The sequence below is a fragment of the Anser anser genome (assembly GCF_964211835.1).
Source record: "Anser anser genome assembly, chromosome: 3".
Classification (NCBI taxonomy): domain Eukaryota; kingdom Metazoa; phylum Chordata; class Aves; order Anseriformes; family Anatidae; genus Anser; species Anser anser.
The window spans coordinates 19,094,810-19,353,588 of record NC_139722.1 but is presented as its reverse complement, the minus strand read 5'-3'; the positions used below and the strand labels follow the sequence as shown (position 1 = coordinate 19,353,588).

The 258,779-nt window shown below is 39.9% G+C and overlaps 6 protein-coding genes across 11 annotated transcripts; 3 read left to right on the top strand and 3 right to left on the bottom strand.

Annotated features, from left to right (window-relative positions):
* Positions 1 to 38,230: 38,230 nt before the first annotated feature.
* EIPR1 (EARP complex and GARP complex interacting protein 1) lies at positions 38,231 to 111,889 on the bottom strand. Of its 2 annotated transcripts, XM_083829555.1 has the most exons (10): positions 111,737 to 111,889; positions 99,636 to 99,719; positions 95,751 to 95,883; positions 71,325 to 71,481; positions 60,503 to 60,602; positions 57,649 to 57,785; positions 53,114 to 53,281; positions 51,659 to 51,826; positions 51,551 to 51,574; positions 38,231 to 40,486 (listed from the first exon to the last, which is right to left on the bottom strand). In XM_083829555.1, exons 1-10 carry the CDS (start codon positions 111,776 to 111,778, stop codon positions 40,312 to 40,314), a joined length of 1,188 nt encoding a protein of 395 aa, XP_083685681.1. In that variant the 5' UTR covers positions 111,779 to 111,889; the 3' UTR covers positions 38,231 to 40,311. The 2 variants fall into 2 exon arrangements, with proteins under 2 accessions (XP_083685681.1, XP_083685682.1); XM_083829556.1 differs by lacking the exon at positions 51,551 to 51,574 and having other exon boundaries at positions 111,737 to 111,887.
* On the top strand, positions 111,806 to 169,538 carry TRAPPC12 (trafficking protein particle complex subunit 12). Of its 2 annotated transcripts, none has more exons than XM_083829554.1 (12): positions 111,806 to 111,943; positions 112,403 to 113,619; positions 117,585 to 117,701; positions 125,584 to 125,697; positions 126,406 to 126,544; positions 143,106 to 143,218; positions 153,172 to 153,244; positions 156,945 to 157,018; positions 164,775 to 164,873; positions 166,859 to 166,959; positions 167,763 to 167,850; positions 169,246 to 169,538. In XM_083829554.1, exons 2-12 carry the CDS (start codon positions 112,408 to 112,410, stop codon positions 169,438 to 169,440), a joined length of 2,325 nt encoding a protein of 774 aa, XP_083685680.1. In that variant the 5' UTR covers positions 111,806 to 111,943; positions 112,403 to 112,407; the 3' UTR covers positions 169,441 to 169,538. The 2 variants fall into 2 exon arrangements, with proteins under 2 accessions (XP_083685680.1, XP_083685679.1); XM_083829553.1 differs by having other exon boundaries at positions 169,198 to 169,538.
* Positions 169,539 to 171,891: 2,353 nt separating this feature from the next.
* ADI1 (acireductone dioxygenase 1) lies at positions 171,892 to 183,476 on the bottom strand. 2 transcript variants are annotated; one of them, XM_083829558.1, is made up of 6 exons: positions 183,296 to 183,476; positions 181,827 to 181,946; positions 180,541 to 180,720; positions 177,163 to 178,794; positions 172,931 to 176,088; positions 171,892 to 172,667 (listed from the first exon to the last, which is right to left on the bottom strand). In XM_083829558.1, the coding sequence occupies exons 1-4, from the start codon at positions 183,413 to 183,415 to the stop codon at positions 178,672 to 178,674; spliced, it is 543 nt and encodes a 180-aa protein (XP_083685684.1). In that variant the 5' UTR covers positions 183,416 to 183,476; the 3' UTR covers positions 171,892 to 172,667; positions 172,931 to 176,088; positions 177,163 to 178,671. The 2 variants fall into 2 exon arrangements, with proteins under 2 accessions (XP_083685684.1, XP_083685685.1); XM_083829559.1 differs by having other exon boundaries at positions 172,931 to 178,794; positions 183,296 to 183,475.
* A 2,440-nt stretch (positions 183,477 to 185,916) lies between these two features.
* Positions 185,917 to 194,044, bottom strand: RNASEH1 (ribonuclease H1). Its single transcript, XM_083829557.1, has 8 exons — positions 193,858 to 194,044; positions 193,617 to 193,747; positions 192,313 to 192,507; positions 191,595 to 191,694; positions 191,069 to 191,123; positions 189,884 to 189,968; positions 188,373 to 188,497; positions 185,917 to 186,400 (listed from the first exon to the last, which is right to left on the bottom strand). Exons 1-8 carry the CDS (start codon positions 193,965 to 193,967, stop codon positions 186,314 to 186,316), a joined length of 888 nt encoding a protein of 295 aa, XP_083685683.1. The 5' UTR covers positions 193,968 to 194,044; the 3' UTR covers positions 185,917 to 186,313.
* An 8,358-nt stretch (positions 194,045 to 202,402) lies between these two features.
* Positions 202,403 to 209,470, top strand: RPS7 (ribosomal protein S7). Its single transcript, XM_083829552.1, has 7 exons — positions 202,403 to 202,473; positions 203,068 to 203,149; positions 203,489 to 203,560; positions 205,035 to 205,178; positions 206,726 to 206,790; positions 208,608 to 208,758; positions 209,354 to 209,470. The coding sequence occupies exons 2-7, from the start codon at positions 203,075 to 203,077 to the stop codon at positions 209,429 to 209,431; spliced, it is 585 nt and encodes a 194-aa protein (XP_083685678.1). The 5' UTR covers positions 202,403 to 202,473; positions 203,068 to 203,074; the 3' UTR covers positions 209,432 to 209,470.
* A 565-nt stretch (positions 209,471 to 210,035) lies between these two features.
* On the top strand, positions 210,036 to 256,325 carry COLEC11 (collectin subfamily member 11). Of its 3 annotated transcripts, none has more exons than XM_083829550.1 (7): positions 210,036 to 215,892; positions 233,862 to 234,017; positions 239,162 to 239,233; positions 251,507 to 251,578; positions 252,266 to 252,319; positions 253,668 to 253,763; positions 253,919 to 256,325. In XM_083829550.1, exons 2-7 carry the CDS (start codon positions 233,888 to 233,890, stop codon positions 254,326 to 254,328), a joined length of 834 nt encoding a protein of 277 aa, XP_083685676.1. In that variant the 5' UTR covers positions 210,036 to 215,892; positions 233,862 to 233,887; the 3' UTR covers positions 254,329 to 256,325. The 3 variants fall into 3 exon arrangements, with proteins under 3 accessions (XP_083685676.1, XP_083685677.1, XP_083685675.1); XM_083829551.1 differs by lacking the exon at positions 210,036 to 215,892 and adding an exon at positions 215,899 to 216,698 and having other exon boundaries at positions 253,937 to 256,325; XM_083829549.1 differs by lacking the exon at positions 210,036 to 215,892 and adding an exon at positions 215,899 to 216,698.
* The last annotated feature ends 2,454 nt before the right edge of the window (positions 256,326 to 258,779 follow it).

Genomic DNA, 258,779 nt, shown 5'->3' with positions numbered 1-258,779 from the left:
GTTACTTAGCAACCTTAATCGGTTTTAAAACAAAGCTTTAGCTTGTGATTTTTTTTCAGCAAGGAAATAATAGATCCCTGTCCCTAAGTGTTTCTAACCAAATTAATAGTTAGAGGGAACGTCTAGACTGAACATCACTGGAAGACTGTAAGCAACCTGGTTGTCAAAGCAGGATCCTTACATAGCTTGGCCCTTTCCTGGTTTTTGCATTCATGACAAAGAAAGCCTTGATTCTTAAAGAAAAAAATATCCTTCAGACACTAGCTGTTGGCTGATGTAGTGAAGCCAAGTCCACAGCTATGGAAAAAGTGATGCTTTCGTAAATAAACAGAAAAATAAATACCTGGTGGGTTTTATTCTCTGCAATAAAAGTGCACAAGGTAGCAAGAAAAAAATGAGGGAATGTGGAGGAGTTCACCTTCAAAATCAAATACCAGATCACAATTACTTTCTTACTATGCCACCTAAGACTCAAGCTGGAACAGACACCACGAAGCTGCCAATTACACTGAAGCTAAGCTGGCCTCAATCATGTACTCTGAAAGATTTTGGTGCTCCTAATCATTGTACGTAACATGCTGAGATACCCAAAGGTTTCAAGAAAAGGACAAGGCAACAACATATGGCCTAAACAGACTGTTCATGTCTTTTCCTAAACAAGGCACAGCTTCACCTTAAACTGACCTTGCAATTACAGGCTACTGGGAGCAGTTATGCACTTGAAAACAGTCAGCACAACAAATGGCAGGGACAGGAAAAGACTCAGAAATATTGAACACAGAGAGCCCTCAATAGGCAAGCTATGTATTCTGGCCACATTGAGTCAATCCTGCTCTGCTCAGGCAGGCTTTTACCTGAATCTTAAAAACTGAGATGTGCAAGCAACAGAATCCTTTGTAATATCATTTCCTGTACATCTGAAACAATGATAAAAGCTCCTCCAGAAGTGCACTTTTAGCAATTCGAGGCCAAAGTTCTGAAAAAATCATCTCCAAAATAATAAGTTTAAATAACTGCAAAGTAAGCAAAGTGGATTAATGTATCTGCTTCCTCCCTCGGCAAGAGCAGAATCTGAATAGTTTTTCCTGAGCAGCTATTAAGTAGCTAGGGAAAATTTGCAATGCCACCTCAAATAATTCATGCCTATAGGAGTCAATTGAGGAATATTAATAAAATTCACATATCCAGAGTCTGTATGCATTAGGGTTTATGAAACATTGGAATCTCAGCAGTAACACACCAAATTTACCACAATCTGTACCTACTATCATTCACATAAGGCAAAAATAATCTTCCAAATTGTTCACAAATGCCTAGGTCTTAGAAAATTGCTAATGTGAAGTTATTTTGGCTTCCTTGACTATCCAGAAGTACAAAAGTTTAAGAATGTCTTTGTATCACTGATACACCACAAGCTGCAGTTGGTGTATTATTTCTTTTAAACACACATATATTTACATACGTGTATTTCATGTGCATGAAAGATAAACATCATAAATATTTGCAAATACACCAAAAACCTGAGTGACTTTGTGATTTACTGGAGGAATCTTATATACACCAACCAGTCTATGGGACTAAAATTAGTGACAACTATTACAAGTAATTAACATGTCTTGTCAAGCAAACTTATTTTCTCTCTAATACCATTTATTATCATTTTCTTTAAATCAGTACTAGCTTTGTATCAAGTGTGGATCTCATCTCAATGCTTTCTTTTTAGGAGGGATGCAATAGACCAAAGAATGACAACCTAAGAGAAGCAGACATGGTTTATTCATTTAAAATAAATAAATAAGGAATTCTAGAGATTGGGAGGGCTAAAATGTGTTTTCCTCTTTGTTATCTTTATGTTTCAGTGTGAAAGGGTTTTTCTCCTAGTAACACGGCAACAGCTGCTGACTCTTTTTCCTCCATGATTTCACACGACACACTTCTCACTGGAGCTCTCAGCAATTTATTCTTAATACCTTGCTTCTTTGAGAGTGTATTTATGGACAAGTTGAGTGTTGTATACATAAAAATTAGATAAGGTGAGGGAAAAAAAAACTCTTTAATTCAACAGGTTGCATGAAATGCCACTATGCCAGAAGAGACCAAAGCCACGGCTGGATTTCAGGGGTGGGGTTTATTTCATTTTTAAAGGCACAATATGTGCTAGACGGTGTGCTCGTGTGGAGACTACTGATTTAAAAACTGCAGCCTGGTTGCCACCTCCATCAGATCAGGTCAAGAATCCTGGAGAATTTATCTCAGTGAGATAGGAAAGAGGTCACCCCACGGGGGAAACCAAGCTCTGGAGAAACTGCTACACAGCTGCCCTGCTGTGGCAGGGCAGAGCATGCCACTGCTACCAGTTGGAACCATTAGCCAGGATTTGCTTGCATTTGTAAGGCTGAAAAACAAGGAGATAAAATTCAATCACTGACACAGCACCCTGATTTTACTTTCATGAGTTGCTGACTTTAAAAACAGCAAGTGCTCAGATTTTTACATCCTAAAATTAAAATTACATCAATTCAACTTTGAGGACTCAGAGCTGTCGCAGCCAAAGAAGAGAAAGGAGCCCCCAGGAGGCCACCTTACTTGTTCATTCTGAATGTGAACGCTGAATCTTATTGATCTTCTGATCACTACAAATTATTGGTAAACCCTGCATTAAAACAGGCTGCTGTAAATTGGAGTTGACAGTATTATCACTGAGAGAAATGCATGAGCTCTGTGTTTGCCAAAGTGTGACCTGCCAGTCTAGTGGCGTAGCACTGTGGCACTGCAAGGACTGATATTTCTCATTCAGCTGCTCTTCTCAAGCAAATGATTTCATTCTCATAGAATTAACATTGCTTAAGAACATTTCTTCACACTAGACATGCGCCACCACTTAATGAGAAGAAAAAAAAAGGGGCGATATCAGGGCAGCATTCACATGTTGCTTGCTTCTCATCTCCAGGTGCAATTGCACAAGACTCAGCTGCATCAGGACATTAATAGCTTTCCAGACAGTGTCATTCAGTTAAGCCATCCTCAATTGATATTGTGACACTAGCATGTATGCAAGCAGGATTAAAAAAAAAAAGTTCCAGAAATCAAACTCAGGTTATAGAACACAGGAGGAACCCTACTAACAAGGTTAGGGACAAACATATTTATATTATAGGAAGCAAAAAGATTGTAGTACATAACTGGCAAGCAATTTAGGAAACTGGCATGATTGCTAGCTTTGTTGACTGACTGGAAAAAAGACCTTTTTCTATTTTTGTTTGGCTTTTTTTTTTCTATGCTTGAAGACTGCACATATACATTGTTCCTCAATCAGGGTCCTTCAGTACATCCTAAATAGTAAAGAATTACTGAAGAAAGAAACAGTGGAGATGGAAAGAGCTACTTAGTGCTTTGAAGGCTATTTGTTGACATGGGCCAATGGTGACATTTAATGGGAGGCAAATTATATAGCAAAAATTATAAACAAGGAAAATTACTTTGACGACCAAAGCTTTTATAGAAATGCAGGAGCTGGCATACCATGTTTGAAAGGTAGACAGGTACCCAGGAGGAAAGTGAGGACAGCTAGAGGAGCTCTAATTGCAAAAGTCTGCAATTTTTGTACATAATTTTCTACTTCAAATATCTAATAGAAATAATGTAACATATTTGCATAGAAATATAGTCAAACGAACAATGATATTTGTGTTATATTATCTTACAAGCAAAATACCTCACTTAAGAGAATTTCCTCTGGGTTTTCAAACTTAACAAATAGCCTCAAGAGAAATTTACAGCTGAACTGCCAAATATTGTCTTTGGGTCATAATTGAGGGATAGATCCAATAAATGTTTTAGGAACCTGAAAGACTGGCCCTATAATCCCTAGTTATTTTAGGTACCTGTGCAACAAATTGGAGCCATGGATCTTGTTCTGGGCACACCTCCCTTCTTCCTGAGGGATACCCTAAGCAGAGCCTGTGGGTAGAAATCCCAAATGGCACCCAGTGGCAGCTGTGCTGAGGTAACAATAAATAAATAAATAAATAAATTATTCAGCTCTCGGCTACAAACAGAGCAGAGAGAGAAAACAGCATGAGTCTCAGACACAGGGTAAGAGGCAAGGCCACATCTTCTGGTTCCTTCTGCTTTGGGTTAGACTAAAAGTTTGCCTAGTTGAATAATCTGTTTCCTGTTAGCTCCAGTACGCCATAACTAGAGGAAAATAAAAGAAATGGAATAAGAATAAAGCAACCTTTCCTGGACCCACACAGTTGGATGCCCCAAGTTAGAAAGGAAAGGGCTTTCTGAGTCAAAGGTTGTGATATAGTAAATTTGACAGGCAAAGTATTCTTCACATTTTTTTAGTCTGTTTTGGAGACCGTTATTTTGGCTCCCAGATCATCCTATGGCATCAAGTTCCACCATTTCATCTGTACACCTTAACTTTTTTTTTTTTTTTTTAATTTGTTTGCCTACCAATTCTTCTACTGTAAGTTGTGGTAAACAACCATTTCCTTCCTTCTGTGTTTTTTGTAGGATCCTCTCAAGTACAGTAGCAGCGCCTTAGCTTCTGATCATCTTTGTTACCTTTCTTTCCTTTGTGTAACATCTTTTTTTGAAGCAGGGAGACTAAAATTGCATGCAGCATTCCAGACACATTGTGCTAGAGTGGATTAATGAGTTTTTTGTTTTGCTCTTCACTCCTAGCTTAATATTTCTTAACATTTCGTTTGTCTTTTTAACCTTTTCCAAGCAGTAAGCTGATGTTTTCAAAAGAAAAAGGAAAAAAAAAAGATTTTAAGCCTGAAATTCCTTCTGTCTTTCCTGTGCTTTCTTTTCCATATACACCTTTATTTCCAGAAGGCAGTCAATTACTCTCTTCATCCTCAAGTTCATAAACTTACTAGTCAAATGATTAGCCACCACAGAACTGATCATTTCTCTTTGTGAAAGTGGAGAACAATTCATAGCAATAGTCAGATACATTCTGATAGAGCACTTTTCTGTAGTAAAATGAGAATTCAACACTCAATTTCCTGAGGACAAAAAGGGGGCAGGTAACACTTCTCCCATGGAGAAGGAAAAGACCCATCTAGGAGAAGACCTAGAGGTATGGCACAGGTTATACCAGGTTTCCAGTGACACCAGACTAAAAAGCTTCAGAAAAAAATAAACACTTCAGATGCTTCCAAATAGTAATAATAATAATAATAAAAAAACCCTTTCCGTTGAAATTCAATACATCTGTCTGGTGCTTTATTTTACACAAATTCAGGTATCTTTTCTGCTCTCCCTACAGCACTGCCGTGAAAAGGCAAGCCCTGACTAGTCTAGACTCAGGCTGGCACCTGAAGCCATTTGGAGGATAACAACAACTTTATTGAGTCGGCACATTTGTGGACAATGCTACATATATATTCTCCCCTTACATGTCAGTAGATGGCACTCTTTATATTTACTATGTACATATTTTACACACTTATGAGAAAAAATACTTCTTTTTATGGAACTACCGTAGTAGATTCCATGTCCTTAAATAGCATCTCGTAGTGAGAAGCTCTGTGTTTTGCCTACTGCTTAGTGCAGATTTCTGTTTTCCCTGGGTACCCAAGCTGGTCAAATATGTTGATCAGAGCACATAAGCCTATGGAAACATGAACTGTACATATGGTTTGTACTTTATGCAATTAGTAGATAATCCATTCTCCTACCCACTATATAATAAGCATCTAAATTTGTCCTTTCTACAAAGGCCAACAAAGTTTTCAGCATTGACAAAATATCTGCATGTGATACCAAAATTCTTTTCACTTACCAGGTCAATGCACTATCCACTTTGAACAGTATCAGTTTCATTTAAGTGCTTGTCCTTCACATTTGTATGGCCAGGACAGTCATGTAAGGCAGACTGAACTCCTTTTCTGTAAGCCAAATTCTCGTTACATTTATTAATCTTTATTAAGTATGTGAAATTTGCTTTTAACGCTTGTGGAAATATTACAGTGAGACAGGTGTCCATTTTCCTATAGCAGAAGTTTGTCAACATTTGAAAGTTGTCATCATACAGAGCCCTCTAACCTTATGGCTTTTGTACATCTCATACACAAAGTTCCTTAGAATTAAACTTATTAAAGTTTTATTTGCAAGAAGAACAATAACTAGTTTGGGGGCAAAAGCTAACAGTTCCACATGGCACACTACTGCAAAAAATAGTTTAGAATATAAACTGTGTAAGTGGCTAACTATTTGCCAGGGAATTTGGGGAAGGCAGATGAACTGAAACTGGTATGAATTCTTCTTAGACCACTATCCTGCTGCAAGGTGTACTGTTTTCACTGCAAGTTTCACCCCTTTGAAAGGGTCTCACATGGGAGTATTTTTTTTTTTTAATTTAATTTAATTTTTTATCAGACCTTGTTTCATACAGCTAGCTAAGAGTTATGAATATTGAGTAGGGCTAAAGCCTTATTTATCCTCACAGATCTGACGAGATTGGAAACTAAGACCAGAAGAAAACAAATGTTTCTTTTTTTTTTTTTATCTTACACTAACTGCCATCTCCATCAGCCCAGTGGTATGCACATGTAACACTAGTTTAGCCCTTTGATACTTCCTTTTCTAAGCACCTTTCTAAACTATAATAATATATTAAATTTGATAAATACAATTACTACCAACATTTAATTGATTCTTGATTACAATCAATTATATTTCTGAAACAATCAAGCATGCTACAATTAAAAATAATTGATTCATTAGCACACCCCTACTAGACAATTACACAAATGCATTATTTATGTAATTAGATGCATTTACAGTTCATTATTCCACTTTTTATTCTACTGTTGCAAAGCTATAAAAGTAGAGCCTTACTTTCTAATCTTCCTTTGCCTTATATTGACATAGACATCACATTTATTTTATTTACCATATTTAAAATTAGAAATCAAAACCTGAAAGACACAATCCCTGCAAAAACAGTAATTAAAGCTCATTTATTTGTCATTTGACTGAAAAGTAAGGGTGAGAGAAAATATTTGCCAGGGGAAACCTGCTTACTGCATCAAAAAAAAAAAGCTGAAAGTAACAGATTTTTGGAGGTTTCAAAAATATACGTTAAAATATCCACATGCCAGGCTCTTGCTTTAACTGGAAATTAAGGAAGAGCATGAAAGAGAAGCTAGTGAAAAATTACTGTGGTCATAGCTATTTCCAAGGCGAAAGGTAACTAAAGCCATGTACTTGTCGTACATGCCACTATTGTGGCATCAAAAATGGTTCGGAAGCCTTGACAAATTCAGACAACATAATAAGGACCTGATTTTTAGATGTTGCAGTACTCCACATATTTTACCTTCACTTATGGCTCTGAGTGTCTAAACTTGCTAATAAATAAATAAATACCACACCACTTGTTATCTGACTATTTAGTCAAAGTATCCTGTGTTGATCTGACTCTATTCTTAATATAACTGAGAAAGATAACATGCACTGAATTCCTTTTAGAAATTGTAGTGATGTCCCTCAGTGTTAGATTAGTAAATTTCTTGCTAATGTATCTTTACCATTAACTCCAGTTGATTTTTCAATGTCGTGCAAATCACTGAGGCTGAGCAGGCTGTCTTACACTTTTCTTAGACCTGTGCTTATTAAAGACTATAAAATGAAGAAAGAATATCTATCTTACTACAACGACTAAGTCTACCCTGTTTCTGGCGTTTAAACTGAATAAGAATTTCTAAGGCCAATTAAGGATCAGAGTTGCATGGCTCTGAAAAAACTAAAACATGCTGGTCTATCATACAGTCCAATGTTAACCCCTATTTCATCTGTGCATCATTTACAAGACGCTTTAAACAATCTGCAAATAAATGAGGGTGCTTGCAAAGCCATTACATCTTAAAAATCAGAGAAAAGTTCTTCCAAGTGTGTTTTTTTAATCCAAAACATTAACATGCTGACAGCTGTTGAGCTGCTTCATTTAGCTGTCACAACAGACCATAAAGCAACACAGTGAAATGGACACTTCTGTGTATGACATCTGCCACTCTTCTATTAACTGCTGCTTCACCACAAACATTTTACTAAACAATTAATTTGGCTAGGTGTACGCAACAGAGTGTATTTTTTATGCTTTAAAACATCTGGCTTTTTGCACTGCAAGGTTCTGCCTAACGTAATGAAGTCCAAATAGAAGATTTAAAACTCCCATTTTTGGCTATGACACGAAACGGATTCCCACAGAGAGATAACATGCCTCATCTACTCAGGAAAGCATACCTTCTGTAACATAAGATGAAAGGCCTTACTAAAAATATTAACATTGTAAGCTTTAATAGAAATAAAAATTCTTAGGAAAGCTTCATCTCCACAGAGCTGTTCCTGGATCCAAAGTATCTGTACCTCACAGTAGGAACACAGGTTATATGAAAGAAATTTATAATGTGCAGCAGCACAGGCAGAATAGGGTAACCTTAATATCAAGGAAAAATCACAGCAGACACCTTTGCAAAATTTGATCCTGAGAAATGCAGAGTAGGACCCTCAGCAAAATCTGTCAAAATGCCTGAGAAGCAGCAGTTCTCAAAAACAGGCTGAATTCTCCTACTATCGAAAAATCTAAACTTCGGGTCTGAAACCAATATATAAAGCTCAGACAACAAAGTCTCCATGAATCAAATTGCTGAAATTACAAGCCAAATCACGGAATGCCAATTTTGTACTTCTGGTAGTACCTGCAAATCATAAGACTGCATATCAGTAAATAACCTTTCTCCCTCATCTGGAAATGACCAAAAAAAATGTTCCCAGAATGTGTATTTTGTCAGCTTTGCAGAGGAAGTACAGTATATGTCTCCTCAGATTTAGTTGAGTATCTGAAACTGCAGTATTACTTTTTAAAGACTAAGATATAATAGGTTGAAGGAATATACTACAAATCTAAGTTCTGTGCTATTGACATGTGTCTTATGGACAAACTTGAAGTATTGCTTTTGGCCTTCTTCAAGTGTCTGTCATGAGCCTCCAAGATAGCCACCTTGCTTGGAAACAGAAACTAAACACAGAAAGTCTACAGATCTGTACCTTCACATATTTTACAGACATGTTTAAACTGAAAATAGAGTGAAAACACATAATGAAAAGCAGTGTTTCCCAAGAAAGAAAAATGTGCTTGGATTGCAGTGTCAGTGGATGGCAGCCTTTAAACGTGATGTCCCAAAAGTGTGCCTGATTAGACTACTAGAACTGTATCCTTTGGGAATTTGCACTCACCTCAGAGTAATTCCAAAATGGGAAATCCACAGAAGCTGATTTACTGTCACAGAATTGAAAGAAAAGGATGAGAAAAAGTGAAGACTGGGATCACTGACTTCAACATCCCCCACAGATGGCAACTTTTCTGGGTCATTTCAAAGATGTTCAGAACTCAACTGAAAGCCTGAGCAACCTCATCTAATTTTGAAGCCAGTCCTGCTTGGGGCAGGAGGTTAGGCTGGACGACCTCTGGAAATCCCTTCTGGGGAGCATATCTTCAAAACAGGCACCAAATACTGAGGTCTCAAAACAAAGAAGTTTTTCTAGTTACAATAATACATAAAAAGCATTACTTTTACGTCTGGAGATACACATCCTTTTGAATAAGGATAAAAGAAATAAGCATAGAAATACCAGAATCAGTGCACTCCTGCATATAAGTCAGACACTAATTTCTTGATTCCTAACAGCTTCCCAATACAAAAAGATTCTTTACATCCATTTTAAATTAACATTTCTATTTTTTAATAGATAGTTGCTTAAATTTCCTCTAGTATCACTGGAGAGAAACAAGTACTTTCACAGGGCAATTCATCAACATCCTAAGGCAGATGTGATGACTTTTTCCCTTGCAATCTGATCTACAGAAGGTAGAAATGGCTACTTCAGTCTAGAAATCTCTTTTTTTAGAAAGATTCAATTCGATGACAGAAATCCCACTTGGTACTGACAAGGGAGGAACTAGCAACTCTTCACTAGAATAAGATTCTCTAGCCATCCCATTTACACAACTCTAAAGGTGGCAGTAAAACATAAGACCCACTTAAGAGCCATATCTAGCTTCTTTGTTACTCAGAAGGAATAAACATGGTTGTGGTGGGTATAATTCTTGAAGTGTTAAAAATGAGTTCATTATATGGCCAAACTGTTCATAACTATAATATATACATCTTCCTTGTGTGCCCTGAAAATAATTTTCAGGGTTAAATTCACCAATGGTACAAGCAGAGGCAACCCCGAATGCATGCTTAAAATCTCCTAAGACTATTAGTTGTTGTTCTTCATTAAGTTTTCCTCCACGGAAATACAGCCAGGGATACTTTTGGTGCATTATGCTTATAAACTATTTTACTACTGAAATTTATCTTAATGAATTAATGGAAAACTGAATTACAGTAACTTAGAATGGACTTCAAAAACTCTCCTAATGCAATTTATAGGCCGAAGTTCCACTAAAACAAAACAAAACACCTTAGACTTGTTTTTTAATTTAACTTGATGCTTTTGAAAAATCGCAGAGTCATAGAATGGCTTGGGTTGGAAGAGACTTTAAAGATCATCTAGTTCCAATGCCTCTGCCATAGACAGGGATGCTACCCACTAGATCAGGTTGTCCAAGCTCCCTGCTGGCTCATGTTGAGCCTTTCGTCTACCAGAACTCCCAAGTCCTTCTCTTCAGGGTTGCTCTCAGTGAGTTCTCCCAGTCTGTACTCCCATCTGGGATTGCCCAGGCCCAGGTGCAGCACCTTGCACTTGGACTTGTTGAAGCTCATTATGTTCAGATGGGCCTGCTTCTCCAGCCTGTCCAGGTCCCTTTGAATGCCATCTCTTCCTTCTGTTGTACCAACCGCACTGCTCAGCTTGGTGTCATCTGCAAACTTGTTCAGGGTGTACTTGATCCCATTGTCTATGTCATTGATGAATATATTGAAAAGCACCGGTCCCAAGACAGACCCCTGAGGGACACCACTCATCACCCACCTCCACCTGTACACAGAGCCACTGACCACTACTCTCTGGGTGCAGCTATCAAGCCAATTCCTTATTCACTGAGTGGTCCACCCTTCAAATCCATATCTTTCCAATTTAGAGATTAGGATGTTGTGTGGGACCGTGTCAAAAGCCTTACAGAAGTCCAAGTAGATGACATCAGTAGGTCTTCCCTTGTCAACTGATGCAGTCACTTCTATGATGGAGTGAATGCATCAGTTGACAATGGAATGCTGACTGATGTCATCTACTTGGACAAAGGCAACGTGGGTGTATTGCTCAAATGTCTCCATCTACCATCCTCAGTGAAAGAGCTTACTTTGGTATAGTTATAATCTCTGCTTTATAATCTTTTTATAATCTTCAGTTTTACTGCACTGGTCACTGTCACTCAGGGACAGATGCAGACACAATTTAAAGGGGATGTGCCAGGCTGCCTGATGCAAATTGGACAGTTTAACCTTCTTAGTCCTTTCCTTCCCCATAAATCCATGCCTGTTGGAATGAACAAAACCACTATTTCACTTGCATTGATGAAAACTGTCCCACAGTCACCACTGAAGCAATTCTAGGTTTATATTGGCATACATTGGAGCAGAATATGCTCCGATGTTTTTCAAAAAAGATCGACAGAGCTGAAGCTCTGCATTCATGCATTTTCAAGGTTCTTGCTAGAGTGGAGATTTTCAGCAGCTGCACAGCACTACAAGTTGGCATAAATTCCTGTTATACTGCCACAGGCTAAATTCAAAATCCTAGTTTAACACTGATGGCAAGCTACAATTAGTACAGTTCTTACACTAAAGAAAATAATCCATGAAATCCATCATTTTCATAGCCACATGAAAATTTACCATGGAAATGTTCAGCTTTGCCAACTTATGTTCACTCCTGCTGATTTCTTTCTTTAGATTTTACATGAACAGCTATCTTTTATGAAAGGAAAAAAAAAAAAAAACCAGAAAACTAAAATTTGTGCAAAATTTTACACTGGGATAAAACATGTAGTTTCCAATTCCTCAGTGAATTTGTGGAAATATCAAATATATATCTAATACAGATTGTAATTCCAGATATCAACCAAGGTTCATCTAACTAAATATTCTGTCTTGCACATCAGCTGGTATCAGATATTCAGAGGAGGACACAAAACCATAGATTGTACAGATGCTTTTTCCTAAATTCATTCAATCATTGTGTCCTGACACAAGAAAAGGATTTATCCAATGTCAACATTCCCATTATTCCTACAAGTGTAATTCTCTTTTGACCTCTGCTGTAATGTCTTCCTGCAATGAGTTCTACTGCTAACACACTATATTTCTTAAAAGATTCTACTGCTGTGCTGCTTTAATCTCATTTTTCAAATTTTGCCTCAGTTTATCAAGAGTACTCTTAAAATCTTTGGTAAGGTACCAGACAATCTTGTACTTCATCACAGTGAAGTCAAACTGTTTTCAATACAAAAAATTTGCACAGTAAAAGCCTTTTAAGTATTATTTGAGTCTCTTGTATATATAATTGAGCTGAAGTTCCTTATCACATAATCCATTTCTAGGTCTAAATATGTTCTTCTGTGGTTGGCAGCTCTCTTTCAAGATTATACATACAGATTCAAAACTTAATAGTCTAATTATAGATTGCTTTAAGTAGGAGCCTTCTCTTCTACGTCCTTCTTCACTGATACAGTTGGATCTTATCTTCTATCCCAGTTTCTTTCTTTTTGAGAATACAAACAGCTAGGACTCAGTATAAAAGGACTGTATGTTCAAAATACTTGGAGGTGGAAAAAATGGGAAATTTCACTAGTTTGCAACACAGACTTACTACTACTTTCCATATCCTGATTCATTTGAACAACAAACAGAAGAAATTCCTCAGGGGATACAAAGAACAGTCAATAAAGGTTATAATATACAGAAAATCAATGAGGACATACAGTACCACCATAGCCATTTGTTCTATGTCTACCTGCAGCTGTGAGCCTTGCCCAGTTAGGAATCTGAATACCTTGGCATAGCCTTGAACTGTACTTGAAAGAAGAAACACCTACATTTGTCTTCCAGTGAAGATGTCCGATTCAATGATGCCTGCTGGTATAGTCTTTTTGGAAGACAGAATGAGAGCTAAAAAGATAAGATCAGAGAGAGATCCGTGCTCATGGTGATAACAGGATACAAAGGCCATGTATCAGGTTTATGTGGCAAGGTTTTGGTAGCAGGGGGGCTGCAGGGGTGTCCTCTGTGAGCACAGCCCAGCAGCTGCCCCATGTCAGATCAGAGCCAGCTCCAGCTGAGTACAAAAGGGATCCACTGCTGGCCAGAGCCGAGACAGGGAGTGGTGCTGGGGGGGCCTCTGGGAGAGCAGATTGAAGAAGGGCAAAACAAACAAACAAACAATCAACACCCCCCCCCCAAAAAAAAAAAAAAAAAAAAAACAACAATAACAACAGCACAACAACAGCCACTGCAGCTGGGAGAGAGGAGTGAGAAATGTAAGAGAACCAGCCCTGCAGCCCCCAAGGTCAGCGCAGAAGGAGGGCAGGAGGTGCTCCAGGCACGCAGCAGAAGTTCCCCTGCGGCCTGTGGAGACGCCCCTGGTGGAGCAGGCTGTCCCCCTGCAGCCCATGGGTCCCACACGGAGCAGATCTCCACGCTGCAGCCCGTGGAGGAGCCCCCGGTGGAGCAGGTGGATGTGGCCTGGAGGAGGCTGCGGCCCATGGAGAGCCCCCGCAGGAGCAGGCCCCGGGCCGGAGCTGCAGCCCGTGGAGAGGAGCCCACGCAGGAGCAGGGGGTCTGGGGGGAGCTGCCGCCAGTAGTAAAGAATAACCTGGCAATTGTACAGGGAACAACCTGGTTGCTAGGATCATCTGAAGGCCACATAATATTACAACCAGATGCCAGGAGATCAACAGCAAGTACCCTAGAGAAGGCTGGGATTGAACGCTATGGAAGCATCTGACTCTTCATCCTTGAAATCAGGCATAGCTGCTGTTGTCAATGTGGAGAAAAGAAGAAAAAAATAGCATAGCAGAGAAGTAATACTAAGGACAAATTCTATTCATCTCTATGTAAAAGGACAGAAGTGTTTTAAGAGACTAGCCTCGCTTAATAATGAGTTCCTCATTGACCTCAAACACAGGAAAAAAGCTTACCAACTAGGTCAGGTCACTAAAGAGGAACATAAAAGAAAGGCACAAGCAGCTGCAGCACAAGAGGAAAGGTCAAGACAGAAAACATGACCATAAGAAACAAAGGAACCCTGTGATCATTGCTGAGCATGAGACCAGGTCAGACACACTTACGAAGTGCAATTGCCCATAACTTGCCCTTAAAGCAAACACTCCAGAACAACAAAGTGCTTGCAATCTCTAAACATGAAGTAGAGCAAAGTCTCAGATTGGTCAAATAAGAAAGAAATAAAAAGCTTTGAAAATAAAGCTCCTTTCTTCCTACCATGTCCATACAGAGTAGGTTTTTCCTCTTCAGTCGTGTTCTAATCCAGCAGCCATTACGGCCTTTCTAGTTGGCTGAATAACACAGCCTCCTCCTGTCCCCTGTTACCTCTGAGACCTTGCTGTCTGCCTGTTCCCTTCCTGTCTTGTAAGTCTCTGTCTCCATGTTTGCTCTATTTCAAAACCTCGCTGCTACAGCCTACCTTCCAGAAATGTGTCCTCTCGATTATGCACTCGGGAAACAGCAATCTCCCTCCCCAGAGATTTCCGTATGATTCTAAATACAAGAAGCCAGAAAAAGGGACTCATACAAGCTATTAAACAGAACAAAGTATCTATGCAATAAGATGCAAACAAATAAATAAAGAAGATATCAGCTTTTACAACTAGAAAGAAGACATTAACAAACCATTCAGAGGGAATATAGATGGATACAGAGAAAACAAAGTATTTAATGACTTTTGCGCAGTCTTCATGAAGGAAATTTATTGGTGTCAAGCAAATTTAGTACCACCAACAGTAGTCAGAGCTCAACTGAGAATAGGGATTATTAATTACATTTTTCAAATTTAGTTGGCCTGACAAATATCAACGAAGTTATATAAAGAAAAACAGTTGAACTAATAGAATTGATAGTGCTTCACTGATATCTTATGGCAGATGGGTGAAAGGACAAGTGTATTGTCCCTGCTTGGAACAGGAGGAAAAAGAAGCTGAGAAATCAGACAACTTAAGCCAAACTTTGTATTTGAGAAAAATTCTGGAAAAAGCAATACTATAGCAAACAGCTATACAATAACATAGATGTAAGCAGCAATCAATATAGATTTGTTGAGAATAAACTAACACAACAATCCAATTTCTTCCTATGTACAGCTAATAAGCCTTATTAGTAGAAGAGTAGTTGTAATACAACTCGACTTCAGTAAATCATGACGAAATTTGAAAACAGAAATAAGATAATTGTACCCAAGAGCCAATGTTTTACTGTCAAATACAAAGATGTATTGAGTGGTGTTTCAAAGGGTCTGTTGAGGGTCCAATCCTTTTTAGAGTCCCTCTTAACAACCTGTATGAAAGATAGAAGAAAATATTACTGACAGTAATTTGGATTTGAAATGCGTTGGAGCACTGGAGAAGGATTCCAACAGGTTTTGACAAGGTGGGGAAACAGTGATTTCTCATTTACAAATATAAGATAAGGAGGAGCTAGTTAGGAATGGTTCTATAAAAAAAAAAAAGAAAAAAAACAAGGAGGGGAGTTGGGGAAGGGTTAAATGAGGGCTATTGCTAATCTATGAATTACATGCTTGACACAGCACAATCATTTTGGAACATAGAATCACAGAATGGTTTTGAGTTGGAAGGGACCTTAAAGACCATTTAATACACACACCCCTCACCCTCCCCCCTGCCATGGGCAGGGGCACCTCCCACCAGACCAGGTTGCTCAAAGCCCCATCCAGCCTGGCCTTGGCACTTCCAGGGATGGGGCATTCACAGCTTCTCTGGGCAACCTGTGCCAGTTGTTCACCACCACCAGAGTAAAGATTTTCTTCCTTATATCTTATCTAAATCTACATTTTTTTTTTAGTTTAAAACCATTACTTCTTGTCCCATCACTGCATTCCCTCACAAGGAATCCCTCCCCAGCTTTCCTGTAGGTCCCCTTTCGGTACTGACCCCTTACTAGACTCATCAAACAGCTTGAAAACCTAAGCCACAAAATACAAAAAGAAAAAAAAAGATGAAAATAATCTCTTCTGCACATCAGTGATGGACAGAATGAGTAATAATGGGTTCAAACAACAGCCAGAAAGATACCGGATAAACTTTAGGAAAAACATTACATTGAGAAAAATGATGAAATGCTGGAATAGATTGTCAAGGGAGGATATAGGTCCAGCACAGTTCTATAAAACAGAAATGTCATTCTGATCAATCCTACTTTTGGCACAAGGATGGCTTCTCCATGTCTCTCTCAAGACAGTTTCCCAAGACAATAAACTACTGTCTCCTGTTATAAGGTCATCATGCCACCTACGTACACTTCCTCTGAAAAATTTCCTCTTCCCATCTGCCTGTTGTAGATTGGACACAGATTCAACAATTTTGGTTCTAAAAGAGTGGGTTTAGGGATGTGGTAGTCCCAAACACCAGCAAACACTTTTTGCATCTTTGAAAACAAAAGTAGGAAAAACAACAAACAAACAAACATATACAGAGAAAAGACATACATTTGAGTTTTGCTCTTTTAGATTAATGAAACTTATGCCCCATCTATTTTTCCCTTTCTAATAATGTGTTTTCTAGTCTGGTTCTGGTGAATCTCTGCATGACTCAGAATTTCTAGTTTTGAAACAGGAATCATTAACAGACTTTACCCTAGAATTTTCCCTGATGATGACCTGTTGCTGTGGAAGTCAACCTCCAGAGCAAAACTGGCAAGAGTAAGTGCCATTACTCACATCATTAATGCGCACCTAATAGGCTGAGGTTCACAACCCCTGGGTGCTGATGAATTGGAGTCAAATAAACCTGCTCTGCCCAATGTTTTAATTAACTGCACTGTTTGCTCAAAGCCATGGTAGCTTAGCTTATAAATACAAGCAAAAATACAAACTAAGACCTGACCAGACAATACAGAAACTCTTAACTTCAACCCTTGGAATGTACCAAAGCCAATGGAGTTTCTAGACAGAGACAGATGCTTCAGCAAAGCTTCCTTATTTCATTAAAATTGTTCTGAAATCATTTCCAAGAATCAGGGAGGTATGATACCATTCCTTATTAAGCCTCAAGACTTCTTTCCCCAAAGTTCATGGTAGATGTCCAATTTGATTAATTCGATGGAGGTCTGGCACGCTATTTTGTATTGCAGCAACCAAAGAGTACATCACAAGCAAGCAGTATTCTATATCTCTCAAAATATTGTGAGATAAAAGTAGAAAGGTAGGGAAAAATGAGTTACACAGAAGACATGACAGGCAGGATCTAACCTCCAGAGACTCCCAAAATAATTACATTCTATCATTCACCCATCTTCAAATGCGCCTGCTCAAGAGCACAGGAGTCCTAAGGTAAAAGAATCGCTACTCGACATTTTTCTTAAGTATCAGACCAGAACATGCTCTGCTGCAAAAGCACTGATATTCCCATGCTATTTTTAGCTGCCACCTCTGGTCTGAGCGGCAAGCTGCCTTCCAAAAATTGTATTCAATAAGCACATTTTTTTTTGCTTTATGTTTTGCTTCTGATGAATGAATTCTGTTGTTTTATTATCTTTAAAAAGAGGACAACTGGGTTTTCATACACGGCAAAAGCCATCACTAAAAAAAGACTCTTATTGAACTTACTTAAATAGAGAAGTGGTTATAATCCATCTTTGGTCCCAAAAAAGCTTTCATTCTCAATCACTGTCAACTTCAGTAAATGTTTTGTATCACTGAAAATCCCAAAGACTCTTAAGATACAATTCCACTCTAGAGAATAAATGCAAAAAATTGCATCACAGACATCCTAAATTCATTACTTCCTCATCCAGCAGGCTATGTTATCACACTACAAGTTCTTTTTTTCCTCAATTATCCCTAGCCCCACAAAGTAAACTGGAAATTAGCGTTTGATACAGATGCATTAGGAACAACAAAGATGATGTGATCATAGACTGGTTTATAAAGCTGTTAATAAATTACCAGAAAACCGTTTCTCATAGCCATTTTCCAGAGTAAAATTGCCATTTAGCTGCTACCAGGACTGTAAGGAAACAGAAATATACACTAGAAAGAGTCCAGCACTTTCCCACTGCCATATTAACCTAGAGCAACTGAAAATGGTGAAAACATTAGCTATTAAGCTAAACAAGAGTAAGCCTAAACACACAAAGAACAAGAAGAACAAGTCTAGAAATGGTGCAGTATGGTACCTTTTTGAACAAGAAGTGTACTTTGAAATGCTGAGTAATCCCAAAATATATACAACCTTCCCATAACAGCTTTTGTTCATTAAGAATGCTTATTTACAGAACTAGAGATTTTTCTATGTGCCCCATCTCCTATTTAAATTTAGTTTTGGGCTTAGATGCTGTCAATGGAAATTCCTAAAACTGAAATCAACACAGGTCTTCTCTGAGCTTCCCTCTGAGACCAAGAAATGGACATCTTATTTTAAAGTTCAGTTGATTAACTGGATTCTGATCATAGAACAGAGGTAACCTCAGTTCGCAGCCAAGCTATGTCCTATGTCAAACGGGGCCAAGAGGGAAAAATGTTATATATTCACAAGCAGGATAACAGGAGAGGAGCCAGCTTGAAAATCTCCCCATGTTTACTCCCTCCGATATTCCACCGCATTTAGGGTCAGGAGACAGTAAAATACAGATGTCAGCCAACATGGTTCTAGCTCCCAGGCGGCTCAGAGAGAGGGATTTTGCTGGGCTTTTTTCTCTCTCTCCAACTGTCACAAACAATATTAAACTGATCAAACAGCACAACCAGACCAACTATTCAACCCAGTTTGTATTCTGTGTACATCTTCCTAATTGTTACCAATTACTGTGCCTTTTTTTTTTTTTTTTTTTTTTTTAAAGATAGTGCTTGTCTGTGCTTGGAAGCTACTAACATTGCTGCCTCGGTCACAGTAAAGATAACAGCTATATTTCTGTGCACGGATCTGTGGATGCAAGACCTGATTGCACTGAAAACGTGCTTGACTTACCTGAAACTTGCAGTTTCACTCTTCTTGCTCAACAGACTTGGCTCATTTTTCTGAACAATGAAGAATCACCCTCTCTTATTTACCAATAACATCACAGAACTTTTCTCAAAAGAAGCTGGTGAATGTTTTGAATTTGCTCATCAGGTCCTTTACATCTAGCCCATTATTTTTATGGGCTCGTGACATGGGCATTTAAGTGCATTTTCCAGATGTTAGTTATTTATACACATTCAACATTCTCCTAAAATAGTCACTCCTAATCTGCATGTTAAAATATATCAGTGGAATAAGCCAAGTAACTTAAACCAGCACAATATCAAAAGAATGCTGGCTCAGTCTTCAAGCTACTGTGTGATTAGGAGATGTGATCTTATGTACGTATTTATATGACTTATCATACTATGTAACTTTGTTAGTTTAACATATTTGAACGAACTTTTGAGTGTATTCTGCTGCTCAGTAGGGCAAGTTTGTTTAGCTTAGAAAATAAACTTATTGATGCCTCAAAGAGTGTATTAGAGAGACATGGTTATAAGAATGCCCCCCTTTATCCAAATGAAAATGAACAAAATGAGGAAATCAGTCATATTCCAGTCAAGGTCTGTTCAGACTTCTTGAGAAACCTTTACTTCTACATATAAATTTGCTTTAGTTAAGCTTGTCATTATAAACACAATTAAATTTGCTAAGCAAAAGAAGCCTGTTCAATTTTGACTAAAGATACTGGATTTTTTCTGCTGTTAACATCTTGCAACATATTATTTACTTGAAAGAACTGTATTCCAACTGACATTAAGCATTTCATCATAGGCCAATTTTTATATATTTGCACCAATAACAGGTAACCCTTCCGGAGGGGATAGAACTACTTTACACGCTAATTTAAGAACCCCAAAGAAGCAAAGTATCACTTACACAAAATAAGTAGTAACTTAAACACAAGTAAATTTTGTACATCAGTACATGTATGAAAACTTTCCACTACTGTATCTACTGCATTCTTTTCTGATGGATTGCCACAAGCATTTCCGGAGGCTAATGTAACACATCATAGTCATGTTATGTAGAAGACAGTAGAATTTGAGACATTTAACAATGGTGATCACCTTCAAAGTAGGACAGAACTTTGAGTAAACTCTTCTAATGTTGTGGGTTTTTTTTTTTTGTGAATACTGCAGATTTCTGTTAAGCACCAGCCTGAAACTAATAGCATACAAGGCACTAAAATCCCTTTTTTCCAAGAAAGGGAATCACATTCAGAGGACTGTCTTATAACTGCAGCTGGGCAACTGAATTTGACCTTTGATTAATGCTATTCACCATTAGCACAAAATGCTGAGCACAAAAACAGTATCTTATTCCATCCTGATTAAGAATTTTTAAGACATAAAAAGTTCTCTACTTAATGTCTTCTGATGAGCACAGCAGATACACACATTGCTATTAAAAACTATAGTATTTAGCCAAATGTGTTGCTAAAAGATTTGAGTACATGAACAAAGAATTGCTAACACTGATCAGTATCTTCCTTTCCTATACATATAGTGAACCAAGGCTGAAAAATAGATTACAATGGTAGAACTGTACAAATACATTTTAGAGCAGCATAGTGCTCAGATCAGTAACAAACAGTTATTTTCACTGTAACCTTTGATGGCCAAGGAAGCAGAGGTTGGAGGGAGGAAGAGAGGGAAAGACTCTATTACCAGTGTGAAGACCAACTTGGCTTGCTAAACAAAGAAGTGTTACTTCTTTTGTCTTGCTTTTCCAGCACCATATCTCAATATGCTACAACACCTTCATTAAAAATAAATGAAGCCAGAGTGCCTGCTTAGACCGGTAGCACTAATGAAGATCATCCAGAATTGCTGCACAGATTTGATGCACTTTCTAATAGGACATGGCCTTTATGTGAAAAATTAGCTCCTACATGACACCACACCTCTTCCTTTTCCACCTTTTATGCACCGGTTCCATCTTTGTCACATACTGGCTTTTACACATATTGACTTTTGCAGGAACAAAACCAAGGTACTGAAGAGAACAGTGAAGTTCTTATCTCAGTGAGTTTTCGTTTATAAGCTTTTATTATTTAGTTGAATGAAACCTCTACAATTGTCCATGAATTCCCACACCTTCTTTGGAGTACTAGATATTCTCCAGAACTACTACTTCTTTATTCCTCACCTCCTACCTTCACCACTGGATTGTTCACATCCCAGATCTTCAAAAGGTTTAAACCATATTACTGCTGATCAACAACATGGCTTCGGTTTTACAAAGCACGCTATAATATAGACTTCTGTATAACATCTATGATTATTTGTCAACAATTAACGATGTCTATAGCAGCTGAATGAAATACATTGCAAATATTAAATACCAACAGTCACCATCTTTATGGATGATTTCATTCCTTGTGCTCAGTTTATCATATTAAAACCAAACCAAATCTAGAAACTCTTGCACTTAAAAGAAAATGTGGTAACAGTTAGGAAAACATCTTTCTTGATGGAGTCAAATATTTCTCACTCAGACATCATAGCTCCCTAGAACTACATACTAAATACTTCTTAGAACACTGGTCTTCATTTGCTGGTGCTGGCAGTAAAAGTGGGGCAGAGTTTGATTTACAATATATCGTCAAATGATTCTATATGTTGAAAGACTGCTTATTATATTTAGATAATATTCTGTCTCTCCTGTGTAGTTAGCTTTTAATTTTTTTTTTGGTCCAGCACTGTATAACGGAAAAAATGTCCAAATGGTGATATGGGTCAGGTTTTTCTGACATTCTCTTTTTGCAAAGTTCAGACAAGAATGAAACAATCTTGCAAAAGGAATCAATTTTAAGTATTTAAAACAAACAAAAAAGAAAACTTCCCTATCCATGGAATCATAAGCACATTCACAACCGGTGGGCAAACATCTCCTTAAAGGCTGACAGTGGCTTGGTATATCCCACTTTGATCTGGATTCTTTGGGGTTCCTTTTGTTTGCTAGGTGTTGGAAGCAAAGTTTACTCACATTGTTGAAACTTCAGGCATGCCTTTTTTCTTAAAAGCTGTAAACTTTTGTAAGGTGAGACATGTCAGCTTGTTTTGTTTCCATCCCTAACTGGTGTCCTTTTTAATCAGCTGGGGAAATGGTGTTCCCAGCTGTAGGCACAGCTCTGCATCCCACAGCAACACCTTCAGAGCTGGAGGAGACTGGGCTCAAGTGGGACCAAGCTGATATTGCACATGCAGGGCAGTAGGCACATGGTCAGAGTACATCAGGAATCTGCAGAGTTTAGCAGTGTAGAAAGAACTGAATTTTGACTCCCAAGTCTGAGGTGCTGGTTATTGCTGTGAGGAGAGGTGGGAAAATGAGGAGCTAATTGAAAAGAGGACAGAAGGCCCTTGGGTCAGGCCTGTTGCTCTGGATGCTGGAAAGATGCGAAGGGTACAGGCAATGTCTCCACTTTTGATAACATCTGCCTCCCTCCTCTTAGTGAAAATGGCCTTGCCCCAACCCAGCTTCTACTCCCACGAAGAAGTGAAGCAGGCCTGGCTTCTGGGGGCCCGGGACTACACAAAGGTGCCAGCAGCCCTAAGCTGTTTTGCCACCCTCAGCAGACAGCTGCCTCGCAACCACGTCTGCCCGCGCCAGGCCTTGGGTCCGGGCTGCTCTAAAGTGCCAGAGCTCAGAATTCAGTAGCCACTTGCTGTGACAGCAAATGAAAGGATTGAGGCTGAGTACAGGCAGCTACAGCCTCTGCTAATGTTTAAGGCCGGAAGAGAGCATGTAATAAGTGCTAGCGGAAATCCTTCCTATCAGCTAGGGTGTAATTATATCACTCCATTTGACAATGTGACATAGAGGGGGCAATAAAATATCCATTTCACAGGGAGGCCAGTATGACATGGCCACTATGGATGGTTAGGCTACTTAATTTATGTTTCAGAACTCATCGGAATTCATTAAGCATTCCTTGCTATATTCAGCCTTGCTATAGATAGCTGCTTATAAATGTTATAAGAAATAAACACTTTAGGCATGGGCAATTTATTTCTTTCTTCACCCTGCCTAATTTTTGTGAAACTGTGTTCTAGAGTAACAACTGCAGTATCTAATTTCCAGAAAGCATGAAAACCGAAGACTTCAAACTGTTGCAGAATGGTAGAGTGTTGAAAATATGCTAGCAGAAGAATGAAAACAAACAAACAAAAAGAAAATGCTTAAGACACTGATGGTGCCCTAAACAGTGAAGATTAATGTTTTATGTTGTTTATATCTCTTTCAAGAATGCTTTCAAGAAAGCCACTTACCACACACTGTGCTTTTTGCATTTGAAAAATAATTAGTTGTGGGGTGGGATTTAAAAAAAAAAAGACAAACATTTCCTGAATTCTTACCAAGTGAGAAGGTAAACACATGAAGACTTGACTGGAACAAAATTGAATCCCTCACCTCTGAGCGCACTGCTTGCTGTCCTTTAAAAACAGGCTAACCCAGTGTGTAGTTCATTAGTATTCTAATTGTCAAGTAGTGCTCAGTGGTTGTCTCAGGCTGTCTGATTAAAAATTAAACAAAATTAATTTTTTTTTCCATTGCCAGATGCACTGAAGTATTTTTTCTTTTTAATTAAACTCCCTTCCAAACACTTAAGATCACATGTCATCACAGCAGAGCAGTAACTGACCATATATTGCAGGAGCAGATCATGGAAGGCTATTTAGTTCTGAATTACAGTGCAGAGGCTTTATTCTCACAACACACAGCTCTTCTGTTCATTTTAGTTGATCGTCGTGATTCCCCAAGGGTGAAAGAAAAACTGATGCGACCGTGGTCGTATTCAGAGCATGGCAGTCAGCTCTACAACCAGCTATGGTGCACACAAGACAGCTTCAGTGCTTGCTTCCACCTCTGCTTTCTCTTGCACTAATGTCCAACGATTAACTAGACCTGCTTGCTCTGGGTAGGATCTTCTTGCTGACATGATCTTGGATGCCAAACTGTCTGAGACGTTTAAAATTAACAGTGCCATCTAACTCTTCTCTTCCAGGTATAAATTGATATAACATAAAGTATACCAACAGGTGTTTCCCCTGAATCATCATGCTATTAGTAAGTAGCAGCAGGATGTAATGTTTCTATAGTGGTAAAAAGGATGACCTAGCAACTGAGCAGAATCCTCAAACCCTTGGGGTATCTCTTCAGAAACATCCACAGTTTGATTTAACTGAGAAAATCACTTAAACCAACTTATCCTGCTTTTTCTTTGTTACAGTTGAATATTATGCAAATAAAATTAATCATATTACATGTACAGACACTGCAGTTGTGGAAGACAAAACAGATTCTATATGCAGAATACCATGATTAACAGGCCCCAAAGCATTCCAAAGAGAAGAAAAAAACACCACGAAATAGGTGTCATTTTAAACTTTGTCCAACCAGAATAACACATCAATCAGTTTGAACAAGGACAAGAGAAGAGTCGTGTTAAACTCAGGCTTTGTTGAAGATCAGACCATGCCCTCTTGTTTCATTCATGTTAAGCGTGCAGTCTGTGACACTAACTACAGTATTTGTAAAACCTCCCTAAAAGAAAGCAGCAAAAGCGGTGAACATGCAAAGAAGCTGTAGTGATAATGCCAAGGTTGTAGTAAAAAATGTGTCAAAAACTTCAGAAAATGTACTAAATGAGCTTATGTCAGTCTCTATTAAGACAGAACTACTTTTTCATTTCTAATCAGGCTCTCTTGCAAAGTAAGATCAAATGCAAATACAGACCGTGCCAAAAACTTGATCAAGTTAATTCTTTTTATATTTTGGAAACATCATACTTAAAAAAAAAAACGGTGGCAGCAAACCAGAGGTGAAGAATCAGGGAAATTTTTCTAATATAAAAATCAATTATGTCCTCCTCCAGAAATTATTGAGAGTTGTCAAATATTGCTATGAGATTCATCCTTCTTGCAACAAGGTGGCTTCTTCTTTCTCTCAAGCAGTTGTGGGGTACGTACCCAGAGATGCTAAGAGTTGGGTTCATTATCATTTTTAGATAACAGACAGCTGAGTTCTTCTTGCCCCCTGGAATTGTGGTCTCATTTGCGAGATTATGCATCAAAATTTAAAGACAAAGACTAAAAAAATAAGTTAAACCCTGAATTTGTTCTCCTGCAACAGGGACCATGTTCTCATGAAAAGCAAATTATTTGCAGCAGTGGACTGTTGCAGAGGGAGGGGAAAGCAAAAGAAAGAATTAAAAGAAACACGGAGGGCCCTTCAAAGTCACTGAATCTATAGACTTACATCAGATGGGGCCATATGTCTGGATTAGCATGCATTTTCTAAAAATCAATTTATTATCCTTTCAAAGTGGATTTTAAAACTGTCAGACTTGTAATATTTTATAGTTAATTGTCACAGTCCTTCCTGTTTGAACACAGGAAGTGTTTAATGCCCATCAGCTTCAGCTATGGCCCACACAATCTGTAAAGGAACAGGATCAATAATATATTGTCGTAATACTAATTTCTCCCACTTTAGACTAGAAGAGAATAATAACACTAAGAAGCAACAGCTTAATTAAAAGAAAAAAATAAGGAGCTTGCTCCCTTCTCCACCTCGCCCCCCCCCCCCCGTATGAACTATCGTGTTTGAGCTCATTTTGAGTTAAGATTAATGGAATCACATGGCTGTATGTGCGGGATTTCTAGCTATCCTCCATGCTGGTAGAGGTTTCTGCTTTGTAATGGGGAAAAAAAATATCTGAAATCAAGTTCAGATCTCCCCCCACCCATGTCAAAGAAACTGAGTACCAAGAAAAACTGTCTTTTGGTGTACAGGATACTTAAGAATCATTTTCTAAAGTTTGATGAGACAACGTTAAGATTTTTGTTATGAAGCAATTATGAAGGAATTAAGTATTTTCTCTTTTAATATATTTGGTTGGGTACTCTTTTCCATTTAAACTGATAACCTAAATGATGATTCTTCGAAGATCAAACACAAGCCTACCTAATTTCATGGATTCACTGACTCTACAAAGTTCAAGCCTCAGCTCATACGCCATGGCAAAAAAGATACATTTTTTTTTTCAGAAATATACCCTAACAACTACTGAAGCAAAGGTTTCATCATTATTATCGAATTTTGTAACAAGCTCACCTTGCTTGAGTTTTACTCGCACAGTGATGGTAGTTCTCATACATGTCCCAGGTAGAGTTATACAGTTTGATGTATACACACACACATTTAGTAAGTCTCTCAGCAATTATTTAAAATGTTGAGAAGGGCATAGCTCTAAGTAAGGAAATGGTTATTCATGGAGGTCAGATTGCAATTCTAGGGAAGATACACAATCACTGTACTACATCATACTAAAGATGAATCCACCTGTACTTTATTCTCAAGGATAGGTCAGTAGAAATGCTTTAAGAGCATATGCAAGACCATGACCAGTTTCACGGGATCTGCCTTTTTTACTCACCTGTTGAGCTCTCAGCATTCCAGACTAAAGACTTCCCAAGGCAAAAGCTGAGTGGGGACTAGCAGTTACAAAAGCCACCTGTGAAATTACTGTCCATTAATATGTCTAAGTATTTTTTAATTCCTTTATTCCTTTGGTCTTCATTCCTCTAGTGGTGAGTTTTACCACATAATATGTGCTACAAGGCAAAGTACTTTTTGTTTTAAACTTGCTAACGGGACACCTGTAACTTCAGTATTGTAAGAGACAGGGAAAGACTGCTTGCTATTAAAACTACAGTGAATGTCTTGGTGTTTGGAGTTAAACCTTAGCTGCTCTACAAGCTTTTACGTCTAAGTGTTAGTATCTCCTAAGACCAAAATATTAATAGGTTTTGAAGTAAAAGCATTATTTTCTACAATGAAATAGCCTCAGTGCCTTTTAAAATATATATATATATATATTCAGCAGCTTTAAACTTTACCAGTGTTATCACTAAACCTAAACACTGCGTAATCAGCAGCTGAGTAATGCAAAATACAGAATTCAACCATGCCAAAACTTAAGCTTCACCCAGCTGTGAGTTCATTCACCAGGCTGTGACTTTGCAAATTCTTTTTCATAAGGGGAAATAAAGTGAGCAGTGCTGGATTTGTAGGAAAGGGCACCTCTCGAGCATTACCATTTTTCACCAGAAACACCTACAGCTTCCCATTCCACCTCTAAAGGAAACTGCCTACACTGCGGAGGAAGAACCAAGAAATATTGGCCTGCCCTGATGTTAAATCATTATGGCTATGACAGGCATTCCTACACATGATGCATGTGTAGCTGCAAATAAGGTCACCGTGTTGTTCTCCTTGGCAGTTAACACTATGTGCTGAACATCTCAGCTTCCATTTTAAATTTACACTAGCTTCACTCCCTCAAAAAGTAGATGAAAAATCTGTGAAGTAATTAGATTTCTATGCCTAATTAGCAAAGACTTAATTTACCACTGGTATATTTCACCTTTCAGTGAGCTACTTTAGCAATGACTTTCAAATATCCAGAGCTTTCCAGACCACTGAGCTCCAAGCTGATTTACAAATTGTGGATATCATTATGTATTGTGACAGTAAGCAATACAATGCCCAGATTCAGAGGTAAGTTAGATGCAGGCTTCCCTTAGAACATTCACGTTTTGGAATAAAAATCAGAGCGGCTGGACTAACTTCCCACCAGCCCCGGAGCATGCACACACCAGGTCAGCACTGTGTGTGCAGTCCTCCATTGCTAGCAGCACGTGGGCTGCAGCACCAGCCTGGCACAGGTAACACCCTGGTGCTTCCCAGCCATGACAATTACTGTGAAAGCACAGCACACCTGGCAGTGTACACACACATTTCTGTCATCAGTTACAGTAAATCAGTATGGCACTGATAAAAGTAAATAGCAATGAGCTTATTTAGAACAGATAGCAGTCTGGTCTCTGAGAACATACCTCTGCTAATGACCCAAATTCATTTGAGCAAAGCAGTGCTGTATTTTCTAAAACATTATTAGTATTAGCTCAGTATTAGCTTGCCTGCATTTGGAGAATTAGGACTCATTCACTTTCTTACTGAGATATTAGGAGCACAAAAAAAAAGACAGAATTCAGTAGGTACTATCACTAAACTGTCTTCAACCTTAACGTGCTGGAGAAAAAAAAAAAAAAAAAAAGATTATTTAAAAATCTCAGTATAAGACAGCATTTCTCATCATGGATGCTGGCCAAGTGCCTCCAATATTTTGAGAGTTAGTGCAGCCAGAGGCAAAAACAAACCCAGTAGTCACCTGGAGAATTTGTGGGGTTTCCCCTGGTAGCTTCCCATCCAAGTACTATGCATACTTTGTGAGATCTGATACTACATGTGGCAGGGCTGCTGCTAAGAGGGTCACCATGGGATTATTTTAATGTTCACTGAAATGGAAGCAATTTATTACATACTGCAGTAGCATCGCTTTCATTCAAATTATAAGACGTTGCAAGTAGCCTTTTAAATCTGCTTTGCCTTTCCCTCTGGTATCAGCTTACCTTCACGCTTCTTGGAAAGATGGTGCTCTGTGAAACAGGTGTCAGAGGTTATACTAAGAACAGAGCATTCAGTAAGCACACTGTTGACCTCCCAAAGCATGCAGGGTTAGTAACATACATCTGCATGCTTAAATTGGGTTTCCCCAATGGCCTAAGAATGGGATGCATCTGTGGAACAAGTTTTGCACTTACTTGAAAATTATCATAAAACATTTACATGATTTAATTAGATTATGTAAATGCTTCACTCCGATTTGAAGCTCTGAAAATCATAAAGTCATGCTCTAAATTATGCAAGTATTGAAAATGCTTTTCACAGCAGAAGCAAAAACACCAGTGAGACAGTCCTGCTGCACGCCCTTCTGCTGTTCTCGGCTCACCAGAAAAGACCACGCAGAATACATTACTGTAATCCCCGACTTTTTCCTATCAACATTTTCTGCATAGAACGTAGTTATTTTGTGCTCTAATTTCATACTGAGCCCCAGACCCAAACTTGATGTGGAAAGCATTTTCTGGTTTATATCCACATCCCAACGAAGCAGCAGATTTTCCATTATGCCCTCCCCACCGTTCTAAGGCAGAGCATGCGTTTCATAGCAGTAGATCTCAGCAAGGAGATTCAGTAACAGTGATTCATGGAAACATCTTCCTAACTGCACAACAGTGAAAAAGGGACATAAAATCTTAGCAACATATATGTTGAGTAAACTTACTTCTGCTATAAAATCACAGAACCATTAAGATTGGAAAAGACCTCCAAGATCATCTGGTCCAACCATTCTCCTACCACCAACATCACCCACTAAACCATGTCCCTAAGCACCACGTCCAACCTTTTCTTGAACACTCCCTGGGATGGCGACTCCACCACCTCCCTGGGCAACCCATTCCAATGCCTGACTGTTCTTTCTGAGAAGAAATGTCTCCTAATTTCCAAACTAAACCTCCCCTAGCGCAACTGGAGGCCATTCCCTCTAGGCCTATCACTAGTTACCTGTGAGAAGAGGCCTGGATTGTGGCGCTCACACAGTACTGAACACATCACTAAGAGATCCTACACCCACAGGACAGTCTTCTAACTATACAAAACAGGCTTTTATACAGTCTACAGAAATAAGGTATAGCAGGTAGGGACAGTACCAAATTATTTGGAGACAAAGGAAGCACCGTGAGAGATGAAAGAAACCATCAAGAATTAATTGCAGGAATTAACATGTACTCATGGAAAAACCACAAAACTTGGGTAGCTGAATTTGAGTGGACTTCAACATTCAGCATATTCAATTAGCATTGTCATAGTGGGCTCTGAAACATGGTACTGGTTCACATTTGGGTCTCAAATCTTTACATGTAGTCAGACTGCTTTACCCCTAAATCCTACTGTTTGCCCAAATTCTGAATCCTCCCTTCCCCTTCTACAAAACGGAAGACCATGGACAGAATGAATAAACGCAATTAAAATAAACTTTAAGCACAGGGAAAAACAAACAAACAAAAAGACTAAAACACTTGAGTTCTAAGGGAAGGACACTTAGAGAATAAGAGCTTAGAGAAAGTAGAGAAAGACTCATTTCTTCCTATGCGAGCACAGGGCTGTTCTTCACCACAAGGTGAAAGGCACTATCCCAAGGCTCTTGAGCCACAGGTGACCAGACAATAGGTTAGAAGCAGGCCAGGTTATGTTTCATGATCATCAGTATATCCATGCTGATATGAACTATCTGGGGTAATGCATATCTCTAGCATCAGCCTACGTCTCTGGCTCACCAGAGAATAAACCCATCCATTTTTAACTTACACGGACTAGGACGCTAGCAATGAAGACTGCTCTCTCTCTTCAACTCTGCCATTTATGGCACACTGCAAGGCTTTAGCTATGACTTCCAAGAAAGTTGAGGAGTTGTGATAAAAGCTGGTATGAAATTCTATAGAGAAAAGCCACACGAGATAAACATAAAATTGCAGACAGAGGGAATGCTGTTGCAGTGGGAAACATTAGCTGCTCAAGGACTCACCAGAGAAAAAAACACCAAATTGCAAATGTATGAAAGGTATAAAATCCTAAAGGGAAAAACAGAGCTGGAAGATGGTAACTCTACAGCAGAAAATCCGTTCCATACAGCAAAGGACAAGCTTTCCCCAATCTGCTGACACCTTCCTGGCCAGCAAAATTCACTTCAGGTGTCTTACGGAACATGGGGAATATGCTAGTGCTAAACCTAGTATTTTGTTAAATTTTAGCCTTTATCCCACTTGCAAAGTTTCTTTGCACACTGTAAGATACCCAAACAGAGTAACAGTGACAGACAGAAGCCACTACCTTCCCCCACATAACCTTACCTGATCGCAGCTCTCACTGACTACAACAAATATCTTGTTCATGACCACAGGAAGATGTTTATCTGCAACACATTTGCTCTGCTTGATTCCTAAACTTGTTAGGCTGCCCTATTCTCTAATGACCTGAGTCAGTCAGTGAGTCACTGAGTCAGTGCTTTAACCTGTTCCCCTTCTTGAACAGGGCCCTTTATATTCAGTACTCTTTCTAGAACAATCCACTGATAGCATCATTCTTTTTTGTATATAGGGGAAAATTACAAAAGACAAATGATAAGCTCAGAGACAAATTTATGTTTAAATTCTAATATATCACTCATCAGGGATGCACAGGAGCTCCCTTCGCTGTAGAGACAGAATTGATGCTGATCACCACTCCAAAAAAAAAAAATCACAAAACCCAGAAGTGAAATATTCATAACACTTGTCACCTGAAAATAATTTGCTACAAACAAATATAGCCAACTCCCTCTCCTCCCCCCAGATGAACAGTGAAGTGGTTATCAAACGCTAAATAATAAAACTCTCATTATCCTTCCCAACAGACATTATTCCACGACGCACAGAACCGTCTCAGACTCTGTCATGGGCCATACCAGAAGAGCCCGGGGTACTTACTCTCCAGTTCTGATGGGTCTTAAGTTAGCTCATAAGGCTGTCAAACAGGCCTGGCAGCAAAAATATGTTGCTTTTATTCCAGGTTCCACAATGTCTTTCCTGTGATAGGAATCCTTGAGATGGAGCTCCCAATCCAAAATTGCACCCTCCTGTGGTTACTGGAGAAAATAAATTGAGCACAGCTGACTGAAATTATTCTGATTCAATTATTTCATGAACACTTCAACTAACCACATTTATCAGCCTCCTAAACTCATAAATCATAGCAATCTCTGCTGGGAAATTCAAAATTGATGTGGCCCCGCCTGAATCAGAGAAGGCAGTAGGCACCTGACAGCCTTGAGGAACAGCCTTGTGTGAGTTGATTGGAATTTCTAGCAGTATTAATCTTAATAACCTCAGGTAGCTTCCTCCCTGCAGCCTATGTCTTTCTGCACAAGCAGTGAGGGAGGGAACAACGCAACAATTACTCCCTCATTCTCTCCTGCTGACTCTGTTTTCTGATGAATATGAACATGTCAGTCACACTCAGGATTCATCCATAGCTCTTCTGAGCCTTCCGCAATGACCAGTCCAAAACCTGTAGAATTTAAATTGTCATTTGAGCCTTGAGGTATAGGACAAGAGAATAGAAACCTGAATACCTCCTGATAGAGCGGCACGAAGACTTTGAAAATAAAAGCAGCTTTTCCCTCTGTTTTAAAAGAAATGCCTGTAAACTGCAAGAGAAAGTTGTACAGGATTTAAGTGAGTTATTCAAACAATAGCATGGAAATATTCAAACAGTATTAACACTGAAAATAAATGATTAAAACATAGATCAGAATTATGCATCTATCTAGGAAACGGAATCCAAGTAACTGTCACTCACAACTGACAGGGTGGTCAGAACAGTTGTTGAAGCTCTCTGGTATTTGCTTTGCAAGGGATTAAACAGATCCCATTGTGAAGAAGCTTTTGTTTGTGCTTTTGCTAACAGACTTTCCTATAATAACGTATGTACCAGATTTTTCCCATTTTACTCAGATTAAATGAGATACCAAAAAAAAAGTAACAACCCTACAACTACAAAAAAAACAACAGCATCCAAGTATCTATGGCTCCATCTACCTACCAGTTGCTATCAGCAGACACATATGCAGCCAAGCCTAACTCCTGTAGTTGCAAGTAGGCATTATATAGCCCTTCTCACAGCAATAAAGAGACATTCTTAATTTAAGACGCTTTCCTCTTTGTGCTGTTATATCATTATTCTGAGTATCACAACCCTTTTTTTGGAAGCAGTTTTAGAAAGGCAACTTCTGCTTGATGTAATGAATGTGTATACTTGGACACAGCTGAAAGTACTCAAAAGTACTTGTGTTTTACCACACCAACTGCATATTGGAAAATAGGTCTTCTTGTTCACAATCTCTGGAAAATCAAGTTCCAGTTATTCTTCACTCACACACACCCTTTTTGACGTACAAAAGTCAAGGGATGGTTCATTGCTTTCTTTAGTGGAAGCTTTTTTCCATGGTCAGAAACCGAAGAGAACACTTTTTTTTTCCCCCCTCTCTTCATGTGTGTTCAAAGACAAGTCAAATATACCATCAAATACTAAATTCAATCTATCTTGTTTAGAAAAGAAAGGTGTACGGGAAATTTTACAAATATTAATTGTGGTTATTCTGTGGAACACAATGCACAAACCACACTTTCCTGCATAGATGTGATAACTTCATTTCTGATACATTCGTTAGTATTTTTGATTGATGCCTTAAACAAAAATCAAAATAGAAACAAATAAAATTTGTGGTTTTTTTGGCTAAAATTTCCTCACTCCAACATTTCCTTGTCCAACTCCCTGCACTGCTGTTCCGCATTGTTCCAAATATCTATACCATTTCTGCAGTTTTCAAGTCTTCCTCTTGCCTCAGTTGTCTGCAAATTTTTAGAAACTGGCAGAGGTTCAGAGAATTTGTCTGCCAAGTCTATTACAACCCCAGGATTCAGCTCATCTAGACTTTCCCATTAGTATGTGGTATCACTGGATTTTCCAAGGTTTCCCATATTCTTCTAAATTCATTCTGTTTAAAAGCTTTTCCATAGTTCCTCCTGCCAAAATCCTGAACTCGGGGCAGAATCAGAATAAAAGGACAATTTGCTGAAAAGGTACACCAAAGGTCCTCCCTGCTCAGCCCAGCTGCTTGGCAGCTTTTGCTATAGCTCCAGGGCAACTGCAACCCACATATTTGTCATGCATCTCCACATGGGGAGCTTGGCTCCTGGATTTAGTAAGACTCATTCATCTCTTTTTCCCCAAAGCTATCTTCTCTGCTGCAGCACTAACACCCCTTTATGAAGTTGTGACTGGTATAGCACCAAAAGAAAGGGGTGAGGATTTTCTCGAGAACACTCAATTTTTCAAGAACAACAAATTTTTCTCAAAATTCTTCTGCTGTAAGGTAAATTAGTGTGGAAGGAAGGATGTGCCTCAGATATTTTATCAGTTTAATCTAGTATCTTGAGTTTTTCTCACTAGGATACTCTCTGAAAGGATAAAACCCACAAATATAGCTAGTGTGACTCTGTGACTCAAGAAACAGCCAGCTTGAAATCTTCTTGGTAACCAGTGACAGGATGTGCAGGAATGGCACAAAGCTGCACCAGGGGAGGTTCAGACTGGACATCAGGAAAAACTTCTTTACTGTTAGGGTGGTTGAACACTGGAGCAGGCTTCCTAGCGAGGTGGTTGATGCCCCACACCTATCAGTGTTCAAGAGGCTTTTGGACAATGCTCTCATTTCAGGGTTAGCCCTGAAGTGGACAGGCAGTTGGACTTGATCTTTGAAGGTCCCTTCCAACTGAACTATTCTATTCCATTCACTCCTGCCTTTCAGGGTACTACTGCTCAGGTTGATTAGCCCTTCTGATAACTTCTCACTGAAATGAACCACGACTGCTCACAAATGTAGTGGCAATCAGATCTCTACAAAAGAACAATGACCAGCTGAAATCCTAGCCCTTAAAACCTATCAGTTACGATGAATAACTTATGGGTCAATTTGTTTCTTTATGCCCTAACTTGTCAGCAGCTTTCCTGCAGGAACCATCTCCAATGCCAGAACTAAAACAGTTTAAATGTAAACCAGCAATTCTTCAGCACTTAAATCAATTAAGGCACAAAGGCTAATACGGAAGATTTTAAGGACCTTGTATATCATTCCTTTTTTTTTTTTTAAACTCCTTACCCCCATATCTTTCTCTTCATTTATTATCAATTTCTTCTGTCTTTCCCATTTCTGTTTACCAAACTGATCTTTCCCTGATCTTGTCCTTTTCAATTTACTTTTCATTCTGTATTTGTCAGTTTTCCTTTTCCTGTTTCTTCTGCTTTGTCTTTTTCTCCAAATCTCTTTGTGTCATTTTTTTTTTCACTTCACTAGTTCCTCACTGACCAGAGTGGCAGGTGGAATGAGCAGGAGCAATGTGCAAATTGTTCTGGAGAGTATCCATGGCTTCAAATTCACAGCTTCCTTTATAGGAAGGCTAGGCTTCCCTGAAAACTGATTTGCACTTTTCTGCCCGTCAGTTCACCTGCTATTCCAGAAACCATAGGCTTTCTGCAACCTCAGAACAGCTTTCATACCACAGGTTCCACCATAAAGCACCTTTAAACACTTTCGTTTATATCCCCTTCAAAAAGATGAAAACAAACAAACAACATAAAAAACCCTCGACATACACTGTGAAGGCAAATAGCAGTTCTATAGCATTATGAACTTGTATCCAATATTGATCTTAACAGTTATCATTACTCACTTCTCACTGCTGAATTAACGTCCATGACATAGCTACCTCACGGTATCACACCACACCAGACTATGGCCTTAAACAGCACAGCCTGACAATCTGAAACTGCAAGAATTTCAGTCTCAAATACTACAAGAGGTACCAGGCTGTAAAATCTGGAAATTTTAAAACACAAATACAGAGCTAATACTCTCTGCTGTCAGCTGGAAAATACAATGGTCAGGTAGCTTAATTCTTTGTAATGAACTATTCTCAACTAATTTTAGTGTTGAACACAGTACAGATCATATGGCTTTTTATATCCACTCACCTTTGTGAAATGAAAAGGTAAGAAGAATTGGTCTAGAACAAATGTCAAGTCTACACATGCCATCCAATACTTATTTTTCATCAATTCTAGTGTTGACAAGCAGTTCATTATCTTCCTGGGTTTCAGTGCAGGTCAGACTCATTTTAGCACTTACACCACAGGCAAAGTCTAGGAGGTCAGTACTGAGGGATGTTGCTTGATGTTTCTTGTTTCAAATTTAAGTTAGCATCCTTTTTAGTTAAAGTGAACCAAATATTGTTATTTCAAGCTTCTCATTAAATGGCCAAGACTTCTACTTACTTCATTTAGATCATGCACAAAACCTCTTTAAAAATATTATCAATTCCCTTCTCCTGTGGAGACATTCCATTTCTGTGGAATAAAAACACAACTTCACAAACATTTTTTTGTAATTCCATACATACCAGACTCATATACTGAATTGCTCACAAAGACTTTCAGCTCCAAATCTGGAATAAAACAAGTTTTTAGATGGCAACATTGATAGTCCGACATTTTTAAGGAATACCACAATATACTTTTTCAAAAGCAAAAATTACAGCCTGCAAAAACAAAAATACATTTAAGAGGTGTTTATTTGAAAACGTAACAACCTTGTGCTTACCAATGCTGATATGTGACTGTATAGAACACCATTCTCTCTGAAACAAGGCGGGGATGGGAGATCAGTTGGACCGTGAATTGAATTTCAGAAGAGGCGATGGAGTCCGCTTTACAGAAATCAGTTTACCTCCACAGTCTCACTGCCAAGGAGTGTTTCACAAAGTAGAAAATTTCCAGAAATAATACTAGGATTCTGTATGAATTTCAAATTTCAGCTGAGATGTGAAGGTTTTCTAGAAATGTCCTAAAACACAGCTTATAACCAAAGCAAACAATTGTGAGAGAAATACACAAAAGTTGTATCAGACCCAGAGAATATACTATTTTTAAAAAATTTCTTTATTTATTGGCAAATAGCACATTTAGGGAAACAAGTAAAGCCCAAGCAAGCACATAGAGATTCTTTTCCAGTGTTCTTTGTAGTGTCCAGCAATTCGGGGTTCAAAAATAAAGGTAAGACCTCCAGCTCAGAAAATCCTTTTAAAAGACTTTAATGGATTCATCTTTCAACTGGTCCAGCTACTTTCAAGTCACATGAACTGTAACATTAATGAGATTTTTTTTTTTCCTGGAAAGGAGTGGGGATAGGGGGCTGTGTTAAAAAGAAGTGCCAGAGCTCAACTGCACGCCTGTGAAGACCACCTCATTTTGTATACCTTGAGCCACCACCTGCAGATTCCATTTAATAATCTCTAGTTCTGGTATCAGAAAAGACAGAACAATCATTCCCTATTCATTCTCTCTCCTCTGCCACTTCTGATTTTATGGACTTTTATAATTCCCTCTCAACCATCTGCCTTTCAGTCTATTTAGTTATCCTCATACAGGTGTTGCATGCTATTCATCATTCCTGTCATCCTTCTGTGAAACCTTTCCCTGTTTCACTATATCACTTTTGAGATGGAAGAAACCAGAACTACACACAGCATTCAAGATGCATGTGAACCACTGATTTTTGAATATATATTACATAATGGATTAACAACACCTTATTTTCCTCTTTACTTGCTTTCTAGTAATTCTCAAGACTTCGGTTAAATTTTTTCCTACATCATGGTGATGTTTTTAAAGATCTATTATAACCCAAAAATCTCATTTCCAAGCTGTAACAGCAGTAACTGGGCACCACCAATGCATACATGTAAAATCAGTTTTCTTCCATATCCATTGCTTCCCATTTTCTGCACAGAATTTCATTTTATCATCCAGATACTCCATGATGTAAAGCCCCTCCATAATTCTTCAGTCAGTCATCTTTACTACACTGAATATCACCTGGAAGCTTTGCCTTATCTCTGTGCAGCCCTTTTTCCACAAAGGTCACGAATATACTGCAAAGCACAGGCCTAGGTAGAGATCCCAGACTTCACCGGTAATTTCTTCTAGTTATGAAATGTGATGATTTATTCCTGTATTCTATTTCCTATCTTTTAACCAGTTATTTAACCCTCTGAGGACCTTTCCTCTCATCTTACAGCAGCTTGCTTTCTCTAACAGCCTGAGATGGGACCTTGTCAAAAGCCTTCCCTTTCTGAAGGTCATTTTCGTGTTGCTGTGAGGGCTGTGCATGTAACTCAGATCCAGCTTTAGAGATAGCTGAAAATGATTAATACTTGACCCTTCCTGCTCTCTTGATTCTACTGTAACTCATTTCATTCGAATTTGATCTGCTACTCCTTCCCTTCCCAGTGTTCACCACCCTTTTATTCCCTGTTAGTGATACTATACGCATTTGACCGAACTAAACCAAAAGAAAGAGTATTTTTTGTTATTATTTGTTTGCAGCTAGAGCTTTTGAGCTCTTGTAAGCTCACAATATTAAAAGGAAATGCAGCTACATCAAAATTAGTCTGAAATCTGTCCCACATTTTATTACATGTTAAGATCAAACCAAATCCTACATATGGTTACGTAATTTCCTCTCACCTTCATACTACAAGCCACATATATTAAGAGACAAAAAAATTTCATTAGACCTTTATTCCTAATGTGAATAAAGTTTTAAGAGTTCTGCTGCATACTAAAGAAATACCGCAGGGCTTTTTTTGAGGGGAAAAAAAAAACACAAGAGAAGTCCACAAAAAGCTGCAGCCCAACCAAGGATTTTGATATTCAGACAACTGAAGCACTATTGATTTGGAAATATAATTTTTTCTTACAGTATACATGTGAATAACTCACGCCTAATTACAGATTGAGACAATTCCAAATAGCACAAGTTTAAAATCTTAACACAGAAAAGCAGACCATCAGAATTTCCAATGAAGCACTCACTCTGGAGCAGACAGGCATCATTTTAACACAAACACAAACAATAATACAGATGATTTAATTAAATTAATTCCCTCTTATGAATTCTTCCAAACAAGCTTTTTTAACAAGCCAGGAATAGAATTCACCTTTTATCTTTTCTGGACATTTTGGTCTACAGCAGTCAGTGATGCTCTCAAAGCGTGTTCTCATAGCAGCAGCTGTGCATACACAACAAATCACATTTGGACATATTTCGATCCAGACAGCGGATAAGGACAAGCAGAGGTGAGTAGCAGGCTGTCCCTCAACAGTAACTATAGCAACTGCAGAAAGCACAGGAAGAGGCTGGTATTGATCTTTCCATCCCATGTCCTTGCATTTCTTCTTCAGAGTGGTCTTCCACAATGCCACCACAACCAACACCATTTCACATACCCAAGTTCTCAAGACAATAGGAAATAATAGTGATGGAAAGACAACAGAATAATTACTGTTGTGTTTAGTTTAAGTACAGAAAGAAAAGGAGGCAGAATTTTCATCGTAACAGCAAGCTGGGGCTGTGGGGAGGTGTCAGTATGTTCAGGAATATTTTAATCACACCTTCCATCTATATTTCAAGTTTTTTGGGTATTCTTCTGCAGGGCAGCATCTGTCTGTTCTCAGCATTTGTGACAAGATAGTCACAATGCCTAGGTCACGTATTGTAAAGAGTAAGATATAGCAAAGGATGTTTTGTGCTTACTTGAAAGCCTGCTACATTATACTAGAGAATGGCACATAGCCAAAAGGATAAGAGAGAGAGATTACTTACAAATATTAAGGAGATTTTCCAGGTTAACAATGGTGTAGCTCCAGAGTCCCTCAATATATACTACAAAAAAACTAAGTTCTATGAACATGGTATAAAACACACTACATGAGAATATAAGAGGTTTTGGTAAAGATGGATGTTATTTCTAATAGCAATATGTGGCACAAAAGTGCATTTTATCTACAAATAACAAGATGGTACTTTGTTGATACTACTATAAAGGCAAGAAAGATACCTACTATAAGGTATGAAAAACATACTTTGATGGTTTCACTGTCATGATTAATATTTCTTCCTAGGATATGCAGAACAAGAGTAAAACTTTTAAAATACTAAATTGAATTAAGAAAACCTTTCAGATCATTCCCAACTGTGTTTTACAATAACTGAATAAGGAGACAGAATAGTTGGCAGAATGTAGTCCTTGCTAAGAACAGAAGTCTGCTTATATCAGAAAGATATGATACTATTCTTGGAGAGAAGTAGATCACTTCTAGTACATGCACCCTACATTGTCCCAGTCTTATATAGGTATAACTCCTCTGTAGTGTACTGCATCTGCATAAAGCTGAAGTAATAAAGCAGTAGTATGGAAAGGACCCGATATCTCCAGGAACTTTGCAATTCCCAATCTCAATGATTATAAAACAAACAAAAAGAGACCACTAGCTAGCACAGGCTTTTCTAATGTATGCATCATATTTTTCCAAGGCAAATACAAAAGACAAAAGTGTCTACATTAGTACAGATTTTCTTAACAATATTTACGTTTAATAAAAATCAAAGTAGATCCTGAAAAAAATAATTAAATACCTACCAGTTGTGTACATCAAAATAACAACTCCATCATAATCCAAACAAATTATAACAGTATGTGATATTTAAGAGCTCTTGGAACCCTGTTAATAACAAGTCTCCCATCATAACTTAAAGAGGCAAATAGCCATGGGTCTGCTGAGGACCATTCAACTGCATATACACTATCTTCATGTTCTTCATAGGTAGCTATTACACTGTCCTGAAGGGGCTCTTTAATCCTAAAATTAAAAAAGAAAAGAAAAACAAAAAGTAAGGATCCACGAACAGACTTCATTTTAAAGTGTCACTAACACCTAGAGCGCAAGCTCGTATTTAAGGTCTATGAATGCAATAGTGTGGTCTGAAGAAGTATCATTCTGCACCTGGTATCTGTGTGTACTTACGTTTCAGATAACACAGCACTCAAGCCAGTATAAAGATCCCATTTGTAGGGACTAAAGCATCCTTAATTCTCAACCTCAGTGTGGTTCCCTCTTAGCATCTCCACTGAGCATTTCTCTCTTCCTCTCCCTCTCATTATACTACAGGCATTTAAACATGTATTTTATCAACAAATTTTCTCTCACCGTGGTCCACCCTCTTTATTGTTAACTGAATTCTGTTAACTGAATTTATACGATTTATACCCACTCATTACGTGGGTGCAAGCAGGTAAGAAGTTTCAGTCATTAACAATGCAGTTTCTCCTGTGCTGCACTCCTGGACCCATCCAGAATAGGGGAAAGGAGATAGAGGCTAGGGGAAAGGGGAGAGAGGCATGCTTCCAAACACTTCCATTTTTCTCTCCCATTCCTTGCGTTATACCAACATCAAATCTACAATAAAACCTAGATTCTCATTTATTACTATATACTTCACCTCTCAAGTTCTCGGTCACCTACATCATCACGAGACAAAGACTGATTCTCTTTTGCATTACAAGTATTTAAAAGCAGATTCAGGCTAGTCTTTAAATTCCAAACCACCTCCAAGAGTCACTGATTGTGCTCTGATAGGGGAAAACAGCCTTTCTTTGCCCCCAACTCACAGAGCCAATCCCTCCCTTAAGAGCAACACTGCAGTACGTTATTCTGTAGCTGCAGGGTGAGTTTGCATAGGATGACCTTAGAGCTCTCTTCAGAGAATCATAGAACAGTTAAAGATCACCTACATCCACTTTAAAGATGCTCTAGTTCCAATCCCCTGCCATGGGTGGGGATGCCACCCACTAGACCAGGTTGCCCAGAGCCCCATCCAGCCTGGCTTTGAACACTTCCAGGGATGGGGCATCCTCAGCATCTCTGGGCAACCTGTTCCAGTGCCTCACCACCCTCAGGGTAAAAAATTTCCTCCCAACATCTAATCTAAATCTCCCCTCTTTTAATTTAAAACTGCTCCCCCTCATCCTATCACTATTTGCCCATGTAAAATGTCACACTACCCCCATAGAGGATTACCCATGTCTGCCTAGCAGGAATCAGCCAGCCTTTTAGAAGCATCCCCCTGCCTGCCCCAAAAAGGTAGGAGATGCAAGGTTCAGCCCTGCAGAAGGGGATTTGGGGGGGTTTGGTCAACAGTAAGCTGAACATGAGCCAGCAGTGTGCCTTCGAGGCCAGGAGGGCCAACTGTACCCTGGGGTGCATCAGGCATGGCACTGCCAGCCGATCAAGGGAAGGGATGGTCTCACTCTGCTCTGCGCTGGTGCGGCCTCACGAGTAACTGTGTACAATTTTGGGCACCACAGTATAAGAAAGATATAAAACTGTTACAGAGTGTCGAAAGGAGGGCAACAAAGATGGTGAAGGGTCTGGAGGGGAAAACACAAGAGAAGCAAATGAAGGCACTTGGATTGTTCAACCCAGCGAAGCGGAGGCTGACGGGAGGCCTCCTGGCGGCCTGCAGCTCCCTCACGAGGGGAGCGGAGGGGCAGGCGCTGAGCTCTGCTCTCTGGGGACAGCGACAGGACCCGAGGGAACGGCATGGAGCTGGGACAGGGGAGGGTCAGGCTGGGGGTTAGGGAAAGGTTCTTCACTCTCTGAGAGTGTGGTCACTGGGACAGGCTCCCCAGGGCAGTGGTCACAGCACCGAATCTGCTGGAGTTCAAGAAGCATTTGGACAACACCCTCAGACACATGGTCTGATTTTTTGGATGGTCCTTTGGGGACCCAAGAGTTGGGCTTGATGATCCTTGATGGGCCAACAGAATCACAGAATAGCTGAGGTTGGAAAGGACCTCTGGAGATCACCTAGACCAAACCCCCCCCGCCGAGCAGGATCACCAAGAGCACATTGCACAGGATGGCATCCAGGCAGGTTTTGAGATCTCCAGAGAAGGAGACTCCAAAACCTTTCTGGGCAACCTGTTCCAGTGCTCTGTCACCCTCACAGTAAAGAAATTTGTGATATTCTATGATTCAAAACAGACCTCTGTTACGGCTGCAGTCCTCCCAACAAAAAGCAGAAGACAGAGAGCCTCGTGAACATCACTCAATCATTTAAACAGATACCGCTGCTACAGAAATGAAATGTTGTTATTAGCAGTCTTTGCCCTTTACTGCTTCTCTCTGAAAGCACGCGTTCCTACAATCACAAAGCGCACACAGCATTACACCTGAATTGCTTGCAGGATATCACTGGCCCACCTAGCCAGCCTAAACAGCTGTGAATCTCACATCACGATTAAAATTCAATTGAATTTAATGAATAAACCAAAAGCAGTCTGATAGCTTCAGATATTTAGTTTCAAGGACTAGTATCATTTACTTGTGTTTAAGGCCAACTAACAAAAAGGGTCATAGCACAAACAACATACAGCCTCTGGTTAATTGCAGAGAGCAGAATTGTTTTGCAGTTCTCCAGAATACGCACTTTGCTACAAACCATCTAACAGCAGAGAGCTAATAAACATGCATATACAGACACTTCATCTCCTGCAACATGTTTTTCTAACTTCCTGTTAACTGACATGCCTGGTTAAGTGAAAGTTGGTCATGTCCCCAGACAGCAATGTGCTTCATGCAGTGCTCACCCACTTATCCAGAACTCCATTATTCTGAAGGTTTCAAATGTCTCTCTGGAAAAGCAGGGGAGTAATGCATGGTGCACATTGCTGTCAGGGGACATGACCGACTTTCAGTTAACCAGGAGTCGCAGTTAACCAAAGGTTGGATAAACAAGGACAAATAAGCCTCTAACTTACACTATTCTCTGTATGCTCCAAGTTGTTTCACTGTTTCATTTAAATAATACAGTTCATCTAATTTAATTTACAGAATTCAAAGGGGAATAATGAGTGCTCAAAAAAGAAAACCCTAGTACTAGATGAACTACTGCTTGGTATTTCCATTTATAACTACAATTTTTAACTATCTTATTGTTGTTTATATACTTCCATACTCAAGAAGAAAATTTCTTTTCTTCCACGAAAAGAAATTTTCACGTGATTCTTCAGGTCACATGAGTTTGTTTTTCAGTGTATTCTTGTTGTCATTATTTTTAAATAGGTTAGCTCTATAACAACATTTTTATAGACTACTTGTACATAAGATTGGCATAATCTTGAAACCCGGAATATCTGATTGATAATCTGAGAAAATCCTTATGAAAGTGATCCATTGGGGTAAAAGAGCTAGATACTACAGAAGACATATAGATGGAAAAAAAAAATCTCAGAATGACATGTATCTCAGGAACAACGCAAAAGATCTGAAAAACTGTCCACGGACATTCTTTACAAACACTATGAATGAAAAAAATAAAGCTCTTAAACTATGCAATCGGTAATTAACCCAAAAGGATTCTGTAAAGGGGAATAAAGAACAGAATATTTTGTGTATCTGAAAGATTATCCAAAACCAGAAGGAAAACAAGGCTTGTGTTTGTTTCCACCCCCCCCCCCCAGAGATCGATCACTTTACCCCACACTCAGAGACACCCAAGAAAACACCACAGAATCATCTGCATTGTGGCTATGTGAGCACTTTTTTGGTAGTCCAAGACTAGGCTGAATATACAATTTCCGACTCTGCATAAACGTAGGAGACTTAAAAGTTATTTGAGTCCCAGGGCTAAAATTATTTACTTTTGATGATTTTTTTTTTTTTTACACAGGTTTTATAATTTTTAAAAAATCTATTAAGGAATCAGCTCAGACTTTACTAATCTCCTGAATATTAAATACAATTTGGTGAATGCAATATATATGCTTAGCAGCTATGACATTGACATTTATTTAACCACAGTAATAAGTACTTTTTAAAATATATTTATAAACAAGAATCTGATAAAAATCTGAAAAAATATATTGGCCACAGGAAATACCAGTGAAACGCATACAAAACAACTTATCTTAGCACATTAGTTTTCTAATCAGGTATTTTAATTACCTTCGTTTTTAACCAGTTGCTACAATTTTATTTCTCCTTAATGTACAGCAATTTCAGAGTGTAACACAATAGAACTGAGTGTATTTTTTCTAATATTCTATTTTATGTAGCAATAATTAAAAATACTAATACTATTCTGTCATGTGATTTATTCTCATCTCAGAAACCTTCTATTCTTTAAGTACCGACTCTTAATGAAAATTCACAGGTTATTTGCCTTCTTGGTCTATATGCATAACACCAGAGACAGAAGAGGAGGGCATTCAAATTGGACTGGTTATCAGGATAAAAAGAGCGGATCTTTGGCATATTTTGGAACACGATGGGTCGTTCAATTTCTTCCCAGTTAGAGAAGTTCAGAAACAGGAAGATTACCTGTACAGGGGAGAATATAAAGTAAACTTTCCTCCATACTACTTTAATATGTATAACTCAGGTTGTTGTCAAAACAGAGATTTCTGTTTTTACATAAAACTTGCTGGTTATAGGTGTGAAAATGCAGTCATGCTATAGCTAGATAAGTGTACTGAAGGTGTAGGTGGCTTGGCCTATTGATTCCTAGATAGAGAAGTCTGACTAGAACTTTATTTGATGAGTGTCCTTGGTAATCACTTGTTACACCTGGCAAGCTTGGTATACTAATTTTCTTCCTTGTCCAAAAAATCTCCCTGCCCCTTAAAAAATTCCTTGAGTTTCAGGTTTTCCCGTAGTAAAGATATTTTTTTTTCCTCTGGGCAGATCTAAGTACCATTTTCTTTTATACATATATATATATATATATATACACACACACACATATATATGTGTGTTTGTGTGTGTTCTTGCACTGCGTCAATTGACAAGGCACCAAACACTTATGCCATCAAGTATTCGTACTAAGAAATGTGTAATCTCTACCTACATCCTGCATAGATTTAAGACCTATGCTAGACAGAGCTGAAACTGGACTGCTTTCTCTTTGTAGTCTTATTCGTATTGCACGACCCCTACCAGCTTCTCCTACAAAAGGAGAAGAGCTTTCATTTTACTAGATAACATTGAGGTTAATTGTATTACTGACTTGAGAGAGAAGCCTGTTAAGCTTTGGATAATTGTTTTCATGTAGAGAGCTGTTATTTCCAATTACTGCTCATGCTAACAACCACTTAAGTTTGCAGTGCTAGAGATTGTTTTGTCACCACAGTGTTTAATAAAATATGTTTTTCAGAGTCACCAAAAATCATTAAATTCCTTATCACAGTCAAAGTTAAATCCTCTTTAATATAAAATTTCTGTGAAACAGATGTGATTCAACAGAGCGGCAACACGTACTGCAGCCTCCAAATGAATCCTGAAGACTAAATGCACATCATTGGACTCTAAAACAAGCCCAGCAGATGCCCTTTTCCCTTTAACTGCAGGGAAGAACTTTGCAACTGTAAGAGTGTTTCTGGTAAGCTCAGACAACACACTAGCTCATTTTTTACCCTGTTAAGGAAGACAGAATTCAAGGCTTTTTATATTGGAATGCAATTTCTATGTATATTAATTAGCCATTCATTCTATTGTAAGCCTTATTTTCTTACACAAAACACAGCCTTCTGGACTGCGTGTACATGAAAAAACATTAAAAACAATAAATGCTTATTTTTAATATATTGGGTTGCATAGTTGCCCTACTATGAAATGTAAATTGAGAGTATATCTGCTGATGAAAATTAAAGAAAGAAATAGTAGAGTTTTTTTTCTTTTTTTTTTTTTTTTTTGAATTCAAAATAATCTAGGAGCTGGAAATTGCTGCTGCACTAGATTTGGCCCAGCTTCCTTATGCATCCTACCAAGTAAAGTGCCAAAGACTGGCATTCCCCAGAACAGCAAGTGTTTAAGCTGTTTTAATTTTTTTTTTTGTTAGTCCTATAGCATGATCCTACTCTAGAAATTCTAGAATAGAATCTATAAATTCTAGATTTGAGTCATAAATATCACAAGCAAATTATCATCACTGTTAACACTATCGGCAACTCTATGAAAACATCCCAAATGCCATCCTTATGACTGTTTGACAAACATTTTTCAGAACAGTAATAATGACAAAGTTTGCTCTCCTGAATTCACAGATGTGTATACAAAAGTGTTAGGGTAGATCACATAGTCTATATGTATTATGGTGAAATTATATGGTTTACTACTCAAAATGCCCCAAACCACCAATTCTATCACAACAGTAGAAGCCACCACCTCCTTTAGATGAAATTTTGAACAAAATCTCTCTCCACAGAGAGACCAGACACCATTTGCTCTCTGCCGCATTGCAGTGGCTGAAGGTGTTCCTGTACTTAAAATCTCATTAAAACTTCACTATTCCAATGAGTTACTCTCTGCCAGGAGAGTATATACCAGCCTCTCAACTTTAAAGGCAAAATGGCGAGAAGTCCTCATGCTAGATTTAGCTCTCTTCATAAATATATATATTATTATTATTATTGACAATATGGCTAACATTTATAGTGAAAAAGATAGTAACATAACACTTTTGGGAAAACGCTAATAAATCTATTTCCTAATGTGAATTTCTGGTATGATCTTAATTGGATAACTAATAAAAGGATAAGCTTTGAACCTAACTTGCGAAAACATAGTATAAGGGAGAAGGCAGCCCATGATTGATCAGTAAAGATGGCCACTAAACTGCAGAAACTTGGTAGTTTTTGTTGTTCTATTAAAAACGGCAGAGTAAAATTAGAATGAATGTCAGACGCATTTAATTAAACTGAATATAGACTCTTTCATTAACAAAAATTTTGGATGACCAAACAGGAAATAAAGGATATAAGACAGTCACCACCTCCCTTTGGAGGAAGATAGTTCTTAGTACTCTGCAGATGTCTAGAAGGGAACTGACAGACATCTTAAGAAACTCTAGAATTAAGGCAAGCTCATTGTTGCAATGCCAGACTGCAAAACCATTAAAGGGAGGCTGAGGAGAAGCCAGCCTCAATCACACCCACAGAGGCTGAACGACCCCATGCTTCAGATGTTTTGTTCAGAACATGCTTCAAAAGACACTCCCCTGCATTCCTACCCAAGGTTCACACACTAGCTTTGTTTTGGGGATAAAAGCAAAATGCACCCCAAATCCTTACTTCATCTGTGCTATTTTTGTTTTGTACGCTTCTTTCCACATCTAGGTTAACATGCTAGAAATTAAGCCAGAAGTACAGTATTTCATTCTTTCTTCCTATGCTAGCTTTTTGCCATATTTGAAAAGTGCATTAAATTATCCAGATCATGAAATTGACCAGAATACACCATAGCACTCCTCTAGCCACATGTCTATGCCTCCTCCCTCTGGAAACCTTGGTTCTCTTTTTAAGAGTACCTGTTTTTGGCAGAGTGCTGAAGCTTTGCCTGATTCAGTGCAAGGACAAAACACTGTTGGCACATTCATCCTAGATACAAAAGGCAGTGTATGCACAGCTAGCATGTTTTGGAACAATCAAAAAGTCAGTGGGAGGAGAGAAAACTCAAGAATACGGCTGATGGCAAAAGACAATTCTAAAGAGAAGAATCAGAAGACTCCAAAGATGATTCAGAAGGCAGCACAGGTCCCTAAGCTGCAAACAGACAGGGGCTGAAAGCATACCCAGGGGAAGTATCATCTCCTTTTCCTGTTTTTTTTTTGTTTCCTCTTGGCCACGATTAGAGACATGATACAGGCTAGGGAGACCTTTGATATGATGCAGTGAGGATGTTCTTCCGTTTTTATGACTGATGAGAGAAGCAGCAACAGTAGCAGCAGAAAAAGCAGGAAGGAGACCACAAACTAATTGCTCTGATCAGAATCAGCAGTTGAGAGGAAATCAAGGTCACTCGATTGTGATCAGTGACAGAACCTCATGCAATGTCCTAGTTTTACTGCATCTGTAAGTGTGCTCTGGTCTCCAAGATGGGAACACATACATTCTCAAGGTGGTGACACATACATGGACAAGCACCCAAAGGAGAAACCTCAAAGAGCAATTCCTTGATAAGAATAGATAACAGCAACTTTGTGTGCGCTGCCTATTCATTCCTCAGTAAACTTATGTTCCTCTCTTAAAAAGAGAAATATATTTTTAAGTTTTGATCCTTAAAAAGTAGGCATTTACTACAGAAAAGCTAGGAAAAATAAATGAGTGGTACACTCGTGTAATTCTACGGGGTTGCACAATGCAAGGTTAAACTGTTACTTGCTTTTGTCTCCAGCCAAGAAATACATTAACACATAGAAAGTTTACTCCAAAATATCTTAATATGTTAAAAATTAACTTGAGTTTTTAAGAACTCAGAAGTCTTAGCTGTTTAGAATTGTATTACAAATCAGTATATTTAAAATGCATGGATTTTTGCTAAGAAAAAAACACCTTTGAAGATACAACTGGTATATACTCTTCATTTGTACACTTTTATATTTAACCCAAGGAGTATATTACAAGTTATTTTAGTCACAATGCAAAAAATAGCCTATGAAGAAACAGCCTTCTCCCTTCATTCGCTTAAAAGAAGGTTGAAATGTCAAGTGGAAAGTTGGTTGCTCAGTCTCAAGTTGACCGACTGGAGATACTAGTTGTACAGATGCTTCCTCTTCCTGGTGTATTTCATGATACACTTGAGAATATATATATATATGTATGTATGTATATATGTGTATATATATATTTAAGATTTCTGTGCTATTTAATAGGAATAGAATGAATAGATGTTCTCCTAACAGGGTAAAAATGAACCTGGTAAGGATATAACAACTTCTTGAAAGAAACACCTTCCTACTCCCCAAAACCTCCAAGCACAACCCAAACCTGTTTTACAGAAGACTCTGTACCCATAGAATGGTACAATAGGCTCTTCAAAAAGGTCTCCAGGTGGGAAAAAGGTACTAAAGCCTAAATATTTGGCAGTAGTCATTGACTAACAAGAAGTATTCCCAACAGCTGTTATGCCCTGTTTCATTACTGCACTCAGAGCTAAACAGACATTCATCTGGCAACAGTTCAAGGCTGGTGAGTACCTTGCAAACATCCTCCCAGCTCAACTCATAACAAGGAGAGAAAGCAGAAAGACAAAACTCTTACAGTACCAAGTGAATGTTACAAAGGCTATTGTGCTTTCACAGGTTTTATAGAGAACAGGCTAGCAGCTGAAAAGCACATATTTAAAATTCTTTATAAATGAAGAATTATTTAGTCATTATTGATGGTACTCTTGCAGCCTCTGGGAAAAGGTGAGGGCTCTGCATCATCACTATACAAGTCATTTATGATGTGGTTTACATCCATCTCATAGAAAAGATGCTGTACTTTGTCGTATTTTGCATATTACTGGTTTCAAAAATTCCTGTTCTAGAAACAACACCTGTATTTTAATGAGGCAAACAACAATGCCTACAAGCAACACAAATTCAGAACAACTCTGGATAACCTACTATACGCCATCTGTCAAGAACACTATTTACATGCGGTGTTTTTTATATCAATGCAAATCCATCATATACACATAAGATTCTGTAACCTTTCTCGCTTCCACTAATGCTATTTATATTCCATTCAGAACAAAATGAATTTAAATCCCAAGCCAATGGTAAGCCACCATATTTGTAGTCCTGTACTATAGTCACATTCTAGACAGTAAGTATGTACTGTTGATGTGAGCAACTTCGTATGCACCTGAATTGATACCTTTATTCTCAAGGTACTTATATTACCAACTGATTCTAGAGACATTTAGCATTTATTAAATTATCCATTCCTATATATGAGATAGCTTATTTAATAAAGTTTCCAGTTTTTCTTTATATGAAGCCAAAATGTCAAAACTAGTTGGAGCAAAATGATGTCTTTATTAACAAAAGGTGCCAGAGCAACCTTAAAAGTGCAACTACAGACATAATCTAAACTTCGAACTTTAACTGAAACACCTGAAGAACACAGCTGAGTAACTGAGGGATCCTTTTGCAACTTCCTTATTCCTCATCCCATCTGACCGTTCCTCGTTTAAAGAAATGCTTCAGGAGTTAATCTGCCTATTTCATTGCAAACACTTTTACATATTAAAATAAATCAGCCAACTTAAAACAATTGCTCAGTGCAAGCAGTGAGAACATATATATGCACAGTTGCAAAGAACAGAAGAATACAGACTAAAGCCAGTTGGCCTCAAAATATTTTACATGAGTTTCAGTACCATTACCCTTGTTTTGCAAAGTAAGAGTCTGCTGAAGATCACCATGTGCGCTGGTTGTAAAATTAGAAAGCGTCATTCCATGCTAGATCTACAGAGCTCCCTCTATACACATATATATTCATACAGAAGAGGAAAACTAACATATATTGCACAATGAAAAGATTGATATGATTTTTGCATTTCAGTTAACTCTTTACACAAAAAAAGCCCCACTCTCCAAAATACACATGCAAAATATGTGACTCCCCACACACCCAAGTGGAAAAGTGTTTACAAATGTTTGCAATAGCATGCATTATTCTCTACCAACAGAACTGAAAACAAGTTTTTCTTTTGCTTGATGGAGGTCTATAAAATACTGGTTTCTAGAGCAGTCAAGATTCTTTCATTAAGCATGAAACTTACAAGAACTAATGTATTTGTACCTCCATTTCTCTGACTGTATGGAAGATCACCACTAGACTTGTTTCCTAACATATACACAAGAAAAAAAAAAGGCAGATTTTCAACTCTCATTTAACACAGATTATTATATATGCTTTACTTGATCCAGAACTCCCTTAAGATGATTTTTTCACTCATCCAACTGACTTTAGGACTGGTTCTTAGTAACACCATCCCCCTTTCTACCGGTGAAAATACCGTGATTGTGCCAATTCAGTTTAAAGAATGGATTGCACCCAAGGCTGAGAAAAGAAGAACGAAGTAGGAACTACTTACCTGAAAGGCCTGTATACAAAAATCCTAGTCAGCAAAGAATAGCATGTTAACCATTACAATGAAAAGACAAACTACAAACATCTGCATAAAACCCAGGAAACTTCATACTTCTCTTCTTGATGCTGGTCCTCTTGATCACTCAGTTCATCATCATCTACCATATGCCCAAATGGTTCAGAAGAAATTGATACCATATTAGACAGTATAACTCTGCTATCACTGCTTCCTGTAAGGATCAGCTGATCATGAGAATGATTGTATCTGACATTCCAGACCCTAAAAAAAACAAAGAACAACATACTATTCTTGACAGGTTGAGAGTATCAACGTTGCTTAGAAGACTTCGTTTTTAAAAACAGAATTAAAAATTGATCTTTGATTTGAGTGAGGTAAGTATGCATAGAAGTGAAATGCCTCATTCCAAAGACTACTTTTTGCCTTGTTCATTTGGCTTTTAAGCTTCCATGTCATTCATTTTCTATGTTTATCTTTAAAATTCAACAAATACATTTTGAGAAAAAAATCCAAAACCCAAAAGATACCATTCAGTGATATAATTCCTTGAAGGTACTTGCCAGTTCACTGTTTAATAAGTCAGAAAAATATTTAAGTTCTAAAAATAAAAACCTCCCCAAAGCAAAATACAGATTAGAAGTGATCTTTTAAATAGAAATCTCAAACATTCTAACAGTGAAATTTAAAATAGACCCTAAAACAAAAGAAGGATTATATTTTTCTTCAACTTCGACATTATACATATCAACTTAATACTAAATGTCTTAGGGTTCTTGTTTTATTATTTTCCTTTTAATCTTCTTGGAGAAAAAAAAAAAACATATATGCTGTTTCTGTTAATTCACATCTTCATTCCCGCCAAAGCAGCTTCAGGGTCCAGATTTATTTTGCAAGAATTACTCCAACTGAACTTTTATAAAATATGAATTGTTCATCTTGTCTTAACCATAGAAGTCAACAAGTGTCAGACAAGATTCTCTCTTTGCTCCAGCCACAGGCCAGAGCAGTAGACAGAAGTTCTAAATACTACCTCAGAGGTTTTCTGTTTTGTTTTGTTGTTTGTTTTAAATCACTTGCTCTGGCTTAAGGGATGCAAAGAGCATAAAAAAGTGAGGCTGCATTATTGCACATCTACCACTCTGCATTGGAAGGATAGATAGATAGATGGCAGCTGCTGTAACCAAAACAGCTCAGGGGCTTCTCTGCACATCAGGTGCAGCAGATAAGGCTCAAGTTGGGAAGGCACAGCTGTATCCCAGCTGGTCCCTACAAGCCAAGCTCTGTGTTGTGCTTCTCAAAGGTGTACCCTATCTCCCCAACGTTAACAACACTTTCTTGCCAATTACACTAAAACATTGTCTAAACTCTTAATTTACAATCACATGAGGAACATTCACATGTTAAAACCTTTCCTCTGTGCAGAAAAATGATTATTCACAATAGCACAAACATAGTTAGGTTGCATTGTTCCTAAACGGTAAAATAATTAGCTGAATAAATTACATAAGCCATCCACCCACAACACAGCATGCAGATAATTTGTTCTACCAGTGGGAATGCTCCTCTAGTGTCTTCACTGGTTCAGTGACATTTCTTGTGTCCCAGAATTTCACCTTGCAGTCATCTCCACAGCTAGCCAGGTAGTACTGTTTATTGGGATTAAAGTCGAGGTCTCGTACCAGCTGTCCATGTGCATTTTCTATGCAATATATCTGTCTGTAAAACACATTTAAAAAATTAAATGGTCTATAAAAAGCTAACTGCACTCCACTGACAAGAATCTGTTTCCCTGGAAACTTGCATAATCCCCTTAACACCCGCAGACCTTGAGTTCCCATTGCTAGTGCATAGTTTGGGGGAAATCCCAGCTGTTAACTGCAGTGACTCGTATAGATTTCTCAGCTTGCTTTGAAGTTTTCCTCTTTACTTGTTTGTATTAGGATCATCTGGAGCTAAAAGCAAACAAGATCCAGATTATTCTAGTACAGTTCTCTAGCAACTTTACGAAAATTCTGTGACTAAACCACAGCATGTTCAGATAAGAGCTTCTCTAAGTATTTATACCAGTTCTGTATTTATGACATGTTCTCCGTGTAAGAAAAGCTGAGATGCAAGGGAGGCGATATGACCAAAAGATCTTTACTGCATTATTCTGAATTCACCTTCTTAAGCTCTGGCATTTAGCATTAACTCACCTTTGGCCTTCATACTGCTTGGCTGTGTTTATGTGCTTCACGTGAACCACTTCAGAAAACAGTACTGCAGCACTGACAACTACCTAGCATCCTTATTCAAAGCACTCAAGCTACATCATTTTGCCTCACTACCTCCCCCATTAAATTTGCCTCTTTTGTTTGTTTGTGCTGCTGCATCACAGGCTGGACATCAGGAAGAGGTTCTTCACAGAGAGGGTTGTCGTGCACTAGAACAGGATCCCCAGGGAGGCACCAAGCCTGTCGGAGTCTAAGAAGTGTTTGGACTGTGCTCTTAGTCATATGGTCTGAATTTCTGGGTAGACCTGTGTAGAGGCAGGAGTTGGACTCAATGATCCTTATGGGTCCCTTCCGACTCGGGATATTCTGTGATTCTATGATCACTGGCTTTGTTAAAAGGCTGTACCTGTTTCCATGACCAATGTCAAAACCACCATCTACCAGGGTTCTGCTTAGATCTGAGTCTCCTACAGTCTTCACAGTACTTGTACAGAGAGATTTGTTTTGTTTGCTTTGTTTTGCCCCTTTTTTTTTTTTTAATGAAAAATGTTTTCCTTTGGAAAACGAGGACTGACCAAAAGTTTGTATTTCCTGGGCCTTATATAGGTTCTCCCATCACGAGCAGAGGAGTCTCTTGTTAGCATCTAACTATTAATACAAAACAAAAAGCAGAATCGGAGAATCATGTAGGTTGGAGAAGACCTTCTAGATCATCAAGTCTAACCATCAACCTTAGCTACCATGTCTCATCACTAAACTGTGTCCCTAAGTGTCTCATCCACACATCTCTTAAATACCTCCAGGAATGGGGACTCCACCACTTAACTGGGCAGCCCATTCCAGTACTTGACCACCCTCTCTCCATTAAGAAATTCTTCATAATCTCTAACCTAAACCTCCACTGGTGCAACCTGAGACAGTTTCCTCACATCCTATCATTTGTCACCTGAGAAAAGAGAGCAACGCCCTTCTCGCTGCCACCTCCTTTCAGGTAGTTGCAGAGTGATGAGTTGTCTCCTCAGCCTGCCCTTCTCCAGACTAAACAGCCCCAGTTCCCTAAGCTACTCTTCCTAATTTCTGTTCTCTAGTCCCTTCACCAGCTTCGTTGCTCTTCTTTGCACTTTTCTTCTCAAGCAAATCAATGTCCTTCTCGTAGTGAAGGGCCCAAATCTGAACACAGTACTCCAAGTGTGGCCTCACCAATGCTGCAAACAAGGGGACAGTCACTTCCCCGGACCTACTGGCCATGCCATTTCTGATGCAGGCCAGGATGCTGTTGGCCTTCTTGGCCACCTGGTTACACTTCTGGCTCATGTTCAGCTGGCTGTCAGCCAGCACCCCCAGGTCCTTTTCTGTCAGGCAGCTTTCCAGCCACTCTTCCCCAAGCCCATAACGCTGCATGGGGTTATGACCCCAGTGTAGGATCTGGCTCTTAGCCTTGTTGAATGTCATGCGATTGGACTCAGACCATCAACCCAGCCCATCCAGATCCCCCTGCAAAGCCTTCCTACCCTCAAGCAAATTCATACGAAGAGATTCAAAGTATATTATGCCTAGACTAACCTCTTTCCTGACAACTACTGCAATCACTTGGGATAGAGGATATCACCTAGATATTCAACTTCAGAACTCTTCTCGAAGGTTGAGAGATTGAGGATATCACTGAGGTATGTCTTCCTACCAGCTATTCTAGGGTCTGAATTTCACATTTTCTTTTCATTTCTTGAAACTTCATGGGAACTTTTTTAAAAATTTCAAGTATGCTTGGAACAGTAAAACACTTTTTCCCCTCACTATTGCACTTTTCACTTCATTCTTGATTGCACTACTCATGCAATGTGTCAGGGTTTAAAAAGAAATGCCGTTCTCTGTCTACCCTACATTCAGTTATGTTTACCACAAAAGCCTTTATCCTAACTTAACTATTAGTCTGACCACTTGATCGATCTCTTTCCTTCCAAAATACAAATATTCTCTTTCACTCTATCATCTTACCTTCAGCAATACAATGTATATTGAACTTCCCACTAATACCATAGATAAGTAGAATTACACCAGACCACACAAACATTTCCTCCAGCTGTTTGTGCCCCCTTCTCATATACTTTTTTTTTTTAGTCTATCCTTGGACTCTGAATTTCCCTGATATAATTCTATAATTCTCTCTAAAAATCCATTCAGCCTAGTGTCTGACCTGTCTGCTTCACAAACACTTCTCTGATTAAGTTTACTAATGATTGCTTCCTAGTCTACTCTAACAGTCTTCCTGCCAACCTCTTGTTTTTCCCTTCCTTCTTTGCTACATTCCAAACCATTTACTCTATCTTACAGCTATCATAACTGCACTCTCACAGAGGTGGCTATTCTAACTACTTTAGAAGCTCTTTTCCTCTTTGCTGGTATAGCAAATTTTCTGACCTTTTTGGTTTTTGCATCTTATACTGCCACGGTTTTTATATCCCTGACTTTAAACACCTACCTCTAGCCCAGCAAGTCCTTATCAAATATTTATATTATTCTAGACATGTTACGGTGTAAATGGAGATGAGACATTCTTGCATGTATTTTTTCCAGTACATTGCAAACAGCTCTTCTCTTAAATTTGTTCAAGGACAACCTAATATGAGCTTTGATTAAAGTAATCAGAATTGTGGGGTTTGCTTTTGTTAATCAAACTATCCCTTCATTGCAGACCTTGTTAATATCGGGACTATCTTTCACACAAGTTACTCAGAGAATTTAGTTAATACAAGATCAGAGATGCAGAACATGAAGCACATTTCACAACGTTTAACATTATCTACTTAGAAATAGAGGGTTTTATCTTAGGGTCTGCATGCTATATGACAAAAAAAAGGTTTCTCCTTTGACCCTTCCTCTCTTCTATGTTTCATTTTAAAAAGTCTTCATAAATGAGCATATACACAAGTTAGATTTTTATATATCCTTTACAGGGCAAAGAACAGAACTTTCAAATACAACAGGCATACAACAAGTGACTTTTAATGATTGTATTTGTATTTTTAACTTTTATTTATTAAATTAAACAAACCTGTTAGGCAGAAACACATAAGGCTGGAAAACATGGGGATTTATTGCTATACCCCTGAGCTGGCAGGAACCATAGAACTAAATTTAAAGTCATCCCCCTTTAAGGCAACAGAAGTTATTACAAGACATCAGTCTTCTCGGTTTAGTGATAAATTACTATGTGCTAAGGGGATAAAGCGTATCTTAAAAAAGCTTGCACAGGGTTTAGTAGTCATGGCAACAGATGTGCACAACATCACTCCTTTGCTTATCAAAATCACAACTACACAGGGGGGGAACACCATATTAGGTAGACTCAAAGCCTTAATTAATTTGGTTATGATTTTGATAGATTCAGTAGTTTCATGTAACTGGTATGCTAGAGTCTTCAATATAGCATAGTACACTATTTGTTAAAATCAGAGAAGTGAAGAGTGAACTTACCCTGTGAATTACCTTCAGAGATTAAAGTTACCTTTATAAAGTATGCTACGAAGACAGTTCATAGCATAGTCAGGACTGATGGTAAATCCTGATTTTCAGTCTGAATTACACAACAGCTTCATTCAGGTAATGCCTATGTATTGAACAAGTCATCTTGGGACTAGTACATAGTTGAGTAAAATTCAATATACAAGTTAGAATTGAAGCTCAGGGAAAAAAATGAGAAAACCCTTTACTAAACTGTGAATACATCAGCTATGTAAGCCCAACCATTCCGTTTATAAGTGATAGCTTTGCCACATTTCTAATCTTAAAAAAAAAAGTTAGGAGCAATGAAAAATCCATCTCCAAAGTAGACTGTCTTTTTCTGAGAACAGGACTGCAATTTTTCATTACCTCATGCTTCGTGTATCCCATCCTCGAACAGTGGTATCATTGGCTGTTGCAATCTGTGTACAATTGTGGTGTGGACTCCATCTTCCAGAAGTAAATTTTAATTGTCCTTTCCCTTCCAAGGCTGCAGAACTAGAAAGCTTAAAAAATAAAAAATAAAAAAAGCTAGCAATGTCTCTAAATGTAAAGATGCAAAACTAAAGTGAAATTAGTTCCACCGAGGACAAAAAACTGCACAACAGCCTAATGTTTCAGGTGTAATACATTAGCAAAATCCTAGGATAAAACAAGGTAAAAAGTTAGACAGAACTTACCTTGTATCTCAAGGTAATTTTTACAAAGGCTTATACAGTGTAATATATGCAGAAGCATTAGTAGTGCTATGCTTCTTTATAACCTAAAGCAGTTTCAGATCCGAATGCGTTGAAACATCAGACAGATAATACACTGCAGACATTTATAATATACATAATATATTATATAAATATATATATATATTATATAAAGTTATATAAAGATAATATACACTGCAGACATTTGTGGCTGTCTTAAATGAGCAAATAAGCACATGCTTTTAGTTTCATGATCAGTCATACAAGACTCATGAAATGGGTGTTTTTCCATATGAAAATACCATATTTTAACTGCAGAAAAGAATTAGCATCAAAAACTATTCGATAAACATATAGCAGCATTTAAAAATAAAAAAAAAATCAAGACCCATGAGCCCATGTCATCACATACATGCTAATCAAGATAATAGAAGGTACTAGATCACAATTCTACAAACTGTAAGAATTAAATGTTTCACAGTTCAAGGCTTGCACGCCATGAACAGACAGCTCTGCATCTCCATACAGTTAGTAAAAGGAAGGCAGGAAAACAATCAGTTTTGTCTTTGACATAAGCCAAATTGTACTCCAATTCCATCTGAACATGGGGGAAAATCCAAGATGCAGACGCTGCAAATTAGTTGTATTTCCAGTAATGTACTGAAGCTGATTGATTTATATCTGAGAAGGAAGTGGAAAAGGAAAATAACTGCATTTTAATCAGATTAAAAAAACATAAAAGTTAAAAGTGCCTGAGCAGACAGACATTTGGTCACCTTGCACCTGATGTTCATATTTACAAGTCTTTCATTGAGAGGGATTTCAGAAAAGAAGATTACAGCACTGGATCTTGTTGGATCACTTTTCTCCTTCACCTAGGTACTAACACATCATAGAACATTCTATTAAATACAAGATTTAACAGAAAGCTTGCTACTCTCAGCAGAAATATGAGACCTAGTTGGATAAAAAGGATTAAATACATATACTGCTTACATAAAGCCTAACTGACATCAACAGAAAAACATACTGTCAATACAAGACTGTTTAAACCTCCTTACACGATTTCAGTACACCTTTCTGTAGTTTCTAACTTCTTACTATTACTTTCCACTAACAATGTCTGTCTTTAGCATTCAGGTTAACAATCTAGAAACTACAGCTCTTACCATCGCTAAGATCTATGATGCCTACGATGTATCATCTTCCAAAAAATCTTTCTGAAGTATCTATGTTTTAAGAATACAGCAGTGCAAGGTGAAAGATTACTCGTGTTAACGTGTGATACAATACTGTATTCAAACTCACTACTGTTTTACCATTCCTCCTGAGTCTGAAAGCCTTTGTACAATTTGCAGATTATTAATAGAAATAAAGATACTGCATAGGACAACGGACTCAGGGAAATAAAGGGAAGACTGCACTGTTTATTTTTTGATGGTCAGGCAACAGAGAATATGAAGAGCTTGAGCAGGACGCTTCAAAAATTAAACTTTCTTTAGTAGAATGTTAACACTGACAGCAAGAGAGTACCAAGAAAAAGAGTATCACAAATCATATGTCTCCAAAATCTGTCCTTGAACCAGAAAACATCACATGAATCACAGAATGGTTGAGGTTGAAAGGGACCTCTGGAGGTCATCTGGTACAAACCCCTGCTCAAGCAGCACCACCTGCACCCAGGACCATGTACAGGAGACAGCCTTATATGAAAAACTATAACACGAAAGCTGAATTGTCCTCTAAAGTAATTTTTCAACAGGTTTAAAGGCGGCATTCCAAAGAAGTCTGACCATTACGCAGGTGTTAAAAAAGAAATACTGACTAATGTAAGAGTAATGCAAATCCAGTGGCTTCTCTACGCAGAAACATCCAAAGTTTTCTATATATAATCTATGCCATTACACAAATAGGCTTTTGTTATCTATAAGAAGTGACAAAATCAGACAGAAATCCATGCCAATGGCACCTTATTGCTCATACTTCTGAGTATCAGATAAAATGGTTTTAACAAGTGAAACTGTCTAAATAGGTAAATTTGTGCTAAATTAAATTAATACTGAGAACTCAAAACACAGAAAATGAAGGAATTTATACAAACACCTATATCCAAGGGTCGTAAATTAAATACAGGGGTGTGACACATTAACCAGTATTGGTTAATGTACTGTCATGTGAATTGGATAATTTCTGGCTTTATTAATCATAAATATCCCCCCATACATAATTATCAAGCTAACATTGCTTTTCTTTAGAATAAATAGGAAAGTAAGGACAATTCTCAGAAAAGGGAATTATTTAACCAATAGCAACAGATAAAAACACCCAGTTGCCTACTTTTAAACACTCACATTCAAGACAATTGATCTACTATTCATTTCCCCCAAGCATGTTAAAGACGACAAGATACTTGAGGAGTCTTTAGGGAGGTAGTAGTTAAAAGATTAGCAAATTGAGGGCTGGTGGATATTGTTCTTTATACTACTTTCAAATATATCATCATTTGTTTAAAAAAAATTTCTTACCACAGCCTTGGCTGAACTTTCCTGCAAATCCCACAATAATATGTTATTATCGGCCAGAGAAATAATCTTTTTACCATCTCCCATAGGTTCCCACATAACACTGTAAAACAGGAGAAAAAAGATTAAAAACATAAAAATGAATCAGAATTAGCACTAGAAAGACATTTTAAGTTCATGTACCTAATCTGTTCCAACACTTCCTAAATGATTTTGATTATGGTTTCCTTCAGCTGAAACTGGCCCACATTTGAAGTGCAAAACCTGCCATTAACAAGCAATCAAGCAACTTTTATGTGTCATAGATGAACACTATAGCAATGTCAGTTACTTGAACTGTATGATACAAAACTAGGCTTGCTTACGGAATCTTTTAATCAGCTCTGGTGCTTTCCTTTTCCTTTTGAGTGCCCTTTGACATCCTGTCCAAATTTGTCAGAGAAAGGAATGCCATTCAGCTTCTCTAGACACTAGCTTAACTGTAAGAGAGTTTCCTGAAATCCCCACTTCATTTGCCATCCATTCTTTATATTCAGTCAAGCAAAATGAAAAGTGATTATGTCATTGTAGCACAAACCATTCTGCATATGTGCAAGGAAAAAACCAAAGGCCTTGACATGCACTCACTTTCAAGTAATTTAGCTTGAAACCTTAAAGTTCTTCATATGTGACTTTGCGCATCATTTTTGGAGGTGCATCAAAATTCATAAGCCTCAGAGCTTTGATGCCAACTCCTTCAAACTCAGCAGCTGTCATCACGGCTCAATCAACACACCCTTTTTACCTGATTCACCAGTTTTGTGCTATACATGAAAGAACAGTAGAAATCATCAGCCCTCATCTCTATTTCTAGCTACGAGAAGCAGCACACTCGAGCCAGAGGGTACATGCAGTGCAGCTAAGTATATACACAAAAACCCTAGTAAGTTTGCTGGAGATAACAATAAGGTTAAATGAATAATACTTGTTATTTGATGAGAATAGGTTTCTGTATCCAAGACCCGTACCCAAGAGGTCTAAAAGAAAGTTGTGCAACTTCCTACTTCCACCACGCAGCTGAAAACGGATTATAACCCTAATATCGATAGCTACATGGTGAACTTTTCTCCCATCACTAGATAAAAAACTTAATTTCCTCAAAAGCATTTGACATACATGTTCTCAGTGCATATGTGAAGAAATACCTCTTGAAGTTTGTCAAGAGTCCATCACTAGACACAGATTTTCTAGTCTAACTTCTTGCATGAATCAAGTCAGTCTCTAGATTGAAGAGATGAAACAAGGCTGTGTGAGTAGATGCAGTCCTGGGCAAGAAGCCCAACATCAGGCAGCCAATGGCTACCTTCCTACCTTGGTACTGTACACTATAAATGCTCTTATGCACCATTTATCTCCCAATTTATATTACTCTTACCTTCCTAATACAGTAAGTATGAGCTGCCTGACATCAGATCAAACCCATGGGGCTCAATCCAATCCAGGATATGCTATAAACCATTAGGAAGAGCAATTAACAGAAAAGCAAAAGTGTAGGGTGGAACAGTGTAGGTTCTTCACACCTTAAGTGAAATACCTCATTCTCAACTAAGATTTTCCACTTCGCTTCTTCCACGAAGAGTTTCATTGCTTTTAACTCTACTTTTACTGAAAAAAAGTGCTTAGACAAATGCAACTGTTAAAGAGAAGCCAGGTAATAAGGAGAAGATAGAATCATGCCAAAAAAGGTAAATTAATACCATGCAGATAAAGCGGCTGGAACTATAAATACCGGTGTGTTGCTGACTCCTCACCCACTGTATGTTTCCCTAAGGCAATAGAGCAGCTCAAATAAAGGAACAGCTTCTGCATCTATCTTCATCTGGAACCATGACCTGCATCCTTACTACATTGCCAATCCATGGAAGCTAACTACTTATAAAAGATCATTTGTAATGAGCTCTGTTGTATCAGGACAAAATCACTTCATTTAGCACATTAAGCTGCCATCATGTTTCAAAGGTGTTTTAACAAGTATATAGAACTAGAATGATTCTATGATTTGCTTTAAATTAGGCTGTTTTAGTTTCATTATTGTCAGTCTTATTTTTAACAAGTGTTTCTTGTTAAAAGTTGTATGTTACACCTTAGAAAAACTTATAAGCAACTGAAAACAAGTGTTGATAATGAAATGATTAAACAGTTTCAATTACAGGTTCAAGCATCAATTTGGTTTATAATAATTAGAAGAAGCCAGTTGTCACAGCTATGTATATTTCAGAATTCCATATAGTTCTGCTGCACAGATATATTTATCAAGTCCTTCAAAGAGATGAAAACACTTTATCTACATATAATAGGATAAAATATCAATGCACCATGACCTCCACCTGATCACACAGTTAACCTTCCACAATTCACTTTCCCAAAGTGAAGACATTAATTTGGGATCATCACTTTTAAATGACATCAGAATCATCACTACCATAAGAGGTGACAAATGGGTAACATGGGTAACTAAGAAATCCTTAAGATTTTAAGGAAGTGGGTTTTTTTTTTTTAACTTGTTTTTGTTTGTTTTAAATTTCACTATTTTTCTTTCATATTGCTTGAAGTGCAACACTGTCATTTGATGTTGATATATGTAGACATTCTTTAATTGTATACAATAAAATTTGGTTTGAGCAATTACCTCTTTAAGGGTTCTTCCAGCTAGAGATCAATATTCTCAATGCCTGTTGATATATTTGTCCCTTTTCCTACACTGATCACTGAGCCTTTGGTTTTAAATGCAAGATTGGAAGCAATTTTTTTTTTGTTGTTTTCGAAGGTGGGAAGAAATTTCATGTCTTTGAGTGTTACTGAGCTTCAAGGTAAAGAATTTTTATAGCTGAAGAGTGTGCTAATTAGAGCCAATTATATAACCCAGCTGACATATCTTAGAACAAAAAGGTCTCCGCACATTCACTCTGCCCTTGTGAGATGCCCATTTTACTTCTGTTTAATTTACCCTTTATGAAAGTTCACTGTTTTATGGGTGTGGTTGTGGTGATCATTCACATTTTACAATTTAAGTGGTTATTCAAATCACCCTTTGTGACATGTTCAGCCGTATTCTGCAGTAGCGACTGAATGTCAAACAGATGAAATACCATAGAGAAGGGGAAAAACACTGGTGAGAGAAAAAAACACTGCTTTTGAAGCAAAATATACATTTTAGAATATTTTTTAGACACAGCAGAAGTGGTGCTAATCTTTTAAAAAGAAAGCAGATAAACAGGCAATACCATTTTCCCAGAGTGTGCCAACAGTTGCTGATGCTTACAGTTTTCAGAAATGGACAAGATATTTGTCAAATTCACAGCTGCCACTCAGAAACCGAGTGTCAACTTCACTACTGCTCTTTAGATAATCTATAAACAGCAGACAAGCAATTATATTTGTTGCCTTTTACCCTGTTTTGTTATCATCTGACTCCTGATGCTTCAGATTAGCTTCTAGCTAGCAGTTTTTGGTTAAAAAATAAATCATGAAGAGAACATTTTCCTAGTAAAGAAAAAAAGAGAATTTACAATATTCATTCAAATGCACACATAAAAGGACTACATTATCTGTTTTATGCTGAATAGATAGTTAACACCATCATTTATTAACATACTGAGCTTTTATAAATGAACAATTCAAGTTCTCCACTGTAGGCTACAGAAGAATAAAGCAACATGTAAACACTTCTGTAAATGTGAATTGAAGTCAGCCATAATATGTCGGACAAAAAGTTTTAACTGCTTTTTGGTTTTATAAGTAGAAAAAAATTTGTTCAACTGAAAATTCTCACACACTGCAAAGTGGAAAATATACCCAAACATCCTGCAGCCTCAAAAGAACCCATCGGAAAAATTAATGTTATGTACCCAAATATTCTTCATTCTGTGCAATTCAGCAATTCAATTTTTTTGTTGACTAGGATATTATTCTAAGAATAAGGCTCAGGGGACAGCCAGGAATCCACAATTCTTACTCCTTACTCAAGTGCTCTACAGAGTGGCCACATTTTTGAATGAGAACAGTTCTGGCTGTTTTCTGGTATTGAAGTCCATGCTGCTGACACCTGTTTAGTGAATGCAGGTTATGATTTGTCTCAGAATACTAAGCCACCCAGGTATATTTTGGTGTTCAAGTAGTCAAAAGAAAGTAAAAGAAAAATCATAGCTTCCTTAAATATATGTATTAGATATAGAAAGTTAAGATGGACGAATCTAAGTATCTTTTTTATGATTAAGAGTATACTGAGAAGAATGAGAAAGGTAAAGATTAATTTGGCCAAGACCCCCACCCCCCAAAGACACCTACTTTGGACTTCTTTCTGGCTCTTCGAATTATTTTTACATTAAGAAAAATATAACTGTTGCATAAATGTATGCAAAAGTACCCCACAAGGAGGTGACACAGGATAAATACTTGCACTAAACTGTTTTTAATTTTTTTTCCCCTTAAGCGATCAAACTAGAATGCCGGTGACCCCACAAGCCTTTTTTTGTTTGTTTTAAATAAAAGCAAAATAATGAAGGGCTAGCCTCAGTATTTGTATTTACCTCACTCCATCTCTGTCTACTGCAGGTGTGCAATTATGTAAGATTATAGCAAGAAAAAGAACTGGGCTCTCTAAAGCAAGAATCACAATCTCAACACTGAGAAGATATTTATGAACATATAAACTTAAGAAAGACAGTCTGAATCCTAGGAGCTCACAATCTAATAGAAAGCATGGTAGGGAATTTGTTGCATGAAAGCAAGATATAGGACCCATTCATTTTAAGTATGAGCTCCTAAATACCTATTTTGTAGGAAAGAGTATTAAATTCCTGATGATTATTCATGATTTGAAGAGATGACCAACAGGTGATCATCGCCACAGTTCATTAACAATCTGAGGCTTCCATCTAGGCGGCCACCCCCAGAAAATTTATACATTACATACTTTAAATAGCTACACAAAATTGTGCAAACTGATTATACAGGCTCTACATAAGAACTAAACTAACAAAAGCTGGTCACTGGCAACATTTCAAGTCGTGAATGATTATAGATATGAATCAACATCTGTAGTTTAACCAGCTTAACTATGTCCTGCACATACCTGCAGCACAGTAAGCATAATTACCAGCCGGGGCAAAACTTGAACGTGCTATGTAACCACGTGAAACAGTAAGTAGCAAGACCTACTTTATAGAAAGGATGCTATGACTAACAGTTTTCAGACTTAAGACATTAGTCAACCATTCTCTACTGTGTTCATTTTTTGCAGCAATAAAATACACAAGTTATACGCAGGGACTGTTCTTGTGGAGGGTGTGGTAAGAGCTCTTACAAAGTAACCTACCATTCTTCAGATTGCAGTAACTCAGTCCTAAATTCCTTCCCATTGACTTGTAGGTGGAGCCGATTGTTTCTTCTGTTTTCAGAAGAGATAATCAATGTGAAAATCCCACAGAGTACGAAACCCGTGAGTAGCACTAATTGAAATCCATGCTACAGGGCAGATTTGTTTGTTGTGCATGTGCTCAGGTTTGGTCTATGCTCTTAGACTGACTGCTCAAGTTAAAAAGATGGTCCTATCAAGACTAGGGGGCTTCCCCAAACTCATTTGGTATTGGAGGTAAGTCGTTATAGTTGATTAAAGACATTATGAGGGTAGTTTTGCCTGTTCCCACGTGCTTATTCCAGACAGATAAGGAATATTAATTCATATTTCTAGAAAAAAAAGCTGTACTTTTGAAGTTATAAAATTATTACTAGATCCTTCAGGACACTACCTTCTCCTCTAAGGTCTGCCTTTTATCAGTATATCCAGCATATTACTGAGTATCCCGGCATTTTTGCATGACTTCCTGCTCATAGGAATGGACTGTTCTTGAGCTCAGAGAAAGTGATCCTTGAGTATCATTTGAGGGTTTCTTAGACCCTCCTAGAGCCCTATCACATGGGATTTATTGAAACAGATCTCTGAAGATCAGGAAGCTGCCCACCAATGCTCTCCAGAAAGCCCCCACATTGCTTACGCCCTGCTGTCTTGTCCCTCCAGCACATACTGGGACAATTCAAGCCCTGGACAAGGACCAGATCCCACAAGCACGAGGGTACTTCTAGCTGTCTGTAGGTCTCACCTACTTGTTCCTCCTGATCAGGTGTCCTGTAGCAGACGCATATTGAGTCACCCACATTGTTCTGCTCCCAAATCTTTACACAAGCTCTCAGCTAGCTCATCCTTCATCCCCAAGCAGAGCTCAATGCTCTTCAGCTGCGCTTACACACAAGACAAATTCCCTCATCTCCCCAGCTTGTCCTTCCTAAAGAGAGAGACTATGTTTGAGGCCTCAGTACTATTCTCAGTTTTGTCTACACTTTAGTCTATTCAACCTGAGTAACCAACACAGGATTTATCATATGCAAACAACATCCCCTAGATGTTAAGTGCTGCTAAGTACAGCTATAGCAATATCAGTGTAGAAGAAGAGACCATAGTCCCAAACTCCTCAGGGGCTGTTGATTACCTTTAAGCTGCAAGTTATAGCACTGGTTCAGCTTGACCAGAGCAGTAACATTAAAAACAGAAGTGTCTTCTGTTTATTAAGATTACATTATCACAAGGACAACATTTTTTTTGTTTGTTTTAAATAGATCTTGAACTGTATTACTAGCCTTCATTCTCTTTTGGAGGAGAGGAAGAGAAGAGGACTTCCCCCTCCCCGATAATTGACTTTTGTTTTCTGTTTTAACTTAAGAAGTTATGCCTTGTTTCTGACATTATATAAAACATGAAATACAGGTTAAGGAATACAACACACTGAGGAAATACTAAAATAATTAATATTTGATTATATACAACAAGAATATTTAAATATCATGACAGAAACACTGACAAACCATATTCTAAGGCAAATATGCAAAAACATCGTAATTTCATTATTAAAAATTATTTCACTATTCCATCCATACCTTCACATATTGCTGTATGTTTTTTCCGTGACATATCTACAGTAACAGAAGATCTAGAGTATATGCAGCTAAATTACTGTAGGAGTGAGGTGTTTTGGGCAGCATAGTTTATTGTTCCTGTTGAACTCTATTTCCCACGCCAGAAAAAGCGCTTTAAGACTAAAGCCATGTATCTGCTTGGAGGATTTGCAGATACTATTACAAAGACAAACCTTTTTACAGCTTTAGGGACAACACACTAAGGAGCTAGAACCTACTCACTAATAAAGAAAAAGAATCAAGTGGCAACATACTTCAAACAAAAAGCGGGGTCAAGGAGTTAAGAAAAAAAATAAACTGTTTGAACAAGTACAGATAAAAGGTCTACAAGAGGATTACAAGTTTATGACTTTGCTCATCTTCTTTAATACTAACAGGAAGAAAGCTTCAAAGCAAGGAGTAACACATTTCACATACACAGACACTGATGCTGCATTACTGTAACCATTATTAATGGCTACGCAGAATGAATAGCACATGCAGAATGAATAGCACATACAGAAGAACAGAATGAGTTTCTTCAATGAAAGCTGATAAAAAATAAAGATGGGTGTAAAGCCAGGATTCACTTCCAAAGCAGACGGACAGAAGTTAGACACCATTTCCATTCTATAGCTTGAAGAAGGCTTAAAAAAAGAATATTACGGATATATGACATGTCATGAAAGAAACATGTAACTGGCTTGTCTGTCAAAGATCAGTGAGGTGGCCAACCTAGGAAAAATGTTCTAGCAGTAGGAACGTCTGGCAGGAAAGCACACAGGGAGCTGTCAGGTATAAGTCTTGCCCAGCCTCTGGGGCCACATGGTGCTTATAGAATTTACCATGTTCTACTGCAGAGATTAAGGGCTGAAGCAAGCTTATTTCTGAAACGGCTGGAGGGGCAAAGAGCAATTTCTGCAGAGTCATTTTAGAGGAAACACATCGGATGGGGTGGGGGAACCGCAGAATTTGCATAGGGTCATATGGGATTTTTCAGCCAAGGTAGAGCTTGAGGCCTATTGCTATACTGTGCCCTGGGGATGGAAACTCAGAGTGCACGTGGCCACACTGAACCCCAGCTTCAGTGTCAAAATTGTGTTCTGTGAGTAAAACATACTAGAGTATGCTTAAATGGCAAGTTAAAACAGAGCCAGAAGCAGCATTACTCTTCTTCCTGCAGGTACCTGACCCCAGAACACCGCTGCTCTCACACAGCGTGGTTACATATATTAGGCAGTTGGGCTTACGGTAAGGTTTAAAAAGTATTTCTATTTTAGATTGAGGAAAATTGCTTCTGATTAAAGACTGGTTCCAACAACAATCGTGCCATGCTGTAAGTATCTCAGGTACTTCCAGTTCTTGTAAGCATCTGAAATGCACAGAAGAGTATTTAAGGTGCTACTTGTAGTTAACTAAGGTGCTACTTGTAGGTAACACACCACTCAGTGGGACGTGGACTGTTAAATGATACAAATTTGGCACAAAAAGTTTATTTCAGTCATTTATATCAGCTGTTTCCACTATGACAGAGGCAGGAACAGACTAGCCTGCTCTAGAACAAGATCCTCTAACTCAGCTTTGCTTGCCTGACATGAGGTGAGAAATACTAACGCAAAGTATTCGGTTTACACTTATGTCTATCACTTAGGGCATTTTCAATCTTTATGCATATATATGTATTTACATATGTGCACACGCACATATCCACACACACGTAAGAAACAGAACGAAAAAACACACGTGCCCATGTGCCCTCTGTGATGATCTGACATACCAGCTAAAATGCTTTTAGGCACGTAACCTAATGAGAATGGCATCAATCTCATTTATGATATTTGAACGAGCAGACAAACATACCTTAAATTTTAACCAATTATAAACACGGAAATTTTGTAATAGTAAAGTGACGTAGAAATAAGACATCTACAGATATTAACAATGAAGTCTGAACATAAAATGAGAATCAAAAATAGAGGACACCAAAGAAATGTAATGGCAAAAAGTCATGGAGAAAACACACACAACAGGTTTTACAATAGTAGCAGATATTTGTAAGCACTAGCACTGAATAAAAACATTCACATGACAGGAGACAAAATTGAATATGAACTTAATACCAACTATAGCAGAAGAGGAAAAAACCCTGATTTTGGGCTTGCACATAAATTCACATCCTGATATAAAGCAGCAATGTGCCCCCTGTTTTTCCTCTGATGAAACCCAGGTATCTCAATATCAGAGAGAGAGAAACAGATTAAGGGAAATAAGACAAAGCACATTAATTTTAAGGGGCAAAAGGTGAAGATGAAAAAAGCCCTCACAATATTCCCAACTATATTGGAAAGTAATTATCAGAAGTTTTCAATGGTAAAAATTGAATTGCCTAATGTGATCAAACAGTTATAAAGAGAAGTAGTCATATGAAAATGAGTAGCAAAGCCTTAAAAGTTACTAACATGAAAAAAAACTAAACATTAGCTAAGCTGAGATATTAAAGTAGCCTAGATAACACACTTTAATTTGTTGATACGACAATTCTTGTCTAAGAAGAACCTAAAAAAAACAACCACCAAACCACACCTTGAAATTTCAAGTACAAGCCCCAAACCAGAAACAGAGGCTTAAAACTTATGGTACGATGCATGCCACAATTAAAAAATCAACTGAATTAGCTATCGTTTCTAAATTATTCATTAACTAGCCAGTAAGGAAAAACAAAGAAAACTTTACATAACCAGATTTTGAAAAGGAACTGAGATTGATTTTAAGTATCTTTCCTTTTTGATACAATTTAAAGTTACTGCTACTAGAATATATTTAAGGATAATGAGATCATGCTGGATACCTCACACAGCAGGTATCTGAATTCAGAAACCAGAGGCCCCTTCTACTCTCATTTAAGACACTTATAGTAATACCGACATTGATGTTACTTTATCCCTGTTCATTTTCGGTTCAGAGATGTCACATTTCATTTAAAAAAATCTGCTCTGTTGTTCCGTTTTTCTTAAAATTCTTTGATGATTGTGAAATGGACTGTAGAACTTGCACGATTATTGCCTGCTGTTTTCTGTCTGACAGACAGACATTTCCGAGACTGCTGCAGACCATATTCTTATAATTTCGACTTTTCTTGCCAGTGGAAGGTGGCCAGGTGATCCCACAAACACATACAACATTTCAGTTGGTGAAGCAGGAACCACGCGTGTTAGCAGTTCTTTGCCCCACATCTGTTCAGGAAGCAGTGGAAACATGTCATACGCATTCCCCAGAAGCAAAGTACTTGTGAATACCCGACGGACACATTTAACTTTCTTTCAAAGAACAGAAAGGAAAGGGAAGCAAACCTCTATAATTCTCTCTGCAGTATTACAGCTCTTCTTGTCTTTTCTTAGATAACAGAAAAGAGTAGTTAAACAGGCACCAAATAATATAATGAATTCTTATCCTTAATAAACAACAAATGACTTGCACTCATGCCAAATCAGGTGAGTAAAGACTGAAAAGCAACATCAAATTTATATTCCATGAAAAGACTGAAGTGCTAAGTATAATACCTTTGTGCAACAAAGGCTTTAGATGGGGGCAGGTGGGGAGAAGCACATTAAAACAGTACACAGGCTGTTACTCCATATGTGTTTGCAGGACTATAATAAATGTTTTTAATCTATGAAACATCTGGGACAAAAATCCAATTTGTACTTTTTTTTTTTAAAGACGATAGTTTTAAAGTGTATAGTATAGCTTCTACAATATAAATCTGCACAAAACTAACAGCACAGGTCTCTCCTTTAGTTTTTTTTCTAGGAGTATAAAATATGCAGGATCCTACCAGGCCATATTGCCATGGGCTGTGTTGTCAAGGTGACAGAGTAGCTCCAGGGTTTGAGTGTTGCTTGATGAATCATCAGGGGATTCATGACTGCCTGATTCCAATTCCTTCGGCATCCTCCAAACGGCAGCACATGTCATGACTTTACTGTCTGAAGCTAAGCAACAGAGAATAATGTCAACAGATCATTGTATGGGAGACACATTTTGGATACACTGCATCAACATTTACACAAATCTATAAGCAGTGCACATCTGCTGTTTAAAAAATTTTAAAAATATTAGAGTAAGCTGAATCTAAGAACACAGAACATGGATACTGACAGACCTCAAGTTAGCAGTCAAGTTGCTGCAAAACTCATAATTAGCATTCACTCAACCCAGTTCTCCCTGTTTTGAAGGCAGAAATCGGTGCCCATGAAAACAACTATGTTTAAGGCAAGTTTTTGAAGCTTTCCCCGTGTTGATGTAATGAGAATAATGCACAATTTGTATTACTTGAGCCCTTAACAGTAATGATTGAGACACTTTTAACATTTTCCTTTCAGGGGCTACCTTCAGTTAAACCTACAGCATTATGTTATATCCTTTGCTACCAATAACCGTTTACCACAAAACTTCAGGTTTCCACCCAAATACATTCCTGTATCTCCAGTGAACAAAAACAGCTTCCAAAAGACAAACAGAACTTACATGCATATAGCAAAGTATTACAACATACAAGGAACGAGCTGACTATAGATTGAAGGGAAAAAATACCATATGGTTTATAAAATACCATAAGGTAATGCCCATCACCCCCCAGAAAAAGGAATTTCTAGCAGCACAAAATGGGAAGAGATGAGAGCAGCACCACATATGTTCGTATCGTTACAGGCTGTGGTCCAGGCTTCCCAGAACAAGGACAGGTCAGTTAGCTACTGCAGCAGGAACAAAGAAACCAACTACAGGGACGTTAGGTGAACGGAGGGTGTCACTACCTGCTGGAAGATGCTAAATGCAAAGTCCAGTGGATAAGCAACGGGTGAAATGTTTTGTGTTGCAAAGTCTTTTCACATGCCTCTCTCACTGTTCTGTCTTCATGTACATCTGGCTGATCTTAGTCGAGTGCCTGATTAAAGACCCATGAGCAAACGTGACCAGCTCGGATCAGCAGAGAGGAAAACAGGAACAACTGTAATGAGGGCGTTTGTTTTCAAAAGGGTGGATGGTAGATCTGAAAAAGGCCTTCTCAGGCTCAGTACCATTTAACAGAAATGTCTCCACTACAGAGGTAACCAATCTGAATATTATACACACAAAACAGACATTCAAGCAACACACAATAGGACAAAAAGCAACATCCATTTCTGAAAAAAGTAAACGGGGTAAGAGAAGGACTTTAAGGCATGGAATTCACAACACATGAGCACTACGCATTTGATAGAATGCACTAAGTATGAAATATATGTACAGTTTTGGTAACTGTTATACAGCAAACTGGAATTTCTATACAAGTTGAATACAGTATTGAGAGACTATATATCAAAAGATGATGGATAATCCCTTATTTATTAGCATGTAGTTGAGCTTTTAATAATTCTAATGCATGCTAACTAAATAGCCATTTCCAAACCATTTGAGGCAAATCCTTCACTTAAAATCTATGTGCCACTGAATGAAGAAGAGGAAGAGGTAGCACATTGTTACCTTTTTTTTAAGCAAAGGGCAAGTCAATGCACAGTATGCATTCTACACTATACAAATAAAGATAACCTAAACTGAACGTGCAATGTAGTTTGAGAAAGTAACATTTACTCCATGTTTTGCCTCAATACTCAAATACGTGGCAGAAAGTTAAAACGTTAAAGAACACTGAAAAGAAATTTATGGTGTATTATAATTAGTGAAAGTTCTGCACCATGCATATAAAGCTTTAACTTTTCCACTATCACTAACATCTATTCAGAGAACCACAAAAGCCATCATGGAAAATGAACTACACATTTCTCAAGCTATCTTTGCTGCCAGAACAGCACCACGAGTCTTAAGACAGCCTTACAAAGTCATTTTAACTTCTCAAAAATGAAAAAAATTAAAATTCTAAATCAACTAAACAAGCAGTGATTTGAAGACTGATTGAAGCTGAAGTAAATATATTGAAATCTTTCTAGAACTTGATGTAACCTGGGCTCCTGTAACACTTTCATGCTTTGAAAATTTGTCAAAGGCCACCAATTGTGAATGTGTGCAACAATTCTATGAAGATTTTGCATTTGTTTTCAGATTATAACTATGGACATTTCTAAGGAACAAGATGGAAGTATACTTTGATATTCCTGGCAGAAGAGATTTATTTGGGTAGTAAAAACAAATTTATCAGATTTCCACATCTTGCAGACCTATGTAAGCCATTTCTTGGAGCCCAGCATATACTGTTCTCTCTGGAAAGCTGCTCTGACTATATGATGTCTATCAGATGCCATTTGCTCTTCCAAAATGCATGAGAAGCTTCTCTTTCTGTAAAGTAATTTGAGCAAACAAGATTTCTGTATTAATGGCTGTGATTTTGTAGATTGCCTGAAGTCCTTTCTTCTTTTTATTAGGTTGGCTCAGAATTTCACATGCAAAACTCTGTACCATCCTATGCCTGCTTCACTTCCATGGGGCTGGTGGTGGGGGACACAATAATTCTGTGTGTCAGAAAGGAACACTAAAAGCCAGTTTGCATGGAACTCTTCAACATGCAGCACGCTCTGCTTGCAGATGGGTTTGGAGATGCGCATGGAAAAACGACAAGCCACTTTCCAGCTATTGAATGATCAACTATTATAAACAACAGCACGTATATCACAGATCTTCATCTTGTATTTTTACAGTTTGGACAAATTCCGGAATTAGATACGTGGCTGAAACCTGTAGAGTGAAGACTTCATTGAGAGTACTTTTAGTTTCTCTTTTCACTTTTTATGTACTCATCTACAGTTCTGACACTTTATTAATTCCCAGATGTGTTAAACCAAAATGGAATCACCACTGCCTCTCACAGAAGTAATTTTAGATATAGCTGGTCTTAACCAAGGCTTAAGTTTCCTTTTTATAAGGAACTTTTAAAAGATATATACCATTATTCTCTCCATAAACAGGCAAACATTAGGTCTGAGTGAAAGTATCATCCCATTATGACAGATGACATGGACTTTTTTTTGTGGGTCGTGATTCCCTTTAATCGAATAACCATTGGCAACAAACCTTTATGAACCCATAGACACAAGATAACTTTCACTGCATAGAAATCCAAGTCCCACAATAAGCTTCTCATGGCTGTATGAGAAGCTTTTTAGGAGTACACAATGTTTCTGAAATTACCCACATAGCTGTAACTTCCCAAGCACTCATATTAAAATTTGCAAACATTACTAAATAATTTCACTACTGCTTCTATAGTTCCACTGCTTACACTGAATACCTAAGGGCAAGCAGAAACCCCAGATTTTCTCTTATTTTACTATCTTCACTTCATCCCAGTGCGCACACACATTGATAATGACAAGGTTGTTATCTATAACCTCTTGCATTATTTCTCTAAAAATGTTAAGAGACCAATATGAATGAATGTAATATTGAAATGACAATACCGGTTACTCTGTCAAAGGAAGAGCAGCAAGCAAAACACATAATAACTAGGTCATATCTCTATGCCTTCCTTAAAGCTATTCACATATTTTGAGACCACTTTTCCTTATCTCATATTTAAACCAGAATTTTTATTTCTTTATGGCACAGCACCAACGCAGAATAGATAAGGTTAAGCTAGCTACTGTTGCAGTCTTATCACTGAGTGTATGAAGAAATATATTTGTAGGTTTAACTAAGCACTAAATAACTGTTAAGTTACACCTTCATAAAATATAAGTAAAAGGTTCGCAGAAGGGAGTCCCGCTGTATTCCTAAAGCGTTGCTCTCAAGAAGTGACCCAGGACTAAGACAATGAACTGTTACATCTTTGTCACTTTTGTTCCTCATTACTCAAGAAAAACTCGTCTAAACCATCGTGCACCTTCCGCACACCTTTCACTAGGTACAGTTAAAGCCAGAGTTAGACGTGCTTTAACAATTGCAACAACTCCCTGTTAAGCACTGTTCCCCCAGCTTCACTAACACAATCTCCTGGGCAGAGGACACCATACTCACGGACCTGCCAGAGTGACTGTACACAGTTTGTTCAACCTAGTTCTGTTGAAATGATCCAAGCTCAAAAACAAGCAAGCAAGAAGTCGAGGAATAAGCAAATATCCCACATTTTGACAGCACTGAGTTAGAAAGCATCTACACACACAGTTACGCTGGCAGCTCTGAGGGTGCAGTAACTGCAGGAAACAAACTTTGGGGAGTTCAGCCAAAGCCCGAGAGAGCTACAGAGCACAAGGCCTCCTTTAGATGCCTACTTTACAAGTCAAGCAAGTGAGAAAACTCTCTGCATGCAGAGTGTGCAATTTGCAAAGGGTCACAACTTGGTCAAATCAATACCAATTTTCACTACAGCACTCCAAAAGACTTCTCAATGAGGGCTATTTCCATGGCAATTTTCAGCTTCCCACGACCACCTTTTTCAACACAGAAAAAGGGTAGAAGTTGTAGACAGGTGAAGCATCCTGTTTATCAACCTCCAAAAAAATGCTCCCCTGGGAGAGCTGCTCCAACTTAATCAGCTCTGAGAAAGAAATTCCTACAGACTCGCATAGTAAAAGAAGTGAGCTCTATCAGGCCTCCAGATTTAGAGAGAATAACCTAAAAGTTTATAAAAATTCTGAATGACATTTAAAGATTTATTCAGAAAATTCTATAGCCTGGAAAACCACAAAGAATTCTTTGCATGGAAAGCTACAAACAGTCTGTCCAGGCTAGTGCTGAATCAACAATGTGGGGAGATGTGAAATGATTACACAGTGATTGCAGTTTGGGTCTAAATTAGTTCAGAAACGAGGCCAAGTGTAACTCATGCTGAATTTTAGCAAATTTTCAGATTGGTGCCATTATAAAAATTTGTTTACAGAGAATTCTTGAAAAGTACAGTTTATTCCCTTTAATAAATTGCAAGTTTAACAAGGACATGACTTGTAATCCCAGTAAATATACTAAGAAACCAACTGATAGCTAGATAACTGACAATAATAAATCAGAATAGATACAGAAGGAAGAGAGGTAGTCTATAATCCCTGAAGACAGTAAGCGGTCTGAAATAGACCTCTTTGTTTTTGTATTAGTGAGAACAAAAAGCCACACTTGTTATGTTGGAGCTCTAAGATTTTGCGATTGAAAGCAATCCAGTAATTTCACTGTTTTTCCAAACTTAATTCCTTTACTGAAACTCTCCTTCCACAAACAGATTTTTTGGAAGGATGCTACAGAAAAACTACTCTACTCAGAGTTTTGTTTGATGGTCTGGGTTTAAAGAAAAAGTAAAGAAAAAACACCTGAAATTATTTTGGAAACAGTCAAATATTACTAAAACAAAGATGAAACTGAACAACGAAAAGAACACATGGAATTTGAATAAAATAAATCATCATCGGAAGTACAGATGGTGATCAATACTCTGCAGTTTCAGCAGAGAAGAGGTTTGAGTACACGCAGAAAACCACCAATTCTGTTTCCCTTACTCATTCAGGTGTGTATTGAGCACTAGATAAACATAGATATGTACTATCACTTATCCATGTTCTGCTTGCCTCCAGTTCACCCACTGCAGTTACTCTTCCAGAACTGAAACTATGCAATTCAAAAGCAACAGAGCCATTACAAATGATAAAGAAGAAACGTATTTCAAGAGGAGTGATTAAAAACATCAATGTTTACAAAGTTTAAAACGTGATTTTAAGAAGTTAACCCCCCCCCCCCCCAACTTGTAAGCAAAGCGATGCCTGAAGACATTGCCATAATATAAAGGGTAAAGTGTAAAAATACAGTTAAATGAGCATACAAGAAGTATTACCACCACCACACCACCCCCCAATCCCACACAAGTGGATTTTGATCCCAATTATACAGGAACACATCAGTCAACACTGCAGCTCACAGCTGTTCAATCATCTACCTTTCATTCTTCTGGCGCCACTTGCTGAATAAAACCTACCATGCCACTGAAGTATGCTCTGACATACAGAACAACTGCAGTCCTGGCTTGTCAGAGGCTTACAGCAGTCAACCCAAAGCAGACCAGGTCCAGCTCTGGTCTGCCCTCCCCAATTATGTCACTGTACAGAGCACTTGAGTCTTTCTGTTCAATTGTTCTTTACAGTCTTTCTTTTCTTACCTAAATATGTGATAAATCACACTTGATTAATGTATTCTTTTGGAAGAAAGAAAAAGACGGTTATTGCTAGTCTCCTGCTCTCTTTTTAAATCGTTCTGAAGCACATTTTATATGTACATTAGTAATTAAGTATTTTTTAATTGATTTCTTAGAATCAATAACGATGCACAGACGGTAGCATCTACAGGAACAATGTTTACGTTTTACTTTCTGCTGTCATTCTGCCTCATTCCCCCGTGTTTAACCTTGAAACCCAAATGACAATGCTTCCTACATCACTGCCTGCAGACATTCACACTGAAGCTGGAGGAGCCGAAGTATCAGTGCCTGACAGGGTTTGCTCTTTGATCAGCTCAGGTGGTGCAAAGCCAGCTGGCTGCAGTTATTCTGTTGCCCAGGGAACAACAACTGAAGTGTATGCTTCCTAAATCTGCACAGGAGGCCCTTCTGCAGCACTGCCACAGCAGCTCTTGCTGTGCGAGGCTGAAGTGGCGAAGCCGCTATAGCTACAGCCCAGCTGGTGCCCATTAATGCTCTCAGTAGGACAGGAACAAGCAGCGAGTATTCAGAAGCCTCCTTCTTACCATTGACAGACTTATCGCTTTTCCTTATTAATGAACGTAAACATCCTTCTCCTGTTTTGATAAAATGAAGAAATCAAAACCAAAATTATTTAAGTATGCATCTTTTAAAGAATAACTTCGTAGCCTTTTTAATCAAGTCATAAAAAGATGAACCGCATTCCATTTATTCCACGACACATCTTTTACAGGTAAAAGAATATGGTGGGGAAATAACCACCATCATTCTTTTTTTGCGTTCAGAATTTCTTCTTTAGTGTTACAAGCCTGCGTAGTCTTTCATTGTACATTTTTTCAGAGATACATGGGGTGAGGTATATGTAAGAATAATAAATTGTAGGCAGCCTAATTTTTCTTTCCACTTATTTTCTAGCTACCAAAAAACAGCTTTTGATTTTGAAAAATATAAACATAGAAACACAGCAGAAACATGATATAGCAGCTCACTGTGTATCCTAACAGAAGTATGTTTCCAAGTCGAGATGGAAGCAGAAATAATTAGTAGAAACACAGTAACATGCTCCAATCAAGTCCAGCCCAGACATACATTCATACAGAAGACATCTTCCATGCCTACCTGTTGTCTCATGACTCTAACATGCAGAAAACACTGCACAAACAGCAGCTTTACTGCTAGCATGCAGACCACAGATGATCATAAGTTCACATCTACTGCACACAAATACAACATGGGTGAGATTTGGGTGCTAGACAGCAGGCTCCCATTCTGCATTGTGCTCACAGACGTATAAGGAGGTTTTGAAACCCTCACAGGCTGGACAGCGACACAGAGATAATGATCTGAAAGTGTGCAAAGGAGCAGGTACGACACGAAGAGACAGGTAAACCAATCATGTTATACGGAAGCTGGAGACAGAACCTGCAGAAAGCAGGCAGTCAGCAGGCTGAAAAACTGGAGAAGGCACAAATTACACTTTTTTTTACTGAGGTTTCTTACCCTATCCAGAGGTGATTTGAGATGATGTTTCAGCACGTATCTTTCCCTTGGGATGTGCTTTCCGAAGACAGACAGATACTTAAGGGAGCTTAACATTTACTGACTGCATTTCTGGAATTCTGCCACAGAAGGACAGCCTGAGTGAAGAACTGTAACCCTCACTACACCGATGAGCTGAACTCTGCTCTTCAGGCAAAATTTGGCTACAACACTCTAAAAAGTTGCTTAGCAGCACAGACATGCTTGCTTTCTGACACTTCAGAAGAACAGATCTCCTAAGGCACAACAGTGACTTATGGCACTTTTGATACATCAGGTAACCCTCTCTAGGTATTTTAACACAGTAGAAAAGAATGGAGAAATTAGCACTAACTACTTGCTTTTGTTTCTTCGTGGTAGCCTTCCCACTCGTGTCACCACCCGCCTGCCAGAACTGCAGCAGTCGTACCCAAAGCAAGGTATCAGCTGGCCATACAAAAAGCATTGGGAGATTTAACCCTGGGCTGAGGAGAGCTGCACGACACACCAATAAAAACCAATGAACCCTATATACGTGTTGGCTTCCATCATCACTAAGGCTAGCGAAGCTGAACACTATTATCAACATTGCCCCTTTTTTTTGTGTGTAAAAGTACCAAAGAGAAAGCAGGAATCTCATGGAGGCACTCACTTCCATCACCACAAAAGCCACAGCAGCTGTCAGTTAAGTGGGACTAGATGATAGCAATGCATTAACGCTCCCACTTGATGTTTCGTGAGATATTAAAACACTATACTCCTTAACAATTTAATGACAACTGAGAACCACTTATCCCCTCTTTGAATTAGGCCATCACCAGACAGTTGCACATTCAATGTTCTATTTAAATAAGCTTTAGCATTTCCATTTCATTGCATATGAGTTCCAAAGACAAATAACGGCTTGACACTTCGTGGAAATCTGTTTCAAACAGGACAAGTGGAATTACATCCAACGTGAGCAGTTTGACCGCCCAAATTTGCAGGACTAACATCTAATATCTCAATTTGGAAAGAAAAGTTCACCATCCCTTATGGCAGACCTTTGCAGTTTCCACTTCTTTACCTCAGTAAAGACCCAGAAGCATAGCCACTCTTCAATACACACACAGTTTCACCCAGCAATAACTTGTGATTGAGATCTTTTCCCTTTAAGCCTTCCTGATCTGTCCTTCCTAAAGAGCCTGTGTTCTTCCATGCATCTGTGATCCCAGTGAGATGACATTTGCCATAAACATAAGGTGTATTTGGTCAGTACTCACAAAGTGTCCTGTCTCTGAGCTGAAAATTTGACTGTAGGATGGCTTTTAGAGGTTTGTTTCTAACTTGCTATATTTTTGTGGCTTTTATTTGTAGATTATAAGCTCCTTCAGGAAGACCTGTATGACTCTCCACTCTAGTTTGATTAAAAAATTTTGGTGCAGTTTCTCTCCTATGAGTGGCTCTGAGTTGTAAACAATTGAGAACTAAATGGTTGTTAGCAGCCTGCTGCATTATGTATTGCTCAAATGCCCTAGGTTGAGAAAGCTGCTGACTAGCATAGGACACTATTTATTCTTCTTCCTTCTCTGGACCTCCTGGATGTACTAGTTGTTGGTATCTTGAGGCATCAGAAAAATGGAATTCAAATTAAAAAAAAAGTAATTTATGTTTCTTGTATTAGGAAAACCTAAGAAGACAGTCTTCCTAAAACAAACCCACCTCTCTCAGCCTCGCTGATAATGGGTTTGCTGGACAAGTTAGATCTTTCTAAGCTGACTAGTCCTAAGCAGAGCCAGGATATCATCCCTCTAGCGACCAACAGCTATTCTTCGATATAGACTCACCCTCTGAAGCATTTCATTGGAACATAGATTTCTCTATCTGAGAACACCAACGTTTGAGGGCTCTGCTATGCACCGTACAAAACACTCAGAAACAGACTCCATTGCATGCACAATGCAGACAACAGCTGAATGTACACCCGTGTAACGAAGGGAAAAAATGACAACATATTAGCTATAATAACAGATGGCAATTTCAGTGCAACATCATGCGTATGTTCATATCTTGGCAGGTATCACAACGAAGCAGGGAGTCAGACAGAAGGAATTTGAAGACTGAAATACAGAATCACAGAATCATCTAGGTTGGAAGAGACCTCCACGATCACCGAGTCCAACCTCTGCCCTAACACTAACAAGTCCTACACTAAACCATATCACTAAGGGCTACATCTAAACGTCTTTTAAAGACCTCCAGGGATGGTGACTCAACCACTTCCCTGGGCAGCCCATTCCAATGCCTAACTACCCTTTCAGTAAAGAAGTTCTTCCTAATATCCAACCTAAACCTCCCCTGGCACAATTTTAGCCCATTCCCCTCCCCCAAAAGAAGCACTCACACAACCCCTGAGAATTGGCAAGAGTTGTTTATTGCCAGGACATCTTGCAGGCAAGCCTGCGGGATGTCCATGGTGTTTGGTGGCTCCAAGCTAATGCTTGCGATGGAGCCTGAGGAACAAGTAGGGGGCTCGCCGGGCACTCCTGCGGTGCTGTTGGTGCTGCCAGATGGCAGAGCACAAAGACATGCCGCAGTAGTCCCAGGTCTGATCTGGCCGAGGTGGATCCATTTCCATCATTTCCTCCACATCTGGTGGATCCAGCTCCATGGGCTCCACGGTGCTGGGCAGAAGGCTAAGCCAGTCCTTGCCCGGGACTGCCCACATGGGATGCCTTCCATCAGGAATGTTCTCTGGCCAGGGTGCTGAACCAGGGGGTCGTCCAGTTCCGTGGCTCAGTCCCATGCCATTGTCAGCTTGATTTTCATACATGGGTCCGATAGTGCTGTCTGGTTTACGGCCATTACTGGGTCCCGCACTGTGCTCCAGACTATGGGCACGCCTCTGCTCCCCGTGGCTGTCTGTCTGACGCTCCTGCCTTTGCCCCATGTCACCGTTGCTCCTATGGTAAGGCCCAGGCCCCCTGTCGCTGGGTGTTTGAGGGGCTGGCCTGTTCCCCACATCGTTGCGGTGCCAATGATACCACCTGTATCTGTCTGTGGGCTGGGCGCCAGAGATCCCTTAGGCACTGGTGTCTCTTGTGCCACCGGCGCTATCCCTCCGCCCACAACACATCTCCTTCTGCTCAGGTGCATTCCTTCTTGGTGCTTCACCGGACGGCATGGCTGTCCTCGCACACCAAGGAGGCCTGCCGCTCGCCTTGCTCTCCTAGTCTCCTTACTGCAGCACAAGCTGGCAGTCAGAGGGCCTAGATGCTCAGTGAATGATGGGCCAGCTGCAGGGGGGCCTGTTTTATAAGGCCCGGGGCAGTGGTGGCCGCTGTGACCTCAGCAAGCCTCTGAGATGGAACGGCCCACACATGGCCAAAGGCGGCTGTGTTGGGAGCGGCCTGGAAGATGCACTCACGTGGACAAGGAGGAGGGTTGGGGGGGCTGAGGACCCCTTTTCTGGGGCTGGCTCCCCCAGGCCATTTGGCTTGCCAGAGAGAAAGGCTGCCCCTAGGAACTGCCCTGCACCTCCCATCCTGTGCCCTGGGTTTATTTTTAATACTGGTTTTTAGGTAATTTCATTCTATTCTTTACGGAAAAGAACAGAAGCAAGGTGCATCTTCAGCCCTAGAGTCGTTGTCTCTACTGACAAAGCTGCCATACACTGATGTCTGAGCTGGTATCTGTAATGGTTCTAGGTACAGTTCTATGTACGTTTACTTCTCCATGTCTTCAAAATCAACCCAAACTTCAGAATCAGACTCATTTTTCCTCCACCATTAACTCTACCATGGGATATACTGTCCCTATAGAGCCTCCAGCTCACACACTGATCTCTGATAACTTCCATTCCCTGAATATATATACTCCATATATACTTCCCCTTTTGCTAATAGCTTACATGCTATTACATTTTCTTCCTTCTTCCTGCCTTAAAATCACGTGCCAAAACTTTCCTATTTGCTGCCCTAAGTTTACTGACTCTCATCATTTGTTGGCTTCTTATGTCTAGGCCAAAATGGTATCAACAGATTGAGCTAAAGTACTCACTTAACAAAATCACCTCCCACATTCACATTTCCTTTATGCCATACATACTAATTTCAGAAAATACAATGTAGAATCTGTGTGAAATAGTTCACTGATATCTAGTTTAAAATAAACTTCAAGTTCATCTTTGACCCTGTATCTTCATTGTTGGCTTCAGATCATTGCTGAAGGACAAGTTCCCAAAGGTTCAGCTCACAGGTTGTTCATGAGCAGTTTATTTTCACTCACACAGGAGTGAAACGGAGCATAATCTGACATTAAGCTTTAGTGAAGTCAGCTGAAACTTCTGCTACAGCTTGGTTAGAACTGGATGATCAGCTTCATCTCACCTCCTGTGTGGTGGAGACTGCTGATGAAGCCAGAGAGCAACAAGGAACAAATCCTGGCTTCTCTTTACCTTTGAGGATCCTGGCTTCTCATGCCTTTGAGGTGAACCCATCGCATGCATAGAAAACCATGGTGAAGGGAAAGCAGAAGTTGTTTTTCTAAGAACATGAAGTAATAGGCAACATTGATTAGGCATTATGAATAAATGATAGGATAGGACAAAGCAGGGAAAGCTTTGAAAGTTTTCTTGAAACTGGAGAAGAGAAGGCCTCAGGGGGACCTAACAGTAGCCTTTCAGAACCTATGAGGAGATATTTCAAGAGGACAGACCAAGACTCTTCACTGTGGAGGGAGAATAAGAACCACTAGGTGCAAGTCAGTGGACACAAGCCAACAGTTTTTCCACCACTACGAGAGCCAAGCAGGTTGCCCAAGAGCTTGTGTAATCTCCATTCTGGAAGGCTTTCAAGAACCAACCATGTAAAGACCTAAAAAACCTGGTCTAACCTCAATGCTGTGACTCTTACATCCCTTACAACTTGAATTACCCTATGATTCTTAAACAGTGGAAGAGTATGATTGGTCTACCAGACAGCACATGCAATAGACAAAATTAAGCTGAGCTGCAGAATAGTCTTTACAATGCCAGAAAAGGCACATAAATATTAACCTTGCCTTCCCTTCTTCCCTGTAGCTAAGCACAACTTCAGTAGCTACAGTAGCAGAAACATCTGCAATGGTTCTTAAGTTCTATGCATAATGGTTAAAAATGTTGATGCTCATTTGATGCCCCCATGAAATACAATCAGTTTTCTTAAATATTAAAAATAGCATTGCAAGCTACCATCTAAAAACTAGAAAAAAATTAGTCACCTTACAAGTTTTCACACAAGCACAGTAGAGAGCAGAATCCAGAAACAGAAACAACTTTTATTTTAAAGGATAAAATGAAATTCATGAATCAATGTGATTTAGTGTTATCAGGTGGATACATCCAAATCTAGACTGGCTACATTACACATTAAAAAAAATATAAGCCTACTGACCAAATAGTTAGGATATGGTTAGGAGCTGAATTGTGATATTGATTAAGTCATCAGGAAGAGGAAAAAATAAATCTTCAGTGTTCTCTTAAGAGTCTATCAAGCAAGTGACCCTCCTTCAGCCTCTCTAGCCTATTAATAATGATGTGGTATGAGGAAGTAAAAGCAGACTACATTTTTCGCAGTAGAAATAGAGCAACAAAATGGAATGTTTAAAAAGTGAAGTCCCAAAACCTCTTAACATTTACCTGATGGATCTTGCACAGAATGCTTGGTTCCACTTACATGTTTCAGCGATAACTGTGAAGTCCATACACACCAGAGAAGAACAAGCTTCTAGATTTCACTTACTGACAAGCTAGTTGGACAAAGAACGCTTAGACATACTACAATACAATATATGTATCCACCAAACGTTACTTACTGCAGCAATGCGCTGGCTGGAGGTAGAGGAAGAACATTTTTTTCTAGTTTACTATGCTGTAGCAGTTCACTATTTGAACACTGGGCAAACAAGACTACTTACAGATCGGATAAGGAAAGCAGTTTTTCTTGCTCTATTCTCAAAAAAAGAGGAGAGGATAGAATAAAACCTTCCAATGCTGAAGGTTTGAGTAGCCCGATAACTCAACGGATTCTCCCTCATTGAGGGTTCTAATTCAGTAGCATTTTACCTTTCTATATTTTAGAGCATTCTTTTCAATATCATGACCATCCTGTAATACATCAATTTCAGTCATTTCCTCTCCTCCCTCTTCTTTCTGACATTAGCTCTATTTTGCCTCATAGCACAAACGTTACAATTATCCCAATAACAGTTGTCAAATAAAGATGAAATGCTAAATCAATGAATAACAAGCATCTGTGCTTCTAGCTAATTATATTTTACGTAAACTCCTCAGTTCTTACCTTTTTCCCCACATATTTGCTCTTACCTACTGGCTGAGACACTATACTGAGCTAGACCCCTACAGCAGTGTTGTGTGATCATAACACATCACTGACAATACAGCTTTATTACCTGTCCCTTGGACTGGGCTCAATATTTATCTACGCACAGAGGCCTTCAACTTGAAGAGCAACTAACATGAAACAACTTCTCAAGCCCATAAGGCCATAGGCTTGAGAAGAGAAACTATTTCCATAGTGGTTTTCCATCACGTGCATCAGATATCCAACTATTTCCCTCAAAACCTTATTGGAGGGTACTTAGATGGGAACACTACCAGTTAGACATAACTATAATTCCTAGAAAAGTACCAAGTATGATCTACAAAGAACACCCAGAGAACAAAGAACACCAAGCAGATTCATTTCTCCCCTCAAACCACGAGAACAAGACTTCTTCCACGTGGGCCTCCAATACTGCTGAGGGGAGCACTGGGCAGTATTCTGGGAGATGTGTTCAATTTTGCCAACCCCCAGCCCACCTGCACGTTGGAGAGACTCTAGTTCACGGGGCTATACCAAAGATGTCCCGAAACAGAGCATTTTCACTAGAGCAAAGGACAGAGAACCCAGAGAAGTCCATGTCGCCCGCTGTGTGCAGTACTAAGCAGCTGAGCGCGTCACCAGCAGCGTTATGTCCAACACCCTTACCAGTAAAATTTCTCTGCAGGAAGTTTTAACACACAAGTTTACTGTGTGAAAAGTGCAATGCATTACACTCAGAGCAGATGCAATGTTTGAAATTAGTAGATTTTAAATACAGACTATTTTCCTTTTTTAATCAAAATTAAACAGCAGTTTTGTGTTTGTATGTGTGTAGGTTCTGGACCTAAAAGCAAATTATTTATATTGGATCTTAATGATTGCTACACAGTGCCACTATCTTGTTTGCAGAAACAAAAAAAACCAAAAAGATGTGTTTGTACATGTGCATGCCTGCATGTGTAAAATTTGAGGTAACAGTACTTTCTTTTGCCCTCTGGTGGCTTTCTGTGTCCCTACACGTAATCAAAGCCCCAAACCTAATTTTATAGGAGTCAGAAACATTTGCACTGGGAAAACAATTTGTTTTCCACATATATTTCAATGGATTTGATTAAGAAACTGAACTCAAGATATACAGGGGAAAGCCAAAACATGGAAAAAAGTGATTTTTTTTTCAAAGTATTTAATTTCAAAATGGTCTGAGACTGTTTGAACCAACTTTATGAGTGCTCCTTTCCTTAGTCACTCATGCAACACAATATTTTTCTTGCATTGGTAAAAATCTGACTTCAAGAAAATCTCTATATTGTTATGCTTGAGAGAGATTTTGCTTTCATATTTCATTTTTCCTCTTTGTAGTTGGAGGAATTCATCAAGCTTTATCCCAATGGATTTATAACAAGGCTCCAAAAGGCTGAAGGTAAGAACAGAACAGGCATTCACTGTGAGCTCCCCAAAGAGAGTTATTACTGTCACGGTGTAAACCCCTAGTCTACTTCTGATACAGTTTCAGGTAATTCCACGCCACGTCAAAGGTGAGAACTTCTGAAGGATCCAGAAAATTTGGCAGTCCAAGTAGGACAGATGAACTTCACTGTGTACAAACATCAGTTAATGCATGTAGAGAAAGATAATTTAAGCCATCCTGACATGATGCTGCACTCAGAACTGGTTGTTACAACTCCCCAAAAGCTCTTGGTGTCACCAATGACAATTCTCCAAAGGGAATGAGCAGTAGCTACACAAGACAGCAAAACATTGGGCATTTTTACAAAGAGTACAGAGAATAACACAAATAATTATTTCACAGCTCCATAGAACACTGATACACCTCCAACAGGATGTGCAGTTCTGATGTTTGTATGTAAAGCAGTGCACAAGGTTGGGTAAGCGCAACATAAATGAAGAGGATGGAACAAATGTCCTATTAGGAGATGTTCTATAGGTTTCATTCGTAAGGAAAGTGTCCTGGAAAGAATTAAGTTTATGGAAACAGAAAAGCAATGACAAAGTTTTGTTTGTTTGTTTAAAATCCATTATAGGCAAAACCTTGCAATACTAGAACTAAGTGGTACTCACCAAAATAGTACAAGACAGGTTCAAAAACAAAGGGCAGGGAGTTTCATCAGTAAAGAGCAGGCTGAAATTTAACATTCTAGAAGTTAGGGGAGAAAGACAGCCTTGACTGGTTCAAAAAGGGATTAGATGCCAGTCTGTGCTGTTCCTACCCAGGATGTGCTGTTACTGCCCCAGGAGTCATGATACTGGTACAGATGAACCAATCTTTGTTCTGGTCAATAAGTTGGGAAGACTATTTGGAAGGAAAACAAAAAGCCCTAAGCACGTGAGAAGTGCCTAACTTTCATAGACACTGTAGCACGAAGGTCAAACACCTTATTGCACCTCACCAATCCACTCCATACCAAAACTAACTTTCAATAACAGACAGAGATGGCTGTATTATTCCTTTTTTCCTTTTTTTTTTTTGGCCTCTGTAGGTTTCCTGCCAGAACTGATAGTTATTGTCTGAGAAAAGCTTTAATTGTACACGTGCAAAGGTTATCTTGATAACCAATTCTGACCTCTACCTCCTTGAAACCATGTTAGGTTCCCATTTCTCCTGATCTATTTCAGAGATAAGTAGAAATCATATCTCAGCAGCTCTTCATCTGTTCCCTTCAACACCCAGAGCAGAAATGGAGGGGAAGCAATACTATGTTTTATGACAACTGATTCTTAAAGCAACACACACATGCACATTTTAACACAGAAGGCATGGACAGGGAATGAAATGCATGCACAGATTAATTTACATTCTTACTTTTCCCAAAGTTCACATAGTTGTATTACTACATTCAGGTGAACTGCAAATAAACCCTTATGGAGGAGTGCAAGATGGAGAATATAGCCTGTGCATAGTAAACTGCATTATTATTTATTTTTAATAGAAAAGGGTACTGTATTTAAAAAACAAAAGACACTCCTCCACACTTTCCGTAGTCATTAAAGCTACGTAGCTGTTCATTAAAAATTAAAATTCTGAAAGCAGACTGATCAGTAGCTCTTCCTTCATCAGCACGCACATCCTGGGATGCCAGTTTCCCTGGTTATCCAGTCATCAAGACAAGAAAGAAAATCCAACTCAAAGGGAGAAAAAAGTGTTGAAAGGTGATAAGCAAAAGCTAGGGCTTTGTTTCTTCACTTTTAGGAAGGCAATAGAAAAGGAAAACAAACAAACAAACCAAACAAAAAACACAACACTAGCTTTCCTTTCACAAAATGGTTTTCAAAATTTTTGCATTTACAAAGGCAAAAAGGAGACCTTCGCTGATAGCTGTTCTATATTTTAAACAGCTCTGCAATTGACAGACTACAGCCACTTTTCCCCTCCTGTGAAAGAAATCTCTTATTAGCAACAAAAATCAGACAGACCATATACAACAGCATATACCAATGTCATCAGTACAACAGATGTTTGTGCGTGTTAACAAGTCCGCCTGAGAATCTGAAATAGCGTGTAATAAATTTTCATTTCTGTAAGCAGGCATGTATACCTGTCCAAGTACAAATGCACAAATGTCAAAGTCATGTAGCTTGCCTAACCCCATGGGTTTTTTTTAATTTTCAAAATATCTCAAGATTTGCGTCACTTCCGTGACACTGGGATGTAACAAATACACACCAAGCTGAAAGAAATTCAGTATTGTAAAGAAGAGTTATCAGAAAGACAGACTTTGCGGCTTATGCCTTCTTGAAGAACCATTTTCTTGGTTTTAAGCAATTTTGTTTCACAAGTCTAAAAATGGAATTTAAAATTATTAAAGCTTTTTGATAGATTAAACTGCTAGAGGTGGTAATGAGATTTCAATAAATAAGAATTTTAAAGTATTTCCAGAGCTCCAAAGGAATACTGATCTTATGCAAATTCAAAAATAAAAAAGTTTTGAAGGTAGTAAATTTTATGAGTAAATTATGACAGTGTTTAAACAAATATTTAAAAATATGGTAGAGAAAGCAAGCAATACAAGTCCTAAAACCAAATGCTTGGTAAGATACGTGCATTTGTAAATAAAACATATCTTTCATCCTCTGTTCCCACAGAAGTTTTCAAGAAGAAAACTGTAAGAATAACTGGTTCTGGCAATGTGTGCCTGCAGCCCAGAAAGCCAACTGTACCCTGGGCTGCATCAAAAGAAGCGTGGCCAGCAATGCAAGGAAGGTGATCTCCCTGTCTGCTCTGCTCTCCTGAGACCCCACCTGGAGCACTGCATTTAGCTCTGGAGCCCCCAGCACAAGAAGGACGCAGACATATTAGAGTAAGTCCAGAGGAGGGCCACAAAGATGATCGTAGGACTGGAGCACCTCTCCTACAACGAGGCTGAGGGAGTTCAGGTTGTTCAGCCTGGAGAAGAGAAGGCAGAGGGGAGACCTTACAGCGGCCTTCCAGCGCCTAGAGGGGACCTACAGGAAATCTGGGGAAGGACTCTTTGTCAGGGAGCGTAGTGATAGGACAAGGGGTAACGGCTTTAAACTAAAAGAGGAGTAGATTCAGATTAGGTATACGGAAGAAATTCTTTACTCAGAGGTGAGGCACTGGCACAGGTTGCCCAGAGAAGCTGTGGATGCCCCATCCCTGGAGGTGTTCAAGGCCAGGCCACATGGGGCTTTGGGCAACCTAGTCTGGTGGGAGGTGTCCCAGCGTTCACTTCAGAACAGGACACGTGAAGCTTTCTCTTGAATTCATCAGCATTTTTAGACATACCAGCACAGCACCTAGCAATCCTAATCTTAACCACCCTGTTGCACTAGTCACTGGATAAATGCTGTATCAAAATAGCACTATTCCAAAATACCGTCTTCTCCAGAAGCATCAAATTTTCTCAGAGAAAAGTGATTTGTCTCAATTTTGTGGAATAACCCTCACAACAGAACTATCATACCACTGATATCAGAAGAACAGAAACTCTTTACTGTATGTTCACAGCTTAAGTTTCATACATATCTTTATCATGTTTTCTTACTATTTGTCTCATGTCTCCCTGAAACACATTCTCCAAAATAAGTAATTTGTATATTGTATAACAATCTGCAGAGGAGAACCATGACTTCTTTTTTGGCAACTCAAAGTCCAACCTGAGGCCAGCTGGCACAGTAGTGCTCACTCTTTTGCAACGTAAGCTGATAGAAGGAGGCTACACTCAAAACTAACAGTGATGTTCTGGGACTACCCCTGGGTGTCAATATCTCAAATTGCTAAACTGCACATGGGAATCCTAACAGTTTAACAGTACCCACTATTCCAAGTCCATTGTAATGCTGGTTGCACTGCTGTATGTATTCCATTACCTTGGCAGCATACAGTGATTGCTCTGTTATGACCCAGTTGCAATGCCATGGCCCTGCTCAAGTTATTGAGATACATACAAAACCTTAAAATCTTAGTCTAATGTCCTAAGACTACTCCTTTTACACTACAGGTTATAACTTCCAGCTAAAGATATCACTACCAGCAACACTGATATAATCAGAAAAACTTAGAGCAGCCAACTGCCTTATATCAAAAAATGATTATTCAATGTTAAGATTGTTATGGTCAGCAACTTTTATTCTTCACAAGCAAGCAAACATTGTTTTGCTCTTAAATCATTACCAGTGTTGATATACACTATTCTCTCTGGTGACCAGCGATAGGACCTGAGGGAGCAGCATGAAGCTGCACTGGGGGAGGTTCAGGCCAGGTGTTAGGAAGTGGTTTTTCACTGACAGGGCACTGAAACAGGCTCCCCAGTGAAATGGTCACAGCACCGAGCCTGCCAGAGTTCAAGAAGTATTTGGACCATTTTGGGTTTACGTGGCAAAGTTTTGGTAGTGGATGGGGCTACAGGGGTGTCCTCTGTGAGCAGAGCCCAGCAGCTGCCCCACGTCAGATCAGAGCCAGCTCCAGACGGCTCCACAGGGATCCACTCCTGGCCAGAGCCGAGAAAGAATTTAAGAATGAATTTATTTCACCAATGATCTTCTCAGGAGATGGCATGAAAAGGAAGAACATAAGGTCTCAAGAAAGTAGGGGGAGTTGCCATGGATAAAGAGGAAAGAAAATGCAAAATAGAAACCAATAATCAAAAAATAGAACAGACATTTAGTCACAATAACAGATTTTTCTACTTACTGTAAGTGCTACAGAAAACACTAAATGCTAACACTGAAGAGACATCTTACTACTACAACATTTCTACAGTATTCTACAGAACCACCTGCCAAAAGGCTACAGACAACTTTGTGCCTTCTTGCTTTCTCACAAGTGGTTGCAGCCATACACTTGTCCCTTAAGAGACACATCCCTTACTTGCTTTTGAGATCTCCTTCCCTCGGATCTCCTTGTTACTCCAATTTCACTTCTTCCTTCACTCCTTCACCCTGTTTTTCAGCAAGCATATCCCCTAACAGACCTATGAGAGGTAACAGCACACTTAGGCAATGCCTAAGGTTATGCTCTTGAGATACGGTTATCTACTTTCAACCTGCAAGCGCACCCTTCACTTGCACGTAAAAGAAAACCGTTTATCCATAAGTCAGAATAGCTGCTTTCAAACACTTTCACAAAATTCACCTTTACAGTAATGCACATAACCACCTAGATGTGATGAGAGGTTCAGCAGGCAAACAGCATTTACTACCAATGCAGAATTCTTATTCTGGATTGGACCAGCATTTATATATAACATCTCTAAGTATTTACATACTTACCAAAAATTGTTATTTTTGGATGATAATTTTCCCTGAGCATATTAGGATCATTCACCTTATTTACTGGATATTCTGCTGTTCAGGGAGCTTAATCAAGAAATTCAGGAAAAAGCCATCCATTGCTGGAAAACTAGCATGGCTACAAAACTCTTAAGTTGTCCTACAGAAGAATTCCCCTGCATTCTCTTTTAACGTAGTTGAAATTTACTTTCTACAGCACAGAGAAGTGCTTGCAAAATATTCCATCTCCATTTTAGCAGCATCCTGAAGTGGCAGGTGAGAAAAGGGGAAGGATGCATACAGGAAATGGGACAACAGATTTAAGTTTTCTATGTGAAATACATGTTCAAGACACAGATGTTCACAAAAACCACACACAACCTCTACCCACCCCTGTGCAACCACCTAACTGGGAAACGTTTCACATACTCTGTGACAGTGTATTATGAACTGGACTGACAAAAAGGGCATCATTCAGAAATCAACCCATTTCCAAGTTCTCCCCAACTTCATCTTACCCCAGAGATCTCACTTTCTTCAGCCAACTCCAGGCTTTCACTATTCACTTCACATGCAAGAACTTTATATTAGTGACACAATATTTTTCCCTGCCTTGGGACACTGTTAGGAGTCTACTCGAATGCTTTCCTACTTCCTGTAACTCCAGCAATACAGACTTCATATAAATAGTATTTCAGCAGGAGACCCTGTTGTAGAACAATGAAAAGCCGACAAGTTTTATTTTCCAAGCTACTCTCCTCTACCATGATCTACAAACTTTCCGGCATTTTATCTCATCACAATGAAAAAATTAACCTAATGTAGGCCATGATGCTCCTCTGAATGCTGAAACAAAACTTCTTTCAGACTTTAATATTACACGTGAAATGATTTTCCTTAAGGTGAATAGAGCTCTTGGATAGCTACCAAACACCTGCAAATTTGAAGACTAATTTATCTTCATTTTTATATTAATTTTCTATGTAGTGTATCATTCTCATTGGTTTATGTCTTTCTTTGGAGGTTACAGTCCTGACCCTCACCCCACCCCATCATTATTCTTTTCTGATATTTAAAAGTGTACTTCTAACCAAGCTGTTATAACCTCCTTAATTACTTTGTCACCTTTCTTATTCGTGTTTTTGAAAGTGTCACTCCTGTAGCACTTTAATTTAGAGAAAGTAAGGAATTAATAGGCAATTGACTGAAGCTACTCAGAATAACAGAAGGAAGAGCGTAAAGTTCCTAGGATTGTTCTGATGTAGATTTTCTGTTAAGTACTGCATTCTCCTTTTTATTACTGGGCCACTGCGAGAAAATAACTTCTGCTTCACTAAGTACAGTAACTTTAAGATGCAATAGACATTATATACAAATAAACCCATGTAAATTTTCAGTGATAAAGCATTAGCCAAAGTTCAACTGTAGCCAGCTCTTTGCCACCTGTATTACCACAGCCCCAAACCTTACGTGGAATCATAGAACCATTTAGGTTGGAAAAGACCTCCAAGATCATCAAGTCCAACTGTTAACCTACTGCTGGCAAGGCTAGCACTAGACCATGTCCCTAAGCACCACATCTACATGTCTTTTGAATACCTCCAGGGACGGTGACTCAACCGCTTCCCTGGACAGCCTGTTCCAGTCTCACAACCCTTTCAGTGAAGAAATTTCTCCCAATATCCAACCTAAACCTCCCCTGGTGCCATTTGAGGCCATTACTTCCTCACACAAGAATCCATCCTTTTGGCTGTTTGTTTTTCCTTCTTCTTCAAACCTAATCTTTATTATTAGAAGTTAGATTGTTAAATTTCAAAGTTAGAAGATTACAAAAATCATTTTTGCCTTAATTCTTACCTATTTCAAAGCTGTCAATAGTAATCTTATCCTGCTCAAAAAAATCTCTGATTCAGTTGACTTGGCACAATAGAGGGGAAAGATGGAAAGATGCATCACTGTCACAAAACTGACTAGCAGTGCATAATTTCATCTAGGTATCTAAAATATTAATTTTAGAAGTCTGCTTCCCCACCCTCAAGATATTCAGACATGTTTTAATGCAGTTTTTCCTCTTATACTTACCTTCTTTCACATATTTATACAACTTTATCCTTACAATCTGGGCATGTGGTATAAAATACAGCATTCCTCATTCTTACAGTGCTCACAATAACAAATAGCTGCCAAACTCAAAACCAAACAAGTTATCTCAGTGTAATGATTGCCCAAAATAGATGGAGACAATGTAAAATGATCATTTTGCTTATATGGAAGGATCCGATTATGGTAATAAAACACATGAAAGCCACTAGGTTCACAGGTTGCTATGCTGGTATCTCCCCCTGCACTATCATCAAACTTGTTTAAAACCTTCTAATAAGTAAGTCACCTAACAAATCACCTCTAGAAAGAGCATTTATTTGTGGTCTTATGTAGGTCTCATGTAAATACCAGAGTTGATAACCTCTCATCACCTTGCTGTTCAGCTACACAGGGGGGAAAAAAGCGCATAAATTCTATGAAGTCTTTCCCACTACACAGCAGTTTTTGTTTTGTTTTAAAGAAAACACACAAGTGTTTCCTCCCCCACACAAACATACCACCACCAAATTCAAATTGTAGGACTTCTATTTCAGTACAGAAGACATAGGAGAACGAAGCAGTCTTGGAACCTTCTCTCTAACACAAGGTTGAGCAGTAGCAATGTACAACTCTGCAGCTGACAGATGCATGAAGTCTGAAACTCACTACTTAATTCTCAAATTCTTAGACTTCCTTTATTCCATGAAAGGATACACTAATATATACACTAAAAGAAACAATATTTATTCAGGTTGACAGCACAGATTTCCTGCTTGTCAGAGAGAAAAAGTACCCCTTCCTCAAGTGATGCAAGGGGATTTTTCACGCCTCATAACAGAAAATCTTCACACCCACCTTACCTAGGAAAGGCACCAAGATCCTTAATCTCAACAGCCGTGCACTTAGTGTTAGGTTACACAAGGAGCACTCCTACTGTTTCCAATGAGATATTTAGATAATTTATAGTTCTCTGTGGGCACGTCTGCATTAAATATATGACAAACAACACTATATACAGACTTCACCTGCAATTTTAAAGGAGCTTGATGCTGGCAAGATGCAGTTTGGAAAGACATTTACTTTCACTTTCAAAACCAAACATATAAAGCAATAAAAAGAATGAAGCCTAAAATAACAGGAGTATTTTATTTGATGCGCTTTGCATTAATCAGGTAAGCAATACTTCGGTTTTGCTGCATTCTATGACATGAATGCAAACAGACTTGTAACCGGGATGATCTAAGGATAGGAGACAGATGAGGTATAATTAATGGCACAGCACATCTACCGAACATTGTGTTGGTAACTCCTATTTTTAAGTTTTTACACACAGCCAGATGTTCCATCCCTGTGCATTCAAAAAATACCAAAATACTTAAGTTCAAAATTGTTAGAAAGAACTTACTTTTATTGTAGCAAGTTGCAAGTACACCTTTATCTGCAGGACTGGCACTAATGTGCCAGATTTCACCCACTTGATGAAGAAGCACATTTTTGTTTATAATGTTATTTTCATCATCAAAATCTATGATGTGAATCTGCAAATACAATAAAAGAGAACATTAGGATTTCAATGTTTTCCTGTGGGTCTTAATTATACATGATGACTGCACAAAACAATGTAATGAGAATTTTATATCTGATATCTACTTTAATTAATTGTTATACTTCCAATTTAGCATATTATCGATTTCATGCAGGATAGACTTTTCTAGAAAAACAAGCCATTTCCCTGTTTTGATGAAATACCATGTTTATTCTTCTCAATTTTGCAACTTAAAGCTTGAAGGTGATTTTTCCTATTACAGTTAATAGTAAATAAACCACTAGTATTGCAATTCAACACTTCTAGCAATAAACAGAAATAACAACATCACAATCCTTAGTCTAAACATCTGCACGAATCCTGCACTGAAGTCAAATTTAAATATCCTGTGAAGAAAGAATGGGAGAGGGGAAAACGACTGTTTTGAAACAGAAATACTACAAACTCAGTAGGAAACTTTGAGAGTTCACTTCAAACAATCCTACATCTGTACCAATATATAAAGCTGTACCAATTACTAAAGTATTTGGAAATATAATAAAGTCTAGGCTACGTGCAAAAATAAAACACTGAACTGAAAGATTAAGAATATTTGGTTTTCTTTTTAAAATTACTAGCTCTGTCTTTTAGCAGATATACCTTACTCTTGTTTTTTCTCCCTACTGTTAGTGTTTTCTTTTCTACAGCTGCCTCAGAAATAGAAGAAATTGAGAAAGATTCCAGCCTGACACAACACACACAAGTAACCTCAAGAGACTAATTCTAGTAATCTCATTAAGCAATATTATGCGCTATTTTTCGAAATGGCTGAATGTACACGTTACCTCTTTCCTTCTCCTCCCAAACACTGTCAGCAGCAATTGCTTCCTCAAATATCATGCTGGACCTCACCACCTGTGTTCTTCCACTCCACCATCCCAGCCATAAAAGCACTCCTGCAGTTGACAGCAAGCTGCCTTTTCAAACTGGACTCCATTTGTTGCCCTAAATCTGCACATCTATGCAGGAATCAGGACTCTATTTATCTCCTGCAGCAACTGCATCTCCATCTTCAAGTGACCTTCCTGCCTTCCAAAACTCTCCACAGTCATGTTGCTCAGACTTACCTATAGTTCCCCTTTATTTTGGCTTTTTTTTGATCTACTCCTCGTGTCCTAATTCAAGTGTTTCTTTATCTACAGAGGGTACTTGTTCATTTCATCATTAAAAATCACTAACTTCATCACCAGACATCACAACCCTCTGTACCTGCTCTTATCAGATGTATTTTGATGTTCTGAATAAACTTACAATTTGAATTGTAAAAGAGCTATTTTATTTGTGAACAAACTCAGAACTCCGAGGTAAAGAATAGCAACATATTCACAACCTTAAGGCAAAACTTCCAACAGGATCAAGGCATAAGGAGCAATTCCTATTTTTTTTAATACAGTAAAAACATAATTGGCTTTTACATCTCAAAGTGGATCCCTCAAATTGACTGAATCAGATATTTAACAGAATTTATTATTTAACAATATTTAATTATTTATTTAACAGAGAAATTATGTGAACTATGTGAAGATCTTACTTTAAAAATTAAAATTTTAGTTTTTTGCACAAGGCACGATCAGATCTGCTTAATTGGTTTGTTCTCAGTTATCTAAAAAAAAGGGGGGAAGGAAACCTTCCCCTGGAGTCTCCTTCAGCAGCTCCACTGAAGTCCCTACAGGTGAACTACAAATCAAAATTCCATTTACTTCACTTGCACGCATTCTGTGCCTGCACTAACCAGGTTAAGAGGGTCACTTGGCACAGAAAGTAAAGGACTTCAGCCATCTGAAGCCCTTTAAAAACACAGGTAACCAATTTCTCCTCTGCTGTTATATTTCTGCCTCAGCTGACATCACCAATCGCTGGAGACCCTGCTGGAACACAGAACTAACCAATTAAAGGTCTAGGCTAAAACTTTCAGGAAATACGGAATTTAATTCTTATATGAGGATATCATTTATAACCTTTCAAGTTGAAAACTGCTATCTTTTGCAGCATATCAAACACCACAGTCCTCCAGTTCATCAGCTTTACACAAAGAACCACAAAGTTCCAGACACACCCTGGTGTCTTTATGCTATCGATCCTCTTAACCTTGTACATCTGAATACATGAAGTTTTATTTATCATATGGAATGGCAATTATGCTAAAGACAATAAATTATCATAGAATTCTCACAGTACCAAGTACGGTACCAGTGCGATGCCACGAAGACAAATACTAGCAGAAACATTCACCTATATTAACTGTCTTACAGAAGCTCCATTTCTGCATGTTGTCATCCTTCAGTTATTGAATCCCCTGCTTTCTAACTTTTCCCTGTACAGTACAGAAGTGAGCCTCACCTGGGGTAAATCAGTGCAGCATATGGACGCTATAGACAAGGATGCCAAAAACAGTAAGTGTAAGCCTACAGGTAGAACTTCCTCAACGTGACTGTAGCGTCCTGATTAAGGAGGTTTGTTGTCCTAGTTCTAATGGAAGACACCTTTTGGAAGTGAGCAGTTTTATTATCAGTATCTGCACAAAGGAGTTACCTGTCTGCTGTAATTATGGTGGGAAAGGCCTGAACACAAGCCCAAGTACTGAGGAAAAAAAGTAAAGATTTGAAAGAACAAAATCATTTGATTCTCCTGTAAGTTTGGAGAAATTACAAGTGACAGAAATGACTATTGCAAGGAGACTAAAACTACTGCTTTCAGAACAAGATCACTCTTTTTCTTCAATTATGCAATCCCCATAACTGATTTTCTTACATCAGGCTCTCATGGGCTGCAGAGGAGACATGGGAACTGTTTCAGCCTGACCACTGCCATGCTCTGTCCTTACATAATGCCATGCCATTAAGGTAAACCATTAAAGTATTTTGGATTCTAACAAAAAAGACTGAAGATAACCAGGAGAGTTCTGAGAAAGACAGATCAAAACACAATAAAGTGCAGTATGTTTCCTGCATACATTTCCGAAAACATCCGGTAAATGCATCAAACTAAGAACAGCAAATGAAGCTGCAGTTCAGTTCTTACAAAAGCCACCTCTGTAGCCTCCCCGCTACTCTCATCCACCTGACACCTACACCCAATACAGTTTTCCAATTGTTCTGGCACTCAAGATCTCCTTTCAGTATGAACATATTTATTGAATTTTAGTCATAAAAAATAAGATTACTGTAAAATTAGAAGTACCCTATTCTTAACTACAGAAGAAACAGCCCAACAGAAATTGAGCCAATTTCCCTCAAATTTTAAACTTACTGAATTTATGATAAGAAAGTACACAGCTGATTACCAATAACTAAAAAAAAAAAAAAAAACAGTTTATGAAGCTTCACATACACAGAACTATACGCATGTCAGGAGTCCCATAAGAGACAATCAAGACATACTTTGCATGTCTTCCATGCCTTAAAGACAGCTCCAGAGAATCTAAAGATTTAAATCCACAAAAACACAGCAGTTGCTTCATTAAGTCAGTCTGATTTAGTCATACAATTTAAAATAATTTAATCTTCCAGAAATATACACATTAACTTACATTTCTTAACAGATTCTTAGTATCCTACTCACAGAAGTCTTGAACTTGACTATCACTTAAAGTTCAAACTGATACGGGGAGTGGGGGATAGAAGGAAGAAATTTGAAAGATATGGGAACAACGTTAGAACAAAAAGAGAAGAAAAAATTACAACTGACATTTGACCAAAAAATTACCTGATTATCATATCTAAGAGACTGTGTTCCAACCAAAAATCTTATTGCATCCGTTTCTGCTGTCTGAGGTGTTAAAGCTCGAGCCTAGGGAAAGAGAAAGCCATTAGAAAAGTCCCATTAATACAATCCACTAACTTCAGCCAAAAATCTTTAATCTTATGTATCTATCATTTCAAACATTATATTCTTACAACTTGTACAGTTTCCTGCCCTTTATGTCTATTTTAGTTAATACATTTTTCTGCAGTTTCTCACATTTGTGACGTGCATGGAAGATACAGGTCCTAAATGTATTATCTGGCCTTCATCATAAGTGAAAACATTCATCGTTAAAGCAATTCTTCCAAATTAATTCCCTTTCATGAATCAGGAATGAAGAAAAACAAAACAGAACAACTCTTAAATATATTGGCTATGATATCAAAAAAAAAGCTTTTATTGCAGAAGTTTCCACACCACTGCTCCCCCCAAACAATTTAGACTGAAGAACCCCACATAAAAATGAAGCCATCCTTTTCCTCAGCACTAAACGCCAAGCTTAGAAAAAAGAATTTACAAACAACTCATTTTTTCTTTTTCAATTCTAGACCACTAAGAGTTGTCTGAATGACTGGAGAATTAACTTGTTATTTATCTACCAAAAATTGTCATAATCCTACATGATTGTAATATTACGGTTAATGAGAATGCTAGATTCTTCACCTTACAACAACCACAATCTTGGAAGGAGCAAATCAACAGTTAAGAAACTCCTATATATGGAAGACACTGAGAAATAAACTATAGTTTGAATTAATAATAAACCATAAGAAACCCATAAGAAACTAATAATGCATAGTTATTAGTTTGTACTAGTCAGTAGTAGAGGCTCAGCTAATTTTGAGTTCATGGTAGATAAGCAGAATAAACTTATTCATAAAGGCATTTCTAGCAACCATAAATAAAGTAGCATATATCCACTACTTTCCCATATAAAAAAAATAACCTAATAATGAGTTCGTTGTGTGTTTTTCTTTTTTAAACCTAAACACGGAGAGATAAAAAACAAAACAAAAAAGCCAGACCTTTGCAATTCATACCCTACTTGGCACAAAATAGTTCAGATTTCTTCATACACTGGAGCCTACATGGTAAGCAAGAACTTCAGGACTCATAGCTGCAGATTGGCACCGCGTGCTGCCCTCGTGTTTTGCAGCTAGCCAGTGATTACATTCTGTATTCAGGCCCACTAGCTTCAAGATAGTCTTGCCTAAAACTTACAGATTAATATCAGAAAGATGCCTAGAAGCGTGGAAAGATGAATTTCAACTAGATCACAATATATATACTTAAAACAACGATGTAGTACTAGCATAGCAACTTGAAGAAACTGATTTTTCTTAAACAAGGCAAAGCAATCCAGGCCCTTGTCTGGCAACAAAAACAAGAATAAACTTATTTTTCAGAAAAAAACTCTGAATTACACAGGGTGGATATATCTTGCATCTGAAATATTAGAAAGTAATTTAGACAATGTAATGTTTTGCTCAATCTTGAGCATAAAAGGTTAAAAATGTAATGAGCTTAGTAAGTGTAGGCTACTAACGTAACATTTATACGGGTGGGTAAAAAACACTAGAGAACATGGTTCAGTTTGTGCTCAAAACACACTCAAATGTAGATCAGAGACCAGTTTGAATCCTTACTGATGTGTTTTTGCTCTCCTATTTATACAGCACCTACCTACAACAGGCCTAGACAGTGTTTCTAATTGACAGAAACAATAGTTCACCAAGAAGACTGCAGAAAAGCTTTTGTTTTGTCTTAAGAAGCATTTACATTTGCAGATCTCTAGCAAAGAGCTTCTATTTCAGACCTCCTTTCAATTACAGTGAAATTAACACTAGAAGTAAGCCAATGGCAACGTGTCTCTTTCAAGCAAACAAGCTTCCTTAGTTTCTGCAAGTTGAGCAGAAGAAGAGACCTCCAGGATCTTTAATATAATAAAGAAACAAGGGAGGTTTTCACCCTTCTCCAAGCCTTTCAAGTAGATCTAATGTGTTCGCTTTCAAGAATGAATCGTGTTAAACACAAAATGCCCAAACTAAAATGGTAAATTACTGTTTATTGTCCATCATAAAAGACTACAACATCCATATTCAACATCCATATGGGGTTCAAACTCATCCGTTGTTCACAAGTAAGGACCATCTTACTCTTGAAATGAACAGAATTATGATGGGCTATCATGGAGAGAGATATGTCTAATTTTGTCTACTTGTAGTTACATTTTGAGAAAAAGAATGCTGTTTCAGCAGGCAAAGCCACTGAATAACCCTTGTGATGAACCATGTCTCTGCATTGGGAGCGCTGTCAAAAGTCTACAAGAAAAGTGCCTCAGATTTGCCATCTTGCCCTATAACCTGTCAGAGCAGGTTGCAATTAACATCTTTCAAAAAGCATCCTGCCTCATGGTTGCAGCAATTAGAAACTAAACAAAGAGCACAGTATAATGAGTATCCATTAATCTAGACCAATAAAGCCCTATCTTATACAAAGCCAGTTATCTAAGGAACACTGAACTGCATATAGACCTGAAAGGATCTATATCCCAAGATATTTAAGTTTAATTTACCAGGAAAATTGACACGCATGGTATCACACACTGGCCAGCAAAGCCCCACCTAACTGGTGCTTCTAGACAATGCAACAACCTAAGTAATTAGATCACCTCATTTATAAAGAGGGTCTAAGATTAGGATAAAGGTTATTAACAATGTGAGAGTAAGGCATCATGAGCTATGAGGAACCTTTTGTTTACAGGTCTAAACTTCTTACCACGAAGCTCAGACAGGAACCTCTACAAAAAAATGTGCACGGCTTAAAACCAGGTAAAGGGTGTTATAAGACCGGGATGATACTGCAGCAGCCCAATTGTGATCAATATTCCCAACCAAATACTTCAACAGCCTAAAAGGAAGTTTAGAAATACACAGTCAAAAATCCCACCCAACTAACACAAAGCAGATACCACCTTTGCAAAGCAAACACCAAGGACTTCTCAATGCCATCTGCCAAGAAAACCAAATGAATCACAGGCCTTCCGAAGTCTGTGCATTTATTCTGCATAGTATTCTGTAGCTTCTCCAGTCCTGATTTATTCCACAAAATTAAGGGTTACACACACAACAAAACAGAAAACCCACAGAATCTAACGATGATTAATTCCTCCTTGTGTTTTCAGAAAACAAAAGTCTCTATGGATGACAACAAATGCTGCCCAACATGTGCTGAGATCCAGGACACAGCATCGCTGCACTCCAAAGGCATTTCTGACCAGCACACTTTGCATCACAGGGCTACAGCTGCCTATTCTGCCTGCACGGAGTCTTCCAAGGTGACAAAATCGGTCTGGAGAGAAACTGAGGTTGAGGAAGAAAGGGGGAAAAAAAGTTTAAGACTCCAGCGTAAGGAATATCACATGTACTGGAATACTGAAGTACACTATTTCATGCTTAAAATAGAAACACCTGTTTCCATGTCAAACTCAAAATAAACTTAATAAAAAATAAACCGTACTGCTACAGTACAGCTAAAGCTATTTTTAAGCTTTCTAAAGCAAGGTGTGAACTCATAGTCAAACAGACATCAACCTGAACAGTCTATAGCAATGGTCACAATAAAATTCAATATGGGTCAGAGAGACAGAATCAAGCCAAACATAATGAACTGGTGTTTCTTCGTTTACTGCATCCTAAAGTACTTCATAGAGCCATAAGTTACATACCTGGAGAGGGAAAAGCTTATGAATACAAAGATAAAAATTATAAGATGCATTCATAATGCATCATCTGTTCCCAAGATAGTCAAGCTGCCATGCTTTTAGTAGCAGAAGTGCAAGTTCTGAATGAACTTTGAATAAAAATTATACCACTATCATAGCAGAAAAGAAATAAAACTAATACCATAGCAAAAAAAACACCTTGGATGAACAGAAATAAAAAGGAGAGGGATGGTGGTAATAGGGTGATGGAGGCATGAAGGCTCATTGGGGTAGTAATGAGTTACTTAAGCGTGGGTTTTTCTAGAAAAGAGAACAAAAATTTAAATTATTTATTAGTTTCACACATGATCTGAAATCCAATGTTAGCTTTTCCCACTGGAGATGGAACATCTCATATTGAGATTTCACATCACCTCCCCATAAGCAAATATATAAATAACAAATGATATAGAAAACATTTTCCCTGCTACTATTCCTGTAACTGAAAATGCAGCCACAGTACACACAACCAGAAAGGAAACATTGTCTACTCCATTACCAGAAAGTAAATCCTTCCTTTACTATATGGATTGAAGGATTAATTGCAGACATGGAAACAAGACTAAGCACTGCTTATGGGTGTCCACACTCAGACTGTGTTACTTGTGAAGTTACGCATTCTGGGCTTAATTTTTGTTCACTGACCTGAAATCTAAGGTGTTTGGTTTGTTTGTTTGCCTTAAATTTGGATCTTTGCAGTCAGACTATAACTGCTTCAGCAGCAGTTACTGCCCTTTCCCACTTAATAGCAGTTAGAACAATAACTGAAGTTGAACACAAAGTCCTCCTTTGTTTCACTTTATTTATTTAGCTTAAACTAATCCACTGTTCATTTAAAGTGCTTAAAGGGAGGGTATAGAGAAGAGCACATCTGTGTTCTTCAAGGTACACAGCAACACACTGAGAGGCAGCAAAGACAGGTTTGCAACATGGGAAGATTCAGACTAGACATTACCAAAAAAATTCTCAGTGATGGTTGTCACACATCAGAGCTATGTTGTGGAATCTCAACCAAGAAAATAATCAAAGCTCAGTTGGACAAGCCCTTGAACAGCCTTGAACAGCCTCATCTATTGAACCTGCTTTGAGAAGGAGGTTGAAAAAGGTGACCTCCGCAGGTCCCTTCACACCCAGGTCATTTTGCTGTCCTATGAAAGACCCTTGCAGAAGTAATCAGAGGTGGTCACACAATTTACACAATCTTCATCAGTAAAACCATACAGATTGTCATTATAGCTCCTGTTGATGTGAGGTATTATACCAGATTTCCATCCCTATCTCCAATACGGTTAGTTATGCACCCACTAGAAGATCACATCTTACTTCTAACAGCGCACTTGTTTGGTTTTTATCAAAAACACAGTGCTGATGTGTCCCTGATGTTGCTTACTTCAGAGAGGCATCTCCACTTTTGAAAGCTTAACATTGCTTCTTACTCAGTTCAGTCTGTGCCAGAGAACTGAATAATTGCCTAATCTGCAGCAGAAGAGAAACTCAGAACCCAGAACTGCTAGAGATTCAGATATCTAGTAAGCCAACAACTACCATTGGCAATTCACAGACTCATGCGAAACTGCACTGCCCTGTGTCAAAGACAAAGGTGCAGACACATCTCTGTCAAGAAAGCATACTCATTGGGGAAAAGGAAAAAAAGTATAAAACTGGTTCAAAAATATTTTTAAAAAATGAACATTGATAGCAATGAAGTGTTAAAGAGTTTGTAAAAGTTCACATAGAATCATCAAGGTTGGAAAAGCCCTCCAAGATCATCTGGTCCAACCATCACCCTACTACCAATGTCACCCACTAAACCATGTCCCTAAGCACCACGTCCAACCTTTTCTTCAACACTCCCAGGGGCGGTGACTCCACCACCTCCTTGACCAACCCGTTCCAATGCCTGACTGCTCTTTCTGAGAAGAAATGTCTCCTCATTTCCAACCTAAACCTCCCCTGGCACAACTGGAGGCCATTCCCTCTAGTCCTATCACTAGTTATCTGCGAGAAGAGGCCGACCCCCAGCTCCCCACACCTTCCTTTCAGGTAGTTGCAGAGAGCAACAAGGTCTCCCCCGAGCCTCCTCTTCTCCAGACTAAACAACCCCAGCTCCCTCAGCTGCTCCTCATACAACTTTTGTCCCAGGCCCTTCACCAGCTCCGCTGCCCTTCTCTGGACACACTCAAGCACCTCCACGTCCTTCTTGTAGTGAGGGGCCCAAAGCTGAACACAGCACTCGAGCTGCGGCCTCACCAGAGCTGAGTACAGGGGAACGATCACCTCCCTGGTCCTGCTGGCTGCGCTATTCCTGATACAAGCCAGGATGCCATCGGCCTTCTTGGCCACCTGGGCACACTGCTGGCTCACGTTCAAGTGAGCATTGACCAACACCCCCAGATCCTTTTCCTCTGCACAGCCTTCCAGCCACTCCAAAACTCTACCCACATGAAACATTTCCAGCCACGTGAAACCCTACGTGAAGGCTCTACCTACTTATTCCAATATATAATTAGAAGACCAAATTTATACAAGCACGACAGAAGCCTTGCTACATCAATCTGAAGTAACGCCTGATTATTATTGTCTATTTGTGGCCAAATGAAGATGAGATACTGTATCACCTAACATGAACTGGCTACCAGATTGTAAGAACACTTGTTAAAATGATTCAAGGAAGAAAGGACCAGAAGTTTGGAAATGATCATGCACCTTCCTGAATCAGATTTTGCTGAGCACACTGCAGGCAAAGCACAAAGATCCTGTGAAAGTGCAGGAAATGGCCAAACTGCCTGATGAAGATACAGCAAAGTGTGCTTGGAAAGGAATGAAACAATGTGTTGAAGAAGAAAAAAAATCCTACCGTTGCCTTGAGGAAAATTGAACTTTCAGGGAAAGCCATTTAGACTAAAGCTAGTAAGACCCACTCCCAACAGGAACATTGAAGATGAAACCAAGGAAGAGAAAAAGGTGAATGAAGAGGTTGCTATAAGCTGTGGGGAAAATAATTTTTCCCCTCCAGTGATGGGGAAACAGGTGCAGCTACACACCAGAGAAAAGTTGACCCAAGAGCAAATTGCAACAATCTAAGGAAACAAAAAAAGGCAGGCTTGGGCAAAGACTTCAAACTTCTGTGCCAAGAAGACGGAGGTACTCATCAGGACAAACCCAATCTGTCAAAAGTTACTCCTGTCAGGCACACATGCTTAACAGATCCTATTGCATATAATAGGATTGAATATAAAACAATATGATTGTAATTGCGGTGAAAAGAGTAACAGGCTCACAGTGAATGAAGCTTTGATACCATGTAAGAGTTGCTCCCTTGTCTTAGAAAGAAGTCTTGAAATGCATCACACAATGGACAAAGACAACTGCAAATGCTCAGCAGAAATACACATTTATTTATGTAATGCAAAGAGCATGTAAAAACCTAAAATATAAGTGTGACTAATAGGGTATAAAGTGGTAGAAGCAGCACTCACCATGCCAGAACACAGGGAAGACCAACTGGAGAGGGGGTTTCACACAAGCTGTGTGTGATGTTGGGCAAAGACCCCCTTCTGTCAAACCCTAACAACCCAGCCTCCTGGCAGAAGGACAGAATAATGAAAACCTCAGAGAAAGCAATGGGACAGACTGCAGAGAGAGGGATCCTTGGCAACAGCAAGAGATTATCCAGAGGAAGACAGTGACAAGCCTCTAAAAGATAAAGTTTGGTTTAAAGTGAGTATCTTAGGCTGTTACTACCTAGGGTGTTAATACGCAAAAATAAAGTCAGTTGAGTAATCTCAATACTTCTACAAATTTTGTCTAGCTGATGCACTGCATTGGTTTGGTATCAGTAAACAAAACACTGCCCCTAACACGTGAATATCTGCATTACATGCAATACAATCAGAAGAATATGCGTAGCCCATGTATCATCTGAAAATCATATAAACAATCTGTACTAACTAAGCAGTGGAATTGCAATGCAAGATGTAAAGGACACAGTATTTGGTTTGCAGCCCCCAAACCTGAATTTAAAGTCATTTGACCATCTGTTTATGCTCAAACCCAGAAACAGCCTGCAGCCACTTGCAGGGGAGGGGGAGGACAAGGGCTGGCTTTGCTGCTGCCCCATTCTGGAGGGAAAAAGCTGTCGTCCTTCCACCCCAGGGATGCCCCAGACTTATGGCATGCACGATACTTTCGTCTTCTGGCATATTTTCAATTTTCAAGCAGGTACACCTTGCTCTTTACTAAAGTAGGACACCCTTGCTTCTCCCATCACAGCAGGAGACCCTCCTCCACCGACTGTCAGAAGCTGCAGTGAACCCACCGGAGAAGAGGCTGGCAGCACACGCAGCCCTAGCGCTCTGCCAGCTGCTCTCTCAAACCCTGTAAAATCCAATTCCCACCACCAAGCTATTCCAAAGACTGACAGGCTCTGTAAACCTTCACAGCTACAACAGCAACCCTCACTAAAAGGTGCATGGCACAATCATCCACAGAAATCCCCCTTTCACGCTGTCACTGCTCACTTGTAATGAGCAATCATCCTTCATAGCTCCTACAAGTCCACATAACTATAGCTTCTTATTGCCATTAGGCTCTACCATAGCCAATATTACCGAGCTCCTGCTAATTGCTTGAGGCTTTAAAAAGAAGCAGTTTCCATCTCATCCACTTCATACATTATGAAGATCTTTGGAGGATTACTTGACGGAGTTTTGCATTTATCTACTTTTTTTGTATGTGTTTCTCCAATAAGCCTTTAAACCCCTTAAATATGTTTGACTGGAGCTCCACAGATATCCATCCTGGAGGACATGAAGTGGGAGGCAAATAAAAAAACTAACTAGAACTATTCTTATGAGTACCAATTCTGTACATTTTAATCCAGGCTGAGAGCAAAGTAATACCGGGAAAGAAAGAAGCCTGAGAAAAACACCAGGAATTTCACTAAGACATTACCATGCAGTTTCTTGAACCAACTGAATTTTCTAAATAAATCCTCCAAAGACATCTCTAAAGCAATAATCAAAACGATCATCTTCACTGAGAGAAACAAGACAGTTTTCTCTCATCTCACAAGCCATCAGAAAGGCTGTCCCAAGGAAGAAGAAAACTCCACAGCCAACAAACCATAGCCTCTGTACCTGCTCCGCTTCTGTACAGGGGGCATGGCTGAGCCTAAGAGGATGCAGAGGTTTCCCTCGGTACTGCACGTGTGGCCTGCATCTTCCGGCAGTCCAGCTGCTCCCCCTCTCCTTCAAATAAGTCTACACCTGCCTTCTACCAGAAGAAAGATAAATCACTAGAGCTATTCTCAGTGCATATTAATTTTATACATACACTGACATTGTACACAACCTGTAATCCAGTCAGTATTTTGCACTGCTTTAAATTGGTTTTCCTGAAAAGTCACATTTTCCTTTACAGAAATTAAGTCTTGCCTTACTCTTACAGGCAGGCATAAAACTCTAAATCAACAGGACTCTGACCATATTTGTAAAATCTGCTAACAAGCAGCTAAAAATTTCAGTAGGGGTCAAGTATTGCTTACTACTACAGGACCACAAAGCAGTACACAAACAGTGACAAAGCATTAATGTGCTCATTAAGGATGACTTCAGCCAGTCTGAATCTCAGGGTGCAGCTGTAGCTGCTCTTGTGTTGCACAGCCCTGCAGCCACCCAGCAGGCTCTCAACTGCCCTGCTCTCAGGTGTGTTACACTTCCCTCTTGGCTTTGCAAGATTTTGGTGGTTTTGGTGTTGGAGTTGGCTTTTTGTTTGTTTGTTATTGGGGGGGTTGTTTTTGTTTTGGACATGCAACATTGAGGATTACCTGACATACTAAAATTCATCTCAGTATCTTCAAAATCCATTAAATATGCCGTAATTACCATTCTCTGGCACAAGGTACTATCTCCCTCCCTCCCCCCTTGCTACTAGCTAGCTGCTGCATGCTTTTGAAAAAAGGTGGGATATAGGTCGTGCCCCCAGGAGTCACAGCTGGCATTGCAACCCAGCCAAATACTCATGTCCTGGAAAGCACCCTCCGCACATCTCGTCTCCAGAGGTATAAGCATCATCCAGCCAACCTTAAACTAAAGCCAGTGAGGCACTTCCAGCATTCAGTACTGCTTATACACCTAATCAAAATATGACTGTTTAAACATTCAAAAAAATAGGATACAGAAAAGTTATGGATCACCTGAAAATTAAGCCTATATAACATAAGGTAAATACACTGTGTCCTCCGGGTTAGGTATCAATCATAAGCCAACTCTACACAGGGCAAATAGGAAACAGATCATTTCACTGACAAAAAAATAGCAGATCCACAGAATGGCTGAGGTTGGCAGGAACCTCTGGTGGCATCTGGTCCAACCCCTGCTCAAGCAGGGCCACCCAGAGCAGGGTGCCAAGGACCACATCCAGGCGGCTTTTGGAGATCTCCAAGGAAGAGACTCCATGACCTCTAGGCAACCTGTGCCAGTGCTCTGTCACCCACACAGTAAACATATGCTTCTTGATGGGATCCTGTTAACCATGTTCTCATAATGCAGGATATTGGTGAAGTTTGCTAAAGAACCTTTCAGAAGCACATAAATTTTTTATTAGGCCTAGTGATGCAAGTTAGAAGAAATAGACTGGTTTTAAGGTTTAAGCCTCTCCATTAGGGCCTTCTTCAGAAAGCATAGAGATATAATTTGCTTTAAAGTCACACTGGCAGTTAGTGAAGATCAAAACCAAAACTTTTATCTCTACGCTCCTTTTCTGTCTTACCCATAAACTATCCTTCCTTTCCCCACCCTCGGTCTCTCTCTCTCTAAATGCTCTGAATTAACCTTAACTCTCTTTGATTACCACCACCTTCTCAGTCCTCTTGCTCCATCATCCCACCAAAGAGCTGTTAGATGTTTCACAGAAGAAGGGAAGATGTCTGATCTGGGAGGTTGGAGGGTACATGTTCCCCAAGGAACCAGACAACACACAGGCTACCTTTCCAAAACTTCTGGGAGACTTGTCATTATAAGACCTACTCAAAAGAAGCTATGAGTTTTATTAAACAGAGGATATATCTTAGTCTGCAAATTTAAGAGTAAGTTTTATTACTTTTTAAGTGTGAGTTACAGCCAAGCATAAAATTATAGAGTATTATCAGACTTCAGTAGACTTAACATTTAGTACAGGTAAATGTTACACACCAGTTCCTATGTAAGATGAATAGCAAAATTGTTTGGCTAGGAGATCTGTTGGTACAGTGAGGATTACAGAGTACAAAACTCTGAAGACAGGACACCAAAACTTCTTACAGAGAGCCCTCATATGTTGCCTGAACACTTTCCAAGAGCACTTTGGAAAAGAAAAAGGATGTGTGTACACACACATTTCTCTTACAACATCTACTGCAGAAGGAGAACATTCTTCTGGGAGCTGCAGAAGAAACACAGCACCTCCTACCACTAATGTAATGGTGATAAGCCAGCTGTTGCCAAAGAGAACATGTAATAGCTGAGTAAAAACCTTGTTGTGGGAAGGAAACACAGGTTAGGATCTCTCCCACCTATCCAGCCACTTAATAGGATATTTTCCTAGCACTTGTAGAAACTGCACTGACACCTGTGCTCCTCCATGAAGATGACCAAGAAGTTTATGTACTACAGTAAGGCAGTCCAATAACGTTCTCATAACAAAATGACTAGCAAAAAGGCCAAATTTGTCCTGAGGGACAAGTATACCAAATGGAAACTACAGCAAGGGACACCTACAGACATCAGGTACCTTCACAGCTGGATACAACCAAGTAAAACCCACAGCTTGTTGGAAACAGTTTCATACCATCCCCTCAAAAGAACATTAAAACAATAATAATAAATTGAAAAAAAACCAGACTTCTTTCTGAAGAGCAGTAAGCCACAGACCACCACAAGAAGCCACTTGAGGCTGCTGGCGCTCTCCTACCACCCCAGGACCACAAAAGGAGACTTCTCAAGGCGGGGAGGGGGGGGGGACAAGGAACTGGTGGCAGAGCAGAAGCCCTACCAGCCAGGCCAGGTACAACCACGAAGAAGACAAGCCCTGCTTCTCCCTCCTAGTCCCACACCGGCGCTTTTTGCCCCCAAACCACCAAATTTCAGAGCAGAGACCCGCTCCTACCCCACGCTCACCCCGCTTACGCCCCCGGGGCGAGCAGCAGGCACCCCAAAACCACCCCACCAGCGGGTCTTTCCCCCCAGGAGAACAAAACCAGGAACGTTACGGAGACAGGACCGAGCTGCCCGACCACCGACAGCCCCCTCCCCGCGCCCACCTGGAACTCCAGCCCGTAGATGACCGGCGCGTCGTCCTCCATGGCCGCCGCACAGCGCGCCCCGCGCCCCGCGCCCCGCCGCCCTTTCTGGCCCTCGCCGCTGCCCGTCGCCGGCCGCTTCCTGCAGCCGCCCCAGCGCAGGCGCCCGGCGCAGGCGCAGGGAGGGAGCGGCGGCACCGGGAGGGGGGGCGGCCGTGCCGCGCTGAGGTGACCGGGAGGGGGTCCTGGGAGGTCCTTGGGGGGTCCTGAGGGGTTTGGGGGGGGGTCCTGAGGGGGGACCTGGAGGTTCTGAGGGGGGACCTGGACGTCCTGAGGTGGTCTGGGAGGGGGTCCCCGGGGCCCTGCCTCGCACAGGTTGCGCTGCTCTCGGTGGGGCTTCAGGTGAGCGATGGGTTGGGCTCGGGAGGCCCAGCGGCCGTGCCCCCCTCTCAGGGCACCGAAAGATGGAGAAAAAGGGTTTTTTAATCATAAAAGCCTTTTTAGTGTTTTGTTCCCTGTGTAGCTATCAAAAGAAATCTATCAAATAACTGGCTGTGCTTTAAAGCAAAAATTTCAGTGTTTCATACTGATCTTCAGCAAGAATTTCAATATTAGGTACTTATTAGTTACCTTGAGCAGTGCCCAGGTGCTAAAGCTAACCCTTGTACGTTTTTTTTTCTCCTTCAGCTACCATGGAGAATACAGAAAGTAACGCAAAGGGTGCCAGGAGCACCTCGGATGAAGAGGACAGCGGAAATAGGGTTCGAGAGAAAAGTCAGGAAGAAATCCTCTTCCATGAGGAAACCATCGATCTTGGCGGAGATGAGTTTGAATCCGAGGGGAATGAAACGGTGTCAGAAGATTCGAATAACTTTGTAGATAAGCTTAATGAGCAAATGATGGAGAGTGTCATTATTTCAGATTCTCCAAACAACAGTGAGGATGACACGGGTGAGCTTGGTTGCCTGCAGGAGATTGTAGAACAAATGGAAGCTAAAGGTAATCAAAAACCACCGGCAGAAGTGGGTAAAGAAGAGTTTTTGAGTACTGAGAGTGAAACTGAACACGAAGAAACACCCAAAGACGTTTCTGAGATTGGAACAGACGATCAGGCATCGCTAAAGGAAGAATCAATTCAGGAAGCAGTGAAAGACGAACCAAAGTTGGGAAACGGCATTCCTGTTGAAGCAAAACCAAATAATATTGACAAAAGCAAATCTGATGACCAGATACCATTGCCCGGTACTTGCAAGCCGTCTCCTGAGGCTGAGCCTATCCCTGTGTGTACTATTTTCAGCCAAGGAAACAATGTCAATACTCAGCCACAGTTGTTCCTACCTGACGGGTTTGAGCCTCAGATGGTAAAATCTCCCAGTTTTAGTAATATAACTGAGACTCCAGTGAAGTCTAATCCACAGGTGGTTCAGCCAAGTCCGAGTCTAAGCAAGTTCTTTGGTGATCCCATTAACACTAACACTTTAGCTTCAGATTTTTTTGATTCGTTTACTACATCCAATTTTATTTCTGTTAGTAATCCCAACGCAGGCTCCTCGGTTCCGGAACAAATGTCCTCTCTTTCAAACGGTGGAGATGGTTCTTGTGCTTCGTCTAAGCCTGCTTTCTCTGTGGGAAATGGGAAACCTGAAGCAGGTGGTCCTCCAGCAGCACTAGAAATCACTCAGTCCCCCAAGCCGTTCTCACAAATCCAAGCTGTTTTTGCTGGGAGTGATGACCCATTTGCCACAGCTTTAAATATGAGTGAACTTGACAGAAGAAATGATGCTTGGCTTCCCAGTGAGGAAACCAGAAATGTTCTAATTTCAGTTGCCACCCAGCAATACAGCACTGTGTTCATAGACAAAGAGAATCTCACCATGCCTGGACTGAAATTTGATAATATTCAGGTAAGAGTTTATGATTACGTTGTAGTCTTTCGTTGTATTTTAGAAATATTGAATAAGAGCTGTACAGTAATGTGTATATCTTAATGCTTTTATATTGCCAGCTGTCATCTTGTGTGTGTTACTCCAATCCTTGTTAGAAAATTTAATGTCACTGCCTGCTTGTACATGAACTTGAAAACAACGTCTGATTTATTCATAGAGATTTGTTGGGTATGTTGAAACCCAGTGTTGACAGTATACATAAAATCCAAAGCCTGTTGTATTTTTTTAAGTACTTTCAGTTAGTTTTTAGCCCTTCTAGTTAGTAAAATAATGCTCACATTTGAAGATAAAATCAGACAGCTGTGCTATAGGGTCTGAAAGCTGACAGTGGTCTTTGCTTGTGGAGTTTACTGTTGCAGGCAAGGAGGAGATAACTTTTTTTTTCCCCTCAGTGATGTCCACAATGCTCTTAATAATGTTGACATTGGCTGAAATTGTATCATTTCTGTCTTTGCTAAGCAGTGGAAAGACTCTAGGAAAGACTGAATGCTGGAGCAAGCTACTGGGCCAAAATTATGGGGAAAACGCCAGATTAGATCCTGAAGGGAAGAACATAGTAGTGGCCCTTTTCCTTCTCATCTATCAGTCCCCAAGTGGTGAGAAGGCTCAGAGCTTTGCTTTTTTTTTTTGTTTTTTTATCTCCTTCTCCACTCCATCCCACCTTCCCCAAAAAATCCCTTAGAACTTGGTGAGTCATTCGGGACTGTGGAGCATTTCTCTCCTGACAGCTAATGGAATGGAAAAAATGAATGATTTCTTCCAGTGGCCCCAAAGATGAGGTCTTTCTTACTGTGGGCCTCCATTTTTACCTTTGTTCTTGCTCATCTTCCTCAGTCCAGGGAAGGATTGAAGGCTCTTTTGTACTGCTTATTCCCTGAATCTGGGACCACATATATATGCAGATGTACCATTTAGTGCATAACTGAAGAGAAAATATTACAGCTATGTCCACGTGATACATTTCTACAGTAAGACCTGATGCAAAATCAGCAAAGGAATTAAAGGGATTTCCTGGTGCTTTCTTCATTGTTTGTTTTTTATAAGCAAACATCGGCATGGTGTCAAGTTTTGAAGTGCTGTATATTTGCATGAATTTCCTTACTTCTGGTTAATGTTTTTTCAGTGGTCTGAGTGTTCTCTGTCACTAGACAGACATCACTTAGTTGCTGTCCTTGTTCTGTATGATGCTGGAGCTTTGAACTGTATATGTAACTGAAACTGTAATTGTAGAGTACTTGAAATGCCAACTAAAACATTGCGGGAGGCATGTTTTTAATGTTAAATCACCTTCCAACAATGTTCATTAAAGCTTTGGTATGAATAATTTCCTAACGCTAAATGTTAATGTAAGGTGTTCAACCAGGCTGCAAAGTTAACAAAGAAATTAGTTGGAAAGTGCATTTGCAGTGAGCTGAAAAGGACTGAAATTTTGTATGACCCGTATTGAAAAGCTCACTGCTTCTTTTTTCCGGCTCGCTCAGAAAGTGTTTGTTCTTGTTACAGGTGTGTTGTTTTACAGTGGACAAATCACAACAAAAAATATTCAGTGTGCTTGATTTCAACTGCTTGTTCCTTCTCAGTGATCATTTTAAGAAACATCATTTTTAAAACTTTCTTGGATTGCGTATGTTACAGATTATCTGTACCTGTGCTTTCTTAAGTGTGGGAACGAGCTGGAAGTGCTGCTCTGTCCATTATGCTTTTCTTAGTCAGTTACTGTCTGCTGTCGTGATACCCTTTTTCATCACAGTCCATCATTTGTGATGTTTCCTTCTCCCAAGAATTGCTGGGGGCATTTAACATTGTTCTTTGTTTGTTTCATGTACACACAGTCTTTTGTTAATCCTTCAGACTGTTCAGTCTGAAAGGTTGAAATCGTGTTTGTTCATAGGATGAGTAACAGCATCAGAAGTAAAAACAAGTCCAGGTAATAAAACAGTAGTTGCAGTCTCATTCCTCAAGAAAGTAGACAGAAAACATAAATGCCTTTTCCAACCCATGGGGAAAGCGCAAACATTTATCAATTACTTTTATCATAACTAAACTTTATTGTATTTTATGCAGGTCATGCAAAAAGCTTTGTGGCTTGCTTTTTGCTCTCTGTGCTAACAGCTTCCTATGTGAATTCTTCAAGTGAACACTTTCATGTTCCTTTTGCAAATATTTTTTAAAAATTTTCTTGTTTTTGCAAATATTCATTTGTATGCCTATACTTTTTCATAGTCGCTTTCTACTTTAGCATCTTAAATGTTGAACACCGTTCTAGTTACCACAGATCTGGAAGGATACAAGGAAATTAAAACAAATTAGAGAGGACTGATGGTCAGTACTGCAGAGCTTCTGTCTGAGTAGTAGCTAAAAGGAATAGGACCATTTGGCTTACAAGAGCAACAATGATCTAAAGTCCATAAAAGACAGCAAAATTTTTATGGTGAAAGAGCTATTGGGTAAGAAGCGTAACAAAAGGAAGGACCATTTTGCAATGCCTGTACTGTTCTTAAGTTGTAGAATTCATTGCCCTCAGATGTACTTTTCTGCAGAAAAAGAGACTGAAGAGAAATGTCACGGGAGGTACAAAAATGGTCGAAAATGGTAGGCAAATATGTCCCTTGGCACGGGCGGACCATAAAGTCCTGCGTGCTGCAAGTTGGACAGTTTGAGCTCGACCTGTTTTTTTAAACTACTTCCATGGACATCTGCAATTCTCTGGCAGGATGGTAGACCAGAGAGATCTTTACTCTTGTAGAACGCAGGTTATATGTCGCTTTTTAAAAAATAATGATAACAAAAATATGAGTATAATGCTAATACATTGCTGGTAATCTTTTTTCAGATGTTTCCTTTTCTAGATTACAAATGTGTAAAAAACACAAGATTAACAAAAATCTTTCAGAAATAATTTTTTGTATTTGCTTTTGGTACATCAATATATGTCAATATCTGGTCTGCAATTTCTCATTAGCTGCTTGAATTAAGCGTTAATTGAATTTCTTGATTATCCTTTGAAAAACTCCAAACACAGCACTCGGAGGATTTTGGGCCACAGGTGGGAAGGCAGAGAAATAGTTGAACAGAGAAGAGAAGGTGAAATTCAGGCACAGAGGGGGCCATGTACAGAACTACTCAGTTTATTGCTAACAAACCTGGAAACAGAGCCTGGATTGAGACACTTCCTCCTAGCTGCGACATGGTGTAAAATGCAGATTTCATCTTGCCTGACTTCATAAATCTGTATTTTAAATATCTGTCTGTCCCTAGTAGTCTCAAGTCTTCAAATGAATGAACTGCTCAGATAACCCAATTTCTCTGACTGATTCCTACAGATAATTCTTTTGAAATTAAGAATACTTGTTGGAGGGTTCTTGTTTATTTGGTTTTGTGATTTCCTAAAGTTTCTGTGGATATTTAAGGCCGGCTGACCCCATGTCCCTTTATCTTTGATCAGTAGGTTGTGCTTTTCAACATTATTATCCATTATAAATATCCAGTAAAACTTACTGGATTTGTAAGATTTTTGAAGAGTATTTCGTTGGTTATTTGATGAATAATAATATATTTATGTAGTTGTATACTGTTTGTGCATATAGAGAGTATATAGTGTATATAGAGAGAGTATATATTTACTGTGGTTATTTGAAGGATAATAATTTGAAGGAAGCAAATAAGCTTGAATCTTTCTATGCTAGGTGAAACCTAAATATTGGGGGAAAAATATAGCAAATAATGTGGAATAAATCTAAAAGTTTTCATTAAAATGCTGCAAATATGCATGTACTTATATTCATTTCACATAGGAAGTACAGGAAGATAAGCAAGGTAGAAAACTATGTTGGTCACCTTTAGTTCAACATTTTATTTTGTTAAAATAATGTTTAAAAGTGTCTTGTTATGTTTCTTCTTTTGTTTCTTCCATGGACACCAAGGGAGATGCAGTGAAAGACTTAATGCTTCGCTTCCTGGGGGAGCAAGCTGCTGTGAAGAGACAAGTTTTAAATGCCAACTCTGTAGAACAGTCATTTGTAGGCCTGAAACAGCTAATTGTAAGTAAGAATCTTCATAATTCAATATACATTAAATGCCACGCTTCCCTCAACATTAATGGGAGCTAATGACTGTGAGGAGGAGATGAAAAAATGCGTATATCACTGTTCACAATCCTACAAAAGTACTAGCCGAAGTACAGTACTTTGTAGTAGGAATGACACTTGATTTTAAGTACTGGTAATAAAGGTTGTAGAAAACTTTTTTTTTTACATGCAAAAGTGAGAAACAAGGTAATCTTAAGTTACTGTGAACTTTATCAGATGTTACTTTTTACACAAAGCAAATGGTTTCAAAATAGATTTTAATTTTTTGTTTGTTTCTTTTCACTGTGTATGTATCTTTATGCTTTCAGAGTAGTGTTTTACAGAAAGTAAGATGCTAGTTGCAAAGGGTAAGGAAAGCCGAAGTGATCATTTCAACTGCTTTATTTTTTTGGAGCAGGAAAACTACAAAAATACTTCCAAATTAAACTTTAATTTTCCGTAAGTTAAATTTTTTCCTTAACGTAAATATTTCAGACCTGAAAATTTAGCAGCCTTGTGAACCTTGCCTTATTCTTTCAACCACTGTATTCCTATATGGAACTCATTACTATTACATGGCTAAGCCTAAATTAATCTGTTGAAATGTCAAAAAGTTTTAAGCTTTTTTTATTTCTGAAAAAATGGATGAAAAGTTAGTGAGGAATTTTAAGTGTTAGCACAGTTCATATTTAGTATTTAACATTTTATAGTTTAGTTTCATTAGATTTCATGTAAAGCTCCAAAGGAGACTGTCATTTTAGGAAGATTCAGTGTGGTCTCCTCAATCATTGTTCAAGGAATCGTTCGAGGAATTCAGAGGTAATTTTTGAAACTAAACCTGAAAAAACACAGTGATCTACATCATGGAGATAAATATTTTTCTGTCCATTTCAGTGTTCTGCTTAATTGGAGAGTTCACAGAAAAAAAACTCTCATTAAGAATCCTTGTCCCACTATCTGTGCCTAAGTAGGAGAGGCCTTTTTCCCCAATCCTTTTGATCATCCAGAAGAGTTGTTTTGACATAATGGAAAATTAAATCTTTCTCTACTTGGCCTGGTAGCTTTGTCCATGTAAAATGTTCTTCTGTGCTGCAGACCATCGTGTACCTTAAATACAGTGCTGCCATTGATAGTATTCTAGCTTTGAGTGCACTCTTAAGCTCTGTAAAAGCAGTGTCACGGCTATTGGGATAAAAAGCTGGAGGCAATCTGCTGCTGTCATATTTTTTTTGCTACCTGCAGCAGATTTCTTTTAATATCTGTTTTACTGGGGGGCGTGGGTTGATAACATTGCTGCCATTCGGCCAGAAGTCAATATATTCTTGAGTTCTCAAGGCTTCCAATTGTGTTAGATGATGATTAAGTATGCAATACAACTATTTCTTAGTTTTGTTTGCAAAACTCTAAAGAAAGAATTAGTTTGGTATATTTTTTTCCTTATACATCCTTATAAATATTGCTGTTTTCTTCTGAAATTCTTAATGTGGAAAACTTACTTCTGACCGGCGACAGCCTTAAAGGTAAAAGGTATTTTGAACTTTCTTAGAAATATTAAAATTCCATTCTAGATAATATTAATTAAAAAGCTGGGTGCTTTTTACATACATGATAGGCCCGAATCAGTATAATGAGTGCTCTTTAAGCAACTGCCAATTTTACTTTCTTTATGAGTAAATTCCTGACAAAATATGTTCCGTGAATGCATCTTTTCATATGAGGGTCCACTCACAGAGAATGTTCTAATAAACATCTGGACAAAATACGGAACTTGAATTCAGATACAGGTGAAAGTTGGGAATATTGCTATATAACTGTTTGCATGGTATCCATATGAACTGCATATTGATGTACAAATTAATGAGATCATTTCTGTCACACAGTTCATTCCCTTCCTATAATGGCCAACTTCAAACTGATACCTGTGATTTAGGTGTCTACATGGGAGCTGGTGTCTAAACTCCTGAGTCAAAAGAGATCAATACAGTTTTACATCTACATTTAGATCTGTAAATCTGGAATCCCATCTAAAATGTTCAAGAACTACAACATGCTGTAGGAAGTTACCAGTGGCAACTGAAAACAAAAATGAATGCTAAGTCCTGTTAGGAAGAAAGTTGAAAGGCTACAATTCCCCAGTGGTCTTAGGGGAACAAAAAAAAAAAACAACTTTATATCAGTATTTCAAGCCTGTCTGCTCCAGAGGAATATTCTTCATTTGCGTCTGGTTACTGTTCTAATTGTGTGCGGGTGGGAAAAACACCCTAAACTGCTGACATCAGGGTCTTTAGGAAGAATCTCTGTCTGCTTCCAGAGTTCACAGAATCACAGAATCATCTAGGTTGGAAGAGACCTCCAAGATCACCCAGTCCAACCTCTGACCTAACACTAACGAGTCCTCCACTAAACCATATCACTAAGCTCTAAATCTAAACGTCTTTTAAAGACCTCTAGGGATGGTGACTCAACCACTTCCCTGGGCAGCCCATTCCAATGCCTAACAACCCTTTCAGTAAAGAAGTTCTTCCTAACATCCAACCTAAACCTCCCCTGGTGCAACTTTAGCCCATTCCCCCTCATCCTGTCACCAGGCACGTGGGAGAACAGTCCAACCCCTACCTCTCTACAGCCTCCTTTAAGGTACCTATAGAGAGCGATGAGGTCTCCCCTGAGCCTCCTCTTCTCCAGGCTGAACAACCCCAGCTCCCTCAGCCGCTCCTCGTAAGACTTGTTCTTCAGACCCCTCACCAGCTTCGTTGCCCTTCTCTGGACTCTCTCAAGCACCTCGATGTCCTTCTTGTAGCGAGGGGCCCAAAACTGAACACAGTACTCGAGGTGTGGCCTCACCAGAGCCGAGTACAGGGGCACAATCACTTCCCTAGACCTGCTGGCCACACTGCTTCTTATACAAGCCAGGAGGCTGTTGGCCTTCTTGGCCACCTGAGCACACTGCTGGCTCATATTCAGCTGCCTATCAACCAGTACTCCCAGGTCCTTCTCTGCCAGGCAGCTTTCCAGCCACTCATCTCCCAGCCTGTAGCGCTGCTTGGGGTTGTTGCGCCCCAGGTGCAGGACCCGGCACTTGGCCTTGTTGAACTTCATACAGTTGACCTCAGCCCATCGCTCCAGCCTATCCAGATCCTCCTGCAGAGCCTTTCTGCCCTCGAGCAGATCGACACATGCACCTAACTTGGTGTCATCTGCAAACTTACTGAGGGTTCACTCGATCCCCTCATCCAGGTCATCAATAAAGATATTGAAGAGGACTGGCCCCAGTACTGAGCCCTGGGGTACTCCACTAGTGACCGGCCTCCAACTGGATTTGACTCCATTTACCATGACTCTTTGGGCCCGGCCATCCAGCCAGTTTTTAAACCAACGAAGCGTACGCCAGTCCAAGCCACGAGCAGCCAGTTTCTTGAGGAGAACGTTGTGGGAAACAGTGTCAAAAGCCTTACTGAGGTCAAGGTAGATCACATCCACAGCCTTCCCCTCATCCACCAAGCGTGTCACTTGGTCATAGAAGGAGATCAGGTTCGTCAAGCAGGACCTGCCTGTTATAAACCCATGCTGACTGGGCCTGATCGCCTGCTTGCCCTGCAAGTGCTGCGTGATGACACTCAAGATAATCTGCTCCATGAGCTTCCCCGGCACTGAGGTCAAACTGACAGGCCTATAGTTCCCCGGGTCTGCCCTCTGGCCCTTCTTGTAGATGGGCATCACATTTGCTAGCCGCCAGTCAACTGGGACCTCCCCTGATAGCCAGGACTGCCAATAAATGATGGAAAACAGCTTGGCCAGTTCTTCTGCCAGTTCTTGCAGTACCCTCAGGTGGATCCCATCCGGCCCCATCGACTTGCGTACATCTAAGTGCTGTAGCAGGTCTCCAGTCATTTTCTTGTGGATTGTGAGGGCCACATCCTGTTCTCCATCCCCTTCCACCAGTTCAGGGTGCTGGGTATCTGGAGAACAACTGGTTTTGCCGCTAAAGACTGAGGCAAAGAAGGCATCACTGTACCTTGTTCAGCATATTATATCTTGCCGCAGGTAGCTCTGCGGACAAAGTGTTCTAAAAGAGAAAATATTCTTCCTGATCTCCATCACAGTTAAGCAAAATCTTTAGTGTATAGAATTTGATGATACCTAATAATTATGATGAATTTTGTTCCTATGTTGCTTTTTTAAGTTGTTTTCTTGATGTTTCCTTCTTCTTTCCTGTTACTTTGTATGAAGAGGCAGCAGTAACATTTCCATTTCTCCAATCTTCTTTTTTTGAAGTCAAAAATAACTCTTCTAGTTATCTGATAATAGATGTCTTAATCAGCCTAACATTTCTTCTTGGAATCTCTTCCAATTGAAGCTAATACCTTTTTATTATCACTGTCTAGAACTGAACACAGTAAGCTGTGTGACTTTACATGTTAATGATCGTGTTTTACCTCTTTCTATTATTCTGACACTGTAAATCGTGTGATCTCTGTGTAGTGATGTGGTCATTCTATATATTGACAATACTTCCTGGATTATATCTGCAAATACAGATAGCAGCTCCGTTGGCCAGGATCACAAGAGAATATATTAAATTTGATTGATTCAAGTGTACATCTTGAGTAGAAAATTCTTGTCTTACTTATAAAAGTTTCAATATCAAACTTGTGCAAGTTAAAAGATAATTCTGTGGATGAAGTTAGCGCTTGCCACAAAGAGTGTTGGCAACAGAAGTTGTTTTGGAGGAATCATAGAACAGAAGTTGTTTTAAAGACAGTTAGTTGTCAGAAAACTGATGTTACCTAGAAGCTTAATAGCTGAACTTCCAAAGGTGAACCTTTTCTGATAAACAACCAACAGCAGTGTCACGTCTAAGACAAATAGCTGCTTACCAGTAACTGAACTCGGTTTGTAAAACTCAGCTAACGAGTTTTACTCAGTGTGAATTTAGTTTCGAGTTGATTTGAGGGAGATTTGTTCCAGTAGCCCAATGATGGATAGTTGGTTTATTGAACAACTGTATTGTCACAAAGTCTTTGCTATGGTATGCATAACAGATAATTGAAAATGCGTTCTTGTTAGATCAGTGGTGGTGAAGTTCTGCAGTTGAACTAGTTTTACAACTTTGAAGCTTTAAAGCGCTGTAGAGGCCAAGTGTTTATGTATTGCAACTGATAACAGAAAATCTGAGTTCCTGAAAAGTTTTGTTAATTTGGTGTAGGAACATGCATTTACCTCTTGCTTGAGTGCATGTTGTTGCTTTGTTTTACAGCATCGGATAAAAACTACACATACAAATGCAAGTTCAATTTATCTTATTTCCTCTTATTCCATATTTTAGGTTAACTTTTTACCCTCATTTGAACAAATAGTACAGTATTTCTTACTAGAGACCTTTCGGATATTTTGAGTTGTAAGGTGTTTGCAGTCATAGGAAAATTGTCTTTGATAGGTTTCATACCTAAAAAAAAGACTGCATCTTACTGCTATAAATATGCAACAGTTGCTCTAAGTAAGCAGTAATTTCTCTAAGTTACTAGACCAGGAAAGGGTTACTAACTACATTTTCTTAACTGATGTGAAAGTGCTCTACGAATGTAATTTACAGAGGAGAAGAATGTCATAGCTAGTGGAGGAGGACATTTTAATCACTTTAATGGTGTTACATGTAGAGTTAATGACTCCCTTTGAGTCTATTTTCAAAAAAAATCATATAGTGTTATTTTTGCATGTGATTAATGTTGTGCTTTTGCATATATTTTCAATTATAACAAACTTGGATACAATGGTATGGCATATGTATTTACTTTAATAAGTTAGAAATTCTCCTTAAAAATACAGGTACTTTTTTGTATTCCTTTAGTCTTCAATTTCTAATAATTTTGTAGCCGATTTGAGAGAAGGTTGGAGACACAGGCAACACAAACAATAGTTGAGGGCTTGAAGGGTTTGAGGGGGGATGTTGAATTTCTGCAACTAAAAAGCGTCAATTTATTGGATGAAATTTCAGTAGCTTACCTCTTAAGTCAAAGTTGTTTTCCTGAGAAGCCGAGTAATGTTAGAAATTCTCTTTGCGCGCCAGGTGAGTTAGCTTGTCATTGAACATATATTCTGCAGACACCCAGTCTGCAAGCTTCTTTCACAATTTTACCTTTCATTCTGTCTCTCCTACATGACTTTCCTTGCTTACCACCTGGGTATCAGTCCTGTTTGTTGCATCACCTGAGCTTCACTACTTTCCTTCAGGAAAACAATGCACACTATTTTATACAAAGAATGAATAAGAATACTTCTGCAGTCATACACTCTCTTTGTTCAACTGTAATTCAGAAAATCAAGTAAAATTGGCTTGCAGGGGGAGACTTTTAAAGAACAGTTACATGTGAGAGAGTGGTGGTCAGGTACTTGGTAGCATTTTTTTCAGTCCAAATCAGTGAATATATTCATAATAGAACAAGAATGCAGTCTTTCACATATAGTGAAAATTCAGATAATTAAACTTCTTCCTTTTTTAATAAAGTATCCTAAAAATTATTAAAAATATATACATATCAATTCTTGCTTTTCCATGAATGTATACATCTCAGAAGTTGCTATGCTGCTTCATGGTTGTCCTGTTGGCCAACTTCTGCATTTCCAGTGGAATTCAAATTTTTTACCTGCAGTATGACAATGCAGATGATACATGAGGTGATCAGTGCACTACTGTAGCTGCCCTTTGAATTAGTATGGCTGCAAAATAGGGGCCAGAGTATGAAATCTCTGTGTTACTAGTAGTTTTCCCATCTGATACTTTTATTGACACGTTTTCCAAACTCTAAATGTTAGGGAGAATTTAATGAAATGCCAGTTCAAGGTGAGTATCTGAACTTTGCAAACGCTGAAATATATGTATTCTATTCCTTTATGTTTTATCAGACAAAATGCCAGTTCTCTGTTACATTTATCATTATATTTGCTGTGTTTAATAAATTCCACTTGAAAAAAGATGACTTTCAGGTAACAAGAGAGATTAATTTTATAACGACGTGTCTACTGGACTTGTGTCTCCTGAAAAAATTACTCTGTTTAAAAGAAAAGTATGATAACCTAAACCTATGAAGCCTTTCTCTGTCTTTTTTTTTTTTTTAATTTTATTAGGTATTTACATGACTGCATTAGCATATACAAGGCTAATTGGATGACAGGGTGACAGTACAGTGTGACTTGTATAGCTAGGGATGATTTTGTTTAATGAATGAAAAATATATTTAAGATTGTTGTAAAGTTAGCAATGCAATGAAAATTCAGATATTTATATTTCAAAGTTGAAAGCATTTTTATGATTTTGAATTTATTATCGTTTTATACATTATATTATTTCTCTTCCTTTGTTCTTAATTGCTAGAAATTCCGTGTTCTGGGCAATGTTTAGAAGGTGTTTTCATTAAATGAACTACACCAGGGATTATAATCTGAAATGTTGAATTCAGTACTGCAGGAATAGGCTTTAAGTACTTTGTAGCAGTAGAGTGACTTGGACGTGATTGTGTGGCAATGTTTTCTCCTTCCGAGGAGAAGGCAAAGCTTTGAATATTGCAAGTGTATTAGCAAACGTTATACATCTTTAAGTTTAGAGACCCATATGGAGTTGTGTATTCTTTTGATTTAGTGATCTGATAATACTGCTTTCTTTCATGCTTGACTTCACTTTTTACCTAATTACACGTGCAGTTTTGACAAATGACACTGTGCTTCTCACCAGCCAGCTTTCCTGACCTTGTCATTTTTACTGATGGTTATACGTAGCTGCTTCAGACAAAACAAACGCTTGTGTATTTTAGGGGTTGCACATTAATGTTTTTGCTACTTACTCTTTCCTTCTTCCCAGAGCAGTAAAAACTGGAGGGCAGCAGTTGACTTGTGTGGGCGTCTTCTAACTGCTCATGGTCAAGGCTACAAAAAAAGTGGACTACCTACTAACCATACAACAGATTCTTTGCAGGTATGTTCAAAGATACCCCCTTGTCGCTTTTTTTCCAGCATACTCACTGTGGAATTTTTTTTTTTTTGACATAAACTTGTTTTCCTAATTGTTACCTAAAAATTAAACTTATTAAGGCGTTGTACCAGGTCACTTATTTCTGTTTGTCTATGTAAAGTAGGTCTTCATTTTAAACAAAATAGTTTAAAAAAGTAAAATTCTGTCTTGACTGTATGCTTTAAAGGTAATGATACTCATAAAAGGAGTAAGTTTTGCTGTCTTGGAAGACTCACTGCACTAAGTTCATGGACGCTATTGTGATGGTTTCACACAGATGGGCAGCTAAGCTCTGCCACACTGTTCTCTCACTCCCCTTCCTTAAAGGAACAGGGGGAGAAAATATGGAAAAAGCTTGTTGAGATAAGGACAGGGAGATCCCTCAAGAATTACCGTCATGGACAAACCTAAAATTTGTCTTCAGCTTTTCCATATCTTTACAAAGAAACAAAACATCACTCCTCTGGGTTTTGTTGTAATGATCTTTGGAAAAGTGTTCTGTGAATACGCAAGTAAATATAAATCCTGATTCTTACCAGCAAGTAGCGTAGAATCTCTTCACTCAACTTTATCAGAAAAACTTAGACAGTCAAAGTTGTATTTAGATGTGTCTTGTGATTAAAGGGAATAACAGACTTCATCTTTTCTTTTTTTATATATAATCAATTTTAGCTGTGGTTTGTGAGGCTAGCGCTACTCGTAAAACTGAATCTCTTCCAAAATGCAGAAATGGAATTTGAACCATTTGGAAATTTGGACCAGCCTGATCTTTATTATGAATATTACCCTCATGTATACCCTGGACGAAAAGGTAGGATACTTGATTTATAAAACATTTATTTTAACCATGAATTATTGGTGGTTTTTTATTACTGTTTTTACTAGTCTTTACAGAAATAATGGATTTTGTTTTGTTTTTAAAATCTAAAGCATTGGTGATCTTTTGTTTATTTCTTTTTTTCCCTTGAAAATAGAATGTGATTAACTACTAAGTTAAAGTACTGTTTGTGTTACAGAGGTAGTGAAGTAAAAATAAGGAGTAAAGCTACTCCATCACAGTCTAGATGGGCAGTGTATTTCATGCTGCTGATACAGCATTGATTTGAGAGAGGGATGTTTTTAACAAGTAAATATGATAAAATATTCTAGCTCTAGAGTATTTAAATTAATAAACCTTAATAGTTCATTCTCGCCAGAAACAACTGTTAAAGATCATGAGAGAGTTTATATGTACAGAATTAATAAGCTTTCTTTATACGAGTTTTCTGATATTTAATATAGCTTTAAATTGTTCTATGGCTTTCCACAATGGAAAGGGAGAAGCAAAATCTTTCCCTTCTGTTCAAGACCTGTTCAATATTTTTTGTTCTTTCCTTCTCCTTTTCTCCCCAAAGCTGTAGGAGACAGTATCTCTAGAGCTTTCTCTATGTATTGTTGGCCCATAGATTCCAGAGTTACTAATGGACAGCAGACAGGCTAACACTACATGCACACAAGAATAGTTTATCATGTGTCCTGTTCATGAAGAGAAAAAAAAAAAAACACCACCAGCCTCAATTGTTTAAGGGTTTTATCTTGAGTTGCAAATGCACTACTTCTCACTGCTGCCCATAGGTTAACCTAGTAGTTCCATTTCTTAGGATATTCTAGTACTTTAAGAGTCCGGGTTTGAAAAATTAGTGTTTCTAAGAGCAATTTCACTCCCATTATTCCATGCTACTTTGAACTTGTTTTTTTTTTTTTTTTTCTAATCTATTCAATTCTCTCTGGTGCAAGTGATCTTAGCTTTCTTTGGCTTTCATATTTGAACAACCATTTATAATAAAATGCTTGTAAGTAATGTAATTTTAAAAGATAGGGCCACCATCCGAAATATTATGGTCCATTTTATGTGAAGTGCTGGTAGTCTCGATGAGTTAACCTAGAACGATGAAGGGATTTTGAGGTTGCTGAGGAAGGGCAGTCAAGCAAGTTCAGGATCTTTCACAGAAGATCGTTTCACCTGTTTCGTGATGCAGAGGATCAAGTGTAGCCCAGCAAGACCAATGTGGGCTCCCTAGAACGAGTCCATCTAACCAAATAAGTCAACATCTTTCAGGCAATAACAAGCAAAAATTTCTTGTTTTTGCCTTGAATATATTGAGTCCACTGAGATGAATTGTCTTTTTTTTAAGAGAGAGGGAGAGGTTTTGGTCACCAGGTTGGACAGCTCCTTGGATCTGGTTATGTTTTGGCAGCTTTGGACATGATGCAGCGTTACACAGGAGGAGAAGTTTTCCCCAGGCTGTCAGAAGATGTAAAAAGGTGATCAGGAATAGTCAGCATGGATTCACCAAGGGTATATCATGCTTAACCAATTTGATAGGCTTCTGTGATGGGATGACTACCTGGGTAGATGAGGGGAGAGCAGTGGATGTGGTCTAACATGATCTCAGGAAGGCTTTTGACACTGTCTCCCATAACATCCTCATAGACAAGCTCAGGAAGCGCGGCCTAGATGAGTGGACAGTGAGGTGGATTGGCAATGGGCTGGATGGCAGAGCTCAGAGGGTTGTGCATAGTGGTGTGGAGTCTAGTTGGAGGCCAGTAGCTAGCGGTGTCCCCCAGGGGTCAGTACTGGGTCCAGTGTTGTTCAACATACTCATCAACAACCTGGACGACGGAATGGAGTGCACCCTCAGCGAGTTTGCTGATGACACAAAGCTGGGAGGAGTGGCTGATAGAATCATAGAATATCACAAGTTTCTTTACTGTGAGGGTGACAGAGCACTGGAACAGGTTGCCCACAGAGTTTGTGGAGTCTCCCTCTCCAGAGATTTCAAAACCCGCCTGGATGCTGTCCTATGCAGCGTGCTGTAGGTGATCCTGCTTGGCAGGGGGGTTGGACTAGATGGTCTTCGGAGGTCCCTGCCAACCTTGGCCATTCTGTGATTCTGTGAATGGCAACAGCAGTCTTGTGCTTTCATCCACAAGTAGACGAGGAGGCTTCTGGGATCTCTGACACGCTGTTCCTTCTATTCCACGTTGTCTTGAAGTGAATTCTTGACCCTTTCCTCCATGCTTTAATTTTCTTCCTGACCTACCAACATTTTCATGGTTTACAAATACTGTCTTTTTTCATTCTAAGCCAACAGAAGAGCTAATTTTTTTTATCTTTTTCAGCATTAAAAATAATAAATGAATAGCATTGCTTGAATAAGTAAGGACACATAAGTAGTTGTATGAAATTTCTTTTTTTTTTTTTATCTTTTTTTGCTTTGTTTTGTTTATTTCTACTAAAACCTCAAACCACAGTGGACAATAGTAAGGTCAGAAAAGTAATACAGACCTAGTGAAATATGCTAAACTAATAGTTGAGTGATGTCTAGAGTCACACTATTGTACACTATATTATAAATATATATAAATAAAACTTTTACTACCCATCTGAAAGTGTTTTATTGCAGCACACACTAGTATATCCCTATGTTCACAATCATGTCACACCTTAAAACCTTGTGCTAGGATTGCTAACAGTTCATAAGAAAGTGTACATTATGAAAGCAGTTTCTAGAGCCCATGCAACTAAATATTTAACAATGCGTTACTAATTTAGGCATTTGCTACCTGAATGCAGAAGACTGATTTCATGTTAAAGGAGTAAAGATGATGCTGTATCGTCACAAAGAGAAAGAAAAGGGGAAAGGAGGGGAAAACCAAAAACAAATAAACGCAACTATGCATCTAGAGCTCTGGTCAGGGAAATAAAAGCCCTGTCTTTACTTGTACACAGTTTTTTTCTTCTTAACTCAGAATAAATTATTCTCAATTATTGTAGCTTTTAGAACACTCATTTTGGTAGCGTTAACTTTTCTGTAACTTACTGGTCTATTAACCAGAAACAAGTGCAAATTATCTCATAGAGGAATGAAATAGTGTTTTAATGTTTCAGTGTAATCCTTGGCTCTTTCAGAAACATCCAGGCATTACCAATGGAAAGGACATGTTAGGTTAGCTGATAGGAGGGAGTTTATGAACTGTCATAAGGAACACAGAAGCAGAAGTTATGAGTAAAAGTGGAATAGACTGTATTATTGAAAGACAAAACCCTAAAAAGAATTCTGTAATCCATGAGTTGCAAGAGTGATGACAAAAATCCAGCCCTATAACAGAGATGTGCATAAAGCAATCTGGGACGCTGGTTCCCAACCTGAGTAACTATCTATTACAAAATAATAATAGCAGTAAGCATATGAAATCAGATTTTTCTGCTTCTTACTGCCCATGATTTCTAGAAATGATGATGCATCTGCACATGTACTGCAAACTGCTGAATTTAAGCATGCTGCACAAAAAAACCTAGCAACAGGGACTTTCCCCACCCCACCCCACCCCGTAGCTTACTATTGAGAAAGTTTCTTCTGTGCTGCTTCCAAACAGGTACCTTTGTTATTTTAATCTGCTACAAAGTACTATCAGTTATTTTTGCAGTCAAGCACAGAGGTGGGTGACCATATGGGCGAAACTACAGTTCTTGTTTTCTGCTTGGAATTCCTATGTACAAAGGCTTTCCGAAATGCAAGAGCCCTACCTGCAAGACAAGCTAGAATCCTTACTGTTACAGCGGAGCTGGTCCTTCCATGCTGACAGACCTTGTTGATGAACAACAGCTGCCTTTCAGCTGCTGTAAATTGGACACTCCTTCAAATGATGCCATAGGTACAAATGACAAAAACAGCAGTAAATTTTTATGTATAAAAATATTTATGTAAAAATATTCCCCAGATTATCAAAGGAATTAACGAGGACAGATGTGCTGGTGGAAGAAACAGCTTTGCAGCTAAGGGAAAGCAGAAAAAATTAAATAAATAGGGAAATAGAAAAATGGAATTTGGAAGAATTAAATCCATATCTGAGCTATTTTAAGATTTGACTAGGAAATGAGACCAATTTAATCTCTGTTCTACATCAAGCAGGAAGGATCAAGGAGTGACTTAACCAATTTCACTGGTTAATACAAGGATCACAGCAAACTCCACCCCTGCCCTCTCAAATAGTGCATGCCTACAGGTAATGGAGATGACAAAAGGAAGAGAGTGTAAAAATCAGGAAAGGAAGATTTTTCAAATATTAGATCTTAGAACCATGATGAAGAAAACAGTAATGCACAGATCCATGGCTGCAAATGCTATATAAAACATCAGGATAAAAGAGAGGCTAGTGGTATTGCCAAAAGGGAAAGAAAAGAGCCCTGGGGAAGCTTCAGAGGGAAATTAAGTTGACCCTATTCACCATGTTAAGTTAAATTGATAGGAGAATATCTTCCACGCCTCCTACATTTACTTGGAATTTAAATTCTTTGAGGTATGCTCCTCTGTGATGAATGAATGAGGGACTATCCTCACTGCTGTAAGAAGCGCAGCTATATAAACTTCCCTCACCTAAAGCACCGAAAATACAGAAAAAAAACTAAAGTATTACATCCTTTATTACGAATATTTTGAATATAAAGAAATGATGCAAAGTACTGTATGTGTTACAATTAATGTAATTGTTTCTATCTATAGTCTCATTTCTTAAATTGACTTTTAAGTGCTCACTCCATTTATACACCATGAATCAAAATTAAAATGTTGAAACAAAACTCTTCCTTTTATGCTTGTTACACCACAAAATTATATATAGAATTACCAGACAGCAGTGGATTGTGGATTCCTACTAATATATTTCAACCAAAATATATGAATGATTTATATCTATTTTATTATTTAAATTAGCTTGTTAACAATGCATGTATAATAAATTCCTTTATCAATAATCCAGGACTGCATAGTTTAATGCTAGCCAGAACAGAATTGCTTGTTCTCTCTCACATCCCTGGGAACAGCATCTCTCTCTCTTCCCCTGCCCAGTCAAAACTCTATAAGGAAAGTGTGATAGCTGTTCCCACACCTTAATCCCATTGTATTTATGCAAGATATGTACAACCAGCAGGTTAGATCCATCCAACCTCATTGTCCTTATAGATGATCAGCTTAACTGTCCAAGTTGGTATGTTCAGCTTAAATATGAACTGAGACATGAGGTCATATTCTTTTCATTAATGGTTTCAATAGTTACAGTATATAATGATGATATATTTCCATGTACATCCCTTTCTTGTCTCTTTAAATTCAGTCTGTTGTGTTGTTCCACAGCTACCTTCCAACTATGAAATCAACTAATACAGATTGAATAAAAGTGTTATGGTTCCAGATGGGTATTCAGAGTAGTCACACTTACAATTTTTTCTAAGATAATACAGATATTTGAGTTAAGAAATATATGTACAATTTTAAGAGCATGGAGTACTGCCAAAATATTTAATTGTGCTTTCTTTCCCAAGGCTACATAGTCTCATTATAGACACTAGCAACTTTATATAGTATTCCTTAAAATTCTGCCTTACTGCAGTTATCAGTAGGTAAGATTTATGGTGATCCCTTTGTGACTTTGTGGTAGGGCAACTGTTGGTTTTTTTGTTGTTGTTGTTTTGGGGGGGGTTGGTTGGGTGGTTTGGTTTGGGGGGCAGATGGTTGGTGGCTTTTTGGGTTTTTGTTTTTGTTTTTGTTTTGCATTCTTTCTCTTCAGTTTCCCTTGCTTCACTGCAAATACCAACTCCAGATTATTGAAAAGGTATTTTTGAAATCTTTCAAAACCAGATTTTAATTTTTTTATGTCTCTGTATTCTTAGCTCATGTGCATTTAAATTGTGAAGCATATGGAAGCGTGCAATTTCAGATAAAATTTTCAAAACATTTTCTTTCAGTGGTTATGAGCATTTATGTCCCTATCTCTTCAGTCTTTCTGGAATGAAAGTAATAAACAAAAGCTTGGGAACCAAATATTCTGTTGAATCTGGATTTTTAACTTTAGTTTTCTTTGATGGTCAGTTGAACTTAGATTAAATGTCACTGTATCATTGCTCATAAAAATCCCTCATAAATTGTATGACTGTGCTGTTGTAGAAGTATGTAAACGTGTGTGTATACATGCACATATATACACCTCTGTGAGTCTATGACTATATAAAGCAGAATACCTTTTTAGATTTTCTGTATTTCTTTTTTTTACCCAATGAAGGGAGGCTTTGCAGTTTTTTTCTTTTGTTTTTTAATATTAAGATCCTGCTTTATACTTCCAGTAAATGATCATTTGCCCTACTGCTGCATTTTTGACATTTATAATCTGTTGAATAAGCTTTAGAAGGCAGATGAGAAATAACCTCTGATTACTTATTTTGCAGCAAGGAAATATGAAGATAAAAATGCTAGCCATTTTACTGCTCTAAAAGGGCTGCAGTTGAGGTCTTTAGTTTGAATTTGCTTGGCATGAGGTGGTGTTTATGTTATGATAATTAGGAGAACGTGCAGCTGTTCATAAAAAAGAAAAATAAAAAAAAATTGAAATTTAAATCTGTGGTCTTAGGAAATTCTACCTGATCTTAGTATTTAATTCATCTGTGTTTCCATGCTGTTGGAGTATCAATTTTGTTTTTAAGAGACCTTTTTTTACTTTCAGTTTTGCCTTTTGTATGCTGGTAATATATATATGAATGAGACTAATTCATACCAAAGGGACAATCAAAAATCATATTCTAAGAGGAAAAAAAATAGATGCACTGTTTTTAGAAGTGATAGCTAAAAAAACAATTGTCTTTAAAATGATACTATTTTTCCATTATTAATTTTCAATGGATAAAATTACCATGAAATGGTCAACAGAGGTTAAAAGTAGAACATCAAGCTGGAAGAATATTTATTAAACTTAAAAATAAAATTTCTATACATGACAGTAATTGTAGGGTATTGCCATTGTTGAAATCATCTAAGATTAGTGGACATGATTTTGCTGTATAAGAGGGCATCACTTCTTGTAGAGATCTGCAGCATGGAGTGGAAAAAAAAGACCTTGTCCAGTGGTCACAAGTAAACATTTTAATTGCAGGCTATGCTGCTTGCTTTAAATATTTCCTTGGTGGTATACATAAAGCTATGTTGCCTTATTTAATTTAGTACTGAGGAAAATAGAATAGAAGGCATGGTTTTGATTCAAAATAGTTTTTCAAAAGTCAGCCTATGCCAAAATCCAGTGTTTATTTAAAATCCTTTTATCCCCAGAGGACTCTCACATGAAATATATGTCCACTTACATAGGAACCTCTTGCAAAGAAATTTGTGTTAGAGTAAGGCACTCTGTGCATTAAGTATGTGGCCTAACAATAACCAAGTAGGTGAAGAATTTACGACAATATAATGTCATTCTTTTTTTCCCCCGAAGTACTTAATCTAGTAAGCATAGTTATTTCTGTTACAGCTTAGTGTTAATGTACTCAATCTTTCTTGTTTTTTCCCCAATGCGACAGTGTTTATTGAAGCAAGTATAGTTTTTTCCCTACTGTTAATCTGCTTTTTAATTAAATTTTGTACTGAATTCTACAACCTGCCCTTTAGACCTTCATAACACTATTGTTATTGATCAACTAGAAACATCAACAAATGTCATTACCTCTTCCCAATTGTTCTCTCGTTAACTAGATGGTATAAAATGAAAATTACAATGTTTTCTAAAATCTCAGACACAGTTTATGATCTACTCCTTCCATCTGGAATGCACCCATTCCCATCACAAACATTCTCTTTGATATGTATAGTATTGTTTCATTGTATTAACATTTACTTCTTTTTCTGTCTTGGTTGCAGGAAAGATTTATGTTCTGCTTGAACAATTAGAATTTTAGAAAGGAGTTTGCATTCTTGTCCTTGAGTTTCTTCTTGTCACTAAGTAAAGTGAGCAAGTTCTCTTTCTTACTCATCAGAAAAGGAGGTGGAAGAGAAAGTACTTTTATCTTCTTGGCAGTTTAAAACTGGCCTTAACCCTTCATTATTTTGTAGAAGGCACTGCAGAATAATGACATTATTTGTCTCTTAGCATGTGTTTTTAAAGTTCATGGCACAATCTTGCAACAGTCTTGAGGGAGATGTACAACTGTGGTATGTCTTTCTTTTTTCCTTTCTTTTCTCTCTCTTTTTTTAGCCAAATATCAACAAAAGTTTGCTTCAATGATACTTTGACAATTAATCATAATGAGATTTCAATTGTAGTGATGAATAAGATCAAGAAACACTTTCTATTCTAAACCTTCTTTTTCAACTACTCACTCTTTTACAATCTTTTTTTGAAATTTTTGCTGGTTTTTCCCTTCACTAATTTACACCATTTCAACAGTGTGCTTTGACACTTTTATTATAAGAACAACCGCACTACCTTTTATCAAGAACACAGGACTTCTTAATGGAAAACAGTGACTCTAAATGGGATTTTGAAATGAGAGTGAATAAATAGGACAAAGCACAAGAAAAAACCTTCAGCAGGATGTGATAGCATGATACCGAAGTTCCAGTGAAACACAAGTTTGTTTTCCCAGTGAAGGTGGCACAGATTGGAGCAAGCTCTTGAAGAAGTGTATTCTCTCTCTGTCTTCATGCTTTCAAATTATTTTTTTCTGAACTTAGGCTTTAGGCAAGTAAGTCATTAGGCTCATCACAATATAGCTAGGTGAAATATTTAGTGTTTGTAATATAGTAAGAAAAAGACTAGATAGAGTAAAATACTGGTAATCCAGTGTTTGCTCAAATCAAATTAATCCCCCTGCTTAAAGTGCTAGAATTGTTGGATTAGGTCTTGAAGAGGGTTGTGTTACACATAAATGTGTACATGCTTCTCCACTGCTAATTTGTGGACTTCCTAAGTGTATGTATTCAAATTTTCTAGTTTGATACATGACTCTAGTGTAACAGTATAAATTGCTAACTGAAAGAAAATCAAGTTCTTGCTGGAAAAGAACATAGACTGGTACAGTCTATGTGAAATTCCCTTGAATTTCAGTGTGCTAAAAGCCCTCATCTTGGCAAGAATTGTGTTCCTGAGTTGTTCAGTGGGCATGGATCTATACTGCCATACAACGCTGTGCAGAGCTCTTGTGCATGTCAGAAACAAGTCAGACCTATGGGCTGTGCATGAGCAAATCGTAAATGTGAGAAACAAATGAACTTTTCTGTAATTACCAACACCTTAATAGTATACATGTTGGAAATTAGACCTTTCTCTATATAGATATCTCATTTATATGACACTTTGGAGAGTTTCTAGGATCGTGCCTGATGGTGAGTTCCTTTTCTGTGGGGAAAATGAGCCTGAGGGTTAGGGTTGGTCCAAACCACTTCAGCAAGATGGCACCCCATTAAATGTCCGTGTCTGCTTCTGGACTAATACCAGCTGTAAGTTTCCCCCAGTTTGGGATTTTTGCCAAAGTTCCAATTAAATCATGCTATTTAGGGCAGTTTACTGTCAGAACTGGTAGCATTCCCATGCCTTCCTGTTGTTCATGAGAAAAGCTTTTTTTCCTGTAATTTAGCTACTGTTGTTGATAATGCAGGGTATTTCTTATTTTACTGTAATTAATTAGCAGATCTGAAATGCAAGTTGGGGAGCCTTTCGTATACCACATGGAATTTTGGGGTCTCTCCTAAACTAAGTTGTTCTGTGGTTTGTTTTTGTAACTATAGGCTACTGAATTGATTTCGAAAGTAAATTTTATTTAAAAAAAAAAAATCAAGTGAATCAGGAATAGCTTTTTGTTTGTCACTGTATACTATCCAGAGTTTCCTTTTCTTCAGCTTCTGTTTTGTCTTCTGTTCTTTTCTTGTGCCCAATTTTGTTTTCTTTAATGTACAGAGTTCCCTTCCACTTTATTGGTGACAAAGTTTCCCTTTTTCTGCGGAGTACAAGTGCCATAGCAAACTTCTTCAAAACGTGTTTTGAGCTGAGAAAGCATGCTTAGAGGTAGACTGCAGCATGCATCACAGTTTCGTAGGAGCTGCTGCAGAGAGGATTGGGCGTCATTTATATGCTGTCATGTTCTGACATCAGGGCTGGGGTGTTTATTTACTCCTTAGAGATGATGAGGAAAGACTAGACTTAAGGAAATAGTGCAGTATTAGTGGAAAACCAGAAGCTCTCATTCTTACCTTTATTTCCATGAGCTTCAAGGAAACCTTTCTTTTTCATATCAAAAGTATTAATCGCTAGAAGCCAACAGAGATAACCATAATCCTCCTCAGAAGTCTAAGTAGGGTAGGGCTCCAGAATATGAATTGTTATTTAAAGAATGAGTTGCATCTCTTGCACAATTCCACAGATTTTAAAGGCTTTTTATATTCCATAAGATGCACTTGGCTTTCTGGGCTACAAGCAGACATTGCTGGATTACATCGAGCTTCTCATCAACCAACACTCCCTCTCCCCAGGGCTGCTCAATCCATTCTCTGCCCAGCCTGTACCTGTGCTTGGGTTTGCCCTGGCCCAGATGCAGGACCTTGCAGTTGGCCTTGTTAAACCTCATGAAGTTTGCACAGGCCCACCTCTCAAGCCTGTCCGGGTCCTCCTGGATGGCATCCCTTCCCTCCAGCACGTCAACTGCACCACACAGCTTGGTGTCATCACAGACTTGTTGAGGGGGCACTCAATCCCCCTGTCCGTGTCACCAACAAAGATATCACCAACAGTGCTGCTCCCAGTACTGACCCCTGAGGAACACCACTCGTTACTGATCTCCACTTGGACATTGAGCCATTGACCACAACTCCTTGAGTGCGACCATCCAACCAATTTCTTTCCCATTAAGTGGTCCATCATTCGTGGTCCTCCAATTTAGAGACAAGGATTTCATGGGGGACAGTGCGAAATGCTTTGCACAAGTCCAGGTAGATGATGTCAGTTGCTCTTCCCCTATCCACCAGTGTTGTAACCCTGTCACAGAAGACCACCAGATCTGTCAGGTATGATCTGCCCTTAGTGAAGCCATGTTGGCTGTCACCAGTCACCTCATTATTTTCCATGTGCCTTAGTATATTTTCCAGGAGGATCTTTTCCACAGTCTTGCCAGGCACAGGGGTGAGACTGACTGGTCTGTAGTTCCCTGGGTCTTCTTTATTTCCCTTTTTAAAAATGGGGGTTGTGTTTCCCCACTTCCGGTCAAAGGAAACTTCACCAGACTGCCATGACTCATCAAATATGATCAATACTGGCTTAGCAACTATATCCACCAGTTCCCTCCCATGGATGAATCTCATCAGGTTGCATGGACCTGTGCACCTTTAGATTCCTTAGGTGGTCTCAAACCTAATCTTCTACACTGGGCAGTTCATCATTCTTCCAGTCCCCTGCCTTTGCTTTCTGGGGCCTGGGCCTTGTGGCTGGAACTCTTGTCAGTGAAGACTGAGCCAAAAAAGTCACTGAGTACCTCAGCCTTCTCCATAACCCGAGTGACCAAGTCTCCCATTTCCTTCCAGAGAGGGCCCACTATTTCCCTAGTCTTCCGTTTATCACCAATGGACCTATAGAAGCCTTTCTTGTTGCCCTTGATGCCCCTTGGCCAAATTTAATTCTAAAAGGGCTTTGACTTTCCTAACCTGATCCCTGGCTGCTCAGACAATGTCTCTGTACCCCTCCCTGGCTATCTGTCCTTGCTTCTGCTCTCTGTAGGCCTTCTTTTTTGCTTGAGTTTGTCCAGAAAAAGGAGGCCTACAGGGAAGAATGAACCTTAAGAATGTTCTTAGGAATATACTGTTTGTTTATTCTTATCTTGTGTTTTGTGTCTTGGATGCATACATATCTTCTTCTTGTGTCTCAGTGTAATACTTAAAATTTCATAAGTGTTATGTGAAAAAGATGCAGGAAAAAGAATCTGTTGGGAAACTAAGTAGTACCTGTTCCTATTATGATTACTAAATGAAATTATTTTCTGTTTAATCTTGTCTTAAAATGTATTTACATACTGTGGTTATTTTTCATGTTGTATTCTGTTTCCTGACATGTTTGATTTATGTAAAGGCAATACGGTTAACTAAGCATAGAATTGTTATTGATCACCTTTAAAAATGTTGTACGTGTGTTTCACTTAAATTATCTTTATTTTCCTTTTATAATTCAGCTTCTTACATTCTGTCTTTATAATATCTGTAATTGTGCTTTTTTAAGCAGAATTTTTGACAGTTAACTTTTTAAGTTTCACCTCTGTTTCCTTTGTCACATTCCTCATATAAAAAAGTGAGGAAATATTTTTTTATTTTTTTTTAGTCAGAAGGATTGATTTCTGTGCCTTGCAAGACAAGAGTGGAAGCTGTGTTTTTGTGGATTTGTGTGCAAAAAAAGTCTGGAAGATGTGCCTTTGGTACCACTCAATATGCTATCATCATGGAACAACAAAATAGAAGTCTATTGTTTAGAGCAAAATTCTTAATGAGCTGTGTTAGCTCACAAAAGTGTTACAGTCAGCACTTTCTGTGATTCTTTTATTTGATTGCTCTTTACATTTTGTCAGTGAACTGAAGAAGCACTGGTGAAGATTCACAAGAGTCGTATTATGGTTTGACTTCACCTTTTTCATTTCTCATTCACCCTGTGAAACTCTATTGAGGTTTTTTTTAAACTTATTGTGCTCTCAATTTTCTCTTCTGCCATGGCACGCACACAGGTCACCTTGCTTAGCCTTTTGATAGCAAAGGTTCATAATCATCACCTTCTGAAAAGGCTTTTGGTACCTTGCTGTTGTTTCTCTCAGTGCAGTAACAGAGTGCAACAATAGATACAGAAAATACACTAATAGAATACATTACTACGCTTTTTTAAATTTTTTTACACAGCTGTTAACTAGGAGTAACAGAATTATTTTGATGAACAGATTTCTTCACATGCATTTTATATTAATGTTGTATATCTTTTTCCCAAAAAGTGTGTGTAAACTGTATTGATGCTTTAAAGAAAGCATCACTTGTTGAAAGCTTTACCAAATCTAAAGTAAATTTATGATAATTCTTTTTAACCAGAAATTCACTTTATTAATGTAGGAACTGAACTAGATATATAATCCATACCTCATATTATTTAACTAAACTACTTGCAGATGGGAACACATCTGGGGAAGTTTACTTACCCAAAGATCTCTGAGTTTCTTTTTTATAAATAGATTAAGTATTTAAGGAATATGTGTGGATAAGTGGCTTGGATAAGTGCTGCAGGGTTTTTTTTGAGTGATTTCACTTGAAATTGCAAAGTACTGTTTACATGGAGTGGTAAGACAGCCTTACCAGTGGTAGAAGGTAGCCTTTTCACATTTTTCTTTTTGCCCCCATTACCACACTTTTGTGAGAGCACCTATACGGTTTTGCGCCATCTTCCAAAAATATTCCACTATTTGGAAGGATTGCAAGGAAACTGAGGAAGAGGGCAGAAACGGTCTTTCTGAGATCTTAAATATAATTTCAGCAACCTGTTTAATCAGGCATTAAGCAACAGAAGTTCACTGGTCCAATTTGGTGGATACTCACAGTAACTTAACTATTATCCTGCAAGTAATTTTATGAGTTTCAAAAAGAAAGAGAAGAAACGGATGGTAGAGCTTTAAATCCTCCTGCATGAAATAGTAATATAAATTCTAGTTTGAAAAGTCATTACACTGACTACCCTTTACACTGTGGGTCAGCTTCTTTCTGATTTTGTTTGGTGAGACCTGTCATTACTCCTGACATACTTAGTAAGGATTGCACGGGCATGCTTTTTAGTCACATTCTCTGAAGGAAATAGTAGGTGGTTAAGAAATAACACGTTAATAAAGTACATTTGGAGGTGATATAGTTCTGACTGCTTATCACAACTGAGGTCTTAGTTGTAACAGGGAATAAAGCAGATTCTTGTCAAGCCTAAGTTGGCCTGGAGTTCCATTTATTATTCTCACATCCTCTGACACCAATTTGGATTATGTAGTTTGGTAACGAGCTGTTCTTTCCCATTGCATCGATCATAATTGTGTGGCTTCATCCAGCAATATATAAGATCAATTCTTACCAAAATACTCAATCCCAAAACGTATTTTGCAAAAAATACATTTTTTTTCCTAAAAATAGATAACGTGAGACATTTCGTCTGCACTCAATAATTAAGTATCCATCTATCTGTGTATTGAGCTGTTCTGTTACCAATTCAGATATTCTCTGTGTGTGTTTATTGAGTTTACCTTTTGCCACGTTTTACAAGAGAATGGAATGATACAGCCTTGTTCAGAGTTGAGAGTGCTAGACACAGTAATTCCTTAACCAAAAATGTAAAACTTCAGATTCTTTCCATTTTATATGTCAGGTGTTCCAAAGCTTTCCTGCTTGAACAAAACATTTTGTTTTAACCTTTTATTTTGGAAATCCTGTTAAGTACTCAATAGGTGCATGGTTTATGTGTTAGCGGTATTACAGAACACTACCAAAATAGCTGGTTTGGGGCATAGCTTATTGGCAGGATTATTATTCTTCGATGGCAGAATTAGAACTCAGTCAACCAGAGGTGTGGCAGAGAAGGTAACCAGCCTGAGGTCAAGTTTGCTTCCATAGATTTGCAGTGCAGGTTCTTGAAGTTCAAAGCACATGTCTGCAAAGCAATTTTCCATGGTGTTCTTGCTCAGAATTTGCTCTTACTTTTGCCATACTTTTGTTTGTTTTTCACCCCCTGCCAACTTCATATCTTCGCTTGTGTCATGCTAGGTACTAGTCAAGATAGATACATTAAATATTTGACATCTTTTGTTACTTGCTCAATAACCTTTTAAATTTCACTAAAAAGAAATTCAAAGGCAGTTTTGTTTTCTTAATATCTATTCCACATATGATGATGCATGAAACTTGTGTGTAGTTCCTCAAGGGAATGCAGTAGGCACAGAAACCACTGGGAATAGTTAGCTTTGGCAAAAGAGAATTTATGTAGATGTAATTGGCTTGCTCTGAAGGTCATAATTAGTGAATGAGGTCTGTGATGAAAATTTTGTCAACCTTTCAAAAAATGTCTAGAGGCAATGACTCATTTTACATAGCATTTACCTCTTTCACATATAAGCCCGTTAAGAACAGGTGCAAAAATCTTCATAAAAAGCTCCTGAGTCCTATTTGTGAGAAAAGATGAGGAAAGAGGCAAGTTGAGAAGGACATCCCATTGGAATACGCCTGAAGTAAGCAAATGTATTATATTAAAATATTAGAACTGTAGCACAGTATTTTGTGAGGTTTGTTTCCCCATTATACTTGCTTCTGTTTTGTTTTGCTTTTTTATTAGTAACAGTTTATGATCACATTCAGTGTTATTGTCTGTATAAAGGATATGCAGGTAGCTGGAAAGCAAGATACTACATGAACTAGGATTCCCTGAAGTTCCTGAAACTCCCCTTGAAGTAAGCAAGGATGCTCATAAACTTCCAAGATTAAGTCTTTGGTAAATATAATAATAAAGATAAAAGTAAACTAATATTAAAAGGAAAACATTTCTTTTACTTACTCTCCCAAGTATTACTTAAAATTCTTTTCCTATTTGATGTTTTCAATAAACCAGAAAACACACCATCTTTATGAAGAGTCAGTTTCGTAGTATAGAGTCACTTGGTAACTCTTGGTAGAAGGGAGTACATTAACGGAGTAGAACTCGACTAAGTGTCGTCTTTAGAGTCATAGAAGTTATGCTCATCATAATACATTCAGATCTTTACACAGAACTATGGAAATTAATAGAAAGAAAGAAAATATTCTATAAAACATCTTAATTTCACAGAGGACTTAATATATTTTTAGATTTAATATATTACAATATTATTATTTTATGTTCTTCATTATACTGTTTTTATTCATTATTTCCTTTGACTCATTCTGATTTTCTGTTCTTATTCTTCCTTTATTATAGGAGTCCTTCATATCAGCCTTTGTTTATTTGAAAAAAGATTACATATAAGCACCTTTGCATGCCCTGGTCATATAACTTTTTTTTAGCAATAAAGCTTTTAAGACCTACAATTCCATCTTTGTTCTTCTGCATTGATTATAACATATGCATAAGTATTAATGTTAGGGGCAATTTCATAGTGGAAACTTGAGTAAAGTCCCATTTTTTAATCCTCTATTTTAATTGGTTTATAAAAATCTTTAATAAACATTTTACTTCTATGCACAACTTGTTCTTGAAAATCTGAATTAGGTTGCACCTTTTTCTTGCCTTCTTGATTATGGTTACATATATGTTTACATATTTAAAACATTTCACTTGTAAAATAAAAATATAAATATATACATAAATAATATTTAAAACATATTGCATGTTATAGCTAAGAAAAAGGTTGTTATTTTCTCATCTTTCATCAAGAGACAAAAAGAATATGAAGGTAAAATGGTCTTTGTGTCATATATACTAGTGAGAAATACCTTTGGGATGTACACACTCATCATTATAGCAAACACATTTAATGAAGTTAATTATGATTCTAGGTTCCATGGTTCCTTTCTCCATGCGGATTTTACATGCTGAACTTCCTCAGTACCTAGGTAATCCTCAGGAGTCACTGGATAGACTGCACAGTATGAAGATAATCTGCGCCAAGGTAACAACTTCTCTATGCACTGCTATTTCTTACAGTTTAGGAAATATATTTCACTGTCCTTAAAAAGGACATTGTTTCAACTATGACATTTTGGATTCCGTCTTGATTCAGAGAAGGAACTCACTAATAGAAGTAATTAAGTCTCTTCCATTTTAGGTTACAGCATCCTTCTCTGCTTAGTAGCTGTGACTTAAATGAGCAGAACAGTGCAAATACAGTTCTCCTGCTTTCATGCTTTTGCCCAACAAGACACAGAGCAGACATAGTAAGCAGACATGTTCAAGGGCATATGGGAGAGATTTTTTCCCCTCACTCAGCTGCATCCAGATAGTTCAAAACAGTTGTTAATCATAAGATCATAGAATGGTTTGGGTTGGAAGAGACCTTAAAGATCACCCAGTTCGAACCCGCCTGCTATGGGCAGGGACTTTTCCCACCAGACCAGGTTGCTCAAAGCCCCATCCAGCCTGGCCTTGAGCACTTCCAGGGATGGGGCATCCACAACTTCTCTGAGCAACCTGTTTCGGTTTCTCATCGTTCCCATCATGTATTTCTTCCTTATATCTAATCTAAACCTACCTTCTTCTAATTTAACACCATTACCTTCTTGTCCTGTCCTCATACTCCCTGACAAAGAGTCCCACCCCAGCTTTCCTGCAGGCCCCCTTAGGTACTGGAATGCCGCTATAAGGTCTGCCCAGTGCCTTCTCTTTAGGCTAAACAACCCCAACTCCCTCAGCCTGTCTTCACTGGAGAAGTGCTCCAGGCCTCTGATCAGCCCCATGGCCCTCCTCTGGACCTGGTCCAACAGGTCTGGTTCTCTCTTGTGCTGGGGGCCCCAGGCTTGAACGCAGTGCTCTAGGTGGGGTCTCGCGAGAGCAGAGTAATGATCAAAAGACTCTGCTCCATCCTTCAGCAACAGTCTGGATAGTTGGCTTTGGAAATGAATGACAGTTTTTATAAATGGGAGTATAAATACAAACTGCTGAGCTTGTTTTGGCGTTTGTTTGTTTGTTTTGACGAAGCTTTTGTTGTTGTTTTGGGGCCTGAGGGGAATTACTTGTTTTGTTGAGTTGCAACAATGCAGAATTTGGGCCTGAATTATAATATGGGATTTGTCAGTGCTGAAATTGGAGTGGTGGTATTGTAAGCACAAACCTTACCTTCTAAACCCAACACCCTGAGCATTAATCATTCATCCTTAAATGTTTTTGACAGAAATCTTCTTTACTAGTCTAATGGAACAGTTATGTATGAATGTTACAATGTGCTAACCTCTAGAAGAAACGAAGCATTATTGCTTTACCTGTGACATTTGAAAATTCAGAACTGTATATGAGATAAACGCACGTGATTATTTCAGGTATTCCTTGGAAGCTTCCTATATTTACTTCTGAAAATAAATTGAATAATGCAAGTGAAGGAATTTGGTAATTGCCAGTTGTATAGATACTGTGGTCTTACGTATATAAAAACCAATTTACTTCCAGCACAGAGTAGTTACTAGGGTAACCAAGTATAACCAAGCGTTTACAGTTAAAAATAGTTATTTCTTTTATGAGGGAAAAAGATGAAAGGTTGAAGTAATAAGAAATGAATGTGGCATTTGTTGTAGAGTTGGAAGGAATTAATTTGGAAACAGTTGAGAGAGAGATCTAATTTGGCCAAGAAGTGCTACTTTTTAGCACTTCATGAATGATATTATCTGCTTGTGACCGTCTCATCTAATAGAATTACTGCCAAGTTGTTCTCTCCAGCATTGTCCTTCATAAACAGTCCTCCTCAATTTGAAAGTATTTTTATTTTTCTTCCAGGATATGTTATACTGCTCTTGCAGGATTTCTGGGCCTCTACTGACATTTGCCTGCCCTGGTCTGCAGCAGACCAGGTGTTTCATATCTTGTTTTTGTGTGATCTGGTTTTAAGTATTGTGCTGTCACTCTTCTGTCATGAAAGTGCGACTAGATTCCAAAAATTTGACTTGTTTCTAAGCTCCTTGATCTTGTAAAGGAGGGAGAAAACTATATCGATGTGAATGAGGAAGTGACTTAAGCAGGGTATTCATCAGCCATCTGGCTAACTTTATTGACATGGCCATATCTCAGTTACAGTGTGATCAGCCATGATTCTCCACAGATTAAAAATACTGGTCAGTGGAGGAATGAAAGCAAAGGAAATTAATTCCCCCCCACACACACCTCAACACACTTCTTCACAAGACCCTTAAGGTACTTACAACCTTGTGGTGGCTCTGCCTGCTCGCTTTTCCTTGAATGGGTATCTTTAAAGCATATCCAGTGTACTAAGGAAGCTTCTAATTTTCAAGGTTTTGTTTGAACATGACCTAGGCTGATTTTTTGTTTAAATAAGGGAACTGAGAGAAGATGAAATAGGAATAAAGGACATTTGCAAATTAAAAATACGTATTTCCCTGTCCGCTAAGTTCCTGAAGAACAGACCTGTTTACTCATATTCTCACTCCCTCAACGTCTAGAGGCCTAGATCACTATATGTCCTGTATGATCCCTTGTGCCCTGGGGGAAAGCTTCTCTGAGGCTTCTGCTGGCTCTTCACAAGGAGTTCCCTGTTCTGGGAGAAGATTTTCCCAGCTTAGGGTGTTCAATTGTAGTCCTAATGGGAGCGATCTCCCATTGCTTCTGACAGGTTCCACCAGGGGCAGAGTGCAGTCGCCAGGGCTCCTTTTTAAAATAAAGTACACAGAAGACTACAAACATTCCATCCTTCGTATGGTAATATTTTACAATTAGTTTTTCTAGGCACTACATCACATATTACTCCAGTCGTTTGCATCCAATTAAATATCTTGTATTTTGGAGCAATTCAAAGAGAGCTATAGAAACAAGAGTATGAAAAAGGACATCTCATAAATATATTTTTAAAAGACATTTGTAAATTGGTGATAATTTAACCATACGAAGTCATGTAAGGTTAACTAGAAAAAAACATTATTTAGATATATGTTTTAATTTTTGTGTGGAATGCTATCAGTCTAATAATCTAGATCTCACCTGGAATGTTTAAGAATACAGCACATGAAAGCTTATGAAAACCTATGGTGTAGCCAAGAAAATAACATAAAGAATTTACACATTATTCTTAATATTTATATATGACACTTGAGAACCATTTGGGTTGTAACAGAATTAATTGGGGAGCTTTCAACCGAAAACCTCTAGTGTTTTACTTACCTACTTGAAAAAGTGGAAAAATAATCTTCGGTCATCCTTATTTACAGAAGGGCGTACGAATAGTCATTATGTAAATGAGATGATCTTGGAGTCATAAAAACTAGGAGAGAGAAAAGACCTATTAGCTCACCTCGTCTGTCTCTCTGCAATGCAAGGTTGTTTTCTAGTTTTTAATGAGCCAGCCTGTGGAGCTGAGGCCACTTCCCCTGGGAGGCTATTCCAGGCTAATGCTAATGCATTCTTATCGTAAGAAAATTTGTCTTCCTATTTTGCTTCTCTTCCTTAATGTAATTGTGTTATTCCTATCTGATACCTCTTTTTAACCTGCTAAATTCCCTCTTGTTTTTTTGTTGTACGCTCTCTGCAGATGCCTGTCAACTTTGGATTAGCCACTAGACTTTAAGATCTAACCATATTTAATTTGACATTATGTTGGTAACTCAGTCTCTTCAGCCCTCTTCTCCTTATATATTTCTCATACCTCAGTCAGGATTGGAGATTGAGATTAAAAACATAATTTTTGTTTTCCCTGTATAGGCAATAATGTTTTTAGTTTTTCTAGCATCCCTGTAAATTTGTAATCAAGATCTGATCTGATATTTTACATCTCTTGTTCATAGGTGCAGCATTTAGAAATGAAATAATCTGTGATGTCAAAGGCCTGTTATGGTCTTTTGGGGGAATGAAGTGAAATTGTTACTGTCTCTGTGTTATTGCTGGTCTTCCCAACCTGAATTGCCACAAGTTGTTGCCCTTATAAGTCTGCCTTGAAATAAAAGGACTCCAAACAGCCAGGCAGTAAGAGTAACAGTAGTAATTTAAGTCATAAAAAGGTTTGTTCTTTTCCAGTATTCATTCGAAAACATAGGCATGATCGTAGTGCTAATTCTGCTGAGGACATGTTATAAGAAATGCTTACCTGGAGACCAAAATGTGAAAAGAGCAATAGTCAGGGTTAAGCTATTCTCTCCCTTTCCCTGTGCCTGAGCTTCCTAGATGAATGAGGGAGAGCTCCTGGAAATACACGCATCCCATAGGGTGATGTATTTTGCTTTTTACCCCTAATCCTTCAAGTGACAGAGCTGTACTGTGCTCTCTACCAGGTGGGTGGAACAGTGGCAAGTGGGTTAACCGTCCTGCTTCCTGAAAATGCTTCTGCAAGTTGCTCTTTGCGAAACTTTTCAAAAATTTTATGTGCCACTTGGCCATCTGCTACTTCCTCTGTAGTTCCACCACTCTTCTTTAAGAGAAGTTGTGTTCCTCCTTGATCCTTCCATATACACACTTCATATATCTCCCAGTCTTTTGTTTTAATTTAGATTGATGAACTTTTCAGTCTCTTAGCTACTGATTGCTTTTGCTCTTTATTTTCATTCAGCTTCCAGTTCTGGATCAGTTACTAAGAATGCATAAGTATTCTGTGTCTCATAGGTTATTTCAGTCTGGGAGGTGTTTGTCGTGATGCTTTGTTTGATGAGTTTGTAGAAAATATTCACAGATTCACAGATTCACAGATTTCTCTAGGTTGGAAGAGACCTCAAGATCATCGAGTCCAACCTCCGACCTAACACAAGTACTCCACTAAACCATATCCCTAAGCTCTACATCTAAACGTCTTTTAAAGACCTCCAGGGATGGTGACTCCACCACCTCCCTGGGCAGCCCATTCCAATGCTTAATAACCCTTTCGGTAAAGAAGTACTTCCTAACATCCAACCTAAAACTCCCCTGTCGCAACTTTAGCCCATTCCCCCTCGTCCTGTCACTAGGCACGTGGGAGAATAGACCAACCCCCACCTCTCTACAGCCTCCTTTCAGGTAACTGTAGAGAGCGATGAGGTCGCCCCTGAGCCTCCTCTTCTCCAGGCTGAACAAGCCCAGCTCCCTCAGCCGCTCCTCGTAAGACTTGTTCTCCAGACCCCTCACCAGCTTGGTCGCCCTTCTCTGGACTCGCTCGAGCACGTCCATGTCCTTCCTGTAGCGAGGGGCCCAAAACTGAACACAGTACTCGAGGTGCGGCCTCACCAGAGCCGAGTACAGGGGCACAATCACTTCCCTCGACCTGCTGGCCACACTGCTTCTTATACAGGCCAGGATGCCGTTGGCCTTCTTGGCCACCTGAGCACACTGCTGGCTCATATTCAGCCGACTATCCACCAATACTCCCAGGTCCTTCTCGGCCAGGCAGCTTTCCAGCCACTCATCTCCCAGCCTGTAGCTCTGCTTGGGGTTGTTGCAGCCCAGGTGCAGGACCCGGCACTTGGCCTTGTTGAACTTCATGCAGTTGACCTCAGCCCATCGCTCCAGCCTATCCAGATCCTCCTGCAGAGCCTTCCTGCCCTCGAGCAGATCGACACACGCACTTAGCTTGGTGTCGTCTGCAAACTTACTGAGGGTGCACTGAACGCCCTCATCCAGATCATCAATAAAGATATTAAAGAGGACCGGCCCCAGTACCGAGCCCTGGGGGACTCCACTAGTGACCGGCCTCCAACCAGATTTGACTCCATTCACCACAACTCTCTGGGCCCGGCCATCCAGCCAGTTTCTAACCCAGCGAAGCGTACGCCAGTCCAAGCCCCGAGCAGCCAGTTTCTCGAGGAGAATGTTGTGGGGAACGGTGTCAAAAGCCTTACTGAGGTCAAGGTAGACCACGTCCACAGCCTTTCCCTCATCCACCAAGCGCGTCACTTGGTCATAGAAGGAGATCAGGTTCGTCAAGCAGGACCTGCCTTTCATAAACCCATGCTGACTGGGCCTGATCGCCTGCTTGCCCTGCAAGTGCCGCGTGATGACCCTCAAGATAATCTGCTCCATGAGCTTCCCCGGCACTGAGGTCAAACTGACAGGCCTATAGTTCCCCGGGTCTGCCCTCCGGCCCTTCTTGTAGATGGGCGTCACATTGGCTAGCCGCCAGTCAACCGGGACCTCCCCCGATAGCCAGGACTGCCGATAAATGATGGAAAGCGGCTCGGCCAGCTCCTCCGCCAGTTCTCTCAGTACCCTTGGGTGGATCCCATCCGGCCCCATCGACTTGCGCACATCCAAGCTCCGTAGCAGGTCGCCAACCATTTCCTCATGGATAGCGAAGGCCACATCCTGCTCCCCATCCCCTTCCACCAGCTCAGGGCACTGGGTGTCCGGAGAACAACCGGTATTGCCGCTAAAGACTGAGGCAAAGGCGGCATTAAGCACCTCAGCCTTTTCCTCATCCTTAGTAACTAGGTTTCCCCTCGCATCCAGTAAAGGATGGAGATTCTCCCTAGTCCTCCGTTTCGCGTTGATGTATTTGTAAAAGGATTTTTTGTTGTCTTTAACGGCAGTAGCCAGATTGAGCTCCAGATGAGCTTTGGCCTTTCTAATTTTCTCCCTGCACAGCCTCGCTACATCCTTGTAGTCCTCCTCAGTGGCCCGCCCTTTTTTCCAAAGATTATAAACCCTCTTTTTTCTGCTAAGCTCCAGCCGCAACTCTCTGTTGAGCCAGGCCGGTCTTCTTCCACGCCGGCTCATCTTTGGGCACGTGGGGACGGACCGCTCCTGTGCCATCACGATTTCCTTCTTGAGGAGCGCCCAGCCTTCCTGGACTCCTCTGCCCTTCAGAACCGCCTCCCAAGGGACTCGGCCAACCAGCGTCCTGAGCAGCTCAAAGTCAGCCCTCCGGAAGTCCAAGACAGCAGTTTTACTGGTCCCCTTCCTGGCCTCGCCAAGAATAGAGAACTCTACCATTTCGTGGTCACTCTGCCCCAGACAGCTTCCGACCACCACATCTCCCACCAGTCCTTCTCTGTTTGTGAAGAGAAGGTCTAGCGGGGCACCACCCCTGGTAGGTTCACTGACCAGCTGCGTCAGGAAGCTATCTCCCACGCTCTCCAGAAACCTCCTAGACTGCTTTCTCTGTGCCGTGTTGTGTTTCCAGGATATGTCCGGGAAGTTGAAGTCCCCCACGAGGACAAGCGCCGACGATTTTGCAACTTCTGTCAGTTGCCTATAAAACTCCTCATCCGTCTCCTCATCCTGGTTCGGCGGTCTATAGCAGACCCCCACCAGGATGCTAGCCTTGCCGGCCTTCCCACGGATCCTAACCCACAGGGATTCAACCTTATCATTCCCAGCCTGGAGTTCCACAACATCAAAAGATTCTCTAATGTAGAGAGCCAATATTATGATCCCAATCATTATTGGGGCCAATATTATGATCCTGCACCAGACTGAGTCCCCCAAAAGCCACAATTCCAGGAGCACCCACAGAAAAAAGGTTGTTTAAAGTAAGAAGCTAATGCTGATGCAAAGTTGTGGAAGAAGAAACGAATTATTAAAAAGAGATACGGAAGGACAGGAAACTAGCAATACAAAAGGTAGCGTGCATAGGTTAGTAGATATGGTACACGGGCGGTGGATGAGGAATGAAACAGGAGGCTTGGTGAAACAGTGCTAGCCAGTGAAACTAGTAAGTGTGTCTTTATAAATATTCAAGACGAGGAAAAACATATTTCATACATACAGCTTGTTTAATGTAGATGGTAGTGTTCAATGTTATTTGTCTTTATATTTGAAACAAGGATGTTTATGATCTTGCTAGAATAAAGTTTACCATCTGTGGAAAAGCAGGATGAGGGGATCTGTTAAAATCAAACATTTCATGTCAACTACCATAGCTTACACTGAAGAATTACTAGAATCAGTAATTTTATTATTAAACAATTCATGGAAAACTAGGGAAGTGCCTAAATATTGAAAGACTGCAGATGATGTTCCTGTACTTAAGAAGGGCAAAGGGAGATAAACCTAGGGAATAAACCAATTAGCCTCAAATCAGCACCAAGTTCTGTTTTAATTACGTTGAGCTTGAGGTGACAGCTAGATATCCCCAAGTAATATCACAGAATGGTTAATGTAATATTCTAATTGTATGCTAATATCCACTTCTTTCCTTTTTTTTTTTTGTGATGTTAGTTGGGGCGTTTTCAGAGAATGGCTTTGTCAAACAAACCTATTGTCTTTTCAAACAAAACAATATGTTTCACTGATGAAGGCACTCTTATGTTAAGACCATTTCAAGAGTAAGAACTCTGAGCCTTACTGAGAATGAGAACTGATCACTAGATTTTTTCCAGGGGAAGAGAGAGATCGTGTTTGTTTTTTTTAGACTGGATAGAAAACAGACAATAAGGTATTTTTTTTGGCTTGTGGGAGAGAAGAATGTTTTTTTACCCTGACAAGGTGCCTTGTTATATTCTAGGCACTTAATACTTAAATCTGGTGCTTCGGTTTCTAAGTGTTTTCTAAGTGGCTACACTGCTTGTGAAATTGGGACAGGGATTCAATCTCAGAGACATGCTGCTGTGATCTCATAAATTGCCACCTATCAACTAAGTTGTGGTATCTGTACAATTGTTTGCTCATAGCCTCTCAAAATTTGAGGTAAGGCACCTTGCTTTAGCTCTCTATGAACTAAATCAAACCACCTTGTACTTGTCATGGGCTAACAGTTCTTACCAGGAAAGTGACCCTGGCTCATCTGGCATGTGGTAACTGCAGTCATTTCATCGAATGCCTCTCATAGCTCTTAAGTTACTTGTAGCTAAATTTATGACACCTAACTTTAGGCTTTCACTCCAGTCTATGAAGAGAGGTTGGTATCTCTCAGGGCAATTCCTTTCACCTTAAGATGGTGTGAAGTCGCTTCGTGGAGGTCCTGATTGCCCTTCGTTGACTGTAGGAGGCACCAACATGCTGTCTGAGGCCAGATTAATTTTGCTTTTGAGGATTTCCTGTGTTGTTTTTAAGTGTTTGTTTACAAACCACCGAGCACAACTGGAATGCTCTCCTGGTGTGGAAAAAAACAATTTCTTATACTGACAGAGGGTAAGAGTGTTTTGTGCAGTATGTTCAAAAGTGCACTCAGGCCACAGACGAGGATATGCCTTATATTTCACTAATTGTCTAACCACAACGGCTGTTCAAGAGCAACAGCTGTAGTGGGTTTTTTGAAGGAGATCTCAAACAGTATTCTACAACCAAAGTAATAAATTTGTAATAGAGCAAATGGGGTTATTTGTGGGAATGGGAGAACGGATTTGGAGAAACTGTAATGGGATTAGAAAATGGAAAGTTGACTTGCATTTCAAATGGAACTTCACATGCGTATTTCAAAAGTGCTGAGACACAAGCTTCATTAAGTATACGTTTTCATTCTCCCAATCATATTACAAATGTTTTATTCACTCAACAGTTTGGATGATTTAAAATCTATAATAAATAAAGAGAAGCAATAAAACCCAAAGTTTGAGAAGGGAGTCAGAATAAGACCTAAGGAGAATACTTGATTAAGGACAAAAGAAGCAAGGTGTTTTCGAAACCAGAGCCCATACTTAGGGTGGAGGAGTCAAGAGAGGGTGGCTCTCTTAGAAAAATCAATTTGACATTCTTTGTGGTCATTAACATTCATTCTCTGGTGAAGCATATTTCATGTTTTGTTTAACAAAATGTGTGTGTCCCTGGAGTGTGCTGACATTTAATGTTCTGTAAGTATCATAAACCTGAATTCTAACATCCTTCTACCGTGTAATGTCTTCCTTTGTGCAATTGATCTAGCTATGGTAATAATCAGTAATTTTGAACTGTATCTAGGTGAAACATTCCTGCCTGAGTTGGTTTTCATATTGACTGTCAATTTTAGATAATTTGCATTTAATACATAGCATTGTTTAAACTCATGTAAGTTACTTTAAAAATTTACTACAGATACTAGAAAATCTGGAACAAGGCTTAGCTGAAGATGGAAGTATGACTAATATTACACAGGAGAACAGACAAGGTAGGTATTCTTTAAACATTTTTTCACAGGCAGTATGGTTTTATCACTTGCCCAAGTATGCCAGAAGTTTTCAGAAGACTGCCCCAGAGTTGTTAAAACAGTATTTTTGTAATCTCATAGTCTACTCAGTCTCTGAAATGATACACCTTGTACTTTTATTTGCTGGAATTAATTTCACAGTTTTGCCCTTGATCAAACTGTTGCACTAAATCAGGTTTTTTTCCTGCTTAGAAGAAACAAAGAACATGACTGCCATCCTTTAGTGATGCATCTAGAAATGTATTGCTGTCACAGCTTAGATGAATGTTTCATGTTCAGCATTGGCTCATTGGTTCCTCTCAGTCTTCCTATCTAAAATTTAGTGATTTTTTTTTTAAGATTGAACTGCTATCAGACAAGGGCTGCATTGGCCTAGGATGTTGCTATATAGGTGTCTAATTCTCACTGCAACTGTGTGATAAGTAGAATCCTGAAATACCTAAGTCACTTTTTAAAATGAGTTTCAGAATATACTCATCTAAATCATTTTGTATGAAATTATGTTGTTGTTTTTTTCCTGTTCCTTCTATCTGAGTGTTTAGCTTCAATAGTGTGGGATAAATTACTGTATAAAGGTCATCTAGATAAATTAGTTGTTCAAGTATTTTTTTAATGGAATTTATACTAAACAGATCATTTGAGTGCGCTTAAAAATTGAACATGAGATGACATTTTAACCATTGTTATGGATTAGATGAACCACTTATGGTACCCAGCAATATGGAAGTTAAAAACATAGTACCAAGAAAACCAGAAACTTTCAGCTTCAGCCAACAGCCTAAGGAAATCTTACCAACTTCTTTCCATGCTAGCATTTACTTCTGGAGGGTGTGGGAAGTAAAGGTCTGCCTCTGAGATGGGAAGAGGCTGGGTACAGCTCTTAGCAGAGTGAAACGTTATTATAAACAGGTCACTAAAATGATGTCTATGTGGAGTGGTGCAGATCTGGTCTGAACTCTTCTGCCTGGTCTTCAAGTTGGTTGGACTTAAAGCAGCTTTAATGTGTCAGTGTTCTTCACTTAATACACCATCTAGATATGCCCTAAAAAAATGAATGCAAGTGTGAGCAGTGTATATCATAAAGGTATTTGCAGGTATATTCAAATGAATACACATACTCTTCTTCTCAAAATGGTTTAGGAAAAAGCAGAAAGATAATCTGATATTCCAAATTTATGTACAGCTTTCCAGAAGTTTCTGGTTTTCTCTCTTTATATCTGTTGTTCATCTTGCCTCTGTTCCCTTACCTCCTTTTCCTTGTTATCCCCTTTCTACCCTCATTTTTGTCCTTTTCTCCCCATATTTTTTTCTTCTTTTTTTTCTTTCCCCTTAAAAGCAAGAGTCTGATCCCCTTTTAGCTTTTTCCTAGCTGTGTCATCATCCTGTGGCCAGCAGTCTCTATCATTCATGTGAGTTTCGGGCTCCTCACTTTTCCTCACTGCTGCTGCATCAGAGCTGAAATGAGCTCAGAAGGGTGGGTGGTTAGAAAAGCAGCAGCTAGGAGTTGCCAGGGGACAAGGCTGCTGAAGCAGTCCCCTTTGCGAGGAGTGTTGACTGCTGTTGTTTGTGGAGGTCAGCTGGGTCTTCTCCCTGTCTGCTTCTGATTATGTTGTTTTTTTGATGTTTTGTTTTGTTTTCATGTGAGATCTCACTGAAGCAAACCTTATTAACTTTATTTGAAGACAGACATAATTCATTGTGGGGATTATGCCTAGTAAGTAATTTCCTTATTGCTGGTGGAAGAAGGTGCCAACAAGTCAACTCATCATGTACATCTCCGCTAGTCTGAAACAGAGCGCCTCACCTGCCAGTTTTTCAACAGGAGAAGAGTTCTAGCACCACTTGCCTGGCAATGCATTCTATAAGGTGCCAATTCTGCAACCTAATGCACAGAGTTTATATTAAAATGGCTGGCAGTATGGAGTACAGTCCTTGATAAATAACAAAACTGAATGTTTAGAATGCGAGCAAGTGGTTTTCAGGCATTTATCAGGCATCACATAATGATCTGGTGTTGGGTTTTCAATTTTGCTTACGGCTTTACAGGTTTTCTTTAACCTCTTTCTGCCAGCGCTAAGAAGCCTCATCCACAGGGCTACACAATTTCCAGATCAGAGCCAGTTCCTGTTTAGTTATAGCACTGACTGAAGGCATCTGGTGTGTCTGCTTTGCAATCCTTTTTGAGTACTATGGCTGGTGCTCTTGGATTGTTAGCACGAAACCTGCATGTCTCCACTGCAGAAATCAACGTCGTGTTTGTTGTTACCTAAGTCCTTGGTAAGATCCTGAAAAATTGAATGTGGTTGCCAAACTAGGAGGACATGCAAACAGGGAGATAAGCACAAGTGAAATAATAAAGGAGAGTTAAGAGGAGATTTATTTAATTATGTCCAGGTTTTACAGACACCCCCAAGGAAAGAAAAAATATAGCGTGCAATAATTGCTCAGTGTTTACAGCAGCCTCTCCATTAACAGCACTAGCAATGTGTGGTCAAGGGAGAATTCCTAAAACAAAAGCTAGCATTAATGAACAGTTTTAAGGTACAGTGAATGAAGTACTGGGTTCAGTCTTGGGCCCCGTACTATTCCCCCTCTTTTGACAAAGGTAATTTGGGAATTTTGACATTGATTTTTTGTTGTTGTTTTGGGTGGGGGGTGGTGAAGGTGTTTTTAGGAAGTGAAGGGGAGTAGACATTTCACCAGACTCTGTTCTTATTTGTAATGGCATTTATGTGTGTTAAAAAAAATTATCTGTGCGACCTGCCATGCTTTTCATCATAGCATACATTATGGATACAAATGAGTGGTCTCAGTTATTACAGTCTCATTGAAATAGCCTCTTCGCCCTTTCCTCTCCCCTCCTTCTCAAATCATTACAGTGACCTTGACAGCTGATTGACTGAGACCTATTTATTTTCCAAATGTACTGAATTAATACTCCTAACATTTATTTTGGAGGATTAGAGGAATATTTCTAGCATTGATCTAGGGAAATGGATTGAGAAAAATAAGGATCTATGTGAACTATTCTCTTAAAACATCAGGAGTCTGTCTGCAAACCCAGAGAGAAAAAAAAAAAAATCTGCTGCTGCAGCTTTTAATGCCTGCAAGCTCCAGAAGCATGGGGAAAACAGACAGGCTTGGCAGATTTTTTCCAGCACAGCTCTAAGCCAGAGGCAGGCACAAATAGTCCCAGACTCAGACAGTTCTGACCCTGCACGTTTTGGCTCTGAAATGGCATTAGCTATGTTTGATTTTTGAGTTTATCTCATTTAATCCTCTAGATTATATGTTTTTAAAATTGATACTCATTATCACTCTAATCTTTTTTATGCATCTTTTGTTCTTACATTGGAAAATATGTGGCTGCTTCTTCTAGTGTTTAATATTTGGCCTGAGCTCAAAGCTCAGCGGCTGTCTGTTGCTTTGCATTGTTACAGCATGTATGGTCCCCAGAACTGCTTGAGTAATTCCCTTGGAGAGATGCAGGATTTTCTGTCTGATGGTGCAGCATAGCAGAGAATTAAAAATTCTCGGCTAAAACCCAGTGGTGTTAACGAGGTGGATCTTTCAAAATCATAATTCATAGGACCAATAATTGATGGCAAGAAAGAACCTCTAATTTATTTGTGCAAATTCACAAGCTGCTCTTATTTTGCAGCCTCTGTTCAGCTGTGGAGGTCACGTCTGGGCCGGGTGATGTACTCCATGGCAAACTGTCTGCTAATGATGAAGGTACGTGGGTGGCAGCAACTGCAGAGGTACCGTATATTCCCGAATAGAATGTCAGAGAAAGTGCAGGAGAATTACTGGTGCATAGATAAGACTACCTGACTGTACTTGGAGGTTTTGCATAGTGAAGAATTAATTAGACTTAATAATGCCTTATTTAATAGATAACCATTTGAAGTAATGTTCTTTGGGAACATATCTGCACTTATTTCTCCCCAAATCATTCTGGAGAACGTGCAGTAACAATACCAAATTTACATTTTTAAATTGAATTTTTCTAACACTTAACTAAATGCTGTAATTAAAAGCAATTATGTGCTCTGTCTTTTTCAAACTGTGCACTAAGAGTGTTGCTCTGTGTATGCACATTATGAATACTATAGACTCTGTATATGATGAAGATCCAGAACATCTAAATACATCCTTCCTATCTCAATTGTAAGATAGCTTCTTTCAAGTTTAAATCCGCACTAATGGGTGAGGAAAAGAGAAAGGAATAAAAGGAAAACTAGCTACCACTGTTTTGTTGTTTCTCTCTTGTTTCCCCCTTATTCCTTAAGCACCTTTTGCTGCATTTGGTGTAATGCGGGCTTCTCCTTGTGATCAGGAAATTTAAAAAATAAGACAATTTCTGTCATTCACCTCATGGTCAGGGAAATAGGGATATCGCCATTCTAGGCATGCAACAAACTGCTGTTATGCTGAGTTTAACTGTGCTTCACAAATCAATTAACAGCAACAGGCTCAGAGCAATTCTGTCAGCACTATAACCTTCACAGGCCAAGCTCCTTGCTCCCTGCTAGTTGGTTGTCCAAGGTCATGTCAAACCTGACGTTTACTGAGCTACTTTCCAGGCTGGGCCTCCTTGATGCTCCGTTCATAATATTGTAGCAACTCAGAAAGCATGCATTTTTCAGATCAGATACAGTTATCTGAACATAATATCCTTTTTATGTGAATTGGGGAAAACAGAAATTTCTGTTCATAATTATATTGTGATCAGAACAGTCCTGTCCTGAATAGAAATAATTGTCCATTAAACCATGAAGTATTTGTAAGAATTAATAAGCACTTGTTTTGAAGTAGGTACTTGACATAGGTTCAGTTCTTAAGGAACTTGCTTTTTCAAAAAACAGGTGGAGAAAAGCACAACATATTTGTGAATACTAGTTAACAACTTTTTGGAAATGATACCTCAGAAATACTGCAGCTCAGATACTTCTTAAGATCAGTTTTATTTAGGGCCTCACGGCTGTTAATTTAAAAATTTACACTTCCACAGTAACTTCCAGACTACCCACAACTGCATGTTAATGCACAACTGCTCCCATCTGAAACATGAATTTAGTACATTGGCTGTGGAGCAGTTGGAAATCTCACAATTTTCAGAAATATCCCTATATGGAGTAGTAGAGAGCTGGGGTAGTTCAGGCTGGAGAAGAGAAGGTTCTGGAAAGACCTTACAGCGGCCTTCCAGTACCTAAAGGGGGCCTACAGGAAAGCTGGGGAGGGACTCTTTGTCATGGGGTGTAGTGATAGGATAAGGGGTAATGGCTTTAAACTAAAAGAGGGTAGGTTTCGATTAGATATAAGGAAGAAATTTTTCACTCAGAGGGTGGTGAGGCACTGGCACAGGTTGCCCAGAGAAGCTGTGGATGCCCCATCCCTGGAAGTGTTCAAGGCCAGGTTGGATGGGGCCTTGGGCAACCTGATCTAGTGGAAGGTATCCCTGACCATGGCAGGGGGGTTGGAACTGGGTAGTCTTTAAGATCCCTTCCAACCCAAACCATTCCATGATTCTGTGATTCTATGATTTTCAGACACAGCCTTATTACAGTTAAAATCAGAGTAGTGCATCAAGTTAATTTATTCTGCTTATGTGACAAATCCTTGCTGAAAGAGTTATATTGGTTATTTATAAAAGTACTAATTTTAAGACCACTGTAATATACAGCAATACTGTAATCATCTTCTCCACCTTCTGGAGTATTCCAATTTCTTCAAATAATTTTTAACATACTTCTGTTAATTCTCTCATGAACAATTATATTAATTGAACAGCATTCCACATCTACAGTTGTTTTTGCTGTTGTGTAAAACACTCTAAAAACTAAATGTTTTATTCAAGTGTTTCAAGTATATATAATAATTTGAAAAAAAAAATCATTCTCCAAGTCAGTGCCATGCATTGCCATCTAGTGTACATTTAAAATACTGCAATGTGGTCATATTTGGTCCCCAAGTACTATTAGGTAAATTGAATAGCTTGTGCTATTAGTAGATTAATAATATCTTTTTTTTTTTAAGTTAAAACAATTCAACAATGGTATAAAGCAAAGGCAGATTATATTATTTTTGTTAACCTTTTTCTTTGCCCAACAAACTTCAGTAATATTTACTATGGAACAGGCTTGTCAGAATTTACTCTACAAAATTAAAATAAAAAATTCTTTGAACAGATGTTGGACCTATGTCTCTTTAAATCTATTTCAGCTATGCTCAAATCTAGTTAGGTTTATTTCTTGTCATCTCTCTTATGCGTTACTTATCTGACCCAAGGAATTCTGACCATGATTTTTCTTTTTAAATACATTATAGGGCCTCTTTAGTTTCACAGCTGAATATCTCATTAAATTACTAAGGTGGAGGAGTATATTGTTTTGAAGGTAGCGAATGGGGTGTAAATAAGTGCTTTAACCAGACTTGCACAAGAAACCAGTTAGTCAAAAGTCTCCTTTACCTTGGTACAATTTTTTCTACTGAATTCTGCCTGCTACAGTTCAGTAGCAGTTTAAGGCAGTCTTACTGCTTCTAAGACTATATGTATATTTTCTGTTCATCACCTTTTCCTCGGACACCCTTTCTTAAGAAAGAAATAGAGTATTCTTCCTCCCCTCCGTACTCCACTATTGGACTTAACTAAGTGACAGAAACAAAGACATGGTGGATCTCAGTCACAGCAACTGAGTCAGCTTTTACATTTTCATGTGAACAAGGGGCAACCTAAGGGAGGAGGTGGAAATACAGCAGGAAGGGAAGGGGAGACCACTTAACATGCATCGCTACAGACTTTCATTTATAAGAACCGTGGGCTTAAGTCGCTGTGAAACTGTACCCTGAATATAGCAGCATGAGAGAACATTCATTTAAAATGCAACTGATGATGTGCATTGCTTCATTTCAACAATATAATTACAAAATGTCTGTCATTTTACTAAATCACCATGGAAGTGTCTTAAGAACTTTTTAAAGTTCTTTTCATCTGAGCTAAAATTGCTTTTGACATTATCTTAGAAGACTTTTACCTCTCTGAGGAATAAATACTTAAGTACTTTCCATATATATTATAAATGCACTCTAATTAAGGACGTATTTTGCATTTTGTAAGATTTTTTTGTCAGTGTTGTTTTAGTTTTTGTAGAGCTTGCCCTTAGTAAACACAGAAGCATTAGAATTGTTTTTAATTTGGGTCTAAATACAATTAAAACTACACTTGAAGAAGGAGGTAGCACCTTGTACTAATGGTGCAAGGGACTGATGCATAAGGACTTTGGTTGCATAAGGAGAAAGACTGCATGAATCATGTCTTTTGCCTAACTGTGCTGCAGTACGACACTCTGGATTCATAATGCTGTGAATCTCTGCTTTCATAACCCTTCCTCAAATGCACTAGGTAGAGAGGAAGGGTGAGTTATCCATCCTCGTCTCCGAAATTATGGCCTTCACGAACTATACTTTTTGTAATAACTAAAGCTGATTTTTAATCTGTGGTTTCTGAACCTAATATTAGCATTCTATGCATCACGATCATTTATGTTTATTTCTAAATATCTCATAACTCATTTTTAAGTACTTAAAGTGAGGGGGGGAAAACACAAAAGTGTATAATGCAGTGAGCATTAAGGGAAATACAGTTACACTGCAGTGCATCAGAGGAAAACAAACCCCACTTGCCGTTTTTGTGCAGGTAGATCCAGTGGCTTAATAGAACTTCTTTTTGGATGATTATATCTAATTTTAGCTCTGATTTGTTTGTAATCAAAGAAATATTGAATTATTAAACTATACCAACTCTCATTCATATCCTGAATTGTGTGACTTTAGTCCTGCTTTTGGGATTTCTTATGAAGGTGTGGAAAATGAGATGAGTGGGAGATGAGTGGCTGGAAAGCTGCCTGGCCGAGAAGGACCTGGGAGTATTGGTGGATAGTCGGCTGAATATGAGCCAGCAGTGTGCTCAGGTGGCCAAGAAGGCCAACAGCATCCTGGCTTGTATAAGAAGCAGTGTGGCCAGCAGGTCTAAGGAGGTGATTGTCCCCCTGTAGTCGGCTCTGGTGAGGCTGCACCTCGAGTACTGTGTTCAGTTTTGGGCCCCTCGCTACAGGAAGGACATGGAGGTGCTCGAGCGAGTCCAGAGAAGGGCGACCAAGCTGGTGAGGGGTCTGGAGAACAAGTCTTACGAGGAGCGGCTGAGGGAGCTGGGCTTGTTCAGCCTGGAGAAGAGGAGGCTCAGGGGCGACCTCATCGCTCTCTACAGTTACCTGAAAGGAGGCTGTAGAGAGGTGGGGGTTGGTCTATTCTCCCACGTGCCTAGTGACAGGACGAGGGGGAATGGGCGAAAGTTGCGACAGGGGAGGTTTAGGTTGGATGTTAGGAAGTACTTCTTTACCGAAAGGGTTATTAAGCATTGGAACGGGCTGCCCAGGGAGGTGGTGGAGTCACCATCCCTGGAGGTCTTTAAAAGACGTTTAGATGTAGAGCTTAGCGATATGGTTTAGTGGAGTACTTAGTGTTAGGTCGGAGGTTGGACTCGATGATCTTGAGGTCTCTTCCAACCTAGAGAAATCTGTGAATCTGTGAATCTGTGAAAATCTGAAGGGTCACAATTTGTAGTTAAAGACTGTGATAACACTTCTACCCTACCTTTAAGTCTTAAGATCACAAGCTGACTGGTTTTGTTTTGTTTTTACTGCCAGTACTTAATATTTCTTAATCCTCCCAACCACAACTTGTAATAAACAAGATTCCACTCTTCTGAGAGGGTTTCTGATTTATCATTCTCACAGACAATTGTTCTTTTACCATGTCCCAGTAGCAAAGCAGGGAATTAAAATCTGGTCTTTAGTAGATAAGACTAAATATCATGTACTTTACAATATGCTCCTTCAGAAGGAATTGTCAAATAAGGTGCTTTTGTAACATACCATTGTATTGCTTTTGTAACATACCATTGTGTCACCTGGCAGTATACAGGATACCCTAGAAATCTACTACTGTCTCTATGATGAGTAAGTGGGGGAGAGTATACACATACAAAACTTAGTGCCTGCAGTAAGTTTTATATGCATGTACTGAAGCAATTACAGGATGAGATTGTATTTAGAATTAAATCTGGATACTGTCATAATGCTTTACTGTTTCATGCTGGGCCCAGCCTCGCCTGTGCTCAGGTGTGGTTTTAGACCTACGTGACAATCTCTTGTCATCTCCTGGAAGAAATGGGTCCTATTCCTGTGACAGGCACTGCAGGGCATGGGGTAAATACACACAGGTGTTGTGTGATGTGCCATCATATAGAAACAAGGTGCAATATGTTTCCTGATCCACAAATACAGTTCATAGACTCTTAATGCCTCACCTCTCACATTTTAGGAGGTGCGAACCTTTGCATGCTCCTAGTTATAATACACATATAGTGCACATAATACATAATACAATACTAGATAGGGAATGCAATAGGGGAAGAGGGTTTGTTTGCCTGACTAGGCCAAGCCTGCCCCTGCAGCATGGACCTCCAAGATGTTATTTGTCTGCTTGTTCCTACAAGGTTGGCTCCTTACCTATGCTAGGGAGCCTGTGATGTTATAATTGGGCAAACAGTGCCCCCTCGTGCAGCTTGTGCTGGCCAAGACTTCTCTTCAGTCAGTTCATACTGAGCTGACAGAAGCACTTTTCTTTCAACTTAACTACAGGGTCTCCGGGGAATTGTTTGGGGGATGTGAGTGCAACAGCCCTGTCCCTCACAGTTCTGCTGCACGTCTTTGTCGCATGGACTAAGCTGGAGTGTATGTGAGAGTGAGCGCCGGGAAAGGGACAGCTTTAGACTACAGAATAGAAGACACTGAGCACAAAAGCTGGAATGTGATATAATAAAATTATTTGTCCAGTAAGCAAGCATATTGTTATTTGCAAAGGGATGAAATTCAGTCCCAGACAATCTTTTGCTTTTTATAAATGACAATCTTGCAAGGATTAATACAAGCGTGGCTGGGGTTCTTCTAAGGAGCCAGTTCAGAGGAGCCCTGTTCCATGATTTTTATGCAATACCTAACACTGTCGGACTTCGTGATCAAACAAGTCCTGTAAGTGAGAGCTGTTACATTGAAAATTGAGTTTGTCCTGTCATAAATTCATGAGGAATTTTGGTAGTAAAAATTACATTGTGTTTGAGTTGTGAATGCTAAATGAATCGGAATTTAAACAAGTACATTGTTGCCTATATGGCCTGTTGTCTTTGCTCTGAACTCTTGCCATTACCAGTAATGACCATGGACATGGCATGGCATACTAGAATTGGAATAAACTCTCTATGCTAAATGTTAGATGTTCAAGTTTAATAGTTATATGTGCAATATACAAGTTGTTTGCAAAAGAAAGGTCCTGCAAAGTGCCCCTGGGGTTGTTTTAGCCAGTCTCTACTATCATAGGCTATGTAATTGCTCTCGTATATATATAAGACGCGAAAGACTTCTCTTGTTTTTTGCGTGTATGAAAAAATTAGTATGGTCCAAAGAGTGACCTGATGCATGGCCAAATAGGACTCAGTCATTTTAAATACAATCTCAGAAAAAGAAATACATTACACCTGGGGCACACGGCCTCCTCAGACTAAAGAGGAGATGAGGAATAAGCACTATATCCAATTGAAAAAAAAAAAAAAGGTATGGTACAGAGTATCCCAAGTTGTCTGTGCTGTTTTGAAAGATTATTCTTTGATATATTTTGCTTCTGAACACCTACAAATTCTGGTATGAAGGTGAAGGGCAAAACTGCCAGGAAGCACCAAGTCAGTACAGCACATAGCCTTCAGTCTTTGCAAATGCCTGTTTTTTATAAGCACATGCAGGTTTTCCCTGCCTCTGCTCTGAATTGATCAAAGAAGCTGTAGCTGAGACTGGTGCAACCTTGTGCCCTGTGGATGTACCTACTACATGTGTTTCCCTTCACTGGTTTTTCATGTGAAAACATGGAAGAAGTTTTAGCTTCTGTCACATTACTTTGTGTTTTTCACAAGTTAAAAGCATGTGCATAAACAGTTCCCAAAGCTTCTCAACACTTTATTAAACTATGTAAATCGTGCATATATATGAAACATGAGACACTTCTCAAGTACCTACACCTGAGTCACATGGAAGGCTTTTGACTGTCATCCTAAATCATAATCCTGGACAGTAATTTTTTATTTTTTTTTTGAATGAATGAAATGAAAGAATGAAATGAAGAGATTCTTTAGCTACATTTAGCTACAACTAGAATATGATCCAGTTGCAAAATAAATAAAGGAAGGTCCCTTGTTTATACAGTTCCAGTATAACTGAGAGTTTAGCCAGCGTGCAGTGGTAGGCAGAAGTTCTGTCCCATTCACGAGTTGCAATTATTTTGATTCTGTTTACATATGCTTTTATTTTTTTTTAAAGGCTACGTAAAGGCTAAAGAATGCTGAGCTTAAGTATCTGGTTGTGTGCTTTTTACCCCTTAGGACTATGTGCTTGCTGTAGATGCTTATCACTCTGTCATCAAATATTACCCACAGCAAGAGCCTCAGCTGTTGAGTGGAATTGGAAGGATTTTCCTTCAGGTATGTATTTGGTTCTAAATATGCTAGGTAATGTTGCTATTGACAGCTATGTAGTGAATGATTGTTGCATTTAGAACTATAGCTAAAACTGTATCAAATCGTAGAGGCAGTGGACAAAACTAAAAACCTTTCACCATGTGATATTAGATAATGCTAGGAAATATGAAGCACTAATATTAAAATTACATGTGTGTACATTAGTGAATAAAAAAGGTACTATAGAAAATTATGCTAAAGATTTAATCAAAAGGCAACATTGCACACTTACTAAAAGTGAAGAGGCCCAGATCTGATGTACGGCCAGCCTTTAGTTGTTGCCTTACTATAAATGGGAAATGGGGATGAGAGAAATGGAGAATTCAGAGACTACCACAGAGAAATGTTAAGAAGCACTCTAATTCTGCCAGCAATCACCTGACCTCTAAAACAGAAATTCACATGTGATAAAGAAACAGTGAGTGCATTTTAGTCTCTAGTATTTATTGTGTGCTTCTAATAGACTCTGTTTGCTGGCTGACCTGTCCAAAATTGCCGTTTAAATAACTACATTAAAGAATTTCAAAAGTGGAAAGCTGTCTGACCTTACCCTCTATAATATTGCCACAAAAAAAAAATTAAAGGTAAAAGTGGTAAATAAATCCTAGGAGCACTTCAGACAAATAACCTGTTTCCAGACAAACAGCAAACTCAAGCACACAGTGTTTTGCACGCTCCTGTTAGAAAAGAGGAGTTGTACTATTCTTCCTGACCACTATGGATAGAACAAAATGTGGCATAAAAAGTGCAGCAGGGTAGAGTGTGTTTTCTAATAGTAAGGGTAATTAAGAATTCTGGAATGAGTTTTCTGGGGAGGTTGTGTAATATTCACCATTTGAGAGCTTTAAGGAGACTTCCACACGTTTGTCACAAACATCTTCAGTAACGTTGGTCCTGGTTTTGAACAAAAAGATGATTTTGTGAAAGTCCCCACCTGAAGGCTGCCTGGTTTTCATGGTTTTATGCTTCTGAACTAGTTTAGTTTCCTTCCTTTTGAAAGATTTATTTTACCCAGTAGTGAGTTTTCTTCTCCTTCCATCTCTCCAGCCTAAAATTAGACACTGTACTGGGAAGCCTCACCAAAAGTATGAGCGCATCCTCCTATGAAACATAAATCGCTAGCTTGTTTACCAAAGGGACCTTCTTCAGAGAAAATATTTTTCTTATCTCAGATAGCAATGCATGTGACATGCACTTAGGTGAAATACCTCTTTCCTTCTAGGAATCCCCTTTCTGTCCATCTTCCAATAAAGCTTGTTTGTCCTTAAGGCAGCTTTCACATCGCTTTCCTTCAGCCTGCATGATCCACTAGCCAGTAGTTTTCAGTCTGCATATGGACTGTCTCCCCACAACGACCCATTGTGTTGGGGCTGTTTTCTGACACGTTTTGGTCTGATGTGTTCAAGTTGTCCTGTGTTCTCTGACTTTGACCCAGAAACACCTTGTGTATTGACTAAGTACAGGTCCTACGCTAGTCCCAGGCTATTGTGTTCCCGTTTTCATGCTTATTGACAGCTTCTGCTTGTGAGCAATAAGCATCTGTCTTCATTTCCACATTTTCCTGTGGACTAACACCAAGTCCTACTGGAAGTAAGTCTGACCTTTTCTCATTTTCAGCTAATTTTACAAACTCTGGAGTGAGTTACAACAAAAGAGCCAAATGAGGAGGTGTGGCACCACTACTCTACAGTACGAGGGCTCCACAAACACAGCTGAAAACCACTGCCTTAGATAAAACTGTACATGGTGTTGGTGTTCTTTTTTGTAATCTTAGTGTGGCTCTTCAAATACCTTGTTTGATAACAGACGTTACCCAGTCGTCTTGGTACCAAACAATTAGATAATGGACTTCGACATGTTTTCATGTTCTTATCCTTTGTAAAAGATGTAATCAGTCTGGGTCTCTTTTCTTCTTATTGTGGTAACTTTCTCACAATTTTACTGTCTAGATTGGAGACATAAAAACTGCAGAAAAGTACTTTCAAGACGTTGAAAAAGTGACTCACAAATTGGATGGACTACAGAGCCAGATTATGGTTTTAATGAACAGGTAGATAATTTAATGGCTAAATGAAACTTTGAAATATAGTTTTTCAAAGTATACATAATGAGTATCAAACTACCCTTGAGACAATTGAGTTCTCTTTCTGTCTTTTATGTAACTACATCTGTTGTAAGGGAGACTGAATGGAATGTAGACCCACGAGATCTGTATTACTTGGTACAGTCATATTATCCAGCATTGAAATTGTGATCCTTCAGTTGATTTTATGAAGCTTTTTCTCATTCTACCAGGCATTGTATGTTTTCAGTCTGCTTTTTGAGTATACATTTGTATAAATAGTGCTTAGGAGAGGAGAAGCTATTTGGGGCCCTTATCCCACAGTCAGATCTGCTAGTAAAGCTGCTGCCTCTTTAGTTTCAAAGAATGCTCGAAAACACAGCAGTAATTCAGCTGCATGATGGGGGGGCTCAGTTTATAATGTTTAGCACATTGCCTAATACATTTAGAAAATACAATTCAAAAGTGCTCTGAAAATGATGTAGCATGGCTAATTTCCTAAAGAGAAATAATTCCAGGAAGAGAGTATCTACATTTAAATTAATGAAAACACAGCGAAGACTCTTGCTTTGGTAGGCAGAATATGTAATAGCCAAATGATCCAAGTTGTCATTCCATTTGTCTGTAAATCAGTGTCTCCTTGCTGGTTCAAGATTATACCGTGAAGAACAAATGTCAGAAACTCTCACATCTATAATAGGAAAAATAAAAAATGATGTCCATTCTTTTTAAAATATATTATCACCTTGGGTTTTCCAGGAGAACTCACTCATGTGTCACTTACTTTCTAGAGCATTCCTCCACCTTGGTCAGAATAATTTTGCAGAAGCTCATCGATTTTTCACAGAAATTTTAAGGATCGACTCATCAAATGCTGTGGTAAATCTCCACATTGCTACATTTATAATGAACACCTAAATTATTCTTGTAATGCCTTCATACATGTATTTAATAAGTACCCAGAGTATGCTCAGAGCTTTATAGAAAAATTGGATGTGGCCTGTGTGCCGAAGAGTTTTTAGTATAGATGAGGTTAAGATACCAAGGTGGGAAGTGAAGAACTGGTGAATACTTAGACATGCATGAAGGCATTGCAAATCATTATGTTTATGGGATCTTTGCAAAAGTGTTTTTGTTTTTTTTGCATTCAGTGTGTTTAGTGTAGGCATGCATGTCAGAAAGAGAAATAGCAGCTGCCAACATATATAAAACTAACATGATTTCACACAGCATTGAAGGGATATAATCATTTTAAACATGACATTTTTAACATGGTGCACATCAGAGCCTTGGATTCCCATCACAAAAGGAGATCAAAGAAGAGCTGTTTGTTTATTTACTTCTGTTATTTGTACCTGTGGCAGCTTTCAGTGCATGGTCATACAGGAGCATTCCTGAGAACTCAGACAGCTTACCCCCAAAAGCCTGATCTGAGACCACTTAAAAACGGAGGGGACTGAGTTTAAGAAGCGCATGAACTGCATCATTTTGCAGGCTGTAAAATAGTACGTACTATAAACTGTGAGAAATCAATAAGGTTTCCTGAAGAGAGAGAGAAAGACTTTTTGAAAGGGTGTATTATTCCTTTATCTGCAGCTTTCAGATTCGGCAGCTAAACAAGTTATATGACTTTGTACTGGTGGAATCCTTTGTTAACTCATAAAACCTGTTGTTAGGAGAAGAAAATGCACTTGACTCGATGACTTAAGATGTATTAGACTGCCCTATTTGCTGAACTTCCTTGATGTAAATTGTAGATGCCTTTGTGATAGGTTAATTTCTTCCTGTTGCTTGTGTGGATTTTCTATACATAAGCCAGAGAGAAAAACACTGTAGAAGATACAGTGAAATCATTTATAAAAAAAAAAAACTACGAAAATGACAGCATGCAGAGGCTTATGTAGTTTCTGAAATCTGATTCAGTTTCCCAACTAACTATCTAATGTTCTACACTATTTACATTACATTTTATACTCGTAGAGTTTAAGCTCTTAGAAGTCAGTGGGTCCTACTAGCACAGGATAAATCTTGAGAAAAGAAGAAAAGGTTAGGATTATATGACTGAGAATCTATTTTAGTTACTCGTGCACACACAAAATAGTAGTTCTTAGCACATAGTAAATCTGTTGTTACTCCTGATGCTAGGCTTCTTTTTTACTTTCTCACATCACTTATAAATACATATATATATGTACGCTTATTTATTTACAATATATTTTTCTCTAGGCTAATAACAATGCTGCTGTTTGTCTTCTTTATCTGGGAAAACTCAAGGATTCCCTTCGCCAGTTGGAAGGAATGGTTCAGCAGGACCCTAAGCACTACCTGCATGAGAGTGTTCTCTTCAACTTGACAACTATGTATGAACTGGAGTCATCTCGCAGTATGCAGAAGAAGCAGGCCCTTCTAGAGGCTGTAGCTGTCAAAGAGGGTGATAGCTTTAATACTCAGTGTCTCAAGTTAGGATAGATCATTTCCAACTAATTTTCTCCTGCAAAGCCGATTTTAAAAGTTGTATATACTCTTGCTAATGTGTAAATGTAAAATAAAATCTATCCAGTTATAAATAGTCAGTGGCATTACTACAGAGTCTGTGTTGTCTCATACAGCCCTATCACTGCGAAGATTTTGTGCTGACCTAAAGCCAGCTTCATCCCTGCAAGTCTGTTCCTGTCTAGTTATTTCTTGTTACAGTGCGTATATGCATATATATATGCAAACACTCAGTTACTCAGATGCTTCTTTTTATAAGAAAAAATGCATTTGGCCTTATTTGTCTTGATGACTGTTAGTGTTTTTCAGTAATTAGTGAGTTAATGATCTGAGCTAATTTCATCAGCTAAATTTACTGACAGAATATCAGTATGTTATAGAAATTCTGAATGCACAATTATTCAGTTGTTTTTATTGTGTGCATCTTGCTTCCCCCAGTCAGAATACTGACTACTAGACCTTTTTATGTCCGCTGCTCTCAAATGAGGTTGCTAGATAACCGCCATACAAAGTCACAGAATGGTTGTTCTTGGAAGGGACCTCTAGAGATCATCTGTGTAGCATCCCTGCTCAAGCAGGGCCACACAGAGCAAGCTACCCAGGACCATGTCCAGGTGGCTTTTGAAGACCTCCAGGGAGGGAGACTCCACAACACCTCTGGGCAACCTGTGCCAGTGCTCTGTCACCCACACAGTGAAGAAGTGTTTCCTGGTATTTAGACAGAACCTCTTTTCTTCCACTTTGTGCCCATTGCCTCTTGTCCTGGCACTGGCCACTACTGAAAAAAGCCTGGCTCCATAAATTTTTTTCCATTCTTGCAGTATATGTACATTTTACGTCGTATACTGAAACAATGGCTGAGTATGTACTATTCGACTGAAAGAAATTAAATTGGTATTTCTGTGGCTTGGCCTCCAGGTTCCATAGCTGAATCTGAATTAAATTTGTGCAGCACATGGGTAGACTGGTCCTAAAATACCACTACTAACAAAAATGAAAGATTCAGCACCTCCTCTTTCAAGTGGGCTTAAGCACCATTTACCTATCTGTAGTAAGCATTAAAATGCAGTGAAGTAAAAAGTTACTTCTGCATTACTCTTTATTAGCTTTTACATTTATTTTAAATATTTTTATAATCTTAGATGAGTTTTAGGAGTAATTGGACAAATTCTTAGTTCAAGTTGTATAACTGAGTTGAAATTAGTGTCGTTTTCAGTTTTTCACAACTATTAATCTGATCCAATAGTTACTCATTATAAGTAACTTTTGTTTTTTCTCCAACATAGATCACTTTTTCTTGTGTGGGGGATTTCTTAGGAGATAGGGAGGGATCCCGGTATGTAACCTTCTTTGCATTTGAAGGCTTTGAGAGCACTGAATGAGTCCAGTTAAATAATTTTACAATTATATATAAATTAATAACATATAACAGAGATTCCCATGCTTTTTGCTTAAGGTCAGCTGTCTTGTTCCATTTTTATCTGATCTACACACCTCTGCAACTCCAGAAGATGCTTTCAGGAAGCTTGAATTGTCTTTCCCAGTTCTAAATGAAATTAGCTGGAGTCATCATCACCCAGCCCACAGAAGCCATCCACCTCTACAGTCAAGGGAAAAAAAAAAAAAAAAAAAAAAAGCTTTATTTTTTGATTCAGCAATGCCTTAACACTCACTGCATGTGTAAATGACAACCTGTGTTCACATCAGCAGAGAACAAGAATTTATGGTCCTAGTCGGAGTCAAATAATCATTAAAACAGAAACACCGTGAAAACATAATCCCCTGTTCTCCAAGTTTCTCTAATTTCTAATTCATACATATGACATTCATACGTTTCAGTATGTTTGCTGTGTTCTCATTAGTAAAAGCTTTTACTCAGATAAAAACATCGGTAGAGGAGACTTGGACTGGGTGACCTCCAAGCTCAGTGAGCCATTAAACAAGTGACATCCTGGTAGATTTGCAGAATAATTAAAATTTAAATGCAAAGGCATATCATCACTGCAGGATTTATGCAAATTGTTAAATGTTTATAAAAATGCAAGAAATGGTGTCAATGTCATGGTATGGTTTGGGTTTAACATATATAGAAGTGTTCGAATTTCCTATCTTCAGACAACTACACATCTAAATGCTGTATATGGTATTAAAGCATTAAAGCTAAGGAAAAAAAAAATTGTCCTCAAAACATTAATTACACCAGGCAATCCTGTTAAATTCAATGAATTCAGCTGAATTTAATGAGGGTTCCTGGTGTAAATGAGGGCAGAGCTCAGTTCTAAAACACAGCAGGCATGTGTCATCTGGCTAAGTGAGAAAAGCTGCGGAAAGTAGAGCCTGAATGAGATGATTGTTGTATTCCAGTCTTAAAGCTTAATGTGCCTTAACAGAAGTTTTGCATTTAAATTTCCTTTTTTATTAAAAAAAAAAAAAAAAGGGAGCAAATACGCTGTACTTCAGGCATTCAGATAATTACATTATGCACAGAGACCCTGAGCCTCAAAAGCACTTCAGCAGCTCTCTGCCGTTCCTCGTACCTAACTGCAGTTCAGGTGATACTGGCGTCCTCCAAGCAGCTGCTCGCTTTTATTTTCCTAGTGCCTCAGTTTTCAGAGTGGCCACGTTAAATATTCCCCCAAACACAGGTGCAGACATGCCCAAGCACTCAGACTCCACGGTGGACTTCAGCCAGTATACGGGGAAGGATGAGTGGTCCTCCACCTTCCCCATCCTTCTTGTCAGCGTGAGCACTCATGCGGTTCTGCACAAGCTGGCTGAGCTCATGACCTGGCTGAAAAACTGACCAAGGCAGCAAAAACCTCCTGCAGCTTGATGTTCATCCCGAGGGGAGCAAAATGAGGATGTACCAGGAGTAACCACCCCCCTGGATGGGCTGCAAAGTTTCGTGCATTTATCGTGGTTTTAGAAGTGGTAGGCAGACAATCCTTTTCTGAAGCCTTTGCTGCAGGTGTCTTCCAGATCAAATCAGAGGGGAGTAAGTGGGCTGTGACCAGGTAAGTTATGTCTGTCTTAGTTGTATGTCAGCAAACGTGCTTCATCAATCACATGCACTGCAGTCCTCCAACAGATGTCTGCCAGGTACTCGGCACCCCGTCTCCAGTCAGATTTAGCTGTAGTGAGAAGCTTCTATTCCTTCTCTGCTTGACCGTGCAATCAATCTAAGCAGCGTGCTGAAAACAGGCCTGAAACATAAAATACAGATTGAAATTTATTGCAGATAGGTGAAACCACAGCAGCCAGAGTCATCTTCTCCCAGGCTGCTCGGAGAGAAACCACCAAGATTGCTGCTGTCGTGAGCAAAGGCCAAGGAAACTCTGGATGTTAGAACAAGGTGGTTTCTATCCCTAAACTCACACCTATATGAGCTCAAAGGAAGATGCCACCTTCCCTTTCCTCCCTGCTTTTTGCCCTATTGATAGAACATTTAAAAAAAAATGGATTTTACCAGTGAGGTTCTTTACACTGTAGAAACCTGCAAAAAAAAACCTCCATGATTTTAGCACATGGACAGCAGTTCTGTAGTACTGAATGTAAAAAAAGCACCAGCACTGACTTGAAGACAAGCTGGTGGAAAGCTGCTTTTCTGCTTATTTCTACAAGTGAGCTTGGGAATTGCGAATCTTCAGCAGGTGTGTGAGACAGTCACAGTCTTGGTGCTGGTGAGGAAGAGAGAGATTGGGGTGGGCAGGAGGGTGCAGCTGTTGCCTTACCCAGGCTGTTCTGGATCAACCCGTCCTACCTACTGCCTCTGGACATATTTGCAGATATTTCTGTTATGTATGAGAGTGCTCGGCGTTAAAAAGTCCACCTGAAAGCCAGCAACAGCCTGCAATTTACCCACAAAGAGAGGGGAAAAAAAAAAATGGGATGTTATTTAGCTGAGGCAGGGAGTGAAGGAGGGAGGAGGTTCCTGGCTGACTTTGAAAAATTGTCAAAACTGTCAGTGCTGAACCGAAAATACCAAAGTTAAAAGCTGTGGAATAGAATGACTTGAGCTGCTTTTAAAGCATCCATCATACAGCAGAGGGGCTGAGCGGGTGCTGCAGGTGCTGGCGCACCACACGCCAGGGGCAGGCAGCGGGACTGAGCCCCAGCCCAGCAGCACCAGGGCTGCCGCCTGACCCCAGCGTCACCGCCAGCAGCTTCCCTCCCACCCACTAACAGCGGATTGGTGTTAAATTGCCCGAACCGTTGGTAAAACGGAGAAAAAATAAGCCCAGATCAAATCCTGCAGGCTGGAATACCTGTGGCCACGGGGAAAATCGGGATTTAGAGCGCAGCGTGGCTGCTGTCGCCGTGGCCACTAACTGCGGGTCACACAGAGCCACCAGCCAAAACGCACGGAGCAGCCTCAGTCTGATTTTCTATCAGTCCATGTGGCTCGCTGACAGTCACCACAGTTATTTATTGGTATCCTGACAAGCAGCACAGAAGATAATCAAATGGCAGGGGACTTCTCAAAATCAGTGGAGGTGTGCCACAGAGAGCACAGCAGGAAAAGATGTCCCCCTCCCTTTAGCTGCTGGATATTTACCCAAGCATTTTAATTGTCAAAGTCTTGTCTCTTTGTCTTACCTGGGCATTAATACAGTTAACAGAAAAGGAGAACAAGGGTACTAAGTCGCATAAAATCGTAGGTTTTTTCAAGCTGTGGGTAGAGCAGAGTACATTTTTGCAAACACACACGATGTTTGGGGAATCAAGCTGTAAAGTCACAATGAATGCAGCAATTCAGATCAAATATGGCTCTTTGAGCCAGGAATATTTAATTGTAACACTAATTCATTCCCTGGTGTGGTAGTGTTTATATGGTTTCAGGAATCAGAAGACACCTGGCAGTGACCCCGTTATGGGGAGAGGGAAGGGAGTCTGAATTTCTGTCGTTTCCACGGGACAAAATCCCAAAGAGATGATGTAATTTCCAAGCATAGCACAGGAAGGGTTCCCGGCTTCTGTCTGACCAAAACCCTAAATTTACTATATGGCAACAAGGGACATTCTTCAAAGTGGCACTCAGCTGCCACTTCAGTCTTTATGTGCATTGGTCTCTGCCAGCTGATATTGAACGATTCCCTTTGTCACAAAACTGTCCCTTCCAATAAGTTTTTAGCTCAAGCTAAATCCTGGAGGCAGAAACCAGGCAGCAGAGTGCCTGTTCTGCCAGCAGGACCCAGCGCGCTGAATGCACAAAGGCTTCGACTCGTCAAGTTCAGCAGCCCAGACAGGCAGCTACAGGCCCCGAGCCACAGGGAAGTGGCACAGCCCCTGCGCTCCGCAGCCACGGCTGCTTCACCCCTTTCCCCCGGCATCTCCCTCAGCCAGATCTGGAAGATCTCATTCGTAAGCACCTGAGGTGGCTGCTGACGGGCTGTGAAACGCCTTGGTGCTAAGGCAGGCAGCTTCCCCGAGTGGATCCCCTGCCAGAGACACTTACCGGGGACAGATAACAAAGGAGGGCAACATCGCAGATTTTGTCAGCCACCTGTTTGTTCACTTGGTCCATTAAAAAGCTCACTGACCGTCCACCATTCACTTGCAGAAAACAAGGGCGCTGCTCTCCCAGGATGGTCACAAGAAAGTGAGGTACACAGCACCTGGGAACAAGCTGTATTAATGTGAAAAGTAATACACAGGTATACAAAAAGCTACCTTCAAACCCTTCGATTCAGTACCATTTCTCCTACCTATTTTTTTTTTTTTTTTACTCTAATCCAGGAGAAGTTGAAATATTCACCTTGTCTGAGTTAATGCTGCCAACGTGATGTTGCTGAACCACTTACATAAATTTTAATACTACATCAATGCACTGAGGTTTGCCACTGGCTGCAGCAAAACAGACTCATGTTTTTGGACCAAAAAAGTATCGATTTCGCTTCTTGCTTTTAGATACGTGATAGAATCGTATGTTCTCTCTCCGCTCCTTGGAGCTTTTCCTATTAATATTAACATTTTTTCTGTCCAGCTGCTTTCCCCCAGTGCAATCTCCCATGCAAGCTCTTCACCGAATATTTATACCGCCTCCAAATTGCTTTTTTTCCTGGCTGACAAAAATACTTGTGGATAGTAATGCTTTCAACCCTTCAAGAACACCTATAGCACTAAAGGGCACGTATTTAAAAGCGTTCACAGCAAGACCCTCACAGTCACTGCCACCTCTCAGCAGCAGAATGCATTGTGCTATGAAAATGATGAATGATGCTCAGCGGTGTTATCGTGTGTTATTCTTGACAGCCCGGAGATGGGAGCTGTACCAGGGGTATATATTCCTCCAGAGAGGCAACAAAACAAGGTGGTTCAGTCCTGTTTCCGAGGTCACATTCTACATCAGTGAGATGCTGAAAGCAATTGCTGTGGGCAGCTCCTTTCCTGTATCTATCCCCCCATCGCTGCCTCCAAGCCATAAATTTCCCACGAGCGGAGAACATCACTTGAGCTCTCTTCCTGGTGGCTCCCTCAGTCTGACAGGGGATGATGGTGCTGAGGACGGAGCTCCTCAGCTCCGCAGCTTCCATTTCTCTTTTTGCAGGAAGAGCAAAAGAGAGAGAATCAAAGCAGAGAGGCCCATGGGAGAAGGAGGAGGAATGAATAGGCTTGTGTTGACTTCTGGTAAAAAAGAAAACAAAGGAAAAGAGAAGATGAATTATATTGGATACCGTGGACTGACAGCAGCACCAGGAGAAAGCAGTCATTCTCCTGTACATTCAGAAGTACCATTTTCTGTGGCATAGAAGTCACATAAATAAAACTTGTTGCAGGCAGTAACTGTCACTTAATCCTGTAGCTGTACCTTGAAAAATCCCATAAATTTACAGTGGGATGGGGATGCCCCCACGCATTTGGTGCTGCACAAGTGGATGTCGCAGTGCTGCTGCCGTGGACGTGGCACGCAAACCCCCGATCCGGTGGGGCACAGCACAGCATCCATGCAGGCTTACCTGAAGAACCTGACCACAGTTATACTCGGTGTTTGCTGGTAACTCTGATTTTCACCCAGGCTCATGAATCACAGAACAAAAGCTAACGCAGGCTGAGCTAAGCTCTGTGGGATTCCATTTTTGCAAGTGTTTTCCTACTGCCACAAACCGAGTCCAGCACCAGCAGAATTTATGGTCAGCCGTGTGCCTGCCTCACCAGCGACCTTGCAATCCAATACTGTGAGGCAGGAACTATATGACTTTTTTTTTTTTTTCCACTGTTTACACCTTTTAAGATAAAAGCTTGTACAGCTTCACTTCAAAACTGCAACTTTGTTTTCCAAGACGCTTCTAGACCTAGCCATTATTGTAAGTAATGCTACTGCAGAATAAGGAAAACGTTGCTTGCTAAAGAAGGGATGTTCAGCAGACCTGTACTTAAGAACAGTGAGAGAGTTCAATTAATTTTCTCCTTTGTGCTACCTTATGAAAATTTACGTAACCCCAAGTCTCATCTTGCTTGAGTCCTGTTTATATGAGCAACAGAAAGAGAGGAGTTTGTACTGCACATGGCTGAAATTGGCGCACAGCCTGCAGGCAGTGCAGAACCTGTGCTCTCATCATCCATTGGGAGCTGGAGCACGCACCACAATCTGCACAGCTGACTCCCTGTAAGGAGCAAATTCATACCAAAATGCTTCTGTGCCCAGTGCTGAGGAGCAGCTGAGGAGCAGCATGCCCTGCGTAACTGCAAGGCACTTACTGAAAACTGGGCCAGCACATTGAAGTCCACGTATCTTCATTTCACAGCTGAAGAAACTGAGGCGCACACTTAATGCTTTGTCCAGTTACAGAACAGGTCAGCAGCAGAACAAGGAATAAAAGCAGATTAACAAGTACAGCAGTAACACTGTTGTTCAACGTATCCTTAATGTCAGCAGCAGGAGAAAAAAAAAAAAACATACTGAAGTCAAATTAATTTTATTAATAACTCATGGGAGCAAATTGCTACATTTTGCCAAGAGAAAACCAAAGCTTTACGTACCAGGCTGGAGCTAGGGAAGCTGCATACTAAAATGCCGATTATGCAAATTTATCTTATGAACATTTTTAGACAAGAATGAAGTTGGGTTTATTTTCTTTAATTAAAACCAGAATCCTACATAGTTCATTAGCATGGATTCGGAGCAGAATGAATATTAATGTAGCCCACCTCTACCTGCCAGAAACATCAGGAATAAAAGGTTAGAAAATGGATTCCTGAGCTACTGTAAATGTGACCGGCTAATGTTACCGGAAGGCTGCCATCATCAGAGAGATCACGGAAATCTTTTTGGCCAGAAAAAGGCAAATGTTACAGACATCTTCCAAAAGGAGAGAAAGAGGACCTGGGGAGCTAAAGGCTAGCCAGCCTTACTTCAGGAAATTATGGAATAAGCTATTCCAGAAGCCATATCAGGCACACGAAATAGAAGGAAATGGGAAAAGATAGTCAGCACCAATCTACCAAAGGCACTTTCTGCTTGGCAGTCCTTACTGCCATCTAGGAGGAAATAACTGGCTCTGTGGCAGAGGGGAAACAGTGGGTGGCAGTTACCTTGCATACAGCAAGGCTTTCAACTGTTTCCCACAGTAGCGTTGTACTCAGACTGAGAATATGAGCTACAAAGTAGGTGAAAAACTTGTGGACCATCAGGCTAGGAGTAGCCACTTGTTCCTGTCTAACTCAGCTGGCTACAAGTGACATTCCTCAGTAATCAGAGCCAGGACAAATGATGTTTAACGTCATCATTAACAACTTGGACTGCTGAAAGTCCAGGTGGGGACACTTGTTTGTCTAGCCTGGAGAAGACTAAGGGAAGACCTAATTGCATTTTGGCACTAGAGAAGGGACTGCAGAGAAGTCAAAGCCAGGTTCTTCTCAGGGTGAGAGAGAACAATCACACACTGTGTCAAGGGATTTGGCCATAAAGAGAAATTGTGAGCCCACGGGAGTGGCTAAGCGATGGAACAGGTGCCTGGCCAGCCTATGGAGTCTCCCTCACCAGAAGCTTTCAAAACACAAGAGCCTGAGCAACTTGGGTTTAATTTTGAAGTTGGCCCTGTACTTCAAAGGGGAGTGGGCTAGATGGCCTCCAGATGACCTTTCAGCCTAAGTTTGTCTATGATTTTGTGATTCCAGTGTATATGCAACCAGCAGCGTAGTCAGTTGAAAAATCACGTTTATTCCGAGTGGATTCAGGCTGCTCCACCTGTCAGGTCGCAGACACCGTTACTGTGCTTCTCCAGTCAAGAACTTCATATACTGTTTCCGAGCAGGAAAATCGTCTGCTGGTCTGTTGTATGCTGTCCAGACTGGTTCTCCAACGAACAGCCTCATTGCCTTCACGTAATTCTGTCAAAGAACAAGAAGCCACAAGTAAGGTAAGAGCTCTTTTCCATGGGATTTTAATTCTGAAGTTAATGGTTTCATTTGCACTTCTGCAGCAATTTTTGAAACTGTTTCAACATGGACTGGAAGCTTCACACGTTCCAGAATATTGTAGCACTCTGCTGCTGTTTCTGCTGCCAGCTACTGCAGCGAGGGATTTTGCACTTATGCAGTGATCTACTGTGTCACAACCAGTGCTTCCAGGCCAGGCAAACAGTACTTCTCCCTGTTTCAAAGAAACCAGATAAATCGTGTCTTACGCAGATCATTTTGCACTGGATCCACAATACTGAGCACTGCAGCATCTAATTCCTAGGTGCTTAGTTAAACAACAAACAGAAGACACAAGACTACTACACAACGCCTGAGGAATACCACAAGTTTCAAAGTGAGGGCCACAAGAGCTGAATGGGGAATACAGAAACTAGCCAAAAAATAAAAACCCATTATGTATGTAAAGTGAAAAGTCTCCAGATTTCAAAAGAAAAAGTAATAGCCCTTGCCACCAGCTAGCCAAAAGTATGCCAGGTGGGAAGGTGCAGCTGTGGCAGCAGAGAATGGAGTTTTACACCCTGCAGAAGTGCTCCAAACACTGAGTTATGGGGAACTCTCCTCTTCTCTACTGCCAATTACTCTACAGGCTTAGGCCCTACCTATTTTGTAAACACTGCTAAGTGCTTACCCTGCACCTACATGCTTGGCAATGTCAAGAATAAAGTTAGGTACCTAAAGAACTTAGCTGCAAAACCCAAGGTCCTAGAGGTACCTAAGGGATTTATGTGAGACTTTCAAGATGCCATTTCTGGACTGATGTTCCTGAAGTGGACATAAACGTTTACGACTTCTAGTGGATTTAACCCATAACCTCTTACATTTTGTGTATGTAACGAAAAGCCTCAAAATAATGTTTGTAGTTGATTTATTGTGAATCTCAAAATGTAGACATGAGAGTTGGGCTTTTCACTAGAGCAGCATTTCTTTTTTTTTTTTTTCTTCATACACCCTAACTGCTACCTGGAGGGCTGATTCAAAATTATATCACACTCAGGACCATACCAGAGATGGGATTTTACTACACAGGAGACAACAATACACATTTTCCCGGGCTAATGCTGAGATTAAAAACATACAAGTCCACAAGGGCAGGCACACAGATCAGGACTATACATGCAATCTCACAGTCCTGTTGCCAAAAATACTCTCCAAAAGCAGGTCACCTCCTGTGAAGCAAGCGTTCAGTCTGGCATACGCTAGCTGCATGTAGTGGCTCTGGACCCTTAAATCATTCTTTCCCTGAAGGTGAATTTAGCGCTTATGAAGAATGCCACTGATCTACACAGGTATGCTCTGTGTCTCCGTACATAGACACCCAACGAGGCAACGCAGAAGGATCCATCTCCATGCCACAAGTGGCAGTAGGGGCAATCACACTGCAGGCAGGGCTTGGCTATGACACCACTGTCACACAAGATACACTATGGGTATCACGTGGCAATGACTTGCAGTTACAGCTGATGAGATGAAGCTGGATTTGTGACCTGGAGATGAAAGGTTCAGATGCTGTGAATTATTTAGTATTTTTCATATTCCTACTTCATATTTAATATGCTTTGCTAATGAACTGCAAAGTCTCAGGGCATGCAGTTACTAATAAGTTATACACTCACAGACATTTGTCATCAAAACTTACAGTAAACTATAGTAACATACATTCTCATCCAGTGTAAATCGGTGATATATGCCAGCAGGGAGGGTTATCATGTCTCCTTTCTCCATGGAAATTCGGATCCATTTGTCATCCTTGTCTCGAACGTCAAAATAGCCAGATCCATCTAAGATGTAGCGAATTTCATCGTCTAGGTGTAAATGTTCTTCATAAAATGTTTTTATCTAGGGATAGCAGGTATCTCTTAAAACTACTGAACACAGAAACACTGCTAAGACACATGGCTGAAACATTTGGCAAAGCAGACAAAGGCTTTCTAACTATGCAGTGATTTAACTGACAGATGAGACCAATAGGATTAAAACGGCCAATCCAATCAGCCAGAGACAGTCTCTGGATGCTTCTAAACATGCTTTAAATGTTCTATACCAGATAACATCATCTGTTTAGTTCTGGATGCTGTTTAGCCATGCTAGAGCAGGTGGGCCTGAAACAGACCTCAGCCTTTACTGATTCAGCATGGCAAAATGTGCACAAGTCCAGGTTCCCAGTCAGTAAAGGCTTATATTTGGATCAGATTGAGCTCGCACAGGATACTTGAGTTACGACCTAATTCACCTTGTCAAAAATTTAATTCCAGTGTAACACAATGCACTTAAAGCAAACTGGTAAGTGGACAAAAATTTAATGAAAATATGGAAATGCCACCAGGTTGCTGTGTTCAGGCCAGAACAGCAGTCCAACACCCTGGGGCAGGGAGAACATTCCTTCTAGAAGGCTCATCTTGGAGCCTGGCACTGTTCGTATTCAGCTGCTTTGAAATAGCCATGCTGCTAGCCTCCCAAGTCAACAAATCTTCTTGTAAGGGGAATGTATCCCTCAAATTCCATGATATTTACTTTGAAAGGATGAATTTTGCAACAGCCACTAGGATGTTTTGGCCTTCAAATCTCATGCAGAGCCGGCAACAGCCAGCCTTCATCCCAGTTAGTCTCTCTGAAGTCAGGTCTGTATCTACAGGGCTCTCTGTTTGCAGGAACCTTACGTTCAAAATGACAGTCATGGAAACTAACCTAAAAAACTTTGAAGCCAATCTACAGAAGCAAAACGCCTATTTCCCCCTCCCTCACCTCCCATTTGAAAATCAATATCAAAATTTCTTTTTTTTTTTTTTTTTAAAGCTAAGGACTTCTGAACAGAATGTATTTTAAACATGGAAATCTCATCCCTGAGACTCTGCTCACAATGAACACGTGTTAAGAAGCTGGCTGCACACTCTAGCAATAGACTTCAGAACACAAATCCTCATTCAAAGCAAAGGCTTGCATACCTTTTCTTCATAATTTGGAAGCTTGTCTTTATGTATAGTTATTATATCCATCCAAGAATAATTTTCCGCTTTCCGAATCTCTTTCAGACATGGATCAGTCTCATAGTTATCAGCATCCAACTGAAAAATAGGCAGAAAAAAACCAACGAATTCAGACACAATTGCTTCAGACACAATTGCTTAAGACACAATTCAAGATATTAATGGGGAAAAAGCAACGTTGTTGAGAATATCAATGGAGAGGCAGATAACACCAGTGGGCAGCTAAGTTAGCTCCTCATAGGTACTCAAGGCATGTACCACTTCACTTTGAAAGTTCAATGCACGAGTGCACAACTACTGCATGCCAAATGATATACCAGATACTAACAAGTCCAGCAGTTACTCTGTGGTTATCATGGGGGAAAACCAAGAATGATTAAAAAAAAAAAAAGAGAGAGAAAAGAGCTTTAAAAATCAGGATGGACATACCGTATGGATTTAGCCCTGAAGAAAACTATACTTGCCTTCTCACATTGCTTTTACCACCTTAATATCATTCAAGAGCCAGATTCATTTGATTTACCTATATCCAGTCCGCCCTCACACCAAAATCATCTGGGAGGCCGTCCTGCTACCTCTGCATCCCAGCTTCTGAGGTTTGCAGATGCTGGCAGACACGTACATGATTGGTACCAGCTGCTTTCAGCACCACTTCCCCGCTCAGCACGACTTGCTTCCAAGCACACAAGCTTATTGTCACACACAAAACAGCAGCAGCATGGCACCAACAAATAAGATTAAATTAGAAAGTAATAACTTTGGGGTCTTTGCTGATTATGTCAGAAATGTATTAATACATTGCCTTGGATACACTCCACTTTTTCTGCTCAGATGCCAAATTTCTGAAAGTGGGAGAGCTGCTAAAAGCAGGGAAACGGAAGGTTACCTGAGGTGTCATAACTGCGGGATTTTCCACGGTTTATTGACTCTTGCAGCATGTCCCTACCTCACACAGCATGCAGCACACTTCCAAGGCCACCAACGTATGTCACCATCCCCCCCGAGGTACTCCCAATTCTGCAGCACCGCTTGTGCTGCACTCCCCAAGCCCCTGAGGTGCGATTACAGGGGAGAGAAAATCACGAGCTCTTAATGAACGCGTTTTACAGCTGAGGCATGCCCGATTTACAGTTTGTGACAGAAATTCTCCGTCACGCAGCCCTTCTGCCTGATGCACGCTGGAAGGGGGGGCTCTTGTACGACCACCGCACGGCCCAGCACGGCTGGTGCCGTGCTTCAGAAGAGCCCTCAGCACCGACACAGAGCACGGACTCATGGTGCCTGCGCTGCGTGACGAGAAAGGGAGCGGCGGCGCTGGGGCGAGCCGCCCGGCTGCCGCCTCAGCGCCGGGGCCCGGCGCCATTTTACGCGCGGCGCCGCGGCCTCCCTCAGCCTCCCGCTCGGGGTGGGGGGGCCCCGGCGCTTACTTTGCGGTAGGTGACGCCGAGGCGGCGCAGCTGCTCCAGGCTGACGGCGCGGTTGGGCTGCAGCCTGTGGGGTGCCCGCTGGTCCTCCTGGGACTCGTCCATGTACCAGGCCTCCACCATTTTTATTTTTTTTTTTTTTTTTTGGCGGCGGGAGCCTCCCCGAGGCCGGGCTGGGCTGGGCGGGAGCGGCGCGGCCCGGCCCGCCCCGGGGGGAGCTCTGCGAGCAGCTCCCGGGGCAGCGTTTTCTTTCGTTTTCGGGACAATTTCAAGCCCTGGAAGCACAGGCACAGCATAAATAGCTGTTATTTTCCTTTATAGGCTTCTGTTCGACATCGCCAGCGGTGAAAGCGTGCTTCGAGTTCTAGGTCTCCATGGACAAACTGGGCTAGTGAAAGGGTTTCTTGCAAGCGCCAGGCATCGTGGCTGGTCGTAGCACACATCATGCCTAACTTAAAAATCAGCTTTGCTTACTGGTCTGCACTAGTAGTGCTCAAGGGTGAACGCAGTAGTTGGTCTCAGCCTCAAACACCTGCATTGCAGCATCAAAACAAGGAGAAATAAAAATACACAAGGAAAAAGAAGGGGGAAAAAAAAAAAAGAATGGTAAAACACTGGAACACGCTGCCTAGGAAGGTTGTGCTGTCTCCATCCAAGGATTTATTCAAAACCTGACTGGCCACAGACTGAGCCCCCAGCTCTAGGAGGCTCGCCTGACTAAGACACCCCCAAAGTCCCTTCCAGCCTCTGGCTCTACACAGTAAATAAGCCATCAGTCAAACACCATGTAAGGGTGGAGAAACAACTGAGAAAATGGTTGGGGGATTGGTCCTGTTTTCATAAAAACAGGAGAAGTTTACTCACCAAAATGTCTAGTCTTACAGATATTTCCTGGGTTATTAGAAATGTTACCAGATCCCTTTAAGGTATATTTCACATAATTGCACTCCTGGATAAAACTTAATTGCAAGTCCCAAAACACTACAGGTAAGTTGGTCTAATGCTGATTAATTACTCACATTTTTAGAAGCACAAACCCAGCCAGAACTTTAATTCCTATCCACTGAAGCATGCCTATTAAATGGCAATACCCTACTGAAGTTTTAGTTCACTATGAAGAACAACTTCTACAGCCAACCTTCTTCGTGTTCTCAATCCTCTGAGAAATACCAGCCTTACCTTGCAGCTTTCTTTCAGCTTTCCTCTTCTCTGAATTTCCAGAATGAGAACGATAAACATTGGTATCAAATTAACATAAAACTATTTCCTATCGGATTCCTTGTTTCCTCATTGAGGAACTGCTTCAGGCAGTAAAGTAACTTGAATACAATACAGTGTTACACTGCTGTTACCATATACCCATCATTATTTACACATTTTCTTCAAAGCCACTGCTTGAAACAACATAGATTTCTATACAATAAATAGGATCTGCATGTTTACCGTGAGATGTATGATACGCAGATTATTAGATGACACCTCTTCAGTACACTGTCACACTTAAACTGTTTCAACTAGTGATCTGATCAGGGACAACTATATGCTTTCCTTCAAGTCTAACTTCTAAAATAAGCAAACATGACAATTGCATGTATGTATGTGTATATACACATATGTATATACATATATACACATACACCAAAAAAAGAAGCAGAAGGCAAAATTTGATCAGGGTACTACCTCACCCCTACAGGTGCAATTACAGAACTGCTGTGCAATTTTGGATGAAAAAAATAATAGAAAACTTCACTCATCTATTAGTCAATAGCCTAGCCAGCCAGTTTCCTAGCTCCGTCACAATTTATGTGACACTAAATACCTAAAAGCATGCACTTTGCCACAGTAAGAATACTGTAAGGAATGAGAACCATTAAGAAACCAAGCTTCAGCAGCTCCACCATTTTATACAGCAATTAACAAATATGAAAAAGATTCAATGACTTCTGGCTTAAGCCCTACTACTCAGTGGCATTAAGGTGTCTTACAAAGAAGTTGACAAGGATAACGCAGCAAATGTTTGCTCTTCCTATATAGATGCACAGAAAATAAAACTTTTGTTGATTAGTAGTAATTACTCTCTAATTCAAGTGCACATTAGCCATTCCATTAGTCTCATCATTGACTGGAAAAAATGAAGTCAAACACTTGACACCCGGAAGATGTGAAGAAGCTGATCATCTTCTCATTCACTTTCAGATGAAATGGCCAATTACTACCTCTGGGACAACAGTGAAGAGGAAGCTAAACAAAGATAATGAGAACTGGTACACATTATAAAAAAAAAAAAGCCTTCTTGGAGACAGGAAGCCAGAAACAAAGAGCTTGGACATTTAAGCAGCTAGAGAGAACAGTAAAAATTGATTGTTCAAGTTTTCTCGTGACCTGGGTTTTTAATTTGTTCATGCCAACTTGCAATAGCAAGTAACATAATGAAGAAATCTACAGATGCGGTCACTGGTGATACTGTGAGGCACACGTGAGCATTGCAAGCCTACCTGCAGAGAGATTACCGCTGCTGTCAGAATGCTAAGGCATATTAACGGACATCTCCATGTTAGGTTACTGAGCTCTTATCAAGCCAACCAACTCACTCCACCCCCCTCAATGAGTTTGCACTGTTAATATATATCTCTGTACAAAAAAAAATTAATTTATTTCATAAGAGGGAAATACAGAACATATAGGATAAAGATTTAATGTAATTCCTCCAGAAGTCTGTCTTTCTGGTGAATCCAAATGTCTATGAGACTGCTAAAAAACACTGACAGCAGCGCTTCGGTTACGATGGAGAAAAAAGCAAACACTGTGTATCATCAACTAAATATTGACTTGATTGTAAAGCAAACAGTGCAGAAAAAAACGTGCTTTTTTTTTTTCTTCTCCCTAGAAGTTGGTGTACAGTTAGCGCTCCAGGCCAGAAATAAGCACAGTTCAAAGTTCAACTCTGAAACAAAAACAGCAGTTCAAGTTGTCACTGCAATGTTAGTCCTTGCAAGTACAGTAGTCTCTAGTCACAATATGTCACAACATTTGTTTAGTAGCTCCTTCTCTTGCCAGTCTGTCAGCTTCTTCATTTCCTTGGAAACCAGCATGACCAGGAATATGCATCTGTCAGGACAAAAGTACAAGAGTATTAGGTATGGAAGAAATTAAGGAAAAAAAGTATATCCATGAAATTTGGTCATGTAATTCCCTCCTGATCCCATGCCTCACACATAGTCCTATGTCCTTCCCATTAATCTTTGTAGTCTGTTTAATGAGCAAGAACTGGATTGTCAAATTGTGAAAATCAACTTTATGAGAAGCGTTGGGCTGGATGAGGACCACCTAACCTAAGAAATGCAGAGAACAGCACTAAGACACTAACTCAGAAGTCCTACTTTCAGAGGAAAGAAAAACCCCTCTGCATTCAGTGTTTAAACCAAGCTAATATTTTCCAAGAAGGACAGAGACCTCCATGCCATTAAAACCCTGGTGATTACAGCACTCAGAATACATCAATGGGATATGAAAACAATCTCTTGATTTTCAGATGTCTTAACAATCCATCCTTAAAAATAAGGAACAGAAAATACTTTCAGCCCTCGATCAATCCTTGTCAGAAGTAAGGGTGGACAGGGGGAAAAGAGAGTAAGAAAATCAGACTTGTCGTTTGACAAGACCTGAGAGAAGACGAACATGAAGGACTCGTGAGATTGTACTAGGTTTCCTAGGCAAGGTTTTGTTAGCAGGGGGCGGGGGCTCCAGTGGGTGGCTTCTGTGAGAAGCAGCCAGGGGTTGTCCCATGACAGACACAGCCAGTGTCTGACAGACCACAGGACACAGCCACACCAGTTGAGCTGGTGGCAGCGTATTTAAGAAATGGTAAAAGCCACTGCCAGCAGCTGTAAGAGAGAGAAGTGGAAAAAATTTGAGAGAACAACTCTCTGCTGCAGCAGATCCATTACCATAAAAAAAGGCGCCTGAAAATCTGTTCCTCTGGAAATAAAGTTTCCAAGTTCAAGAGATTCAGATGGAATGAATGTAAATAAAGCAAATATATATATATTTTTTAAAATATAAAATATATTTATATATATATATTTTTTAAAATATAAAATACACTATGGGTGGCTGAATTTCTGCCTTAGGTTTAGATTTTTACAATTTCTACTACTCAATAGTCAAACTAAAAAATGTAGCGGGAGTTGCAAACTCTGAAACACTTACAACATGAACAACAGAACATCTGCAACAGACTTTCCCTGAAGGAGAGCATGCTGAAGAACTACCCCACTACCCCAGTAAACACAGGAGTTCAATAAATATGCCATTAACAGCCATGAAGTCAATGGTACAGAGACTTACTTCTAGAATCAGCACTCCTTTACTGCAATTAGAGGCAATTTTTCTTTTTTGGGGGGGGGGGGGGGGGGGGGGGGGGGGGGAGGAGGGGGAGGGAGCGGGGAAGGAGAAGACACACCCTATGATGTTTAGCACTGCTATTAGTGGTTACAGAAAAACACCTTTTATCAATAATACATGTATAGACATGGTTTTATTTCTCTACTAGAGAGCTACGTAAATTAAAACTAAGACAACAGATATTTTAACGACCTTTCTGCACCCAGTTTTCTCAGAAACAATGCTGTTAAGGTACAGAAAACTGGAATTAGTTTATTTGGGGTATAATGTCTTAATTTCCCCCATTTAAAGACACTCATGATTAAGTTAAACCAAAGAATCACCATTTAGAGAATTCTGAAAAGCAAATCCAGGAGTTGAGCTACAACTCAAAGACACAGTTATGTTCCAAGCTCAGGTTTCCAGAAACAGAAATAACTATTACAGATATTTTTAAGTAGTAACAAGAAACAGCAGCAAAAATATAAACACACATTTCAATAAACGAAATAGTAGTTACAAGAGACTAGCTTACACTGAAGTGATCATCTTACTTGCTTTAAAAAGAACAAGCAGCTTTATTATATTTAGAGATGTACAATATTACATCCTGTAAAATTCTTTGTTACGGTCATACTTGGCAAGAGTTTACAAGAGTGTTTAAAACGTCATTAAGACCATGAAATGAGATGCTCACCCACTGAATTTCTATGCCTTTTGATAGATTATCAAGTCTTTCAAAATCTTCTTTATTTATTACACTTCCTCCTGAACTTGTTCTCCAGCCATTTGTTTTCCAGTTGTCAACCCAGCTTGTAATACCTGTGCAAAGGGAACATTACCATAAAACATGCTATCAGAGAAGCCAGCAAGGATCACAATGCAGTGAACAACCCATTTAACAGGTCTTTCAATACATTAACTCCAAAGTCTCAGGCAAAGACATCAAATACAGAAGACATTGTTTGGTTCCCTGATAGTGTCTTTCAGGATTGTATTTTTCCATTATTGCTTCAGTTACTTACCAATGTTTTCCCAAACAGATATTTGAAGACTACAACCTTACATACACATTACACACACAATTGTGACATGAACTTCAACAAACTGAAGCTAAGGATTTGCTTGACTGTACAGTAAGCTGGAACAAATTTGTTTTGAGAAATTGAAGAGACACGAGGAAAAACAGACATCTTAAGGCTTATCTTAAGGCTTCTGCAAGCTAAACAGAACATTTTAGAAGAGGACCACGTGAGCAGATTTCTACAGAACAAGATCTAACATTTTGGCCATCCATTGCTGGCCAGCGAAATTTCTATAGTATTCCTTAAACAAAGACTTGCTTGTTTGTTTTGTTTTTTAGTCTCTTCGCTGCTCTGGACAGTATGAGACATCCTTACAGCTTTCACAACAAAGACCTGAACCAAAGGAAGAATCACGGACCTTGCATACCAAACCTCCTAAAAACCAAGCCAAACCACATCCACTTGTACTTCACTGCAGGCCTCCTTTTTTCATATTTAAAAAAATAATAGTTCCTAGATAAATATACAAAATAACTCCAATTAAGGAACGAGTTGCTGGAGCTGTCATTTCCTGCTCATTTTAAATTCTGTTACCTCACACGTGTGTGAAAGAGATTCTGATTAGAAGCGAAGTATCAAGGACTCGCGTTCTGCCCGTTCTGGTTTTTAAGTTGAATTAAGGACAGTAAATGTTAAGAAACAACTTACAGAATTTTCTATTGCTTCTCCCCACATGTGAAAAGTAGGAAATTTAACTGCACTTCAAGTGTTTGAACAGTTTCTCCAATCCAAACAAAACCCAAACCAAAGCAAAATGAAACGACAGGGTCACTACACCAACTTCTGAGCGCTGTCCTCAGTGCATCCTTAACAGCATGTACGTGAACAACATTTTTCTAGACTGTGTGTGTCATACCAATTGTATTAAGACAAAAATCCTTTAGTTACTTCTTCATTCTTCCCAGTAACAGACACTTTGTCTCTAACTGTATTTCATGCACTTGGCAGGTCATCCTTCCAATATTCTCAAAAGTTTTTCATCAAGCAGTCACGAGTACTAAATTCTGTTAGGCATTCTCATCTTTATACTCATCTCCCCAAGCCCCAGTATGTTCTGTGGGCCTTATGTGATGAAACTGTGCACAACACCTTTGAAAAAAAATCAGGAAAACCATCAACTTACCATTAATAGTGAACTTGCTATCAGTATAGATAATTAGTTTCTTGATGTTCTGACTCTTTGCTTGCTCAATTGCTTTGCAGGCTGCCTTAAGAACATTTCAAAGGAAGCACAGTTCAGCACATGATTTTGAACACATGTAACTAAAATACCAGCCAAGTACCTGATGTTAATACAGAAGAACTACAAAGAATATTACTAGAGTCTCTCCATCGCTGAGTACCACCATGCTTTACAGCAGTTTCCCAAAATTACGCATGCAGACGATCACTTAATGAATCAGAAAAACAGAAAGCAACTTAAGTTTCCCTAGCATTTAAAAAACTAAAATCTGATGTTCAATTCTTTACTGCTGGAGCAGCTCTCTGCCCATTTGCGTAACTACCCAAGCTCTCTCAATAGCACATCAAGTTTTAGGCATCTTTGTAACTTTAGAGAACAAGAATGCATACAAGTTCCAACTGTTTGGTTATGCTTTTCTCTTGGTGCTATGAAATATAATAATAATAATAGTGAGAGAAGTGTCTTGGACTGAATGTACAGCTGAAAAACTCTCCAATGCCAAGTTTGATCCCTGGCACACCCATCAGCTCTGCTTGTCCCTCACTAAAAGGAACTTCTTGCAGTTTTTAAGGAGATCAGCTCCCCCTTTCAGTTTATCTCCACATAGCACAAGCAGCAGCAGTACCAGAATTAAGATTAGGTGAGAAGGAAGACTAAATCTGCTGCTGCCAAGAGAATTTTACTTCAAAAGTAACAGAAGCTACTCCGAGAATTATTTATTATGTTTATTAAAGAAATATGGTACTCTGACCCTACGCAGTAAGAAGGCAATTGTCCTCTTAACCACAACTAAAGCAGCTCTTACCCAAAGACTGAGACATGCACATTAATAATACAAAGGATACTACAGAGATTTGAGAACCTTCCTAATGCAAAGGTTGTTTTAAATATCTGTGCTTGGCCTGATGACATTTGGGAGTTCTCAAGCTGAGTTACTGCTTGTCTGAAAGCAATAAAGAACAGTAAAACCTAAAGAGAACAATTTGTTTCAAGTCCTAAACTCCTGGCATTTTGTGTACTTCCCTCACAGCATCCTAACTGCTTTCTGAAGGCCAGAGCTGAAATAATCACGAGCACACCATTGCTTTCTTTGTGCAGAAGCATTTTAGGATGTTTACTACTTACATGTATTTCAGCTCTTTGATTAGTCTGCCGTCCAGGAAGTCTTTCACTGATATTTCTGTATCCAAGGAACAAATAGCAGATTACTAACTCAAAATTATTAGTGGTGTACATCGCTACATAATAGAAAATTATTATCTCTGCAAAACAGAGATAATTTTCATCTTATAAAGGATGAATGGAGATTCTAGGTCTAACTTCTCCTACGCAGCACAACCTGCACATCAGCATCTGCAATCAATATGCAGTTACTTTTGCTGTCTATTATGCATACCTACAATTATTTTAAGACTTCCTGCATCCCTTGAATTCCGACTTCAGCCTCTTAAAAATACTATTTCCAGTCATTTTTCTCTACATCCTTACTTCCTAGAAAAGCTGATTTCCCGCAGTTACTCATTACTCTAACAGCACTATCATTAAGACAAGTCTCACTAGCAGGATTTCATATTCCAGAGGCGGCTGGTACTGTTAACAACATCCAAGACAAACAACATATATAAAAAAAACAACCCATCCGATTACTTACAAAGGGTGGCCTGGTCCCCAGTAGACACCTATTCCGGCACGTGCCCTGTTACGTCCGTTACCCGAGCAGCAACCATCTGTGTAAACGACTGCAAAGTCACCTGCAGGAGAAGTCCCAAAAGCAGAAGTTCAAGCAGTCCTTCAAGGACACAGGCTTTTCAAGCAGAAAGAAACGTCTGCTAGCAGATCAATGCCCAAGCTCCCTGAACAGCCCTTCAAAATGTTCTCTACAGAAACTACCCATATAAATTAGGAATGCAGAACAGCAGAAGTCCCACTGCAGCTTCACACCCTCACTGCTCCCAAATCAGTCAGCCTCCCGAAGCATCTTTGCACCAAGTTCCAAATTCTCTCTACAGTTCTTGTCTTCTTCAGTCAACATTAAAACTTGCCAGCTACGTCTGTATTTAAATCAAGCCTGTAATCTAGATGCATGTAAAAAACAACAATTGTCACGACCAGATAAAGCTGTATGCTGATATCAGTTAAAGCCAATTTATATTACTTTGAAAACACAACCTGAAATAATATACTGTGGCTCAGATTTCCATTTAAAAAGAAAAAACAACAATGTTGCACTGGGCCTGCTGGGTATTACACTATGGCAGCTGGGTGCTGCCACAGAAAAACCTCCCTAAAAGCTTCCTAATAGTTACACTGCTGATTACGAAAGAACACAAACAGCTCAAACTAATTACAAGAAGAATGAAAGACCTTACCCATATATGAAAATTTATCTCCGCTGACTGTTGGTGCCAAGTGCACTTCATCATGTTTTGCACGTTTTGCGGTATGTTCTTCATTCGCAGACTGTTCATATGGCCTTTTGCACGTACTGCAACACAAGAGGTCTTCTTTTGGTTCCTCTCTCTGGCTAGCATTTTCCTGTGTTACAGCTGAAGGACCATGGGCATCTTCAATTAAAAAAAAAAAGAAAAAAATAGAAGAAAAAACCCACCTACATACGCAGGATGAAGTTTTATTCAAAACAACTCAAAGCAGCAATTTTCTTTACACCTAGTGACAATGCCAGTTTAATAAACTGACGCTTCACCCTCAAAAGATAGGGAAAAAATATAATCATATATGCCAGTCATTCTTAGTTCCAGCTCAAAGTGAAGTTGAGTCACACGTAACAGCCTTTAAACAAAAACAGACCTGGCACAAGCAAACCCATACCGAATAACAGAACAGCTTGCGTTGGAATCGTAGAATCACAGTCATAAAATGGCCTGGGTTGGAAGAGACCTCAAGGATCATCTAGTTCCAACCCCCTGCCATAGGCAGGGATGCCACCCACTAAATCAGGTTGCTCAGGGCCTCATCTAACCTGGCCCCGAACACCTCCAGGGATGGGGCACCCACAGCTTCTCTGGGCAACCTACTCCAGTGTCTCATCACCCTCTGAGTGAAGAATTTCCTAACCTCTAATCTATATCTCCCCTCTTTTGGTTTAAAACCATTCCCCCCTATTCTATCATTACCTACCCAAGTAACGAGTCCTTCTCCAACCTTTTTATAAGACCCCTCGAAGTACTGAAAAGCTGTGATGAGGTCACCCCAGAGTCTTTTTTTCTGTAGGCTGAACATCCCCAGCTCTCTCAGCCTTTCTTCTTAGGACAGGTGCTCCAGCCCTCTGATCATCTTTATGGCCCTCCTCTAGACCTGCTCTAACAGCCCCACATCCTTCTTGTGCTGGGGGCCCCAGATCTGGATGCAGCATTCCAAGTGGGGCCTCACCATGGCCGAGTAGTGGGGGACAGTCCCCTCCCTCGACCTGTTGGCCATGCCTCTGTTGATGCAGCCCAGGACGCAGTTGGCCTTCTGGGCTGCAAGCACACACTGCTGGCTCATGTCAAGCTTTTCATCCAACAGAACCCCCAAGTCCTTCCCTGGAAGGGGCCTTAAAGACCCTCTAACCCCAACCCCAACATCTATAACCTATTTACGGGAATATTTACTCCTATTTACGGCCGCACCGCCTGCATCCTCGCAGGGAGCTAGGCGAGGGGAGGCGACCTACCTGCCGGCCCGGGCTGCTGCTGCTGCTCCCCGGGGGTGCCGCCGTTCACGAAGGCCCAGGCTTCCCTCTCGGTGGCGAACTTCTTGAAGCTGGCGGCGGCGAACCTGTTGACCTGCTGCTGGCACTCCGCCCTGCAACACAGCGCCCGGCGGCTCCGTCAGCTCAGCTCAGCTCAGCTCAGCTCGGCCCGGCCCGGCCCGGCCCCGCGGCTCCCGGCCCTGCCCCGGCGGCGGGGCCTTACCAGGTGCGGTAGACGCCGGTCCGCCGGCCCCTGCGCACCGCGTAGAACATGGCGCCGCCCTTGGAGACCAAGCAGGAGCGGCTGAGCAGCGCGACCAGCCACCGCAACATGGCGCCGCCCCGCCGCCATCCGCCCGCCCCGCGGCCCGCGCCCCGCCGCACCCCCCCCAGCCGCCGCCGCCGCCGCCGCCCCGCGCTGCGCATGCGCCACGGCCGGAGAGGAGCCGCGCACAGCGAGTCGCTACGGGCCGCCAGGGGGGTCAGGCTGAGCGGAGGGCGGGAGAAGGGGAGGGAAACGGCTGGCGTTTAAAAATAAAAGAAAAGGTGTGGTTTGCTCACGTGGTTCTGTCATGTTTTCCGTGTTCTTTTCACCGTGACTGAAATAAACTTGCTTTTATTTAGTTATTTGTTTATTTTTATTATTTTGGGGGACTAAAAGTGTGTGGGGGGGGTTGCATTTCTTTTTTTTTTCTTTTTTTTCTTTTTTTTCTTTTTTTTCCCCTTTTTTTCTTGGGGCTAAAAGTATTTTATTTTATTTTATTTTATTTTATTTTATTTTATTTTATTTTATTTTATTTTATTTTATTTTATTTCATTTCATTTTATTTTATTTTATTTCATTTTATTTCATTTTATCTTATTTCGTTTTATTTCATTTTATTTATTTTCGTGTCAAATGAATTTTATGGAATAACACGGTTCCAGCAACGGAGACATTTTAAGGGAACTGAAAGTAGAGTTAAGGAAAGCCCTACACGTCAAAACATTTGCTATCGAAAATCACAAGAACTGTGTTTTCAAAGCCGACTAAACCAACCATCAGCTCCTGCCCATGGGGAGCCATGTGGAAGTTTACAAAACCTGCTCATTAGGAAAGCCCAGGCACACGTGTTTCTCTCATGAAGCCGTAATCCCAGTCCAGAAACTTCCCAACGTATTAAACCCAGGGGAGGAAGCGCCCAGCAGAGCCCAGGTAGCACCCATAAGGCCGGAGAGATGAGCTGACGAGGATCTCATGAAGTTGGACAAGAAGTGCCCAGTCTTGCCTCTGGGGAGGGACAACCCCAGGCACCCCCAGGACATGCTGGGGCCCACCCAGCTGGGAAGCAGCTCTGCATTACAGGACCTGGGGGCCCTGGTATGCACCAAGTTGACCAAGAGCCAGCAATGGGCCCTTGTTGCCAAGAAAGCTAATGATATTCTTGCCTGCATTAGGCACGGTTTCACCAGCAGGTCAAAGGAGGCGATCCTTCCCTTCTACTCAACATTGGTGTGGCCGCACCTGGAGTGTCGTGTCCGGTTTTGGGCCTCCCAGTAGGTAGGGATATGCTGGAAAGAGTCCAGCAGAGGGCCACCAAAATGATTGAGAGACTGGGGCACCTCTCCTACGAAGGAGGGCTGACAGAGCTGCAACTATTCAGCCTGGAGAACAGGAGGCTCAGGGGGAATCTCATCAATGTCTATAAATGCCAGAAGGGAGGGTGCAAAGAAGATGAAGCCAGGCTCTTTTCAGTGGTGCCCAGTGCCAGGACAAGAGGCAATGGGCACAAACTGGAACACAAGGGGTTCCACCTGAACATCAGGAAGCATTTCTTTTCTTTGTGGGTGCCAGAGCACTGGCACAGGCTGCCCAGGGGGGCTGTGCAATCTCCTCCTCGGAGATCTTCAAAAGCCTCCTGGACATGGTCCTGGGCAACCTGCTCTGGGTGGTCCTACTTGAGCAGGGGCTTGGACCAGATGCCTCCAGAGGTCCCTTCCAACCTTCTGTGATCCTCGGATAACTCAAGCATCTTCCATTTATGGTGGGAAGCGGTATTTGCAGTATTTAAAATCATTTTTATTGTGTGGTTTGGGAGAACCCCACAATCGTTCTGCCTGCTTCAATTTTTGTATTAGACCTTTCCTCCAAAAATAAGAGTTTTTGCTCTCCCTGTAAATAAAACTTGGTGCAGTCATGTGAAGGATCAGAGCCTCAGCTACTAAAAGACAGTGAAATCTCACTGGTGTCTTCAGTTAAAGCTCTTCTTTGCCCACCTAATTAATGATCTTGTTCCTGTGATGAGCTCCAGTGGACTCCTGGTCTTTAACAAGTCATTAAAATGAATTGAGCAGCACCCAGGAATGAGCATACCATCAAACTGTTGCACAATCTCAGTTTATCCTTCTCATCCTGAAAAGCATTTGAAGAAGGAATGAAAAATATGAAAAGTACAAAAAGATGGTGCAAACTTCCACATATTTAGTACTTTAAAAGCCATAGACCTGAAGGTCATTAAACTGTTTCCCAGACTCAACTGCTTTGAAAATCCCACATCTCTCAGCATGGAACAGATATCCCATCCTATCTCCAGATCCATGACCTCTTGTGCCGGCTAGCTTGATTTGAAATGTGATAGCTAACTGCATGCAGGGTATATGGTGTCACGGAGGAAGAGAGAAGCTGTGGCTGGGCGCATCCCCTTCATTGGGGTCCTTGAGAAGGGGAGCCTTCCATGGCTGCCCAGCTCCACATACCACACCGAGCTCAGTCACAACCTGCTGTCTCATGTCCTCGTGTCAAGCAGTATCACGTACTGGGAGAAGATCTTATGCATCTTTTGACAGACCTTGGTGGAATACAAAAAGAATTTGGTCAGAGTGGTATCAGAATACATTTATGGCATTTTTTCTTGCATCTTCCAAGATATTCACAAGACTTAATGTTATTCTTATGTACAGAATGCCTATTTCTGTTTTTCTCAGAACAAGATTATTTCCTTGAATTATCTCTGTAAAGGTTTGCACTGAGACTGTTAGGCTTTTTACTGTTTCTTTTTGTGATATTTTTATTTGGTTTGCTTTTCTTTTAATTATGCCTTTTTATAGCAGATGGGTTTCTTATTCCTTACAGGTTTACACATTTGTATAACTTGTCTTATAATGAAAGAGCAACCATCAATAAGTGACAGGGAAAGAAAAGACCTTCTACTGCACTCATTAAATCTTGGGTTGAACAGACAGATTCATACATCCAATTTACAGGCAAGGACTGAACATTAGATGTTCTGCTATCATGACCAACATGCAGAATTCAGTTTCAAACAAACAAGCAAACAAACAAACAAAAAGACTTTGAAGTCGACTGAGTACCATGTACATTGCCTTCATTGCTTTTTCTCCCAGTTGGTAAAACTGAGGCTACATATGATCAGCCAGCCCTACCCTTACTGCTGCATATCTGTTGCTGATTTCTCATTGCTGTTGTGTTGTAGCAGTAAGACAGACGGATCTCTTTCCTCTTGTGGCAGCTGGCATTTTTACTATCGTGCCTATCACTAGATAAGTGAACCAAAACTTGTTTGATTTATTCATTTATTAACATATTTTCTTGGCAGTCATTTCTGTATTTATAACTGACAGTCTGCAGAAAAAAATAGTACTTAATATATGTATACAAAAATACACTCATCACTTAAGTATGAGCGTGTCTGTAAGATGCTTTTATTTAAACTCACTGTAAATGTTAGTGTGGCTTGTCCCACATTAATGCACATAATGTATACATTTGCTAAACATTTTAATCTTCTTTGATAAATATTTTAACTTGAAACATGTTTGAATTGAAATGTGGTTCACTTCAGAAGCTTTTAAAGCAAAATTTGATGAGACCTCAATGAAGGAAGCATCTTCTATTTTAAACTAAGCTTTTAGATAGGTAGGTCACTAAGTAGTCACTTTATCTAGGATACCCTACAAGTGTAAGTTATATCAGCATCTGATTATGTTGATTAAAAATATAATGAGAAGAAAAGGAGGTATTGCTTTTCCTGCTTTTCTGAACCGAGATCTTGCAGAACAAAAAACCTGTCCAGGCTTCCATGTAAAGCTATGTGTCAAAGAAGCTGCAAAGCTGCTTCATCCCCTAGCATCACAATCTTTAGTGGACCCTTAGAGGAACAGTCTACCAATGTGCATTGACAATTTGGCATGGTTATACAAGCCTCTTCCAGAGAAGTGAGCTGGTAACATACTCAGTTTTGCTTCTGATTTTAGAGTTCTGACCAGTTTTGCCTTTTGTTTCTTCCAGTTAATATATTAAATCATTTTACTGATAGCATCACAAGACCTTGTCCTGTTGCTTTCGGGGTCCTTCTGTAACACTGCTAATTCATTCTTTCCACTTCTTTGCCTGGTCCATTCTGAGTCTGCCTGACATACGGAGCTCATTAATTAGTGGGTGTCAGAAAGGAAACATCTATTTGCACATTGTTCTCTCAATTCTCACATCGGTCTATTCAGTAGCACTACTATCATGGGGATGGGAAGTCTTAGAAAGTCACATTGCTTTTGTATTTCTCCATTAACACTCTGAACAGTGCAATTTTGATCCATCTGCACATCATCTAGTCTTTCTGCCTCTTGTAAAAGATTTCTCAGTATAAACTGAATGCAGAATACTGGAATGCTGAGATGATTACTTTTCTTTTTTCGTTTTTTTTACTCCTCAGTCAGATCCTCATCATTGCTGTTTAGATAATTTCACATCTCTATAAATACTAATCCTGAATGTCAATACGAGTTGGGCAGTTTTTCCTATTCTGTGAATTCGTGCAAGGAAAAAAGAGTGACTCAGGAGAAAAATGGCAGCTGAACAGTTTGATTTTCTGACTGTCAGAAATTTAGCAAAAAGCCTCTAAATGTTAGAAAATAGGATAAGCTGCTTTCTGCAGATGCTTTGGCTGATTAGCATTGGTTTGTGTGTGTGTGTGTGTATGTTCTTGGCAGTGTTTTGTTTATAGCAAGAGCCTATCACTCCACTGCTGGATTTTTTATTTTATTTTATTTTATTTTATTTTATTTTATTTTATTTTATTTTATTTTATTTTATTTTATTTTATTTTATTTTATTTTATTTTATTTTATTATTTTATTTTATTTTATTTTATTTTATAACAGACTATATAGTGCTAGTGAATGTGGTATTACATGTTAAAATTGGCTGCTCTTAGGGTTATTCAGGGAATCTAAGTACTGAGCCAGTGCTCTGAACCACACTAGCCTCTCTGAGCAGTGCGTGCAAGAGCTGCACACATACCTCAGAATGGGACTTGCCCTTTAGCAGGGAATCTGTCATGCCTTGGGGTACCCAGGTCCATAATGCAAGGTTTTAGCTCCATTTTAGATGCACAGCCATGTGCATTCACCTGAATCAACATACAAGTCAAAACTGGAGTGAAATAATTATTCCTTAAAGAACTAAGAGGTATCTCTAGATCAGCTCCCCTTGTCCCTGTGGGTGACTTCAACTTGCCAGATGTTAACTGGGAATGCAACACAGCTGAAACAAACAAGTCTTCAGGCTGCTCAGAGAACTAGTTAGTAAGGTCCCCCGGGAAACTGCCTTTGAAGGTGTTGGGGTCCACCAGTGAATTCAAGCAGACAGGGCAGAAGATCGGCTTGGCTGAGCAGGGATCTGAGCAGCTCTAGAAAGAGCGTAGGCAGAAAGTGTATGGCCAGTGGAAGCTAGGTTGGGTGACATGGGAGTACTACCGAGATGCTGTTTGCCATTTTAGGGAGAAAATTTGTGCAGCCAAAGGTCAATTAGAGTTGAAGTTGGATGGTACTGTGAGGGACAACAAAAAGGGCTTTTAAAAACATTTTAACAGCAAAAGGAAGACCAGAGAAAACATTGGTTCATTACTTGATGAGGATGGTGACTTCATAAATAGGGACATAGAAAAAGCAAAGACGTTTAATGCCTTCTGCACCTCTCTCTTCAACATTGATGGTGAGCTCTGGGATGCCAAGTGCCCGGAGTTGGAGGACTGTGATAGTGGTAATGATAAACTCCCAGCCAACCCTGAACTTGTGTGGGATTTGCCTCTGAAGCTGGCTGCATTTAAGTCTATGGGGCCTGATGGGACTCATGTCAGGGTACTCAGAGTGCTGGCTGATGTCATCAGGAGACCTCTCTCAATTATTTTTCAACAGTCTTGGGAATCTGGAGAGGTTGCACTTGACTGGAAGCTGGCAAATGTGGTTCCAATTTTCAAGAAGGGCAAGAAAGAAGACCCTGGTAATTACAGGCCTGTCAGTCTCACTTCAGTGCCTGGTGAAATTATGGAGAAGATTATTCTGGGAGTTATTGAAAAACACCTGAAAACAACACAATCACTGGTCCCAGTCAACATGGGTTCATGAGAGGAAAGTTCTGCTTAACAAATTTAATTTTCTTTTATGACAAGGTCACCCATCTAGTTGACCAAGGGAAGCCAGTTGATGTAATCTTTTTGGATTTCAGAAAAGCTTTCAATACTTCTGGACAAAATGCCCAGCATACAGCTAGACAAATACATAATATTGACAGCTGACAGGTTGGGCTTAAAAGGTTATAGTAAACGGGGTTACATCAGGTTGACAGCCAGTTGCTAGTGGGGTTCCCCAGCACCTCATTTTTGTGCCAGTTCTCTTCAGTGTTTTCCTAAATGACTTAGACCCTGGTCTCAAGTGTATGCTAAGTAAGTTTGCAGATAACACTAAATTAGGAGGAGCTGTTGACTACGTTGAGGGTAGGGAGGCCTTGCCCAAACTGCATGAAGTTTAACAGGAGCTATTGCCGGATTCTGAACCTGGCACAGGGCAACCCTGGCTGTATGTACAGACAGACTGGGAGATGAAAGGCTGGAGATCAGCACTGTGGAAATGAATCTGAGGGTTTCAGTCGACAGAAAGTTGAATATGAATCACCAGTGTGCCCTGGCAGCCAGGAAGGTCAACGTGTCCTGGGGTGCATCAAGCACAGCATTGCTACCTGGTTGAGGGAATGGATTGTCCTGATCTGCTCTGTGCTGGTGAGGTCTCACCTGGAGTAATACGTGCAGTTTTGGAGGCACCACAATATCAGAAGAAAATAAAACTATTGGAGAGCATCCAAAGGAGGGCTATGAAGATGGTGAAGGGTCTAGAGGGCAAGACATAAGGAGCAGCTGAAGTCACTTGGATTGTTCAGTCCAGAGCAGAGCAGGCTGAGGGGAGGCCTCATGGCGGCCTGCAGCTCCCTCACGAGGGGAGCGGAGGGGCAGGCGCTGAGCTCTGCTCTCTGGGGACAGCGACAGGACCCGAGGGAATGGCATGGAGCTGGGACAGGGGAGGGTCAGGCTGGGTGTTAGGGAAAGGTTCTGCACCCAGAGGGTGGTCGGGCACTGGGACAGGCTCCCCAGGGCAGTGGTCACAGCACTGAGACTACTGGAGTTCAGGAAGCATTTGCACAGCATCCTCAGACATAGGGTCTGACTCTTGGGTGGTCCTGTGTGGAGCCAGGAGTTGGACTTGATGATCCTAGTGGATACCTTCTGACTCAGGATATTCTATTCTATTTTAGCAGCTTGCAACTGAATTGTTAATAGTGCTGCCTTTGTTATAACACCATATATAACAAAAAGTGCTTCCAGTTATGAGAAAGTATGTGGAGCCCAGGACTCGTATTTTGAGTTAGCACCTGAACATAGCAGACGACGCATGAATTATTTCTGTTCTAATGACTACTTAGTAACTCCCTGCCACAGGGCCTCTGGGTTCTGCAAGGACATCCTCCCTGGGCCGAGGAGGGGGCTGAACATCAGGGGTGAACTCGATCTATTAAATTGGATGCAGAGAGATGAAATTGTATTAAAGAAAGATCATCTGCTATCACGCTGTGTTTTTAAAGCTGGTGGCTTCTGCTACCAGTTTTTACATGGTATTTTGTGTGTGTGAGGGAGCTGCTACTGGTTTTTATATGGCATTTTATGTTGGTGAGGGAGTGCCAGAAGAGGTGGCAGCACATTTTGCCGACGGTTTTGGTGTTCACTGGCTGCTGTACCAGGCTGCCCAGGCCCAGACCTCATTTTTACAGAAATTTACAGAAAATTTACAGAAAATTGCATTTACAGAAAACGTGTTTCATCACCAGAGGCTACAACCCTGAGGGGAGCAGGGCAGTGAGGCTGCCTCACGCCCCCCAGACCCAAGGGGAAGTGGGCTGAAGTGGGGTGCACATGATGGGGATAAGGCAGGGTGGAAGGGGGGGCGCTTCCTAAAAAAGGAAAAAAAAAAAGAAAGAAAAGGAAAAAGGAAAAAGGAAAAAGGAAAAAGGAAAAAGGAAAAAGGAAAAAGGAAAAAGGAAAAAGGAAAAAGGAAAAAGGAAAAAGGAAAAAGGAAAAAGGAAAAAGGAAAAAGGAAAAAGGAAAAAGGAAAAAGGAAAAAGGAAAAAGGAAAGCCTGTGAGGGAATGGTGAGGACACCACACTCCCCGCAGGCAGAGGCGATGGCTGCGCCCGCCGCCCACATTGCGCATGCGCGCCGCCGCCACCGCCGCTCCCCCCTCCCTCCGCTCTTTGCCCCGGCCCGCTCCCCGCGTCCCCGCCGCTGTCTCTGCCGTCATCCACGCGCGCCGTGCCAGCACTCCGCGAGCCCTCTGCGGCGTCACCCGGGCGGAAACCCTCCGCTCTCTCCTGCGCGCGCGGCGGCTTCCCTCTGCCCTTCTTCCGGCTTCGGCTTCACCATAGGGCGGGGTGGGCGGGGCGGAGCGGTAGGAGCGGGCCGCGATTTGCGCTGCTCTCGCGAGAGCTCTCCCTCTTCCTAGGCCGGCGCTGAGCGAGGTGGGTGCCCGGGCCCCGCTCGGGCCTGGCCGCCGCCGCCATTTCCCCCTCTGCAGCCGCGATATGGCGCTGGGGGCCGAGCCGGCCGCCCCGCGGGCCCGCTGGGGCCGGGATACCCCCGATTGGCGCCCACCCGGGGCCCGATGGGCGCGGGGAGCCCGGAGTTGTGGGGAGGGAGTCGCCGGAGGTTGTCCTCCTTCTCTTCCTTCTCCTCCCCCTCGTTCCCCGGGTGTGCTCTGAGGGAAGGCCGCCGGGCCGCGAGGAGGGGGCCGGGGCCGAGCACGGAGCTCCGGGGTCATGCACGGAGCCCTGGGGGCCGTGAGGGGCGCACTGCCTGGCCGCACGTGGGGCTCCCGCCGCTCCTGGGCCACGGTAACCACCAGGGTGTAAGCGGAGGCCTCGCTCCTCAGCCCCCCCAGCCGCTCCTCGCCTTGCCGCGGTCGGCTTCTCTTGCGGCGGGGGTCGTGTGGATGTGAGGTGCTCCTCGGTTTCGTTTCGGAGCGTGCGGCCGAACGGCCAAAATCTGCTGTAACGCTGTGCTTGTTGCAGAAGGCATGTTGCCGGTGGCGACTGAGATGTTGTTTTGCATTGCAGAAAGGCCATGTTCAGCTCTAGCGCAAAGATTGTGAAGCCTAATGGCGAGAAGCCAGATGAATTTGAGTCGGGTATATCCCAGGTACGTGTGTTTTCCTTCTGCTGTTTGCTAACCAAGTACAAGTTGTGGAGGCAGTGTTGTGACAGCTGTCTAGAGTGTAAACTTTGAGGCTGATGCTGCCTAAATGTATTTCTCTTCCCTGATTTTCTGTAGAAACTATGCTAGTCAGCCTGTGTTCCCCACCAGTTGAATTTGTTGTATCTGTCAGTGTGACTTACAGGAAGCGAAACCTTTGCTTAAAAGTTACTTGTAGCTCATTTCTGCCACTGGACAGATTCTGTTCTCAAGGTTTTTTGTTTGTTTATTTTTCTTTATGACTTGAACCCCATATAATGGATTTTTCTGAAACTTTTTCTCTAGGCTCTCCTGGAGTTGGAAATGAACTCTGACTTAAAGGCTCAGCTGCGGGAGTTGAACATCACGGCAGCTAAGGTAGGCCAGATGTTCTCCATGAAGAGATCTCCATGAGGAGTTGCTTGGTAGCTTGCTCTGTGTGTTGTTAATATTTGCAAACGTTAACGTACCTGTTGAATGGTGTCTTTAGTTGTATGTAGCTTGTGATGGCTTTCTGTATGCTGTTGTGGTTTATCTTCTGGTACTGGCTGTTAACGCATGTGATTTTGTAGTAGCTTCTCTTTTAGGCATTGGTCTGAAAAGTCATTGTAAAAACTCAAATGTCAGTTTGGTGCTTTAAGTAAGTGTGTTAATAGTAAATTCTGCGTTCTGTCTCTGCAAACTGGACTTGAGATCTGAATGTTTTTGTGTTTATCACTAATGCAGATGTTATAAAGTCTTTGTCAGGAACATAAACTGTAATACTCTTTGTAAAGTTAGTTTGTTACAAATACTGTTTTAGGCAACCAGTGATAGATGAGAGGTGGATCAGTATAATAGGCTGGCTTGATTGTGTAGGTTAGCTTTCTTTTTTTTTTTCTTTAAGTCTTAGTTTAAAGAGGCAACTGAATTCTTACAGCAAGAAGAAAATTGCTATTAGAATTTGTCAGACCAGGGGACTGGGTTGAACTTTGACGCTGATTGCTGTAGCCAGAGACCTAGACAGGCTGATTTTTGGTTCTTTCCCAAGCCCAGTGACATGCACACATGCACAAAGGCACAGCTGATTAGAGCTGAGTTAAAGAATGTGGGAATGCAGAAGTCAGCTTGGTATATGTGTTAACTTTACTGGAGCTCAGGGCCCTACAGAAAAACTGGTTTGCTTCTGAAGTACATCAGTATGTACCTTCTGCAATGAGGTATCTTAAAGTCTGTTATTTACTCAGTTTAACTACTTAGTCTTATGGAGAAACATTTTGTGCATCTTAGTTAGCTCATGTGGGAACACAGCTGATGACAAACAATTATGTTGGAGAATGAGCGTGTCCCTGTTTCGATTCAGGGGAGAAGTGCCTTGTAAGCTGCTGCAGCTTAGGTTTTGAACAACTGGGAGAAAATATTCTGTGTTGGTGTGATGTAAACCTGACTTTTGGAGGTGAAAGAATTTTGAGTAGTAATGCAGGCCTTGGAAAATAGTGGACAGAATATCACTGCCATGAAGTAGCTACTCAAAAAGAAGAGTTATTACTGTAATCTTTGTTTAGAATCTGTTAGAGGCAAATAATTCTTGAAACTTTGTGTCAGGATGTTAGTAACATCTCAGGTGTGATGGTAAGATTCAGGGAGCTAGAATCTTTGCTGAAACAATGAACTTTGCAGCACTCATTTACAGCATAACAAATGCTCTGACAGGTTTTTCTGTTTAATCCTCGTGCTTAAATGCATGAAAGCATTTCATGCTCTTGTTTTACAAAGTTGTAAGCAAGGCTACCAAATGTCTGTGTTCAGAGGGTTCATGATCAAACTGACCATTGCTTCTCAACCCCTAGGTAACGTTTTATTTCTGTTTCAGGAAATAGAAGTGGGTGGTGGCAGAAAAGCCATCATTATCTTCGTACCTGTTCCTCAGCTGAAATCTTTCCAGAAGATTCAGGTGCGGCTAGTTCGTGAGCTGGAGAAGAAATTCAGTGGAAAGCATGTGGTGTTCATTGCTCAGGTAAAACACTTTTAGAATAACAAAAAATTTAGTTTGAAGCCATCCTTGGAGGTCATTTAGTCCACCCTCATGCGTGAAGCAGGACTATTACAAACATTAGATCAGGTCAGCCATGGTTTTGTCTAGCTGAGTCTTTGAAACAGTCAAGGATCAAGATTCCACAACCTCCCTGGATAACCTGTTCCAGCGTTCCGCTGCCCTGCTTGTCTTGTCCATTCAAGGTAACAGTGATACAATGCGTGTTTTTGTACCAGTAGAAAATGCAGCGAATGTCCTTCTGTGGATGTAAACTAAAATGATTTCAGCTAGGAGCCAAGGCTATGTGAACTTGGTGGTGAGATGGGAAGGTTTTTTTGGAGGAGGATGTAACTCCTGTTCCGGTCTCCTTCTCCTTCAGAAGTTTGAGAAGCAAAGCTTGAAAGTAAAAGACAGCAAATATTAAGAGTAGCCATAGTGCTGAGATTATGTAAATGCACTTACCATTCAAGTTAATGGAAGAGGAAAGGAAGACCTAAATCAAGTGACTTAACCACAGTTCTGAGTTTATAGAAGGAGGTGAACAACAAAAAGGTGATGGATGGCTCTGTGGGCAGTACTAAGGGGGAAAACAAACTCTGGAGGTATGTCTACAGGGTGGACAACTAGTTGTTAGACTGCACCTCTTCAGCAAAAATTCTCTTTGAAATACTTTTAAGAGAGCCAGAGTACCTTACCCTGAGTCTTTGTGGACAAAAAAGCTTGTAATGAAGTACTTCTGGCTTGCTTATTCTCAGTGCTAGAGAATTCCCTGTCAGTATAGCAATCCATATCTTAAAAGGGAATATGTGCAGTTCTGCTGAAGGTGAAATGTTTTTAAATGTGATGCAAGGATTGGATTGGATATATGGATTATAGTGCCACCCTATGTGTACAGTTGTGGAGAAGCTCTGAGGTGTTGGTTGAAAGTACTGCAGATGGCTACAGCTGCATGTAAAACTCAAGGTGTTAGAACATCTACATTTGCAGATATGGAAGTAGAAAATAAGCCTTAATCATCTAAGCTGTCATAAGTATCTGTAAATGCTGTTCTTGGAACAGAATACGTTAGGGGTTGATCAGGATTGAGTAGTAGATCTCGTAATTCAGAGCAGTGTTTCTGTCTCAGTTGTTACCTAGCTGTTTGTGGGATTGAGATAGCCTTTAGTTTGAAGCAGGGGAGTAAACTCAGTCCACTAGAAGCTGAGATCTCTCTTGCCCCAAATCCGTTTGGAATATTAATATGGTGTAATAAACTACCCTGGCTGTACATGTGGGGGGGTGTGAGAGTAATGAAATATTCATTTTTCAGTGTACTGAAATAATTCTCATTGATAGAGGAGAAATAAAGCAATACTAGTATTTTAGCAAGTAGCTTTGGGCATGCTTAAGTCTCCATTTTTTGGTGTTTCATGTCTCTCATTCCTAAAAAATAAAAAAAATAAATAAATTATAGAGCATGTAGTTTAAGTTGGTTCTAAACACTACATACTATGAAATGACATTCCCTTGTTTTTTTTCTCCATTAACAGAGGAGGATTCTGCCCAAGCCAACAAGAAAAAGCCGCACAAAAAACAAGCAGAAGCGTCCCAGGAGGTAAGCAAGTTACATTAATGCAGAATGACAGACTTTTGTAACTTGGAGGCTTACTGAAGTAACATTTAGTTGATTTTTTTTTTTGGAGAAGTCACTTAAATGATCGTATTGTTCCGTATGTTACTGCTTAACAGTGTTGAAGTACTGTTTGCCATTTGACTGCTAAAAGGTGCAGTAAATAGCCAGTCTTTGAGCAGTGCATTGTATTTTGGGGGGGAACTTTCGTCTGTATTTCCCATTAAAGCTGTAGCCAGTCTGTAGCCAGCAATAGTGACTTAAGAACAGTGACCAGAATAGTGGTTTAAGTGACCTTCCCAGCTGTCTCCATTTTCCACAATGTGCTGACAAGATTTTTTTTGAAACCGTGGGGAGAGTCTCATTACATGATAGATGTGGAAAAGACAGGGCTGTGATACTGAAGGGATGCAATGAGGGAGAGAGTGGTTGAGGTGGGACGTAAGTGCAAGTAGTTCTGCAGAGTGTGATTTTAACAGCAGTAACGTAGTCCTTTGTGTTAAATGGCATTCCTGCTTCTTGAGTGTCTTTAAGATGATGCTAGATACAGGATGCTACTGTGTTAGAGCCTCTTTTATGCTGTTCTCTATCTTAGTGTGTCATAATGTAGCTCCTTTCTTGAAAGTTTGTCCTCTTCATGATACATAGCCTGGTCCTTCTTGCAGTCCCTGTACTAGTGTCCTACCTAAATTGTCTCTTGAGATTTTCAGGCATGGATTTTTAAGTTGCAATTTTGTAGTACTTACCTACCTGCAGTCCTGCCAGACTTCGGGTCTGTTACATTATAGCTAGTGTTGCAGGCTGGCAGGAGGAGTTGGATCTGTGAACCTGGTCAGCGCACTGCTGTGTTCAGCAGGAGGGAAAGAGAGTGTGCAGGACTGTCCCTTTCACAGCCTGACACTACGTCAGACTAGTAGGGTTGTAAAATTGACATGTGTATTGCAGAGCGTAGAAACATGGTGGGTGTTGGTCTGTCTTCACGATCTCAATTTATGGAAGTTTGAAATGCAGTTACAGAAACATTTCTTTGTTATTGAAATGCCTTGAAACTGCAGATCGGGAAGTGGGGAATCTTACTAGCCATCTAGACTCATACACAAAGTAACCTGGCTTTTTCTGATTATTATCTGTCTTTGACAGTTCAAGAGCAAGTTCAAGAACACAAGTGTAGTCCATGTTTTCTAAGCAGAGGCTAAACTTACCAGCTAGACTTTTCCTGTAATACACCCTAAACTGTTTGGGTTTAGGCAGATAAAGAAACCAGTGTTTTCAAAACTGGCTATCCTATAAGCATGTTGTATTATATGTAGTTCGTATTCTTGCCTACTTTCTCCTTCAGTGAATGTCTGGCAAAATCGCAGATGGGACAACTTAGTTCCAATGTAAAACTTCCTTAAATGTGTAGAAACAGTGTTTCGGGATTGTTGGGGCAAAGCAACATATGATCTAATAGGTAAAAACCTGGCTACTGAATTTTTTTTTAATTTTTTGTCATGCACTCTAAACTTGTGCATGCAGTGTAGAACTTAGCTTTTATTTCTCCATGATCTGTGAAAGAGTATGAAATAGTCACCATGCACAAAAAGATCAAAACAGAAAAAAAAATATACCACTGAAGTTTTAAGCAAAAGCATGCTAGGGAATGTTTAAGCCTTGGCAGACTAGGGAATTTGGCAGACTAGGGAATTTGGCAGACTAGGGAATTTGGCAGACTAGGGAATTTGGCAGACTAGGGAATTTGGCAGACTAGGGAATTTGGCAGACTGAGGATGTGTTTTAATGATTCGAATGTGGCATTTCAGCCGTACGCTTACTGCAGTGCACGATGCCATTCTTGAAGATCTGGTCTTCCCGAGTGAAATTGTGGGCAAGAGAATCCGCGTAAAACTGGACGGCAGCAGACTTATAAAAGTCCATTTGGACAAAGCACAACAGAATAATGTTGAACACAAGGTAAACAAATTTACATTATTCAGAATGGGGTGGCATTCTGACATTGCTGCATTACTTACAAAACTTCTCAGCTAAAGACTTCTGGCTAAAGCTTTTCTGGCTTGTGACAATGGAGAAGCTCCTGGTGGTTTTGGAATGAGATGCTAAAGATGAGGCAAAGGAATTTTGAACTAAAGCTGTAGTTCAACTTGTCAGAACCTCGTTCCTGACTCTAAAGTAGTTATATTGGTTTCTTCATGGGAAGAGGGGGAGGGGTTATTTGTTTTTAGCACAGAGCACTTAGTTTTGAACTTCAGGCTGTACCAAGCACATCTGCTTAAGTCCTTGATCACTTTTTTTTTGTGGGGACACATTTAGGAAAACATAGATGCAAGGGTCTCCTCTGCTTGCAAATGAAGGGAGGTTGTAAATATTTTCTGTAAAACACTTGTTTTCTATGTAAATGCTCACTTACCTTATTCTGGAAGAAAAGAATCAGCCTCAGAGTTGGTTTCATATGAAGATACAGTGGGAAACAGTATAATACCTAAACTGTGTTAACATTGATTTTATTTTTCTGTACAGTATATATAAACAAGATTGTCTGTCTTCACAGGTGGAAACATTTTCTGGTGTCTACAAGAAGCTCACAGGCAAAGATGTGGTGTTTGAGTTTCCAGAATTCCAGCTGTAAAGCGCAAAAGATGGCTGAATAAAACAATTGTTCATATAACAGAGTAATTTCATTTAAATTTGCAATTCCGTAAAGCTAGGTGGGAATTAACTGGTTCATGAGACTTCTCTACTTTCTGTATGAGTGGCATTTCAGTATCAAAGTACTTAGCCACCAGCATTTTCCGGTCAAAACATGACTCTGGACAGAAGAGTCTGGAGTCTGCAAAAAGAATCGGCCTAGAAAAATAAAATGAAACATGTCGAGACTCCTAGAGAGAAAGTGGGGAATTGCACAGAGCAGTGGGACTCCTGAGTTTTTTGTGCTAAGATGCTCAGTTGGAGACCCACACGTTCCTGACACGAGAAGAATTCTACATAGCAGGTGTTGTGACCTCTGAAACATGGAGCAATGACATACCCAAAGAAGGGTTTTAATTCTGGGGGAAGTAGGTTTGGGAAGGCATGGGTTGAATCTGAGGTAACTGTCTTTGCTCTCTGAGTGGTAGAACATTATGAGCTCTTACCTAAAAGCAGGTATTGCAGCTTCTCACCTTCAATAGAACGAAATGGGAAGACATTTTCATTTCTGCAAGATTGATTATCCTGCTGTACACAAACTACAGTCATTGGTTTTGCTTTTGGAAGTCATGGATTTTGTTTCCACCTATTAGCAGTTTATATATGTAAATTAATATTGGGGTAATCTGGGGTAGCCAGGCCATGACTAATAACCCACAGCAGGGATAGATATGCCAGGGTGAAAGAACAACTGCTGGAATGGTATCTACGATCTATAGATGGTGTTTTATTGTAGTTCCCATACATCCGTGGCCATATGGGGCAGGCATAGCTGTATCATAGCAGCAAAAGGCTTTGAAAGCCCTACACTGAAAATCCGTATGTGTATCTAGAAATATTTTCAGCAAGTTGTAACTTTTTTCCAGCTCAGGGGGGAGTTTGACTCTTTGGACTTAGCAATTTATAATGTTCTGAGCAATTTATATGAATTTAGTACTTAACCTTGCTGAACAGACTATCCTATTACTTAGGAGGAAGTGGTTAATGCAATAAAAGGTGCCTAATTATGGAGACAGCCTAATAGATGGAGAGCTAAGTAGGTAACAACCCCATATACCAGGAGCTCGTAATAGCTTGTGTCTTTTTACCTGGGAGTAAATGGGAGACAAGTGCACTTATTGAGGGTCTTTGTACCTTTGCTTCCTTTTTCTCATTTATTGTGGGTTTGCTTGCTTCCCAGTTGATGCATCTCTTCTTGAACTGTGAAAAAACTAAAAGGTTAAAACAAGTTCTACATTGCTTTTGCATTGGAACAGTGAAGCTTTTTAAGTTGTGCCTGTTTAGTAGCAAAGGGCAGGTAGTAGTGGGCTGTTACTTCTGGCGCAGACAATGCAAAGAGAACAAAGAAAATACACATACCCTGTTGTAACTAATAGTTCATTTCCTGTTACTTGCGGACAAGGCTTGACTTTGCACAGAAAAAACAAGCTGTGTCTTTGGAGAAATTTGTCTAAGACCTTTTCCTCTTGCATTTTCAAACTTCTGTCTCTGGCGTATAGCCCTGAATCCTGGCTGTGTGTGGGCAGAGTAATTCCCAAAGATCTTAACAACAGAAGGAGTGATAGAACTTGAGAATTCAGTCTCTCGCTGCTATAATGGGCATTATGCAGGTTGACGATGGCAGGGGTAAAAAATCTAGTCTCAAGTCAGACATGTTACTAATCTTTCTGCTATAACAGTCACAGATGGTAGCCTGTGCAAATAGATATTTGCTGTTGTGGGTTGGAAGAAGCAGTTAGGGGACTGTTTGGAGACTTACCAGATGTTAACTACATTTAATTAGAGGTTGGTGAGTCTACTGGGGCCAAGTAACATCTGCAAGTAGAGGTGATGCTCAGACAGCAGGCTTCAGTAGACAGTATTTCTTCTTTCATGGTGAAATATAACTCAGGTTTGATCTCTTAGTAACAAAAATGTCAGTAGCAGTTCCAGTTTTGACGCGCTGGGGATTTGAAGGGAATCAAGTAAACTGAATATGAAGGTGGCAAATGTTGCCAGGCATTGCCAGCTGGCTATACAATTTTTTTTCTTGGCTTTTGCTGTAAGCCCTTTGAACTAAATGAAATGCAAAAGCCCATGATGACTCTATAAGCAAGTTCTATGAAAGGGTAACACTTAAAACTATTTATGGTTCTTACAAAAACTAAGCTATGAGTAGAGGTGAGTTTGTGTAACGTAAAAATACCAGGCCATGTGCTCTGCAAAAGACTTCTGTCATAGTTTTACCTTTATGCACGGGCTCCCGTGCGTGTTAGTGTCAGTGATAGAGTCACAAAACTCCCTCTCTCCCTTGACAAGCATGTCAAATGAATGCCTGCAATCTGGAAAGTCACTTGATGCCATCTGGTCAAGTACTAATGAGGCTGCTGGAATACTGGTGTCAAATGTTACCTTAACCTAAAGGAGCGCCCATATGAGATGATGCTCAACTTTCCCTATACCTTTCGTGCACTGTCACAGAGGAACTCTGAAAGCGTGATTCCTTGGGAGCTTGTGGTCTGGTTTTTGTGAGAAAGTGATGAGGCATTATTCTGTAGCAAGACCTGTGCAGCAATAGTACGTGGGTAGTGTCAATGTGGAGAGACAGATCACCTACTGAGCACAGAAAAATGGATTCTTGCCTGTCATGGCCCAGTCAAACAAAATGAGGAACAAGGGCGTTACGCTGTTAGGTGCTCTCGAGGCTTGCACCTGATACGAGAGCTTGCCATATGGCTTCCACGTAAGTCTTCTCACAAATGTCTTCAAATATTTTTGTCTGTGAGGAAAGCTGCTCCCCGCTGATTTCCACTAGGACTGGTTCATGGACGTGTTACAGGTCTGGTTTGACAAGTTGCTTGAAGTGCTTGACCTGTCTTGTACTAATGTGTTTAATTGGAGGCATGATTAGATCATGTCTGATAAGCCCCCCTTGATTATAAATAGAAGCATTTGGCAAGTTTTAATAGAGTGATCCTTATATCAAGTAGTGTTAAAGGACACGCCATGGCTCCTCTGTTATGGACTGAAATAATCTGTTTCCTGTGCCTTCCCTTTTCCTAAGTTGAAGTAGGAAGCCTGAGTTTGCCTAGTCTAAAAGCCAGTGTGATGCCAAAACCAAACAAAAACAAAAAAAAAAACCCAAACCTTTAAAACTTAAACTGTTTTTCATCTTCTGTGGTATGGGCTTTGTAGGTCTCTACAGCTGTATCAGAATGGCAGACAAAATATCGATTATGGGAAGTCATGTGGTCCCAGAAAAAGAAGCCTTAAGGCTAGGCTAAGGGAGCATGAGTCTCTTTCCTCCATACAGGCTTGACTGCAGCATTGATCAGTGCAAACGGCTGACCCCTTTGTAAGCAGGTGGCTTTGGTGTGCTTATTGCCTGCCTTTAGAGCACACGTGTGGAAAAACCTGCGCTCGCTGAGAGCGAGAGAAAGAAGTGACACTGGAGCATTTCTTTGTACTAGTGCTCTGTTCCCTGCAGGAATTATGTGTAATTGATCTTCTTGTGATCAAGAGGAGAAAGTTTGTTGGATTTGTTACAGCTTGCAAGTTTAGGTATCTCCTCGTCTACCCACAGGTTCCTTCTTGCCATTTCTCAGGAAAATAAACCTTATCAATGAGTTTCTGCTGTTAGATGTTGTTAAATAGTTAATAGCTACTGGGCAGCACCATGGTTTTCGTGATTTTGTGCTGATGTGTCTGATTCAGTTTTGATCTGCCCCTGGAACAGCAAAGATAGAAGTGGAGCCAGGCATTGAAGAGATTTTACCAAATTTAGAGATGAGAAATAACAGAAAAGGCAGTTCTCATTTCTTACTACTGCTGCAGTGAATGTTGCTCAGAAACTTTGTGCAAATAATGTTGGTGCAGCAACACTAAAGAAGTTGAAGGCTAGTTTTTTTACAGTGTAGTAAAAGTTAAAACTTGCATTGCTGTTTCCATGCTGAACTTTCCCACCACACATCTAATGTGTTGTACAGACAAGGTGCTAAGCATAGTTTCTTCTGTTGCTCTGTCCATCAGACTGAAGGGGTGGTGTCCACCCTATGGGGCTGCATTAATGGGATGAGGTACGTATGGGGATGTTCACGGGCCAGGCAGCTCTACAGGCTCCTGTTTTTCCCTAGATGTATTTTGATACTTAATAAAACTGGTTCCTATTTTCTTGCCTAAATGGTTACTGTTAGTTGAAGCCAGAGGGAAGGGGATGTGTTTTTTGGTTGTCACAGGAGCGAAGGAGGGAATGCACTCAGCTTGCCATTGGGAAGTTGTGGACCTGCTGCATCTCCTTGCCTTTTTCAGGAGTTTGCCCTGGGAGGCTTACCAAGGGCTGGTTAGCAAGGCAGCCCTGGCTTTGAAGAAGTAGAGCAGTATTTGTGACACAACCTGTAATAAGCTGAGCTCCGGCAATTGAGCTCACATTTTGACTTAAAGAGCTTGGGTATTGGCAGTTTTCATCCCTTAAGAAAATCTGATCCAGATTGTTGTTTGCCTTGCTTGAGCAGGGGTTGGTCCAGATGATCTCCAGATGATCCTTCCAACCATTCTGTGATCCTTTGACACCACTGGGTGCCTCACCAAACCGAGGGGAGAATTTTAGGGCTTTGTCATCTTTTCAAAACAACATTTTAAAATAGGTAGTATTTTAAAATGAGCATTATATTTAATCCTCTTACAGATGGAGATAATGCCAGTTCTCTCTGGAGAGAGTACAAGAATTTGTCTGAAGGCTGTGAAAATGATTATTGAAAGGTGATTTTTGTTTTTTTAAAAAACAAACTATTTGATTTTGGTTTGTGTGGTTTTTTTTTTTAACTATTTCAGTCCAACTCTTCTACGTAGTTGGTGTTTAACCTGAGCTTAAAGGCTGGGTGGATGTCTGGTTGTGGATCAACCATGATAGCTAATCTAAATCACTGTCGTCTTGTATACCATGGCCTCTGAAGGTTGTCCCTCTGCATTCTGCAGAGGGTGGCTCTGCCACTGCAAGGGTGGCTGAAAGACCTGTGAACCATTTCTTGAACAGCTACAGCTTTCAGACTGGCATATTAACATGAAGAAAAGTTAGCTCCATAGCCCACAGCAACTGCGACCTGCTGGGGTTGAACAGCTGCCCTACAGTAACTTGGTTGCCCCAGCTGTGGACGGGGACAGGGCTAGGTGGTGAAGCTGGGGAGGTGAATTCTTGAGCTGCTCCAGTGCAGTCTGTGTCTTAGTGCCCCAGGTTGCCCATAGTCTGGTTCCAGCGATGTGCTAGCGTGGCTGTACAGCCTCGGGTCAGCTGTCTGGGTGGGTGAAGGAAGGATGCTCATGTCCAGCTGTAAGGGGAGTATGCCCTTTTTTTTTCCTCAGAGGTGAAACAAAGCCATATACTTAAAGCCATATATTTGTTTTCTCCTTTTCTAGAGAAAACAGTTCTATTGCATCTATTGTGTTTGGCATTCCCTTTTGAACTCTGGACACTTACATTTATTCTTCACTTCTGTTTGCCCAGTGTTTAATAATACCTTTTCGGCTTTCCCTGATATGGCTCTTTCTCCCTTGAATTCCATCTCTGGCCTCAAAGTTATTTGCCTGTTTATATAGGGAGAGCAGATATGTATGTAAATGGACGTTGCCTTTGCCATCGTAATATGATCTTCAAAGGCTTGGACTGCAGTCACTTGGCTGCATTCTTTACATCAAACGTTTCTCATAGCAAGTTGCTGCCAACAGAGTGCTGCGAGGGCCCAATCCTCCTAATTGCCTTCTGCTCCCTCTGAACTAATGCAGCTTGTATGCATAAAACAGCTATCAAGTTGGAGTTGTGGGGTGCTTACCCTGTTACATTTTACATTTTTGTCTTTACTGATGTAATCTGAAAGTGAGCATCAGTTCTTAACTTCTTGTGACCACCTGGTGGGTGTTGAAACACAGAAGCTGGTAGTGATGGAGGAGAGTTAGCTGGGTTCCAGCCCAGCTTGAGAATGGGGTGGTGTAGGAGAAGTTCAACCCTTGTAAAGGTGGTTTCTGAATGCAAGGCACTGCTACCTCTGCACTGCTGTGGAATCTGCGGTGCCAGTTTTTTATTTTCCCCTTACTGCCTGTTTTGCAGCCTCCCCAGAGGAGGGGATGTGCTGGCTGAACAAATTCCCTCCTCCAGAAGAGAGGGGGATAGCTCTGCCAACAGCACCCTTCCTTCGTGTGTGAAACGCTCAGGTGTGGAGTGGTGAAGCCTCAAGTCGGGGCTGTGGTGGGGAAGGAGGTTGCATGCCCCAGGGCCAGGAGAGGAGTGCATGGAGGGGGCTTCTCAGGAAAAGACGATGCTGCCAGTTGTGAGCAGGGTGGGAGCAGTCTATCAGTGCATATCACAGCCCTGACCAGAGCATGAAACCCTCGATGGAGAGGACATACAGCTGTACGAGAGCAAATCAGAAGGTCAGTGAAGTGAGCACGTGCTCCTATCACAGCTTTCTCTTGTCTCACAGTCCAAAAGCTTTTTGGTGATTCTTTTCACATTTCAGGGGTGTGAAAGGATACTTAAGGATTTCTGTATCTCTTTTTTTCTTTCTCACTGTCACAAAGTGATGTCAAAGGTGTTTTTTTTTAAATTTTTAAGCCTGTCATGTGGATAATAGCATTGTTGTGGAGAATTGAGACTCAGCTCTGAAATACTTGCATGTTTCCACTCAGTAAGTCAAGAATGCTACAGCTAACAGCAGGAGTGGGGAGAGTTTCACTAGGGAAAGTGTGTTAATTAGTCACATAACTCGGTCATATTCACTGCTGCACTCTCTGTGTTGTCATATCAGTTGTTAGAAATGAAGCAAAGCAAGGAAAGTGCTGTCCTAGGGCAGTTGTATGCATAACTTAGAGCTGAATAGATCTAAATGGTTAAAAAGGGGTTCTCTGCTAGAGAGGAGGAGGGGAGAGTAAGAGTGCATTCCCAAAAAAGTACATTCCCAAAATAAAAAGCTTACATCATGGACCTCTTCAGCTTTCCCACACTTCTTTCCTAATTATTGTCCTACAGGACAGCTGATCTATTTCAAACAGGAAGCTGTTTACAGATAACACTTGCAACTGTGTTGTCTGATTTGTTGAACTGTCGAAAAGCAAAAGACAACCTCTTTTCAAATTAAAAACTGTCAGACTTCTGTAAACAGCAGCAATGAGGTTCATCTGTGCAGTGTCCCTGCAGGCACAGAGTGTTCTGCAGTTCCCATTTTCTCAGCAACCATAAGGTAAGAGGCTTTTATGCTTTCGCTCTCTAGAAACACAGGAAAAAAGCTTGGATGTTTGTTAGGGGGCTGTCTTGTAAGCAGCAAAATGATTGGCAATGGCTGCATAGTAGGGGAAGGTAAGGGGAATAACAGCTTGCTCTGTTCTAGCAGATAATGTGGGACCTTTCTGTCTGAGGCACCCATGTGGGTTAGATCGCAGAATTCCTGGTCAGTGTGAGATTTGTATATAAAATGTTCAAATGGCATTGAAGGAGCTCATTCCTTTCTTTGAGCAACAAAGGATGAAGTGGTATTTTAATTTTTCATGCAATGGAAAATTAATGCAGCTTATTAAGGGGTTATGATTCCTGGTAATACATGACTGATATCTCAGTTTAATTTTGGAAGTGCTCAGTACTTTTCTCCATACTTCTATTCCTAAGTGGCTGGCTATTTTCTACTTTACAAAGTGAGCTTTTAATACAGCTGGAAGGCAGAGAATAAAGACTGACGTTGCAGAAGTGAAGCAGATGACAGCGGATCCAGTAAGGGCTAGAATTACACCAGTGGGTAATTAAGAGTAAGCTTAGTTAAAACTAAATCAAGTTGGTAGCAGTAGTATACAGGGCTGTCTAATGAAAATTAGGGATGTGTAAAGACAGAAAACGATCTAAATGAGCTGGACGATGAGAGTAAGCCACAGTTCAGTAACCAGAAGGCCACATGCCTGCTTTTCAGTTATGGGATGAGAAAACTTAGGATTCATAAAAGGAATTAAAAATTTCCATTCTGACCTCTGTGCATACATACTTGTGCTGAACTAGAGAAATTCAGGAGGGGGATTCTTTTCTGACAAAATCAAGTGACTTTGGAAAACTGAAATACACAGCTTCACTTGCCATACAGTGAAACAGAGACTCTTGGCTGGAAATACTACAGCTTTTATATTTGGGTAGTGAAAGATTTTAGGGATACATTAGGAAACTATTGTCCTATGATTCTGTTTTTGAAAATGTGATCTCACATTTTTGGACATTTCATGTTTATATGATCATTTAAGGCAGAATCATGATATTTTAAGGCATTATAGTGACTGAAGAATATGAAACAAACGCTGATTTAAAGTTCTCACTCATGAGAATGACGTTAGGATGTCTTTGTCTGTGACAACTTGTTAGACATATCCATAATACTTTTTACTGTTTCTGCTGATTGTTGCAACATAAATAAGGTATGTAGATATTGTAAATAAGTAACACTTCCAAGCTGACTCTTCTTAAAATTGTTAGGACTGTCTTTCACAAAATTCTTGCATGCATTCTTTAAAATGAAATTAATACAGGAAAGAATATGTGACTTAAATTCATAGTCAAAAAGGCATTTAAAACATGGCATATTCCTACAGTCAGTGGAGAATTGCACAGTAACTTATAAATTGTGCATCATGATGATGAATGCTGTTTCTCTGATTACTTTTGAATGATTTTACTCTATTTCAAAAGCTCCATTTAGTCAGCTTCAGGGCTACCCAAAAAATCTCAATTGAGAATCATTTTGAAGTGGGAAGGCCCTTGACAAAGCAGCTCTTTTTTTTTTTTTTAAGAAGTGTCAGCTTTCCAGGGTAGTTTAGTTCTTTTGTCAAAGTATTTTGGCTGAAAACCAGAAGAATTTAGCCAAAAATATACTCACAGTGTCTCCTGGGAACTGTAGTTTGTGCTTTGCACTGCATTTCACTACTGGCTGGACTTCCCGGCTGAACCATGCTTCCCGTAAGGCCCTGTGCCCAGGGACTCTGTGCGATTTCCCTTGATGCAAGCAGCGCTGTGCTGTATTTTGGGAAGTGCGCTCCAGTGAAAGAGGCTGGTAAGGAATGAGGTGTAGGAAAAGCCCCTCCGATTGCTAGTAGATAATTGACAGCTAGTTTAAAGCTTGAATGCCTTGCTCTAGTTTGTGTGTGAGCCCCATACCACCCAGTTTGCTGTGGGCCTTGAAAGCGTGACCTGTCGGGAGGGTTAGGTGTGTCAGCAGGAGGCTCAAAACCCTTCTGTTGTTTCCATCAGCACAAAAGCCCATACAAGGGAGAAAGCATTTAAAAATGCTTCTGAAACTTTATTGGTGTTTCTGCCAACTTTTGTGCCAGAAGTGTTCCATTTTATATACTTGGAACTGCAAGCTGCAAATACACGGTATGACGGGATTTTGGGAACGAGGTAAACTGTGAAGGAGTCGAGAGGAAAACAACCTCCTAGGAGCCCGAGGCTTTTGGAAGTGGTGGTTCTTAAAATCCAGCGAGGTCTTGTCTCACCCGTCTAAATGCCTGTTCAAACAAATCTTGGCCTGGATGACATGCCCTTAGGTGCTTAAGATGTCTGAAGGCAAGAAGAGAACTGAAGCTGCTCGAGTTCTTCATTGCTGGACCAGTCTCTTACTTGCTTATTAGGATCCAAGGATTCTTATCTGTTGTGACTATTTGGATGATGCTTCCTCCGAACTGCACCAGGAAACCGATTAGGATGTCCATATGGCATCACCTCGAGGGAGGTGATTGTCCCCCTCTGCTCAGCCCTGCTGAGGCCCCACCTGGAGTGCTGCATCCAGGTCTGGGGTCCCCAGCACAAGAAGATGCGGAGCTGTTAGAGTGGGTCCAGAGAAGGCCCACGAAGATGATCAAGGGGCTGGAGCAGCTCTCCTATGAAGAAAGGCTGAAAGAGCTGTGACCGTTCAGATTACAAAAGAGAAAGCTCTGAGGTGACCTCATCGCAGCCTTTCAGTACTTCAAGGAGTCTTATAAAAAGGATGGAGAAGGACTCTTTACTTGGGTAGATAATGATAGGACAAAGGGGAACGGTTTTAAGATTAGAGGTCAGAAGAAAGTTTTTCACTCAGAGGGTGGTGAGGCACTGGAACAGGTTGCCCAGAGAAGCTGTGGATGCCCCATTCCTGGAGGTGTTCAAGACCAGGTTAGATGAGGCCTTGAGCAACCTGATCTAGTGGGTGGCGTCTCTGCCCATGGCAGGGGGTTGGAACTAGGTGATCCCTGAGGTCCCTTCCAACCCAGGCCATTCTATGAAGGCATTCTAGAGACCAGAACAGAGTAGTAAGGCAGATGGTGAGAAGTTTGAGGTATTATTACATCGGTTTCTTCCTACACTGAATAAATCACCTGAGTAAAATATGGGCATGGACAAACTATTTCCAAAGCTGCAGGTGAGGCACCTGGCTGCAGCCCAAGAACCCACAGTGTTCATGTGCTGAAGTGCTCTACAGAGTGAAAGGAGGAGAGTGAAGTGCTGAAGAAAGTGACTCACCGCAGCCAGCAGGAAAACACTTGTGAGAGTTGCTCCAGAATTCCTGCCACTGGATGTGGGAATGGACAAATGTGCTGTCCGTAGTGCCAAGTGCCTGTGAGAACTTGGGCTCCAGAAGCTGAAACATTTTGAAGGTGTGTGGCCTGTTGTCCTTCTGGCACAGAGACTTCAGAAACTGGCTGAATATAGTTCTTGAAAAGCTGAGCGCTGCCACCCAGCTTCTGTGGAATCTACTGGCCAGGAGTGGGGATCTGCATCTAGTTCATTCCACTGCTTCAGTGCCCATCTCCTATCTGCTGGAACAGTGCCCTTGTCACCAACCTGAAAAAAACACAGGTGCATCCTCTTATGACAGAACTGTTTGGAGAATGGGGTTTGGGGTGATTTGGTTGAACTTGGGAAGAGGCCACAGATGTGGATCCAGTGGTAGTGTTGCAACTGAGTTAAGCAGGTCAGTCTCTCTCTTTTTTTTTTTTTTTTAATGAAGAATGGGGCTAAAGGATGGAGAATGGAAAGGGTAACTACTTCAGTTCTTGGCTGCTCTTTGTGGGGGGGGGGCATTGAAGAATAACGCTGTCCATAGTTGTGCTTAGGTTCCAGTTATCTATCTTTATTGGTCTGGTTTTAAGCATGGATGCAAGGAGACTGACTCAAGTTGCTCCAGAGAAGGTTTAGATTGAACATGAGGAAGAGCTTATTCACAGAGAGTGTGGTCAAGCATTGGAACAGGCTGCCCGGGGGAGTGATTGAGTCCCTATCCCTGGAGGTATTTAAGAGACCTCTGGATATAGCACTAAGCGACATGGCTTATTCTTAGGACTCAGTAGGTCAGGTTGATGGTTGGACTTGATGATCTTGAAGGTCTTTTCCAACTGAGATTTTATGGCTCACTGTAACTTTTGATGCTGTTAGTATGATTCACTAATTGTGTGATAATAAGCACAGGTAATAAGAAATCCTATTGATAGCTCTCTAAGATGTTCAGTTTAATTTGTTCAGTTATTTTCAGGTTTAGTTGCAGGTCCCTCTAAATTGTTCTGTGGTGAGGGTGGTGGTGATTTTAGCATGTATTGGAACTTGCTGATAAAAGTCACGCATTTAATTCTCTAGTGGACCCCTTAGATATAGTCCATGGGCCTCCAAGAGACCATGGATCATGAGCTGATTTGGTCTCCATCTGGTCTGAATGCTGGGGACAGTCTGCCAGTGTTGTCCATGCTGCAAGGGCTGAACAGCAAAGCTTGTGTGAAGTAGTACTTCTCTTGATAAAGAAAGCATCATGAAGAAAGACTGAAGTGTTCATAAATCATTCACCTTCACTAAAGAAGGCACAGAAATAACTCACATCCATTTTAAAAGGATTCACAAGCATATCTTTCTTCAAATAACTCCGATGTAATCTATAGTCTTTGGTGTACGAGAATTAAGTAGAGACAAGAAAGTGTGAAAGCTGTAGCAAGGACATTATATAATATATGTTAGACTTTATGATTGTCATCAGAGACATCTATAATAGATCACCTGTTGTTTGGCATTTAAAACAAAAGTCTTTCAAAAAAAACCCATACCCAACTATATATGATGTGAATGAACTGGCAGTGTTGGATGGCATGGTAATTATGACTAGTCAAAATACAAACACCAGACCAGACTAGAAATTATTGAAAACTTAGCACAGGAAGCAACAAAAAGATACCTTATTTCACAGGAAAAGAATAATGTCTCAGAGGGGTGTCGATGAGAAACCAGATCCCTGATGGCTAACTGGTTAGTGGAGCCAGGGACAAGAAATCTTAGGGAAACAGATGCTGGGAACTCTTGGTAGAGCAAGAGAAGCACTGCTCGTGTGTGCTCTCAGCAGCATCCACAGACACATTTGCACTGTTTCTCTAGTTGTGCAGTGCACTCACAATTCAAAACCAATTGAGAGATGGATGACCATAGCAAGAGCTGTGTTACAAGCTGTAGCTGAAATCTTTCAGTGGTTTTCTTTCTTTGCTGTTTAATATCTTCCCATCAGAGTTGCCTTTCCTGTAATTTTGGTGTGCCAAAAACTCTATTCACTCTCTGCTTTCCTTTCTTTTTTAATAAATGTTATATAAAAGTCATGAATATATTAACATTAAACAGTTCAAAATTAGTATGAAATCATTAGACAACACACACAACAATTTCACCTTGTCTGCTCCATGAGTAATTCTGAACATTATTCTAAAGCTTAAATCTTTAGGGTTTTCAGTATCTTTTTTTTTTCTTTGGCCTTTCAAGGACTGCCCTTGAAAATTCAAGGCAGATTTCTTCATGTAGTGTTCGCATATGGTCTTTGCTTGTTTTGTTGATAAATGGCAGAGAAGAACCTGATTTATTTGAAGAAGTCTCTGTGATGTTCTTCTTAGGTAGAATGCGAATTTACATCAGTTTCCAAATATCTTCTTGTCCTGAGTACCATGTCTCCAGAATTATTCAGGTTGGATTATTTAAATTTAAACTCTGAAAATCGGATGTGGAGGCAACCATATAATCTTCACAATATCTGTGGAGATGGGTAAATGAGCTATATTCCAGGAGTGCCTTAAATGACCATTGATTTTTATTTTTTTTTCACAAACTGTATACACTGCTACCTCTTCTGCGTTGCTTCAGGTATAATGGGATCTTAGTATGCTGCTGAAGGAGTGCTCTCTATAAATCCTAGGGAGGTTTCGTTGTTAACTTGAATCCCTTCCACCTGAAAAGAGGACAGTTGGGCATTCCATGCCTTGCAAATCCCTAGTTTAGTTTCTGGATAGTACATGTTAAAATTGTATAAGCAACACTAAATTGCAATGACCAGAGAAGATGCTATCTTAACTCCAACAGAGTGTACCTCCTGGCCTGTAAAATGAATCTGGTGACACCTAATGCCAGAGTCTCTCAGGTACTTTAATGGCTCTGGTAATAACTTTCTTTATAGTCTTCTAAGCAACTCTTTTAAAGCATGTATTTGCCCACTTACACTGAGTTTACATGTGACTGCATTCACATTTTTCCTTGACTTTAGGAGTAATGATGTTAAATGTCACAATTAGTGTTGTGCACGTGAAGTTTCTGATATGTTCAGAGTTGATTCTTGCATTCCTTTTTGGCAGCACTAAATAACTTTTTGGCAGGTCTCATTTTGTTGTTGTTGTTTATCCTTCCTTTGCTTATGTCAACTGGCAGGTGCTGGGATTTCAGCCAGAACAAGGTTAATGCAGTTTTTAACACCTCTGAAGACTTTTCTTTAGCTGTTAGCTGCAGAATCAGAGCTGTAGCATTCCTTTCTGCTCTTGTAAGTGTCCTATAAATGTTAAGCATATACACGCTGAGGCATCTGAAAGTTCAAGTGATCATAGCTGATGTGCAGCTTCTTAACATGTGCAAATTACCTCTGGTCATGTTCTGGCTGTGTGAAGATGCAGCTGTGGCTATTGTTGGAGAATTTGAATGATCTTGGAGGTCTTTTCCAACCTTAATGATTCTATGAATTTGCTGAGCACCAAAGCAGGTGGAGATGCCAGCAGTTATCACTTACTTAATGTGGCTTGTTATATTCTTCCTCAGAAACATATATTGTTAAAATAAAGGAATCACTCAGGGCAGTTGGTTAGATTAAAGGAAATTAATGAAAAAAATCCCAAAGGGAGTTGTCATCCTCAGGAGTCTTGGCAGCAGAAGCATCTTGGCGTAAGGATAAGTAACACCTCCAGTTTAAATGGCCTTGTTTGCAAATTGTTCTACAATTTGTCTGCTTCTTTCTGAATTAAAATTTCTTTCTCAAAATGAGACCGGATTGTTAAAAGCAGTTCAGGCTGCATGCAACCACTTGTATTTTTTCTTAATTCTTTAAGTCTTTTAGGCCAGTGCATTGTACATAGCAAAGGACTCCAAATGTGCATGCTGTGGTATGAAAGCTGCTCTGGAAAATACTTTCCCACTGAAGATCTTCTTTAAGCTGGCTACCATTTGATATGTCTAAGTAGGATCTTGACTGTTGCCAATGATATGGAATGAGTGGCCAAATCTGCTGTAGCATCCTCATGTAAGAATATGTTTTATCTTCTGAGAACGTTGTTAATATGTAGTCATCTGCAGTAATCACGTGTCTTTGCATATGCTTTTATGAAATTACATCAGATCCATATGAACTTGTTTGTTTTCCCTCCACTGTTTCACTTCTATTGCTATTTCTATATGGATATATTGTTGATATTGCATTGACACTGCCCCATTTCAAATGCAAGATTTTGATCATGCATGCTTATGTGCCATGGTGTTTTGTTATGCTGAGGATATCTTTCTGAGAAGCATGTCCCTGTCATTTGAGGATAATACTCCTGGATCACTTCCATGACACTTGGTGGCTTGCATGCTACTGCAAAATGTCTCATCCTGTATCTCCTAAGCTCTGTATCTTTTGCTAGATATTAGTTTCCACTGCAGCCTGGTATTTTGCCATATCTTTCATCCTTTTACAAATATTCCCGCTCCTTAATTATCTTCCCACTTTTTTTTTTTCCCCCCCGTTCTGGAGAATTTAGTCCCATTACTACTTTCACATATCTTTCTGTTTTCTGTATGCCTCTGGCATGCAAGGGCAGAGTTTTATAACACACTGAAGGCTACCCCAACTCCTGCCAAGAGTGTTTCTTTCCCTGGCTGGCAACATTCTTCATGGGAGTGGATGGCCATTTTTACCCTCACCGGGAGCCAAGCAACTAAATCAACTGAAAAATAACATTACAGAAAGAGGAATAGTTTTCTGCTGGCTTAGCACGCTGTGCTAGCTCAACGTGGGATCAGATGGCTGTTGGTGACAGTATGAAGAAGGGGAGGGTAACATGTGACTGCAGCAGGGGAGCCAGACTCCTGAGTTACTCCTCATGTAGATGGGCTTAGCTAATGGTGACAGTGGGACTCCCCTCACCTAACTTTACATACCTATGAGGCTGGGAAATGAATGCATGCCTCTAGAGAGCCAATTACCTGATCTATTTTAGGAAGAAATGAATTGTCATAGATAGGTGCCTTTCTCTGACTTGATTATATAGGGATCTCAGGATGATTTTTCTCACACTTACAATCTAAGCCAGAACGAATGAATCCCACCCAAGGGTCTGCCTGTAATTTCTGAAAGGTTGAGCTCTGGATCTAAGCAAAGCTGTCCTGATAAATAGGCATCCCTTAATGCCAGCGGTGTTCTGTCTCATAGCTCACTTTTCTGAGATGCTGCGCTTGGAGCATTCAGAAAGACTGAGCAGCAGTCAAGTGGCTTTCATTGATCCTAGAACCTCCTTTAAGTTGAGCAGTTGTGATATCTAATGCATGAGAAAATGGGGGCTAAAACTGCTTCTGCTCTTTTGGAGGAACAGAAAGCAAACCTTTCTCCAATCCATGAGTGCTCTGGGATGGTGCCATCTCTGTCCTTTCTCTGCCATTGTCCTCAGGTTAGGTCTCCCACATTTTTCTCTTGTGCCTTGTATTCCTTCTGCTAGTAGGAGGAACATCTTATCTCTCTTCTTTACTTCTCCTATAGTCTCATTATTATGTGCTTTAATTAGATTTTGTCCTCTGTCTAGACATTCCTGACCCTGTATCAATACATGAGTGTTCTTCCTTCACTGCTTTCTGTTATGTCTCACAACAGACTCATTTTCCTTTTCTTTTAAGCCCAGTGTCCTACTGCTAGGCTTGAGTTGCCTTCAAGCAGGCTTATTCTCTGCTTGCCTTCCATTTTTTAATCTGGTGTGCCTGAATGTACCCTGATTTCACCTGTAGCATCCATCCAGTGTGAGCATTACTCTCCCGAGGAGCTGGAGCTGCGGACTTGCATCCTTCTTGGTTAAGGCTGTTCCAGAGCTGGCATTTCTCACCTTTTGGATCAGTACTTGAGTAGCATTTCTGCTGTGGAAAAGGCACATACTGCTGTTGGTGTGTTGGGGAGGTTGAGGGTTTTTTTTGTCTGGTCCCCGCACCTCAGAGGATTTAGCTGGGGATCTGGGACCGCCCTCCCCAGGTTAAGTTTGCATTGAGAGCCTGTCCAGCACCCTCAAGAAGTCAATGGTCAGGCCCATCTGGAAAAATTCTAGGCACCTGGAGGGCTAGAACATGTTGGAACGAGTAAGTTGGTTGAACAGGCATTAAACACTTAAATATTTCACAAATACGCCAACTTGTGCAGCCAGACCTATGCTTCTGTGGATGTGGAGTGTTGAAAAGAGGTGCCCTAAAGCTTCAGAAATAAGATGAAAAATGCGTATGTAAACAATATGTATTCATTTATGTAAGGGAATGTTTCCTGCAGTGTTTTCTAGATTATTCGGTGATTCTCAGCGACTCCTTGGTGTTTTAGTTCCTACAGTAATGTGTGTGGAGATAGCATCAGGTTTTCTTGTGGATGCTTGAAAGGAGTGGGACTGAACTGAGACAGTTTAGGCATGGGTTCCTAAAAGTACTGACACCTATATTTGAACCCCCATATTTTGGATTTGGGGGTGATTGGGAATACTGATAATTTGATCTGACATATTTCAAGCATGACACCCAAAATCACAAACTACTTCTAATCATAGCAAGGCTATTGCAAAGAGATTATTGTATAATGGGGGCTTTTAATTAAAACCTTGTGGGAGACATTTTTGTTTAGCGTTTCTAGTTATTTCTGGCAAATACTTCACACAGAAAATTCTACAGGAATATTACTTGTTACCATCCAACACACCATACAGAACTGTTGTGAGATGTTTGACACTCAGGACAAGAAATCATGAGGGTCCCATCTCCCTCTACTTGTAGGTTTTGAAAAGGTATTTGCCTCCCGGCACCAGTCTTTCTCTCACCCTTGCTGAAGCCCTGATTTTATATTTTCAGCACAGATGATGGTAAGTCAATTCTGCCATAAACTCGTTGACTTCAGCAGAACTACATCAGGAACAAATTTGTCTCACAACTTTTAAAAACATTATTCTCAATGAAAAGTGAGGCAACTATTCCTACATGTGACAAGGGCACCTACATGGTGCAGTCAGAACTAATAGTCCCTTACACCTCACAAACATTGGCTGAGGAAATAGCTCTATTGAGCCAGAATTAAGTGCACTTTAGGGAGTAACCGATGACTTCCCATCAGTTAGACTTTTAGGTAATGTTAGCTTTTTGTCAGCTTAGACTCACTCTTTTGTCCTCTGCAGCAAACCTTGCTGTTCTTCAGCATCATCAGTACCTGAAATTTGTTACTGCTTTATGCCACTCCATGCTCCATAGGTTTCACAGAGACTTTGTAACCACAGCAGTTATGATCCCCGTTTCCACAATCCTACAGCATTAACAGTTAGGTATTTTTTCTTCTTTCAAGCTCATTGCTTTAACCTTTAAATCAACACTTTGCAGCATTGCAGGGCTTTAAAGTTAAACAGTGGATGATCATTTTAGCATTTAAACAACATTACCACTGATTCTGATTTTGTATTTTGGCTAAAGAGTGAACTCTTGATTACCCAAGGTAATGCATGGGGGAGCTGGGAGGACAAATGAGAGAACACTTAGATAAAGTAAGAACATTGCTACACAAAACATCTGTAGGTTAGGGTTATCAGCGAGGCTGTAATGGAGAAAGAAAAGGTCAGTGGCACAGGTTTCATCTCCAGGGTGAAAGACATCCTCTCCAGGGGATGATACATAGCCTTTGGGCTAAGTGCTGGAAAGCAGCCTGCATGCACGTGGCTCGAGGCTTGTCAGTTCTGCCGCCTCCTGCTTCTCCCAAAAACCTACCTCTGTTGTTACCTTTGTAATCCTGGCAGATAACTTTATTAAATTATTTTTTAATCTGTCTTTTATTTGTTCAAAGTGGTTGAAACAGCGCAAGGTGTGTGTCAGCTTGCCATCTCAATGGCATTGCTTTGTGGGGATGCCTGTTTGGATGTTTGAGGATGCACAGGCTGCCAGCTAGGTCTGGGAGGTGTCAGGAGGTGGGTGAAACAGACTTGGGAAGTCAGGGAAGTGAAAACTGCTGAAAGCTGTCAATTAAACTGTAGCACTGACTCTAAATCATCCCTCAAGTGTCGTTGTATTGCTTCTAGCCACGGGCTGCTTCTGCAGATTTGCATGTCTGTCTGTAGCAGGACATATAGTCAACTCAGGATGCAGATAACTCAGCTCAGATCCCTGAAAACGGAGCATAATTGTTTTTTAAATTTTATTTCCTATAACTCAAGAGAAAATAAGTCAGTAAAATAAAAACAAATCAAAGAAGAATTAAAATAATAACCTCAAAGAAGAATTGTGTAGGATTATAGAGGACTATAGTCTCTGTTGTTGACCAGCTGAGCATTAATGCCAGTGAGCATCATTTTCCTTCTGCATTTTTCAGTGACTTGGATTTAGCTAGGCAGAATACCTGTGTTGCTGCTTCTACGTCCAAACTAACCAAGTTCAGTAAGCCACTGGCCCTTCTAGAGCAGCTGCTGGCATTTGCAGGGTCCTCACGCTTGAGCCTTTTGCTTGCTGAAGTGGTGTCGAAGCTTTCCATCCACAGCAGGGTGGTTCAAGGAGTACCCAGTTCCAGCTGTCCTGACTGGCCCCAGAATTGTTTCTAGCAAGCCTCTGGTGTGGTCTGCCTCAGGTGTTCCCCAGTGCTCTCTCAAGGATTTGAAAGAACTTGAAATCCGGTTCCATAAATCTCATCTCTCAGTAACCCAGGCAGATTCCCCAAAGCTGCCATGTCTCCAAAGTTGTTATGAAATTAATGTTCTTAAAGGTGTGTTGCTAACTTATTTTTTTTTTTTAATGGAAAATCATGTAAATGCTTCCTGTTCCTCCTCCTCCTCTTTTTTTTTTCAAAGCTTTCCACTTGCTCTGATTTAATGACCACCATTATAGATTCTGTAAATATGACTCAACCATGCATAGAGAAATTGTGGGTGCCCCATCCGTGGGAGTGTTCAAGGCCAGGCTGGATGGGGCTTTGAGCAACCTGGTCTGGTGGGAGGTGTCCCTGCCCATGGCAGGGGGCTTGGAACTGGGTGATCTTTAAGGTCCCTTCCAACCCAAACCATTCAATGATAGTGTGTGTGAAAGTGTTCATACTTCTACAAGTGCTGGGTTTCTTCCTGATATTGGTTATTCCAATGCTGAAGAAATCCCCAAAACAAGGACTGAGATGGTGTTTGAAAAACACACTGGCACCCTTTTCTGAGGACTACTTTCAGTGGGCTTTAATTTACTAAATGGCTTTATGAGTCTGGGTCTGAAAGGACTTGAAGATAAGGTAGAAAGGCAAGGCATTTTCTAGGACTTTAAAATGAAAGGTACTTCTGTAGTACAAACAGAGATCAAACTTTTATTTCAACTACATAAGGCCATTTTAACTGTGGAAGAGAAGGTTTCTTCTTAAAGCAGGAAAGGAAAAGGTGGAAAAAGTGTTATCCACAGTGTTTCTGGCTTGATTTCTAGTACTAATTTGTCCCTTTACTGCAGCTGCTGACTCTATAAAAGTGTTTAATCTGCAGCCTCTTCGGAGATTTCCTGTGCTACTGACTCTTTTCAGACCGAGGTAATTTCCTGAGTGTTCACATGGGGCCCGGGTGTTGTGGCCTGCCCAAAACCAAGGAGCTGTTTTCTAAAATGGTTCCCTCGAGGTTGTGCTGTGACAGTCCATTTTCGGTGTGAGTCGGGCTATCATGAGGGAGCGTGAGGTGCATCCCTGGCATCTATGGGGTTTGTAAACTCTGTAGGAGCAGCAGCAGGGGATGGTGAATGGGATGTTTCATGTGATGAGAAAATCCTTTGTTTTTGGCTGCTGAGCAGAACCACCAAGCAGCCCTGCCAGTTCTCTGCTGCTCGATGCCTGTCTCATGCCTGAGCTGCGTAGGAGTTTGCAAAGGCAGATGAATATTTAACATACCCCGAGGCTTTGATCTTTCAGTTGTAGTCTGGGTATGTTTGAAGCCCCATAAAATGTAACTGGCTGAGGTGGTGCTGCTTTTATATCCACTGATGCAGAGACTGGAGCACCCTCCTAATTTCAATTCCTTCTATCTCAGGCCGTTTCATTCCCCTCTCCTATTCATCTGTCAAGAATCCTTATCACCTGGCTGCTGGTGCTCGTGCTGAAACTGCACAGATTTTCAGGCTTTCAGCTGAGTACCTGAACTGCTTGGTTTGAAAGCCTTTGTCTGATCTTCTTCTGGCTCCCAAAGTGCCTCAGCTTCAGGGAAAGGTGGGATGTCCTGCAGGCTGGCCACCAGCCATGCTCTTGGGCTGTGGGGCTGTAGCTGGGGGCTGAGGCTGGACCCATGTCCTCTGTTTCTGCAATATGGTTATGGTACAGGGTGGTCCCATTGCCTACCCTCGAAGGTGGCCCCTGCTGATAAATACCTATGTTCAGGTGTTGGAAGGAGACTTCTAGCCATGAGTTGCTGCCAATACTCCTGGCTGGCTGAGGCAGTGACAACTCCATGCCTTCCCCTGTAAGGAGTGGTGGTCCCTAACTCGGCATTGCAAAGCCTCTTCTTGCACAGCCCCCCTCACTTTCAAGTCTTCCAGCATTGACATTCAAATGCTGAAGCCCTCACTAAGTCTAGCCCTACCAGACATTGAAGGGAAGATCTCAAGAAACACCCAGAAAGGGACCTTGGGGTGTTGGTTGACAGCAGGCTCAACAGGAGCCAGCAGTGTGCCCTTGCAGCCAAGAGGACAAACCGCATTTTGGGGTGCATTAAACGCAATGTAGACAGCTGGTCTAAAGAGGTGATTCTCCCACTGTATTTAGCATTGGTGTGGCCTCAACTTGATTATTGTGTACAGTTCTGGTCTCCAAATATAAAAAGTTAAAGTTAGCCATGAAGAGGTCAGGCAGTGGGACTTGATCTTTGAAGATCCCTTCCAGCTATTGGTCCAGGATGGTCCCATTCCCCATCCCTCAGAGGTGGCTCCTGCTGATAAACACATGTTGAGGTGTTGGAAGGAGTCTATTCTACCAACTCTACCTTTCTTAACATTTGCTCTTGGCTATATTTTGTCTATCTCTCTTTCACTTGCTGTCTTGTGAATCATGGACATGTCAAATAGAGCCAGGACCATCCACTGTGGATATTGTGAGCCCCTCTAAGCTGTCAAGTTCACTAAGATATAGTGCCTTCTACCTGTGGATTGGGATCTCCTCTTGGGGAAATGTGGCTGGATTCAAACCTAACATATTTGAAGTAATTCAATATGCACATGAAGGCATTTGGGAGAAGAGTGCTATCACAGCGATACGATGTGGGCAGTGGTTTGCATAACCTTAGCAAAGAGCCATCAGGTGGCCAGTGGCCTGACCTGGTTTCTGGCAGTCAGGGCTGGCTTTGTAGGTGGGCAAAGAAGGCAACCTCTATGACAGCAGAAAACAGCAGCACAGCAAATATTTTCCTGCTGGTTTTGTCTGTCAGAGCCATGGAGAACTGGGCTGGTTGCTGCTTCTCCATGGCACTAGAAGTTCTGTATCCAATATTGATATTTCCATTATCTTTTATTTCTTTTTTTTCCTCCCTTCTGCTATTTGTTTTCTCAGGTCTATCTTTATTATATACCTTCTCCTTCAGCTCTGGTTCCTCATCCTTGGGGTAGAAAAATCCAATTTTGCTTGTGGTCTTGGGAAGCCGCAAGTGATATTGCTGCAGTTGTGACAAAACTTAATGTGGCCTAAATATTCGAGCAGCCCATGCTGAGGTTTGTACTTCTGTGGGTTTGTGTGCTCCTAGCAATACCTGAGCTAGGTATTTTAAAGCTGATTCAGATACGTATGCATGGGCTGCAGTCATCTTACTTATGGCAGCATAAGCAAAATTTTGGGAGCTGAGCGCTCTTGGAGGGGAAAGAAATACCATAAACATCTGCATATGTGTGAGTGTTGTCCCTCCAGAGCCTACACTGTAACACCTTAAGCTATGAGAAGAGACTTTTGTAAATGGCATTAGTATTCAGCAATCTGGCAGGAATGTTGTGAGGGTACAAAATACATCTCTTGTAAGATTGCCTGTTTTATAGTCTGCTAGACTAAAAGCTAATATAAAACTGAAGCAGAGGCCTTACAAATAAAATTGTTACACTGCAGCTTACTGGATTTTTTTTTTTTTTTTGAGGGGCACATTCTCCTGGGTCTCTTGACCCACGAACTCTTCCCAGGTCTGTGCATACATCCTGTCTTTTTCAGGCCTGATTCCCCTCTTGCACCTTGCTCTCTTGGAGGGAAAGCTGGTGAAGACTTGGGTCACAAGGGGCTCACAGCATACTCTGCTGTGCCCAGATCTGGGTGACCAGTAGCCAAGAATTTCAGGGTGCGTTGTTACCTCTGTGCTGAAGGGCAGGGGTGGTCCATATCAAATGGTGTGGTGAGAGCATTGTGAGGGAGAGCAACCTACCCTGTAATTCATGCTATGCCCTCCCCATGTGAGGAGGGAGATGAAATCTGTTCCCAGGTGACTCCTTTGCTGTGGTCCAGTTGTGTTATCTCCTAGAGGATAATGGAAATACAAAATGGACAGCAATTCAGGGGACTAACTTATTCCCCCAGCTCCAAATTCATTTACTTACCATTGCTGCTGAGACATCCATGAAACATTATAGAGGGGATGGTGGAATTTAAAATCAGAGCAAGGAATAGAATAGGCAAAATGGTATTTTGCTGCACATGGAAGGCAGCTTGCCTTCCTCTTGCTCCATCCCTTATGTTTTGATATTTGCTTCAACAGCTCCCTCTCACCCTGAAGCTCCTTGTTCTCCCGTTGCTGCTGAAGGGCACTTATTCCTTCAGGCCACCCTCAAAATAACAGATCCACCCTCCTAGACCCCAGCATGCTGGGATGTACAGCCCTGTGTACTGTTCCTACCCATACCCTTATCTAACCCTACTATTTGAAGGAAAAAAGAAAATGGAGAGTAATACAGGCCAATCCTGTTCTAGATGTAAAATGCCCACAGCTCTGTCAGGGCTATAAAAACTGATCCATGGATACTTTGTCTTGAAACCCTGATACGACTTCTAGCTTGTTTGTGCAGTACAAAACCTTGGTGAAAGAGGGACTGGAAAAACATCAGAAGTACATAAATAATGCTTTTGTCAAAGGGTATTTCTGTAGACCTCCTAAATATCAGCTTTTCATGGTCTTTTCACACAAATTCCATTTCTGTACTGTTGTTTTCAAGAGATCTTTTCACAGCCTAATATCAGGCAAGTCATTTTACTTGTAAGCTTAGATGAGGGTATGTTTCAGGGGTGAATCTTTTCAGGATTTATTGAAGACTCTGATGTAACTTCATTGCATGATGTAGTGAAATATTATCTCCCTCCCACTCTTGCTGAGTTACAAGAGGGCTATTGTGTCAGACAATTTTCTGGGCACAATTTCAGTGCTCAGGCAGATGGGAAGAGAAATTTCAGGCCTTTAGGTTGGTCTCATCACCTACTGAATTGCCTCTTTAGAGCACTATGCACTCTTTCTAAGTGACAGCTTAGTACTGACATCTTCCAATGCAAGTCCGTATACTAGATTTTCTCCTTTGATACTTCCAGATCCCTGCCTACAATGAAAAATAGTGAACAGAGCTGCCTGTCATTGTCTTTACTTGATCTTCTCCTTCTTAATTAAATTTACTCTGAGCTTTATCTTAGTCTGGCACTGAAACAAACTGCTGAATGCATTGCTACATATTTTACATATGTTTGTGGGACATGCAACCTGCTTGGAGGACTTGCACACTCATGCTGTGCGGGTTATGGCACACAAAAATATATTGTATTTGTAGTAGGCTGCTGCATATGTTCAGAAACTGCTGAAAGTCTTTGGAATTCTTGTAACTGTTTATTCATTCTTTTGTTTAGGAGTCAGTGACCTGTAAGTGCTCATTATGAAGAGAGATCTGGTTTTCTTGGTGAGTCTAATTAGCGTTGCCTTCCTGTCACTGCTAAGGTCTGGATATCCTCAACATATTGCAGAGGACTCCTGCTCTGTTCAAATCCTTGTCCCAGGCCTCAAAGGTAATGTGGAAGTCTACTCCATCATTCAAATACTAATCCATTATTTCTAACAGGCTAATTTGCACCACTGACAGCTTCTTACAGAGACAAAGGAGGTGTCTTTCTTATTTGTCCAGTTTGTAGCCTCCTTATACATGGAGTTTTAAGGTCCTTAAGATGAACTTAAGTCTGTTAAAATTAACATGGTTTAGAGAATGTATGCTAAAGTTTCCCAAACTTGCTTCTGATCTTTAATGTTTGTTCCTCTGGTACCCTGCCTAGTTGTTTTCTCTGTGTTTATGCGCACAACTGGTGCACATGCACAGAAAAACATACTGTAAAATCAGGCCGTATGTTATACCTGGAGAGGTTTTCATTGCCATTTTGCTATGTACTAAGGGAAATATTCTGTATTTTCTACTCTTAAACTTGTCTTCCTTTGGGCTAAATTTCCATTGATTTTAAATGCCCAAGTACCTTTTAGCAGGAATAAAAAATTAAAGTTAGTCTTTTGGCATTTCTATAGTTTCCATGGAGAAAAGCACCATTTTCACAAATTATGCCCCCAAAATATGGCATAATAAATTATTGATCTTTCCATAGTAAAACATGTACTAAAGTACCTTGGATAGGAAATTAGCATCTAGGAAGAATTTAGCATTTTAAAGCAAAAGCATCCACTACAGTGTGAAATCCCAGCCCCGTTATTGTACTCAATAACTGTAATGTACATTTTGGAGGCTATGGTATTTCTACTGGAGGGTAATGTTCTAGTTGGGAAGAACAGCTCTTGCCTGTTACATCCAAATCTTCTGAGTTTGACTAAGACTTGAGTAAAGTTGTTTCACTCTGATATATTTGCAGTGGAATAGGCATAAGGTAGTGCTGTTTATGTAACTCACAGAGAACAACACAAGGTAAATATGCATTGTGTAAAGTTACACAGATCCATCAAATGATCAGGCCTCAGCACTGGGAACTGGAGCATCATGATAATCTTTCATTTCGGAGTCATTGTCAGTCACAGTCAGGCTTTATAACTTCTTTGCCTTAGTTTTCCTATTTGTCTAATCAGTCAAAATTAACACCTGTAATTACCATTGTTACAAGAGGACCATTATTACTATTGTATATAGCAGGTTTTTTTTAAACATATAGGCATAGCAATAATAATCTTGGCCCTTTGCCAGAAGGCAAATCTGAACTAGGGAGCAGTAAAGAAGCTTGAAAACCATCATGTGCTAATGATTTCACTCCGCTTCACGAGTTAAAGACATTGTGAAAGTGAGAGAGATTGATGTACAAATCCAGCGAAGCACAAAATGGCCTGACGCAGCCCCTGTTAACGTGAAGTCTCTGAAAAGCTGTCATTGCCCCAGCTACGCTGTCGGGGGGACTGGCTCAGAGAATTGGTAATGAGAAGCTGCTGTCCCCCACCGGCACAACTCCAACTCATTTCAGTGGCCAAGGCTGCCTTCAAATTGAGCATGTATGAGGCTGTGTGCCCAGATTTTGGCTCCCACACAATGTGGGGTTTGCTCACTGTGGCTCTTAATTCTACCCCAGCTCCTCCTCTGCTGAGCAAGATCTCCAGTGATGGAAGAACAGAGACCCCTTCCCCACTGCCAGGCATGAGCCTGTTGGGATTTGGGAAAAATGGGTACTGGGAACGCATGGAAGAAGTGAGGGAGACCATGGGATGTGTGAAAGGTAAAAGTAGAAGGGGGAGCTAGGCCTGAGAGGTGGTGCAGAGAGTGGAGCCCGAGTGGGGGCTGATGGAAAAATACACCAGGAAAAAGTACCCAAAGGTAGGGGAGTGAAATGTAGAAATTTTAGAAGAACAGTAGGAGATGAAAGAGGAAAGAAGGGCACAAAGAACGAGACTGAGCAGAGACTGGAAACCAGAAAAGAAAAAAAAGGGGGGGAAGAAAATAACACAAAGCCAATTAGGACTCCACAGAATAAAAGGTTATCGGAAGGGGGATGAGATGAGAATGAAGGTAGAAATGGAAGATGAAGAAAACCAGTGAAGACACCCAGAATAGAAAAAAGGCACAAATGAGTTTAAGGTCAGCGGCTTAGGTCTGGGATGCAGTTTTTTTTTTTTTAAACCTCAACTTTATAAAGGAGAAAGATGAAATGTGAGAGGGAAAAATACCATGTCTCTGAGAATCCAGACAGCAGAATGATTCGCGTTTTAGAAAACCAACAATATTAATAATGGGAAAAGTGCATTTTGTGTGAAGAAGAAATGGATGGCAAGGCCTCACTATATTGCTCATTCATATTCTTCCTAAGTTCCCATTTCTTTTGTTAAGTCCATGAGATTAAACTTACTGTAAAGAAAAAACATTACACACAAAAATCTTTCAAGGCTTAACTTCTTGTTTCTCCACCTTGTTTTGTCTCCCTTCCAGAATCTAAAGCAGGAATTATCTTAGTCTCCATGGCATGCAATACATAAAAAAATTGATGCTACATAAATAAAAACAATATTCTTTTTTTTTTTTTTTACACCCATACTTGATGCTTCTACTTACACAGGGAACATGAGTAATGAAGGAAAGTTATCACCAGCCAAGGAATGCTTAATAGCTTATGGAGTTAATATTTGGCATGCAATTTTTATTACAGTAGATGGTACAGCTCAAGGTAAGCATGATGCAAACAGAATCAGGGATAAATCCTGTACCAAAGAATTCACATGAGAAGGCAAATTGACATCAGTAGTAAGATATATCATCGGAATCATGAGGTGTTACTCTCAGAGATGACGGGACAAAAAGTCTGCAGTAGTGTCAGGATTGTGCCTGATATTCAGGTCCTGCTGCAGCTCGGTTTGGTACCAGAGCTTGATTTCTTTTGGGGATGTGGGGCGTGTCAAAACTGGGGAGCACTGCTGGGCAATCTCACCCTGCCTCAGCCACTGCTGAACACCGAGGAAGGAGGTGTGCATTCATGTAGCAGGACTGGGACAAAGAGCCACCCGGGCAGGATGGAGAGGAGTCTGAGAAGGAGGTACAGCAAAGGGACTGCAATTGGTGGAGGAAGCTAAACTGGAGCCACTGAGTAGGAATTACAGTGCACAGACTCCTCCTGCACTGAAAGGACGGGGTGTGATGTACAGCACAGGGACTGGAGACCAGAAAGGGACCAGGGGAGCAAAGGTGTCTTTCCTGAGGCTCATTTATTTGTTTGTTTGTTTGTTATTCCCAATTCAGGAAAAAAGAGGTAAAAAATACGTTAATTATACACAATATATATTTATAATATATATTTATATATATATATATTTAATTCCTTGATGGATTTTTTTTTTGTCTGTGACACCTGCCCAGTACTCAGGGTACATATAACAGAAACAGGGACTTACATGCTGCAAAGCTGAACTGGCCACTGACCCTTTTAGCCAAGGTCTTGCTGCTTAAAACAGCTGATAACAAAACCTGCAAAGTGGTCTGTAGCAGGGCCTGTAATGGGGTAATCTCCTCCCAGGGAAAGTTTCTTAAACATCCACAGTAAGGAATGCAGTGTCATCTTATTATAGGAATAAATGCAGGCAAGTGTAATGGCCTGAAGCAGGAGTGATCTATTTTATTGATCCCTAATGCACAGCTTTCACTCTGAAGAACATGTAAAGCAATAGGCTGTAATAGCCTGCTCTGAGCCTCCAGAGAGCAGGGAAAAAGTCATTGTCAGGATTTATCTTTGGGAAGCAAAGAACTCATAACCAGCCCTGAGGGGGGAAAGACAATCATACAAAGACTATTGGTTACCTGGTAATAAAAAAAGGTGACGTTCCCAAATGTGCCAAATAATAGCCTGTTTCATACTAACAATATTATCCATTGGGGATTATGTGAAGTTTGTCCTCATTAAGGTCAGAGAATGGCCTATTTTTGCATGTCTGAAGGCAGGGAAGATGGGCTGGATCTTGCTGGTAGCCTGAAGAACGAAAATACAACAGATGAAGGGCTGAGTTCAGCTCACAGCCCCCTATGTCTACAATAAGGAGAGAGGGCTGGAGGCTGCATATTTGAAACATGCCATGTTTCAGCTTGTTTATACATGATCCTTCTCTAAAGTGCATCTTCCAGCTATGCTGGAGAGCTTGAGGGGTACATGATAACCATTTACCTTCCTGCTACGGTGCTTACTTTGGCTTCCTGGAGAGCAGCTAATGTTTACTCTCTACAGAAATACAGAGTTGGGGCATTAAGCCTGTTGCATTAGCTATGGATTTCAGATTCTGACATTTTATTTTCTGTGGAAGTCGTAGAACTTTCCTCTCCTTCACATACATCTTTTTAATAAAGGTGACTTTGAAAATCATTCTTTAAACTTCTGTTTGTTCAAGAGATTTTTAATTTTATGTCCCTGGCAAAAAACAACAGTAGGGGGCAAAACAATGTAAGCATCTCCAAATATCCAATGAAAGACACAAGCAAGGGACACATTTATAGAAACTCATGTTTTACGTATGCTGAATACATATCACATACCATGAGCCATGTGACTATAAGTACAATGCACTATGGTTCAGACCACAAAGATTAAAAGGTATGGTATATGTGAGAACACAGATTAAGTAACTGTTGTTTAATCCTCAGAAATTATCCTGCAAATGACAGATGTACCAATGCCTTCCTATAGATCCATCATTACTCAGTACATGGAATAAACTTTTTTTTTTTTGTAATTTGAGGTTATGGTTAAGCCATTTTCACTGGAGACAAACATGTCCTCCAGCATGTTTTGCTGAAAAGGGACGACATTTGGTAGAAACTCAAGAATGTTTGGTGAACATGGTGGCAGAATGAACATGAACATGTGCTACATTGAGGCCGGATTCTGAAGCTTCTGCTTAAAAAAATTGTGTTGTGGTGGTGTTTTTGGAGGGGGCTTGGTGATATGAATAACATCCACACAACTAGAATCAGGACGGTTTGATAACATACTGACTTTGGTTTTGTCAGTTTCTACGTCCATTGCAGAAAAGTCCATGAAACAAAGCTGTTGAGTCAGGTTTCAACTGCTTTTATTTTTTCCCCTTGCTATAATAAGCTTGTATTTTCAGTGAGGATAATAGCACTTGTCACTGACACCAACTGAAAATAGTTCTGGCTTAATTTGATTCTTCTTTTTATTTCATTTTTTGTCAACAGGGGAGGCTGGAGAAAAGGGGGAAAAAGGTGCTCCAGGTCGTCCAGGCAGGGTTGGGCCTCCAGGAGAAAAAGGTAACTCCAGGAGAAAAGATGTTTTGAAAGTAAATACTGACCAAATACTACCTTTTCTTTTGAGGCAACATTGATGAGAATTCTCTCTCCCTTTGCTGGATGACTAAACCATCTTTAGGTGTTTTCATGTACCGTACACACTCATTTGTAAACTAGCTATTGTTTTTGGTTCAAAAGGTTAATGGAAAAATGTTTTTTCTTTATTTTTAGTAAGGTCTTTAATAAAGAAAGACATCATAATGCCTTCTGCAAATGCAAACCTCATATTGTAGCAGAGGGAAGAAATCATGAGGTAGTTTCTTTTTGTTTGTAAATGTGAACACTCACAATACCTTAATTAAAACCACTGTGGGAAGGTGTTAAGCCTTAATAGGCAGGGGTGGCCATGAGTGATTCCACATTTCTTAGATCACAGTTCAGTAGTATTTTTGGAAAGATGGTATTAACATCACTTGCACTCTAGTTGAAAAATATTTGGAGCTCTTGAGAGGAATAGTGCTCAATCGTATTCAGTTATAGAGCTGGGGGAAATACAGCATTTCCGTCTTACAGGAAATTCTGTCTATTCACATTTGTTTTCCTCCTGAAACAGGGAGGAAATGTGACCTTCATATATATATATATATGTTTTTTTTTTTTAAGGAGTTGCATATTCTGAAAAAAAAATCATATTAGGAGTAGTCAAAACCTTTTATTTCAATACTGAAACTTTTGACATTACTGTCATCAGAGTGTTGGTGTTTTTACCAAAATTAATTTACAAGCCTTTTTTCAAAGCATTCACAGTAGTAACTTCCTTATGACGATGCATGATCCATTACGTAGTTCTTTTGGGCAGTTACGGAAACCTTATATTTGCAATTTCTCCTGGGACCAAGATCTATGGATAGAGCTCATTCCCTAAAACACATTAAAAAACTTACAACTCCCATGAGGTGTGTATGTTCAGTCTGTGTACTTCCCATATGAATATGTAGCCTTCAAGGACGACTCTCATAAAAAATATTGGAAACTAAAATTTCAGCTCCTACAAGGTAATGCAGCATGAAGAGAAGTAAAAGTACTACAGAATAATTTTGGTTAAAAGGTGATATGGAGGTCATCTAGTCCAATCTCCTGCTTAAAATAGGGCAGACTTCAAATTTAGGTCAGGTTGCTCAGGGTCTTGTCCAGTAGACTTCTGAAAATCTCCAAGGATGGAGATTCCACAACATTTTTGATAGGCCTGCTCTCCAGTCTCATTAAAAGACCTTTTCCTTACGGCCAATTGAAAATTCCTGCTTTTATCTTGTGATCATTGCCTCTTGTCCTTTTGCTGTGCATTTCTGAGAAGAGAAGGCTGCATCTTCTCTACAAAACTGCTGTAGGTTGCAGAAGGTTGCAGTTAGGTCTCCCTCTTACCCTTGTCTTCTGCAGGCTAAATAAAACCACTCGGTTTGTTCAGCCCAGCGAAGAGGAGGCTGAGGGGAGGCCTCATGGTGGCCTGCAGCTCCCTCACGAGGGGAGCAGAGGGGCAGGCGCTGAGCTCTGCTCCCTGGGGACAGCGACAGGACCCGAGGGAACGGCATGGAGCTGGGACAGGGGAGGGTCAGGCTGGGGGTTAGTGAAAGTTTCTTCAACAAGAGAGAGGGTAGTTGGGCACTGGGGCAGGCTCCCTAGGGAAGTGGTCACAGCACCAAGCCTGCTGGAGTTCAATAAACATTTGCTCTTGAAAATATGGTTTGATTTTGGGGTGGTCCTGTGTAGACCCAGGAGTTGGACTTGATGATCGATGTACGTCAATGTATTCAAAATGTTTTGAATTGGGTGAGAAATGGAAGTAATGCTGTATGATCAGCCAATGCATGGTGTAACATCTAATTTATATAATTTTATATTGTAATGTTGCATTTACTTGGAAAATTATTGTCAAAGGGAAAGCTTGATGAATTCTAATAATTAGGATAATTTTCCATTTTTTTTTAATATCTCCAAAAGTCAAAAATTCTGATGCAACTGCATGAGGAAACATTGAAGTGAAAATTCACTGCAAGAAAATGTACTTGAAACAGAAAAGAGATGAAAGAAACTTAAATATTAATGCATTCTATATAATATTTTTCCAGGCTGTGCTTTCAGGCAAAGTTCCTTACTGCTTCTGTAGCAACATATTTTTCTGCTTTCCTTTTTGCATCCAGATTTGACTTGATGTGTGTATGTTCTTGGAATATTTAGTAAACACCTATATCTTAGCATAGTAAGAAATTTCAGTACAGTGTTCTCAAAAATAACCAGTTCAGCAACTGTTCCTGAGCAGATTATCTAATATCCATTTGTGACCTGCTATTGGCTTTGCTTTTTTGCTCTGTTTTTGATCTCTTGATGGGCATACATCACTGATGTCCTTTATAGTCCTGGCCAAGCATTTTAAAATCTCAGTTGGCAGAAAGCTTAGATCCATGATCCAGGTACTTAACACATAGCTTGGCGAGTAATGAAGGGGGGATAAAATCGTTGCCTCACTTTGCATTTGACTCATTCTAGAAGCATACATGGATGAATACAGCAGCTCTGTTTCTGTGCAGTAGTCTGTTAAACTGCAGTCACTGTGTTAACACATTTGACCTCCTGTAGTTTTTGAGCATATTTCTATTGAAATTTGATAATTGCTGTCTTGTTGGGCTAATATTTGGCTCCTTCTATGGATGGAAACTGCTGCATTACATTGTATATTGCTGCTATTTGAGTAAGTGATGGTTTACATGAGGGAAAGATTACTGTTCTGTAATGTTTGGAGAGTTTTCTACTTTTGTTGTCAGTTTTCAATATCCGAATCGTATTTTTTTGTTGTTTTTGTTTGTTTCCCTTTCTTTGTTTTGTTTAGGCAAGTTCATCCTAAGGAAATGTGCTTAGTTTCATTGAAATTAGGAGTATACTAATCAGTGAATAAATAACATACATAAGAAATGTTTTTCTTATGGTATATTTGACCTGAAGTGAACATCTCAAAATTAGAAAGTTCCGCAAATGTTTTCATCATATCCTTTCCTCATAAGATTTTCATATTTTAGTAATTCAGACATTGATAACCATTAAAACTTTCTGCTGCTTTCTTGAAATAAATCTAAGTGTCCTGATATTTCAGGTGACATCAGACATCCTGATGTCTTTGGGCACTGATTAAGGTTAAATTCCACTTACTTTCTTCATTGCTTATAATTAATTGTATAGGTCAATTATGATGCATAGCATGTCAGCAGAATTTAAAACTGTGTTAGCCTTATGTAAAGCATAGAGCACTGGATCAAGTAAAATGGCTGATTCAGACAAAAGTAATGTGTAGTGCAATGCAAGTTTTGGGGTGTGAGGTTAATGGACATAACTTTTCCACTTGCTCTGATAGCTGGACTGCACACTCCCAAGTTGGGAGTGAAGTCAATTATTTGATTTAGATTTGATTCTATCTGTGAGACCAAAACTTACATGTTTACAAATTCTGAACAGATATTTCAGTAACAATACAATACTGTGAATATTCTCAGAGTAGCATAGATTCTGTTTATGTCAATCAAAATAAGGAGAGGGTGAACTTAGTGCTGGAAACCATAATCAAAGGAGCAGCGCATTAAAAATGTGTTTAGATATTTAATTTCTTGTAGAGCCACAACCGTTTGAAAATAGATTATTTTAATATTTTCATTCCAGCCTTTATATATCATGCTTTGTTTATATGGGTATGTTAAGTACAGTCACACAATAGTGTTGGGCATGGAACACAACTCTCTCTACGTCTGCAGTGTTAGCACAGTCCATGGTGTGATTTTGGCTTGTGGCAGCTAACACTTTCTCAGATAATTCTTGGGCACATTTTGGGAGCTAACACAGTGAACAGCTTGCAACTGGTTATCCTAGTTTGAAGAAAAAGACAATTTACAACCGTGGAGTGTCCCATTCTTGGCCACCTGTTTCTCAGTGCTAGGAAACTGTCCCAGGCATTTAGCTTACTAGTACAGACATAGCCTCTAAGTATGAGAGAAGACTCATTAATTTATCTGGATTGGAGCCAGAGTGCTCAGTCATTTGTATAATCAAATTCTAAAGAGTGGTAATAATATCTTAATTTATATTTTAGTATTACTGATTGCTCATTAATATGTAATCAATCAATTCCGCACATTTCTGAGCCAACTTTTACACGAATTTATTGCTCGCTAAGGAGTGCTGCAGGCAGAATTCCATATAAAAGTCCTGACATTGACAGTTGTGGATTCACAAAGTGGGTATCTTATTCAAAACTATCTTTCAGTTCCATCAGAACACAGTGGGATTTTGAGAAAACCAGTTCTAAGCTGAGTGGACAAGAACATGGCAGATGGGCTTCAGTGTAAATAAATATATTGCATAGGGACCTTAGGGATACATAATTTAATCCATAATTACATGATGCCAAACAAAAGAACTGTCACTTAAAACTCAAGAACCTCTTTCAAATCATTAGCAGCAGTCCCAAAGCCAACAAACTCTGCTCATCATCAGAAAAGATAACAATAACAAAACAGCAAGCTCTTCTTTGTAGCTGATTTTGCTCTGTATCAAAACCTGACATGCACTATCTCAAGTAACAAGTGTGGCTTGTTACGCAGGAGGTTAGAGAGGGGCACCAGAAATGTGAAGATGGAGGAACTGCCTTGTAAGGAGAAGCTGGACAGGTTGAGACTCTTCCAGCTGTAAGGAGGAGTCTGAGGAGGATATGACTGAGGTCTGCAGAATCATGAAAGCTGTGAGTAAGGTGACCTGCTGTTCACTAGGTCCATCATATCCAAGTTAGGAGGCACTCACTGAAGCTTCTGGGAGACTGATTTAGCATCTTCATCTGCAGTGGACTGCAGGTAGTAGCCAGGGTTGCATGACCTCTCTGTATTACACCTCCTGCTGTCTCTGTGGTAATCAGAGTGTTGAGTCAGAGGGACCACTGATATAAGCAAGCTGGGTATCAGGTTCTTAACATAACTCTGGCAAGGTATGTATTTTATAAGCGTAGTTATTTGTGTAACTGTGCTTTTGAATGGAAACCCCCTTCCAGGAATGGACCATGCTATTTCCATTGCTTTTGTTTGGAATGTACTTTAAAATGGTTTAAACTTTTCCACTGCCTTTCTAGATTTGATTTTTTTTTTTGTACTACCTATAGCTTCCTTTACAAATTTTCTAGCCTTTCTGACTTCTAGTCAGCATAAATAACAGTTTCCTCCTTTTTTTCCCCCTGTTTATTATGCCAAGATTTAAAGATACACTTTGTCACTAAAATACCTGCCCACAATGAGTGGGATGGATCGCTGCTGAGAGGTGTTTATTTCTCCATTGCCTACCAAGGCAGCTTAGAAAAATAGCTTAGACTAAAAAGCTAGCATTCAGGTGGCTAATGCTGGGTGAAATGAGTTCATAAAATGCTACCTGAGATTATCCACTGTTTGTTCATATCAGATGTAACTGGGTTGTTGTCACTGTTTCCTAGCCAACCACCAACCTTCAGTGGCACGGATAATTCAGTTTTATGTGGTGTAAAGCAGTACCATAGTCTACTGGTATATTCAGAATTTTCTGGTTTCCACTTGTCAGGTTCTAAAAAGTTAAGTGTCCTGAAAGTAGATTACTACTATGCTGTAACACCATTATATCCTTTAAAAATACTGTTTATTCTCATCAAGTCAAGCTAAATATTTGCATTGGGAATACTGACTGCAAGACTATGGAGGTGTGCTGTGGAAAGACATTGTAAGCTTTATCTATATCTTACATTCTTTTTTTTTAAAGTATCCTTAGCTGACTGCTGTTAAAGATGGCACTGGAGTTGACAGGCCTGTGGTCTGGATTGGGACGCTTTTATTTATATTGTTAGGTAGGTCTTCATGATGTCCATTGTGCCAAATCATGAAGAATTTATTTCTGATTTGTCTTCAAACCCTCAGGTTTGGCAAATAAACTACTGTTCTCTTTTCCTCTTTGACATGGCTCAGTTCAATTTTGTTGTGAAATGGTGAATTTGAGTTTCTGCTGGATTTGTCTTTGGCACAATTCTTTTTTTTTTTAAAGTAGTTTTACACCTTCTTGTCTGCTCCAATTAGTCCTGTCTGAAAAGATTGGCCATACTGTGTGAACACCCCCTTTTATATTGCTGTACTGAGCCAAAACCCTCATCTTTTCACCAGTTGTGTAGCCCACCATTCATCTCTGGGTTTTATTTCTTCTCTTGTTTGTAGGCCTGAAAAGGCCAACAAGAAGATCATTTAGAATTTCATTCTCTTCAGTTCCTCTGAAATCCTGTAAGTCTTCTATAATTGGTTGCAGTGTATATCACCTTCATCTGAGAAATGACAGATGTCTTGCTTCACATTCTCCATTCAAACTCTCAGTTAAATTTCCTAGTTTTGGTCTATGGAGACTTACTTTCATTGTCCTCATTTCTTTCCAACTCTCACTTCCTGATTTCATTAAGACTCTTCAGACTGCATTTTTGGCAATCACAGGACCACTAAAAAGGACTTTACAGAAGGTTTAAAAAGTTTTGAAACCCTCAAGGCAGATTGGTCTCTCTTGAAGCCTTCTGATTTATTCTGCAGAAGAAGCAGAATAAGCAAGCCCCTGGAGTAGAAGCAGGGGTTAGTCACTATAAGAGAAAACCAAATCCAAACAGTTCTTTTAATGAGCACAGGAGACTTAATATATGTCTTCATTGTTTGAGATAACACACTTTTTGTATTATCAGACCAAGTAGTTTTTACTGGCTGTTACTGAGTAGTTGTTCGTCTTCTGGGTAGCATTTATGAGAAAGAAAGTTAAGTCTTTTTATATATTACATTTCATTTATGCATTATATCTATATGTTTATTTAATTTCAGGTATAGCAGCCTGAAAAGAGTTATTATACATCAGAAAACATTCAAACATCTGACAGTGTTACTGTAATCCATAAGCAATTCATATATGGTCCAATAAATGTCCACAGCAAGACAGGTCACTTTCAGAGCAACTTGATCAAGTCATGGCAAGGTAGTATTTTTGAGATTGTTGGGGAAATACCTTCTCAATATGCTATCTATACTGGATAAATATCCACTAGTAGTATAAGTACCTTTATAACCTGCATAGCCCCATGGATTGTGTCTTTAAAGCAAATCATGAATCTATTCTGAAAGTGAAGCTATATTCCGGAAAATAGATTTCCAGCTGGTTAAGTGAGTTACTTCCATTCTTCCAGTAAGAATATACAGGATAAGAGACCGATTTTTGGGTTTCTGGTAAAATTTCTAAATTGAGTCCATATCCAGCAGTGGCTCAATCTGATCCTTTTTGGAAACAAAGGGAAATCATTGATTGTAGGACTTGCCAGTAATGAATTAGACCAATAAGCCATATCCATTTGGCTTCTTTCAGTTCAGAGAAAATGTTTTCTTCCTGACTTAACTCATCAACTGATGGCTGCTTGAGATGTATAGAAATGCAGAAGACATCTCCCAGTGGTGATCATGTTATGTTCTGAAACATATCACTATTTACATTTTTAAGTTAGAGCTAATGATCAAATAGAATCATAGAATATCCTGTGTTGGAAGGGATCCACAAGGATCATCAAGTCCAACTCCTCGTTCTGCACAGGACCATACAAAAATCAGACCATGTGTCCAATTGTGCTTCTTCAACTCTGTCAGGCTTGCTGCCATGACCACTGCCCTAAGGAGCCTGTCCCAGTGCCCAACCACCCTCTCTCTTGTTGAAGAAACTTTCACTAACCCCCAGCCTGACCCTCCCCTGTCCCAGCTCCATGCCGTTCCCTTGGGTCCTGTTGCTGTCCCCAGAGAGCAGAGCTCAGCGCCTGCCCCTCCACTCCCTTCATGAAGAAGCTGCAGGTCACCATGAGGCCTCCCCTCAGCCTCCTCTTCACTGGGTTGAACAAACCGAATTCATTCCACTCTTCGTTCATCTTCTCCTCCAGACCCTTCACCATCTTTATAACCCTCCTTTGGACTCTCTCTAATAATTTTATGTCCTTCTCATATTGTGATGTCCAGAACTGCACACAGTACTCAAGGTGAGGCCACAGCAGCACAGCACAGAGCAAAGCAAGACAATCCCTTCCCTCAACTGGCTAGCAATGCCATGCTTGATGTACCCCAGGACACGCTGGCCCTCCTGGCTGCCAGGGCACACTATTGACTCAGATTGAACTTGCTCTTGACCAACACCCCCCCAGATCCCTTTCCATGGGACTGATTTCCAGCCTCTCCTCCCCCATTCTATACATACAGCCAGGGTTGCCCCTTCCCATGTGCAGAATTCAGCACTTGCTCCTGTCAAACTTCATATTAGATTGCCCAGCTCTCTTATTTGTCAGGATCTCTCTGCAAGGCCTCTCCACCCTCACAACCTCAACAGAGTCAGCAGCTCCTCCCAATGTAGTATCATCTGCAAACTTATTCAAAACACCTTCTAGACCTACATCCAATTCATTCATGAAAACATTGACATTAACCGTCTGTAAAATGTAGCCTTGGGGAACCCCACCAGTGACTGGCCATGAGCCTGATGTAATCCCGTTTACTGTAACGCTTTGAGCCTGACCCATATCATGTATATTATGTATTTGTCTAGCTGTATGCTGGACATTTTGTTCAGGAGTTTACTGTGAGAAACAGTGTGAAAAGATTTGCTGAAACCCAAAAAGATTACATCAACTGGCTTCCCTTGGTCAACTAGATGGGTGACCTTGTCATAAAAGGAGATTAAGTTTGTTAAACAGAACTTTACCCTCATGAACCCATGTTGGCTGGGACCAATGACTGTGTTGTCTTTCAGGTGTTTTTCAATAACTCACAGAATAATCTTCTCCATAATTTCACCAGGCACTGAAGTGAGACTGACAGGCTTGTAATTACCAGGGTCTTCTTTCTTGCCCTTCTTGAAAATTGGAACCACATTTGCCAGCTTCCAGTCAAGTGCAACCTCTCCAGATTCCCAAGACTGTTGAAAAATAATTGAGGGAGGTCTCCTGATGAAAACAGCCTGCTCTCTGAGTACCCTCACATGAGTCCCATCAGGCCCCATAGACTTACATGCATCCAGCTGGAGCAGGAATTTGTAGAATCATAGAACGCTTTGGATTGGAAAGGACTGTAAAGATCACCTAGTTCCAATGCCCCTGGCATGGGTAGAGACACCTTCCACTAGACTAGGTTGCTCAAAGCCCCATCTGATCAGGCCTTAAACACCTCCAGGGATGGGGCATCCACAGCTTCTCTGGGCAACTTTCTCCAGTGCCTCACCACCCTCAGAAAAAAGAATTTCTTCCAAATATCTAATCTAAATCTCCTCTATTTGTTTAAAACCATTACTCCTTGTCCTACCACTGCACTCCCTGGAAAAGGGTCCCTCCTCAGCATTTCTGTAGTCCCCCTTTAGGTACTGGAAGGCTGCTCTAAGCTCTTCCCAGAACCTTCTCTTCTCCATGCTGAACAGCCCCAACTCCCTCAGCCTGTCTTTGTAGGAGAGGTGCTCTATCCCCTTGATCATCTTTATGGTCCTCCTCTGGACTCATATATCCATGGCATTCTTGTGCTGGGGGCCCCAGAGCTGAATTTAGTACTCCAGGTGGGGTCTCAAAGAGCGGAGTGGAGGGAGAGAATTATTTTCCTTGACCTGTTTGTCACACTGCTTCTGATGCATCCCAGGATATGTTTGGCTTTCTGGGCTGCAAGTGCACATTGCTGGCTGACGTTGAGATTCTTGTCAACCAACACCCCCAGGTCCTGCAAATGTTCAGGGTTGGCTGGGAGTTTATCATTACCACCATCACAGTCCTCCAGCCTTGGGAACCCGGGGTCCCAGAGTCCATCATTGGTGTTGAAGACAGTGGCAAATAAGGTGTTAAAAGTCTCTCCTTTTCTGCATCCCTATTTGTGAGATCACCATCCACATCAAGTAACACACTGATGCTTTCTCTGGTCCTCCTTTTGTTCTTAAAATATTTTATAAAACCCTTATTAGTGTCCCCCGTAGTACTGTCCAGTTTCATCTCTAATTGAGCTTTGGCTGAAATGATGAAATCTGTCATAAAATTATCCAGTTTTAAACATAGAAAGTATGTGGCTGTCTGTCCAATTGCGCTGAAACCCACATCCTGACAACTAATCTTCAGTTGTAGTTCCAGAACTGAGGCTGACCTATGATAATTTACAGAGGTTCAGTTACGGGATCCATGTGGTAGATTTTCCTCTGAACTTTCCTGATTGTTTGATTCCTTGCTTCTATGTAGCAGAACATTGTATAACAAGTGTTGCTTTGAGCAAAGAAACAATCTTGGCTGAGACAATCATTGAAAAAAAAACCACAACAGTATCAATATTTCTAAATATTTCTAATACTAATCAGTCTTGGGTTTCTGCAGGATGGGTGCCTTAGGAGGCATTTGGCTTCTTGTCCCTGTAGTCCCTCCGTCCCTGCTCTCCATTGATATTATGTGGTACAGTAGAAAACCTATCTCATATGACAGTTTTACAGCTGTGCAGCCTCCAGACCATGTTGCTCCATGACAGCGTAATGCAAAGAGGCCTAAGCCTCTTCAAAGCAGAGCATTGATTTTCTTGGGTGTTGCACCCAGGAAAAAGTATCACCAATGTGCAATGGGATATGGTATTGTTTCCTAAGTCTCTCAGGGCCACAGAGGCTGTAAAATCAGGACAAATCTGCCACACTCACCATGTAGTGAGTGTAACAAAATGCCAGGTCTCATTTCATAGGTCTCAGAAAGTCTACCTAAATCAAATCATGTAATCCTCTCTAAACCAATGACAGAAGTGAAGTATCATTTAGAAATAATAATCTATAAAATGTTAGTTGCAGCTGAGACAAGTGTAGAGTACGTGTGGAGTTGGTTGATTCTAAATGTCCTGGTTTAAGCCAAACCTTTCAGTTATTTGTAAGCCTGTTGTACTTACTCTATTAAGTGGCTATTGCAAATGAATTTCTGTCAACTGCTAATCCCCTACAATTGAAGATGAGCATTGTAGATATGGGGTAGAATGAGGCTTTGCTATTAGAGTCTAAAGTTCTCTCAGATTCACACCATTATGATAATTATTTTTCATAATGTCTGAGAAATGCCACCCAGAAAAGCCAGGCATGATGTAACAGACATGTTTTATCTGTTTTATTATTTGAGCTCTGGAGGAGCTCAAGTCAATTACATTAATACTTGGACTGTGGCACACATTTTATTAGTAACAACGCTTCAGCTTGGTTTGTGAAGACAATGACGATAAAAGAAACTGTCTGTTCCAGTGCAAATTCTGTTTCCCCTGAAGCCATTCTAATATTCACTTTACATTGCATAGGAAAGTACAACTAATGGAAAAGAGGTCGAAGTCAGGCAAAGTAAGTGAATCAAACTGTCTTACATTAGATTTCTGGCTATATATCAGGGATATATATATAGATAGGTGACAGTGGCAGGTTCATTAAGATTTGTTGACAATTTCAATTCACCTTAAGAGGTAGATGGTTGCTTTCTATTTGTAGAAACACTGCTGAGGAAAACGAGTTTTGAGTTGCTCCTTTGCTACAATTACAGTTTGTAGTATTCCGTAGGACTGTCTTTAAAATAAGTAACATTCAACATTTCTGTTGTGCTTCTGTCAGACTTCACATTTGTATGAACATGTGCATGCGTCTATGTACATATACAATTTTCATTAGTTTTTGTTTTTCATTACTGTAGTCTTCAAATGAAAGAACAAAGACTGAGGATGTGACTGCTACTGTAGAAATAAGCTATGAAGCCCAATTTCAGCCCTCAGTTACAGTGAAGCTACTGTATTAGATGAAATTAATGACTGATGATGAAACTAACTACTGACAGATGAAACTGTCAGTTGTGCTTGGATCCCTTAGGTCTTTTACACTCCCTAACAGTTTTAATACATTGATCCACATGTTTTGATGGAAGTCTCCTTTATTGTCAACATAATTTTAGCATGATCATCTGAGAGAAGTTTATAAAAGTTCTTCCAGTGTCTCTCAGCCAAGACCTGTTTTCATTTACACCTGCGTGCTGTTTTAATGTCAATTGGTTTGTAAAGTTTAAATCATAAGTCCTTCACAAGGAGTGAACTGAACCTCTGAAATTTAATGAATTTTGGGAATATAGCATGTTTTTGTTCATTGTGAAAACTTGTACTGCAATTATGCTGGAATCTGAATGAATCAGACTACATTGTTAATTTGTCTTTCTGCTATGTGTAGGAGAAATGGGGGACAAAGGACAGAAAGGCAGCATGGGGCGGCATGGAAAAATTGGTCCTATTGGTTCAAAAGGTATGCTTAGTACAATCGTTTTTCCATTGTTGCAGATGAAAAATCTTTGATCGTTTATGTTTGGTTAGCTACTCTCAGACTTCATTGCAATAGGGAGTTACTCATACTGTAGCCAGCCAAACAGATCTGTCAGCCCATTACCTTTTGCTCTGACAGCAGCATTAAGAGCTGGAAATCCTGGTTTAAGGCTAAATAAGGAACTTAGTGTGCCAACAGACAATTGTGGACATTTAAGAGAAGTACATGGGAAGATGTGCTATATTTTGGTAGACTTCTAAGAATCACAAGACTTGAATTACAATCCTGCATACTCCATGGGCTCCCTACATGCCTTTGGTTAAGTCATTTGGACCATTGTTTATTTAAGCATTTGGATTACGAATCAAGCTTTGGACTCCAATGTAGCATAAATAGCCCTTTTCCCTCTACAACTTCTGAATGTATTGGTTCTGTAAACCCCATGAATGTCAAAAAAATGAATATCGATACATATGCTTTATGTTCAAGTTTCATAGCTTTGGCTTGCCTTTGTTGTGGACTGACTAGTACAAAAAAAAATCTTGATTTTTTGTTTGGTCATACTTCTACTTTGCACACTTGGATTTTATTAGAGAAAAAAAATAAAGTGCTGAATTATTTGTTAACTAAAAATATGCTTTAAATTCATATTCTTTTTCATGTTTTTAGGTGAAAAAGGAGATAACGGTGACATAGGACCACCGGGTCCTAACGGTGACCCAGGTAATCTATGACATACTTTGTTTATGACGTGAAGGATTTTAGCAGATGCATGCATCATCACCAAAAATATATCTTTTCTAAAATTCTGAGAGAAATGATGGCAAATTAAGTATTTATATAGCTACTCCTCATTTATTCACTGTAATATTATCAATTCACTTTAAAAAATTATTGAAGCTGCAGTAGTTGCTGGACTTAGAGTGTATTGAAATGTCTCAGAGCTCTTAGAGGTTTGATCACTCCAGTGGGAACTGAAATGCAACTGTCAATATAATTCGTCACTGGTGGAAAGGGACATCTCTGTATATCCTACTCTGGCTTCCAGCCAACACGAAGGAGCAGGTTGGGAGATCCTGCCCCCTCCATCAATTATCATTGTAGCAACAGGAGCTTACGAGGAATACAGATCCTCCGGAAGGAAAGGTGAATATTTGGCATAAGAAGTGTGAGCCTTACAAAAGTGGCTTCTGATTTTGCCCAATTTGTTCCTTCCTAGCAGAGTGCACTAAAGGTTCACCTATTAGATTTCTCGCAAGAACATAATTTGTCACACTAATTCTTGAGCCAGAGTACTATATACATTGACAACGAGGACAGTTTTGTAGTATAACTACCCAGTACTTAGACTTGACTTAGATACCTAAGCTGAGTAATAGGGTAGTTAAATGCAGATTTGAATAATTACACACAGAACTGGAAAATGTAATTGATCCTCCTTTTGAGATTTGAACTCATAGAAGTAACAATTATCCTTTTAGTATTCTCATTCAGATTATCTTTGTCAAACCAATATCAATTTGGTGTAATAGATGGCTTTTTATTGTCTTCTTTTATTGAAAGAGGTGCAGTAACTTCTCTACTTTGAAATGTACAGAACTACATTTTTCAGCTAATTATGTGCATTACATAGTTGGAACATTAGCCTTTTTGATCTGCTGTGTGAGATTCCTTGTGAGGAATAGGTGAACAATGCACATGGTAGATTTTTGCTGTGGAAAAAGTGCTCTTTGGAGAAGACGGAAGAGAACAATTTTACCTGTATGAAATTTTGACAAGTATTTTTAGCTCAAAAAAATTTTTTTTTTCAGGGTATATCTGTGTTCAGTTTAGCACTAACCATGCAGGGCTGAAGCTTCACAGGAAAGAAAATCAGGTGTTCTGGTTAGGCTGAAACAATGGTGAGAATCATCTGATGGCACATGCTAGCAAAGGCCACAGGTTTCTGGCCATTTTTTGTGAGGCAGTTGTCCCTCTCCCAGTGGATGTCTGGGCCTTTTCATGATCTTATTAAGATAATTACTGGATTTAGATAGCTTTTTCACTTCAGTGTGCCTGTATCATTTCATAGGCATCCCCTGTGAGTGTAGCCAGCTAAGGAAGGCTATTGGTGAAATGGATATCCAAGTGGCCCAGCTGACGACAGAATTAAAATTCATAAAAAATGGTAGGTTAATTTTATTTAAATATTTTCCTCTCTCATTGCTACATTTTACCGGTGGAATTGCTCGTAGAGAGTATCACCGTCTTGCATCGGATTTGTGAAGCTATTTGGGGTGTACAGTAAGTTGGTTTATAGAAATGCGAGTGCTCACTTTTCAGCACTGCCCTCCCCCGCAGCTGTTGCTGGTGTGCGTGAGACAGATAATAAGATATATCTGCTGGTGAAGGAAGAGAAAAGATACAAGGAAGCACAGCTCTACTGCCATGGAAGAGGAGGGACGCTCAGCATGCCCAAGGATGAGAATGCCAACAATCTGATTGCCTCGTACATCAACCAAGCTGGGCTCACCAGAGTTTTCATTGGGATTAACGACCTAGAGAAAGAGGGAAATTTTGTCTATTCTGACAGATCACCCATGCAGACCTTCAACAAGTGGCGCAGTGGGGAGCCCAACAATGCTTATGATGAGGAGGACTGTGTGGAGATGGTGGCGTCTGGAGGGTGGAATGATGTTGCATGTCACATTACCATGTATTTTGTTTGTGAATTTGACAAAGAAAATGTGTAAGCTTGTCTGGTCTTTCTTTATTTTAAGAAATGTTTTCAAGCAGGTTGTACAAGTTAGCCCATGTTTATAGAGTACAAGTGATATTTTACATGTATGTGACATCGGTGTTGTACAGCTGTAAATACAGTGTAGGTATTTCAAATATCGGTATTTACCCTTCAGAAGGGAAGAGCACTGATAAGTAATACATAGCTTTTTGTTTTGTTTTGTTTTGTTTTGGGGTAGGAAAATGTAACTATTTAGATTAAAAAAGAAAAAGTGGTTTGGGGCTAAATTCTGACCTCACAACAGTTATCAAATGTGTTGGCATGACTGTAGGGGAAGGCAGAATTTGGCCTCTAGTTTTTAGACTGATCATTTCTGAAGAAGTAGATTTTTGATATTCTTTTACCTTAGCAAATTTTGTAGTTATAAATGTTAATTGCTTGTAGGTCTACAGGGATATTTCAGCAAGAAGGCAAATATTTTGTATACTCCAGTTAATTAGTACAAATATTACCATAAGGTTTTTTTTTTTTGATGTGAAGGTGTTACAACTTTTTTTTTTTTTTAAATAGCTAAAGCAAGTGAACAAATCAGGAGCCCTACCAATTTTGTAAAGTTTCCTTATTAAAATGTTCACAGATATATCATGAGAAGGCCCTTCAGTAAACTGATTTTTAGTGCTGAGGTGGAACTAGCTTCTTGTAATTCAGTACTGAAAGAGGGATCATGCCGGATGGGTGCTTCGGGGTTGGCTAAAGGTCAAAGTATGATTTTGATTTTCTGCATTCTTTGGTTGAGAATGACTCAGTGAATGAGCTATTTAAAGCCCCACATAATTTCTTAAAGTAAACGTGTTTCAAATTTATAAGATGATCTTGGTGCATCATGTTACAAAACAAAACAAACAAAAAAAACAACTCTCCACAGTTTAAGACAGACTTCCTAAGTAGACAACAAATTTCACAGGAGTGGTTTAGCTTGTTGTTCATTTTGGCAGGAAAGCAGCCTATGTATTTACTCAAATTGCAGGGGTGACCCTCTGAAAAGCAGGCAAAGTTACCAAAATTTTCCTGTTTATGTATATAGCAATAATGTCATTTTGTACAAATAATTTATGTACCCAATTTACAATTGCATCTGATGGAAAAGCTGACGTACATTAAAAAACAACAACATAATTTCATAAAATAAATGATGAATTACTTTGGGTCTTCCGAGTAGGCATGCCATCTTATCTTGCTGTTAGGCATAGAAAGATGACTACAAAATCTCTGACTGTGTTTTTTCAGAATACCCTGCACAATGGTTTAAGACAATCTTTAAGGAGGAATGATCCTTTGTATAACACAGTAATCAATATACATATCTGATTGTTATGGGTGGTTTGCAACATATCCAGAATGGATCTAACCTGGTTCAAGAGATTGCCCTACAGTAAGACAAGACAAACTCAAATCAACTCTACAGTGCCATGGTACCTAAGCGACCAATGATCACACAGTTCTGTTCATATCCACAGTCCAACAACATTTGATGTGACGCTATTATTATATACATAAGAAAACAAACCATTTTGTTTGATATATTTACTCTGTGAATTTGAATCTATTATATATATATATGTTTGCTATTAATTTTGAAGATTAGTAGTAAATTCCTATAGTATTTGAATATCAGTCCATCTCCAGAGCAACCACACTAAGAAATGAATGATCTTTCATTGCTTTACCTTCTTTCTTCTGGAGGTAGGTATGATTCCTGTATGTCCGATTTTCTTCAAACTGTATATTGAAATCTATTAAATAATATGAATATGGTTCTACACTAATATTCAAAGACTCTACAGAATTTGCAGGGAGCTAACAATTCTAGTGGAGCAATTTGTTTGATTAGAATAGTACATTATGAATATCATGGTTGTTTTCTGCCTGCTATAGAAATCCTCAGAAGCCCTTCAAATCTCCAACACACTTCTGTCAAATCATTGAAGCTATATTAAAAGCAGTCTAAACTTGAGTTACAGATATCTGGAGTTCCCTCATTATGTACGTGCTGAAGTTGCTAACTGTTTGTTTTTCACCCAGGTTTTCAAAGTCTCTGCTGTAATGTTCAGTTTCCTCAGAAACATGAAAAGAGGCCTTTTGAGGAGGTGGGAAGCTTTTTCAGATGCCAAATGCTCCTATTTTAGCTGGAAGCCACACCACATTTATAATGATTGCCTTGATGTGTAGAACATTTAAACAGTCTGAGTTTCTATTAAAATTTGAGATGAAAAATAAAGGCAATGTAAAAAACATTTACTTCCTCCAGTTTTCATGTTTGTCAGGATATATATATATATTATAATATATATATAATATTATATATAATATATATAATATAATAATAAATAATACATATAATACATATAATATATATAATTATATATATATAATTTTTTTTGCAGTTTTTGATATATGAAATGGAAAGTAAATTAGTTGTATTGTCAGAGCCCTGTGTATTCTCTTGTCTGCCACAGTCCTTATTTCCTTGTTTGAGAGGGAGGAACAAGGCTGATGCATAAGGTCTGTAGCTATCCTGTAAGGAGCAGAGACTGAGCATCTGATATTTACCTCTGTGTGGAACTGAGCAAGAAATGACAGTGTGGAAATGACTGAGCCCTTGATCATCTCTATCATCCTCCAGTTGCTGACCTCCATAGGTGGACCCTTGCTGGAGGCAGAAATCAATGCTCTGTGTAGCTCAGCCTGCACGAAGCCTGCTGAAGAGCATGGTAAGACTTCTGTTGCTTCCAGTAGAATTCAGAGCTATTGTGAGGAAAAAATCATACAATGTTTATTTGAGGCATTTTCCACGTACTTTAAAACCTATTTCATTAGATCATTACTCATTTTGTTTGGCTCTACAGAAACCTTTTGAGCATGTCTGTCTGTCAAGCATGCACTGACAGGTTTCCCAAACGGCTTTTGCATTCTTTACTCTTGATGGATGGTTTCTCCTCATAGAAATTTCCCCATAGCCATTATCTATTTTATTCTTAATTAATGGGCAAGTTGATGCATTTTAAGAGAGCAACAATAACAGCTTATTTATTTATTTATTTATTTATTTTTTATTTTACTACAGTCACCTATGCATGCTCTTGAATGACTTCTTCACACAAAATACAGATTTTATTCAACCGTATTCCTCACATTTAGATGTTAAGGCTGTGTTGTTTTACTGATGTCAGGCCAGGTGTGCATCCCCCTCCTAAGAGCTGACTTGGCGAAGGTAAAGCATTTAGCTGGCTGAGACCAAACTTCCTCGTCACTGTGGACTTCCCAGGAGATCACCTGGTGCCTGACCCTGACCACTGCCTGGTCCTGATCCTAACCCAGATTTGCCATTCCACAGCGTAGCACCTTAGTGTAAGGTGTTATCTCCACCTGCCTTGTCATGCTTGGCTCCCAGTTTGCTATCCCTTTTGGACCAGCTGGTCCTTACTGCATCCTGACAGCTGATGTGACAATCCCTGAAAATATGGTTTCATGACAGGCTGCAGGTTAACAGCAGAACTTGTCCCTGGCTTTGAGTTTAGTTTTAAAGTGTCTAAAGTCACAGAGCAGAACTGTAACATTTAGTATTTATACATGGGATAGAGACCATTCTTATTGATACAAGAAAAATGGAGTACATCGTTTTACATAAACGGAGAAAATGTCAGTTCAAATATAAATTATAAAATTGCAGCTGGTTGGATTTTTTTTTCAATGGTTTTTGAAGAAAAGTGAGATAAAATGAAATTAAATACATTTTCAGTGTAAAATAAGGTGAAAGTTCAAGATGGACAAAGAATTTTGAAGTTGACATTTTTCAAGTTATTTCCTTTAGGAATTCCACTTCTGAGTTCTGAAGCTTCATTTTGACCTACTAAAGGATTCAATTTTTTATACCATTGTTAATGTGTTTTACACCATGTCAGTTAAAGTATTCAGTATAACGCTTGAAATGTTTTACTTTATTCTTTATGTCTTATCTTCTATTTGCAACAAATTATTTTCTTTTTGAGAGTTCTCTTATTTGTCATATTGAAAGAGTTTGATGCTTAAATCATTTTCTCCTGCTCAGGACTGCTCTGGCACTGTTAACACTCTGAATACAAAACAATAGATAGGTCAATCAACATTAAGTAGAAGATATTCTTACTGATAATGAAAATGACTCTTTTAAGTTTTATGCCATATAACTAGCAACTTATACATGATTACAGGTGTCCAATCATTACATAACCTAAAATTAATACAAGTATTTTAAATAAAAAAATCTTACAGATATACTTTCATCCTGAAAGATTAAAACAAAAATACATCAAAGTAACCAATTTTTCAGCAAAATGGAAATTTCAGGTTTCTCCTAATATCCAGCTCATTTTGATGAGAAAGTCTGTGACTTGTGGTGCTGGTGGCCAAATCTTAGAGTAGACA

Excerpts from the sequence above, each read along its gene's own strand:
- COLEC11 (XM_083829550.1), top strand. The coding sequence starts at position 233,888 with ATGAAGAGAGATCTGGTTTTCTTGGTGAGTCTAATTAGCGTTGCCTTC. Across the intron at positions 252,320-253,667 it reads GGGTCCTAACGGTGACCCAG|GCATCCCCTGTGAGTGTAGC; the intron begins GTAATCTATGAC and ends ATCATTTCATAG. Across the intron at positions 253,764-253,918 it reads ATTAAAATTCATAAAAAATG|CACTGCCCTCCCCCGCAGCT; the intron begins GTAGGTTAATTT and ends CTCACTTTTCAG.
- EIPR1 (XM_083829555.1), bottom strand. The coding sequence starts at position 111,778 with ATGGAGGACGACGCGCCGGTCATCTACGGGCTGGAGTTCCAG. Across the intron at positions 99,720-111,736 it reads TCTACGGGCTGGAGTTCCAG|GCTCGAGCTTTAACACCTCA; the intron begins GTGGGCGCGGGG and ends CTCTTTCCCTAG. Across the intron at positions 53,282-57,648 it reads TGGGATACACGAAGCATGAG|ACAGATATATTGCATAGAAA; the intron begins GTAATGAAAAAT and ends TGTGTTTTACAG.
- RNASEH1 (XM_083829557.1), bottom strand. The coding sequence starts at position 193,967 with ATGTTGCGGTGGCTGGTCGCGCTGCTCAGCCGCTCCTGCTTGGTCTCC. Across the intron at positions 188,498-189,883 it reads TAGCAAGTTCACTATTAATG|GTATTACAAGCTGGGTTGAC; the intron begins GTAAGTTGATGG and ends CCCTTTGCACAG. Across the intron at positions 186,401-188,372 it reads AAGGCATAGAAATTCAGTGG|ATGCATATTCCTGGTCATGC; the intron begins GTGAGCATCTCA and ends TTGTCCTGACAG.
- RPS7 (XM_083829552.1), top strand. The coding sequence starts at position 203,075 with ATGTTCAGCTCTAGCGCAAAGATTGTGAAGCCTAATGGCGAGAAGCCA. Across the intron at positions 206,791-208,607 it reads AAGCAGAAGCGTCCCAGGAG|CCGTACGCTTACTGCAGTGC; the intron begins GTAAGCAAGTTA and ends GTGGCATTTCAG. Across the intron at positions 208,759-209,353 it reads AGAATAATGTTGAACACAAG|GTGGAAACATTTTCTGGTGT; the intron begins GTAAACAAATTT and ends CTGTCTTCACAG.
- ADI1 (XM_083829558.1), bottom strand. The coding sequence starts at position 183,415 with ATGGTGGAGGCCTGGTACATGGACGAGTCCCAGGAGGACCAGCGGGCA. Across the intron at positions 181,947-183,295 it reads TCGGCGTCACCTACCGCAAA|TTGGATGCTGATAACTATGA; the intron begins GTAAGCGCCGGG and ends CCTATTTTTCAG. Across the intron at positions 178,795-180,540 it reads GATTTACACTGGATGAGAAT|AATTACGTGAAGGCAATGAG; the intron begins GTATGTTACTAT and ends GTTCTTTGACAG.
- TRAPPC12 (XM_083829553.1), top strand. The coding sequence starts at position 112,408 with ATGGAGAATACAGAAAGTAACGCAAAGGGTGCCAGGAGCACCTCGGAT. Across the intron at positions 113,620-117,584 it reads TGAAATTTGATAATATTCAG|GGAGATGCAGTGAAAGACTT; the intron begins GTAAGAGTTTAT and ends ATGGACACCAAG. Across the intron at positions 157,019-164,774 it reads ACTGTCTGCTAATGATGAAG|GACTATGTGCTTGCTGTAGA; the intron begins GTACGTGGGTGG and ends TTTACCCCTTAG.